At 37.5% G+C, this 288,358-nt stretch overlaps 5 protein-coding genes, 5 long non-coding RNA genes, 3 other non-coding genes and 1 pseudogene across 27 annotated transcripts in view; 10 read left to right on the forward strand and 4 right to left on the reverse strand.

Moving 5' to 3' along the window:
- Nucleotides 1-1,171: 1,171 nt before the first annotated feature.
- Nucleotides 1,172-28,568, forward strand: Acadm (acyl-CoA dehydrogenase medium chain). 2 transcript variants are annotated; one of them, XM_004841430.4, is made up of 12 exons: nucleotides 1,172-1,337; nucleotides 4,587-4,674; nucleotides 6,831-6,928; nucleotides 7,035-7,104; nucleotides 7,729-7,829; nucleotides 8,466-8,546; nucleotides 12,066-12,196; nucleotides 13,254-13,362; nucleotides 17,727-17,867; nucleotides 18,487-18,582; nucleotides 26,184-26,432; nucleotides 27,696-28,568. In XM_004841430.4, exons 1-12 carry the CDS (start codon nucleotides 1,308-1,310, stop codon nucleotides 27,765-27,767), a joined length of 1,266 nt encoding a protein of 421 aa, XP_004841487.2. In that variant the 5' UTR covers nucleotides 1,172-1,307; the 3' UTR covers nucleotides 27,768-28,568. The 2 variants fall into 2 exon arrangements, with proteins under 2 accessions (XP_004841487.2, XP_004841488.2); XM_004841431.4 differs by lacking the exons at nucleotides 6,831-6,928; nucleotides 7,035-7,104.
- Nucleotides 28,569-32,123: 3,555 nt separating this feature from the next.
- LOC110348427 (uncharacterized) lies at nucleotides 32,124-40,596 on the reverse strand. The gene is made up of 3 exons (XR_002393665.2): nucleotides 40,452-40,596; nucleotides 35,268-35,370; nucleotides 32,124-33,652 (listed from the first exon to the last, which is right to left on the reverse strand). It is a non-coding gene; the product is annotated as an uncharacterized LOC110348427 (long non-coding RNA).
- Nucleotides 40,597-40,660: 64 nt separating this feature from the next.
- On the forward strand, nucleotides 40,661-48,300 carry Rabggtb (Rab geranylgeranyltransferase subunit beta). Its single transcript, XM_004841429.4, has 9 exons — nucleotides 40,661-40,805; nucleotides 42,274-42,381; nucleotides 43,310-43,507; nucleotides 44,108-44,213; nucleotides 44,967-45,019; nucleotides 45,104-45,214; nucleotides 45,876-46,001; nucleotides 47,538-47,687; nucleotides 47,988-48,300. Exons 1-9 carry the CDS (start codon nucleotides 40,803-40,805, stop codon nucleotides 48,126-48,128), a joined length of 996 nt encoding a protein of 331 aa, XP_004841486.1. The 5' UTR covers nucleotides 40,661-40,802; the 3' UTR covers nucleotides 48,129-48,300.
- LOC147827596 (small nucleolar RNA SNORD45) lies at nucleotides 42,072-42,150 on the forward strand. Its single transcript, XR_015452112.1, has one exon. It is a non-coding gene; the product is annotated as a small nucleolar RNA SNORD45 (small nucleolar RNA).
- On the forward strand, nucleotides 42,557-42,639 carry LOC147827597 (small nucleolar RNA SNORD45). Its single transcript, XR_015452111.1, has one exon. It is a non-coding gene; the product is annotated as a small nucleolar RNA SNORD45 (small nucleolar RNA).
- LOC147827598 (small nucleolar RNA SNORD45) lies at nucleotides 43,617-43,688 on the forward strand. Its single transcript, XR_015452110.1, has one exon. It is a non-coding gene; the product is annotated as a small nucleolar RNA SNORD45 (small nucleolar RNA).
- A 54-nt stretch (nucleotides 48,301-48,354) lies between the features above and the next one.
- On the forward strand, nucleotides 48,355-118,327 carry Msh4 (mutS homolog 4). Of its 7 annotated transcripts, XM_004841428.3 has the most exons (20): nucleotides 48,356-49,489; nucleotides 53,869-54,051; nucleotides 59,299-59,459; nucleotides 61,149-61,259; nucleotides 73,116-73,231; nucleotides 74,233-74,406; nucleotides 76,841-77,013; nucleotides 78,168-78,235; nucleotides 87,270-87,344; nucleotides 89,504-89,568; nucleotides 90,770-90,939; nucleotides 92,882-93,018; nucleotides 94,039-94,142; nucleotides 95,139-95,263; nucleotides 97,634-97,834; nucleotides 102,056-102,174; nucleotides 103,584-103,712; nucleotides 110,772-110,946; nucleotides 112,187-112,275; nucleotides 116,269-118,327. In XM_004841428.3, exons 1-20 carry the CDS (start codon nucleotides 49,249-49,251, stop codon nucleotides 116,458-116,460), a joined length of 2,808 nt encoding a protein of 935 aa, XP_004841485.2. In that variant the 5' UTR covers nucleotides 48,356-49,248; the 3' UTR covers nucleotides 116,461-118,327. The 7 variants fall into 7 exon arrangements, 6 of the variants coding, with proteins under 6 accessions (XP_021111175.2, XP_004841485.2, XP_021111180.1 ...); XR_015451930.1 differs by lacking the exons at nucleotides 112,187-112,275; nucleotides 116,269-118,327 and adding an exon at nucleotides 105,557-109,111 and having other exon boundaries at nucleotides 48,355-49,489; nucleotides 110,772-110,903; XM_021255516.2 differs by lacking the exon at nucleotides 97,634-97,834 and having other exon boundaries at nucleotides 48,355-49,489.
- LOC147827599 (U2 spliceosomal RNA) lies at nucleotides 73,860-74,015 on the forward strand (annotated as a pseudogene).
- Nucleotides 118,328-123,732: 5,405 nt separating the features above from the next.
- On the reverse strand, nucleotides 123,733-138,035 carry Asb17 (ankyrin repeat and SOCS box containing 17). 2 transcript variants are annotated; one of them, XM_021255515.2, is made up of 4 exons: nucleotides 137,700-138,035; nucleotides 137,466-137,555; nucleotides 126,754-127,033; nucleotides 123,733-124,053 (listed from the first exon to the last, which is right to left on the reverse strand). In XM_021255515.2, the coding sequence occupies exons 1-4, from the start codon at nucleotides 137,864-137,866 to the stop codon at nucleotides 123,847-123,849; spliced, it is 744 nt and encodes a 247-aa protein (XP_021111174.1). In that variant the 5' UTR covers nucleotides 137,867-138,035; the 3' UTR covers nucleotides 123,733-123,846. The 2 variants fall into 2 exon arrangements, with proteins under 2 accessions (XP_021111174.1, XP_004841484.2); XM_004841427.3 differs by having other exon boundaries at nucleotides 123,736-124,053; nucleotides 137,466-138,033.
- On the forward strand, nucleotides 128,734-152,162 carry LOC110348426 (uncharacterized). 3 transcript variants are annotated; one of them, XR_002393660.2, is made up of 7 exons: nucleotides 128,734-129,834; nucleotides 134,773-134,870; nucleotides 136,391-136,430; nucleotides 138,737-138,882; nucleotides 140,752-141,101; nucleotides 144,012-144,112; nucleotides 148,896-152,162. It is a non-coding gene; the product is annotated as an uncharacterized LOC110348426 (long non-coding RNA). The 3 variants fall into 3 exon arrangements; XR_002393659.2 differs by having other exon boundaries at nucleotides 128,738-129,834; nucleotides 144,031-144,112; nucleotides 148,896-152,161; XR_002393661.2 differs by lacking the exon at nucleotides 136,391-136,430 and having other exon boundaries at nucleotides 128,738-129,834; nucleotides 144,031-144,112.
- Nucleotides 152,163-155,788: 3,626 nt separating this feature from the next.
- LOC147827600 (uncharacterized) lies at nucleotides 155,789-159,768 on the reverse strand. Of its 2 annotated transcripts, XR_015451932.1 has the most exons (4): nucleotides 159,651-159,768; nucleotides 159,296-159,435; nucleotides 158,256-158,901; nucleotides 155,789-156,003 (listed from the first exon to the last, which is right to left on the reverse strand). It is a non-coding gene; the product is annotated as an uncharacterized LOC147827600 (long non-coding RNA). The 2 variants fall into 2 exon arrangements; XR_015451931.1 differs by having other exon boundaries at nucleotides 158,256-159,435.
- A 33-nt stretch (nucleotides 159,769-159,801) lies between these two features.
- Nucleotides 159,802-177,955, forward strand: LOC101708962 (uncharacterized). Its single transcript, XR_205095.3, has 3 exons — nucleotides 159,802-159,887; nucleotides 176,987-177,089; nucleotides 177,645-177,955. It is a non-coding gene; the product is annotated as an uncharacterized LOC101708962 (long non-coding RNA).
- Nucleotides 177,956-228,595: 50,640 nt separating this feature from the next.
- Nucleotides 228,596-254,894, reverse strand: LOC147827601 (uncharacterized). The gene is made up of 3 exons (XR_015451933.1): nucleotides 254,232-254,894; nucleotides 235,639-235,766; nucleotides 228,596-234,858 (listed from the first exon to the last, which is right to left on the reverse strand). It is a non-coding gene; the product is annotated as an uncharacterized LOC147827601 (long non-coding RNA).
- Nucleotides 254,895-287,895: 33,001 nt separating this feature from the next.
- The window catches only part of St6galnac3 (ST6 N-acetylgalactosaminide alpha-2,6-sialyltransferase 3), a 523,837-nt gene continuing 523,374 nt past the window's right edge, over nucleotides 287,896-288,358 (forward strand). For 3 of the 4 annotated variants that reach the window (XR_015451934.1, XR_015451935.1, XM_004841424.3), the window contains exon 1: nucleotides 287,912-288,061. Coding sequence is in view for 2 of the 4 variants with exons in the window: in XM_004841424.3 (XP_004841481.1) it covers nucleotides 288,044-288,061 (18 nt within the window). In the remaining 2 variants the exon portion in view is untranslated. Of the gene's footprint in view, nucleotides 288,062-288,358 lie in introns of all 4 variants that reach the window. The other variant, XM_021255510.2, reaches the window with a different exon arrangement.

Genomic DNA, 288,358 nt, shown 5'->3' on the forward strand with positions numbered 1-288,358 from the left:
GAGATGGAGTGGCTTGTGCAGACTTTTCAATTCTGATGAAACAAAAGCTGCACACATGTATGTATATACATAAATACAAAATAAAGCAAATATGACTAAGTATTTGAATCCATGTGATGGCATGTGTGATTTTTTAATTATCTTTTCTGAGTTTAAAATATTCAGAAAAATAAGTCGGAAAAAATAATTGTGCTTCCCAGCCACCTCTGAGAGTCCATTTTGTGTTTTATTTATCTCTGTAAAGATTTCGTGTGACCCTAGGACAAAACTCAGTTCTCCATTCCAAATTTCCCTGATATGTTAAATTTAGCACTTAACATTCTGCCTTGTACCCAGCTTGGGGAACACATTGTAAATTCCTAGGTGACAAAGTGAGGGAGTACAATCATAGGATAGAGAAAATTCAACTGCTAAATTAGAATGAGTTTATGGGTGGGCTTTATTAGACAAAAAGAGAATGTTAGGCTAAAACAAAATGATTTAAGGGCAAAGCGACAAAAGCCTCCAGCAGAATGGCAGCAATGAAAGTTCAAAGTCCTGGGAAGATGGGTGAAATGTTCAGTTTACAGTCCTGGCTTTCCTCTGGGCTTCTGGTAACTTCCATAATTAGTATGAAACCCAACCTGTAAGAAGCCAAACCCGGGCAGCTTTCCGATGCACCAGTTTTATAGTACCCCAACTGCCATCTCTGGATCTAATGGGACTACAAAGTGACTTTGAAGTAGAATTCTTCAGAAACAAATTTGCTTCCAACATTCATTAAGTGAGCCAGGAGTTTTGTACAGCCTCACCTTTCACCCTGATTTTCAGTAACAAGCTCGACATCCATGTTACCCACGACATACATGTGTGGGTAACACATCGTCTTAGAAATATTCACGAAGGTCAAATTTCTCTCAGCAACTAAACTGCATTTGTTTACATTTTTCTGACGCAGACATCCCTTTGGTTTTAGCTCAGGTTTGCCAGTAGAGTGTATTTGGAATCCTCAGAGTAGAAAGTTCAGCATGACAGCTCTCAAGGTAAAGGTCACGGTGGACCGCGGGGCGGCGGGGCCCTGGGCTCCGGTCCAGGACGCAGGGAAGAGAGGCATCTCTAGCGCAGCGCCCGGCTCCCGAAGTCGACCGCTGGCGCAGACAGTCCTCACTGAGCATGCGTCGGGATGAGCCGAGCAAGCCCCGCCCCTGATCCCGCCCCTCCTCCTGGTCACGCCCACAACCCGGCGGGTGGGGCCCTTGGTTCCCAGCTCGAGGAGTCTTCTCGGGAGTACGCAGCTTGGCGTCTGAGCGGCACGAGCAAGAGTTAGCATGGCAGCGGTGCTCAGGAGAAGCTGCGGGGTGAGGATCCAGGGCCGTGGTGGGGCTGGGGCGCGGATGTGGTGGTGTCGGAGGGCGGGGCCCCGCCAGGCGCTTGGTCCGTGTGCCCGGAGTCCTCGCATCCCGGCCCCGAGGGTCCTCGGCGTCCCCCGCGGGCCGCGTCCCCCAGCCGACTCTCGGTTCTGCCTCGGGATCCCTCCAAACCCGGCCTGGCCCATCCTTGTCCAGGATCCCAGTTGGGCTGTCAGAACTTGGAGCAGACTCCCACCGCCCCGCCCCCCCCCCCCCCCCCCGCGCGTTAGAAGGGAGTCTGCGTGCCGGGTGTGGGAAGGCGAATAGCGGCCCGCCCAATCAGGAAAGGGAAAGAAAGCTGAGCTGCCTCTTGGGGTGCTTAATAGATTTAGTGCGCCTTTGGCTTCGTGAGGAGGAGGAGCACCGTTCCAGGTGCATAAGTTAGAACCAAGTCAAAGAAAAGCCCAACTGCAGAACTTTCCATGAAACTTGTCTGTATATTCTAGGATTATCTTAGATTCTAAATGCCTTTGATATCTTAAATACTAATGATATACTCCCAAGATTGCCATTTAAATGACACCTAAAAACTGAATTAAGGTTGTCCTTGACCAACCCCAAAGACCTGCAATTTTAGAATTTACAATGAGTGTATCATTGCCGAGTTTTTGAAATTGCTATGCAAGTTAGTGGACTCTGAAGGTAGAAACGAAGGGATCTTTAAAATTATTTTTAACTCTGACATCAGAAAAAAGATTTCTCTGTCTCCAAGGAAGGGTCTAGAAAAACTTAATCATAAAGCTTATGTCCCTGTATTTCTTCTTTGATACTCCTATAAAAACACTGAAATTTCTAATAAAACCATGGGAGTATTTTGTTATAGTTGGTGCTACTGTTGCAGAATTGGTACTCGATTAAAATTGCTGTCTTTTGGATATTTTGCAATTCTGTTGTTCTGGACAAAGAGCCTGAAATAATAAAATTGATACTTTATGACATCGAATTATTATGTGTTGCAAACATACCCTAATAAAAAATTTTAAAAAGAAAACAAAAAACAGTCTTACTCCTATCATCCTTAATCAGTTAGTAATAGAAGCTAGAAGTTTGTAACCTGTCCTCAAACTCAGCAATTCCAGGGGGAAATTTTATGTAATTTCTTGGTTCTGCTCTAAGCTCCGCTCTAAATGATTGACATTATTATGTAGCTAACAGGTCAGTGGGCAGTGATTTCTGGCAGTCTTTGCACTTTTGTTTTATATAACGTGTTTTCTGGAAAAATCAGAATGTAAATGGGCTTTTTATAAATTACTTGAGATTCATTGAATAATTTCTTATTTAAAATCTCTCAGCGGACCATTTTACCTGTTTTGTGAGGAATGACTTTCGTGCAGTGGCTTTTAAACACATTTATATTAGAGTCACGTTATTCCGTGTGGTTTTTGTGGAGTATTTTTCTTCCTTGTGGAACTGAATGACCAGTTAGGAGACTGACTGAAAGAGCAGTATAGCAAGGTGGCTGATAGCATAGACTCTTGATAGTAAATGTGAGAAATTAGAACCTTGATTATAGTACCTAAGACCAAAGTGACCTTGACTGATTTACTTGACCTTTGTGAACCTCAGCTTCTTCCTGTGTAAGATAAGAATAAAAATAGTGCCTTAATCCTAGGCTTGACCTGGGATTGGTTGGACTGATGCATGTGAGGACTGTGAAGAATTGGTTTGTCCTGTGACGACTGGACAGTGAGGACCAGAGAGGCACGTTTTATTCCCAAAATAAAGTTAATAAAAATTGCAAAGAATGTGTTTTTTTACAGTGTAATCATTATTTTGGAATTATACTTTGAGGTATGTTATTTTAAAAGGGCTATTTAAAGTACATATTCAACAGTGTAATTGTATTATTACTTTAAAAATAGGCAGTTCTCTATATCAGTTGAATTGTCATTTACAAAGTGGACAGTTTATTTTTACATATTTGAGAGACAAATTTGGTTCTAGAAACTATTATATTATTCACCTTACAGTTCCATCAAAACCCTTTAAAATGTACATTGTGTGATTTTGGCTGTCTTCAAGCCTTTGCTGGGGAGCACCTTTGTGGTTTTCAGTTTAACTTTAATGGACCAAAATGTATAATAGATATTGGGAAATGGGAAGAAAATGTTCAAATGAGAAAGGGAACAAGAGAGGGGGGAGGAGGAAAAGAAAGAAGGGATGAGAAAAAAAGAATGGAAGGGAAAAAATGGAAACAAGGCTTTTGTAGATAAAGAGGGGAGGGGAATGGGGAAAAAAAAGCCAGATATGTCATGTACAGGTACAAATTCCCTGTGATGAATATCATCATGTCTATCTAAAATGTACCAGTAAAATAAAAAGTAAAAAAAAACAACCTTAGTAAGTGCTACTCATTCCTTTCGTGTCCATTAAGCTGTCATTAATATAAAAATGGGTTACAAAGGAATACTATTTGGGTATCTGTTTGTAGTTTTAATATATCACATGATATAGTTGATATAGTTGGCAAACTTATTTTTGAACCCTGTGGTCTCTGGAAACACATAGCTTCACTGTGACAGCAGCAACAGATAATACGGTGTTGCTGTGTTCCAATAAAGATGTATTTTTAATAAAACCGGTGACTGCCTTAGTTTGCTGGCTCCTGGTTTAGAACATTGTAAGAATGCCTATGGAGAACAGCAGAGGTAAAGCATGGTTTATACTAAGTTGTTTTGTTAGATAGAGTATCTTAGAAAAAATACTAAATGCTACCCATTTTGTTAGCTATGTAGCTTAGAAAATGAGATCCTCCAAAGGGAAGTTTCTCGGAGCCACACCTGGAGGATCATACAGACAGGGACACAGAGGGATGGGCTCTGGCACAGCTCCTTCTGTTGTTCTCCTTACACCACTTTCTCAGTCACTAATGTCGTAGGAGGTTGTTGCTGAAATTTCCAGAATAGTAATCCTAAGTATTACCAACCTGGAACGTCTACTGCAGTAGTGCAAAAACAACCAACTAGTTTTATTTTCCTTACTTTTTTTAAACATCCTGTATGATATTCATATTGGCCTATTTAGGATGATGTAGATGTTCACATTGGCTTATTTAAATGTATAATTGAAGGTATTTAATAATGACTTTAACAGGGCTTTGTGTAGGATTAAACAAGTTGCTATACTTAGTTATACTCATCAGGATTCTCTTAATATGATTGATACTTAATTTATCATATTTTAAATTGTTTTTTACAGGTCCTAAGAAGTATTTCTCATTTTGAGTGGAGATCACAACATACAGAAGCTGCTCACCAACGTGAACCAGGATTAGGATTTAGTTTTGGTATATGTTCTGTTCTGTCTTTTGTCTTTAAAATATATCTTTCTGGAGTGTGTTTGTAAACTTGATAATGACTGTCAGTGAGTAGAACCAGTTACCATCCACAGATGGTCCACAATTGTACTATTCTTCCTGATCTCATTTTCTGCTGCAGCATAGCACCATATACATTGGATGTGTTGGCACCATACATACATAATATTCCTTCCCTTTTTCTTAAGTGCATAGCTCAAAATATCTGACCAATTTGCTGATATATCTAAATAGTTTTTAATGTACACATTTGAATGCAACAAATACATGCAGTGCTAGGTAACTGCTAATACATCAAAGCCTGTTTTGGCAATTTTTTTGAATTGAAGTTTGGTGACATGTTAGGTGAAGTTCTCAGACCTGGGACTAGGGAGCAATGGGGTGTCAGAGAGAAAAGGAATAAGATTTTCCTTTCCTTTTTTAAAATGAAAACCCTAGGCAAAAGACGTGAAATAATAATTTCCTATCTTTGGTATCTTTTTCTCTGTGTCCTAAAAGAGCTTCTTGACTCAAAATTTTTACCTTTCCTCTAGTTGAACATTGTGTTCTCAGTTCCCTTGGTCTCAGAAAATGGATAAAGGGAGCTAAAAGAATTAACTCACAGCCAGGTGTAATTGACAGTCTCAAAGCTCCCTAGGGTTATTGTTTTTTGTTCAAGATTTTTTTTTCCTTCCTTATAAAGTATTTTTGCCTGAACTAAATGAAAAAATTTTAAACAGGATGAGGATAGCAGTTTGGTTCAGTGAGTCTTCTTGAGATACTAGCATTGATTTGGTATGATTGCTATCTAGTTTCAGCTTGTTGCATAGATACTCAGTAGTGAGACTAGCAGAAGAAATCTATGATAGCTTGCTGAGTGACAGAATAAAATAGAAGTACTTGGGAGGAAGATTGTGAAACTCAAGGAATGTAATATAGATAACACTTACGACCAGTTGATCTGGTTTTTTATAAACAGATGATAATGTCTGTAACAGGATTTCTTTGAAAATTAAGTTACATGCTGGTTGTGAAGTCCCCTAGCATATAGTGACTGGATCAAGGTAGTTTCTAAACAAAATATACATGATGGATCCTAGTGTTTACAACTGTTTATCCACCCACAACCTTGATAAGGACTGGCCTTGATCTTAGAAGTAAAGTGGATCTTAGAAGTAAAGTCCTCTTGTAGAAACAAAACACTAATGCTAATTCATTGTAAGACTAAGAGGCTGTCATTTCCTCCCTCCTTATATTAGTTTCCTTATCTATAAAATGAAAGATTTGATCTTCTGTTCTTTAATTCAGCATCAAAGCTTTATTGTCTTTACATTCTATCTCTCCTGTCCCCATACAAATGATTACCATAATCTTAAACATTCTTGCTTTTTCTTCTGTGCTTTTCTGTCCTTGCCTGAAAAAACCGTATACCTGTTTTATCTTATCTATCTTTTAATGTTGGATACTACCACATTAAAATACCAGATAGTGTGGATTTGAAAAAATGCAGTTAGTGGTTGATTCTTTGGTCCAGCCATCACAGACATTTTATTAATTTTACAATAACAAGTCTTTATTTTATATAAATGAATTGTTTGGACACATATTACTAGCAATGCAGCAGAGTTTTATATTAGTATCTGAGAAATTTTCCCATCACATTTACAAGTTTCTTTAAACTTGAACAAGTTTAAAGATACAAATTAGCATAAAGGAATAAAATTGAAATTATGTATTGCTAATTCTTAAGCGATTGCTTGAAGGAAGTTATCTTGCTTTTTTGTCACAGAGTGTGTCACATTTCCTTAGACTCTTGTGATTGGGGCATGTCATATATTAGTTTCATTTCAGCATTAGTAAACACTTGATAAATCTGCTTGGGAACTAGAAATAAATAAAAATCGTGTGTATTTTACGTCATCGGTTAAAAAGAAAAACTTTGAGTTTGTAGCTATTACTTGTTTGTAGATAGTAGAAAGCTTATTTCCTTCAGCATTATCATTGACAGGTTTACTTATACAGTGAAATTTTGATCAGTCACAAATTGCATTGTAGTCTTTCACTTTCTAGTTAATCACAGGTTAATGTTCACATTATAAATCATTTCATTGTCCTAGTTTAATGTTTGCTAAATAACTTTTCCTTAGAGTTAACCAAACAGCAGAAAGAATTTCAAGCTACTGCTCGTAAATTTGCCAGGGAAGAAGTAATCCCAGTTGCTGCAAAATATGATAAAACTGGTGAAGTAAGTATACACATTTTTAAGGAGAAAGACATCTTAAATTGTTTAGAAGATCATATAATCAAACTTTAAATATTAAATACACTATATCTCTGTTCTTTTCTTTTAGTATCCTGTGCCCCTAGTTAAGAGAGCCTGGGAGCTTGGTTTAATGAATACACACATTCCAGAGAGTTGTGGTAAACTTTCTTCACATTTTTAGTCCCACAATGGATATTAAAAAGAAAAGTGTGAAATTTCATTCACTCTTTTAAACATTCGTTGACATTAACTGGCTTGCTTTCTATTTTTCCCTGCTCAGACTACAATATTTGCCTGCTTTTAAATGCCTATACTCAAAACTTAATCACTTTTTCCTCTTTTTAACTGGTTCCAACCTTCATTTGATCCTAACTTTGGTAACTTCTTGACTATAATTGGTCAGTTGGTTGCATTTCATTTTATTATTTTTTCTCAATAATTTGTTGCATTTTAATCCTACCTTGAGACTATTTTTGCATGTGAGACTGTCTCTCCATCAAATCAGTGTGTCAAAGCTTTAGGGGAATTGAAGCAAGTTTTTACAAAATCGTGTGTAAACAATATAGTCCAGATTACAAGTAAATATTTTTGAAAATTTTAAAACTTATTTTAGAAGAGTATAACTTAGTGTTACTGCCAGCCAGAATAGTTACCTACATTATATTTGTACATTTGCTTTTTAAACAAGTCTGACCACATTGGCAGTAACTAAAACAGCTCCCCTTTATTTGGATTGAGATTCACTGGATATAATTGGCTTTTGAAACATTTTGCTACTATAGGAGGTCTTGGACTTGGAACTTTTGATGCGTGTTTAATTACTGAAGAATTGGCTTATGGATGTACAGGGTTTCAGACTGCTGTTGAAGCAAATTCTTTGGGGGTAAGTTACTTACAAAATCAGGTCCCCAACCAAACTGTTCACGAGACACTCAGAGCTAAGTTCCATGAATTGACAAAACAGTTTAAAAAGAAGAAAAAGAACACGAGCTTCAGCCGTGGAGTCTGGAGTTGTGAGTCCAAGGCTTGCTCACCCTCGTGCTGGTCTTGCAGCACCCAGATCCCTCACTGCCCCTGTGGGAACTGTATACTTTGCATGTAACTGCTGTGGGAATACTTTGGCAAGGACAAGGCTTAAAGCCAGCACTTGGGAGCTGATCCAGTTGGCTGGCTACCATTGCTGGCAGTGCTGAAACTTAGTGAGCCGTTCTGAGGAGGCTTGATCCGGAGCACCACGTCACATATCTTAAATTTAAAGCTTTATTTGAGCATTTTACAGTTGTAAACTTTTATGTGTTCTATCACCAACAAGTCCTCCATATAATTTAATGTTATACATATCCTGAGATTAGCAGATGTATTTCCTCATGGTTTTAGCTTTTTTAACTTAGAGGCAAAATAAATGGCAGTTCTTTGAACTTACCCTTGGGGAAGGTAGTTCTTTTGATTTGAATTGTACTGTCTGAATTTGCATATGTAATAAAAATAATCTTGATCTTTTAATGTCAATTTTTGTTAGCAAATGCCTGTTATTATTGCTGGAAATGATCAACAACAAAAGAAGTATTTGAGAAGGATGACTGAGGAACCAATGATGTGTGTGAGTATGTATAACTGCTGTTGTGTTTCACATTTCACCATTTTTTTTTTTTTATGGTACTGAGGATCAACGCAGGGCGTCAGCCTTTTATTTTCTTTTGAGATAGGATCTCACTAAGTTTCCTACATTGGCCTTGGATCTACAATCCTCCTACCTCACTCAGTCTTCCAGGTAGCTGGGATTATGGGTATTCACTGCTATGTCTGGCCCACATTTTACATTTTAGAAGGGTTAAGAAGGTACTGTTTCTCCTTTTCAATTTGTATTTATATATTGAACTATCTGACATAAAGACAAATGTTAGTGCCATATTTAGGTACAGTGATGTCTCTGGAATTTGAAGAAAGGGTCATCATAATTCCCTTGCTTTTTTTCATACAAGGAAACACTTACTTCATGTTCCTGGGATGCCAAAAAGTGTCACAATAATCCCTTTGCTTTTAGGAGAGTTGTATCTACTTTATGGAGCAATATCTACCTAATTTTGCAATTCAAGAACTGGGTGGTTCGTCTGAAAAACCACTTCTGAAGGAATTGAGATTGAATGTAGGACGCTTAAGTGTTTGAACCAAGTAGTCTTTTAAATTAGTATGAGAATAATGTGAACATGTGATTCAAGAAATAGTAGCATTGAAAGCAAGTCAATGAATTCTTTTTTTCTTCTTTTTCTTTTGGTGGTACTGGGGATTGAACCCAAGGCCTTCAGACTCAGCTACACCCCTGGCCCTCTTGTGATGTTTTGATTCAGGGCCTTACTTAATTGCATGAGCTGGCCTTGAGTTTGTGGTCCTCCTGCCTCAGCCTCCCAGAGTGCTAGAATTATAGGTGTACAATAAATATTTAAACTGGAGTTTTGGAAAAAGATATTAATATATACTAAGAGTCTATTCTGAAAATGTTTTTTACCTAAAAATTTTTATTGGTTATCAGTCAAACATTTTAATCAAGGTGTGATTGTGCCCCTGAAATATAGTAGGTTATTATTAACCTTAAACTAATTGTGAGAATTTACCTGAAAGAGTACAAAGTAATAATTGAAAATAAATGTTTTTCATATATTTCAGATACTTTAAGATCAGGAAAACTACTTAACACATTTATACATATTTCCTGATAATTGGTAATTACTCAATAAGTAGTGTAGGCAAAACATTCTCAGTGTTATCCATGAGTTGTTTAAAACCTCTAGATTTTTTCCCTATAGCACCCGTAGTAATAGATAATAGATGAAGCATGGAGATGCTTAGGAGAACTATCTTAATATGTTGATAAGAATATTTATAATTATATTAGTTATAAATTGGTATTCCTGAATTATTTGAGTTTTTAAATGTAAGTAAAAGTATTTTAAACATTTCTTTTGTAGCCGTTTGTTATTAGTACCTTTGATACATGTAAACATATATTTACTATATTCCCTGAATTATAACTTCTGAATTAATAAATGCTAACTATATATTTTTCCTTTTATAATACATAATAGCACTAGTTGTCCCCCAAATAAGCTAAGGGTAAATACGGAAATTGCCAATAGGCACATGAATTTTAAATTCTGAATAATCCCTTAATTCAATTATTTAAAAGCTCAGTAAATATATTTTGACTTCCTATTAAACTTTTCAGTATAGAAAATTTGAAAATATATAAAGAAAGGCAAAAATATCTCTAATCCAGACATAATCAGATAGGAAATTAACTAGGATTACTGTCTTAGATTTTTAAATATACAAATGTTTTTAGCATTCAGGGTCATACTATAAATGTAGTATATCCATTATATGTTTATATCCTTTAATACCATGAATATTTTGCTATGCTCTACTTCTTTTTAAATGCTGTGATATTTATTACTGCATAATATGCTATCTGATATATGTACTGCAAATTATTTCACTTATCTATTACACAATATTTAAACTTCTTAGATTTTTATTTTTTTAAATAATGCCATAAAAATTAATACAGGTTTTGGATTTACAGTACAAATATATTTATTGTTGTATATTTATAAGGCTTACCTGATCATGTGGTTAGATATATTCTTGCTGGGGAAAAATACAGAGAAGAATAAGGGCAACACTGTAATCTGTAAATACGATTTACTGCAAAAATATTTCTTAAAATCAAAATTATTATATATATGATATTAGAATAACAAATTGGAAACCATATTTCATTTTTAAACATTGGGTTCAATGTTTTAAACAGTGTACACCTACAATATATGTAGTATTAGTCAGAATCAAGTATTACTTCTTGACTTCTAGCTAAGATGAAGTGTAGACTATCTGACAAACTTGTTTTGGGGACATTTAGTAAAATTCATTTATGTAAACACAGTCTTAGAACCCTGAAGTCTGTGTAAAAAACCCTAATAGGAATAAAGCAAACTCTTGTCATAAAACCATATATTTCCCCTGGAGCTAGCAAATAACTGGACTGTGCCTGAAACAGCCCTGAGTCCGGAGTCTGAAGATCTGCCACCAGGTCAGGGCTCGGTCAGACAATAGTGTGATCTTAAATATATAAGAGTCGCTTAACCTCAAGGACTTTTTCTAAAAATAGAATTAAATATATAAAAGGATTATAGTAAAAGCAAGATATTTCTGTGTTTATAGGAGTATCTTCACTCTGCCCATTTCACAAAAATATTTTAAAGAAATATCTTTTATACCTAGTAACCAAAAGCCTTAAGAGGCTGCCCTATTTCTACCAGATAAGATTTTAAATTCTTAGTGTGATTAATAGGTTCTCTGTCATTTGTTCTGTTTCTTTTTCTCCAGAGTCATAGCCTATGGTTCTCTTACACACGCAGCATTCATGTATTATAGAACTCTGGTACTTTTCAACCTTAAAAACACTCGGAAACCCTGTTTCTTGGTATCATTGCATATACTGTACTTCTGCCTGTAATCTTTCCTTCTCCTTTTTCCTCCTCCCACAGGATCCCTTTTCTATTTGAGACTTAATTTACACATCATTTCTGAAAGCTAGTTTCTCAAGTCCTTCATGCATAACTTTCACACTTAGACTAGAATTGCAGTGTAGTTATTTATTTGTTAACATTATGAAAATATCTAGGACAAGATATCTTTCAGCTCTGATGAAGATGGAGATGGTTTCCCCATCTCCTAGTTCATAGCCTAGTACATAACAGGCACTCAGTAGATACTCGACTGAGTACAATATCAACTGAATCGAATGAACTTGTTTGAAGATACCTAACATGTTAATTTTTGATATGGTTTTATTTGTATATGAAATATTTTTACATTTGAGCCATGTAATTTTTTAAAGAACGTTTAAATTTGTGGTTTTAAAAAATGTGTAAAGTACTGGCTTCAAAACTAGAATACAGGGATTGGGAGTGAAGCTCAATGGTAGAGCAATCGCCTACCATGTGCTAGCATGTACTGGGTTCAGTACCCAGCACAAAAAATGAAAACGAAAAGATTAGTTTCCAAACATTCAAAATTTAATACTTAACATATAATTTTTTCTCATTTCCATATATTCCAGGCCTACTGTGTAACAGAACCTGGAGCAGGCTCTGATGTAGCTGGCATAAAGACAAAAGCAGAAAGAAAAGGAGATGAGTACGTTATTAATGGTCAGAAGATGTGGATAACCAATGGAGGGAAAGCTAACTGGTATGAGTTTGAAACATCTCTGTGTATTTCTTAATTACTTTATTTCAGAATCTTATTGTTAAATCACAATTAAAATAAGCCACATTCATGAGAAGAAGGTTCTAAGAGATTATAGATAAGTTAGTTCAGTGGTTTTCAAGAACTATTTTTAACCCGCTAAACTGTTTATATCAGATTCTAAGAAGTTTAATTTATAAAGTAAAATAAAAATAGTGACTGTGTGAACTCTTCAAATAGATAAATCAAGTAATATACGAAAATAGAAAACTTTTCAATTTTTTACTGTTACTAAATTAGAATCAGTGATAATTTGTTAGTTATTTAAGCATAGGAAATAAATTTCTTGTTTAAGGAGAATTGGGCTTTTCTTCTGGTGCTGCTCGAGATTGGACCCACGCCTTGCACATGCCAAGTCTGCACTCTACTACTAAGCCGTACTGTAGCTCCTTTCTGACCAAACTGCCTCAGGGAGGGAAGACCCAGCAAATACTCAAACTGATTCAACCACAGGGCCAGAGATTTAGCTCAGTGGCGCCACACCTGTCTGGCAACCACAAGGTCCTTACTCCCATCCCCAGTACCAACAACAACAACAATAATTCAACTATAACAAATACTCTGCCTTTGCTGGAAAAGGGGACAGTAATCAAAGCATAAAACATAGTAGTCAGAACATAATGCTCCTATTCATAAGCAGCCCAGTTTGCTGTCCTTTTACAGATACCTTTCCCTTAAAGAACAAACTTGGTTTGAGGGGAGAAAAAAATGCTAGTTCAAACTTGCACATACTTTCTCATCATATTATATTATAAAATACAAGGAATTTTTACCTACAACTCAGGCTACCAAAGAAGTTAAGTTCCATATTAGTTAAGAAGTAGACCTGGGTTGAAAAACTAATTCTGCCAAATAGTAGGTATGTGGCTCACGGAAGTTTTGAAACCTGATTGTTCATTTGTTGTCTGTAAAATGAGAGTGATAATAATTGGGGTGTTGGGAGTATTAACTGAGATAGCAGTCACTTTGGTTAATCACCATCATCATGTATTTGTATCAGGTACTTTTTATTGGCACGTTCTGATCCAGATCCCAAAGCTCCTGCAAGTAAAGCTTTTACTGGATTTATTGTGGAAGCAGATAGCCCAGGAGTGCAGATTGGAAAAAAGGTAAAGTGTGTATTTAACAGCAATTAAGACTTCAAGTATTGTTTTTACTAAACATAAAAATTACTACTTAAGCATCTTTTAAATAAAATATTTTGTTTAGTTGAAATAAAAATAAAGCTGTGTTTTGAGGTAAAATAGTTTATATGTTGCTGAAGTTTTAAATTGAGCAGTCATTTTGAAAGATTGGCCCTTCATAGTACCAACCTGTAGAGAATGCTGTAACAGCTGTGAGATACCATGAAAGAAATCAAACTAACATTTAGATTGCCTGCCCAATAGTAGAGTTTTAGATATTTCTTTTTAAATTAATTTTATTGGTACATTTTAGGTATACAATATAATGACATTCATCATTGGAAATTTGAAGTTTTAGGTATTTCAAAAGACTTTCCAACTCATAGCAACCTTTTCTTAGGATAAGTGACAATCTGCCCATTTCATGAATTAAAACAATGTAACATAAATGGATCACCTGAGATCATACATTTTAAGAGAGCTATCTGTGTCTGAGAAAATTGTGAGAATGGCAAAGAGCCTTCAATATGGAAAGGCAAGAAAATTTTATTGAAATAAGAAAAAATTATTTAACATATTTTATAGTCTGAATATGTGGAGATAATTTAGCACTTAAAGTAGACTAAAGAGAAAGTTTAAAATGTGAGAAATTGAAGAAATAAAATCATTATTCCTAGTAGGAGTTAACAAAGCATGGTTTAAGATTATACTGAGACTAGAAAGAGGGACTCATGTTTATAATTGTAAAGCTTTTTTGCAAAATGAATTTTAAAACACCTATTAGTGACTAAGTCATGTCTGTACCTAAGCCAAAGGAGGAGTTGAGGAAGATAATTAAGAGTTACCAAAGGTTACATGAACAAATTTTCTTCTTTCTATGTGGTGAAAGGCACAGATTATCTGGTCAGATATGAGAACAGGTTTCTGTGGCCTGAACTGGAAAAACTAATTTGAATTGATAAATATATTTCAAAACCAGTATTACATGTGTGTAGAATCTCATTGGCATCTCTTCTGTTGTATCCAAGCCTAAGGTGAACATTGCTGGAGTATATAAAAAGGGTAACTTCTCTTAGGTCATTGTTTTAGTCAGTTTTTTTGTCACTGTGATTTAAACCATACCGCCATGGAATCTTAAAGGTAGAAGATACTCTATATGTTATTTACTTCAGTCTATGCACAGAATATTGAAACCAAGATCCAAGAAAGTGATTTACTTAAGGTCACAAACTTAGAGGCAGAATTGAGGTCAGTAATAAGGTTTAAAACCTACCTGATGCAGTTTCTGACACTATTGTGTTGTATTTTAAAAGCATAATTTTAAGAAGTATAGTATTAAAGATAGACTGCATATTACAAATAAATCTAATGGTATTATTTATATAACAAAAATGTAAGTAGTAAGAATAGTTATGCTTCTCCCAAGAAATTAGTTGTCTGTGAAGTCATGTTTCCTTCTTAGGGATGGTGGCTAGGAATCTCAGGGCCAAATGTATGGCACATTGACAGCATAAAGGACATAGTACCTTATACTTTTTTCAGTCGTAAGCCAACTTCTGACTTTATCTTGAGATTTCTAGTTTCACTGTCTTTTTTTTCTCAATTTTCTCATTTTAAAAAAATCTTTTAATTGAGGGCCTTGTGCTTGCGCAGCAGGCGGCGAAACCACTGAGCTAAATCCCCGGCCCTCAAAATGTTTTGTGTTTTAGAAATTATTTGATTTGGGAAGAGTCTAGGAAACCTTTTGGTTTTAAATGTGAGATTTGAGGGTGAGTGGGAAGCAGGTTAAACATTGTTTTTGTAGGCAGTGTTTTCTCATTTCATCTGAATAGTAGTCTAAGTTACTTGTCTGTCTTTTTCATTGCTGGGACAAAATACCCAATATCCATAGGTTAAAGGAGGAAAGGTTTATTTTAGCTCACAGGTTGTAGAGGTTTCAGTCCCTAGTCAACTGGCTCCAAGGTAGGGTGGTATGGCAGAGGGACATTGAGAGGAGAAACAAGTTTATGGCAGAGCAGGCAGGAGGCAGAAAGCAGCAGTCTTTCTTCTGCTTCCCTTTTTATTCTGTCCAAGGCACAAGCCATGATTGTTGGTGCTCACATCCAGCGTGGGTCTTTCATCTTCAGTAAATCCATTCAGTCACATCCAGAACTATGCTAAGCCAATCAGTTGAGCATTCCTTACTCAAGCTGACAGAACATTTAACTATCACAGTACTAGAGTTTATTTATAAAGGCAAAATAAAGGGATGTTGGTTTCTTTCTGAGTTGAGCTACTATTGAAACTATTTCTCCAAACCTAGAAGCTACTCATGTTAAAGCCATCACACTAAACTAGTTTATAACTCTCTTGTCATTGCCCCTGCTTCTTATCCTGCTTATTAAAAACAAGGTTTTAAAATTTTTCTTTTCTGGGCCAGGGATTTACCTCAGTGGTTCCGGCGCCTGCCTCGCAGCACAAGGACCTGAGTTCAATCCCCGGTACAGAAAAAAAAAAAAAAAAATTTCTTTTCCTTAAGAAGAGGTGCAATGTGTATAACTTCCTCTCAAAAAAAGAGAAAGTAAATAAATAAGTCAAGATGTCAGCAATTGGTGCATCTAGATAAGGGTATATAAGTATTCATTATACTATTAAAACTAAGGTTGGTTTGAAATTTTTCAAAGCAAATATTGGGGAAATATAGTTTAATGTTTTCTTAAAAAGTTAAGTAACCAGTATTCCTAAGTACTTAACCCAAAAGAAATGAAAACAAACACCCATATATGAATAATTATGGAAGCTTTATTAATGATTACTAAAAACTGGGAGGGCAATGACCATCACCTGGTAGATAAGATATACAGTACATCCATATGGTACAATACTGTTGAGCTGTAAAAGAAATGAGTTACTGACCATGCAAAAACATGAATGAATATCAAAAGTACCATGCTGAGTGAAAAGTCAGACACAGAGGGTTGACCTTGTTATTACACTTAGTTGACACTCTATATGGAGAGAAAGTGGCTCTTTGGTTGTTAGGGTGTAGAAGTAGAGCAGTGGTGGCAAACCTGTGGCATGCATGTTATTTGTTTTTTGTTTTTTAAGACAAAAGATGTTAATGTATGAGTTGTTTTTTCTAAACTAAAACCTCAGGTTTATTTGTAGTGTTGGCATTTTGTGATAAATGGGTTTGGGGTTGCAGTGCGTGCACTCGTCTCTAAAAGGTTCATCATCACTGAAGTAGATAGAGTAAGGTAATTGATTACAAAGGCAGAGTAAGGTAACTTTTCAAGGTGCCAAAAATATTCTGTATCTTGATTGTGATGGTAGTTACATACATATATTTGTCCAAAGTATAGTAAATGCATACAGTAGTCCCCCCTTCCTCAGAGTTTTGCCTCTCACAGTTTCAATCACCTGTGGTCAACCATGATCTGAAAATACTAAATGAAAAATTACAGAAATGATTCATAAGTTTTTAATAATGTTTAATATAGTATATTGTTACAATTCTTCTATATTATTACTACTCTTAACCATAAATGTAACTAATTTATATGTTAAATGTGATAAAAAATGTGTATATGTAGAAAAATCATAGTATATAAAAGATTTGGTACTATACACGGTTTGGGGCAGCCACTGGGAATCTTGGAATATATTCTGCACGTAAAGGGACACTGCATAAAAATGATGAATTTTTCTACATGTAAAGTCTGCCTTAACCTAATTTCAAGAAAAAGTTGGAGCAAAACAAAACCCATTTTTTAATCAGCGGATTACTTTAATTCTATTATTTAAGCTAAGATTAAAGGTCCTGAATCAAATTATGTTTACTAAATGTTTTTTCTGATACAGTAAAAAAGATAGTTTTTAAACATTTACAAAGTATACTCAATTTGTACACCTTTAGGGTAATGTTCATTTGAAAGCTGCAATATATTTTTGACTAGGGTTTGGCAAACTTTTTCGATAAAGATATAGATTCTAAATATGTTAGACTTGCCATGCTTTATGGTCTGTCACAACTGCTTGCTCAAAGCTGCAGCAAGAAAGTAGCCATAAAAGATAAGTAAACACATAGATGTGTCCATATTTTACTTATTTTTATTATTATTATTATTATTATTTTGGTACCGGGGATCGAACCTGGGTCCTTGCGCTTGTGAGGCAGGCAGTGGAACCACTGAGCTAAATCCCCAGCCCAATGTGTCCATATTTTAGTGAAGCTTTCCTTAAAAAACAGGTATTACAGGCCATAGATTATTGCCTCTGCTTTTAGATACTTACAAAGCCACAAAAGAATGACTAAAGGTAAAATTGATGTAACAAAGATGTTTCTTAAAATACCACAATTTTCTTGTTAGGAATTAAACATGGGCCAGCGATGTTCAGATACAAGAGGAATTGTCTTTGAAGATGTGAAAGTGCCTAAAGAAAATGTTTTAATTGGTGAAGGAGCTGGTTTCAAAATTGCAATGGGAGCTTTTGATAGAACTAGACCTACAGTAAGTAATAGGAATTGATAATCTTTACAGGATTTTTTATGTTACATTAAATAATTTGTTTTATTTTAACATTGTATGCTTGTTGTGATTTTAAATATCTGCTTATTTTAGTAAGGGTGGAGAAGAGATATTATGACTTTTATATTTAAATTGTTTTTGCTTCTCATTATAGAAATAATTTTAGCAGATGCAAAATTAATGTAGTTTCTGTTAGATCTACAGAGACCAGTGTACACTTAATTTGATAATTCCTGTTGACTGTGTAGTTATTTTTTTATTTCTTTAAAATGAATATTTCCCCTAGGAAGGGTTCTCTTGTTAAACAGAGGAGTGACTTCTCTAGACTGTGACCCTATGCTTTTCATTACCTTTTTATCCCCCACTGCTAGGTTTCAAACCCAGGGCCTCAGACATGTTAAGCATGCATTTACCACTGAGCTACATCTCCAGCCCCTGCCCTTACCTTTAATTTATAAATAACATGTATTTAAGTGCTTATCTTGCCTTAAGCTATAGATTCTCTTTGTATAATCCTTTATTTTGAATCTTAGAGAGGTAACCATTTACTGTATATCTTAATGATAACATGAACTTTTGCTTATAAATGTTAAAATCCTAGGTAGCAGCTGGTGCGGTTGGATTAGCACAAAGAGCTTTGGATGAAGCCACCAAGTATGCCCTGGAAAGGAAAACTTTTGGAAAGCTACTTGTAGAGGTAATTTTAATATTGTGTTTGCTTTGTTGAACTATAAAATACTCTCTTTCATCCAAATTTCAGAAATTATTTTTAAAATACAAAATATTAACTATTCTCTCCCCTAATACTTACTGAACCACCAATGTTGGTGGTATTCAAACTGTGATAAAAGGCCAGTTTGTTTTTTATTTCAAATCAATTGTGGACCATTACTTTTGTAAAATGTTTACCTAAGTTGAATGGCAGACTGACTCTCCCAAAGAGTTTAAGAATAGGAAGTGATTGCAATTTAGGTATATGTCCTGCAGCAGATCATAGGCACATCTGAAGGAGCTGGGGCAAAGGGAAGCTCTTAAAGACAAAAGGAGAAGTCTTTGTAAGCTTTTTTGAAACAAATACCACTAGTTATAGGAGCCTGTGTCATCGATGGAAAAAGATATTGCAGGGCAAATGTCCTTGTGAAAACAATGTATCTTTTAGGGGGACATTTAAGATCCAAACTATAACAGTATCCATTTATGCTTTTTGAGATTTGAACTGATTTTAACTATTTAAAAATAAGTGAAGTTAAAAGAAAAATAACTTAATCTTTGGCTTAGATAGCTACAGTGATTAAAACAACAATAATTAAAACAGTATGGTATTGGCACAAAAACAGAAATGTGGATCAGTAGAACAGAATAGAGGGAGCAGAAACAATCCCAGACATATTTCAACTATTTGATCTTCAACAAGGGGCCAAAAACATAACACTGAACAAAAGATAGTACCTTTAATAAAGGTTGCTGGGAAAATTGGATATCTTCATGCAGATGACTTGAGTCTAGACCCATATATCTCACCACATACTAAACTAAAATCAAAATGGATCAAAGATCTAAATTTAAAACAGAAACAATATGCTGAAAGATAAAATAGGTAAAACTCAAAGACATACTCATAGGTGAGGACTTTCTGAACAGAACCCCAGTGGATAAGAATTAATACCAAGAACCAACAAATGGAATCATACCAAATTAAAAACTCCAAAAATTAGATCCCCAAAATAAAGACCCAGTCAAAAAATGGGCAACTGAAATGAATAGACACTTCTCAGAATAAGTACAAATGGCCAGCAAATACCTGAAGAAAGGTTCGACATCACTGGCCATTAGAGAAATACAAATTAAAACAACACTGAGCTTCCATCTTACTCCAGCATGGTTATCATCAAGAAATAAAGTAATAACAAATGCTGGTGAGGCTGTGGGGAAAAAACCCTTGTACATAATGGTGGAACTGTAAACTAGTACAACCAACCACTATGGAGATCAGTATGGAGATTCCTCAAAAGACTAAAAATAAAAATTATTTTCAACCTAGCTATTCACCTTCTAGGAATAGTCCCAAACGAGTTAAAGTCATCCTATTACAGTGATACATGTTTATAGCAGCACAGTTTATAATAGCTAAATCTTAGAAAGAGTATATATACCCATCCACAAAGAAACAGACCAATGGAATCAAGCAGTGGACTCAGCAGACTGCAGTGGCTGGTGATTTATTCAGGTTCAGATCTCCCCCAGGAGAGGGCCCAACTGATCTCAGAACTCAGAGCAGCCATCTAGTGGCTCGCAGTGTCAGGTTGAGGCTGCTGAGTTCAAGCTGGGAGGAGACACTTGGTGTGTTACAGACTGAACAAATCAGGTTCCAGCCTCACAGCCAGAAACCAGCCTGAACGTCAGTGGAACTAAAGTTACAGGCTTGCTGGGATTATCTACTACTCTCCTATAAAACACCTGCTGGCTTGCTAGGATTAATCAACTCTGTGTCACTTTGTCTACCAGTGACAGCAGAGATACACCTTGAAGTGGACTTTTTTTGTTTTTATTTTTGTTTTTTTCTTATTTGTTCTTGGTTTTTATATAAGTGTGAAAACGGTTTCTAGTTCGTTATTGTTTCTCTGTTCTGTTCTTGTTTTTATTTCTCATGTCTCTCTTTTCCTCCTGTCTTCTTCACCAGTTTCCCAAAGTTTGCATAATCTTCCTCCAGCCTTGCTTCTAATTTCTTCCTCTTTTATTTCTCTATTTTTCCCTCTAACTTCTTTTAAATTTTCTTCTCTGATGATAAAATCACCATACAGAGGGCTTATTTACTGTATACAATTTTTTTGGTTTGCTTTAGAATTTGTTATATAACCATAAATCTGGTTGGGTAAAGGTAGTTTGTACAGTTAAATAGCTACCAGTTTGTCATTTTGTAGGCTGTGTTTGATGCTGTTGTTATAGCTGATTATACTACTTTAGCCAAGGTGACATAATTGTTCCAATTAGTTGTTCTTTCTGGAATGCCAAGACTGAGATTCCCTAAGGATCATAAACAATTCTGTAGGCCATTGCCAAAGAACTAGGGACTGGGCTAAGTAGACAACAATTTCTCTTCCCCAGTAAATTGAAGAAGTAGGAACTTGCAAAAGTCTCAAAACTCAAAAGCCAGCTACACCTAGAAGACATCTCTGAGAAGTAGCCATTTTCTAAGGGTTCTAACCACTAGCAATAAAGCTCCTCACCATAAGCAATTTACAAGGATCAACCCAGGGATTAAATTTATAAAAAAAGAAAATAAGAAGATGCTTAAGCAAGATGTAACCCTAGACTTCCAGCTCACCAAAGGCAAAACTAGGGGCAGTGAGATAGAACAATTGGAAAACTTCCCACCTGGACCCTCAGAAGTGGTAACAGCAGAAGGAACAAAGCAGATGAGTGAGGCTCTAGAAAAAATCAAATCAGAAATAACTTCTCAGATAACTATGGAAATGGTGACCATAGTGAAAGACATGCTTAGTGACTCTAAAGCAGATACAGAGTTAAAAAAAAAGAGGAGCTTAGAAAATGATGGAAACCATGAACGCCCAACAGAGGAAAGAAATGAAATCCGTGAAACAAATTCAAACAGGTATCAGGATATTAAAAACTCCACTGAAAGTATATCAGCACAATTAGCCAATGTGAGAACTGAATATTGGATATAGAAAACAGGATTGAGGTTAGTAATCATGAAAAGAAAGATTTCTTAAAAATAATAAGGGACCATGAAAAATCAATCCAGCAGCTGCTAGATGATGCAAAGAACAATAACCCAAGATTTATCAGAGTCAATGAAAAAGCAGGAGATAGCACAAATGACATAAAAAACCTGTTGACAGAAGTAATGACAGATAACTTCGCAAGCAGAAAAAGAATTTGACATACAGATAAGTGAGGCATATAGAACTCCAATTGGCCATGATCAAATAAAAATCTACACCAAAGCATATAATAGTCAAGATTCCATAAATTCAATACAAGATCAGAATATTAAGAGCTGTTAGAGAAAACAAACAAATCACCTATAAAGAAAGCTCATAAGAATCACAGCATACTTCTCAACACAAACCCTCAAGTCAAGGAGAGGTTGGAGTGAAGTATTTCAAGCCCTAAAAGGAAACAACCTCCAACCCAGATTGATGTACCCCACAAAACTATCTTTCAAAATAGATGGAGAAAAGATACTTCCATTACAAAGAACACCTGAGGAAATTAATAACCACCAAAATAGCACTCCAAAATGTACTGAAGGACATTCTACAAGGACATAACAAGGACTACAACTCAGTGAACCCCAACAGAATGAATCCACCAGGCAAGGCTTAGCCATTAAACAGAAAGGGGGAAAGGGAACCAACAACAGGAAAATAACATGACAATGAAAAAAGTCAATACATACCAGTTATAAACATCAATGTCAGTGGTCTTAGTTCACCAATCAAAAGAAACAAACTGGCAGAATAGATCAAGAAGCACGATCCAACAATATGCTGGATACAAGAAACATTTAATTAAAGAAATTCGTAGTCTGAAAGTCAAAGGATGGAAAATAATTCTTCATGTGATAGGAACCCAGAACAAAGTAGGGGTAGCTATTCTATTTGCAGACAAAATAGATTTCAAGCCAAGACTGACTGACTGAGACAAAGAAGGTCACTGTATCCTAGTAAATGAAATGATCCAAGAGGAAGAAATAGCAATCATAAATATATACACACCAAATACTTGTGCACCCAACTATATAAAAAACATTAATGGACATGAAAAATCGAATAAGCACTAATACAGTTGTAACGGGGGACCTCAAAATTCCAGTCATAGATCTACTAGACAAAAAAAATCAACAATGAAATAATCAGAATTGGACCAAACTTTAGAACAAATGGACTTAGTAGATCTCTACAGTGTTCTACCTCACAACATCAAAATACACATTCTTCCCAGCTGCACACAGTGGTCTGCAAAATAGACCACTAGCTCATAGAAGATGTTTAAGTAAATACAAAGGAATTGAAATTACCTGTGCTATTATCAGACCATCGTGCATTGAAACTGGAAATCAGTGGCAAAAGAAACTACAAGAACTTCATAAACAGATAGAATTAAATGACACCCTCGTGAACAACCAATACATTTAGTTGAAATTGAAGAAATTAGACAGTTTCTCTAATTAAACAGTAATGCCTGTACAACATATTGGAATTTACAGGATGCAATGAAAGCAGTCCTATGAGGGAAATTTGTAGCGGTGAATTCCCATATCAGAAAAACAAAGCAAGCTTAAATAACCAACCTAATGTTGAACATCAAGGTTTTAGGAAAAGAAGAGCAAATAAAGCCCAAAGTTCATACAAGGGAAGAAATTATAAAGATCAGAGCAGAAATTAATGCAGTGGAGACTAAGAAAATAATACAAAGAATTGGTTCTTTGAAAATAAATTTAAATAAATAAAATTGACAAACCCTTAGCCAATCTTATAAAAAAAAGGAAAGAAAAGACTCAAATTCATGCAATTAGCAAGGGTAAAATCACAAAAAACCCTGCAGACATCCAGATCATCAATACCTATTTGGAGAACCTGTTTTGAATAAGATGGAAAACACAGAAGAAATGGACAGATTCCTAGATGGATATGAATTCCAATGCTGAATGAAGAAGATATAAAAATTCTAAATAAACCAGTATCAGTCAATGAAATTGGAGATGTAATTAAAAACCTACCAAGGAAGAAAAGCCCAGGCCCTGACCAATTCACTTCTGAATTTTACAAAAAATTTAGAGAAGACCTTATGCTGATAATTTTCAAACACTTTAATAAAATTGAAAGGGAGGCAGTACTCCCACATTCATTCCAGGAAACAAGCATTACCCTGATATATAAACCAGAGAAGGATCCAACCAAAAAAGAACAACAGGCAAATCTCCCTAATGAGTATAGACCAAAAAAATCCTCAAGATACAAACATAATGCAGCAAATCATCAAGAAGATTATACACCATGACCAAGTAGGATTCATCCCATGGATGCAGGGAAGGTTCAACATATGCAAATTAATAAATGTAATATACCCTATCAACAGAGCCAAAGACAAAAATCACATGGTTTCAATAGATGCAGAGAAAGCACTTGATAAAGTCCAACACCCATTCATGATAACAACCCTGCAGAAAATTGGGATAGTCTTTATCTCAATCTGATCAAAGCCATCTATGACAAACCAACAGCCAACATCATACTAAATGGACAAAAGCTGAAAGATTTCACTCCAAAATCAAGAACAAGACAAGGACATCCACTGTCACCACTCTTATTCAATATAGTTTTGGAAACTAGCCAGAGCAATTAGACAAGAGAAAGAAATGAAAAGAATAAGGATAGGAAACAAAGAAGTTAAATTATTGTGTGCAGATTACATGATACTCTACATAGAAGACCCCCAAAACTCCACCAAAAGACTTCTGGAGTTAATAAATTCAGTAGGATATCTGGATACAAAGTCAGCACTCAAAAATGAATAGCCTTCTTGTATACAAATAACAGACTCACTGAGAGAGAATCAGGGAAACAACACCTTTTACAATAGCATCCAAAAAAATGAAATACCTAGGAATCAATCTAATGAAGGAAGTAAAAGGCCTTTACATTGAAAACTAGTACTCTGAAAAAAAGGAGATCCAAGAGGATATCAGAAAATGGACGGATATCCCTTGTTCTTGGATAGGAAGAACCAATATACTAAAAATGTCCATACTTCCAAAATTGTTACACATATTTAATGAAATCACATTGAAAAATACCAATAGTATATCTCATAGAATGAGAGAAGACAATCCTAAAATTCATTTGGAACCAGAAGACACCTAGAATAGCAAAAGCAATTCTGAGCAACAAAGACAAGGCAGGAGACATCACAATCCCTGGTGTGAAATTATACTACAAAGCTACTGTGGTAAAAACAGCATGGTACTGGGGAAAAAATCCAGACCTGAATATCAGTGGAACAGATTAGATGATGCAGAAACAACTGCAGACATACTCAGTCAACTTATCTTTGACAAAGGAGCCTTCACAGGAAGAAAAATAGCCTTTTTAATAAATGGTGCTGGAAACAATGGCTTTCCACTTGCCGAACACTATAACTAGACCCATGTCTCTCACCATGCACTAAACTAAAATGAAAATGGATCAAAAATCTAAATATTAAAACAGAAACACTAAATCTGCTGGAGAGAAGAGGTAGAACTCTTGAAGACACAGTTATAGGCGAAGATTTTATGAACAAAACCCCAATTGCACAGGAAACATTACAAAGAATCAACAACAGGGATCTTACCTTATTAAAAGGCTTTTGCACAGCAAAGGAAATCACCAAGGTTTCCCACAACCCACAGTGTGGGAAAAAATTTTTGCCACAAAGGACTAATATGTAGAATATGTAAAGAAGTCAAAAAAATCAGACTGCCCAAATTAAAGACCCAATCCAAAAATGAGCATCTGAAATGAATAGACACTTCTCATATGAAGAAGTACAAATGGCAAATAAATACATGAAAAAATGTTCAATATCACTGATCATTCGAGAGATGCAAATGAAAACAACACTGAGATTCCATCTTACTCCAGAAAGAATGGCTATTATCAAGAAGCAGTGATGGTGAATCTTTTAGACCTTTCAGTGATACAAATAGCCCGCTGCAGCATGTGTGCCACAGGCTCACGTCCACTGCTCTAGAGGATATGAAGCATCTTATCAATGTCTAATACACTGCCATTTTTTAAAAGAAAGCCCAGCAGACACCAGAAGGACAGTTTTATATTTGTCCTCAAAGTGCATAATCTCATTCCCTTTACAAGAAAACATTATATAAACCCAAATTGAGGGACATTATACAAAAGATGATCAATTAATATTCTTTAAAGAGGCAAAGGTCATGAAAGATGAGGAAAGACTGGAGAGAAACCCTGGGAGAGACTATGAAGAAATGAGTGAATTCAATGTATGATCTTGGAACAGAAAGGGTATTAGTGGAAACCTTGGCCAAGTTTGAGTAAAGTCTGTAGTTTTAGTTGATAAAACCTACCAGTATGAAAGCCCTGTACTTCATTATTGTACTGTGGTTGTGCAATTGGTTAACTTTACAGGTAGCTGGTTGTAACTTTTCTGCAAGTTTAAAATATGTTCAAAATAATAAAATTTTAAAAATAACCCTGGAAGAACAAACTCCTAAGTTCTGTCATTAGACATCCCCAATCTGTTTCTTTTTAACTCTAGCACCAAGGAATATCATTTTTGCTGGCAGAAATGGCAATGAAAGTTGAGCTAGCCAGATTAAGTTACCAGAGAGCAGCTTGGGAAGTTGATGCTGGTCGCCGAAATACCTTTTATGCCTCTATTGCAAAGGCATTTGCTGGAGATACTGCAAATCAATTAGCTTCTGATGCCGTGCAGATTTTTGGAGGCTATGGATTTAATTCAGAATATCCAGTAGAAAAACTAATGAGAGATGCCAAGATCTATCAGGTAAGCTTAAAATGGACTTTTGTTTATGAGAGGATATCATATTCATAAATGACAATAGATTTCTGATCATTTAGGGATCTTATGATGCTAGAATAATAAATGACTATCATAGATGACTGTGAGACAATTTTTGGAATTGGCACATGAAAGGATGTTATTTTTTCCAGGTGTGGTAGTGTACACCTATAATCCCAGTACTAGAGAGGCTGATGAAGCAGGGGAATCACCAAGAGTTCAAGGCCAGCCTGAACTCTACATAGCAAGACCCTGTCTCAAAACACAAAACAAAATAACAAAAAAAAGAATATTATTTTTGACTAAGTTTAGGTATTAAAAGGGAATAGTCTACAAAGTAAGAGGTATAGACATGTATAATGTGTCTGGATCAGCCTTCTTTGAGTTTTAACATTCTAGCTAATTGTAGCCCATATTTTGCTCTCCAAAAAGTATGCATGCCACTTGAGATTATTTTGTTTTGAATGTTGCCTGACAGCTCTTCAGTTAATTGAAATCATAGTTGGAGTTAAAATCAACATGAGGAGATAGTGATATATGACTTCTAAATTAGAGTAGTGGTTAGAAAAACTTAGATAAAAGAAATTTAGTAAAAAAGAAATAGCCCAGCATGGTGGTGCATGCCTGTAATTCCAGCACTCAAGAGACTGAGGCTGAAAGATGGTGAGTTTGAGGACAGCCTATGCTACAAAATGAGACTTTGTTTAGAGAAACCAAAAGAAAGAGAGAAAAGAGAAAAGTGGAAGAAAGAAAAAAAAAATTTTTTTTTTTGGTACCGGAGATCAAACTTGGGACCTTGCACTTGCGAGGCAGGCAATGGAACCACTGAGCTAAATCCCCAGCCTAAAATGAATTTTTTAACAACTCTGTTTCTAAGGCAGCAGGAGGGAAAAAAAAGTAAAAAAGAAACCAGAATTGATAGTAAAAACAAAATGACTAAGGTTAACAGCTAAGTAAGAACAGTTCAAAAAGCTTGGATGAATTTTTTTAAAACATTAAGTATTTATTTTCCCAAATTTTTAAAAGGATAAATAGCCTTTTATTTGATGTTGTGAAGATTCCCAAATTTTGGTAAAATATCTTTTTATAATTAAATTACTTTTACAGGTTTCAGACTCCATAGGCTACAGATTATATATGATTTGCTTCAATTTGATATTACAGTGGAACTTACACGTTATCCAAACTATTGAATAAATCAAGGTGTCTATGTACTGTTGATATTTAACCTTTATATTTTTCTTGCAGATTTATGAAGGTACTGCACAAATTCAAAGGCTTATTATAGCCCGTGAACATATTGGCAAGTATAAAAGTTAAGAGATTACCGTAGAGATTGTAAAACATACAGAATTCTTGAGAAACTAGCACATGATTGACTACTTGTGCTTCAGAAAAGAGAAAGGGCTTTAACATTTTTCCAATAAAAATAAGTATGCTTATATAAATCTATGCAGTTGATTGTAGTATTTTGTACTTTTGTTTAACTTGGTGATTTCCCTTTTTTCAAATAGATTTGGTTTCATTAAAAGTATGTATTGTCGGGCTGGGGATTTAGCTCAGTGGTTCCGCCGCCTGCCTTGCAAGCGTAAGGACCCAAGTTTGATCCCTGGAACCAAAAAAAAAAAAAAAAAAAGTATGTATTGTCCTTAATACCACTATCCTTTAATGATACTAACCTAGAAAAATAATTTTATCATTTATATCTTTTATAAATTAAAAGTGAAAATACCTTAGAATTTTGATGTTTCCACTGACAGAAAAGTGAACTTATCAAGAATTCAGAGAATATTCCAAAATCTACATTGAGAAAGCATTGCAGAATTTGAATACTAACACAACTTGCCAAAGACTTTGTAGACTTAATGGTATTACTATATCAAATGAATTTAATTTAAAATTTGAAATAAAATTTCTTTTAGTTTTACACAGTAAAAGAATGTCTTAAAAATCTTAACTACTGAGCCCCTATTTTATTTGCCTTATTTCAGATACTAAATCTTGCCTTAAATTATTTTTATAAGACTGTTGGTCTCTGGGTAACCTTTGGTCTATTGTATACAATCTTATGTGCATTCATTCTAAAAAGGAACTTAAATAAAATTTTCTGTCATTGTTTAATATTATGCCTTTGTGTATTTTTTCTATGAAGCTTTATTACTTCCTGTATTTTCTCCTATGAAAAGCAGGTCATGTTTTGATTTTGAATTACATAAAGTTACCTGCTCCTTTTTTATTATATTATTAAAGACCTCTGAAAATATAAATATCAAATAATATAAGAATAAAAATTGGTGAATTTAATGATTCTTTGTAACTCAAAATACCAAATAGTAAAAAACTATTAGTGTGTTTTCTGACACTACTTCTGATTCTTTATCTTTTGATATAAACTGTGTGGCCTATATTTCACTGTCCTGATATGACCCAGCTTTAGGCTGTCTCGAAAGTCTGCCCTTGCTTCAGAGCCAGTCCCAAGTCCTGGGACCGAAGGTTACCCATACTCAATCCAACATGGCTACAAATTCAGGAATTCCCATGAACCTACCCTTGGGTCTAATAATTTGCTAAAATGGTTCATAGAACTCAGGAAAACACTTTGTTCATTTTGTTCCAAAATTTAAAACCTAGGGATAGCAGTAGAAGAGAGAGCAAGGTCTGGTGGCAGGCAGGGCACTGCACACAGCTGCACTGCAGTCTCCCAGCATAGCATGTCCCAGGACCTCTTATGTATTCCCTAACCTAGAAGCTTCTTGAATCCCATTCGATCTCTCTTCTCCCCTCCTCCCAAGAGGATAAGTTCTCACCTGTAATTAGCCACTTAGGACTGCTGTAAAAAAATACTGTAGACTAGGTGGCATAGAGATATATTTTCTCAAAATTCTGGACACTAGATCAAGGGGCCCCTCAAGATCACGGTCCCCTTAAGGTTGTTTCCTGTTTTCCTGGCTGTAGAATTCCACCTTCCTGCTGTGTCCTCGAATGTCCTCTTCTTGCAAGGAAGAGATAGGCTGGGAGTGTGAGACCTAACTAACTCCATTTTAAAGTTTGACTCCATCTTAAAATAAGACAGTGAAGTGGCTTTGACATAAATTCAACTTCACTGAAGTCAACTATTCCCCTAGTCTCCTTTGTGCCCATAAAATAATGATAAAATGTCCTTGCTGTGGGACAACAGATAAAAAAGAGACACAGCTCCTAACTCAATCCTCTGTCTGCCCAGAAAACAGATGCTCCCGGGCCCATTATCTATAGAACATTCTGTCAATGTGCTGATTGTTCCTTTTTCCCATAAACTCTACATGTAGCCACCCCTCAACCCCCCCCCCATGTACACCCCATGCTTGCTAAATATCAACCAATCATGTAACTGCTAAATGGAACATCCCCAAACCTTGCGGTAGCCACAATAAAAACCCTGCTGATTTGGAATTCGGGGCTCTCAATCCTGATCTGCTGCGTCGGTGACGGTTGAGTGCCCCTGCTCGAGCTTGAATAAACGACCCTCGTATGTTTACATCGGAATCGGCTCCTTGGTGGTCTTTGGGGACTTCACGATCTGGGCACAACAGGAGAGCTCCGGTGTCTTTTCTTCTTATCAGGTGTGATGCTTGATTGACTGTGTCAGCTTACCAAACAGTGCCCAACTAGACTAGCTCAGCATGGTTCTGGGTGTGGAAGACCTACTCAAGAGAGGATTGTTGCCCAAACGGTATAAAAGGGAAACAAGGAAGGATCACTTCTGTTTTCTTCTGAGGAGCTCCAGTCTTCACTTTCACATTGGACACCATCTCCTGGCTTTCAGTGCAGACCCTTCAGCCTGCATCATCAACCCTTTGGCCTCCTCATATGGACTCACACGGGACACTACACTGAACTCCAGGCCTTCAACTGGATCCTTTGGATCACCAATGCTCAGGCAGCCCTTTTGCATTCTTCCACACCCTACTCTCTGAGCAGGCACTGTAAGCCAATCTTGTAAATTTTTACATATTTATGTATCTTGCATCAAATCTGTTTCTCTAGTAAGAACTTGCTGATACATAAGGACACCAGCTCAGGAAGATTTGAGCCCTACTCTCTGACCTTAACTCCGTAAAGATTCTATCTTCAAATTCCTTCATACTGGCTATTAGTTTCAGTTTGTGAATTTGTTGGGGGAAAACTATGCACAGTTCACTCCATAAAATTACACTAAATAGTTTTTATGGCGATCAACCCCATCCTGAAGCTATCCTGTTTCTTATATGAATAGGGGAAGGAGGTGTATGTACAATTCAGTGCATATGATCACACCAAATAGTCTTTTAATGGTGATCAGTCCTGTCCTGAAGTTATGTAGGGGACCCATCATAAGTCTCATTAGGATAAATTCAAGTTTTTGAAAAGATGCTTCAGGCCAGGTATGGTGGCACACACTTTTAATTCCAGCTGAGGCAGGAAGATCACTACAAGTTCAAGGCCAGTCTGAACTACATAGCAATACCCTGTCTCAACAAAACAAAACATAAAAAGATAATACTTCAGTCAGGAAATTCAAAGGGTTTTAGGAACTCTGTGCCAGGAACTTGGGACAAAGACTGAATATTTATTATACCACACTTAATTACCAAACTAATGAATCTTTTACAAAAGCAGTATTTACATGACTTTTTCATGCTTGATATTGAAAATTTAATGGCACAACTAAAGATCTGGTAAAATATATACTTCTTGAGTATTACATAGAAATTACAAGTAGACTACATACATTTCAAATGCAGATTTGAATGTGTAATACTACAAAGATCGAAAAATTTGCCAATTTAAATGAAAAGCTTTTAAACATGATATAAATGTACACCAAAACGGCAGGATGAGAATATTAACATCCTTAGTATTAAGCAATCATATATCAGTTATAACTTTTTAATCACAAGAAATTATTTTAAGCTACTTTAAGCAAGAAAGAAAACAACATTTTAAGTATACTGAGTGCCTCCTGGATCTGAAGTGCAGGGATGCAATTAATTATAGGAAGGAACTGTAACCAGAATAATTAGTGGGTTTTTTCCTTTTTGTCTTGTTTTGTTTTTTGAGATGTGTTCTTACTACGTAATCCAGGTTGACAATCCTACATCAACCTCCCAAGTGCTAGGGTTACAGGCATGTTCCACTACACCCACCAGATAGTCAATCTTGTTTTTAATGAATACAAGTAGATATTAATAAAGAAAATATAAAAAGCACTCTTCTATAAAAAAACCAAAATTTCATAAAATAACTAGAGAATAACAACAGTTAATATACTATAAATCATGATCTTAAAAGAATGGCCAAAATATTCAGAGTAAAGTTATAGATTTAAAAAAAAAGAACTCTCAGGGCCAGGGATTTAGCTCAGTGGTTCCAGTGCCTGCCTTGCAAGCTCAAGGACCTGAGTTCAATCCCCAGTACCAAAAAAAAAAGAACTCTCACAAAGAAGCAGCAAACAAATAATAGAACAAAACTTTCTTTTCAGTGAACAAAAAGAAACTAGTAGTATAAAGGAAACAAATTAGCATATACTTTAAAATATTTTTGAAACAACAGAATAGATAATTTGGAGAATTATTTGAACTTCTTGCTTCATATATATGTGTGTATATATGTGTATATATATATACACATATACGTATATATATATTTAGTTCCTCATATAATAGAAATCATGCTGTATTTAAGCTCGTGTTTCTGACTTATTTCACTTTATGTTCTCAGGTTGTATCCATTTACCTATGAATGCCTGAAGTTTATAAGAAAATAGTACTCCATTCTATATAAATACTACATTTTCTTGATCCATTCATCTGTTGATGGATCATATATGCTGTTTCTAAGATCTAGCTATTACAAGTTTATGCTGCTATAAACATAGATATGCATGTTTTGGGGAGCACCCCATTGATTATGGCCAAACCAGGCTGTGAGCAGTGTAGACTGTAAAGAGTTAACCCCATAATTGTCTTGTTTTGAGAAGAGAGTCAGGCCCAAGCCTAGGTGCCGAGGTCAGAGTGACTCACCCAAATTTCGTTCCTAAAGTTAAAACCATAACTAAAAAGACAAGGTTAATTATTAACCACAACCTATATTTTGTCTGTTCTGTTCCTAATTTAAAAATGCTTTGTCTCTTCCTTTATAAGCCTTGCCTGAATCAGCAATGCATCCATAGCAGCATAGATCTTCCAGGTAGCCCCTTTACCTCAGTCTAACTGTGATGTCACCAATAAATATCAACAGCTCTGTGTGTTCGGGGCCTTTGTTTATTCATCCTTGCTTGCATGAGCATTGATCATCCTGGCTCCACATATCTCTGTCTCTTTAATTATGTCTCTAAGTCTTTCTTCTCACCATGCATTGTAGCACTGAGCAGGAGATCAGAACCCACTGCAGGGCTCTCCAGTAGCATGTATCCTTGTAACATGATGATTTTAACTCTTTTATAAAATACCTAGAAGGGGAATAGCCTGGTCAAATGGAATTTTTAGTTTTTTGAAGTATCTCCATACTGATTTCCATATTGCTTTTAGTAGTTTACCTTCTCACCGATGATGTTGAAGGGTTCCTTTTCCTTCACATCCTCAACAGCAATTGTTATTTGATTTTTTGATGATAGACATTCTTTCTGGGGTAAGATAGTATCTCAATGTAGTTTTAATTTGCATTCCTCTAATGGCCAGTGATACTGACCCTTTTTTTTTCATGTGTTTATTCATCATTTACTTCTTTGGAGAAGTGTCTGTTCATTGCAGTTGACCATTTTTGGGTTGGGTCTTTTATTTTGGAGGGTCTAATATTTTTTAGTTCTTATATTCTTTTTTTTTTTTCTTTTTTTTGAGACAGGGTCTTGCTGTGTAGTTTAGGCTGGCTTCAAACTCATGGCAATCCTCCTGCCTTTGCCTCCAAAGTGCTGAGATTACAGGCATGCACCACCAAGTTCTTCATATATTCTAAATATTAGTCCTCTGTCTGAAGAATAGCTGGAAAAACTTAAAGTTTAGGTTTAGGAAGAGGTTATCTTTTCACTTTGTCGGTGTCCTTTGCTGTGTAGAAGATTTTTAATTTGATAAGATCCCATTTGTTGGTTCTTGGTATTCTAACCCATTGGGGTTCTATTCAGAAAGTCTTTGCCTACACCTATGTCTGATATAAAGATTTAACACAATCCAACAGCATTTCTTACAGATCTAGAGAAAACAATGCAAAAATTCATATGGAACCAGAAGAGACCCAGAATAGCAAAAACAGGCATGAGGTTCAATAAAACAGAATAGAAGAAGGAGAAATAACTTTAGGCACATTCAACTATTTGATCTTTGACAAAGAGGCCAAAGACATACATTGGAGGAAAGATAGCCTCTTTATGGTTCTGGGAAAATTGGATATACATTGGCAGAAGATTAAGTGAAGACCCATACAGTATATTTCACCATATACTGAGCTAAAAGAAAAATGGATCTGAATGTGAAAACAAACAATATGCTGGAAGATAAAATAGGCAAAACTCTTAAAGAATAGTCAATCTTAAGAAATCCATGGAATACAATCTTTTCTTACCACTCTGTCATGTTTCATTTTTTTTCTTCCTCTATAGTTTGGCTTTCTCTGCTTCTTTGATCCCACAATAAAGTAAGACTTTACTATGGCATATTTATATAATCAGTTGACCACTAAAAACATAAATCGGGGCCGGGGATTTAGCTCAGTGGTTTCACTGCCTGCTGTGCAAGCGCGAGGACCCGAGTTTGATCTCCGGTTCCAAAAAAAAAGCATAAATGGACTATCTAGGGCCTTTTACTGCCTGGAAGGTAGGTAGGCTCAAGGAATAAAAAATGATTTGGTGGTTCCTTACCTCTTGATGTTTCCATAACAAAGAAGGTAAAATGGACCTTTAAAAATTAAGACTTTTTTAAAAGAGATAAGCTGCTTCTCCAGACTTCTCCTGCTGAAGGCATAAAGCACCACCCATTCCTCTCCTAAATCCAGATGAATGGTCAGAAAAGTAACACCTCAATCAGAAAACTAGGGTATCCTGTCTAAAAGGCATATGCAGATGCTGACTCCTGATGCAGGTCATGTCTGCTTTGGTTTCCACAAGGATAGGAAGGAGCTAAGAAAGGCAAGGAGATGCAACAGCATGGAAGTTTCCTTGTCTCCTAATTTACTGTATTTCCTTGTACCAAAAGCCCTTGCACACTTGAACAAGAGGAGACAAAGACTGGAAGCAAAGGCCTCCTGTCTCCAAGGGAAAGCATAGCTTTTTATGAGATCTAGTACCTATATGGCAATTTTAATCTATATTTAAGGGAGCTGCCATCAATTTGTATAAAGAAAGAAGAGATTATTTCAAAATTCCTTTGGACTAAGGGAAAAAAAAGCCAAATGTAGTGGTACATGCCTATAATCCCTGCACTCAATTATATCTTTCAAAAATTTAAACTTTATGTAGAAGTTAGGTTAGTTTGACCAATAAACCAATATAAAAATTTTAGCAAATTTAGACTAAATAGTCTCTTGATTAAAAAATCATTTTAAAAGTACTTTTAAGGCTGGGGATTTAGCTCAGTGACAGAGTACATGCTTAGCACAAGGCCTTGAGTTCCATCTCCAGCAATAACAAAAATACTATTAGGTGTGGTACTATATGTCTTAGTCTGAGCTGCTATAACAAAATATCATAGGGCTGGGGATTTAGCTTAGTGGTTCCGGTGCTTGCCTTGCAAGCACAAGGTCCAGAGTTCCATCCCCGGTACTATATATATATATATATATATATATATATATATAAAGTAGATGGCTTACCAGTTATAGAAATTTATTCCTTCCAGTTCTGAAGGCTGGAATTCTGAGATGGTGATGTCGGCATGGTTCAGTTCTGGTGAGAGTCCTCTCCTAGGGCCATCTCCTGCAGTATGCACAGTAGGTCATTACTCTTATTAAGGCCCCGATCCCATTCCTGAGGGCTCTACCCTCATGACCTAATTACCTCCCACAGGTACCACCTCCAAACACCATGACCCTGGTGATTAAATTTCAGCTCATGAATTTGGGGAGTGGCATAAATATTCATTTATACACTGTCGATTTTACACTTAACACTAATAAAGGAAAGAAAATGTTTAGTAATTTCTGTCTTAAACCAAAATTATTAAACTTATCTGAATTTTCCAAGATTCATCTTAATAATAAAATTCTGAATTTTTAAAGATGTTTCTGAACTAGTAGTTTCTATACGAGTGATTTTTTTTTTCTTTAAAATGTAGCAAAGCATTTTGCTTCATTTTGTTGTGTTTGTGTGTGGTACTAGGGATTGGACCCAGGGCCTTCACACTGAGCTACGTCTCCAGACTTTAAAATTTTTTAAATTTTAAGACAAGGTCTCATTAATTCACTGTGTTACCCAGGGTGAGCTCAAACTTAAATCTTCCTGCCTCAGTCTTCCAGAGTGCTGAAATAACAGGCTTGTAACACCAGGCCTACCTTGGATTAAAGATTATTTTTAAAAATCTCTACTAATCTGGGAACTATTCTCTCTAGAATTACTTATCTCTACAAATAAAATCAGAGTTCCTTAAAACAGATTCACTAATGTATATTGTAGAGAATAGGGAAACATGTCATAGATACCCAATGAGTGAGCAAGGCTTTCTCAATTACAGATACACAAACATTCTGAGTTTCCGATCTATTTCAGTCATAAAGCAAAAGTAAAATTACCAGAGTTCAGATCTCATCAATGACCTGACCTTCCCAGACAGCAAAATATCCTTAACTTATTAAGGATCTCAAAACACAAATAGAAATAAACCAGGTCCTCTCTTACTACTTAACTGAAGCAATAACTGACAGTCATCAAGTGGACCCTAATAAACACATAGCTCCAATCATTGCTCAGTCCCAGCGTGTATGCACTTATGCCTGAACCAGAAACAAAACACAAAAATCAGTAGAGAGGGGAAAACGTACATCGATAGTCAAGAAAATCTATAAAGTCCTTTCTGTGTGAAACTCATCCTGAGAGCTGAGGCCATGGACTTAGATGCTCACAAAGGACTCATCAGATAGAACTAAACCACACTGCTTGAGAGCAGCACTTGAAGATCTATTTAGGCCAAGCATCTCTGTTCAGCTCTCAGGATGTCTCACACATGCTAGGTAGCACTTGAACACTGAGCTACATCCCCACCCGAAAGTACAGAACTTTTAAGTGAAATAAGTATGCAATATTGTTTCTACATTTGGTACCTCAAAAATAAGTATTTATTTCATTGATTCTAAAGCCCATGTTTCATATTAACATCCCAGTAATCTGGATAAGCTTTATGTTAACAGCCATTGGCTACTTTTTTCAATTTGTCATTCTTTTAATTGATGTTATCTTAGGTGAAATGTACTGTTGTGTCATGGAAATGCTATTCCATGACATAATAAAAATATTAAAGCAGACTATACACAGCTTAGATACTGAATGCTAACGAATCTATGTCTATAATTCTAGGAGGTTAATTCAGGCTTTGAACAAAACTGTTAATCTCAAACTGGCCTTGAACTCAAAATTCTTCTGCCTCAGCCTAAGGCAGAACTAAACCTAAGAATTAACCCTGAACTAACCCTGAGAGAAAAATTTGTCCTTTACAAAATAACAGGTGTGGCTTTGGGTGTAAGGTGAACAAAGGAGATACAGCACCAAATAAAAGAAATACTGTATAGATGTGAACCACAGGTATAGGTTTGTGTGTGTGTGCTTTGTTTTTTTCTTTTGCAGTACTGAGGATCCAATCTAGGAGGGCTCTACCTCTGAGCTACATCCCCAGCTTTTTTTCTTTCTTTTTATTTTGAGACAGTATCTCACTGAGTTGCCCAAGCTGGACTCAAACTTGGGATCCTCCTCCCTGACCCACTGAAGAGCTGGGATTACAGGCATGTGTCACCATGCCCAGCTCACGTGCATAGCTTTAAATTTTCTAACAAGTCACATTAAAAAAAAAAAGTAGACAGGTGAAATGAGTTTTACGCATTCATTTTATTTAACCTAGTTTATCCATAAGATCATCTCAACAATATATACATTTTTGTTTGTTTTTTGGTACCAGGGATCGAACTTGGGACCTTGTGCTTGTGAGGCAGGCGCCAGAACCACTGAGCTAAATCCCCAACCCATCAATATATACTTTTAAATGATTAATATTTTACATTCCTTTTTTCCCCTAAGTCTTCAAAATAGGGTGTGTATCCAGAGCATATCTCATTTCAGACTGGCCACAGTTCAAGTGGTTCATGTGACTCTCTTAGACATCTAGGGTCTACAGAGAAAGATAAACTTGTCAATCAGTATTAGTGTTTTATAGGTCTCTATTTTTGGAAGTTTTTGTTCTTTGAAGAGACAAGTCATATCAAACTTAAACCTACCAGAATATTCAGTAAAAAGTTAAGCATGCTAAGCACAAACTCTACCACTGACCTACAATACCAGTTTACATGTCTTAACATTTAACAGTTAAAATACATGCTAATAAACTGTATTCTATCCTTCAGCTTTCCTAGTTATACCTTCATGACAACCCAGAAAGCCAGGTTCAGATTTAGACTGACTGGAATTCTTAAAAGTCCCATGCTAGAAAGCTACACAGTAGAAACAGCCGTCTCCTGCTCTGTCCCCCACCTTGTCCCACTCCTGGCTCCTGTGTCACAGTAGGCTGTATGCTTATGTGGACATCTCAGACTATACACATCCAAACTCTTTAGATATCCAACTTAGAGCAGCATCTTAGCTAACCCTTGTGGAAGTGGACTATGGAGCCATTTGGACAGGAACCCCAGGGTAGATTCAAGGTGTCCTGAAATAAAATCTAGAGGAGGGGAGAGAGATCCCGGGGGCAATGTCCACTTGGCTCCAGCAACTCCTTGCCACATGTGGGGAAATGCTGGCTGGAGGAGGACCAGAGAAGACCCCTCTATGGATGGGGCCCAGGCCAAGAATCCACCCTCCCTGTGTCTAAGAATGGTACTCTAAAAAATAATGATAAAAGATTTCCAGGACTGATGAAATAAGGCCAAATATAGGATGTTCATCCAGTATCTAGTAAAAGAAAGAAAAATAACTCCACAGTTAGACACACCTTCATGAAATTACACAAAACAGAACATCAAGAAAATATCTTAAAAGCAACCAAAGAGAAAAATCATGCACAAAAAACAACACTGACAGCTATCTTTTCAATAGCACTTATGTATTATCCTTCAAGTGTTGACAAAAAGCAACTGTCAACTGAGAACTGTGAACACAAGATCTTTGAAGACTCATCTGTGGTGAAATAAAGGCATTGTCAGATAAAACAAATTAGAGTTTATGACCAAAACTCATTACAGGAAGAAAAAATGACTCCAAAAGGATAGTGTGTTACCAATAAAAGGATATACAGTTAAAAAAAAAAAAAAGAAATTTATCCAACCTGGAAAAAAAAAAGGATAGTGTGATATACAAGAGGAAATAGTTGAGTGAATTGATGAACATATATTTAAAAAATTGGCCTACATTAAGACAATGATAATATAATGTTTATGTTAAGACAATAAACTAAAAAAAATGAGGGTGACTGGTCTGTTCTAAGGTTCTTATGTTCTTGGCAGAGAAAGTTCCATTACTAACTTTAGATAGTTTTTCCGTCATGGGGACTGAATCCAGGGCCTTTTCACTGAGCTACATCCTCCGCCCCTTAAAAAAAAATTTATTTTGAGACAGGGTCTTGCTAAGTGGCCCAAACTGGGCTCAAACCTGCCATTCCTCCAGCCTCAGCCTCACACAGTGCAGGGATTATAGGCATGGACCACACCGGGCTAATTTTAGAGATTTTTAAGTGTACAAGGTAAATTTCAAAACAATCACTAAGAGAATTATAATTTGTAACTTATAAACCAGAAGAATAGAAAAACATAGAATAAGAAAATAGATTATTAAAACATAATTTTTTTTTCTAGTGGCAAAAAAGGCCAGCCAGATGAGATGGCACACACCTGCAATCTCAGCTACTTGGGAGGCTCGAGGCAGGACGACAGTGAGTTCGAAGTCAGCGGGGGCAGCTTAATGAGATCTTTCTCATTAAGAAATAAAAAGGTAAATAAAAGGGTTAGGGATGTAGCTCAGTGGTGAACCCCTGGATTCAAGCCCCAGTATCACACACGCAAAAAAAGTCCAAAACAAAAGCATAGGAAATGTGAAACAAATAGCAAAAAGTTAAATACAAAAACAAGTCCAATACAATACATGAGGTTGCCAGTTAAAAGTACTCCAGGTAAATTCAGCCATATTCTGTTTATCGGGCACACTCTAAAACCTAAGGATGCAGAATACATAAAGTTTCAAAAGAAAAAGTTGAAAAAAATCGCAAGGTAGCAACTAACCAAAAGAAAGCTAGGGAAATTACATTCAAAAAGTAGCTCTTAAACGCATTTACTGGAGTTAGTGATGGTCAACACCTAATGATAAAAGGCTCAACTCGCCAAAAATAGGTAACAATCCTAAACTCAGGTATTTTTAAATAAAATAGTCCCTAGGTATAAACGGAAAAAATCATCAGAATTATAGAGAATAAAATCTACCATCATAGTACAATCAAGACAGCCCACTATATGTCATTATGTCGGTAATGCTTCTCCAAATCGTAAAACAACGCACTCTTATGAGAACAGGATGCCAATTATTTTCTAACAAGTGCTCAAAAACACCAAAATGTAAAAGACAAGAACACACGAATGAAACAGCTAGCAGCTTGGAAATCTGTAGAAAGCTCCCAGGACCGTTTTTTTTTTTTTTTTTTTTTTTTTTTTGAAAAGTAAGGTCCAAAGATTTTAATTAATTACTGTGGTAACACTTCCTCAAGTGGTAGGGAGAAAGAGGGAGACACAGCACTGGGCCGGAACGGTCGAAGCAAAACCACAGGGAACTTCAACATCCCCTTAATCTAAAAATACTTACTGAACACTTACTACATGCAAGCAGGCATTCTACTAATTAATCGTTAGTTCCAGCCTTCAAAGTAGAAAGTGCCTTAAAAACTATTTAACTGCATTGAGATATTTAAATGCTACTTAAAACTGATTTAGATAAGTAGAAAGGATTTTAAATCGAGAAAATAGCTGCCACGGACTTTTGGCACAGGCATCGACGACACCTAGGAGGAGCCCGTGGGGTCCTAGAGCAGTCACTGCTCCGCGCTTCAGGCGAGAATGTGGTCTGCTATGTCGGGCGTGGAAGGGGCCTGATGGGGTCTGTCTGCGCAGGCGCGAGCCTCCTAACTACCCGGGAACCCGCTGGGCTCTCTCTTTTGATTCTCGGACATGGTGAGTGCTGGTTTCCTCTCTGGAGCTCTTCGGGTTTGTCCGGAAGAGACGGGGTGGTGTGTTGTTGAGCACTGTAGTCACCGTACGGTTGTCTGCCAAGTATTAGAGAGTGGTTAAGACGCAAGCCTTGGAAGGCTTCTGGAGAGCTCGAAGGGTGGATTACTCAGCGCTTCCTGCAGACCTCGCCGGCCCAGCTGCCGCTTCTAATTTTATCTAGGCTTCGTCCCATTGGGCGGGCCTCCTAGGATTCAGCGATCCGATTTCTTAATCCCCAAAAGCCAAGGTTCATTCGTGACTTTCTCCCCCCCATTTTATGCATGTGTAGTTTTATATATTGTCCTTACATTTGAATTTTGGCTCGAGGAAATCCTAAAGTCGTTAGTAGTATAGTCTCGCTTGAAGTCTTTGTAAATTTTAAATTGAATCGCCAGGAAATTTGCTACTCGTTATATTTGTTAATAGTGAAGATCTACGTACTGATTACAGTGTACTCTTAATTACAAGGATGTAGATACGTGAAAACCAGAGCAGCATCCTCAGCACCTGGGGACTTGTTGCTAATACAGAGCCTCTGGTTAAAGGTGAACATGGGAGCTAATAAAACTGCTTACTTGGAAATGAGAAAAACTTATAGAAGGAGCCTTGGAACCCGATTTTGGATAAGCAAGAGTTTGTCTGCAGGTTTCGGTTAGCCAGACTTAAAAACATTTCCTTCTGTAAAATGGAAAAATAGGAACAAAATCTTTGTAAATAGGGAGGAATGGAGGGGTTGAAGGGAGGGCTGGGCAAGGGTGAAAAATAAGAACCAAGAGAGATTATGTAAAGGTGCAAATTTCCAATGGTGAGTGTCATTATATTGTATACCTAAAATGTACCAATGATTAGAATGAATAATCGATAATGCAAAATAGGAAGAAAGGTCCAAAGGGGTAGGGGTAGTGGGAGGGGCAGGGGAAAGGAAAGAAGGGAAAGGAAAAATGATGAGAAATGGAAAAAATGGAAATAAAGTCTTTGTAAATAGGAAAGGGTGGAGGGGGTGAAGGGAGGGCTAGGAATAGGGAAAAAATAACCAAGATGCATTATGTAAAGGTACAATTCCCAATGAGAAATGTAATTGTGTTGTATACCTAAAATGTACCAATAAAAGAATTTAACAACAGCATAAACCATTTCCTTCTGTATACACTGCACGTGTTAACTTGTTTGGTAAGCTTTGATAACTTTATAACTCAAAGGATAAGCAACAAATTCAGGTGGTAATTTTTGGGTCAGTGATGAGCTGGCATGTATTCTGAATCTGAAGTTGATTATTACTACTTTAGCTCTAGAATTACTCTGAGACCTGAAAATACCTGAATCGTGGCTTAAGTATTAATACTTTTATCTGCTTTTTTTCCTGTATGTATTGAATATATGCTAAGGAGCAGGACATAAAATGTGGATAAGTCACATCTTTCTATTTTGAAAGGGCACCCCACAGAAGGACGTTATTATCAAGTCTGATGCACCTGACACCCTTTTATTGGAGAAACATGCAGATTATATTGCATCCTATGGATCAAAGAAAGATGATTATGTATGTATGATTTTATGTTAAAGCTTTTCATAAAAAAATCTTGACAGATACAAGCAGTAGTGCAATATTTATGTACTAATCTTACTAGTAATTGGAGGAATTGCCAGAAAGGGTAGATCATGGTTTTGGTGTATAAAATTGGTTCCTATCTTTGTAGTTGGGGTAATATGTTCAAGGTCAATGATGTATTGGCATGTATTATCTGATTTACGGCTGATGTGTATTAACACTTTAGCTCTAGAATTACACTGAGACCTTGAAATGATTTTACCTGAAGATTTTATACTTAATAGCTTTCCTTTCTGGGGCAGTCTTAGCACAAGAATAAAGAACTTGTCTTAAGTATTTTTCCCTGAGTATCCAAAACAACTGGATTTTTGCCATCTTGGGGAACAAAGATCCATACTTTAAAATAGCCACTAAGTATGGTGGTGCGTACTTATAATCTCAGCCCTCACCCTGGAGCAGCAAGATTGCCTCCACCTCAGGACCCGGGCTGCATATTTATACCCTGGCTCAAATAAATGAAGCTTCTAAAGTGATGCGTTAACTGCAACAAAAATGTCGCTGGAATCCATACTAATTTTTGTGTTTCCTTTAGCCACTTTTATCTAGGCATAAACGTGAACTTTCTGTGTGCTTAGGCTATTTATATTTTCAAATTTCATGTCATTTAACAATAGATTTTGTACAGAGAATAAAAGAATGAATGTTTGATGAGTATGTTATCAGTACTCTGAAATACCCAGAACTTTATTGATGAAAATGGTAGACTATTTTGTTTAACTCATTTTATCTTTGGCACTTGGTCAGTACTAAAGCCCTGTCTGTATGTAGTAGTATCAGCCATAGATACCATGCTAAGTTTGTAACTGAAACATATCTCTTGTCAAAAATTCAAATTGACCTATTTAAGAAATTGTTTTAGGAGTACTGCATGTCTGAGTACTTGAGAATGAGTGGCGTCTATTGGGGTTTGACGGTGATGGACCTCATGGGACAACTTGATCGCATGAATAGAGAAGAAATTCTGACATTTATTAAGTCCTGCCAACATGAGTGTGGTGGAATAAGTGCTAGCATTGGGCATGATCCTCATCTTTTGTATACTCTCAGTGCTGTCCAGGTAAATACTTAAAATTCAGTCTTGATACTCTTCTTTCTTGGGTGTCAGGAATTGAAATTGTTTTAAGAAGAAGACAAAATAAGTTTTGTTGATGAACTGTGTTAGGCAAGGTCGGTGATGTGATGGCATGTATTAGCTGAATGTGCAGCTGATGTGAATTCTAAAATTACTCTGAGACCTTGGAGGACAATTTTTAACTGTTATATGAGACTTTGAAAATAACCAGTTTTAGGGGCCGGGGATTTAGCTCAGTGGTTCTGCTGCCTGCCTCGAAAGCACCAGAGTTCAATCCCCGGTACTGGGGAAAAAAAAAAAATAACCAGTTTTATTTCGATGTTAGTGAATATACACGTGACGGTTTAAAGTCCAACTATTTTAGAATGCCAAGTCAGTTTGTATGTAGAGGAATGGTTTGCAGTTAAATGTTTGGAAATGTTGATAAAATACGTTTTTCTTGAGTAACATTATAGTCTGGATATTTGAGGACAGTTGACAGTGTCAGTAGACTAAAAGAAATATTACCCTAAACAACTTAGGATAGATAGCAGCAGAACAAATTTGCAAGGTTATTTTCTAAATAATTTGTCTTTTGTATTACAGATTCTTACTCTGTATGATAGTGTTAATGTTATTGACGTAAATAAAGTTGTGGAATATGTGCAGAGTCTACAGAAAGAAGATGGTTCCTTTGCTGGAGACAATTGGGGTAAAGTCAGATTTAGTCCTCAGTACCCAGAATTCAATATTAAAATGTCCTGGCCTTGTTAGTAACCAATTGATAAGGAGATTTAAGTTTTTCATCTTTTCAGGTCCCACTAAGCAGCTGGTCTAACTGGCATTAATGGCCGGGCATGCTCTGTGGTAGCATACAGGAGCACTGGAACAGAGGGGGCCAGTCTAAAACATACGGTAGGTGAAATATTTTCCCCAGTATTGGGTGGCTTTGTAAAGTTAAAAGAAATAACATACTAAAAGGGGAAAAAAAAAATTACAAAATTACTGAGTATTTGAATGGAGGTAGTGGCTCGGATTTTATTTGATAAATGTAGATAATCTCTGCTTCAGGGCTGAACCCAGTGCAGGCCAGAGAGACCAGCTGCTTCATGGGATGTGGAAATCTACTTTTGTAAAGTAGGGTAAGTTTATTTGTATTATTAGAAATCCACTAATCTTTCACTTCTGTTTCTTTAACTTTCTGGTACTCTGTAAGCAACTTGAGATTATTTGCTGTTTTGTTTTTTTGTTTTTTTTGATTTGTTGTTATTTTTGACAGTTTTCTGTTACTTTCCTTGGAGGTGAAGGCATTTAATTTAAGGTGGAGCTTTTCTTTTGATTATATAATGTAAACTTTACGCCCAAATTGTTGGAAATTTAATGTGGTAGTTGCACAGATTTTGTTTGTAGGTAACTAGCACTATCAGAAATCTCTGGTGACATGTATGTTATCACTTTGTTATAGGAGAAATTGATACAAGATTCTCTTTTTGTGCGGTGGCAACTTTGGCTCTGTTGGTAAGCTTTGATGACTATTACATTGAGATGATTGATCATCCATGAATACTCTGGAATTTAGTGTTTTTTCCCTTCTGTTTGTAGGGGAAGCTTGATGCTATTAATGTGGAAAAGGCAATTGAATTTGTTCTATCTTGTATGAACTTTGATGGTGGGTTTGGCTGCAGACCAGGTTCTGAATCTCATGCTGGACAGGTAATTTATTAATGCAAATTAAAATTTAATATTGCTTCTTAAAGAGATTAGCAATGTAGTAAAATGGAGGGTCTGTTAGTTTCATTAAATATGAATGAAACAAATTTTACTATCGTGGGATATTACCTAAAAATTGTCTGATTGCTACTTAAGGAAAGCGTTCTTAAAATAAATAATTTATTCTAGGTAGGTGTGTGTTTGTTTTTGTGATACTGGGGATGGAACTCCTGACCTCGAGATTTTTGAGGCAGGTGTGGTGCCACTGAACAAAATCCCTAGACCCAAGGTTGTTACCCTATTAGATACCTCTTACCCAGGCAAACAAAAATAGGTTCATAGTTAGCCAAATACAGTTGGAGGAGGTAGTTGAACCCAGGACCTCTGACATCATGCTAGGTGCGCAGTCTTAATGTCACTGAGCCACATCCCCAGCCCTCCATTGATGTTTAGTTATGTAGGTGAAAATCATTTTAGCTTTGTCTGCCTTGTGAATAAGCACAACTTTGCGTCAGAGAACATTATATAGGTAAATAGTTGTAAAGTAATAAGGTATAAGGAGATAGAGTATTTAAGTACAAAATGGGGTTTTAGTAATTGAGTAGTTCTTAGTACCTTTACTTTCAAGAAATTATACACATGTACTTTATGTCTGTAATTTTAGATCTATTGTTGCACAGGATTCCTGGCTATTACTAGTCAGTTACATCAAGTAAATTCTGATTTACTTGGTTGGTGGCTTTGTGAACGACAGTTACCCTCAGGTGGACTGAATGGAAGACCAGAGAAGGTATTGTTTCATAAGCTACATTCTACGGTGCTCATCTTTCTAACTTTTGATAACTGCCTTGTCTATTCCCTCTTGTCAGTTGAGTTTTTCCCCTTCCTCTATGAAGGGTACCAAAACACCTGCTTCTTGGAAAAAGTAGAACCTGCCTGGTTGAAATGGTCGTGAACCCTGGTGAACTTTTCCGTATGATTTTTTTTTTCTTGATAGTACTGCAGAATCCAGGGTGTTCTACCCCATAGCTACATTCTCTTTCCCAGTCCTTTTGTTGTTTGAAGCAGGGTCTCCCAAAGTTGCCCAAGTTGGCCTTGTATTTTTCAGGCATTGAAATGAAGCTCTTTTTTCAAACCTTTTAGTCATGCATTAAAGGCTTGAAAGCTGATGGCCAGTAGCTTTACTTTTGTACATACTGTACATAAACCTTCATGTCCATTATGGCTCTGAAAACACAATTCATTTTTGCCAAATTAAAGATTTTTTTCCAGGCAGTTAAATTATTTGAATTTTTTTTTTTATTTTTTGAAAACCCAATAGTTGACATTTTGTTTTGGATATTGTTAATTTTCCTTCATGTTAGACAAGTCTGTAAAGGACCACACTTGAATACAAGTTAAAATAACTGATCCATATCCAAAATGTTCTCAAGTCTGAAAGTTGGAGGCTCTAACATGACTCCCTAAGGTAGAGAATTCTATACCTGATACCATGTTTAGGTCATGGTCTGAACACACACACACAAGAAGTACTGTATAAAAGTAAGATTACCTTCAGGCTGTATATACAAAGTATATGTGAAACACAACAGAACTATTTTTTACTGTTTACTAATGTAAAAACTGTAAGGCTGTAGGCTGGATTTGACTTACAGACTGTATAGCTTGCTATACCTCTGTCATATGAATTGGGACATGGTGGTATTGTACTTTGTCTGAGCTAATATATCTATATTTTTAAACTTTGCTTTCTCAGTGTGTATTTTGAGCGCCTTAAGTAGGGAAATACCCATGGTGGTGTCTGCATAGGGTCTGATTTTTTAAAATCCTTGGGAACTGTCAAAATTGCTTTAATGTGCTTAATGAATTTTTCAGGAAGCTCATTAAGATGGAGAGTATTAGGGTGGTATATGCTGCCTTTCTTAACATATGTGACCACATTGTGAGGATCCAGGTTCTTGGTGAATTTCAAGCGGCTGTTTTATGCATCTGAATAGCACTTGTTGCTACTCTTAGGAAACAAAATACCCCATGGATTTCATGAACCTTTATTATTAACGTCAGTTACAGGGCTGAGTTGGGCATTAATGAGGGATGCAGTCACCGAGTACTTGAAACTGTGGACATCTGTGTGGCCTGGAGCTTGGCGTTCTCTTTGCCCGTGATAGTTCTGAGCAAACTTTGCAGACACTTCCTGACAGCCCTGTTTTCCTCCTACTACTGTTGGGACAAGAGATTAGATTGAATTTACAAATTATTCATCAGCATAGAGAAAGGAATAAAATTGTGAAAACATTTGTGACATTTTGGTCTTTTTCCCTTTTAGTTGCCAGATGTTTGCTATTCATGGTGGGTTTTGGCTTCCCTAAAGATAATTGGAAGACTTCATTGGATTGATAGAGAGAAACTACGCAGTTTTATTTTAGCATGTCAAGATGAAGAAACTGGAGGTTTTGCAGACAGGCCAGGAGATATGGTAAGTGTATTTCTGACAAGTTTGAGTAAGTTTCTTTTTTCAGTCATGGATTACTTTCATGGTTCTAGTGATTTCCAGAAGTACATGAGGTACACTTGGCTGACACTGCAACTGTTGCCTTGAAAGCAGTATATACGAAGAAATTTCTTGTCACTTATTGCCAGAAATATTTTGAAAACTTTACAGTATATACACACACACATATATATAAACATAATTGGCTTCAATATAAATACTTACAAATGGGGTTTTTTGTTATCTTCATTGTAATAGTGTAAATCCTTGTGTTTTTCTTAATAGGTGGATCCTTTTCATACATTATTTGGCATTGCTGGATTGTCACTTCTGGGAGAAGAACAAATTAAACCTGTTAGTCCTGTTTTTTGCATGCCTGAAGAAGTGCTTCAGAGAGTGAATGTTCAGCCTGAACTAGTGAGCTAGATTCATTTGATAGAAAAGTGTAGTATAGTTTTTGCCATCAACATTTCTGTATTTGAAGTGGTTAATGAACCTAAAGATGTCTACTGTTCATATTTTGTATATTGTGTTAAATTAATTCTAATAAATTATATAATTATACATATTGTAAAATAAAGCCCTGTATTGTATTACAGCTTTAGATTTTCCGAAGTGCTATTTTTGGGGGGGTGGGGGGTACCAGGGATCGAACTCGGGTCCTTGCACTTGCACAGCAGATGGCGAAGTGCTATTTTGATTAATTTTTTTTGTTCTTACATATATCTTACTCATCTCTGCTTAGCAAACTTAAGAAATTGGGTTCTGCTTTACTATCCCACGTGTTCCTTGTATCTTCTGTGAAAGTTAATGTAAATGGTTTCTGTCAAGAATGTTACTGATAAAAGTGGGTAAGATCCATATATGAATTAAAACGTGCACAAAGGTGGCTGAGACATGGGAATAATTTATAGGTTTGCATATAATTCTGGGTTGGTTGTAATTTAGGTAAATGGCAGTTTACCATCTTGGAATGGCTTTGCAGTTTAGACCTCACTAGAGCTTTTTGGGTCAAGGTTACAGAAGAGCTTGTCCTCCCCATGAAACAGTGACTTGGCACAACAGGGGCATCCCTAAGTTGACAGTAGTAGGAACTGAGTTACTAGAGACTGCTTGATCTGTCCATACCTCGCACCGTGTCTGGTCCTTACGGTGCCATGCACACAGCTCAACCATATGGGTGCTATCTTGTGAAAATACTGTTACTTGGTCACAAGACCTTAATAGGCGACTAAGTCTTCTATATTTAAAAATATGGGTAAAAGGGTGGAGATGAAGTGGTAGAATAAGTTTAGGAAAATACTACATTAAGTTGCTTTGAGAACTGAGTTCTGAGTTACGGTTAGCCCTAGTACTTGCAAGTTGGAGGCTAGACCTCAAATTGGGGTCTTGTGTATGTGGAAAGATAAAAGGGACCGGATGTGGGCAGTGCTTCCTGCCGATCTGCGCCTGCGCACTGTCCTCCCGCTCTTTTCCGGTGCTCCTTCCGGGCGCTGGGCGCTGGGCGCTGAGGAACCTCACGCCTGGGCTAGGGGAGGCTCTGGAGATGCTAAGGCCGGACGTCTCGTCCACCACCCCCTCCGCCCCCGCTGCGTCTTCCTCATCGTCGGGAGGGGCTCCCCTACAGGGTCTGCGCCCCTTTCTCGGGCCCCAGGAGATTCCTGCCAGCCGCCGTTCCGCGCAGGCCTCGATCTCCTCCCAGCCGGGCTCTTCGGGGGGCGCGGGCGATCGCAGCAGCAGCAGCAGCACCGGGTGCCCGGGCTTCCCCGAGAGCTGCCCGGCGCCAGGCAAGGGCGGGGACAGGGCGGGAGGCGGGGGTCCCTTTGGCTACTTTGGCAGCGCCGGGGCGGGGGCGGGGCCGCAGAAGTCCCGCCATGGCTTCCGGTGAGGACCGGAAAGGCGCGAGGCCCTGGGTGATGGAGAGGGACCTGCGCCGTGGAGGTGGTTGGGGCTCGTTTCCGAAAGTCATAACGCCCACACCCCCAGCGTGGACAGTTTGTGCTCAAGTTTCCTGAAGTGAGCCGAACAATGCATGCTGAATTTGAGTCCCCAGGTCCTTTGCTCCTGTGAAAATAGATTAAACTGAACATTACATCTAATCCAGGTGAATTATTGAGTCCCCGAAGCCGGGCGTTGCGCACGTCTGTAATCCCAGCAGTCTGGGAGGCTGAAGCAGGAGGATCGCAGGTTGGAGCCCAGGGTGGCCGACTTAGTGAGACCCTGTATCCAAAAAAGGGCTGGGGTGGAGCTTAGTGCAAAGGCCCTGGGTTCAATCCCCAGAACTTTCCACTTGAGTTCAACTAAAAGCCTCGGTGGCACCACGCCTGCCTTGCAAGCTCAAGGTCCTGAGTTCAGTCCCTGGCACGGGTTGGGGGGGGGGGGGGACACGGGACCTGAACATGCACACCCGTCATTGAGATGGCTGAGGCAGGAGGATAACTTGTGAGTTCGAGTCCAGCCTGGGCTACATAGCAAAACCCAGTCTCCAACCAATCAATCAATCTTAGACTGCATATTGAAGATTAGACAAGTGATAGAGATAAGCAAAGCAGGCCAAAGAGCGGCAGAGATGAATTTGAGCATAATGAGGGAGATATCTATCCATCTGACCTTAGAAACTTCAAGAAGGCAGTAGGAAACAGGAAGGCAAAACTGAAATAGGAATCTAGAGTATAGATAAGATCTGAGCTTGCATTGCAATAGTATGGGAAAAGGTGGTGTTGCTTTAGTCATAAATGAAGAGTGACAGAATATGCAATACGTAATTCTGCCCCTTACCCCCTCTGGGCCATCGTAGGCACTCATAATTTTATGTCTGACATTACATCAAACTCCTAGGTATTCTTCCAAGTTTGGAATACCACTATATATATATGGAAAGGTATACTGTCCCTTACAGTACAATCAATGAGTGGCTCTATATCTGCAGGTACAAGATCAAATTCTTTAAAAGGATGTCCAAGGGTTGTTTCCATTCCTTATAGCTTTATCTCTCAGCAGTTTTCAATATTTGCCCTACTTTCTAACAAAATGGAACCATTTGCCCTTCTCCAAGGCAACCTGCATGTTCACATTGTCAATATATCCTCTGAAATGCTTTGTGCATTTATTTTCATCAGTAATAACACCCACTAATTAATGTACTTCTTACTAGGCATATGGTAACTCTGATCCTCACAATAATTCTGCAGAGTAGATTTTTTAAAAGTCCATTTTTCTTTCGTCTTACAAAGAGAATCAAAGCCCAAATTGGTGAACCAAGTCTCAAATTACATTAGAAACTGAAAATAATAATGATCTATGTTCTCCAGGAATTTATGGTTCAGTAGGGAAGACATTAAAAATCCACAAAAGCACTTTCAAACAATTACTTATCTGAAGTATTTACAATTTTCAAGAGATTTATAAGTAAAGTGGGGGAACAAAAGTGGAACAAGAACTTGAGCTGATCTTAAAGTAGGACAAAGAATGCCTAGGAGGAGGAAGAGAAAAGAAACTAGAGCATTTTGAGAGAAAAACATGCGAAGGCACAGAAATAACAGGTACAACTGCAAATAATATTTGACTAGAGCAGGAATGTGATCTAATGTAGATACATTTGGAGTCCTTGAAGGTATTAGATCTGAGCAGCAAATAACTTGTCCTGCATGCAAACACCAAGTTTCCTCTGGTTTTGGTAACTGGATAGATGACAGCCGCTGTTTCCTGATAAGGGGAAATTTGTAAGAAGCAACTTGCAGAGAAATGGTAATAAGTTCTGTTATGGGCAAATTGAGTGAAAAGTCTCTGAGATATCCATATATTAAGATACTAGAACTAAGAAGAGAAACGTGGAAGAGACGTAGATTTTAAAGTTACCACTATATTTAAGGTGAGAGGTAAGAATGTGAAGAAAACAGCAAAATAAAGTCAAAGAAGTTGGAAGAGAACTAAGATAGGTGAATAAATTTAAAGAAAGGGCTTAGACTCTACAGTAACTGGAAAAAAAGAAACATCTCTGTCTCCAGTTTCTAGTACCCAACCCCTTTCTTACCTCTAAATTTATAGATGTTCATGGAGCATATTTTATTCTGATTCTATGCATCTTCAATTATGATACTCCTGCACCCTGTCTACACCTTTGTGAATATTCCCTTTATCAAACTCTCTCCAAATTACCCTAGTTTGAATGTGTCATTGATTCCTGCTTCAACCCATACAAAGAAGCTAGAATTTATCTTATGGTTGGTGTAGAGAAACAACTGTGAGAAAGGGAGATAAATGATCAAATTTGTTTTCAAAATAATCACTGGTGATGTGAAAGAGATCAAACAGTTGTAACACTAGAAGAAAAGAATAAACCTGAAGAAGATAAATGCTTAAAATGGGTTGATAGGATGAGAGAGGGATAGAAGTGTTAAAGATCTTGAGGGGGAAAAAGAATTATAGGACTTGGTAATTCTGTTTGGGTGTTAATATTGCTAAGAGAGGGGCTAATGACTAAGTTTATGACTTGGGTGACAAAGTGATTCAGTTGATCATGGGTGTTAATAAAGAGTTAAGTATTTGGGAGAGGATAACAAGTTCACTTTGGGATATTTAGAAGTTCTTGGAAGATAGCTAAAGGTTTATGTTCAATAAATAGATATAGTGATCTGTGAGGATAGAAATGTTCCATATCTATCCTTTCCAATATGGTAACGTAGCCAAAAGTGGCCTTGATCATTTGAAATGTAGCTAGTATGACTGAGGAATTATCAATTTTATTTCATTTTTATTTAATCAACTAGCTCAAGCAGCTGTTAGCTATTATATTAAACAATGTAGATGTAGTGCTAAGAATGGTTTTTGCATTTTTAAAGGTTTGAAAAATCGAAAGAAGAATACTTTGTGACATGTGAAAATTACATAAAATTCCGATTTTAGTATCTTAGAAGGAAAGTTTTATTGAAACGCAGCAATGCTCATTTGTGAATTTTGTTTTATCTTGTTTTGGTTTTTTTTGGTACTGGGAATCGAACTCAGACCTTGTGCTTGCCAGGCAAGTGTGGCACCACTGAGCTAACTCCCCGCCCCTCATTTGTAAATTTTTAATGACTCTCTATTTGACTATCTCTTTGATCTCTCTGTTTGACTATACTTTCCTACAGTATAGTCAGAGTTGGATAATTTTGACAGTGATGATATGGTCCATAAAGCCTAAAATACCTGGTATCTGGTACCACGTTACACAAATGTTGTTTGTAAACAATTTGGATTGCAAACAGAAGCGTTTGGCAAAACTTTGTTTTTGTTTACGAACTGCATCAGGTGACAAACAAGACCATGGCCATCTTTCCCTCAAGAACACGAATGTGGGCATCTTTTCCAAAATTGTAGAACAAACTTAAGTTTGAACAAGTATACTTGCCATCTGGCCCTTACTAACACCTGGTATGGGAGATGAATCAGGATTGTGTATGAAGATTTGAGAGTTGTCAGGAAATAGATGTCAGTTGAAACCAAGAGAACAGATGTGATGCTCAGAAAAAATGTATAATGTTGATTTGTGAGAGAAGGTTTGAAAGTATAGAACCCTGCAAGCCAACAGTAAAGAAGACAAAAACTGGATCTCACAAAGAAAACCATTAAGTAGTTCAAGGAGAACCAAGGTATACAGTTGCCCAAAGGAAAGGGGAGAAAAGAGCCCTCATTTTTCCCCCAGGAACTTTTTGTGCCAGAACACTTTGTGGCTCTCTATGTACCTTGTTTTAAATTTTATAGCAACATTATAAGACAATTTATAATAACGAGTAAGTACTTAAAAAGGAACTGAAGCCAAGTTGAGTCTGAAACTCTTTAAAATACAATTTGCGAGGCAGAAGTTTCAGTGTGGAAGTCAATGGAGGAAGAGAGCTAATAATTACTACACAAATTAAATATGTGTAGTGTGTGAAGATTAGAAGGTAATTTATGATTTTTTTTTAATTTATGATTTTTAACAAGAGTAGTCTTGGTGAACTTGTAGAAAGATAAGCCATATTAGCATATTTGAGTACCAGATTATGTCATTAAGCTTGTCATAATTTGTTTTATTAAGTCTTTATCAGATTAAGTATAGCAAGTAGATAAGATATAAACATTGGGATTAATACATCATTGCATAATTCTAATCTTTAAGAATTAATACTTCATTGTTCAAATTTAGGTTCCTACTTTGGAAACAAAAGATCTTACGCAGCAAATGTAGTTACATCAAATTTTACTTTTGGTACCAGCTCATCTTCTGCACGAGAAACTAATTGTCCTCAAGTACTTAAAACTCCATTGTCTGCTGGAAATCCCCAGAGATCAGGTTACAAAAGTTGGACACCACAAATGGGACATTCAGGTAAAAATAAATACATTCATTGCAGTGACTTTATCCATAATTTCAGTCTAGGTTAATAAGGTTATGCACAGTTCTGGTATTTTTTGTTACTAAATGTACTCCAATATTTTAACCATTTTGACAAAAGATCAGAAAGATATCTCTATTATACATGATATTCATTTAAATGTAAAAGCTGATCCTTATAAAAGTACTAGATGTTTGTTGATTTGGAGACAAGTCTTGCTATGTGGCCCAGGCTGGCCTTGAACTCCTGCCTCAGCTTCTCAAGTAAGTGAAACTATAGATGTATGTCACTGCACGCCTGAGTGGTGTTTTTTATTTGTCTGTTTTTGAAGTCAAATTTCAATTTTTATCTTTACTAGATTTTCTTTATTTTTCTTTTTTCATTTTGTTTTGCTTTCTGAGAGAATCTTGCTATAATCCAAGCTGATCTCTAACTTACTATGTAGCCCAGGCTGGCCTTGAACTCATGATCCTCCTGCTTCAGTCTCCACCTACTAAATTTTCTTGAGACTAAATGGATGAAATAGTTTTTCATGTATAATAGTTCTCTAAGGTACATACAAAGAAACAGGCTGAGCTGCTGGATGGACCGCTGGTTATATTCCTAGGCCATAGGTATTGGTGTTTTAGTTCAGCAGTTGGAAAGAGTGAAATTGAAAGAATGGGACCATGGTTATGTGGATCAGGATGGATGGATCAACTGCTATGCTCAGTAGAAATGCTTAGTTGATATTTGCCTACCTGCCTGCTTGGATTCCAGGAGTAGGCTTGAGGCTGAGGTGAGTGTTGATTAAACTCCAGAGTTTGTGTACTCCTGTTTGTACATGCTGTTTGTTATGGTGGTTATGTCTTTCTCTGGGTGGGCTTGGGTATGGCCTTTGAGGAGTGGAAGCTCTGGTTAAGCCTCCAGGGGTGTAACAACTACTGCCTGCTTCTTATACTTGCAGTGGTCATGTTCTTGCCTGTATGGGGTCTGGATTATTATTCTCTATTTAGAAGAATCATGTCTCTGATCTTTGTTTTTCCACATAAATTTTGGACCACCAAAAAACTTAACTGAGATTTTGATTGAAATTGCACTTGTACTGAGACAATAAATGCATTTACAAAGAACTGCAATATTGAGTCTTTTCATTCCTGAATATGACACATTTCTCCATTTAAGGAATAGTGTAGTATACTCTGGGGATGTGGCTGGATCAGATCACCACCAGATTCCCTGCTCTCATATGCTGCTGACTCACCATGCTACAGTAAAGACTGTAGGCAGAGCCTCTTTTATCCTAGAAGGTTCATCTAGGGCCTTTTGCTCAAAAAACTTACACTGTGGTCACTTTAAAGGAGAAATGCTTTAGGCATTCTATCATCTATTGTAGACTTTGTATTAAAGAATGAATTTGGAGCTAAAAGATAATAAATTGATAATTGGCCTTACTCCTTTGTCTACTTAACTTCCATACACATTTGGACTCCTTTACTACAACAAAACAATTCTATATTTCTACCTAATAAAACACATCTATCCTTCTTCAAACAAAAGTTCTCACTTTTCCCCTAAATGAGAAGACTCAGTCACAATAGTGAGTGATTTTGTACTAGTTACTGTATTTATAATTCAGTCATGATGCTATCGAATATTCTGTTACCCGAGACTAAATTGTAAAATTAATCTCCAGTAATTTATGCATAAATTTTTTAGATTGAAGTAAGAGTGAAAGAAGTGGTTATGGGTGTCTGGCGCAGGTCTGGAGGGCTAGCAGTCTCCCATATGGCCCTGCCCTCTTCTCTGGCCCGTCTCCAGGTCTTCGTTCTTAGTCCAGTGAGGAATGGAGAAGTGGGGCAGGGTTGGCTCAAAGCCACCTTGGAAAATGGGGCAGTCAGGGATGAAACAAATGTGAAGCCAAGGTTTAATTCTGATATTGGGAATGCAGGGAAAGCTACCTTGTGCTACCATGTGTACTTGTGGGCCTTTAGGAAGGGCACTCATAATTGTAGGAATAGGCTGGTTTCTAAAAGTAACTGTTTCACTGATTAGTGAAATCTAGGCCAGTCAGGGTCTTACCCTTTGTTTCTGGGGTGAGAAAAGGACCGTGAGGGCTAGGGGCACATAATACACGTAACAGTTCCACAAGGGCCAGCTTCCTCAAGTACACTGTCCACAGTCAGCATGTGGTCATTTTATAAGTGTCAGCCCCCAGCTTGTGCCCTACGTCATCCCTGCCTATGCTCCGTCTAACTGCCCCTGCATCCCCCCTCTGACTTGATCATCTTACTGCTAGAGGGTTAGTGGACACCCCTGGAACATTACTGGAAACCTCTGCAGTAGGCTCCAGTCTCTTGCTCATTGTATGATGTAGGTCTGAGAAAAAAACTGAAAGAACAAAGAGAGACAGAAAACGAGATATCAGGATGACCAATGCCGGTACCACCGAAAAAGGCACTGACCAGTCCAAGCCACTGATTTTTATTGGTAATCAATTAGGGTAAAGGCGAGCTCCATGAAAGGGCAGAACTACATGCAAGGAAGCACAATCGTGTGGTCTCTATAGAAATTAATGTAAGCAAGCCTCAAAGGACAAGACAAAGCATTCTCAAATTAGAACAGAACAGACAAACTATATGGTTGTTATTAGGACATTGTCCTTCCAGTAAAAAGGTTTTAGATGTGGGAATGGAATTTGGAGGCGAGTTACTCTGACTTTGGTACATAGGCTTTGGCCGAACTCATTTCTCAAAAGAAGCCGATTGTGGAGTTAACTCTTCACAGCCTGCACTGCTTACAGACTGCTTTGGGCATAGTCAATACTGCAGTCTCCTGCTTAGGGGAACAGAGTGATGGCTGCTCTGACTGCTTCCTGCTGGCTAGAGGCAAATGGGAGGCAGGTGATGTCAGTCGACAGCATTAGTCTAAGTGGCTGCCGTGGAAGGAGGATGGTAGCTCCACGGCAGGTTCCATCTGTGGGACTACCTGCATTTTGATAGCATTCCTCTGAAGTGAAGCGAACAAGGCGGTTAAGAATACAGGGGCCAAGCAAACAAAAATAAAAGTATTAGTGGAGGAAGAAGCCAGGCTGAGATGGGAGGCAACCATGACTTAATCTGATTTAGCAACTCATTATGGGGAAGTGCCCTACTTCAGAGGAAACTTAAAGAAGGGAGCAATAGCTTATACAGATACAAGTGTGAAACCTCAGACTGTCAGCTTGGTGTTTGCTGTGACACAGGGGCCGCAACTCCTCTACTGAAGGGCCCGGTTGCTTATCTAATCCCACCTAAGGGTCTCAGCTGTCCCTACAGTTAGTTGGTAGAAATAAATGTGTGCATATACCGTATTTCCCACAAAATAATACCTAACCAGAAAATAAGCCCTAGCATGATTTTTCAGGATGCTCATAATGTAAGTCTTACCCCAAAATAAGCCCCAGTTAAGATAGACAGATGCATTAATACATCTGTTGCAATACATGATGGACATACTGAATTACATAATAATAATAGTAGTAATATATAATTAAATAATATTCTTGACAGTATCACTTAAAATAAATGATAATATAAATTAAAATTAAGTATTTGTAAATACCCAAGCAGGAGACTTTGGACAAGAGGTAAACACCTATGTGAACAGAAGAACTCGAGATTTACTGCTGAATGACCAATTATAATATTATTTATCACAGAGCAATGACAGCATAAACTCTTTTTTAGTTAGTTTTAGAGATGTCTTCTGAATATCCACAGGAACTTGGTGATTCTTTTCTAGTTAACAGTAGGGAGGTTACAGCTGGATGTGATGGTGCACTCCTAAGGCCCCAACTGCTTTGCAGGCTGAGGTGGGAGGAGGATTGAGTCCACAAGTTCAAAATCAGCTGCAGCTGGAAATGTATTAAAAAGGAGGAAGGAGGTCATAGTGTGTAGCAGAGCTTCCACTGATCTCTATATGGTGAATTAATCATCAATTTAATCACCATTTATATATAACATAGCTTTCATGAGGAAAGGCTTCCAAGATTTAAACATGATAGATTTTAAATGAACTCTTAAGTTGACTCTTCCTCAGGGACCATAAATGTATAAATGTTTTTCTGAGCACACAATAGAAACATATGAGAGAAAAATAGAATCTTGGTCAGAGTGGGAAAAGAGGGAAGAAAAGGAGTAAATTATAATATTTGATAGGGAATAAAAGAGCATTTTGCCTTTTTGAAAATAAAATTTTAGGTATTTTCAGTCTGACTTTTTTTATTCACTCATAAATAATACCTGACAGTTAAGTAATTTCATGTATTTTACTAGACACTCCTACATATTATTGCATTTGATCCTTATATAGCAATCTGGTAAAAACATTTGGTTGGTAATACTAGTTCCCAAATGAGGAAATGGTTGCTTTAAATAGGTTAAATGATTTACTTGAGCATTTGTAGTTTGTAAGGCCCAGATCTCAGAGCCCCAGCTCTGCAGGCAAGATGCCCTGGGGGCAAATTCTGTCTCTACCTTTTCCCTGTATCCCTCAGTTTCCTTATAAGTAAATGGAGTAAATCACGGTATCTATTTGATAGAATTTGGTGACAATTTAAACGAGTTAATCCAAGTAAAGAATTTAGAGTGTTTTTGACACATAATAAGCACTTAATAAATGTTGGGTATGTCATAATTTTTAAAGTATTTATTTTTAGTAATGTATGTTTGTAGCACATAATGATTACACTCACCACGGGGAGTTGTAAGTGTACACAACACATCTTAATTCTTTTCACACCCTCCCCTCTCCCTCCATCTCTCGGCCCCTTCCCATGTAGAGACTTGGGTAAGTATAGTCCCATTTGACCATTTCAGCCAGCTTGTGAATTAGGCAAGGAAAGTTATTACATTATAATTTGTGATTTAAGATTATTTATTATGAAATAATTTCCCAAGGTTCAAATAGTTTTTTAAGGTACATGATTTGTGTTTTTTGATCCCAGGTTTAATGCTCCTTTTATGACTGCATTCCAATACAATACAAAATAAGACAATGTATACATTTATTATTCTAAATGTAAAGTTTTGACAAAGTACTTAGAGAATTAATGTTTTTATTTGGTTTGGATAATGAAAACCTATTTTTTGATGAGGGGAAAAAGTTATTTCTTTGAGTACTAGTAAAATAACTAGACTTGGGGCTTTGAAGTCTTAATGTGAAGGAATTAGAAATGATTACTAGAATGTTTATATTTTTTGTTTTAAAATGCTTCACAGCTACATCTTCCTCTTCAGTTTCTGCACATTCCCCATCAGTTATTGTGGCTGTGGTAGAAGGGAGAGGACTTGCCAGAGGTGAAATAGGAATGGCAAGTATTGACTTAAAATGCCCACAGATTATACTCTCCCAGTTTGCAGACAACACCACATATGCAAAGGTAAGTATTAATAACCCCAGAATTAGTGTGCAGATTCCCAAGTCACTGCTTCTCTAATTAGTTTACATTTTGGTAGCATAAAAGTTATTCGTGGTTATTCCAATGTAAATAATCTGAATTAAAATAAAACTCTTTTATGTCTCATTTTTATTTTTAAAATATGTTTTATCCTAAAAAGAATGTTTTATTGGTATTAGACTATCCTAAGACCACTGTTAATATTAGCTTCTAAAGTTAATGTCTTCAAGGTAGTAATTTCTAAAATTACTCCACAGATAACATGTGATAATCCTTCCTCCAGAGGGTTGTTTCCACCGAAATTGTATTTGAAATTTATTTTTCAAGATTTAAGGAAACCTAGTTTATTAGATTAGTTATAATTTAATATCTTCTTGCCTTTACTTCTTATTTGCCTTCATTTCATATCACTTGTCATGAATTTGGGCCACTGGCCTATTGTCATGGGAATTTGTATAATCTATCAGATAGAGATAGTCTATTCCTAATCTCTATATTTTAAAAAGTTGACTCAATTATAATTACTTATAAATAGGATCCATTCTTATTTTTAATATTTTATTGTTCTTTATTCTCCAATTTCCCTGTATTCCCTGGAAAATAGGCTTCCTTTTTCCTCACTAATAATTAATGTTTAATTATACTTAATCTAAATCAGTGATGGCAAACCTTTTAGAGCTTTCTATGATAACAAACAGCCCGCTGTGGCACATGTGCTGTAGGTTCACCACCACTGACCTAAATGACATTAATGTTGCATACTAACTTCATAACTGAGTGTCTGGGTATTTTACAGTTTTTTATATAATTTGAAAAGAATAGGAAAACTATTTTGCTTTGTTTTGTTGTTAGTGAGACAGATTTTACACAGTCCAAGCTGGCCTTTAACTTAGTATATAGCCTTGACTAGCCTCAGTCTCAAGGTGATCCTCCTGCCTCAGCTTCCTGCATCCTGAGATTGCCCCATGGGATTTTTCTTTTAATAAGGGAGTATTAGACCAACTGATTATGAATTTCCATCTAGAGTAACTCTAACAAGTGCACTTCATTTTGTGAAAAGCATAAGGCAGATATTTTTCATTTGTGTTTCTGCACTTTTCATCTAAACTGTACAAGTATGGACAAACTGATTTTGATTATATTGGCATAGTTACACTATTGGATATGTTCATATTTTTCATACAGAAGGGTAAAATATGGAGCAGAAGAATGCCTTTTAAAATATCTTATTTGGGGAATGTATATTTGATGAGTTTAAATTACTGTTTGAGCTAAAGCCACTACAAACTATAGCCCAATCTGGGTGTAGTGGCACATTCCTGTATCCCAGTGTTCCAGAGGCTGAAGCAGGGGATCATGGTTTTCAGGCCAGCCTGGACTACAATCATGTGTCCAAAAACAAACAAATGAAAAAAGAGAAATCTGTATCTATATATACATATGTAAATGGCTTATGTTTTTGAAAATATGTCATATTTTTATTTATATAGGGATGTACATTTACTATATTCCCATTAGAAATCTATATTGATTTAAATACATAATTAAGATCAGTATAATTTTGTTATCTATGAATTAATTTTAAATACTTGTCTTTCAGAAAGATGAAACTCTTTGTTTTAGAGACTTAAAAACTTATATTTAAGAAATTGTTTCTTCCAAAAATTGCAGGTGATCACTAAACTCAAAATTTTATCACCTTTGGAAATCATAATGTCAAATACTGCTTGTGTTGTGGGAAATTCAACCAAGTTATTTACTCTTATCACAGAAAATTTCAAGGTAAACAATTTTCATTCTCAATAATAACACTCAAGATTGAATTATTTAAACATATCTTGTAATATTATTAAAAAGAGCAATAATTTGAGTAACTGAACATTTAGAGTCCTAAAGTAGTTAATAAATATAAATCCTAATCTAAGGAACTACTAATGTCAGAACCGATAGAGAATCCATTGGCTTAGTTTGGCCCCGTTGATCTACTTAAAGCAAAAGAAAAAGTATTTTAAGTAATAGTGAGATTTCTCAGATTGTGCAAGGAGCAGATTCTTAGAGAAAGCAGTTTTCCATAGGTGTAGCTTCCTGGAAACTAATTACTGTGATGTCAGACGAGTTGAAATTGAAGTTCTCATCCTTTTAGGGGATAGCAGCTCTCAGCAAGTGCTTTTTCTTCTCGGCAGTTTGATCTGTGTTACAGAATTATTTCGGCTTCCCCTGGTAACATACACTGTCTCACAATTAGCCTGCTGCTGTTGTCTCCATCTTCGAGACTGTGACAAGTGCTGCGGAAGCCTGTCCAACAAATGCTTTGTGCTTCTAAGGGTCTTTCTACCGTGTAGTTAATTTCTTCTCTCCAGCAAATCTCCCTGTTTTGTAGAAAAGGGGGTGTGGTCCAAAACCAAGTAGGCAGCTTTGCAGTTGGAATATTTCCTGAGGTGTGCAGATGATTTTCAGAATATACAATATTTCCTTATGTTGGTAGATTTACTGCTTAACAGAGTTGGAACCAAGCTGAAATTTAGGGTCCGATGAGTTCCTTTTTTGTTTTTAATATATCCTGTACCTCAGTTCTGTAAGATTTGTTATGGGACTCTAAAGTTCCTATGTAGCTCAGCTGTTTTTGTATCATTGACAGAAAGAGTCCCTATTCTACATCTGTTGGCTCTATGACACATGTGTCTTCATCTGCCCCACCCCACTGCCATGCTGGGACTAGGGACTGAACTCAGGGTTTTCACACTGGCCCACATCCCTACTTTCCCAGCCCTTCCTTCCCTTCCCTGCCCTCCCCTCCCCTCCCCTCCCCCTCCCTCCCTCCCTTCTTTCTTTCTTTCTTGAGATAGGATCTCACTAAGTTACTAAATTGTTCAGGCTGGTTTAGAGCTTGGGATCCTCCTGCTTCAGCCTCCCAGAGTGTTGAGGTTATAGTCATGCATCACCATGTCCACTTAATCGGTTCTCTTTTATTCACTGCCTCATGCTTTTATTTTTTTAAAATATTATTTTATTGGTACATTTAGGTGTACAATATAATGACATTCATCATTGGAAATTTGCACCTTTACATAATCTTTCTTGGTTCTTATTTTTCCCCCTTCCCCGGCTCTCCCTCCAACCCCTCCATCCCTCCCTATTTATAAAGACTTTGTTTCCATTTCTTCATTTTCTCATACTAATTCCATTTCATTCTGTAATTTCCCCCACCCCTCCCACTTCCCCTTCCCCTTTGCACCTTTTGTTTCTATTTCACATTATCTATTATACTTTTTAGTCCTTATTTACACTTTCAGTTTCTCACACTAGAGAAACTATTCGGTATTTACACATGTGGGTCCTGTTTATTTCACTTTAGAGTATCACCTCAATGTGCATCCATTTAGCTATAAATGTCTTTAATTTCTCATTTTTTATGGCTGAGTAGTACTCCATTTTATAAAAAACCCCCACATTTTCTTTATCCAGTCTCCAGTTGATGGGCATTTGGGCTGCTTCCAAGTTTTAGCTATTACAAATTGTGCTGCTATGAACATGGGTACACATATATCACTGTGGTATGATTCTTTTAATTCTTTGGGAAAGATACCCAGCAAGGGAATAGCTGGATCAAATGAGACTTCCAGTCCTAGTTCTTTAAGGTATCTCCATACTGATTTCCACAGTGGTTGTACCAGTCTACACTCCCACCAGCAGTGGAGCAGGGTTCCTCTTTCCCCACAGCCCTGCCAGCATTTGTTATTGGTTGATTTCATGGTAGCAGCCATTCTTTCTGGAGTGAGGTGGAATCTCAGAGTTGTTTTCATTTGCATCTCTAGAATGACCAGTGATGTTGAGCAATTTTTCATATGTTTATTTTCTATTTCTACTTCTTTGAGAAATGTCTGTTCATTTCAGATTCCCATTTTCAGACTGGGTCTTTAAATTTGAGCGATCTGATTTTTTTAAGTTCTTTATAGATTCTAGATAGTAGACCTTTGTCTGAGGAAAAGCAGGTGAAGATTTTTTCCCACATTGTGGGTTGTCTCTTCACACTGTTTGTGGTTTCTCTTGCTGTGCAGAAGCTTTTTAATAAGAAGAGATCCCACTTGTTGATTGTGCTAGTTCACGGGCAACTGAAGTTTTGTTCATAAAATCTTTTCCTACACCAGTGTCTTCAAGAGTTCTACCTAACCTCTGTTCCAGCTGATTCAGAGTTTCTGTTTTTATATTTAGATCTTTAATCCATTTCAATTTTAGTTTAGTGCATGGTGAGAGATATAGGTCTAATTTTATCCTTTGGCAAGTTGAAACCCAATTTTTCCAGCACCATTTATTAAAGAGGTTGTCTGGCTCCTTTTCAAAGATGAGGTAGCTGAGTGTGTCTGGAGTTGTTTCTGCATCTTCTAATCTGTTCCACTGGTTCTCAGGTCTGTTTCTTTGCCAGTATCATGCTGTTTTTTTGTCATAGTAGCTTTGTAGTATAGTTTCAAGTTGGGGATTGTGATACCCCCTGCAATATCTCTGTTACCTAGAATTACTTTTGCTATTCTGGGTGTCTTCTTGTTCCAAATGAATTGTTGGATTGTTTTCTCCAGGTCTGTGAAGTATGCTGCTGGGATTTCAATTGGGATTGCATTGAATCTATATAGCAGTTTTGAAAGTATGGCCATTTTCACTATGTTGATCCTTCCTATCCAGGAGCAGGGGATGTCTTTCCATTTTCTGATGTCATCTTCAATCTCTTTTTTCAGAGTGCTATAGTTTTCAGAGAAGAGGTTTTTGATTTCTTTCATTAGGTTGATTGCTAGGTATTTCAGTTTCTTGGATGCTATTGTGAAAGGAATTGTTTACTCTATTTCTCTCTCAGTGATTCTGTTGTTTGTGTAGAGGAAAGCTATTGATTTTTGTGTGTTGACCTTGTATCATGCTTCTTTTAAATCACTTTTCTTTATTTCCAACTTTTGGGATTTGTTATTTTTCTCATTAGACTTTCTATGTTTTTTGGTTGTAATTAGCAGAAATCTGAATTGAATTAGTTTAAGCAGAAAAGAAACCTGATTGATTTATGTAACTGCAAAGTCAGTGATTGGAGAGATCCTGTCCCTACTCATAAATATAAAGCCAGACACCAAAGTGGTAAGGACAGATTTTCAGTCAGTGACATACTATTTCAATAGGAAAAAGAATGGATTGTGAACGGAACTCAACCTCACTTTGTGTGAAGGTGACTGGGCATTGTAACAGGAGAATGAAGAACAAGGGAGGGAAATGATCAGGCACTCAGTCAGGAAGTGGAAACTTACAGGAAACAGGACAGTGCAGTTGGTCCATGTGAAACACATCCTGGTTTGTTTGCACTTATCCAAGTTAACTGCTCTCACACAGAGGATGAGAGACAGGGACCCTCTCTTCAGGCATTGGCTGAAACAGTGCACTTTTTTTTTTTTTGAAATTCTTGAGTTTTTTAAGGCAAGGACTTTTAGAGGGGTAGGGTCATCTAGGGATGTGTCCTTGAGCTGTTAGAAATGATGTTAGTGTTTAGTTTAAGTCTTAAAGATCAAGATTGAGGTACAGTTGAGAATAGGGCTCCAAGGAGCATAGTAGAATTAGGTCAAGGAGAAAATCATTGTCACTGCTCCCACCTCTAGTACCATTTATTTTCTTCCATGCACAGGTTATCTCTGAAATTTAAAAAGATGATTGCTGATAGCTTTAGGCCAGTATCATCTCACCTTAGCCAACCCAGAGTACAGAGAACTTAGTTCTTCAAGTGTCCATATATGAATTGTGGGAAGGCCACTGACTGGTCCTGCTTTGTTTATTTTTCCACATTAAATAAATCATTATTTCCAAAGCAGTTCTGAAGAGGAATCATAATTGATTAATCCAGGGTCATGCACTTTTTGCTGTGGGAAACAAAATACTGTAACTGACAGGCCTATCAGAATCACATGGAATGTGAAAGAGATAACTCCTCCAAAGGCCAAATAGCAAGTATTCAATACATTTGAGATGTAAGACAGTATTGTATAGCACAGTGCTTAAGAATCAAGGAGCTGGGAACACATGCCGAATCAGCCTGCTGCAGACAGGCAGGTCTGTGCACGCCCTAACGAGGTCCTGAGTCGTGCGGAAGACACCAAATCACCCCGCTGCAGACAGGCAGCCACCTGATTCCACACTACAAAGATGCAGAGGACACCAGACCACCAGACCAAGGTACTGAATCCCACTGTTCCCAGCCCAGAGGTAGGGGCTTCTGAGCCATCATCCCACTGCTCCTGGTCCAGAGGAAGGGGCTTCCTGGTCACCATCCCTCCCGTTGCTCCCAGCCCAGAGGAAAGGGCTTTTAGGCCACCTTCTGTCCCGCTGCTCCTGGCCCAGAGGAAGGGGCTTCCAGGCCACCATCCCTCCCACCACTCCCGGCCCAGGGGGAAGGGCTTCTGAGCCACCATCCCACTGCTCCTGGTCCAGAGGAAGGGGTTACCCAGCCACCATCCCTCCAGCTGCTCCCAGCCCACAGGAAAGGGCTTTTGGGTCACCATCCCTACCGCTGCTCCCGGCCCCTGTCCCACCTCACCCAGCTCAGAGGAGGTAATCCGTGCAGGCGCTAACAGCCCCCCGCCCCAGTCGAAATGAGAAAACATGTAAATAAGTCTCAAAACCAGACTTCCAGATCACCTACAACAACCCCAAAGGGAAATGAGATGGAACACTCTTAATACTCAACCACCTAGACCCACTGAACTGGCAACAAAAGGGGATCTGGAAAAAATGAAATCAGAAATAATTTCTCAGATAACAGGAGAAATTGTGCCCCTAGTGCAAGACGTGATTAATAAATCTAGAGAGGAGCTGAGGAACATGACGGAATCCCAACATAAGAAACAAATGGAATCCATAAAACAGATGCAAATAGATTTCCAGGACATGAAAAACTCCATTGAAAGTCTACACAGCAGAAGGAGCCAATGTGAGGACAGAATTTCAGGTATAGAAGATAAGATTGCAATTAGTGACCAGGAAAAGAAAAATTGCTTCAAAATTATAAGGGAACATGAGAAATCAATCCAGCAGCTGCTAGATGATGCAAAAAAGAATAACATAAGACTGATTGGGCTCAAAGAAGAAACAGGAGAGAGTGGAGATGACATAAAAAATCTCTTCCCAGAAATAATGGCAGAAAACTTCCCAAGCAGGGGAAAAGAGCTTGACATACAGATAAGTGAGGCATATAGGACTCCAAATAGCCTTGATCAAAAAAAATCTACACATAGGCATATAATTGTTAAGATTCCAAAAACACAACAGAAGAACAAAGTTCTCCAAGCAGTCAGAGAAAAGAAACAAATCACATACAAGGGAAAGCCCATCAGAATCACAGCAGACTTCTCAACACAAACCATCAAGGCAAGAAGAGCTTGAAGTGACATATTCCAAGCCCTAAAAGAAAACAGCCTCCAACCCAGATTGATGTACCCTGCAAAACTATCTTTCAAAATGGATGGAGAAATAAGATACTTTCATGACAAAGAGCACCTTAGGAACTTCGTGAATACCAAACCAGCACTCCAAAGAATTTTACACAATATCCTAGGAACAGACATTGAGGATCACAACCCCAGGAAGCAAAGCAGAATGAACCCATCTGGCATGACAAGAAATTAAATGTAAAGGGAGAGAAGCCAACAAAAAGAAAAAGTCATGGCAATGACAAGTCAATACGTTTCAGTTATAACCATCAATGTTAATGGTCTCAATTCACCAATCAAAAGAAACAGACTGGCAGAATGGGTCAAGAAGCAAAATCCAACAATATGCTGCATAAAAGAAACACACTTAATTCAAAAGGAAACCCACAGACTGAAAGTTAAAGGGTGGAAAACAATACTACATGTGACAAGAGCCGGAAAAAAGGAGGAGTAGCTATCCTCTTTGCAGGCCAAGTAGATTTCAAACCAACACTGATGAAGAGAGATGAAGAAGGACACTACATCCTTGTAAAGGGAAGAATCCAAGAGGAAGAGATGACAATCATAAATATCTATGCACCAAACACTAGTGCGCCCAACTATATAAAACAAATACTAACAGACATGAAAAGCCATATATGCACTAATACAATTGTAGTGGGGGACCTCAACACCCCACTGTCACAAATAGATCAACTAGACTAAAAATAAGTAATGAAATACTAGAACTCAATCGAACTCTTGAACAAATGAACTTAACAGATGTTTACAGAGTGTTCCACCCGACAAAATCAGAATACACATTCTTCTCAGCTGCACATGGATCATTCTCAAAAATAGACGACATGCTCACACATAGAACATGTTTAAGTAAGTGCAAAGGAATTGAAGTTATCCCCTGTATATTATCAGACCATAGTGCAATGAAATTGGAGATCCATAGCAAAAGAAACCATAAACACATGGAAATTGAACAACACACTTCTGAATAGCCAATGGGTCACAGGAAATTAAAGAAGAAATCAGACAGTTCCTTCAATTAAATGACAATGACAATACAACATATCGGAATCTATGGGACACAATGAAAACAGTCTTACGAGGGAAATTCATGGCAGTGAATATGCATATTAGGAAAACAGAACGAGCCCAATTAAACAACCTGATGCTGAACCTCAAGCTTCTAGAAAAAGAAGAGCAGGACAACCCCAAAGCTCATACAAGGGAGGAAATGATAAAGATCAGAGGAGAAATCAATGCAATGGAGACTAAGAGAACGATACAAAACATCAATGAAGCCAAGAGTCGGTTCTTCGAAAGAATCAACAAAATTGACAAACCTTTAGCCAACCTTGTCAGAAAAAGGAAAGAAAAGGCCCAAATCCATGCAATTAGGAATGAAAAGGGTGAAATTACAACAGACCCAGCAGAAATCCAGAGGATCATCAATACCTACTTCCAGAACCTGTACGCCAATAAGATGGACAACACAGAAGAAATGGACAGATTCCTAGATACATATGAATTACCAAAGTTGAACGAAGACCTTAAAATTCTGAACAACCCGATATCAACCAATGAAATTGAAAACGTAATAAAAACTTACCAACTAAGAAAAGCCCGGGCCCTGATGGCTTCACTGCCGAATTCTACAAGACATTTAGAGAGGAACTGCTGCCACTACTGTTTAAACTCTTCAGTGAAATGGAAAGGGAAGCAATACTCCCAAATTCATTCCTGGAAGCAAGCATCACCTTGATCCCCAAAGCAGAGAAAGACCCAACCAAAAAGGAGAACTATAGGCCAATCTCACTAATGAACATAGAAGCAAAAATCCTTAATAAGATAATGGCAAACAGAATGCAGAAGATCATCAAGAAGATCACACACCCTGATCAAGTGGGATTCATCCCAGGGATGCAGGGATGGTTCAATATACAAAAATCAATTAATGTAATACACTATATCAATAGAGCCAAGGACAAAAACCATATGATTATCTCCATAGATGCAGAAAAAGCATTTGACAAAATCCAACATGCATTTATGATAAAAACCCTACAAAACATTGGAATAGATGGTCTCTACCTCAAACTGATAAAAGCCATCTATGAAAAACCAACAGCCAATATCATACTAAATGGTCAAAAACTGAAATCCTTCACACTAAAATCAGGAACAAAACAAGGATGTCCACTATCACCACTCTTGTTCAATATAGTTTTGGAAACATTAGCCATGGCAATTAGACAAGAGAAAGAAATAAAAGGAATAAAGATAGGAAATGAAGAAGTCAAATTGTCATTATTTGCAGATGACCTGATACTCTATATAGAAGACCCCAAGAACTCCACCAAAAGTCTTCTAGACTTAATAACCAAATGCAGTCAAGTAGCTGGTTACAAGGTCAACACACAAAAATCAATAGCTTTCCTCTACACGAATGACAGACTCACTGAGAGAGAAATAGGGCAAATAATTCCTTTCACAATAGCATCCAAAAAACTGAAATACCTAGGAATCATCCTAACGAAAGAAATCAAAGACCTCTTCTCTGAAAACTATGGCACTCTGAAAAGAGAGATTGAAGATGATATCAGAAAATGGACAGACATCCCCTGCTCCTGGGTAGGAAGGATTAATATAGTGAAAATGGCCATACTTCCAAAACTGCTATATAGATTTAATGCAATTCCAATTGAGATCCCAGCAGCATACTTCACAAACCTTGAGAAAACAATCCAAAAATTCATTTGAAACAAGAAGACACCCAGAATAGCAAAAGCAATTCTAGGTAACAGAGACATGGCAGGGGGTATCACAATCCCCAACCTGCAACTCTACTACGCTACTGTGATAAAAACAGCATGGTACTGGCAAAGAAACAGACTTGAGGACCAGTGGAACAAATTAGAAGATGCAGAAACAATGCCAGACACACTCAGCCATCTCATCTTCGATAAAGGAGCCAAACACCCTCACTGGGGGAAAGATAGCCTCTTTAATAAATGGTGCTGGAAAAATTGGGTTTCAACTTGCCAAAGATTAAAACTAGACCTATATCTCTTACCATGCCCTAAACTGAAATCAAAATGGATTAAAGATCTAAATATTAAAATAGAAACTCTGAACCAGTTGGAACAGAGGTTAGGTAGAACCCTTGAAGACATCAGTGTAGGAAAAGATTTTATGAACGAAACCTCAGTTGCCCGTGAACTAGCACAAACAGTCAACAAATGGGATCTCTTCTTATTAAAAAGCTTCTGGACAGCAAGAGAAACTACCAGCAGTGTGAACAGACAACGCACAATGTGGGAAAAAATCTTCACCTGCTCTTCCTCAGACAAAGTTCTACTATCTCGAATCTATAAAGAACTTAAAAAGATCAGACCTCCCAAATTTAAAGACCCAATCTGAAAATGGGCATCTGAAATGAGCAGAGAATTCTCAGAGAAAGAAGTAGAAATAGCAAATAAATACATGAAAAAATGTTTAACATCACTGGTCATTCTAGAGATGCAAATGAAAACAACTCTGAGATTCCACCTCACTCCAGAAAGAATGGCTGCTATCATGAAATCAACCAATAACCAATGCTGGCGGTGCTGTGGGGAAAGAGGAACCCTGCTCCACTGCTGGTGGGAGTGTAGACTGGTGCAAGCACTGTGGAAATCAGTATGGAGATACCTCAAAGAACTAGGACTGGAAGTCCCATTTGACCCTGATATTCCACTGCTGGGGATCTTCCCCAAAGAATTAAAAGAATCATACCACAGTGATATATGTGTACCCATGTTCATAGCAGCACAGTTTGTAATAGCTAAAACTTGGAAACAGCCCAAATGCCCATCAACTGGAGACTGGATAAAGAAAATGTGTTTTTTTTTTTTATAAAATGGAGTACTACTCAGCCATAAACAATGAGAAATTAGAGACATTTATAGCTAAGTGGATGCACATTGAGGCAATACTCTAAAGTGAAATAAACAGGACCCACATGTGTAAATACCAAATAGTTTCTCTGGTGTGAGAAACTGAAAGTGTAAATAAGGACTAAATGTATAATAGGTAATGTGAAATAGGAAGAAAAGGGGCAAAGGGGAAGGAAGTGGAAGGGCTAAGGGAAAGGATAGAAGGGAATGGGATTAATATGAGAAAATGGAAAAATAGAAACAAAATCTTTGTAAATAGGGAGGACTGGAGGGTTGAAGGGAGGGCTGGGCAAGGGTGAAAAATAAGAACCAAGAGAGACTATGTAAAGGTGCAAATTTCCAATGATGAATGTCATTATGTTGTATACCTAAAATGTACCAATGATTAGAATGAATAATCGGTAATGTAAAATGGGAAGAAAAGGTCCAAAGTGGTAGGGGTAGTGGGAGGGGCAGGGGAAAGGAAAAATGATGAGAGATGGAAAAAATGGAAATAAAGTCTTTGTAAATAGGGAAGGGTGGAGGGCGTGAAGGGAGGGATAGGAATGGGGAAAAAATAAGAACCAAGATGCATCATGTAAAGGTACAATTCCCAATGAGAAATGTAATTGTGTTTTATACCTACAATGTACCAATAAAAGAATTTAATACAAAAAAAAAAGAATCAAGGAGCTGGGCCAGGGATTTAGCTCAGTGGTTTTGGCACCTGCTGCGCAAGCGCAAGGACCCGAGTTTGATCCCTGGTACCAAAAAAAAAAAAAGAATAGAGGAGCTTCCCTGGTTTCAGAACTGTCTCTTGCCGGGGATTTACCTCAGTGGTTTCACCGCCTGCTCCACAAGTGCAAGGACCCGTGTTGGATCCCCTGTACCAAAAAAAAAAAAAGTTTCAAAACTGTCTCTTAGTGACCCTTTGAGTTTCATGTTTTTTTTTTTTTTTGGAACTGGGGATTGAACTCGGGTCCTTGCGCTTGTGCAGCAGGCGGTGAAACCACTGAGCCAAATCCCCGGCCCCTATTTCATGGTTTTTGGTCTGTAAATTGGGACAATCTGCCTCTAGAGAAATGATGTTTTATATAAAATAATCAGAGATGGCCTCATTGATAAAGTTACATTTCAGAAAATTCTTGCATGGATTGGAGAAGAAAACCAGGGAAGCATCTGAGGTAAAAGTATACATTCAGAGAGGGAAAATCCATACTTTTATTGTCATCATTATTGCTGTTATTACCACATATATCATAAAAGGTTAAACCAGAAGCACTATGAGGTAGAAGGCAAATGGACTTCATAGTTAAACAAATTTCAGTTTGATAGAATAAGTGACTTGACCTTCCACAGTTTTACTTACACGAAAATTAGAGTTAACAAGACTTACATCATAGGATTATTGTAAAGGTTAAATGAGATAACTTTTATTTTATTTTTTTGGTACCAGGGATCGAACTTGGGACTTTGTGCTTGCGAGGCAGGCGCCGGAACCACTGAGCTAAACCCCTGCCCTGAGATAACTTTTAAAACAATGTTAGCATATATGTTCCCTACCTGTTCATTTCCTTTCATTCCTAACAGTACTCTCACAGGCCATTGTTATTATATTAGCTTTTTACTTATTACATTTATTAAAAATAGGTAAACCTTTCACTACACAACTTCATGCCCCTTTTTTTGCAATCTTTAAGAAGTTCTAATATGTCTCTTTATTTTAAATAAATTAAATTCACCTCATATAGGTGGCATGTCATAGATTGGTTAGGTGGAATTGGGTTTCATATTCTCAGGTAGCATAGTATAAGGGTCTGCTCTTTTTTAGAGTGTGAAAGACTGAGTTTAAGACTTATGTGATGTTGTGATAGTATAAAGTTGTTAGAAGACAGAGACTCTTGAATTTCTTTCTTCTTTTGATGCTTAGGATTGGACCCAGGGTTTTGCTCAAGCTAAGGAGTTTTTCTAGTACTATGCTACATTCCACCCCTATTTTTTATTACTGTACCTAATACATTGAATTAGGTTTCGTAAGAGTAATGTCTAGTAATGTCTAGCTGGAGACTGCTGTAATTCACTTAGCAAGTTAGATAACCATTCTCTTTTTATTAATAACTGAGAAAAACTTTAATTTCAGTGTTGAAAACATTAAAAAATAAACTTTATATAATGGTTAAGTCACCTATCCTTCTACCATAATGTGTTGAAGAAAGCAATTTTGAGCTAGCATATGACCATTAAAATTTTTATTTTGAAATTAAAACTTCTTTCAGAATGTTAACTTCACTACTATCCAGAGGAAATACTTCAATGAAACAAAAGGATTAGAGTACATTGAACAGCTGTGCATAGCAGAATTCAGCACTGTCCTATTGGAAGTTCAATCCAAGTAAGCTCCATCTTGAGGAAAGTAATGAATCATCCAGTGGGAATTCCATAAGGGCAGGGACTTTCACCTGCTTTGTCCCCTGCTATATTTCTTTTTTTCTTTTGGTGCTAGGGATCAAACTCAGGACCTTGCGCTTGTGAGGCAGGCGCAGCACCACTAAGCTAAATCCCTGGCCCTGTTCTATGCTGTATTTCTACCATCTTGGCTTGTAATGTATACTCAGTAATTATTGAAATACTAAAATAGTTAACTAAATTGTATATAAAGCATATATTCATAATTTAATTCACGCAGAATGGCCCAAATTGGGCATAATCTATTGTCCTAATGATTATGTTCACTGCACTTTTGAGTGAAATGCTCAACTACCCACATAATACAGGAAATATGAGGCTCATGAGTGAAACACAGTTACTGTGTTTCTGTTACTTTTTACCTTTACTTCTAAAAATTCACCTTGAGACAGGGAAGATACTTTGGGAACAGATATGTCTTACAGTATGTTAGATAGATACTTTCTTTGAGGCTGGTTGGCCCACTTGTTTACTCAGTTAATCACAATGGCTGCTCTTAGAAAGAGTGTAACATACTTTCTCGTACACTGGGACCTCCTGAGGCTGTCATGATGATCACTTCTTGGCCTTTTGGCTAAGATCAAGTGTAATGTCATGCTGTCATGATATTATCTGAATGGTAGGACAAAAATGGACACAAATTACAATTGGATGTTTTCTTCTAACAAGTGATTTTTGGGAGTCTAATAACCCTTAAAGTGACAGACTTCAAAAAATTATGTATTTGTTTCAGTTTTTTAGATTAGAGGTTATTTACCTAGTTTTCAAAATAAGGTTCATTCACTGTTCATTTTCACTTTGAATTTAAACAATGCTATGCAAATGTTTTAATTGTCCTAATATTAAGGTGAAATAAGTATTACTTTTTATAGCAATATTTTTTTTTAATCCTGAAGACACAGTATTGTATCATTGATCACCTTACAGGTATTACTGCCTTGCAGCTCTTGCAGCTTTGTTAAAATATGTTGAGTTTATTCAGAATTCAGTTTATGCACCAAAATCGCTGAAGATTTGTTTCCAGGGTAGTGAGCAGACAGCCATGATAGATTCAGCATCAGCCCAAAACCTTGAATTGTTAATTAATAATCAAGACAGTAGGTAAGATCATTTAATATTATTCCAATAGAATATATCAGTATATTTTATGTCATATTTTTCTATGAAGTTTAAGTTATTTAAATGGTTTGATGACAAAATATTGAATAAACATTTTTAATCTTTTTAAAATCATTGTACATTATTGCTGAACTACTCAGATGTTTCACCAAAGTCAGGTTTTAAAAAGATTTTTGTATTAACTCAATTCAAAACTAGATAAAGGGGATGAACAGACATTTCTCCAAAGAAGGTAAACAAATGGCCAACAAGTACATGAAAAGATGCTCAACATCTCTAGTCATTAGGGAAATAAAAATCAAAACCACAGTAAGATACCACTTCACACCCATTAGGATATGGGTTAAATTACTCTATTAGTGATTTTCTGTGTTATCCTTCCTATGTTGCTACCACATAGGAAGTCAGTGATCAACCTTGGTAATTATTACAAAGTGTTTCATGTTCAGTTTTACCTTGTCAGGTTTCATATTTCATCACTGTTTGTCACTGTCAAATGCTGCTTGAGTGCATGCTATATATCAGGGATACAGAGACTTGAAAGATTATCTCACTTCTGGGTGCTCATTGATAGCTGAAAAGGAGAGATTTTGAAGCATTTTAGAGACTCAAGTCAAAGAATTTTAGGCTAAAAGACAGATATCCTACTGAACTACCGGAATAGTTCAAATGCTTCTATGATCTTGTCACCTCTTAACAGCTATTAATTTCTATATCAAGTGGCAGGCCTGTGTATGCTACTCACTTCCTTTGTTCCTGCAGAAACAAAGACCACAAATAAGAGAAGAAACTGTGCATGTGATGAGAAACTCCCAGCCAGTTGGTTTAATTAGTTCCTAAAAATATAAATTGCTATAACCCAAATCTGGTAATCCGATGACTAAAACTTGAGAGTTCTTCGCCTCACATTCAGCCCATCCAAAAATTTTCTTGACTGAACCTTCAGAATCTATTCCAAATTTTAATCTCTTCTCACTATTTCTAGTGCTAACACCTTAAGTCAAGCCCCTGTCATCTTTAACCTGGACTTGAGCCTCCTAATTTGTCTTCTTACTCTCCTACAGTTATTCTCAACATAGCAACCAACGTATATTTTTAATCCAGAAATCAGGTCTTGTAACTCTACTACATAAAACCTTCTTGTGGTTCTCCTTACATTTAGAATAGAGCCCAGACTCTTCACTATGACCTACAGGGTACCTATGTCCTAGTCCTTATCAAATTCTTCATTCACCTCTCTCCATTTTTACCCTTCCCTCTTCCCTGCAAAGTTCTGTGAACTTTGATTTTTCTAGATCGGGAGCCAGACTTCCTAGGCTTTAATTTCTGCTCTTCTACTTGCTTGGAAATCCTGGACAAGTTATTAATTTTCTTGTGGTTTAGTTTTTTCACCTGTAAAATGTGGCTAACAGTAGCATCTACCTCATACCATCCCTGTTAAAATTAAACACGTCAATCCATAGGAAGTCTTCAAATCAATTCCTGATACATACTAAAGTTACATGTATGTTGTCCTCATGATCATCATTGCCCATCTCATCATCATCTTTGCATCTTTGCACCGCTTCCTTTTTTGAGGTCCTAAGTCAGCTATCAAATATCCAAGGGAAATCTTTTCCAATTTAGCTAAAGCAATCCTCCTGATCATTCTCTGAGTATTCCTTATTTTTAGCTGTTCTTTTATTATTTTCTTTCTTTATATGATTATGTATTTATTATGTATCTCCCCTTACTCTTTGTCTTGTCTCCAGGCATGGCTATGATAAAAATAATTGGCAGTCACTAGCCTGTAAAGCCTGTGAAGATAGGAATCTTGTCTGTCTTGTTTGCTCAGGGCATAAAATACTCTTTTAATGAACCAGCTATTTCACATGCATCATAATTGTCTCATAAATAGTCCAGTGAAATAAATTTTTAATAGTAGCTCATTTCTTTATAAGGATCATTTAGAAGTGATGAAACTGTCTTTTGCTTATAGTTCTCCTGTAATTTCTTCAGTTAGAACAAAATTATTAGATCAAATGCTTATTTTATCAATGTAAAAGTCCTTGCCTTTAAGGATATATCATTGACATTTTGCTATTATTGGTTGGATGCTATGGACTAGAAAATGGGTTTTTTTTAGTCTGAATATTATAACTGATCTTTGGGAAAAAGTCACTAAGTGCAAGGAGATATTCTTGATCCTTTTAGTCATAATGTGCTTCATAGACTGACACCAGGGAGTATTCAAAATGTAGATTCTCAGGTGTTATCCCAGACCTAGAGAATTAGAATTCCCATGTAATTTGCATGCAAAATAAGGTTTGAGAATTACTAATGTAATTATAGAATTATTTAATTATGAAGTTAAAATGCAATTGTCTTGGATTTTTTTGGTATACTTAATGAAATTCCTCAACTTGTGTTTTCAAAGGAATAATCACACTCTCTTTGGTGTTCTAAATTATACTAAGACTCCCGGAGGGAGTAGAAGACTTCGTTCTAATATATTAGAGCCACTAGTTGATACTGAAACCATTAACATGAGATTAGATTGTGTTCAAGAACTACTTCAAGATGAGGGACTCTTTTTTGGCCTGAAATCAGGTAAATGAATATCACCTAACTTTGTAAATACAGATTATTTTAAAGTGCAATTCATTTAGCCGAGTCATTTTTTGTGTTTCTAAAAGGCAGATTAAAGGCAGATTATACATTTTTACTGGGAATCTATTTTCCTGAAATTTTCCCCCTGAATCCTGTAGTAAATAATTTCAGTGGCATGTTTTATATTTTGGTACCCTGGATGGTATTCTTTTCCTTTTATCCATGGATTATTTTAATAGACATTAAAAATTATTTTTTCTCCATGGTGATACTCAAAGAAGGGATGCTTTGTCAAGACTGTAATGATCAACAGATGGGGGTTATTAGTTTCTTAGGGCTTCTGTAAGAAGTACTATATATTCTGTGGTTTAAAACAAATTTTTCATCTCACAATTCTGAAAGCTCGAAGCTGAAAGCAAGGTGTTGATAGGGCCATTTCCCCTCTAAAGCTTGTTTGGAAGAATCTTTCCTCTGCCTAACATCTGTTGGTGACTGTCAGTCTGGGCATTAGCTTGCAGCTCCAGCATGCCAGGCTCACCACTGTTGTCACATGCTGTTCTCCTTGTACAGTATGTCTTCACATTGCCTTCTTAAAAGGAAATCAGCCATATTGGATGAAGACACGCCCTATGGCCTCATCTTAACTTGATTATATCTACAGAAACCCAGGTTCCAGTTAAATCACATGCACAGGTACAAGGAGTTAGGACTTCAGCATTTCTTTTGGGGGACATAGTTCAACTCATAACATGGAATGAAAGTGTAGTCCTTGGATTGCAGCTGTCTCTTCACTGGCACGATGGTGCGCTTTTCCTCTTAAATCTGTAGGTGGAAAGATATTTCATATGCACAGCTGCTAGTCAGCTGGCTGCTAGTTAGCAGCTTGGTCTCACTTCCATAGCTCCACTCTGCTGACTGCCCCATCTTGAATTTTGGGAGGCTAAACTGAGGTAGCACATGAAAATCTGGAAGAGATTTACATATAGCCTGAGTAAATTTTTCTCAATTCAATTCCTATTCCATGTGAGATAAAGAAGACCATTACAACAAGTAGTAGCTGTTCTATTTTATTATTCAGGGTAATATTTTATATAATCTATAATTTCACCTGTATCATAAAGTTTAAATGCTCATATATTTTCTGTTTGTTTCAGTTATATCAAAATTCCTCGATACAGAACAGCTTCTTTCTGTTTTAGTCCAAATTCCAAAGCAAGACACGGTATGCTTACATATGCATTATGTTACTGTTATACCCATATGATATAACTTAATATAATAATGGGGAAATATCAAAATGTCTTGGAACAAAGAGTACTTCATTATTGATATCTAGAACATTTTCATTTCTTTTAAAGGAAACTTTAAAAAATGTATTATCCTATGTCATGGTACAATAAAAGGCTTCTTAGATGGTCGAGAAATTAGCCTATTTTTGTTGATCACATATTTAAAGAATTATACATAATTTTCAAAGATCTTAGAGTATAATAACATTTACCTAATAAATTACTAAATAAAAATTACATAAGACCCAGCCAGGTATGAAGGCACAAGCCTGTAATCCCAGTTTCTGTGAGGTCAAGGAGGGTAAAAAGTTCAAGCCCAGCCTGGGCAGCCTAGCAACTTAATGAGACCATGTCTCAAAATAAGAAATAAAAAGGGATAGGGATTTATCTTTGTATGGAGGCCCTGCTTTCATTTGGTGGTGCAGACCCCCTACCACCACCAAAAAAAGTTAGATCCAGAGTACATTCTTAAAAGTGATCATCATATGAAGTTCCATTAGCCTTCAAATATGCTTAACATTTAAGAATGAAGCTCTGTTGTCTACGGCCATACCACCCTGAACAGGACTGATCTTGTCTGATCTCAGAAGCTAGGCAGGATTGGGCCTGATTAGTACTCGAATGAAAAAATGAAGCAATATCATCTCTCAGTAATATTCAAACATAAGTAATGTTTAAAGACAAAAGAGGCAACAGTTTCATTCTTCCTCTTAAGGTGAACCAAAGAGTATTTACTTTAATGAATACATGTATATTTTTGTCCATATGCTTAAGGGAAGAAGATGTTTCAGATGTCAATAAAATTTCATTTAAAATTTTATTTAAAATTTCATTTTTTTTTGTAAATCCATTGAAGCCTAATTTGTATTTGGGGAGCCTTTCCATATTGTAAAGAAAATTGACTCTGAAGTTTCATTTTAATGAAGTACCCGTAGGTGGAAAATATGTTAGCTGTTGGACAGGCACAGCACTGGAAGTTAAAACACTTTATAATTCATTATACACAAGTGGGAGCTAATCTGAAATAACTAATGTGTAGAATAAAATTAGCTGACTTTATAAACTGAGTTTGGAAGTATTGCCTGCTCTTCAATTTTCTGGTAGTTTATGTAGAACCAATATGTATTCCTTAAATTTTTGATACAATTCACCAATGAAGTCATTAGAACTTGTAATATTTTGGTAGGAAGGTGTATAACTAAAAGTTAACTTTTGAATTAGATATGGTGCTCTTCAGGTTGTTTCCTTGTAAGTTGTGTTTTTTAGAGAATTTGTCATTCCACTCAGTTTTTCAAAGTTACTGGAATAAAATTGCTCACACATCCTCCTCATTATACTTTTTATATCAGCAAAATTTTCAGAGATGTACTCTCTCGTTCTTGGTATTGATAATTTGAATACTCTCTCTTCTGATCCATCTGACTAGGGGTTTCAACTTTATTGCTCTTCTCAAAGAACTAGCTTTTGAGCTCAATGATTTCTGTACTTTTTTTTTCTTGTGCTGTTTCATTGATTTTGGTTTTATCAGTTTTATCTCCATCCGTCTGCTTACCTGTGCTTCATTTTTATTTTTATTCAAGGCTCTAAAGGTAGAAGATGAGTCATTGATTTGAGGTCTTTTTATTTTCTAATATATTTAGTACTACAAATATTTTCATGAATAAAACATTAGCTATGTTTCACAATATTGGTATTTTGGTTTTTTTCTCATTCAGAAAAATTCAAAAAACTTTTGACATTCCAATTTGTATCGCTTCTTTAATATATGGGTCCTTTAGAAGTTTGTTGTTTATTTCTAATGTGTGGGGACTCTCCAGTACTTTCTGTTATTGATGTCTAATTTACTTCCCTGGTGGACAAAGGACAAGAGTTTTGTAATACAGATCCTTTTAACTTTATTGGCACTGTTTCTATTGCCCCAAATAGTCTATCTTAGTTAATGTTCCATTTGAACTTGAAAAGAATGTGTATTTTGCTGACCTTGGCTGGAGTGTTCCGTAAATGTCAGTTAGTTCAAATTGATTGATAGTGTTTAAATTTCTTGTACCCATATTGGTTTTTTGTCTATTTGTTTTACTAGTTACTGAGAGAAGGATGTTGAAATCTACAGCCGTAACTGTGGATTTGTCTGTATTTTCCTTGCAGTTCCATCTATACATTTATCTAATGTACTTCAAAGCTCTTTTTATTAGGCACATTAACATTTAAGATAACTATGTTCTCTTAATGAATTTTAACTTTTATCATTATGAAATGACCTTCTTTATCTCTAGTAATGTTCGCTGCTCTAGAAATCTTCTGTGCGCACTACTAATACAGCTGCAGAGGCTTCCTTTTGATTAGTGTTAGCATAGTATACCTTGCCATCCTTTTGCTTTTAACATATTTGTGTCTTTAAAGTGAGTTTCTTATAGGCAACATGAGGTATGAACAAAAAATACAGTGAAAGATTAAATCCTTAAAAATTTATTACATATTTCCTTTAGTCTCCTTCAAAATACTCCCCCTTGTTTCAGACACACTCATTTAGCTCTTCTTGTGACCTTCTGAAGCAATCCTGGAAGTCTTCTTTCCCGTCTTTATTTGCACTGTCATAGCTGCATAAGTTGCCCTCCAGTAAGATGTCATCTCAACTAATTACCTACCTCTGTAATGACCCTATTTTGAAATACCTAGAACTTGATCATATGTTTGGGTGTGCATGACACAATTCAGTCTTTAAAAGTCTGTAAGTAAAGGCTATGTTTTTGTTTTACCAATGGAAAGAATTAGTAGTCATGTTATACCTGAGAGCAGTCTCTTTATTGTCATTTTATATAATGTACAGTATTATACAACCATACAGTGGCAGTTATAAGAATTAGTAATATACATGTTTTTGCATTTGACTTTCTCTGATTAAATTTTAAAAATATCAGTTTAGCCAACTAGCTCTTTGAGAAATATCTGATTAGCTAGATAGCTCCTGTAATCAGTTTGACCACTAGGTTTCAGAAAAGTTCTCTGGTCTAGGTTGAAGGAATTCTATAAGCTGAGACTCTGGAATAGTATTTTCTTGTCCAGAAAAAAACACTGTCTATTACTAGCCTGATGGGGTTTTTAAGGCTCAATGTTGCTTCCCATTTTTTAAATTAAAGCAAACTTTGGTTTTTGAAAAATAAGTCAGAGTTGTAAATCTTTTCCTAACTGGCATGTCTGTCCTTTGTGGAAGCATTTTATTACACTTTTAAGATGCAATTTACTTTTAAGAAAATGTAATCAGTATATTGAACTTCATACATGATTGATTCATGACTTTCAGTATTTTATGTACTTTTCTCACTTTTTTGAACTCTGGAAATATATTTTAATAACTCTTTTCTTGTATCTATCTTAATTAAACATAATGTATATATTAAAGTAGTTCAAACTTGTGCTGGTTAAATTGAATAATTTTCTAAAGCTGGTGAATGAATTAAAAGCTCTATTAGCTGAATTATATGATTAGTTTAAACTTCTGAGTGGACAAATGTTCTTGAAATTTTCCAGTATGAAATGTTTTACTTAAGACAAGTTCTTATACTTTATTCTTAAGGATATTGATTTTTATAAAATGTATCTTTCCTGATCATAAATATTTACTGAGAATAAACCTTAAATTTCTTAATACAAATAAATGTCTTTTCTTCCTGTGCAATATCTATAACCTTAGAATTTAATATACTGCACTAAGAATATCTGTTTTCCATTATAAACATCTAAAATACTACCTCTAACATTTGAAAACTCTGATATTAAACTTATTGTTTTACTCAGGATTCTTTGCTTTATTTTGAATGATTTTCATTTTTTGAAAAATTATTTTAGACTTCTCAACACAGTATATTTATTACATGGCCCTTTTACTCAAGAAATTTTTTTCTTGTTTTGTTTTTTGTTTTTTGAGACAAGGTCTCACTATGTAGTTCAGGCTGGCTTTGAACTCAATATGTAGCCCAGGCTGGCCTTGAATTCATGGCAATCCTACTGCCTCAGCCTCCTGAGTTCTGAGATTGCCAGTATGTACTACCGTGTCTAGCTTCAAGCAATTTATTTTACCAAAAATTTTGGTAAATGCTAGAGATACAGTAGGAAGTAAGGCTCTGCTTATAATTCCCTAGAAGAACTTATAATTCAGTGTGAGATTTAGGTGAAAAAAAAAAGCAATTATAGCATAGTGGTATCAAAGACTGTAAGGGACCTGAGACTACTCTATTTGTAACCTAACAAGTTAGGGTGCCACAGTTTCATAGGTGCTGACAGAAGACACAAGAGTCCTGGGTCAGACAGAAAAAACTTCAGTATCCCAATAGTCAGTAACCAGAGAATCAGCATTTTCTTGCACTGGCTCTCTAAGCTCCATTTCTCACAGGGCTGTGTGAAGAGGGCCAGGTGACTTCCTGTTACAAGGCAGAATCACTGAGGTGGGGAGCCTGCTTTATAATGGGCAGTAAGTATGACTTCTTGCTCTTGCAGCTTTATCTTTCAAGATTTTAAGCAAACCTACCGTCTGCTGTAGAAGGAGACACTAGTGTCTTTCAAAGCTATGCATCCTTGGAAATACTGTCTAAACCAAAGGTAATCAGTGCCTCTACTCACAAGATGGGTGAAAATGCAAAAAACAGTGGAGAATTGTCTCCCATTTCTCCATGGAGACTCTCTCCCTTCTTGGCTTTGCAGAAGCAAATGATAAAGAGGCTCTGAAGGTTTTCTATTGCTTTCTAACAAATAACCACAAGCGTGACTACTTAAAACAGCCCATGCTTATTATTTCGTGATTTCTGTGGACCAGGAGTCTGTGCCCATCTTTGCTTAGTCCTTTCCTCCGTGTTTCAAGATTTGCAATCTGAGTGTCTCCCCCACTGCCTTAGTTTTACTCCATATTTTTGTTAACAAGAGTTACTTGGAGCCTCACAAAATTTCTTGCTAATCTCAAGACTGTATTCCCTACTACCTTAAATTTTAATATTTGTGTGAACTATTGTTTAATTGAACCAATATTTGCTTTTGAAGTGTCAGAATGCTCTCCCAACCTTGCCCCTCTTCACGTGAGTCACCACAAGAAGCCCAGTACCCCCAAATTACTCATCTTACTCATCACTTCCTAAAATTCACTATCATTGACTGATACATTCAGTGAGCCCTCAAGAGTGCTCAGTAGCTCTGTATTTTCTTGTCTGTTTGATTTTCCACGAGCTTAGGAATCATTTCAAGCCACTTCTGTCTCCTTCACCTTTCAGCACCTCTCTGGCCGTGACTGCCATGTGTTCAGCCAGGCTTGTTTCTCTCTCTCCTGAGAGTGTGACTATATTTTGAGCAGTGGAATATAAGGAAAAATACTAAACAGCACCAGAGTCCTTACTCATAAAGAATTTGCATCTTCTTTTTGGATGCAAAGGATCCAGCAGAGAAATGGTGAAACCACAGATAGAAGGAACCCGAGCCTCTGAATGACACTGGACTGTGTGTGAATAAGAAGTAAGGGTTGTTGTATTAAGCCTCTGAGATTGGGGGAGGTCATGTTATGAGATGGCGTTACTCTGATACTCATTTCAACCCTCACCCCAATTGTAGCTGTTGAGGATCTTGCCCCCTACTTCCCGGGGGAAAGTGAAGCAATCATCGACAACTTCCACTTGCTCTCCCAGCTGCATTTATCCCACTGACTTGTATATACCACCTCTCTCATGACTGTGGATAAACTATCCATCCACCATCTGGGCTAAGGCCAAATCTTTTACTTTATATACTAGGCTCCTTGTCTTCTTGCCTCTTTTTCTTGGCAGCACTTCAGAATTTTCCTCACCTTGCACTGTTAATGTTCACCTTTTTTTTTTAATCAGCATGAAACATAGCATTGTTACTTAATTAAAAGGTAAAATTATTTGCTCAGTTTTATTTCTCTCTGCTTGCCTTCTATTTTTGTTTCTCTTTATCCCAAACTTCCTTGGAAAGATCTTCAATAATTGATGTCTCTAATGACTCCTTTTATCTCTTAATGCATTCTAATCGGGTCTTCAGCCCACCACTCCACGAACACTGCCATTAATGATGTCATGCCTGCCAAAGAGCACCATATGGCCAAATCCAGGGGCTCAACAGATGAACAAACTCTTTTCCTTGAAATATTCTCTTCCTTTGCTTCCAGATGAGTACCTCTTCTTGTTTTCTTCCTCCCTCTCTGTTCCTTATCAGTTTTAGACTTTTTTAAAGTAATGTTATGAGTCTAGTTGTTAATCTGTATGTATGATAATTAATTTTATAAAGACTTACAAGATAAATACATGAATCTGATGCTGGCAGAAAAGGGAGAATGGAGGGGAAGAGAAAAAAAGAGAATTGAAATGTGTTATGTGCATGTACTAATTCCCCACAATGACTGCAATCATTATGTACTTCAAACATGTGCTAATAAAAATTAAAAAAGAAATAATGTAGATACAGAAAACTACGCAAGACAAAAATAGAGTGTTCACTGATTTGTCATTAAGTAAACAACATTTAACAATTACTGAGGTAAAGAAACTGTTACTGCCAGTACCTCAAAAATTCTCCATTTGCTCCTCCTTCTCATTTGTTATTCTCTTCCTCCCTGTTTTTAGTATCTCTCTTTTGTTTTTATTTGTAATATAGTTTTTCCTGTTCTTTCAGAAGCTTCATGTATAATAAATCATTCTGCATGTATTTTTTATCTGGCTTCTAGTCAACATTGTATTTATGAGATTTAATCATGTTGTTGCATGTAGCTGTTCATTTATTTCCATTGCCATTTAATATTCCACTGTATGAGTATTCATTAACTATTGCTGCATTTTTGAATTGTTGACAGTTCTGGCAATTTAAATAATACTGTTAAAAATCTTGTTGGGGGCTGGGGATTTAGCTCAGTGGTTCCACCGCCTGCCTCGAAAGCGCAAGGTCACGAGTTCGATCTCTGGTTCCAAAAAAGAAAATCTTGTGGGGCTGGGAGTCTAGCTCAGTGGTATAGTGCTTGTTGAGCATGTGCAAGTCTCTAATTTTGATCCCCTGCACTGTAAAAAAAAATGCCTGCCTCTGACATAATTATGTGTACATATTTATTGGGCATATAGTTAGAAGAGAAATTTCTGGATAGTAGCTATGTATATCTTCAACTTTAGTAGATCGTGCAAACTACTATATTTTTCAAAATGATTTTATCAATGTACCCTCCCAACAGCACTGTATGAGAATTCCTACTAATCTTCCCCAAAACCTGATATGATCCCTTTTAAAATTATAGCCATAGTGTTCAGTAGACAGTGACCTTTCACTTTGTTTTTTCTTTCTAGTGGGTTACTGGCGATAGAACCCAAAGCTTTCACATTGAACTACATCCCCAGATCTTTTTAAAAAAACTTTTATTTTGAAACTAGGTCTCGCTAAGTTACCCAGGCTGGGTTTTAACTTCTCCTCCTTCTACCTCAGCCTTCCAGAGTTCTGGGATTACAGTGTGTGGTGCCACTGCTGGCTTCACTGTGATTTGAATTTGCAAGTTTCTGTTAATGAGGTTTACATATGACCCCTTTGTTGGTTTTGTGTTACAGATATCTTCTCCCACTTTGTAATTAGTTTTTGCATTAAATATCATCGAGCAGGTCTGTTGGTGTGCCACCCACATCTCTCTGGTGCCCGAGGACTTTCTCTGTCCCCAGGAGAGTCTCCAGTGGTTGTTGTGGTCTACTTAAAAGTCTTTACTTATCCCAGTGTCTTGATTTTGATTTATGTTGATGACGAATGAGGACATGGAGCAGCTAATGGCACTGAAAAGGTTTTCTAATTTATATGCCGCTAGAGGAGAGGGCACACCAGGCACACCAGGAGAGGGCCCACTAGGGTCAGGCAGGAGGCAGAAGGAACAGGGGGCAGGCACAGGCAAAGCCTTCATTACTGAAGTACCACAAAGTTGTTAGCTAAGATTTTTCCCTATCAAGCAGGAACTGAAACATGTGTTGAGGTTTGTAGGGTTTATAATACGATTTCTGTGCACCCCAAAAAGCAAGACTGAAGGGGAGATGAAAACAATTTTGGCTTAACAGTTTGGCCATGTGATTGATCGATGCCAAATCATCCATTACAAAAATCTGCAAAAGTTAGAACACTCAAGGCTATGAAGATAGTCTTCTCTTTTTTTTTGGTACCGGGGATCGAACTCCGGTCCTTGCACTTGCGCAGCAGGCGGCGAAACCACTGAGCTAAATCCCCAGCCCTGAAGATAGTCTTCTTTGTTGTATTCCAGAGGTTTTATTGTTTTACTTTTTGCAATTTAGATCTAATTTTTTGTGTGTAGGGTGAGGAAAGGGCCATGTTTTTTCTTTCTCATACTGATTTGTAATTATAATTCGTAATTTCCTTTTATGTAAAAGTCCTTTTGCCACTGTGCTGTAGTCATAAATCAAGTGATTGTACTTGGCCTTGTTTCTAGAGTATTTGTTCTGTTTCATTGGTCTCTCTGTCTGTCCTATGCCACTAGTACAATTTCTTAATTACTAAAATTTTATTATGAGTTGATTTCAGTAGAATTAGTCCTTCCACCTTGTTCTTCTTCAAGGCTGTATTGGTTGTTTTTTGTATTATTCCTCTTTGGCAATAGTGAAGATAGGCTGTTTTACATTGGGTGAATTTTAGTTATTTTAATCTTCTACTTTCGGAGACGCATTATAAGAACATATGGAATTATAGCTTTGGAGGCTGACATTGTTTGTTAATGATATTTCTTCAAAATCAGGCTATATAATCACAGTAAACTCTTTTTACCAATGAACTAGGCCTATTATGGCGGGTCAGTGAATTCTAATCATTCTCTAGGCTGGCATCCTAGCTAGGCTGGTATATAAAAATATACACAGTATGTAAGAGGAGGTTCAAGAGGAAAACCTATTCTTGTAATAAATATTTATGGTATCCACATTTCGATTATTTTCTTAACAGGTTAATGCAGCTGAATCAAAGATAACAAATTTAATATACCTAAAACATACCTTGGAACTTGTGGCTCCTTTAAAGGTAATTTATATGTGTATATATTATACAAAATATGTTAGGCATTTAAAAATTTTTTTGTGTAGAAAAAAATTTGAGCTTAGAGAAAGTTGCAGGAATAGTGCGATTTCCCTATTTTTCTCTTTATGCATGTATCGTATGCACATTGTTATGTTTCTTATTAATTCATGTTCAATACCCAAATACTAAAGTATCTACTACAAGGTTGATCAAAAAATATGGTGAATGCTTAAAATTTTAAAAATATTTATGACACTACAGAACACATGGTCATTAATCCCTCTCAGGATATTTCCCCTTGCTCCAGACACACTTACCCATTGTTCTTGCCCCTTTCTGGAAGTCCTCTTTCATGAGTGTCTCTACAAGGTGGGATCACAAATTCAGTGATTGCTGCTGCCCATCCAATCAAAAAGCGGCTCTGAAAAAGATGACCATGTGTCCTCATCCACCTCATTCACCAGATCTGGCACCATGCAACTTCTAGATTTTTGCCAAAGTCAAAATGACTATGAAAAGTAAACCTTTTGAATCAATTCAGGACATCAAGGCAGTTATGACAGTACAAAAACACTCATGAAAAAGGACCTCCAGAATTATTTCAAGAAGTGGCAAGATGGGGAGACAAGTGTGTCCAAAAGGTAGGGGAGTATTTTAAGGGGGTTAAGGGCAATGTGTCTTTGACTGTAAAACATTTTTGTAAATTTATATATTCACCAGATTTGTTGATCACACCTCATATCCTCTACACATACACAAGGATATTCTCTTATATAACAACAAAATAATATTCCAAATCAGAATGTTTCGTCTAGATACAATACTGTTACATAGTGTATATGCCATATTCAAATTTTTTCAGATGTCTTAATAATGTTCTTTATAACATTTTTGTCAGATATGAGGTACAGTCTACCATCATGCATTGTATTTAATGTCTTTCAACTCTTTCAAATTGAAAACTTTCTCCACCTTTCATTCATAATATTGTCATTTTGAAGAAATGAGAGATCAGTGAGACAGACAACTTCTTAAACAGCTAGTAGGAATATAAATTTTATCTACCCATTGGAATATTGACAACACATCTTATGATCTTGTAATACTACATTTATAAATCTGTCTGAAAAAACTATTAAGAAATATCGACCAAGATTTATGTCCAATGATGGTAACTGCAACATTATTTATATTAGTGAGAAATTATAAGTAGAATAGATCTTCAGTAGTTAGGGGACAAGACTATTTGCTTTTCACACGGTGGAGTACTATGAATTATTAACAAATTTGCTATGAAAAGTTGCTCTTATGATGTAATAGTAAGAGGGGAGAAAAGAGACATACAGTAATGTGAAGTTTTTATTTTAGAAAAAGAAAATATTTTTAGTGTGTTTATTTTTGGAGCGATAGTAGAAGTAAGAGTGATTTATTTCCTCTGTGCTTCTGTAAACTTTCTAGTTTCTATCATTATGTGTATATGATTTTTTCTATGTAGAAGCACAAGGAAAATCTTACCATGATTGCCTCCTAATCAAATGAAAATAAGAGGAAAAAGGTCAGATTAGCTATGCTGTCTTCCCATCTTTTCTGTTTATTAGTGATCACTCATCAAAATTAAATTCCTGGGCCAGGGATTTAGCTCAGTGGTTTCACCGCCTGCCTCAAAAGCGCAAGGTCCCAAGTTTGATCCCTGGTACCAAAAAAAAAAAAAAAATAATAATAATTAAAATTAAATTCCTGCCTTTGCCATATATAAATAGAGAAATTGCTATATTTATAAATATACAAAGCACTTTTAAAGCTTAATGTATTTTTGTCCCAAATTTGGGGATTATATGTACTCTAAATGTACAACAGTAGCTATTTAAAAACCTACTACAGTATGTAGTTGAATGTTAACAATTAGTTAGGAGACAAGAAAAATACAAGTCATAATAATGAAGAGGTTGATGACACTTATTAACTATGTGCTCTGTACCTGGAAAATAAGGATACAGTCTGTCCTGACCTAGATACCCAAAATACTTTTATGTCCATAAACTGAGAAAATAAAGCAAAAAATACTTGGTAAAATATAAACTGCTACACAAATGTAAATTGCAGTGTTTGAATAATGTCATAATTTGTTATGTGTAACTATTTTTTATTTTATTCTTTAACAGACCTCTCTGAAGAACTGTAACACACCTTTATTAAAAGCTTACTATGGTTCCTTGGAAGACACAAGGTCACTGTCACTCCAAAGTTAATAAAATAGCAGATTATTCTTCTTCTTGGTCATACCTGATTTTCAAGACTTCTGCCATGTTCTATAGAACAGTTACTTGAGTTTTGGTTAAGAAGAATCTTTAAACCATTCATTAAAGTTTTAATTATACATTCATCTTATTTGTACAATAAATAGAATCACAATACATTGATTATTTGTGCTAAGAGAGAATAGCATGAAAAATCAAACTTCATGGACAATTTTAATATTTCCTTTTATAGTCACATTCCATTGAAAGGCTTGAAAATATAAAAATATATTCCTCTACTTTGATAAATCAAGGAAGTCCTAATGTAACCAAAATTAATAGATATGAATACTGAATAAATATACAGTAATAAATATTTATTAATAGATATTTATTGAGCCCCTACTACCTGTAGACACTGATTGGGGTACTGGTAGCACATAGTGAACATGATAAAGTTCCTGTCCTCACAAAGGTAATTATTTTAGTTTAACACTGTTAAATTACTAGTAATAACTTACCTTGGTTCTTCACTAGAAAGATACTGTTTTATTGATTCAAGATTTATAGCTAAAAGAGGTCACAAACTAAAGTTAATAAAATCAGATTAATTTCAAATAAAATACAAAGCAGAATAAGGGAAACGTTTAGGAAAATAGGTGTTAACCAGATTTCTGGTTGGCATAATCACTGCATTTGATTACTCTTGGCTTTGAGGTTCCTTTTGTCCTGTCTCACAGTATGTGTGAGTCTCTCTCGCCTCTACTGAGGACAAGGGCCATCTGCTATCTTTCTGTGGCTCTCCTCACCTAATGAAGCTCTGGCTACATGTTGTGTTTATTGAGTGTATGAGCACAAAGCCACAATTTTTATAACAGTTCTTTAGGGATATATTTTGTACTCACAGACAAAATCAGCATTATAATTTGGGAGATCTATATATATTAGCAGATTTTAGAATTGCTCTTGGTGGCTTCATACTATTTTTGATTAGTTCTGACTGATGAAGTAGTTTAAAACTGATACAATCACAACTTTAACATATGTAAATTAAGTATTAGTGCTTAATTGTTTCAAAATAGCTCTCAACAAAAATTTGCTATCATTAACATGAATCATATAGTATGATTCATAGTAGAAATTTAAATAGTTATTTGACTTATAATCTATAATTTTTAACTTTAATTTTAGGTTCGAAATCATACTTGAAAAGATTAAAACAGTAATTAATGACGATGTAAGGTACATGAAAGGATACCTAAACATGAGGACTCAGAAGTGCTATGCAGTGAGGTCTAACATAAATGAATTTCTTGACATAGCTAGAAGGACATATACAGAGATTGTAGACGACATAGCAGGTAATTTATTTCAGTATTGTTTTCCCTGATTTTTATAAATAAAACAAACTTTTTAGGGGATCCTGGGTGATAAGGTGCCGTACATATTTTTTTATTCCAAAATAGGAAAGCTAAACACATATTGCTGCTTAAGGAGTCTGCCTGCGCCTCCGCCTCCGCCTCCCCGACTCCCGCTTCCTTTCTCTGTCCTCCCTCCCCCTTTTTCTCTTCCTCCTCCTTCTTCCTCTTCCCTTCTCCTCTTCCTTCTTGTTCTTTTTCTTTAAAGAGTAATGTGAGAGTGTTATGATTTCTCTTCTTTTCCCCAAACTTTCTTTCATCCAACATTGTGTATAAATTATATTTAAAACATTGGCTACCAACACCGAAATATTTCAGCAGCAAGAAGTATCAGTTTTATGTGGAATAGGTGAATTTTGAGCCAGTCCAGTAATTTTAAAATTTCTGTTAGTTTGTGTTTGCAGTACATAATGATTGCGTTTATCACGGGGAATTGGTACATGTACATAACACATCTTCATTCTTTTTATGTTACCTTCCTTGCCCCCCCCCCCATCTCTTGGTCTCTTTCTCATTTACAAAAATAATTCTTTTAATAAATATTCATTGAGCTCCCACTACATGTAGGCACAAATCCGGGTACTGGGAATACATAGTGAACATGACAAAGCTCCTGTCCTCATAAAGCTAATACTATAATAGGGGAGGCAGACAATAAAAAAGGACAAACACATTCACACATGCATATATATGTATGTACATATACATACATCAATACTGATAGATTTCTATCACAGATATCATAATTTCACATGAATACAAGATATATGAAGAAAAATGTAGGTTAGAGGGATCTGAAAGTAGAGGCTCTTCCCACAGAAGATAGGAAGGCTTTAGACAGAACAGCCAAGGGAGGAATTCCACCACTAGCAGTAAATCCAGCTGAAGCAAAGGGGCACAAAGAGATTTCAAGAAATGAATGAGAAAATCTTATAGGATGGAATCAGACATTCCCTCACAGAACTAATGAGAGGTGACGAGAAATGTGGACTTGGATCCAGAATTTAGTCTTTGAAAGCTAGGAGTATGAATCCCACGCCCCCCAATAACAAGAAGAGGTGCTGAGAAGTTTTTGACTTACAGAGTGAAAGTGATCAAAAAATATATTTAATGAACTTGAATGAAGACAAGGAGACCAGTTTAAACTATTGCAAGTTAGCAACATTAACGTTATTTAGGGTAATAGCAATGTACATGAGTCAAGAAGAATGCAAAGGTTGAAGGAAAAACTAATAGAATTTAATTTTAAAGTAGATATGGACATGGTAAAGGTAAATGTAGCATTAGTGCTAAGTGATTTTTCTGCCCTAAGAATGGTAGTATCTTTGAGAAAAGCAGGAAAATCTGAAGGAATTGTTTTGAGTAATGAAGATGTAAAGTTTTTTTCAAGCAATGTTCAAATTTAATGGTCAAAATTAGAAACAAAATTTAGAATTTGCTACTGTGTGTGAAGTTGACAGAAATATTTAGGGGTTTTTTTCAGATGTTTTACTTGGTGAACCATCTATTTATTTTAAGGAATATTTTGTGTTATAAAAATATTTTATAGAAGAACTTTCTTATTATTAATTAATGATTTCAATAATTACTGTGACTTGTTTTATAAAATAGAATAACATCAAAAACAAATGTAACAGTACAAAATAGTACTCTAAAATTGTTTATTATTTTCCTTTCAGAATACCTATCAGTAGGTATGCATTTACTTTTGTGTTTTTTTTTACTTTTGTTTTGTTTTTAAGAATACTTAACCACATCTTTTGAACATTAAAAACTTAAAAAGTAGCAGTATCTTCCTATTTATGTATAAAATGTAAGAAAAAATGGAAACAGTAATTTTCTCATTAATATTCTTTTGTTTTATTTTGTTCTTTCTGGTCACTAGGAATGATATCACAGCTTGCAGACAAATATAATCTTCCTCTAAGGACAAGTTTTAGCTCTGCTCGAGGATTTTTTATCCAGATGACTACAGATTCTGCAGTGCTACCCAGTGATCAGCTTCCTTCCGAATTTATCAAGGTTCATTCTAGAGTGATTAGGAAATTATTGTTCCTGGTTCTGTGGTTATGATTGTGTGTTTTCCAGCATTCCTTGTGTTCCATATGCCAAATTTCCGAGTGTGGTGTATATTGCTTCTCTTCCTACCTCAGCTCACCATGTAACAGCTATACCAATCGAAGAGTGATTTAGAAACTTTCCTTGGAGAAAAAACAAAGCTTGCTGTTTCCTACAGTTTAGGAGCTTGGGGTGAGGAAAAAAAGTCTGAAAGGTATTTTTGATAAATTAGGAAAACAATGCACCATCTTTTAAGTGCTTCTCCAGACATATTTGCCTATTAAAGATTTTCAAAAGTCCTAGAGTACAGAAATCTGCTTGAATTTTAAAATCTAACATTTCCAAACCTTTAGGTCATGGAAATATACCTTTTCTTTTTGAGATGAGATAAGCTGGCCTTGAACTCACAGCGATCCTCCTGTCTCAGCCTCCCAAGTGCTGGGATTGTACCACCACCCCTGGCTGGAAATACTTCTTCCTGCATACATCGCATACATATTTTCCACAGTATACTAGTTTGGGAAAGTCTGACTCACTTTGATCTTTGCTTTCTTTGGTTCAAAGGGTACCTTTTCACAAAAACAGTTTAGCTTTCAGATGCGCACACACATACACACAGACAGTATTGCTAAGCAAGAAGGATCGATAAAATAATGGGTTGAATGGTGCTAGTGATTGAGTGAGATTCCGATATGGAGATCCATCATGTGTGTTACTTGGTATATAAGATGTATTGTTTGAAGATGTCTGCAACGACATTTAAAAACTTGTCAGAATACTCATGTTGGCTGGCATAGGTTAAAACATCCTGTCGTATCCTTTAAAATTATTGTCCTTATTTTTCACATATTATTTAGAACTTTATGATAGTATATCTCAAAAATTAAAATGATTAACCCAAATACCCATTTCTACTGTATAAATCACTGTTTTATTTCATATGCATGCGCACATATCTTGACACTTTTTTTGATTTCCTAACAGATTTCTAAAGTGAAAAATTCTTACAGCTTTACATCAACAGATTTAATTAAAATGAATGAAAGATGCCAAGAGTCTTTGAGAGAAATTTATCACATGACTTATATGTAAGAACATTTGAAATATTTGAATATTGAATTAAAATGGTTTAATGTGAGGAACCATAGATAAATTTTATTCGTTGACTCTGTCTGATTACAGACAATTACAGAATTATGAATATTAGGGAGGTAAGGTCTATCATTGTGATAAGGACAAATGTGCCTCACAGAAGCTTCAGGGCAAATCTAATTGCAAAAAAAGAAATACCATTGTAAGTTATGCTCCTCTAATATGCACTTCACCATGATGTAGAACTTGGGCTTCCTTCAGTTTATTCTTTTCCTGTGGTGTGTAAGCCCTCAACTTCTCATACGCTCGCATCTCTATAGCAACATCATACTGGGGACAGTTCTTTTACTGTTCACAAAAGAGTAACAATATAGTTAGAAGAATAGAATATTTAGAATTGATGGCTCAGATAACAAAGAGAAAGTTTGGCATTTCAAAACAGGTTCAAGTCATGAACCACAGACATTATAATATGGTAAGTTTTGGGTACATATTTATCCTTAGAGGGGAAAATTACCTAATATCACAGTATAACCTTACCACATAAAGATTTCAGTATTCATATTATTCAGATAGTGTGTGTGAGAAACAGAAAGAGACACACAGATAAAGGATATGTATTGAAGCTAACATTTGTAAAAACAAAATTATTAACAGATTAGATCTGTCCAAATAGAGTAAGTACTTGATTCAACCTATATAAAATATTTTTATTAATAAGGGATTTTTCTGAATATTTATAAAAGCAGTCATTTCAAGAACATGGTGCTAATACACCAGAAGGTGGATTCTTTGTCACTGAGTAGCTGTGACGTTGAGCAAAAGCTTCAATTTCCTCAAGTCTGAAATGAGACGATTGAACAATAGACTTGACTTGTACAACTTAACCATGAATATTATTTTACCTCAGGAAAAGAGTTTAATATTGTTTTGTAATTATGGTATGTTATTTTTTAAAAGCATTACATGCTTTACCCAACATGTACTTTCAGGGTTGTGTGCAAACTGCTTAGTGAGATATATGAACACATTCACTGCTTATACAAACTCTCTGACACCGTGTCCATGCTGGATATGCTGCTGTCATTTGCTCATGCCTGCACTCTGTCTGACTATGGTAAGGCACTTTCTTTGGAACAAAGATGTTGCATACTGCAATGTATATTCCATTCAAATAATTTGATATAACAGCTATGAATATTTTACATACTTTACTTAAAATGTAGTCTTTTGCCTATGGCCTAGAATACACAAAATAAAGAGTAAAATTGCCCTTAAAATTTATTTTAACATTCAAAAAATTACTAAAAAATTGACAAATGAAAAAGAAAAACACTGCAAGAAATTTTAAAGGTTTTTCAAAGAAGACTGCAAAGCTGTCTTCTTGGTGAGAATGGCACTGATCCAAATTTATAAAGTTCACATCTGAATACTCACAGGAACAATGTAACAAATCCCAATACAGTGATACCTCAGTGTCTGAATGGCTCCAAGCTTGAACTTTCCACTCTTCGAACAGCAAAGTTCAAAAACAATCTGCTCAGTGTTGAACTCCTCAACAGTTGAACCAAAACCTGTATGGGGCCAGGCATGGTGGCACATGCCTGTAATCCTAGCACTTGGGAGGCTGAGGCGGGAGGATCACTGCACATTCGAGGCCAGCCTGGGCTACATAGTGAGTTCAAGGCCAGCCTGAACTACACAATGAAACCCTGTCTCAGAAAACCAAATACATACATATATACGTACGTATGTACCTATATGGGCCAAAAGTGAGTCATGTGTCACGTCTCATCACGGACACAAAGGGGTGATGTTTCAGTTTGAATGCCACTCTTGCCCAGACAACATAGTGCAGTGATGGTGAACCTTTTAGAGAAGGAGTGCCAAACTGCAACCCCAAGCCCACCTATTTATCACAAAGTCCCAACACTGCAATTAAACCTGAATACTGAGGTTTTAGTTTCGGAAAAAAAAAACACCACTCTACATTAACATCTTTTGTCTTAAAACCATAGTAACATGATGCATGCCATAGGTTTGCCACCGATATAGTGCTTGTGTAGTTTTGGGGCCTCAGAACCAATTAGTTGATTTTCCATTATTTCTTATGGGAAAAGCATGTTCAGTTCTTGAACTTTTCAGTGTTTAAACATGAATTTGAAATGAATGGAGTTCAACAATGGAGGTATTCACTGTAGAGAGAAATGAGTGTCCACAGTCAGAATTCTCCTCCACTGACTCTTTAGATGTGCGAATACTAAAATCAGGAATGTGTCATTTACTTCTGTATCCTAAGTATATCCACAGGCCTTGAATACAAATGTTAAGTAATTTTTCAATGTTGAAGAGTACTTTAATCAAGTTAGCCCCTTGAAATTTCTTATCCAACTTATAATTAATAACCATATTTTAACATGCAAATTTATAGCCCTAGTATGTGATTGTGCCTGAATAATTGTAGACTTAATAACATTAAAAACACTAAACTCTCTAATTAAAATCAGAAATACCATTTGCAAATTATTATGTTAATTTATTTTTGTAAGACATCTTACAAAGATTTTTTTCACATTTCCATATTTCTTATGGAAATATTAACTTTTCCCACTGGCATTTTATAGACTGAAATCTCTGAATCTTTTTATCTCTTTGGGGTAAAATCATTACCTTAAGGATCAGCTATTCTAGTAGTAGTTTTCTTAACTATTAAGAGATGGAATTGTTCCATTTTAGTTTGAAAGGGATCATACTTAAATTCCAAAATTATAATGAATGTTTGAAAAGCTCTTTATATTTTTTCCAAACATCTTTACTTTTATATTGAATGTTTTCAAGTTTATCCATGAATTTGATTTAGAGGTATGTAGCATTTTAGTTTTCACTTGTTTTTCCACCCTCTTCCTTCTGCCTGTACCTCAGATGGTGTCCATAAAGACCTGATCATTCTTTGTTTCTATAAATTAGCAGATCTTTTGAGTTTGATTTTCTCTGTCATCTGAAATTTCTTTTTACACAAAGTTTTCCCAGGCAATAGGACAAAAAATTATGTTTATATTTGGTTTTGTCCTATATTTAAGCCTCATTCTAAAAGCTAAGCATGCCAAATGTAAAATAATGTTTAAGGTAGGGTAAGCAAATATTTGTTTCTGGAGTAATCATTTGTTATTTTAAAAATAAATCAATGATTATTTGGCTCTTTTTAATCTATACAAATTGGAAATTTTTGTATGCTGTTTTGGATCCCAAGACAGTGACAAGGAGCTAAATTCACATTCTCTGAAGTGAATACAGTAAAAGTGATTAGAATATATCCATTATAATTTAAGGGAATTTAGGTGGTGATTTGGGATTAAATAATGCCTTAATTTTATTGTCTCAAGTTAGCAATGATAAAATCACTAATGCATGTACACTACATACATACCAGAAAATCTTCAGGAATAAAAATATTAATCTTTTAAAATCATCCTATATTTTTCTTCAGTTCGGCCAGAGTTTACCGATACTTTAGCAATCAAACAGGGATGGCATCCCATTCTTGAAAAAATATCTGTGGAAAAACCAGTTGCTAATAATACCTATATAACAGAAGGCAGTAATTTTTTGATCATAACTGGACCAAATATGAGTGGGAAATCCACATATTTAAAGCAGATTGCTCTTTGTCAAATTATGGCCCAGATTGGTAAGTTATGCTTTTACTTTATAGTTATCAACTCAGCTGCTTTTTCAAATTATTACTTTGTGCCAAGATTTTTCAGTCTAAGTACCTAAGAAAAGTTTGAAGTAGATTCTCTTATTTTAAGGTATAATAATGTATCTATTATATAGACCATATCTTTTACTAGTGATAGTACTAAAGCTCCATTCAATTTGGATTGCATTTCCAAATTGCAATAGTGTAATATTATTTTGGAATATTATGGAATTAGAAACTTCCTCACTGTAACTATTATTGTTATATCAGTTGTTAACATGCTGAATAACATAATTATTTCAGGTTTAAAAATGATCTTTGTTGTGAAAAAATGAAATAAGTAAGATAAGTCACTGCCTTTAATAACCCTTGTAAGATTTCCTCAAAATTATAATTTTAGGCAGAGAAACTTCTCTTAACTTGAGGGGTACCAGTAACAATTGGGGTATTACATGTACTTACAGTATCTGCCTACACACATGTAAAAGGCTATCATTGGCCCAACATTGTCACACATTACTTGATGTCAAAGCATAATTTAACTCCTATCCCTGCAAACTGCGTTTCCTTCAGTACACTATGAATCAAAAATGAGATTCTTGGCCCTGACACAGTGGCTGTTAACCGAGGGTAGTTTGGATTTCTCACCCTTCAGCCCTAGGAACTTGACAATATCTGGAAACACTTTTGGTCGTCACAACTGAGGGAGATGAGCCTAAGAGTGCTGCTAAACATCCTACAATGCATGAGACAGCTTCCTTCTCTCTCCCTTCCCCAATTCACCAGTGTGTGAGAAAGATCAATGAGCCCGTATTGTTAGTAGAGTCATGGGTGAGCAACCCTGGTCTAATGTTATGGATTACAAGGAAACATAGCAACAATATTTGTAATACAGAGCAAAGTTTCCCTTAGTTCTGGGCAAGAAATCAGAAATCAGAGAATAAATGAATGAAGATTAAGTATCTTATTGAATTTAGATTTTTTTTAGAATTAAGAGGACATCTTAGCTACTTTTCTTTTCTTTATAAGAACCGTCTGGTTCATGTATGACCTAATACTACTGTTTCTATTTGAGTAGCTATAAGGAGCTCTGTCTTTTAAAACATAGGCTGTTCAATGTGTAGAAACCATTCATGATATTGAATTGAAATCTGACTTTCCATAACTCATACTTATTAGTACCAATTATTTCCTTCTCTGTATCACAGAATAACCTAATCTTTCTTTCTGATAGCACCTCTTCAAATATTTGAAGATAATTATTCTGCTTCTCTTGTCACTGCCCATTTTAAACCTCTGAAACACCTTAAAATATATATAATATCTCATAAGGTCTTAGAGCTAAGGAAACAGTGGGACTTGAAGGGCATTGAAGTTAACAGTGTAGACTTTTGGAGGTAAATCTGCATTGTCTAGTTGTTAGCTGTATAATCTTAGGCAAATTACTTATCCTCCTTAAGCCTTAGTTTTCCTATCTGCAAATTAAGATGACGGTACTACCTATTTTTAAGAATTGTTATCAGGACAGAGATGATGTATATAATATGCTATGGGTTGAAATATAACATGCTATGAGAAAGGAGAGAACTTTCCAGAAAGATGTAATATTGTGTCCTAAACCATAGGAAAAACAACAAATAGTCCGGAGGCTTTGTAGTTCTTTTGCATTGTTAAGCAAAGAGAAACTGATTAACCATGAGAAGTGGCAGAATAGCTGCAGAAACCAATAGAAATTATATCATGAAGGGTCTTAAATACTTAACTGAGGGAACTGAACTTTATCTAGCAATCTATACAGAGATATTGAGGAAATTTAGCAAGAAAGTGTCATGATCAGATTTCACTTAGATTACTCTTGTTGGTTATAGACTAGAAGCAAAACCCCAGCCAGAATCCTTTGAACACAAAGTGTGATAGAAAGATATGGTTAAAGTTTAAATTCAAAAAATTATCACAGTAAAAGATACATTGCCATTAGTCTGCCTCAAAATTCTCCTGTTCACTTTGAACATACTTAGACCATTGTTCTTGCCACTTTCTGAAGCAGTTCATGAAATCCTCTTTCATAAGTGCCTTCAGTTGCACTGTTGTAGCTGCCTTAGTGTCCTGAGTTGATTGAAAGCATTTACCTTTCATCATTTTGACTCTGAGGCAGACCCACAAGTCACATGGTGACACATCTGATGAATAAGGTGAATGAGGACACATTTAATATATTTTGCAGCTTGTCTTTCTGCAGCATTCATGGTATTTTTGATCGCATCTCATAAAGATTTATGAAAGAGGACTTCCAGAAGTAAGTGTGTTTGAAGCAAAGGAGAGTTATTTTGAAGGAGATAACAGTAATGTTTTAATTCAGCATATATTTTGATCATCTCTTGTAGATAAGAAGTGTGGAAGATCTTTTTGGTGGCGGCTAAGAGAGAGGAGATAATACAAACATACCAATTAATAATATATGCAGTATTTTCTGTCACTTTCACATTTATTTTTTCCTTTTAATATTTCTGAAAATCCTGTAAGAAAGTTCTGTTTATGATATCAATAAGTTTTGTTCTCTGAGAACTGAGTTCATGTATGTTTTACTTACCCCAACACATAATAAACCTTTAATAAATATTACATGTCTATATTATGAGGAAGGTCAGGCTCAAAGACTTTCCGACAATCACTCAGTGTTAGTTCTTTGCCTTAGTCTACCCCACTTGCCAGAATAATCCTGACAATTTACTATGCCAGCACTGTTTTCTGTACCTTGCATATATTACTATACATGTATTGCTGATTCATACTCATAAAAATTAATGTCTTACTCTTACATCCATATTGTAGATCAGTAAAGCATTGAGAAATAATTACTCATTATTATTGTCAATGATCATGTAGCTTGCAATGGGAAGCACCAGGATTCAAACCCAGGCAATCTGACTCTAGAATCTTTGCTCTAAATTAACAAACTGTCCATACTTCAGAATATTAAAAAGGTAGCAAGTCATTTCTGGTATACAGTATTGGAGAAATAGTTTTGTGCCAGATACTTCTGATTCAAATTCTGGCTCTGTGAATTGCTTCATTATTTATTTTTAGCAAACATTTATCATGTGATTGTGATATATCAGAAGCTGCTTTAAGTTTGTAATCCCTGATTTTAAGAAAATTTAAAAAATAGAATAGCACAGAAGAATTACATCTTACTTGTTTTATTATTCTGAGCCTCCACATGTTCATTGGTAAAATAAGAATTTTAGCAATTTAAGTGGATTATTTTTGAGAATCAGAGAAAATGATTATAAAAATGTCTAAGTATAGGAAAAGTAGGTACAATCATTATAATTACTATTATTATTACTGTTACTTTTGTTAGTCTGACTTTTGGTTTCTTTTCATGCTAATTTTTATTCCTTAGAGCTGGGCTCTATTCTTCATTCTTCCCTTTGTTTTAAATCTCAGAGTAATTTGGCTGTTTCTTTGCTCCAATTATTTAACCATTTTTAATATGCAGAGTTTTATGATACTTTTTTCTTGTTCAACTGTTGTACTATATATTTTATCATTTTATGATATGAGAATGCCTTTTATATCTCATTATGTAGAGAGATGGATACATTAATCAGATTGATTTGTTTTCAAAAGATGAATATTTTAAGTTAGCGTAAGAGCTTCTCCGGTAAAAACAGCCTTGTGGATGAAAATTTATCTTTTGTATTTTGATTAAATGCTTTACTTTTATTGTGCTTTTGGATATTTTTGCGTATTTGTAATAACATATTTTCTAGTATGTCTTTCTATAATATTTTATCAATTGAGCTAATAGCATTCCTACAAATTGTCATATTTTATAAGCTTTATTCCCTTCAAAATTTATTTTGAATGTTATTATTTATCATTTAAGAATATCATTTAAAATTTGTATTACATTTAAAATAATCTATTTCTGATGTAAACACTATCTTATTTGAACTTCCAAATGACTTTGTACAGTAGGTAGGACAACAGTTCTCATTTTAGCAATGAGAAAGATGAGACTGAGAGAGTGTAAGTGATGTTCAAGGTTATGGAATTAGTGGTAGAGGTGAGGCCACATTTTAACTCCATATCCATTGCTCTTTCCAACCACACAATTTGAGTAACTAAACTATGAAGTGCAAAATGTTGTTAATACCTATTTTTTAAAAGTATTTCAGTTTATTTTGAGTTTATATTTTACAGGATCCTATGTTCCAGCAGAATATTCTTCCTTTAGAATTGCTGAACAGATTTTTACAAGAATCAGCACTGATGATGATATTGAAACAAATTCATCAACATTTATGAAGGAAATGAAAGAGGTACACAAAATTTTTCTTATGCCAACATTAAAATTTTACATTAATGGTCAATTATCGTGTAAGAACGTTTCTATGTATTAAAACTTGCTGATGAGCTTATACTCCTTCTGAGAGCCAGAGGGCAGTCAAAGACAGCTTCCTGATTTCTGTCTTAGGTGGAAATGGTGGTGAATATTTTATGAAAAATATAATTTTAAAAAGGAAAAACTAGTGTTATTGAATGATAGAAGTGTGCTTACATGTTTTTATATGGAATATTTAAAAGGCTTTTCAGAAAACAATGATGTATTCAGTACCATTTTGCATTGTATCTATTGTCACTCTTAGGCTTGTTTTTAAAATAAAAGATAACTATTAGAAATCTTTAAAAAACCATTCTCATTTTTTGTCTTTAGAAGTTTCACTTTTTTTACCAGAATATATGTCTTTCCCTATTTCTGATCTCAGAAAACATCGAGTAGGCTTGAGGGCTAAAGGAATTAAGTATGGCTCTCGGAACAACTGTATTAAATAGGAATTATTGGGCTATTGTACAGTTGAGTAATTTTCTGCAACTAGAAAGAAGATGCATAAAATTATTTGTCACACAATTTATAAAATTAGTATTGTGAGTGTCTCTGTGGGAATAGAGCAATACTTGAGATACATTTTTAAATGATTCTAGCATTTAAGAAGCTTGGTCCTAGAGAAAGGTTAAGTGTTTATTAAAGTTACTATTGTGTTAGAATATAATACGGGTGGAATTCTATGTTTTATTTTTAAGAGTAGGAAAAATTTATTGAGAGAAACATAGCTTCTGTCTAAGAGAGACAGAATGGGTACTGGAAAATGGGTTGCCTCTGGAATTCTATCTTTTGAGAAAGGAGTTAATATTCTTTAGGGAGGAAGGAGCATTTATGTTAATTTAATTCTTAGTCTTTGTGGTTATGGACTTAAATTTATTTGGTAAACAAAGAATTACTAAGACATGGATACTTAAATTTTCTTTCTTTCTTCATTGGCTATAGAAGTGGTAGTAAATGTGATAGTAAATTTGTAAAATGGTTTTGAGTATTTTCATGATAGTGATTTGTGGAGGAGAAAATGACCATCTTTTGCTTTATTTAAACATTTAACACACTGCTTTGTTTTATTTCACTATATCTAAAACATCAATAATTTAGATAATGATTATTTACTCTTTGTTGTCTCATATACATGCGCATGTGTCTATAGCCTTTATTCTTTCAGAATTATTAGTAATGAGATTCTGAGAAAGAAAGGCAGTGAGTTATTTTCTGCTCAGCAGGATTTCTCTATTAAAATACATTTCAGATGAACTAATGAAGAGACTGAGTTTCTCCTCAGTTTTTTCTATGAAGTGACAGCTGTTTGGTTATAATGAATAATAGTAAAATTATATTTTTCAGATAGCATACATTCTGCATAATGCCAATCACAAATCACTCATATTAATTGATGAACTTGGCAGAGGTACTAATACAGAAGAAGGCATTGGCATTTGTTATGCTGTTTGTGAATATCTGCTGAGCTTAAAGGTATGCATCCCCATTTATTTTAAGTGGATTAAATTTTAGTCCTCTTTTGATGTATAACATATATATTTATCATGTTGTATCTTCCAGGCACCAAAATAGCTTTTAAAACAATTTTAGATAGGAAATGCATAGTATTTCTATTTTTGGTACTGTAGTTCTCATTGAAGTTGAAATAATACGGCAGCCATGACATAGATAAGGAAAGAGAAAATCAAGAAATACAAATGTAAACATTGGTTGGCTTTAATTAATCAAATTAAATAGCAAAATATGAAGGGATTTTAATAACTTCCCATATATAATAATGTCTATGATGTCACAACATGAATTAAAGCTCTAGGCATCTTAGATAGCTTTGAAACAAGTCTATTCTACATACTTGAAATTTTATTACTTTAAAGAAAACAGTTTTTCACAAAACAATTATATAAAACAATGATTTTTTGCTCTATTTTTAAACTAATTTGTAAGATGATCTTTTCAGATCACTCAGAATACATATACATATGAAAAAGAGATATTTTTTCATATTTAAAATACCTTAAAATGTCTAAGGTGGAGCTATTTACCTTAAGTGATAGTTTGCAATGATTCATTATATAGAATGAGAAAAAATATTTTATACTTAAAGAAAAATATGTGATTAATAATAAATAATGTTAGCAAATAATGTTAGTTTTTGTGATTTTTGAATGTCAGTTTCTCATTTACATAAGATGCTGCACTACTTAAGACTGAAAGCTAATTTGTATCTAGGATTATTAATTTTATGTGTCAATATGATCAGACCATTGAGTACCCAGGCATTTGATCAAACATTTATCTGGATCTGTCTGTCAGACTGTTTCTGGAAGAAAAAACAGTTGAATTATGTGAGGAGGCTTTAGCCAACATATGAAAAGCCTAAACAGAACAACAAGTGTAATTCTCCAGAGTAAGAAGGAACTTCCTGCCTGACTGCCTTTAATGTGCAAAGTTGGTTCATTTCTACCCTCAGAATCAAACTGAAACATCAACCCTTTCAAGTGCTCAAGACTGTTGGCATTCTGGACTAGAATACATCAAATACATCATCACACTCCTGGATGTAGATCTTGGAAGTTATCAGCCTCCATAATTATAAGCCAATTCCTTACAATGAATCTCTATGCATAAACACTATTGATTCTCTTTCTCTGGAGAACCCCAAACGCAGATTTTGGTTCTGGAGGGATTTGACAATAAAGACACAAAATATTATTGAGTACTTTTAGCCATTTATAAGCAAAGATCCAGGGTGACTAATTACGACACTTTTGAACATTTTTTGGCAAACTAATGAATGAGATTGGCTAGTTGCTCCTAATGTCACTAGACAAAACAGAAAAAGAAAAAGTTGACCCCAAGAATTTGTTATTCCTAGCTTATTGCTACATAAATGACCCCCAAACTTCTGTATGTGCTCTGGAGACTCTTATCTCCCATAGCCACAAGGCTAAAATTGCATAGAATGAAATTCAGACTCTTATCCTGTGACTGCCTAAATTATAGCATAAATTGAACTTTTAGTATTGTAGATTGTCCACTGTTAAAGTGAGGATACTAGTTGGGAAGGTATGGGACACTGAAAGTTGTAATGGGGATATTTCGGAAAACTTTGATAATGCCTCTAATTTCTGATGTTTCCTTTGCCCATACAAAATATCTCTCCATTCCTGATGGAAGTACCTCCTCATGCAGTCTGAGGGAATTGACCTAATATTACCTGAGGGAACTCTAATGATTTTCTCCAAAGTAGCTTCAATGCAAAAACTGCTAAGTCTCCTGAAGACTCACTCCTACCACTCCTCTTTGCTTCTTTCTAGATGTATATTGAAAGTCAAGACCTAGCAAGTCCTAAAGATGAGGTATAAACTGTGATTCATGAGGAGGTACATTATACTCCAAAAGAACTATTTGAATTTTCTAGTTTTCTTAGTGATATGAAGAGGAGCCTCATTATTATTTATTCTGTATTTAGTTTTTGTTTTGATTTTTTCAGTTCTTATTTTTTTATAAGTACACATTTGCATTACATAATGATTACATTCCTCAAATAACTAAAACTAGAAATTCCATTTGACCCAGCTATTCATCTTTTAGGTATCTTCTTGACTTTTCTAGTTTATACAGATAGAAATTCAAGGAACAGGTATGGGCATGGATATTAAGAATGTATAATAATGGTGGAAAAAACATAAAATTGAGTCATGTGAATTTATGTGTCTTCATTACTTTTCTCATTACTGAGACAGAATACTCAACAGCCAAAGTTAAAGGAAGAAAGGTTTATTTAGCTCACAATCTGTAGAGATTTCATTTCATAGTTGGCTGGCTCCAAGGGAGAGTGACATTGCAGAGGAGAAACAGTTTATGGTGGGCAGAAGGCAGCAGAGTAGTGAAGAAACAAAGTAGCAGGCAGCAAGTGACAAGTGACAAGCAATGACAACAGCAGGCCTCCTTCTGTCTCTTATATTTTATCCAGGCTACTCGCCCTTAGGGTGAGCAGCACTTACATCCTTAATCCTAGCATCACACCATTGACCAATCCCAGAATCACATCCTTGATCCTAGCATCCCACAGCCTAAATCCAGACACCTCTGAAAAGCCCCACCTATGACTGACCACATCAGGCTTTGGGGGGACATCTAGATACAAGCCGTAACCTTATTGATATGGACTCACTAAATAGAGTTTGTATTTAATGTTGCAACTCAAGAGAGTTAGAAAGGGCTCTAACAGTTTGCTTCGTTGATTGACTGAAACAAACCAACAGGTGGTCCATTATGAGTGAGTTTGAAATACTGGAAGGGCTTTGGTTTAATGTTGAGAAAGAGATTCAAAACTTAGGAAGATTGGAATGTTAAAGTAGATTTGTCATTTGATATCTATTTACCCATTCTGGGTGACCCCAAATACTTTGTACCATGAATGGGAAGTGAATGTATAAGGAGAGCCCTGCCATCCTTGAAAGCTCTATTATTTCTTTTCTCTGTAGGCCAGACCTTACAGTGTGAACTGTGGTCTCTGAATTGGGAAACCTAAATGTAACAGGAATAATTGGATTCAAGGGTGGTAGAGACCAAGTAGTGACACTTAACCACCAAAGGTGAATAAAGTTACTGTATGGACAGCAGAGTCAGAGCAACAACCAGAATAGTCTGACTTGCCCAGATTTATGGCACTGTCTAGTTAATCATGGAGTCTTTAAAAATGAAATAAATAGGAACCCTACTAAGTTATTATTTGGTCTACATAAACAGAGAAGTTCTATGTCAAGTAAACAAAAGTCTAACCTGAATAAAAACAACTATAACCACTCAATAAACTTTCTCTTGAGTCAGATTATAGACCCAGAGTCCCTTGAATGAAGGAGAATATGGGTCCTCTTGAGGAAGGACCCTGGTATGTAACCAAAACTTTTTACAATCATCTCTCAGCATCTGTAGGGTACTGGTTCTAAGAAGCCTCAAGAATACCAAAATCTTGGGCCTGGGATTCAGCTCAGTGGCACCACACCTGCCTCGCAAGCGAAAGGTCCTGAGTTCGATCCCCAGTACCAAAAAAAAGAATACCCAAATCTACAAATACTCAAGTCCCTTATATAGAAGTGTCATATTTGCATGTACCATATCTCTAGATTATGCACAATACTTAATATGGCATAATGCTATGTAAATATTTGCTATTTTGTATTGTTTAGGGAATTATGATAAGAAAAGTCTGTACATGTCTAATACACATCCAGCTTTTTCTCGTGTGTTTTCTATCTGTGGTAGGTTGAATACATGGATGTGGGACCTGCAGCTATGGAAGGACAACTACTGTTACTCTTTCTCCTAGCCTTCCCCAAAGTGACCCATAGCCTTTACCAGGGCAACTTTATACTGGAGAAAGGAAATAAAATCAGATTTAAAAGAACTGCTACAGTCTGAACTGACACTCATTCAAGGAGACTCAAACTATCACTGAGTCAGAGTAGGGAGCTAGGGCAGTCAGGGGATCAATGGAATTTTAGCTCAAGTCTATCTCTTAGTGGGCCCAGTGTGCCCCCCAGAACATCCTGTGGTTATTTCTCCAGTCCCAGAATGTATAATTAGAATAGATGTGGCTTAACAGCTGGAAAAATTTTCCCAACCTGTGGATTGATGGGAATTATGGTGGAAAAGGCCAAATGGAAGCTAATAGAATTGCTTCATGCTGTGTTTGGTAAGTGTCCCCCAAAGGGCCCCATGTCCCCAGCTCATGGCACTATTGTAACACTGTGGGGTCTTTAAGAGGTAGGGCCTAGTGGAAGGAAGTTCATTGGGGTTGTGACCTTGAAGAAAATATTGGGACCCTGCCCCCACTTCCTTTCTCTTTACTTTCCACGCACTATGAGGGGAACAGCTTCCTCTGCCACACACTGTCAGCATAATGTACTGCCTTGCCACAGGCCCAAAACCATGGGCCACTGATCATTGGCTGAAACCTCTAAAACAGCTTAAAGAAACCTTTTCTTTTTATAAGAATAAACTTGGTTGCCTCGGGTATTGTATTATATAATGGAAAGCTGATTCCTTAGGGTGTCTGTTAGTGTTTTGGTCTGTGACTAAGGTCAGTGGAAACTAGAGCAGCCCAATCCAGGCAGGACTGTGAATGGCCAAGGATCTTCAGGATGAAAATTTGGGTCACACCACTAGGTAAAGAACTATGAACAGATAAAGTGCTTGCTGAAGCTGAAGGGTAACAGAACATGTAGTAGAAGCAGCCATAGCCACATTATCAGTTACAGAAATGAGGACTTCAATTATGATTCTTTCTTCTTTTTTGTTATAAATGTTTGTATATGTATTATATATTAAGTAAATATTTTTGTTTTCTTTTTGCTCATATTCTCTATCATGGAACTTAAGATGTATTGACTTTATATCATAGTACTCTAGTATTGCTAATGCTACTTTACATTATAGTTTTGTTTGTTTGTTTCTCTCTTTCTTTCTGTGCTGAAGATTGAACTCAGAGCCTTGTGTGTACTACAGTTGCATTCTACCACTAAGCTACATCTCTAGCCCTCACCATAATTTTTAAATTATGAGATATCAAAGAAAAAAATAAGCTTCACTCAAGGATTTTATCTCCTCTTTTGGGAAAGGGGCTAATGCATTCTTGGTAAAACTATGACCTTGTTATTGTCTTCATTTGGAGATTGAGTGGTGTAAAGAAATGTGTATAGGTGTGGATCTGACAGAAGTGGACTTGTTATGTATCAACTTGCCTGGGCCACAGGTGCTGGGGCATTTGGCTAAACATTCTTCTGGTGTGTTTGTGAAGGTGTTTCTGGGAGAGATTAACATTTGAAGTGTTGACTGAGAAAAGCAGATGGCTCTTCCCATTGTGGGTAAGTTTCATCTAACAAACTGAAAGCCTAAACAGACTGACTCTTCCAGAGTCAATAGACACTCCTGTCTGACTGCCTTCAATCTGGAAGTTGGGTTCTTTCCTGCTTTCAGACTGGAAAATCTGCTCATCTGCTCTTTCTAGACCTGAAGCCTGCTGTCATTCACACTAGAATTATGTCATTGATTCTCCTGATCTTCAGCTCACAAACTGCAGATCTTAAAACTTGTCAGCTTTTATGGTTATGAGCCAACTTCTTATAAGTTTGTTTATACAGATGCGCGCGCGCACACACACACACACACACCCACACATTCTTTTTCTTTGGAGAACTCAAATAGTATATAATATTTCATCTCTGGTATGATACAATAGCTAACAATAATGGTTTTCGTGAATATCTTTTTTGTAGTATAAATAATACAGTAATAAATATCCAATATTGCTACTTTTAAGGATCTTGAAGTTTACTATTTTTCTAACCTAGTGTCCTTAGATGTCAACACAATACTTGCAATGTATAGACACTGAGTAACTATTTGTTAAATGGAACTAATATGAAATAGGAGTTCAAAATTTGGTTTGATACATAATTTGGGAGGCCACTACTGTGATTGAATGTGGTCCCTGGCCTCTACATAGTTCACTCCAGAGAGCAAGAATTGCCAGTCTTGTTCTTCTTATCGACTTGACCTTGTGACAACTCACTCCATGAGACGGGCATTAATTCCTTCCAGGAGCCCCCCCGCCCCCCGCCCCGTGAGCTAATCACCTCCCAGTAAGCCCCATCTCTTAAAGATTCATTATGTCTCAACAGTGCCACACTGAGGACCAAGCTTCCAACAGTTCGTCCATGGAAAACATGCTCAAACCATATCCAAGCCCTAGCAAGAAGATAGTTGAGAATTTTCATTTTTCTGTCATGTATATAACACCTTTCTTGCCTTTGCTTCTAGTCTTCTATGTTGAGCTATTTTGCCAGGAAAATATCTTCGTTTTATTGTCTTAATATTTAACTAACAATTATCCATTGATTTAGTTTCTCATTGGTAATGTCGTAAAACATCATATCTCTGTTTTCTTTAGTAACAGTAAAACTTTGGTGAACTTTGCCCTGACTTCGACCCCCAGTACCATCAAGTGAATAAATAAATGATAGAAAACAAACAGAACTCTCCCACAACTTTGGGAATTTCAAATACCTGATATAACCTGTTGATCACACTTTACAAAACTTCTTACAGGGAGGGAAATTACTTTCAAAGTGGCTTTAAAAAGTTGAAGGAAATATCAGGATTATGTTTATATGTGTGTGTGGAATACCTTTGCTAATAAATGACTGCCTCAGTTAACAGCTTTATATGTCTGATAAACTTGTTTCATATCTTAAGATATATTTCTTATGATTTACTTTTAGATTTATTCTTTCCTACAGTGTAAATTTGTAACTGTCCAAACGTAATCATATGTTACTTCATTACAATGAAATTTCAAAACACTTTAAAATGGATTGATCACGTTAGCCTCCAACTGTAGTTTTATTCCTATGTTTCTGCCAAGCTACTTGGAAAATTAAAGTTTTAGGTCTATATAATAGCTGAGATATAATTTTCTAGTTCATTTAAAAAGCACTAATATCCATTGTCTGTTTCATGTTCTAGGCATTTACACTGTTTGCTACACATTTCCTGGAACTTTGTCATATCGATGTCCTGTATCCTAATGTAGAAAACATGCATTTTGAAGTTCAGCATGTAAAGAACACCTCAAGAAATAAAGAAGCAATTTTGTATACCTACAAACTTTCTAAGGGACTTACAGAAGAAAAAAATTATGGTATTGAATATAGAAATTATACGTATACCTTGGACCTGGGGCTGTAGCTTAGTGCTATATCACTTGCCTAAGCATGTGCAAAGCCTTGGATTTGATCCCCAGTGCCACAAAACAAAGGAATGTTGAAACACTACATGTTTTCCTAAGACAAACTTTCTTCTCCCCTATATTGCCATCAATCTAAGGAACTCTCATTTTTTCTATATATATATATGTGTGTGTGTGTGTGTGTGTATGTATATATGTATATTCTCAGACTATATTTTCTTGTCAAACTCACATTTTATAAACATATATGTTGGTGCCTGAATCCATTCAAAGTATTTTCGTTTTATAGTCATTTTGACCTTAGGGAAGAGACAGAAGTCACATGGTGCCAGATCTGGTGAATAAGGTGGAAAAAGACATACCGTAATATTTTTGTTAGAAATTTCCATGAAACATTTGATCAACAAAGGGTGACCAAAACATACGCTGAATGTTTAAATTTTTAAATATCTTACAGTTAAAGCCACCATGCCATTAATTCCCCTTAAATATTCAAAATATTCCCCTTGCTTCAAACACACTTACCTATCATTCTTGGTAATGTGTCTTTTACTGCAACAGTTTTTAAAACTTATCATTCACCAAATCTTTTTATCACCCCCCATGTTGGTAAATACTATATAAACTGTTGACACTCGGCAGAAAGCCTATATGGCATTTATACAATAAAATTAAATTCCAAAAATGCGAGAATAATTGCTGATACTTTGAATTTGCATAAAGATTAGTCATCTACCATTGTATCTTCTGAGAAATCCCAGGCTCATTGATCTGCTAGACAGAGAATGTTCAGCTGTAGGGCTACTTCTACGACTATACATTCTTCTCCCCTGAAAACTAGCACAGTAAACCCCTCTACCTTCCATTAACCAGTTGTATTTGCAATTGAAATTTTAATGTCATTTTACCTAACTGTCTTTCTTTCTTTCTTTCTTTCTTTCTTTCTTTCTTTCTTTCTTTCTTTCTTTCTTTCTTTCAACTCAGGTATTTTGAGAGGTAATTTGCCTTCTATGTTTTAGACATGTAATGAAATCTAATATTTGGTAAGTTTTCGAAAACGTAATTTTAAAAATTATTGAATTGTTTAGAAATGCTTATAGAAGGGAAATTCAAATCTATGAAGATTAATATTTGTTGAAACAAACAAAAAACTAGCAATAACAATATTGAAATTTTTAAAATATGATTTTAGGATTAAAAGCTGCAGAGGTGTCATCACTTCCACTGTCAATTGTCTTGGATGCCAAAGAAATCACAACTCAAATTACAAGACAAATTTTGGTAAAAACTTTTTAGTAAGAATTGTTTTAAAGGGGCCGGGGATTTAGCTCAGTGGTTCTGATACCTGCCTCACAAGCACAAGGTCCAGAGTTCGATCCCCAGTACCAAAAAACAAAAAACAACAACAAAAAAAGAATTGTTTTAAAATTAAATTACCTTCAGTGAACATTTTATGAAGTTTGATCTAAATATAATAATTTATAAACCTAATTCCTAATTTATATAGGCAAAGAAATCCCTTTTACATTTTAAAACTTTTTTTGGCTTGGTCTATTATAACTCTTCCTAGCAAGACAGCTAATAAGATAGGAGTTAAAAGTTAAATTCAATTTCCTACAGTAATTCTTGATAACTATTTTTAAAATGAGAAAACAAATGTATTTAAAATAGGCATTTTCTGGGTGTGGTGATGTACACCTCTAATCCCAGCAATTGGGAGTCTGAGGCAGGAGAGTTGCTGTGAGTTCAAGGTCGGACTGGGCTACATAGTGAGTTCAAGGACTGCAAAAACAAAACAAAACAATAAATAAAATGGGCATTAAAATAATAATCTCTATGCACAACATAATGCATAGTTTTTTGGGGTTTTTTAATAGTTGTCCAGGCTCTTCTTTCCATTATCATTTGGAACCCTCATATCTCTTCATGAAGTAGTTAGGTCTTTCTAGTAAATAGTAACTAATAAAACTGATATTTTTATTCTCATGTTTACCAGTTCACAGACATTAAGTGATTTGCTAGGAAGTCATGGGCCCAGCCTGAAATCATATCTCTTGATTCAAAATTTGGAAATCTTTTTTCTAAATTAGGTTACTTTATAGTGTTTTAAAAATCCAGTGTATTTAGTAAACTGAGGTAGGTACAATATGAAATTTTCTTCAGTAATAGTCTTTTTCCTCCTTTGTTTTCCTGGACTGTCTATGTGACTTCTCATGCATAACACCAATTTGAATCCCTTCTTCAGCAATTTTGACAGTGCTCGTCTTCAAAGTACTGCTCATTACCTAATTCTTCAGATTTCATCTTGCCAAATTCCAATTATAGGGCACCTCTCCACTAGTCTCCTAGGCTTTGGCTTTCCTAATGTTGTTAAAAAAATATTCAAAACAAGCTAATTTTAATCTGCTATGAATTCATAAATTCTCACTTTAGATGAATTATTTTTTGTACCGGGAATTGAACTCGAAACCTTGCGCTTGCAAGGCAGGTGGTGGAACCACTGAACGAAATCCCTGACCCTTTGGATGAATATTTTATTGGATAATTGTTTCTCTTCTCATTGATCTCTATGTCTATTTTATAGCATCTCTTTCTTTCAAAACATTTCCACTCTTTCTGCCCTAATTCTCTAGATAGTTTACTATACTTTTTAAGAAACTTGAAATTATCTCAATGAGTCCTTTTGCAGAATTCCTGCAGAATTTTGTTTGGCAAATTTCTGTTTCCCATCTTTCCTCCCTCCTATCTTAGGGCAAGAAATTGCTTTTTCAGTCATTTTAAGGTTAACTTCTTTCATTTTCCATTAAGACATTATTTCTCAGTTTCCTTCTTTTCTTTTTCTTCCTTATTTTCTTCACTGGATTTTCCTTTTTCTATGAATATGCTTATGTTTTTTCCCCAATAAATCTTTCTTTTTTGCACCTTACTTTTTAAACTGTTATCCTATTGCTGTCTTTACTGTAAATGTAAAGCTGATCTGTACTTGCCTATTCCATTACCCACTTGCAAACTTAATCTTGTCATCCCCCACTGAAACTTTTCTTCTTAGATCCCAACTAGTCAAAAGCTCTTGTAGCCCCCTTGCCCCTTTTTTTCTCATTTCTCATTTTCCCTAAGCTGTGGCACTGGATGTTCCGATTCTTTCCCCTTGCTTAATTCTGCCCTGTTTTGTCTGCTCAGGAATTATTCTTTCCTGGAATTTATCTTCCTACCTCATTGATTTTTTTTCTTCTTTCCCATCTTTACCAGTGCCTTTTCTTTTTCCACTCACTACATATAAGTGTTTCTAAGATGTTTACCCTTGTTTCCTTTTTTTAAAATCTGTGGTCTTGATGTTCTCATTCTTTTCATGACTTCCATTGTCTTTTTTTCCCTGAACTCTCCATATTTCTCCTTGACATCTTACTCTTTTTTTTAGGTCAAAAACTGAATTTTCATTCTCTGAAAAAGCCTTCTAACTCTTCATTTTTAAGTCTCCAAGTGACTCATCAGAGTCATCTATATATACTTTCATTTAATCCCCTCTCATTAGTGCTACACAGTAAGTTTTCTCTCTTTTCCAGTCCCTCCTACAGACTTCTATCAGACTGTTCCCAATATATAGTTCTTGCTGTTTGCCTACTTAGGACAAATAAGTGTTGAAATCTTTAACATAGTGTTAAAAGTCTTCTATAATTATTTTTTGAACTATAGTTTTAGAGCTACCTACATTAGAATCACCTAGGATACTGAACCATCCTATATTTTCGAAGTTCTGTTGTGGCTCAGAATTTGTGTTTTTCCCAATTCTCAGATGACTCTAACATTAGTTAATTTTTGCTTGATGATCACCTCTACGTCACTCCAACCTTATATCACATCACTTAAGTTTTGCATAATTTACATTTCTGTTACATTTAACTGTCATTTTATCATTTCAACCTGATTGTGTACCAGGCTCTCTAATATGTGTCTTCTAATTGTTTTTCTTTTTCATCCAGAATACCCTTCCTTCTAGACTCTTCTATCCATTGGGTTTATTCCAAATACTCCATTTTATTCAAACCTTTCTTGATCTGTGCTGGAAGTGAGAGGCCCTCCTGTGTGCATTAATATCTCTCTTATGAGAGTTTTCATAAATACTGTAGTCAGTTGTTTATAAACAAACCATTTTGCCAGAAGATTGTAAACTCCTTGAGTTCTGTTACTATGTCAAGTATACAGTTTTCTATCCTCCAGAGACACATAAAAACACAAACTTGGTGGCCCAGCACATAGATAATAATAGATATTCAATAACTCTAATTGAAATAATGGTTAAATTGGTAATTGATAAATGTATCAAATAGGTGAAAGGTGAATATATGATAATGTTTGTCCACCTCAGGAAATCGTACTCATTTTTCCTACAGTGAAAATAGAAAAATATTCAGAATTGCTTGCTATTGAGAAAGAGTTGATGAGATTATATTTATGGGAAATTCACTAAGATTTTCCACCAATAGTGAAGGTTGAAAATTTTGTCCTCTATCTAGCTCAGACAAAGATATGAATTAAGAATTTTCCAACTGTATTCCTAATCATGATACTCTTCAAGAACTGCATATCTAAAGGCCTTCAACATTCCCATTTTACATATTATTTCATAGGTATCGTTAAGTATGGGTTGTTAAAATTAAAGGCATACTTTCAAATAGCTATTTATGTTTTTAGTTTTAAAATATATTTTACCCTTCAGACAGTATTTCCTCTTAGGCTCCAACAATTGCCACACACAAACCCTCTTTAGAGGTAAGCAGTTTTCAATTGATCCGTTCTGTCCACCAGTTTATCTGATAAGAAGTTAAAGTGGGAGATAACAGAGTAGTATCCTTGGGTGACATTTAAAATTATGATCACTGTGTGGCAACAAACTGTGCTGCTTTCTCACACCATTTTGAATGAAAGGTTTTTTTAAGAACCTATCTCTATTGGATTGTCTATTATTTTTGGTACAGTGTTGAGAAATTTGGTATTGTGATGTGGAATTTGGCCTATTCAGTGATTTTTTGTTTGCAAATAATTGATTTTAAGTTATGTCATAAAGTAGTAAGGGCTCATGAGGAATTTTATTCACACAAATATAATTTCTTCCAGTTGTATTTTTTGCTAGTTGGATTGAACTGGTTTATCTAAAGGGATTACTTAATCCTTGAGTCCCACATTTCTATAAAAGGAAATAGGATAGTGCCAAACTGTGATAAACATAAAAGTTACAGTATTTATTTTTAAATTTGCATATATTTTTAATAACAGCACAACCAAAGGAGTACCCCTGAGATGGAAAGACAGAGAGCTGTGTACCATCTAGCAACCAGACTTGTTCAAGCTGCTCGAAACTCTCGATTGGATCCAGACAGTTTACGAATGTATTTAAGTAAGCTCAAGAAGAAGTATGAAGAAGATCTTTCCAGGGCTGAAGAAGTTTCAGAAAAGACTGAAGAATAATAATTTACATCTTGTACTATTGAAATAATATATTTTAATATGAGGAAACTAGAATTTATCTCCTGAGAGCAAAAGACAATATTTTCTAAATTTTATATTTGAATTAAAAATTATATTAATATCAGTATTTTCATTTGTGTATATATCCTACATGAGAATATTTGTTATTATTACTTAATAAATAAGAACTATTTAAAGAAATATCTTTTGGGGTCGGGGATTTAGCTCAGTGGCACCACGCCTGCCTTGCAAGCGCAAGATCCTGAGTTCAATCCCTAGTACCAGGGGAAAAAAAAGTGTAGAAATATCTTTTGTTAGGAAAAAAAGTATAATGCACCACATTTTTGTCATTTATGACAGTTCACATTAACTCTTAAGTTTATTTATACTTAGAAGTTATAGTTCAAAATATTATTGTAAATACCTTAATTACCTTACTTTTACAGTCTGGAAACTTAGTTGAGGGATTTGTGTGTGTTTTATATTATCTTCTAAAGTAACAATATCCTATGATTCAAAAATTTCTGAATTATTTACCCCCAAATTCCAACACTGAATGGTTCTAAAGTTTGTTAGAGTAATCCTGGGCATTAAAAAATAACATATTCAGTGTGTTTCTAAAGGTTGAAAATAAAGAAATAGGTATTTTGTAATGCAGGCAGTAATCCTGGAAGACGGGGTCATCACCACCAACCCTTTCAGTTTTTCAGATACTGTATCTAGGAGATCAATTGTCTAACCCTTGACTTCCTCCTTTTTCTTAATTTTCATTTTTGTCTATTTTTATTAAGTAAACAAAGGCAGCAGAAAGACAACATTGATTTGATTTTTTGGCTCAGTTGTTGGTTCACAAGGAAGCATTTCATAGAGCTGTTTGTTTCATAGGCATGTGAATTATATCACTATTTCAGTTTAGTGTTTACTCAAGGTCATTCTTGCTTTGTAAATGGGCAAAACGAAGCAGAAGACCACCCGTTATTGGGTAACTGGAAAGAGCTTTTATTTTCTCAAACATCTTCTATAATTCCGTTTAGTAGGTGACTTACTTGCATAAACCTTACTCTTTTTTTTTTTTTTTTTTGGTACTGGGGATCGAACTCGGGTCCTTACGCTTGCGTAGCAGGCAGCGAAACCACTGAGCTAAATCCCCGGCCCCTATAAACCTTACTCTTTTCTTGGGCAACTAAGTATCTGGAATTTAGGATATACATTTGAACTATTTATTCAATAACTATAGTATTCAGAGTAATTTGGCCAACAAAATTATTCACAGACTGATTAATGTTAATTTTTGGTTAATATATGCATATTATATTTTACAACATTTAATGTTCATATTTATTGACTTAAACTCATTAGCATTGTACTATTAGTCACTAGATATATTGAAAAATTAGAATGGATATGACATACATGCTTTATGAAAAAGTAAATGTGTTTTACATTCAATATATGTTAAATGTCTTGTTAGAGTACTTGTATCCCTTATTGTTATGTTTTAGAAAGACAATATCACTGGAATATCACCATTAGGCACATTTTAATGCACAGCTTTTGCGATGAATTATACTTCATGTGTTGTTTTTAAAACCCACTAGATAACTGGGGTTGTGGCAAATTTCTAGAAGGCACTGATGAAGAATGAGTCGTGACATATTGGGAAATAAAAAGGAGAAAACAATATAAGGCAGAAGTGGAATAGGCAGTAGAAGAAAAGCAGGCAAGCAGAGACAGGTACCAAGTGTCAAATATGCTAACATTTCCCCAAATACTACATTAACTTCCATTTAGATTTAATCCCAGTGTTGGATTTCATTAGACTTTTAAGAGTTTTTCATCAATTAAAGCATTTTTTGCAAAAATTGCAGCCAACCAATTAATCCTTTTTATTTTATATTTGAGATTCTGAAATAAAAATAAGTTTATATCTTCTTAAAATTAAAGTACATTTTCTTAAACTTTTAAGTGTAGCAGAAACATACAAAAAAGCAAATCAAATAAAGACGTAATTATTATGTCATGAACAAAGGTGAACAGTAGGGAGAAAATCCATTCAATTTTAAAATCTGTTTACTTTTCATTTTTTTCTTTGCCTTTCTCTACTATTACAGATCATTATCTTATAATTCAGCCTCTCAACATGAATTCTGTAACGTCTTAGAAAACTTTTAAACTTTCTACTTCAAAGCTATTTTACTTCTACCTTTTGCTCACGGGATAAGATCCTACATGAAAGGCAGTCTGTTCATGTCTGGAAGTAAAGCATATGGAGATGGAAGAGAAAGGAAGCTTATTTTCATGCCTAGAATGTACAGTCATACCTTGGTACTGCATGCAAATTTTGACCCACTGCTAGTCATTCGTTTGGTACTTGACACACACGCTACAACTTGTCAGTGTGGACTGACTCATGACTCGCTACCCTTTCCAGCCCAACAATTTGTACTCATTTTTGGTACTCAGCATGCCTCCTAGAATCAATTAAAGATGAGTACTTAGGTGCCACTGTTACACATTTACTTTAAATTGTATATATAGTAAAATTAACTTTTTAATGTCCAGTTTTATGAATTTTAGCATACCTCTGTAATCATAACCAGCATCAGGGTATGAAAGCATTCCATCATCACAAAGGATTACCTTGATGTTTGTCCCCAACTTCAACCCACCATTCACAGATCTGCTTTCTTTCACTGTAGTTCTTTCTTTCTCCAGTATGTTCAGTGGATGGAATCATATGGTATACAACCTTTGAAAAAGAGTTTCTTTCACTTTTAGATTTATCTTGTTGTTGTGCCTTTTTTTTTGCTGATGTGTTACATTGTGTGGATATGCCAGTTTGTTTACCATTCATTTGTTGAAGGACATTTGAGTTTTCAGTTTTCAGTGATTATGAAGTTACTATGATCCTTACTGTACAGGTTTTTGTGGGAGCATAATTTTTCATTTATCTATATTAAGTAGGAATAAAATAGCTGTGTCATTTGGTATGTATATGTTTAACTTCAAAGCTCCCAAATTGTTTTCCAGAGTGGCTATACTATTTGACATTCCCATCAGCTACATATAAGCGATCTAGTTTCTCCTCATGTTCACTTATACTTGGCATTGCTGGTCTTTCCTTTTAATTTAGCTATTCTAATAGGTATGCAATGAGCAGTGGTTTTTTTTTAAATTTAAAGCTGTTTTGATAATTCTTTAGCCAATGGTGATGTTTTATTTCTTCTATTCCTGAATTAGTTTTTTAGTTTCTTTTAGCCTACTCTCTCTGGCAGCACATTTCTGAATCTGTTCCTTCAAGCAAAAGGTTTTAGATATGTCTTACTTTTAGAAAGCTACAAGCGAGTCTAGTTCAATGAATATTTATTATGGACCAGGCAACATATTCGATGTTAGAAATACAAAAGATGTGATGTTTAACTTTGATGACCTCAGGTGTAGTAAAGAGAAAAAAAATATATATATATATATACACTAGGATATACACTAGGATATACTCTATTATTTACATTCTGTTCTTTAGAAACTGTGACAGTCATGCAGTTTATACACTAGGATGTGTAATAGGTAATTTGTAGGTCAAAGAGAGTATAAAGAATTAAATATGTCAGATGCATAGGAAGAAAAGGGCATTTTTTTGCTTAAATTCTTTTATTGGTACATTTTAGGTATACAATATGTTTACATTTATCTTTGGGTGCTTGTACCTGTACATGATGGATCTTGGTTCTTATTTTTTTCCCATTCACTGTGCTCCCTTCACCCCCTCTCCACCTTTCCCTATTTACAAAGACTTTGTTTCCCTTTTTTCCTTTTCGCATAATTTTTACTTTCCCTTCTTTCCTTTATCCTTCCCCTTTCTCTTGCCCTCCCCCTTTGGACCTTTTCTTCCTATTTGAAATTATCAAATATTCATTTTAATAATTTTAATCCTTATTTACACTTTCAGTTTCTCACACTAGAGAAACTATTCAGTATTTATACGTGTGTCTTATTTATTTTACTTAAGAGTATGGCCTCAATATGCATCCATTTAGCTATAAATGTCTCTAGTTTCCCATTCTTTATGGCTGAGTAGTACTCTATTTTATAAAAAAAACACACACACACACATCTTCTTTATCCAGTTTCCAGTTGATGGGCACTGGGGCTGTTTCCAAGCTTTAGCTATTACAAACTGTGCCACAATAAACATGGGTGCACATATATCGCTGTGGTATGATTCTTTTAATTCTTTTGGGAAGATACCCAGCAGGGGAATATCTGGGTCAAATGGGACCTCTAGTCCTAGTCCTTTGAGGTATCTCCATACTGATTTGCACAGTGGTTGCACCAGTCTGCATTCCCACCAACAATGGAGAAGGCTTCCTTTCTCCCCACACCCAAGCCAGCATTTGTTATTGGTTGATTTTTTGATAGCAGCCACGCTTTCTGGGGTGAGGTGGAATCTCAGTGTTGTTTTTATCTGCATCTCTCGAATGACCAGTGATGTTGAACATTTTTTCATAAGTTTGTTTGCTGCTTTTACTTCTTTGTCTGAGAAATGTCTGTTCATTTCAGATGGAAAAGGGCATTTTTGATAGAAGGATCGTGTATGTAAAAGCAGAGATGTGAAGCAGTTTGGTTTCACTGGAGGGCAAAGTGTATATGAGAGTAACAAAAAGGTGAGCTAGGTGCTTTGTAGCAGTTTCTTCTATAGACCATTACTGTAAAGTTTCAGGTGTTTTTAGTGTCGAAGAGTGGGGAATGTGTGATGGTAGTAGTAGCAGTGAGGGTGTGACTTGGTAACTTGATTAGACTTGCTTTTGTTTAGTAAGCTCATCTGGGTGGTAGAAGGAACGATTTTAAGATGAGTTTGAAACCAGAGTCAAGGACACCAGATAATTTAAGAGACTAGTTCGGTAGAGTTGGTGAGGGTTAAGTGTAGAAACAGTGATAATGGGACAGTGTTAGTGAGAGGAGACTCCAGAGGGTAGATTGGCTGGTGAGGGAGAAAAGACACTGGGCTTGAAAGCTACTGAGGAGACTTAGTGACTGATTAATTAGATTTATGGCTGAAATGATTTTTTAGTAAAGGAAATTGGTTATGAATTGAATTCCCCCCCTCCCCCAAAGATATGTCCAAGTCTCAATCTTCAGTAACTGAGAATGTTACCTTATTTGGAAATATAATTGTTGTGACTGTAATTAGATAGGATGTGGTCACACTAAAGTAAGATGGACTGCGTAATCTGATGTAATAGATGTCCTTATAAGAAAATGGCCATGTGAAGACATGGAAAACAACATGTGCAGATGGAGTGTTGGAGTGATGCATCTCCAGCCAAAGAATACCAAATACTGCTAGAAGCTAAGACAATTGTGGAATCTAGAATAATGCAAGGAAGGATTTCCCTGTACTCTATAGAGAAAGCAGGCTCCTAAAGATACCTTGACTTTGGATTTCTAGATTTCAATATGTGAACTAAGAAAATTTTGGTGTTTTAAGCCACTCAATTTATGGTACTTTGTTGTGTGTGTCTTTTTTGTTTTGTTTTGAGACAGGCTCTCACTACGTAGTTCAGGCTGTCCTTGAACTCACTGTGTGGTCCAGGCTGGCCTCAAAGTCATAGCAAACCTCTTGCTTCAACCTCCCAAGTGCTGGGATTACAGGTGTGTGCCACCAGGCCAGCACTATGGTACTTTAGGAAACTAACACAGAAGGAAAGCATTAAATGTGATTTTTGGTGACCGACCATGGTGAAAAGTATAGAAGTAATCAGAATTCCATAGGAAGAAGTTCATAAAATTTAGATGCTGCTTATTGTCCACTCTCTAGAATAGGTATGAGCCACGTTCAGTGAAAGTGAGGATGAGACCACATTCAATAGGCTCTCATAAAGTTGGAGATGTAAGAAGAGAAGGATGAAACAAAAAGACGCAAAGTAGAGAGCAACTATGAAAAGACTTGCTGAACTCTCTTCCCAGGCAATTAGCCACATACAGCTTAGCAACTTTATATTTATATAGGCTAGGGTAAAGGTAGCTTTTTGGATTTCCATATATTGACACATATTTTCAAACAAAATATATAACTAACTTGCATGTTACTAGTAAAGGAAATATTCACGTTAATACACTGTGTAATGATGAGCTTCTTGATGTTTGAGGTTAAACATTTTCTCAGTTTTAATGATTTTCATTAAAGATATAAATAAACATTTCTATCCTTTAATCCTTTAACATATTTGTATTACAAGTAAGAGAAAAGGAAAGGAAGTAATCTAGTTATATCATTCCATCTCTCTGTTACTCTATTATTTACCTTCTGTTATTTAGAAACTGTAACAGTCATGCAGTTTATTATGTAATCATAAGACCAAAGTGAACATTTTCCATGAATTGTGAAAAATTTTGATTCCACCCAGATTGCAAGGGGATACCGAAAATCGCTACTACACATCTGGCATAATATACTAAGACAAGCCCTAAATATACTACCCTGCGGTGGGGACAGATGCACGTTGTGAAGAAGTGTGAAGTCTTGAGATTTTCGTCCCATGCAGAATAGCAGTTTAGCCTTCCACAGTCCTGGGTCAGAACACAGAACTTCCTTTCCAATGACACAGCAAGCACCACGAGCTTTGTGCTTGTGTTGGCTGCACTTGCACTCCCCACCAAAGACGTGGAAGAGTTCAAGGAGACGTGTACACAGTGCATTTATGTCACAGTCGAGGAGCCCTGAGTGTGGGAAATTCCAATGTATTATAATGAACTTTAAGGTAAAGTAAAACCTGCCCAACCTTTTGCCCAGGGTACAGTATTACCTTTATTGTACTAACAGTAAGCAAACCCACTCTCTTCTCCAGAGAGACAGTCTGTCTGTCTTCCAAGGCTGCTCACAGTACAAATATCCTTAAAAATCTAGTCCATAACAAACGACTGTGACTCTGCTTCTGAGACAGGTAGAAACATCAGAGACCCATATGGAATTGTCCTCTAATTATCGTCTTTGTTTTACAAGCCAGACCTCATAGTTATAAACAGAAAAGTCTGGTGCCATTGGTATTTGAAAAGATCTAAAAATTTGTCTTTTCATAAATTTTATGTCTTAGCTAAGTTTCTTTGTAATGTTAACAATTTAACAGACAACATTTTCACTTTGATGTAATGCTGAATCAAAATATCTTTTCTGTTTGTTTTATAACACATGTCATTTATACCATTTTATAGAAGGAAATGGCCAGAGTCACATATTGACCAAAAAGTGATTGAAGACATCATGTGAAAATATATTTTCTAATGGAATGTTCCATCCAATAAAAACTTAGATGAAGTTAATAGTTTATTAACTTCTAAGGCATACAATGGTGAGCATCCTTGAAGAACTTGGGATAAAGATGCATATTAACTTTCTAAATTCAGGTATTTCTGTAGACGAACAGGAATTTGAGATGAAAATATACCATCTGGGAGCATATTGTTGGTTAATAGTTGAGTCCTAATGGTTATTCTACAAAGATGTGATAGTTCACATGGATCTTTGTATCTCATTGGAGGAATGTATTCCAACCAATTTGAAATAATTGGACGCCTTCCCAAACTCAACTGCATCTGAAGAAAAGGAAAATATTTCAGCTTTTGATGTTAATCATTGAATTAGTTCAAATTATTAACACTTATTTTTTATTTAAATTCAGAAAATAGATCTTGATATAAACGTTTAACATTTTTTCCAAAACATTTTCACTTTAAGGAGGTAAATACCTTGGCTCATGAAGGCTTTTATTTGCAAACAATTTGGTTTGCAAACAAAAACATTCAGCACAGCTTTGTTTCCTTTTGCAAACTACGCTGGGTGACAAACAGAACCACAGCCATCTGCTCCACACAGACACAAATGCAGCCACCTCCCCCGATCACAAAACAAATTAAATTCATAAATTGCAGAACCACTGTATTTTATTTGTTTTATTCTTACGATAACGAAGTTTAATATGTGTAAGAACACAGAGCAAAATTGTTTTATAACTGTGAAAATATACCCTATATTGGGTAAGTTTTAAAATTTAGATGGATCATACACATACTTCATCAGCTGCTCTTTCTACAGTTGCTATTGTCTATGTGTCATACACTGGAATTATCTGAAACTGTAAAAATTGCCAACACTCAGGCCCCAGCCCAGAAATTCTGATTCTCTTGTTCACAGGCTGGGTACAGTATAAAGGGTGAAAATTCCCCAGATGGCTCCAACCATTGTAGTGTGAAAGTTAACGGACAAGAAGACCTGACTTAAGGTCTGTCCAAATGAAAAAATGTCTTTTAAGATTTCAGGAAGCTGCCTTTAAGGATTGAATTCTAGAAGCCAATGTCAACAAATGGACTTGGAAAGGATATTGCTGTATTGTAGAGATGTTTTCCCAGTGGAACCTGAGTTCCCCGGGCTCCATAACACTTCTACTTATCTAGTTACATTAGATATGTGTATACGCATTATTTATCCAGTCATCAACTACTTAAAGAGTATCTGATATATTATCAATGTTGTGGTAGATGCTCGGGATAATTGGTAGGGTGTGCAGAATAGTTTCTTTTTAATTTTTATAAGTACATGTTTATAGTACATAATGATTAAATTCATCATGTGGAATTGGTTCATGTACATAACACATCTTAATTGTTCTTTTCATCCACTTCCTCTCTCTGTCCATCATTTCTTGGTTCTCTTCTCTTTTGCAAAAAATCTATTATCATATTATCTATCTTTTATTTATTTATATTTCAGGTTTTTCATATAAGAGAAATAATGCAAGATTTAAGCTGGTTTGATTTATTTCACTTAACATTATGATATTCATAAGACCTATGGTGTAGGAATAGAGATACCCAACTATATATTTACAATAAAATCTGTGTGCTATGATAGGGAAACATTGGGAAGTGTGGAACTGTAAGGTAGAGAAAGGCCTTTAGAGCGTCCTTCAGGCAGCTCTAATGTGATCATTTACCTTCTTGTACAGTGTAGCTTCTCTCTAGTTTATTAAACTGCAATTGATTGGGCTCAGCTAAAAATCCTTTGCCACTCAGGTAGGTGACTTTGGTTAACTCATTCTATTTTAGTACTTTTCTACTGTTGTTGTACCTCAAGAATAGCACTTAATGGAACTGCTTGAAAATTGGTATTCTGTAATAACTGTGCAAGACCTACACTGGACAATGACAAGCAATGTTCCTGGAGATACAAACAATTTAGTTTCTGTTTTAAAAATGGGTTGCCAAAATAATTTGATCTAGTTGCTCTTCTCACAGCTGACCCAAGTAGTGGACCTTCAAGTTACAACTGGTCTGACATACAAACAATTTGTGTTAATCAGATTAATGGAAGATTCATCTGCCTCTGTTATCTATAATGGGTACCCAGGTAAACATCCAGATCTCAGTTGTATTGACTTACAACCAACTTGAGTTATGAACAGCCCTCAAGAACTGATTGAGTTCGTAAGTCAAGGCTTCACTGTGTTGGTATTCATTAAGGCTTTAAAAAAACTGTGGAGTTATATCTTTCACGAATGTTGAAGTTATACCTTGAGAGATCAGAACTGCTGCTGTTTAGTAATTCAGCTGGTCTGAGTTTGTGTAACATCCTCTCTATTAAGCAGTTACTTCTTGTTACCAGAAGGCATCAAACAATCTGGTGCTGAAACTTGCCGTTCATTTTGAAGGGTAAACATTGCTATACATGGCTGATTTCTTTTCTCTAAATTTGGTTTATTCCAAAAATCTTATTAAAGAAAAGGTTGGAACATTTCTGAGACATATTATCAATTGAACAAATAGTTTAAGCCTTTATATTTTTTATAATGTATAAAATTATTTTGGGATTTCAAATGGAAAAATCTATTTCTTAGTATGTGATTGTATTTCTGGGGAGAAATGCAGCCATCATTTAAAAATATTCTATTGGAAAAGAGGTCTGTCAAATTTTTAATTTATTTTATTTTTCAGGGACGGAAAATAAATACAGCTTATGTTACTGGAAAATAGTAAAATATATCTACTTAACAAAACTAAGATAAATTTAACTTTTAAAATTCTTTTATATTTAGAAAACTAAAATTCTGAAGTAAAGGACTAATTTTTTAGATAATTTGAATTGTCTTTTATTTTAAATTTATAATCATACACTCAATGATTGATTTGTCACTGGGTACAATCTATACCTTAAAAACTAACTTCATTTTTGCATCCTCAGTTTTATCTTAACATTCACCCAGTGTTGAGTGCAAGCCCAGGGAATGATGTTTTGCTTACCTTTGTTTCCTTGATAGAAATGGCAGAAAGCACTCTGGAACATAGCACTAAGCATGTTTTGTCATCTTCCTCAATGTCAATCCGTTCGTGATGAACCATTATTCTCACTCGTGAAGGGTAAAGTAATATTATTAAGACAATGTTGAGAGGGTCTTTTTCTCTCTCCAAGATGCCGTACTGCAGGAGTATTTTTAAGATACTAGACTGGCTTGTCTGAGCTACATAAAGTAGAGGTGTGATGCTGCTGAGTGGGCTTGGGCAGTAAACTGGTGTGAAAGTTCTGCGAATCAAAACAAAAAACTCATTGAATGTAGAACTAAGGAATGTAATAGTAATTTGAAAATAGTAACGTTATTTTAAATATTAATATATAAGTCTAAACCAAACTGAAGATTAAAACTCCAACTAAACATTTAAATTCTCCTTTACATTTACAAAAATAAGCAAACAAAAGATTTATAATGCATGGAAAATGATTACTTTTAGTCATAGCAGATCTATGTTTATCATTTGAGAAATCCATACTGATGAAGAGAATGATATAAAACTCATGAAGCTCTGGAAAATCTAAAATGGAAAGAAACATCTTTTGTATTTCATTTTATTAATAGAATTATGTATATGTTTTGATATCTTTTTTTCTTGATCATATATCAGACAGGAGCCTGAATTAAAATTAGAGATTGAAAAAAAAATTAGAGATTGCATGAAAAAGAAATACAAAGACCTTAATTCTCTGAATGAAATTAGAATTGGTATTCATGAATTTAAGAAATGTAAATGATGGTTAGAGCTATAGCAGATCCCTCGAGGGCAAAATTTAATTTTCCTTTTTCAAGAGTAAGTTTTGAGTCTCCTCTAAAAGATTCCTTTTCTCAGAATGCCACAAGGTGGCTAGACTTGAAAATTTCTCCTCCCTTAAGATAGAAATGAAAATTTTAACTTTTCTAATATTATATGGTATTTACAGTCATTTTATTTAATGCTTTTATACTTAAAATTGAGCAGGTCAGTTGTAAAGTAAATGTGGTAGTGGTATTTCTGGCCACAGAGACTTTTAAGCCTTAACTTTGCCAAGTAATATGGTTTTTACCTCTAAGGGAAGGGAAATTTGATTAATGATCCTTGTCTCTGCAATTCTCTTGATTGGCTTCACAAAATACTAATTTATTCTGCAAACTAGCATACAAGTATAAATATTGGTTTTAAACTACTATGCTGAGAAAAGAAAGGGGAATTTTAGGATTGCATACTTTAAGTTACACTATATTTAATTAAAGTGGGAGGCAGCATGGTATAATGGCAGAAGAACAGGTTGGCATTCTTGGCTCTATGTTTTGATTCTCCTGACCAGCTCTGTGATCTTTGAGTATCAGTTTCCTCATGCATTTGTGTACCACTTTGCTTACTCTTTTATTAACTACAATAATTTATTTAACATTTCTTTGTCCAGAGTGTGCTAAAGAATAGCTATGTAGAAAGGAAAGATGTAGTCCTTGATTACTATAGTTTAGGAAAGAAAATAGACAATTTATTATGATTTGGATTGGTGCTCAGCTGAGGAAGCTATTGAGAGGAGGTGGGAATGTTAGAGTGGACCTAATTGGAGGGAGTAGGTCATTAGCAAGTGCATGACCTTGAAAGGAATATTACAACCTTGGTCCTTCCTTCTTGCTCTCTGCTTCCCAGATGCTATGAGGTGAGCAGCTTGCTCTACCATGTCCTCCCAGGCATGACATTTTGCCACACCACAGGCCCAAAAGCATTGGAGCCCATTGATTATGGACTAAAACCTCTGAAACTGCGAGCCAAAATAAACCTTCCCCCTTTTAAGTTGTTTATCTCAGGTATATTGTCACAGGCAAAGCTGACACATAATTCAACATAGTAAATATGATGTAAGGTGATAATTGTTAATGATTAAAGCATGCTTGAGGTATCATGGAAGCACTGAGGGGAGTGGTACTTAACTCCACCTGGAATAGTCATTTCCTGTAAGAAATCCAGGAATGAAGACTTGCAGGATTAGTAGGTGTTTTCCAGTAAAAAGTTTGAAAAGAATGTTTCAGACATAAGCGTAAACCTGCATTGGAGGACTGTTATACGTGGGCCAGCTACAAAAAATGTTTTGCATTATATGAGTTATTTTCAAACTTTTTATCTGAAGAATTCTGCAAAACTAAGAAAAAGGTGCATCTATCATTGAAGTGGATAAGGGTCCTGGTGCTCTACCCCTTACTAAGCCCTTGGTTTAGGGCTCCAAAAACGTCTAGTTGGAAATCACTAGACCAACTAGTTTATCTCTAAAGCTTCATTTAGCTCTGAAATGCCAGAGTCTTACAATTTTAAAAAATATTATGGTGTAATGCAAAGGGCCATTTTAGAAATCAACTGTCTTAACTCTGCCACTGGTATTATATGTACATATGCATGTATGTATGTATGTACCTGTGCATTCATCCCTACACTCTACTCTATCCTCTTTTTCTCCTGAAATCATCTGCAGACCAGTATGGTCCTGGACATCTCACCCTTTTCACAAACACCTCCAATAAATATCCAAAATTGGCCTCTTAAACTACTTCTCCTGCTGAATTACTATAACTGGTGTTCATTTTCCCAAGTCATCAAGCTCTTTAAATTTTTTTATTCGCTTTGTATATGTTCTCTTTTTCTCAATTCTGAGACAAGTGATGCTCATTTTAGAAGTCCTTATCCCATAAACTCTTTTGTGAAATCTTCTTTGATCACCTTGGACTTTCTTTAATCCTCATGGCACTTGATACATACCTCCCTGTGGAGGATTAATTAATGGTCAGCTTAAGTGGGAATGCCCAGCTGAACTGGGTCAGCATGGTTCCGGGCATGGAAGATCCACCTGAGGGATGTTACCAAAATGACATAAAAGGAGAACTGGAGAGGAAAACTGCACGCTGATGATTTTCCTGAAGAAGATGCTTTTCAGAGGTTTTTTCTTCAAAAGAGCTTTGGCTGCAGCTGCCTTCCTTCGAGAGAGCGTCAGTCCTCATCTTCATCCTGGATGTAATCTCCTGGCTCCAGTGCGGATCTCTCAGCCTTCGGGTACAGGTCCTTCACTCTGCGGGGTCAGGCTTTCTAGCTTCCCCCCTGGCCCTTGGGATTTTCCGGTGCAGATCCTCCATACGGACTTGCCCGGGGCAGTGCAGAGGGCTCCAAGCCTGCAAATCCTTTGGGTCTCCAGCGTGCACACTTGCACTCTGCTACGTCTGTCTCTGGTAGCAGTGCCTATTACTCTCCCTTAAGCTCTTCTCCTTTTGGAAACCTTCCTTATTACCTGTGTTTATTTATTTATTTTGTTTGTTTGTTGTCTTTGTGGTGCTAAGAGTTGAACCCAGCCCTTGCCCTCTCAGCAGGCTGTACCCATGCTCTGAATTACACCCTGGCCCTTAATATTTTTAAACTTTTATTTTCTCATCTTAAAGAGAAAGAGTTAAATAAGATGATCTGTAAAAGTTTAAGCTCCAAAAAGACAATAATTTTCTTTTACTACTGTATTTCTGGGTGGCTAGAACAATGCTGAGCCTATAGTTGGCTCTCAAATACTTGTTAATTAGAATTTCCTTTCAATTCTAACAAGATTTTTGGTGGTGCACAACCATTTAATCTTTTCAAAGTCAGTGTAATTTACTTTGTCTTTCCAGTTCTCAAGGTATTTGACCTAGTCTTGTAAGTATGGGGATTCGGGAAATTTAGGGAACAAGATATACCATAAATAGTCACTGTTAAGATTTAGAGATGCTAGTGATTCAAAGATATTAAATCGGCATTACCTTTAAAAGATATTGAATGAATACTGAAAAATGTTAAAAACATGACTAAAACTCAAGTAGGTTTAAAAATGAGATTTAAAAGTCTAATCTGTATCAACCTGACATATGATTAATACTCGTATTTAAAGAGTATAGTCTATAAACTAAAATTTGCTTAATCTGTACTGACAGTTAATTATAACAGTACTTATGTGGATGGAATGAGGCAAGCAAAGAATCAGTTTTTAAATGTGAGGTTAATGAGCTGAACCCTCTATCTTAAAACCTGTCATATGCACTTATGAAATGGGGCATAATATTTCCATATAGACATGCAGAGGGATGATTCACTTTTGTAGCTATAGTTATTTTGAATTTTTTCTATGCATTCTTCTTTGGTTTCCAGCTAACAAACTTAACGGATGCTTCTCCATAATTTTTCCTCTGTAATGTTTAATACAATAGACTTGGCTTGCAGCTATGTTTTCCTTTTACTCAGACAAGTCTCTCCACATTACCCACGATCTTTTTGGCTGCTCCTTCTCAGTCCTGCACTTAACTCTGATGTATGTGTGAACTTTTGATCAATTTTCATTTGACTAATTATTCTCAGGCAGTTTCACCCATAATCATAACTCCAACTACTCTCTACTCATTTATTTCAAGAGCTACTGAATACATAATACATGCCAGGCACTGTTTTAGGTGTTTGGAATATATCAGTGTACAAAAAGTCTTTGTTGTCTTGCCTGTGTTATAGTGTGAGATGACTATAGATAATGTATAATAATTATATATATTATATATGTCAGAGACCAGAGGGCAATTGAGGCCTAATTTGCATCCTCTGTGAGCTCAAAGGAGAAAGGCTGCACTCAGGGATGATTGCACATTAGGGAAAACTTAAGACAGCTCAGGTTAAGTTGTTTACCAGAGCATGTACTAATGGATAGTGGGAAGCAGATGAATCTTGTGTTATTTTGATTGCTTGTGCCTGTGTTTGGGTAATGAAGACAAGATGAGCCAGACTCTGGGGGCTCCTCTGCCTACTAGAGAGAAGAGACCCTGGCTGGTCACGTGTTAAACTGACTCCATGTCCCTGTCATTCATCCTCATTCACCCCTGGGTCAGGGAGAACCAAGTAGAGGGTCTTGGTCCCCCACAGGTGGCACCTGGGTGTGGAAAGCTCTGAAGGGTGAGCTTGCTCCCCACAGGTGGTACCTGGGGACTGGAGGTGAAGGCTGGCTGAGTGGTCGACTATATATATATATATATATATATATATATATATATATATGAATGAACATGGCAAGCAAACAAGTGCTGTGGAAAACAAAAAGAGCAGGGTAAGTATGGCCATGCTGGGAGGGGCATGAAAGCATTGTTCATTAAGTAGGAGAGGGCATTACTGAAAGGTGACATCTGGAGAGAGACTAAAGGAGGCTCAAGGACTCAAGGAAGAGAATGTGTCTGGAGTGAAGAATAAGGGTGCCCGTGGGGCTGAAAGGGTGAAAAGGATGGGAGTGGTAGGAGGAGGACAGGAGATGGGATGTCACATCATGAAGAGTCTTTATGGATCAATGTGAGAACTTCACCCTTCACTGTAAATAGACGTGTCAGCATTGGAAGTTTTGGGTAGAAGTGTAATGTGACCTGTCCTTTGCTGAGAATTTGCTGTAGAATGAAAGGAAAGAAACCACTTAGTTTGGAACAGGGTGATAGCAGTGGAATTGGCTATATTCTGTAAATTGCTTACAGATAGAACCGATATTGTAATAGAGTAGATCTTGGATATACTACAAGAAAGACAAGCTGGCCAGGTGCCACATGCCAGTAATCCTAGCACTTGGGAGGTTGAGGCAGGAGAATTGCTGTGAGTTCGAGGCCAGCCTGAGCTACACAGTAAGTTCAAAAACATCCTGAACTACCTAAGGAGATGCTGTCTCAAAAACAAACAAAACAACCACATCAGGAATGTCAATATATATCTAGCAATCTACCTTCCTCACGTGTGTACTTGGATAATTTTTAGGCAATGCGAACTTCTCTATCTGAAGCTGACTCTTGTGATGTGGGTTCTGTTTGATTTTGTTTTGATAGGACCAGGGATTGTGTCCAGGGCCCTCCCACTGAGCTACATCATCAGCCCTTTCTTATTTTTTATTTTGAGACAGGGTCTCCCTAAGTCAGAAAGTTCCCAGGCGGGCCTTGATCTGGCAGCCTTCCTGCCTCAGCCTGCCAGAGTTCTGAGCTTATTAGATGTGTGCCACGGTGCCCATCATCTTGTGAAATATCTTCATAAGCTTGTGACACAGCCATTGTCACAGGCTAAATATTGCCCCTCAGTGTGGCAGAAGGGACCTCACAGGTGTGATTAAGACAAGGATCTTGAGATAGGAGATTACACAGGTGGCCTCTGTAATTGCGAGAGTTTTTAGAAGTGTCAGAATGATGGATACAAAGTCAGTGAAGGTGGCACAAGTATGAGGACTTGTCAGGAGGAAACTGCCAAGCGACACAGGTGGTCTCTCACCAATGGCAAAGCAAGGACACAGTCTCCCCTAGAGCTTCCAGAAGGGACCAGACCTGATTTTAACCTTGTAAGACTCATTCTGGACCTCTGACCTTTAGCATTATAATACATTCGGCCCCTAGACATGTGGGGATTTGTTGCAAGAGCAACAGGAAACTAAAATAATCATCAATCCATCTCCAAATTTAGAGATCTGAACACTGGTGCTCCCTTCTCTTTGATTCTTCACTTCTAATCCCACTGTCATACTGTTCCATCTTTATTCTTCTGTTACTGCTTTAAGTTCTCATAACTTTCCTCCATAGGTCTGATATCAAAGGGTGGTAAAGGTCAGGGAAGACGGTGTCTGAGCAGAATTATTTCTCCTCTCAGAACTATTATAAACACATGTATAAGCAAAGCAATCACAGCATGCATGCTGTACAAGTGCAACTTTGTAATTCTTCTAATCACCTCTTTTAAAAACCAGATTACTTCTATATAAAAGTGATCTTTTATTTAGATCCCTCCTATATAGGCCTCTTCCTATACAGAAATTCTGGGCCTGCTATTGTACTTAGAGTGTTGAGTAGTCTACTAACTAGCTTCCCTGTACCCCAGTCTACCTTCCCACAGTTCGATCTTCAAATGGGGGCTGACAAATCTTTCCATTGAACAAGTTTGACCTTCACTGAGTATCACCATGACAAATTTCAAATTCCTCAATATGACCTAAAGTCTTTCAAGGTATCATTTCTTGCTACTACCTGATTCTCATCTCACTTTCTAACTATTATTAAACTTATATTTGGTTGTTTGAATGAATAAATAAATGAGATCAAGAAAAAATAATAATGTACAAACAGATGTGCATTTGTTGGAAACAAGTTTCCTCTGGCTTTAGCCATGCTCTCCCTGCCTAGATTACATTTTTTCTTCAAGGCAAAGAAAAGGAACTCTCATCTTTTAAAGATTAATTTAAGGGGGGAGAAGGAGGGAAGAAAAAGGGGATGCAAAAAGAATTAAAAAGTGTGCACGTGCCAGTTCCCCACAATGAATGTAATCATTATGTACTGCAGACGTGTAGTAATAAACAGAAAAATTAAAAAATCAGTTTAAGACAACCCCTCTTCTAAAGAGCCTTCTCAGATACATATTCTCCCTCGTAGTGCTAACAATTTCCTTTTATGCTCTCCGTAACTCTATATGCTTCTATTTTCACTCTTAACAATATAATTAAGGTTTTTTTACATTCATGTCTCATTATTGCCCAAGCTCTCCAAAACCAGGAAATGTGTTTATCTTGTTTTTGTATCTCAAAAAAATAACATAAGTCTTGGCATTAGGAAATACTTAATAGATGATTATTGCTACTTTAACCAATGATATCTCTCTTTACTACTTACAGTCTGTCACAGGGTGGCATTTGAATGTTTGTTGCAGGTCTGTTGTAAAAAAGGAACAAACAAGTTCCTTTCTCTTAGTAATTAATTCTCTCTCTGCCCCAGGGACTATGTAAACACTTCATCATTATAATGGGAAAATTATCAAACTGTATTATATACAAGGGAAGGTGACCAAAAAATGATGATGTTCTTTAGAAATAAAGAACAATAGATAGTAGGAAAATTAAGGTATTTATTATGAAGACATAATAGCTGTGTTCAAATATTTGAAGTTTTTGTGTAGGAGAGAGAGAAAGTAGACTGTTCTTTATAGCTACAGGGGCAGAACTGGAGAAATGGAGGCAGATTTCAGCATATGATGAGGAGGAATCAAAGGAAGATGTATCAAAATTCACTTCAACAAAATCTTAGGTAAGCACTTACTATGTACCTGGCATGGTTCTAGGCACTGAAAGTGAAGTAGTGGTCAAAGTTCCTGTTCTCATAGAATTTACTTGTGAGAGATAGTGAGCAAATAAGTCAATGAAAAAAGTGAACAGCAATTAAAAAGATCAGTGATCAGTGCTATGCAGAAAATGAAAGAAGTCTCTGGTAATGAGAGTAACTTCTTTAGACTGGGTGACTAGAGAGGGCTCTCTGATGATGTTAACACTATAATCCAGCTGATTGAAAGAGCCAGCCATAGGGAGGTCCAAGGGAAGAGATTTTCAGTCTACAGGAACAGTTAGGATAAGATCTCAAAGAAAGAATAAAACTTTAAAATGTCCAAGAAACACTTGAAAAGTCTGTGGAGCTGAACTACAAAGACCAGGAGAGAGTAACATGAGACCAGATCTGTGAAAATATTGAGGGGCCATTTATTTAGTTTTATTAAAAGGGGTATTTGATACTATTCATAGTAGAAAAACTGGGGGATTTTAAGCATAGGTGATATGAGCTATTTTATATTTTTCAAAGTTCACTCTGATGTCCAAGTCAAAAATAGGTTATAGGGATTGGGAGACGTTCAGAACCTTCTGCCTTTATTTAGGCTTTGCCTAAATTAGAAACGCAGGAGATGAAAAGAGGAACAACTAATTGGGATATGTTTTAGAGATAAAGGCAAAAGGGCAACCTGCTGTGTTGGTGAAGGACAGAAAAAAATCAAGAATAAACCCTAGGTTTTTGCCCAGAGGTTGTTAACCAGGTGGGAAGTTCAGGGGAAGGAGCCGATGGCAGGCAGGGGAGGAGTTAGGTCAATGTTCTGTTTGGTTTCTATTAAGATTGAGATGGAAGGTGGCAATGTCAAGCAGACAGTAGGAGTCTGGAGCCAAGAGGAGAGGTTCGAGCTGTAGATAAAGATCTGAAAGTCACTTGCATGTACAATAAAGTCCTGGGACAGGGTAACTGGGGAAAGTGTATAGCTGGGAAACAGACTCCAGGCAAAGGATTGATTTATCTCAGGAAACAGTTAACTCACGACTACTATAGTTGTTCAAGCAGGGACCAGTGAGCATCAGCCAGAGATACTCTGCAAGAGGCTGCTACCCAGGATAAATATTTGCCAATGAATTCTCAGGCTCCTCTCATATCTAAAATTCTATGATTCTGAAAGATCCAAGTTATGTTGTGGTACAGAGAACTGGCCTGTAATGAATTTTACCTTGTAAATGCATCCAAGTCAAAATTTATTAACTTTAAAACTGTCCCTTAAAATAGTTATTAAAGGGGGCTGGGAATCCATGCAGCTGTAGTTGTAAAGGACCTGCTCCTGCATGTGTGAGGTCCTGGTTTCCATGCTCAGCACCCATCGCCCCTCCAAAAGTTATTAATGAGCCTTTATCCTGTTCCACTTTTTATTTCTTTCATTTTTTCTTTCAATTTTCCCTCTCCCCCTTCATACTTAGTTCTTTCAATTTTCTCTCTGTCTTACTCTATTTTCTTTCCCACAGGTTTGCTGAGGCTACACATCATACCCATTACTGAGCCCAGGTAGTGACATTTGGCTTTAGAAATTGCTGATCTCTGGTGCAGTTACACATATGATGATTCCTTAAAACAACAAAAAGTACTATTTGGAGGTTTTATTTCTTGATAGTTCCAAGCCACAGCTATCAGTCCATGTACTTGGGTAATCCTAAAAGAATACAATCCACTGCTTCTCCAATAGCACAGTGATACATAATTAAGAAATATCTGTTTCAGGCAGAACCTAAGCTGGTGTAATCTTTCTCTGATCCTATCTTTTGTTTTTCTTTGCATACCTACTCCTGACATTGTGCTTAGTATAGTGCTGTGCACATAATAAGGTAATAAATATTTAATAAACTAATGAACAAATGTACATCTTTTCTAATTACACTAATACCTAAAACCAAAGAATAAATTGGAGTTGATGCAAACTAGGTAACTTCAGAATGTACATTAGAGTCTAAAAAGATGTCATAGTGAAGATTTTATTTTCATAAGACCCTCAGTAGTAGTTGGCAGATTGATAGGTGAAGACATGTAAAAATTTGCCCTTATAACAGATTGCAGTCTTGTTTTGATTTTTCTCAATTTTAGAGAATTTGGAGTCAAATCTGTCCATGTTTAATCTGCAAATTGGGAACAATTGAGTTTAATAAGTATTATTGAGCAAAGATATATATATTCTGAATTGTGCTTTGAAGGTCAACTTACACACTATGTATAGGCTCCGTGTTCTCAAAAGAACAGAGCAGAGAATTGCACAAAAAGAAAGTGGCTGCAGAGAAACCTGCATTTTCTAACATGGCATTACATTTAGCACTGACATGTAAACTGTACAGCAAAGAACCACTAATGATTTCTTGGTACACAATAATGTGCTTATAAGTAACATTTAGTGAATACACAGTGATGGAATAAAGGAGTGAACAAATGAGAAATTAAGTCAGGATTCCTGACCCATGCATCGCCACCATAAATATTAGTTGTAGAAAGAAGTATTGTAATCCCCTGAAGATAACTTTTTCTTTCTATGGTAAAAACATATAAGCGTATTACCTCCATATCAGTGCCAAGTGACAACTTCTGTCTTGAAGATAGTTCTTTGTCTTCTTGAGAAGCAGTTGCACAAAATCAGGATTACCTTTTCTGACAAAAACCCAGTACAAAATTGTATTCACACATATTTCATGAAATTCAAGATGAAAACTTAGTTCAAAATGGTATCCTGATTTTTCCACAAATGCAATATAATCTGTGAGAAGCAAGTCAAAGCTATCCAAGTTGATACACCTCAGAATTTTTGCCAGTGTTCTGTAAATCCTAGGTTCATAACAGTGGTATCCCCACTGACCCAAAAGTTGCAAAGAGAGTCTCTTAATAATTTTGTCAATGAGGTGGCAGAACAGGTTGCCGTTTGGAAAAGAAGTCTTATGACATAATTTAAAGTGTTTACTCATTGCCTCTTAAGGCAACAGTATTAAGAAAAATCACAGGTAATTTTGTAGTAATCCTTCAGTTTCATATTTTGATAACATGGTAGGCTTTACTCCTCAAAAAGTGCTCTTTAAACTGTAGCCTGAGAAAAGCTCACATGAAACATTACCATGAAGTTCTGGATGACATCACAATAGATGCAGTTCAGTCATCAGCTTGGGTTATTGTATATAACGGGTGACATTTGAGAGAGACATACTGGACAGAAATGGTATTTGAGAGTGCTAAGATACAGTAATTTTTTTAACTTCCCAAGAATTCAGCCCAAGCTATCTGTATGTTTCTCAAGTGCTAAAATCACAGTCTATGGATGGCTGGACTAAGTAACATGAATAAACATTATTTTTTGTAGGCTATCATGTAAGCAAACATAACCAAGTACCATTTTGCTCATGTTCTGCATGAATTATTGCCTATTCTTTAATTCTCATGGGTTATTTTCCTTATTTTACACTGAGGAGACTCATTAGATTAGTGAAGTATCTCACAATTTGGCACCAAATTCATTCCCAGAGAGAAAGGCTGGAATACCATATTATTTTCTAAATTTAAATTTTATTGGTACAGTTTAGATGTACGTAATGATCACATTCATCATAGGGAATTTGTACCTGTATGTGATGTATCTTGATGGAATACCATATTAAACACAATTCTGAAATTTTGTTTTAGAACTTTAAATCTTACAATCTATAAACCAGGCAGAATATACATAATTTTGGAGTTAAAAGTACTTGAAACTTGGTATGACATCCTTGCCCCAGTAAAATAAGTTACAGTTGTTTGATTATTTAGTAGTTTATGTTTTAACCACTTTTCTATGTCATTCACAGAGTGATTGGTCTGAGATGTAACAAGCTTGGATGTATGTGTTATTGTTGTTCTGAGACATGATCTTGCTACATTGCCAGATTGGCCTTGAACTCTCAAGGTCAAGTGCTTCTGCTGACTTTAGCCTCCCCAGTAGCTGGGACTACAGGTATGTACCACCACACCCAGCTGTGTGTATTAGCAATTTCTTTTTCCTGTGTTACTGGGGATCGAACTAGGGGAGTATTGAGGTGCACACCCACGCCTTTTCTGTTTTTATTTTGAAACAGTATCTCACTAAAGCACCCAGGCTGGTTCCTGACATGTAATCTTCCCATTTCAGCTTCAAAGTAGCTGGGATTATAGGCCTGTTGCCACCACCACCCCTCAAACATTTTGAAAAGCAGTTAAATGTTCTCTTTTTCCTCTTGTATATTTTTCTTTAAATCATGTGAATGATTTCTCCATATAAGAGGAAATTATAACTTTGAGTTTACTGTAACATAATTGTACCAATATTGTAAACTCTAAACTCTTTCTTACCATGATGACCTACCTAATAACTAACTATTGTCATCTTTCTGAAAACCAAGGATTTTGTTGTTTCTCTGTTTTCCTTCTTTTTTCATACTTTCCACCTCAAAAGTATATTTTTAAGTTGAACCATTTTATTGATTTCTTAATAGTACAATACATAATTATATTTAACAACTGAAACATTATAAAGCCAGTAGAAATTTCTCCCTGAGATAATCACATTGGCAATTTTACATATAGCCTTTCAAATATTTTTGTGCTTCTGTACAGATATAAATAGATATATTATTATATACTTTTTATACAAATGAGTTAAAATTACACTTATTTGATTCTATGAGTTGCTTTTTTATGTAACAATATATTTTGGGCATCTTTGTATACCATATATAATAATAGCTCTTAAATACCACTTACTGTATACAAGGCATTGTTTAAAGTACTTTGTATATTAACTTCTTTAATATTATGATTTCTCCAAGATACAGAAGCTGAGGTATAGAGTTTCTTGGGAAAGAGTGGATTCCAGCAGGTTGGGGCTAGAATCTTCATCTCTATTCTCTTGCTGCTCCACACCTCGAGAGCTATCTTTCCATTTTTACGGCTAACTTCTGAATATAGGTCCTGAAACAAGAGGTCTGCAGTGATATATCAACAAAACAGGATATTTGATAGAATAATCCTATTATCAAATAAAAGTGTTTCAGAATAGACATTAAAGTAATAATAATATAAATCTCTGGGTATTTAAATGAGTTATTTCTCCTTTTTCCTTTTATGATTTTCTTTATGAATGTCAGTAAATATATATTTTCTGTAATCAGAAGGAAACAAATCATATTCATTTTGAATATAATAACCAAAATATAGTCAAAATTGGTGCTGCAATACTTGTTTAATTTTTTTTTTTTTTCGGTACCGGGGATCGAACTCGGGTCCTTGAGCTTGCAAAGCAGGCGGTGGAACCACTGAGCTAAATCCCCAGCCCCAATACTTGTTTAATTTTTTAAAAATTACTGATGATAAAGCTAAAAAATATATTTAGTAGACAATTTACTGGTTAACAATACTAGTTAAGATATATTGAGTTCTTTATGTACTTACTAGGCAAGTGCTTTATTTGCCTTTTTTCATTGAGTTTTCGTAATTCTCTACTATGATCCACATTTTATGATTAAGGAACCTGGGGTTTAGATGGGTTAAACCACTAGGCAGAGGTCCTACAGCTAGTGAGTAGCAGTGATTTGAACCATTTGTGTTCTTTGCCTTTGGGCATAGCAGCCTCATACTATGTTGTACTATGACATTTGTCCAAAGCAGAGTTTATACATCTCATGGTCATTCAAAGGTCCAGTAAAATCCTTAGAATGGCACTGCAAATATATTCAACAGCTTTAACAAATACTCTGGCTTAAAAAGGTTGCATAGATGTTTCAGATATTTTGTAGTAATGACTGAGAAATAGTAAGTTTTAACTAAATGTCTTCATTTTTTTCCCCAGTATTTAAAATCGAATCACCCAGGCATGGATTTTGTGTTGGCCTTTGAGGCCTAGGTGTTATCTGGATGACTCCTACTTGAAACTATTATTACTCATTAATCCTTGAGATAATTAATTTTTATTAGATGCCTAAACCTGTGACCTGGCTGACCCAGGACAGCTACATTTAATTAACAAGGAAGCATATCAGGAAAAACTTCAAAGCAATAGCTTAAGGATTGGGAAAACATAAATGGTGTGACACGACAGCCCTACACAGCCAAAAGAATCACCTATGTGTGGAGAAGTGTCGAGGACAAGTGGCTGGCTGAACACTTTCACCAGAGATGAATTTCATAGGCAAATGAGAGGTGAGTGACAGATCATGTAGTCTCAGCCAACTGCAGAACAAATGTCAGCACGTAAGAATATCCTTCTGATGGGTTCAGCAATACAGGTTTTACATAATTATATAAAATTATAAAGTTTGCAGAAATTCTGCCTACTCTTCAGCTTGTATTAGCCCTTTCCCCAGGCTTTGCCATTCTCAGTACCATCCATCTCTAGTATTGATTTAGATATTTAAAAGAAGATAAAAATTTAAAGCATAATTGAGAGAATAAAGGACTTCATAACTTTTAAGTATGAGTAGGGATCAGTGTATATTTCCAAAGGCAAAAGGGAGAGTGTGTGTGTATATGTATATATATATATATATAATAGAATGCTTTCATTATATGTTAATAATTCTACATCAATTTTAAAGAATATCTGAAGTTACAAAAACAGATACAAAAATCTGAATCTTTCCAAACTGAACTTTTACTGTTCTTATCATGGATTGAGACAACATTCAGGAAACTGAGTCAGAATTTTTGATTCCTCAGAACTTTGGCTTGCACAAGGTCAAAGAAATGTTGATCAGACTTGTCTGTACCTCACAACTATACTCAAATTAGTAATTCAATTTTTAATTCAATTTTCCCTCAAACCATTTTTTTTTGCAGTATTGGGGATCAAACTTAAATCCTTCTCACTGACATATCTCCCTAGCCTTTTGAGACAAGGTGTCCCTAAATTGCTGAATTGCTTAGGCTGGGCTTGAATTTGTAATCCTCTTGCCTGAGCTGCCCAAAATGCTGAGATTATAGGTTTATGCCACCATACCCAGAATCAAAGTTTTGAGCCCAGCTGTTTTAACTCATAGATCCCTGGCCAATTTACATATGAGTTTTTCTTCAGTCTATCTCTTTGGATTAGTCAGTTGTGGCTAGGGAAGGCAGAGACTACAAATATCTAATATCACAGTTAAATTTTTAGAACAAACACAGAGACTATTGATATGAAGAATATTAGAAATGCTTACGATTACTTACAGAATATAAGCACATATATGAATATTTTAATTGTTTAAAAACCAGAGTCTAAATCTATTCTTTTTAATTTATACTTAAAATTTTCACCACAATTTTTATTCTGGGATTGTGAGGAGCCTATAGCTTCTTTGTCACTCTTCCGTTGAGGTGTGCAATGCTCTTTGAGGTGAATTCCTAAGGCAGAAGAACTTTAAAATCCAGATTTCACTTTTATATGTGGAAATCATATGGTCTTTCACCTAGGTAAGAATATAAGTAAGATTCTTTACTTCCTCCCTCCTCAATGAAATATTAACTCCCCCACTTCTGCTCATGCTTTCTTTTGTTTTCAAACACGAAACCCACTTTCATGATAAACTTAAGTGTATAGTACAGTAAGGATAATTATATGCACTTTGTACCACAAATACCTAGAAGTTTTTCATCTTGCATAACTGAAATTCCATGTCCACTGAGCAGCTGCCTCCCATTGCTTCTTCCCTTCAGCTCCTGGAAATGACCCTTTTACTTTCTGCTTCTATGATTTGACTACTTTAGGTACTATATAAAAGTAGGATATTTCTTCTTCCCTGACTAGCTCATTTCACTTAGTCTAATATCTTCTAGATTTATCAGTGCTGTGGCACAAGGCAGTATTTTCTCTTTTATTAGGCTGAAAACTGTGCCATTGTATGTCAATTCATTGTTAATCATATATAGTATGAAATTTTCTTATGTTTAACTTTTAAACAGATTCATATATGCAAATTTTCTGAACTTTAGCCTACCAACTTTGCTCTTTATGCTTAGAAAGTCCATTCTCAACATCTCTCAAAATTATATGAATATTAACTATATATATTTAATATGCTTTTAATTTAAATATCTAGTCCTTTTCAAAACTTTTGGAATTCATTTTTGGTTCTACGTGAAGTAGAATTCTAATTTTATTTCCAAAATGTTACTTTTAGTTATCCTTTGTTTACTAAAATAGTCCCTTCGTATATATTATATATATGGATCTCATAAATAAACATTTCTGGACTTTCTACTCATTAGATTTATCTATTTGTGTTTTAGGGGATCAGTACTTCACAAAACAGTTTTCTAACTGGCCATAGGGATGCATGCCTATAAACTCAGATACTAGGGAAACTAAAGCAGGAAGATTTTAAGTTCAAGGCCAGCCTAGGGTACTTAGCAAGACCTTGTCTCAAAATGAGAATTAAAAAGGGCTGGGGTAAAGCTCTGTAGTAGAGTGCTTGCTTAGGATTCACAAGGTCTTGGGCTGAATCACTAGTACCATTAGCAAGTTTTCTAATTTTATGTCCTCTAATAATTGGCAGTTCAAATTCATACATTCTATGATTAATTTTTAAATATTGTTTTTATGTCACAAACAAATTCTCCCATATTGGATAGAAACTGTGCTTGGAGCATAAATTAACATGCAGAGGATAAATGTTTTAGAAAATGTTTAGATATTATATCTTCCCATCTAGAATCTTGAGATGTTGTCTCCTTTTAAAGTTAATAAAGTTTGTGTTTTCTTCATTGAGAATCTTAACACATTGAATAATATGTGTATTCCTAGGAATTTTATATTTTTGGGTTTTTTTCCCCAGAATTTATTACAGGAATATAGGAAAATTCTTGCCTCTTACATATGTATTTATAAGAAATTTTACTGCTTTCTTAATAGTTTTATTTTTCTTTTTTTACAGTTTTCCCTTCATGTTTAGCTGGAAATGATACCATCTGAGAATAAATATAATTTTAATTCTTTGTATACAATAGTTACAGATCACATTTTTGTTTCCTGCCTTGTTTATTATACCAGCTACAAATTTTAAGTTAGTGTTAAAGAATTCCTGCTTGGACATTTCTTACTTTCTTCCTACCTTAAAGGAAATGTTTACATTACAGGAAGATTTTCCTCTTGCAGAATTCCATGGCAGAGTTTGATCTTGGCACTGTTTTCTGTGGAACCATGAAGAAGTGTGAGAATTCTTCATATAGTTCTTCAGGTAACTACCATCAGTCAATTGAAGATGGCAAGAAAAACACCCTATATGATATCTTTTCATCTTTCTACTATTAAGTGTGAACTTAATCAAATATTTTGAATAGCAATATACTAAATTTGATCAAAAGTCATTTTTTGCATCTATTGTTTTCATCATATGATTTTTTTTTCCTTTGACCTACTGAATACCATAGCACCAGCCTTCTTAAATCTTTCACCCTCTTTAAGTTCCTGAGAAAAGCCCTACTTAAAGCCTTGGTACACTGATAAATGAGCTTTAGTTGTTAAGATTTTTTTGTATTGTATTTGTCATATCTAGTTTACAAATGTAGATTATGCTAGCTTTATAAAATTATATTTATTTGTTGAAAGCTTAAAGGAATTTTTATAAATATTATATTTCAAACATTTTAGTCTCTTTGTTGTTGGATTATTTTTGTGTTATTTTTATGCACTTCCAGGAAATTATTGATTTTCCCCTATTTGGGACGTTTTCTGCCATTACTTCTGTGAACAGTTTTTTTAAGTCATCTGCACTCTCTCCTGTTTCTTCATTGACTCTAATCAGTCTGATGTTATTCTTCTTTGCATCATCTAGCGGCTGCTGGATTGATTTCTCATGGTCCCTTACTATTTTTAAGAAATTTTTCTTTTCCTGGTCACTAATTGCAATCCTATCTTCTATATCTGAAATTCTATCCTTGCATTGGCTCATTCAGCTGCGTAAACTTTCAATGGAGTTTTTAATTTCCTGGAAATCTGTTTGCATCTGTTTTATGGATTCCATTTGTTTCCTATGTTGGAATTCCATCACGTTCCTCAGCTCCTCTATTTTTTTTTTTTATCTGTGTCTGCTCTAGATTTATTAATCATATCTTGCACTATGGGAACAATCTCTGCTCTTATCTGTGAAATTATTTCTGATTTCATTTTTTCCAGATCCTCTTTTGTTGCCAGTTCAGAGAGTTCAGGTGGTTGAGTATCAGAGTGTTCCATCTCATTTCCCTTTGGGGTTGCTGTAGGTGATCTGGAAATCTGATTTTGAGACTTATTTACATGTCTTCTTATTTCAGTAGATGCAGCCTGTTGTGCCTTTGTTGAAGTGACTTTTTGCTCACCCAGTGGTCTTGAATTCTCAGCAAGCCACCAAGCAGCCTTTACTCTGCTACTCACCAGTACACTAATTCCTGGGTTCAGAGTGGTGGCTTTCTGGATTCCTGAGCTGACCTGTTGTCTGGGTGGGCTTCTGACTGGGGCCTGTGTGGACTTGGGATGGTATCTAGGTGTGCCTCTCACTGGGGCCCCTATGTACCTGTTGTCTGGTAGGGCCTTTGTCTGGGGACTGTGCAGCCCAGTTCCTGTTGTCTGCACAGGCTTTGGCTAGGGTACCCACACACTTATCTATGGCATCAGGGTGAGCCTTTGGCTGTTGCTTGTATGCCTGTGTAGCTCTTTTCCAGGTTGGTCCTTGGCTGTGGCTGATGGTATGGTGGGCCTCTGGCTGAAGCTTGTGTGCCAGTGCAGCTCTTTCCTGGGCAGGCCTTTGGCTTGGGTGGGTGTGCCTGAGGCTCTGGGGTCAGGGTAGACCCCTGGCTGGGATCCACTCACAACTGCACAGGTCTGGACCACACAGCTGCTCCCCAGGATCTCCACGTAATTACCAATGGAATGGCATGCCTCTCAAAATTATTGATTTTAATGAGATTTTAAAAATTATTATAGTGGGCTACCTATAGCAATGTAGAAAATATTTTTCTGACAATATAGAAAATCTAGTTTACATCTGTTATTTCCTTTTCTTGTTCTTTGTGTACTTTGGTTCTTTTTTAATTTGTGGATTCAAAATTTTTTTATTGTATTTACTTCCAAGACTACTTCTTCCATTCATTTTTTCACTCATGCATTCATTCAATACAAATCCAAGGCCCTGTTATTTACAGAGCCCTCAGATGGGCTTGACAGGGACAGTGGTGAACTGGACAGATGTGGTCCTTGCTCCAAGGGGCTTACTGTCAGGGTGTGAAAAAGTTACAGCACTGTGAGTCCAAGGTGCAAGAAAGAATTCATATGAATATCAAGGAAACCCCTCTAAAAAATACTGTTTAAGCCAGGACTCTAAAGAATGAGAAAGTATTATTTAGATGAAAGGAGAAAGGAATATTTTTCCACATTGAGGAAATAGTTTATGAAAATACCTTGAGGCAGAAAATGGAAACTAAAAGAGGTCTGGAGCATTAAAAAAAATTCTAATGTTTTATTTCACTCATACTTTGATTTCTGATTTCACTAATATTGTTTTCTTTTTCTTTTTGCCTTAATTTTTAACAGCTTTTTGACTGCTAATTTTTCCTTCTTTTATTATCCTTATAGTTCAATTTAGTAAAAATATGTGGGGTTTTACTTTTTCCTTTGAGTGTCACTTAATCTATAATTTTTTTAATTTGACATATTCTTGTTCTTTTCTAAATTGTCTCTATTTGTTGTTTTGATTCCCCTTTTGGAATAAGAAACATTTAGTGAATAATTTAAGGCAATATATGTGTTGTAGGACAAAAATAGTAATATCTTTCCTCACCCGTTACACAATTCATGGCTGAGAATCCCACAGGAATAACAAGAGAAAATCATACACATTCATTTAATATAAATTTTATGTAACAAAGGAGCCTTCAGAAATGAAGAGTCAAAGAGTCAGGGAAATCTGTTGTATTTTTATGAATAGTTCCACAGAAAGAAGTGCGATTGGAGCACAAAACATTACAGTCTAGTGTAGTGCTCGCTTCGGCAGCACATATACATTACAGTCCAGTGCTGATAAAGAGCAACTCAGCGAGGTCTATGTGTTCTGTGTGTACAACAAGAGACCTGTCATTCTAGGGAAGATGGGAGGAGGATGTCAGAGAGTGTCCTGCCCAGGCTTTATGGCATGCTTTAGAAAAGATGGCTAAGGGGAAGGTCAGTGGGCACACTGCTTCCCTTCACCCATCTTTTGGGGCCATACTTTACAGTGGTATGTCCTGAACCCTGTCAGTGTTATAAAGAACTTGCTATGAGGAGGTTTAACTTGCCTAATGTGGGAAAGGTACTAAATCTACCTAAAATAGTTGTAAAAAGAGATCTCTCTTTAAAACTATATATTTTTTCTGAGATGGCTTTACTTATGTTCACAATTTATAATTTTAGACTTCCAAAAGCTTTGGTCTTACCCCCCTTAAATAATTGTTAACTACAAATGTTAATTATTGCCAAAACAAATAAATACTAAATTAAAATTTTCTCCATTTTCATCACATTCATTTATAGTTACACTGATGTCATACCAATTTATATCAGTAATTAGATAACTATACTTTTTGTAGAGAGAAAAATTGTTATATAGATGTAAAATTAGTGGACTGTTATATATCCATGAATCATTGTTTCCAACTGTAAGTAATACTGACTCTCCTTTTCTACTACAGATGAAAAGAGGTGACTTCAATGCCTTTCCTATTATAATTCTGTGTGAAGCTAGCTTTGAGCTATCTTTAAATACAACTCAATGTGATGTGCTTGCCTAAGGCAACTGACATTTCAAATTGAGATTATTTTCACCCCCAAAGCAAGAAAGTCTGCTCTTTCCTGTAGTTACAGCTGTATAAATGAAGTTAATTTAAGAGGTCAGAATCTACCTTGTGACTTCTCAGATTTTTTCATTTCCATTACAAATCACTTGAGAGGAAAAAAGAGTAACTGACTATAAAATATATTGAAGAAAGAGTAGAGTAAAACATTATTAATTTAAACTCCCTTATTTTTGAATATCTGATCATCCAGGCTGAGGGGATTAGGGATTACTGTCATTGGACAAAATAATTTGCAATGAAAATCAATAAGAAATAATGATGGAGATTAAACTATTCACTTGAACAACCTTTTTGATCACTAATTGTTACAGGAGAGTACCAGTTACATTATGAACAAATCACATCTTGAATGACAATGCCTTCCTACTTTCTAGGATACGGTTGGAGAAGTGAGGCTACGAGTCTTGGTCTCAGGCAATGATTCTGTTGTTCAGCATCACACACAGGCTTAAGCCAGATATTACACATTACCCTCCCTCAAACAAATATAAAAATTTTCTAATTAATTTTTTCCTAATTAAAGTATTTTGTCAAAATAATCGCTAGTGTACCAGTTCATATTAGAACACAGGACTTTTTTTGGTTCTAGTTTCAACAAAGTGAAATTGGATATTTTCCCCCTGTGGAATATGAAAAAAAATTTTGAAAAGGAAGTTAGAAAATATAGATCCTCCTCTCACCCTACACTAAAATTTTGTGCAGTACAGGACTAGCAATTTTAATCCTTTTAATCCAAACTTTCCATAGCCCATCCCAGAGCATACCTTCCTTAACATCCACCTATTGATAAAACAGAATGTTGGATGCAAATGACCAATAAGGGGTCTTCTAGTGCTAATATCTTATGTACTACACTGAGAATGGAATCAAGTAGAGCCTGCTTATCAGCTTTTGAAAAATTTATTTATTTTGGTGCAGACTTCAGTTACTAGATTCACATCAACTGATCTTAAGAAAACAGGAAGCTTAGTAAACTGGCCAAGCCATCAATTTCCCACTTTCTCCAACTCTGAACTTCCCAAGAAAGTTTAGTAATTTTATCTTATCCACATATTTCACTTACTGAGTTTAAATTTTCAGTTATCTCACATCAAAACCTTTATCTCAGAGATTAAAAATGGCAGAGTAAAGCTTGGCACCAAAATATCGCCTCTGCAGGACCTACAATCAAGACACCTGGAAAACAACACTTTGGTGAAGAGAAAAAGAAGTAGAGCTCCGGGAATCAAGAAAGAGCTGAAGGAAAACTGGAAACCACAGAGAAATCGGAAAGAATGAAACAGTCTGGAACGTTAATCCTGGCTCCCTGGGAGGAGTTCCTTTCTGCACAAACCCTCTGGAGAGGGTGAGCACCCCCAAGGAGAAATAACAGATCCACACTTCTAACCCACAAAAAGTCCACAGTTATTGTAAACTGCAAATTCAATGTGAGATTTTACTGTGAAAGTGATTTGCCATGGCAGGTTAGAGTTGGAGAAGAAATGCACATCAGCACACACCATACTTGGGAATGACTAATCAGAAACCATTTGGGAAGGGGTTTGTTTTTGAAGACTGAGCTACTCTGGGAATCAAAAGTCACAAAACAACTACCTTTCAGCATCTCTGGGGTCACCCTACCCCAGTGACTGAGAGGAAGATGGCCACAAAAGATAAAAGGCTTTTATTGGTTCTTATGATATGTCAATATCTGGTTTGCCTCTCTGCTTCCTGATCACCATGATATGAAGTTTTTCTCAGACCTTTCCACCATGTCTTCCTGCCTTGGAGCCAGCTGATTATGGACTAAATTCTCTAAAAACCCTCTCAGCACTGGTCCCAGATCTGATCTACACATTCACCATCAACTTTACTTGATCATGTAGTCTTCCTGGTGCCAGCCATCTGGTGAAGTTTTATACGGAGAATTAAACCAAAGAGGAAATCGAATTTGGGAACTTGGGCTTGCAAGGAAGGTGGTGGAGCCACTGAGCTAAATCCCCGGCCCTTCACTGACTTATTTTTAATTGACAAAAACTGTATCATGTACAACATGTTGTTTTGAAATATGTACCCACTGGGGAATGGCTTATATCCAAATTTTAACAAAATGTAAAATGAAAAGCAAAACTCAAAAAAAAATCTGGTTTGTCTTTGACTCTAATATTATTACTGATTTATTTTCTATTGATGATATATGGTTGCAAAGTCGTTGCTTTTTCTTGGTTTGCTATTTGCCAATGTCTGGTTTCTCTTTGTGTCATCAGTATTACTATGATTCATTTTCTCTCTGTGTGGTGCTGGGGATTAAACCTCAGAGGAAGGTTGAACACTAGGACGAACCTCAAATATGATACTGAAAAGATTGATAGAGGAGTGAGAACACCAACACACAACCAAACTCAAGGACACGTTACAGGGAGACAGAATCTAACTAGGACAGAGTGTCAGAAACAGAAAAGGTGGATGTAGTAAATTTTAAACTCAGTGATATCCTAAAAGTGTTGACACCATGCAAGCAAGATCCAACAGCTGATGACAAGAAAGAGGATGAAGTAGATGACACAGTGGAAGTTAGAAAAGGAGTTTTTGAGGTCAGATATTAGGACCAGGGAAAACAACCAACTGGATGGAATGTGTTAAAGGTCATAAAGACCTATGGTTAGCAGGTTGAGTGAGATGTTTCCTAAAAAGAGGGGACGTGCACAGAACATGGGACCCAAAATGACATCAGTCTTATGGCTGAGCACTGTGTGTCAATCAGAAAGTGCCAATCATTTGTAGAACCAATCAGAAAATCCTCTTTTCAATCTTTCATTTGGCTATGGGTGCAACCAAAAGAACTGAAATAATTCTCTCCATACTGTTGGATCATAGTGGAAAGACGATAGAAATAAACAGCAGAAGAAGCCACAGAAATTATATAAACACATGGAAATAGAACAATATGTTATTAAATAGTCATGGCTCACAGACGAACTCAGGGAAAAAAAAAGTTCCTACAATCAAACTTCAGTGGAAGTACAACATACCAAAGCCTATGGTACACAATGAAAGCAGTTCCAAGAGGAGTTTATAGCGCTCAATGCACACACAATAAAGTAGAATAATCCCAAGTGAATAACCTAATGATACACTTCAACGTCTTAAAAAATGAGAACAATAAAAATCTGGAACTAGTAGAAATGAAGTATAAAAAACAACAGAAATTAATGAAATTGAGACAAAAATACAAAGGGTCAATGAAGCAAACAGCTGGTCCTTTGCAAGGATGGGAAAGTATATGAGGATGGCGGGGCAGGAGTGAAAGGGGAATAAAGAGGACCAAGATGCAATACGTGTATGTACCGGCTCTCCACGATGAGTGCATTGGCTATGTATCACAAGGGCGTACTAATAAAACACAGATTAGAAACCCTTTGTCTCCTACATTGCATCTTTCTGTTTAAATTTATTTTTAATTGATACATAAAAATAGAAGCTGGGTGTGACAGTACCTCCCCATAACCCCAGCACTCTGGGAGGCTAAGGCAGGAGAATTGCTATCTTGAGCCCAGTATCGGTGAATTAGTGACTTAGGGAGACAATTTCTCAAAATCACCACAGTGATATATGTGCACCCATGTTTATAGCAGCATAATTTGTGATAGTTAAAACTTGGAAGCAGCCCAAATGCCCATCAACTGAAGACTGGATAAAGAAAATGTGTTTTTTTAAATAAAATGGAGTACTACTCAGCCATAAAAAATGAGAAATTAGAGACATTTATTGCTAAATGGATGCACATTGAGGCGATACTCTTAAGTGAAATAAACAGGACACACTGTGTAAATACCAAAGAGTTTCTCTAGTGTGAGAAACTGAAAGTGTAAATAAGGACTAAAAGGTATAACAGATAATGTGAAATAGGAAGAAAAGAGGCGAAGGGGAAGGGGAAGTGGGAGGAGCAGGGGAAATTGCAGAAGGGAATGGGATTAATATGAGAAAATGAAAAAATGGAAACAAAGCCTTTGTAAATAGGGAGGGCACGGGAAGGGGAAAAATTAAGAACCAAGAGAGATTATGTAAAGGTGCAAATTTCCAATGATGAATGTCATTATGTTGTATACCTAAAATGTACCATTAAAGTAAAATTTAAAATAAAGAATGAACCAAAAAAAATTAAAAATTAAAAATGGCTGGGGATGTAACTCAGTGGAAAGACCCATAATTCAATTCTTAGTATTGCAAATGAACCGACCAATCAGTCAATACACTGTACATATTTTGGAGCTACCCAAAATATATTTTGGTATACATGTACATTGTATCATTTTAAAACCAGGTTAAACATACCTACCTCCTCAAACATTTGTCACTTATTTCTGTTAATAGTGAGACACCAGGCTTGAATCTCTGGTCTACTTGGTGAATATAATTGAAATTTCCAGGATAATTGTAAATTCAAATGTTTGAACAGAGCTCATATTTTTTTCTTTATCAAACTGTTGTGGTATTTTTTTCTTTTTTGTTTTTTGTTTCATTTTGTTTTGCTTTGATTTTTTTTTGTGTTGCTGGGAATCAAACCCAGGGCTTCGTGCATGATAGGCAACTATGAAGAAACTTAACAGGAAACTCCCACACACTTAGTGGATTCTTTGCCCATGTTATTTTGAGGGCTGTCATCACAAATTATCAGTCTGGTTGGCTACAAAGGAGAAATTTGTTCTTTCACAATTACGGAGGACAGACATCAGAAATCAAGTGGCCGCAAGGTTGGCTCTTTCTGAGGGAAGATCTGTCCCATGCCTCTGCTCTGGTTGCTGACAGTCCTTGGCGCTCTTTTGTTGTAGATTCATCACTTCACTATCATCCTTATGTTCCCACGGTCCTGTCCCTTAGCGCCTGTGAGCATGTGTCTCAGTTTTCCTCTTATACAGATCTGAGTGGATTAGGGACCTCACCAATCCAGTTGAAACTATGTTTTAATTGATCACATCATCTGCAAAGAGCCTACACAAGTTCACATTCACAGATACAGAGATTTGGGCCTTCACCACGTATTTTGGGAGCATGCAACTCAACCCACAATAGCACTCAGCCCTTCCTTTGGTTTTTTAATCGCCTATCAGGAAACCCCTTTTCTGTCTAAGCATATGGATCTGAAGTTTGCCTTCTTTTTTTTTCTTCTTAATGACCACCTTCCCTTTATATGTTCAAAATTTTTCTCCTGGATGTTCCTCAGCAGGTAAACACAATCCAGTTACCTTCTGAAAATATTAAACAAATTCTACCTATTAATCCTATATTTCTTTTTATCCCTTACCCTCTCTTTTCTGCAAATCTAACATGATGTTTTCTATCTATGTTTACACTATACCCTCTTCAATTCTTCAATCCATACAAACTGACTTCTGCTCATCACTGATACTCCTCTTGTTAAGATTCTAATGCTACTTTTGTTATTAAATCAATGTATGCTTCTGACTTCTTACATGACTTAATGACTAACAGATTTTTTTATTACTCCCATCATCTTCAATTCCTCTCAATTTCCATGAATTTTGCATTCCAGGTATTTCCTAAGTCTCTGAATGCTTAGCTGTCTTAGAACACTTTTCTTGCTCTGTTCACTACATAAATTTTGATGTCCCTCTAGGATCCATTTGTCTTATTATTCTTACTCTATAGACTTTTCTCGGTTAATCTCATTTCCTATCTTCCATATGAGCTCCCAGCATATATATCTCTGCCCATATTTCTCTCCTAAACCTTAATCTTACTGAACTCCAGTTAACCAAGTGAGAAACAGTGGACTCACCCATAGTTTCTCTATTTTCCTCACCCCATATTAAGTTTTCCTTTACATTATATTTCCTTATAATGCCTTCCAAATTCCTCCTCTTTTCTCCAATATCACTTGTACTGATTTAGATTAAGTCTCTATTTTTTTTCTGGGTTCCTCAACTATTACATTTTGTCCGATCCAAAACACTCTCCCATTATTCCTAGTTTGATTTTCCACAATACAATCTGATGATGATATTCCACTGAAAATTGTTTTAAGCCTCATCATAGCTTTCAGCATAAAGCTTCAAACTCCTATTCATCTCTTATATAGACATCATCTCTCACTATTTCATTTCTGTAAACCCCATTCATGCTGAATTATTACATCTGTGTAATGTGACATGTACCTTCCTCTACCTGGAAACCTTCCCTACACTTTACCCAATAATTCTTATTCTTCTTCCAAGCTTCTTTGGCAGAACGTCTTCCTTGACCCTAAACCTCTTTTTTTTCTGATTTTGATTTGGCAAATCTTGTACTTATCCCCCAACAATCCTGTATTTACTTGTATTGCAGGAACATATATGAGGTCTAACAGATTGTCTAAATTTTCCACTGAACTATAAGCCACTTGAGGATGCAAATCAGGTTCCTTTTTTTGGTATTTCCAGAAATTAGCACAGACATGTGGTCTACTCCGAAATATTTTAGTGAAATTATAGATGTGAAAGAGGTTAGCGTGCTGAGTAGTAAAAGAACGTGACAAAGATTAGGGGACGACAAACGCTTAAGAGACAGAGGAAGAAACTAGATAATGGAACCCGAAAGATGAGCAAAGAACAAGAAGAGAACTTCAGAGAGAGAGTGGTGGCTCTTGGTCGTACGTCCTGGTTTGCCTGGAGAGGGGCAGAATGAACACTGATTTAAAAAACTTACTTCAGAAAGTATGAACTTTCCCTCCACTACGCATCAGTCAAGACGCTTAGAACTCCCTGAGGCTCTGAAGACCTGTTTTGTGAATTTGTAAACTGTTTTGTAAATCACCCTTCGCATTCCAAATTTAGACTTTATTTTCAAACAGATTCTCCAATTTGTTTTTTTGCTTTATTCAAAATCAGCTTGAAATCTTTGATGAAAATGTTTAATGAGAGAACACCACAATCTCCAAGTTTTCAAGCTTTTGGAAAATGACAATTCTTAACAAAAACTGCACAGTGGAAGGTGTTAAATTTTACCCTCACAAGCAAAGGAAGTGTGGAGAAAATTAAGAGAGATTATTGTATGGATTTGTTTTCTAAATTCTTTAATTCCAGTTTATAAAATCTCGACTTGTAGAAACTTTTTAGCTGGATAAATTTATCTTCAGTCTGTAATGAATAAAATTTAGGCTTGGGTTTTGTAGCATCTAAATTTGGTGAAATATTGAAAAGAATCTAATTGAAGGTGTTACCATTTCCAATTTTTTAAGCATAAAATAAAAATTTAGTATCCAAAGTAGTATAGGATTCAGAGTGAAAGGAAGTGCTAAATAAATTAATATTATATAAATTTTGAGTTATTTGTTGAGTTCTAGGCAAAGCCTTTTCTTTCAAAAATGAAATTCTTCATAAATATTCAGAAATTATACTGATTAAGGTACATGTAAACAAAATTATATTGTAAAATACTTTATCATTAAAAATAAAACAGTGATAATTTTTAACACTTTCTGAGAGTTACCTGTTTCTGATACCATGTCATTGAAGGGTTTAAATCATAAATATTTGTTCTGTACTCTGCTCTCCAAGTGCCTAAGCATTTGTAACTGCACTTCAAGGACCAACACAAGGGCAGGTGGATGTCAATAAGGTTGTGTCTGCCTTGAACTGAAGGAGCCCATTTCATATATTTTATGTGTTGGTCTTGTTCAAGCTTTGTACTGTACAAAATAAATACTGCTAAAAATATTTCAAGACTACTGGTCATGTGTTCTCTTGTATTTAAAAGCAAACAAACAAGCCTCTAAAAAATTCTGATTATATTTTGGTGTTTTACCATGTAAGCTTTCAACTCTTGGGTTTCCTAAATCTAAATTATTTTAATGTTTGTACCGATCTAAGCAAGATGAGGGGGAGGACTATGAAATGGCTTTTTTCAGAGAGGAGATTTTCCTTTTAAAATAGTAATATGTAGTTTGAAAATGGGAATGTAGTAATAATGAAAAGATAATAGGTACCCATGAAAATCAGTATACAAGACTAATGATGATGTTATGTTCTATTTAAACAAAATGAAATTACAAAAAAACCCAGACTTCTGTTGTAAACATTCTGTCAATTTATTTTTTCTTGTGGTGCTGAGGCTTAGATGCAGGTCCTTTGCACTGAGTTACATCTCCAGACTTTTAAATTTTTTTCTCTCTTGTAAACTTTTTTGAGGCAGGCTTTTGATAAACTGTCCAGGCTCTACTGGAGCATACTATCCCCTTCCTCGGCTGCCCAGAGTGCTGGGATTATAGCACTGCATTGCCTTGTCCAGCCTGTCAATTTAAAAAAAATTTCATTAAGTTTATTGGTACATTTTAGGTACACAATATAGTTACATTCATTATTGGGATCTTGTACCTTTACATAATGTATATTGATTCGTATTTTTCCCCCATTCCTCTGCCCTTCCTATTTACAAAGACTTTGTTACCATTTCCTTTTCTCATATTTTTTCTTTTCCTTTCTTTCCTTTCCCCTACTCCTCCCATTTCCCCTACCCCTTTAGACCTTTTCTTCTTATTTCAGATTATCAATTATACATTTTGATCCTTATTTACACTTTTAGTTTTTTACACCAGAGAAACTATTCGGTATTTACACATGTGTCCTATTTATTTCACTTAAGAGTATGCCCTCAATGTGCATCCATTTAGCTATAAATGTCTCATTTCTCATTCTTTATAGCCTGTCAAATTTTGATTCCAAATGGTGCTTAAAATAAGCAACAAGCTGGGGGTGGTGGCACACTTCTGTAATCCCCACACTCTGGAAAACTGAGGCAGGAATATTGCAAGTTCCAGCCCAGCCTGGGCCATTTAGTAACTCAGCAAGACCCTGTCTCAGAATAAAAAATTAAAAACAGCTGGGGACGTAAAGCAGTGTAAAGGCCCTGGGTCAATTCCCAATACAGCAAAAAAAATTTTTCGTTAAAAAAGAATAAATATTGGGCCGGGGATTTAGCTCAGTGGTTTTGCCGCCTGCTGCTCAAGCTTAAGGACCCGAGTTCAACCCCAGTACTGAAAAAAAAAAAAAAAAGAATAAACAGTACAAGTATGTTTTATTACTAAAGTACTTTTTAAAAATGTGTATGTGTAGATTTCACAGAATAAGAAATACAAACAGCCAATAAATATATGAAAATTGCTCATTATCTTTACTCCAACTATTCTGTCTTATTCCAGTAAGAGTACCTATTATTAAGGACTCAAAAAGAGTGCTGGCAAGGTTCCGGGGTAAAAGGAACACTTCTGCATTGTTGGTGATAGTGCAAACTGGTGCAAACCACTATGGAAATCAGTTTGAGGATTCCTCAAAAAGCTAAATATAGAAATTCCATTTGACCTAGATATACTTCTCCTGAGTATCTTCCCAGAAAAGCTAAGTCATCCTTCTACAACAGCACATGCATACCCACGCTTATAGCAGCACAATTTACAATATATAAATTACTGATATGGGCAATATGCCCATCAACAGTTGAATGGATAAAGAAAATCTGGTATATATGCATACAATGGAATAATACTCTGCTAAAAGAAGGATAATTTTAAGTCATTTTTAGGAAAATGGATGGATCTTGAGTCTTAATGTTAAGTGAAATAAATCAGGCACAAAAGGTGAAATATCATGGTATCTCCAATGTAAGTGACTCCAATATAAACAGAGCAAAATAGGGAGCCATGTTAAGAAACAGGGAAGTAACCTTGTTAGAGATGGGAAGAAGATCTGGAGAATGAGGGAGAGGAGAAGGTGAGGTAGGGGGAAGGAGTAAAAAATGATCAAAATACAATATGTATAGGTAGCAAACACCCAAGCTGAATGTAATCACTATGTATCACAAACACATACTACTAATAAAACATGTGAATGTACGTATATCAATAGAAAAGGCCTGCTACACATCAGAAGTTAATGCAGGCTAGTGCTTTGTAGTATAATTACTGGTGACTTTAATTTCATTTTTGAAATCAGTGTTGCAATTTTCCTGTTATATTGTAGTATACAAACAGACTTGACTGAAATAATCAACAGTGATGTCTAGGCCAGGTTTGGAAGAAAGACAGATCAGGAAAGGGGCAAATGAAGAAAATGTACTAAATTTCCCCGTGACTAAAGAGTAGCTGAAGCAGAAGTGAAGGCCTGAGGGAGCTGGGAAGATCAGAAGTCCTGATCAGAGAGTGGATTGTTAAAATTTAATATATCTGAGGTGGAAAAGTTCTGAAGACAAGATATATGCTACAAGCTAAGAGCAGTGTTAAGCTTATTGCAATTAAAGTGTACACAAATTTCATGATTAAGTTATTATATGAGTTGTTCATGTTGATGCTGGTGTGCCTATTACAGAAGTTTGGGCAGATGAAGAATAAATAAAATTCCAAAATCTTATTAATAAAGGGAAGTTTAAGGAGATTTATATAGGATCACAATGAAGAGCATTGCAATGACGTGGCTTGAGTGCTAGATGAGTGAATTGCATATTATATACATTTATATTATAGGTAATTAGTAAATCTATTGCGCTTACCTGTTGTTATTCACATATCAATTCATAAAATATGAAGTGTAGATATAGATTATGTGAGACCAAAGCGACTCCATTTTGCTAAAATCCACTATTCCCCTAGTCTCTATTGTCCTCACAAATTAATGGTTAAAATGTGCCTGCTCTGGGACAAAAGACACAATCTGTAACGAAGCAAAGTTCCTAAGTTAATTACTCAACCCTCTGTGTACCTAGGAAAAGAACGTTCCGGGCCCCCTATCCATAGAACAATCTGTAGATGTGCTGACTGTCAGTACGTAATGGTCGTGACTAATAGTCAGTGTGTCTGCTGACCATCAGTACGTGACAGTTGACCACTAACCTTTGTCCCTCCTTTCCCTCGTAAAACCTACATGTAACCGCCCCTCAACCCCCACGATGAACCTAGCCAATCAGAAATGTACACTTCATGCTTGCTAAATGTTAACCAATCATGTAACTGCTAAGTGAAAAATCTCCAAACCTTGCTGTAACCTCTATAAAAACCCCGCTAATTTGAAATTCGGGGCTCTCAATTCTGATCCGCTGCGTCGGTGACGGTTGGGAGCCTCTGCTCAAGCTTGAATAAATGACCCTCGTGTGTTTGCATCGGAATCGGCTCCTTGGTGGTCTTTGGGGACTTCGCGATCTGGGCACAACAGATTATACTTGACATCAAGTATTAAGGGCTGACCTTTTTTCACATTAACCTAATCAAAGCAACACATAATGAGTGCTACAAAATATCTTAGGGCCTTAGACAGAAATTAGTTGAACGTTTCTTAATGAAATGAATGTATATTTCAAAGTTTTTAACTAAAGCATGTAGCATATTAGAAGTAGGACTTAATAGAGATGTGTGTTAGCAATGTGGAACCCAGCGTTTTCTGGGGGGTTTTCTTGAATCTGAGTAACATGGACATCACTGTAAAGTGTTTCACTGCCTTTTGTTAGATTTCTACAGACTGTGTTCCCTGTAAAAATCCTCTTTCTTTGCTCTAATTCTATGTTTAATCAGTCAATGCTCCAACTATGGATTCTACTTGCAAGCAGTTCTGTGAGAATGACTGGTTTGAACGTGTGGATTTAGCCAGGCATGGTGGCACAGCTCTGTAATTCCAGCAGTCTTGAAGGCTGAGGCAGGAGGGTCACAAGTTTGACTCCAGTTTCGTCAACTTAGGCTCTGTCTCAAAATAAAAAATAAAAAAAAAAAGGTTGAGGAGGTAGCTCAATGTGAAAATGTGAAACCCTGGATTTAATCCCTAGGGCCATAAACACACACACACACACACACACACACACACACACACACACACACACACACAGAGGTATGAATGTGTTCCCAATTGGTATATGGAGAAAAACTTGGAGCAACTGAGTTGTGAATTTTACATTTACTTGTGTGTGATTTCATCCATGAGAAAACACTAGATCCTCCTCCTAGACACCTTCTGGCCCCGATCCACATCACATCCCTTTCATAAGCAACTCTCACCTCTCTTTTCCCTTAGGACTGCCCCGCCTACAAGTCTTACCTCATTACAGCATCAGTGCAGAACAATGGCTCTCACTGTCTACTCTGGCCCAGGTGCAGATGAGGCCCCTTGAGTACTTTGCTCCTCTCTCTGAAAACCTGTAAGTCAAAGAAACTATTTCTCTCCTCTACACCCTCCTCCCCACCCATGGTCGACATACAATGGCAGCACAAGCCTTTGTAGGCAAAGGAGGAAAACAACACACACAGTTGGACCATAAATCCATTGTACATTTGTTACCATTTTCTCTAACAGGACTCAGCCCTACAAGCTAGAAACTCTGGGCTCTTCCCTTAGAGTCATAGCCCCACTGTCTGCGTTTTGATCATTCTACCTTTTCAGTAAGAAGGGCTCTGCATTCTTAACTGAGTAAATCCAGCTGGTGCCTGGTCATAGTAGTTCATAGTACGTGAAAGGGCTCTTCTCATTTCTCAGCACCTCACTTTCAATTAAAGCTGATAAACTCTTTGAAAAATTTTGTGTGCTTTTTGTGTACCAATTTATGCTCCATTTCTTTGCACATAAGTCTCAAGCACAAAGGATTTTGAGGTAAGCCCTTCTCTACTTTGGGCTCCAAAGAGCATTCACTATATAGAAGACACTCAATAATCAGGTGGGCAAAATGCCATATTCTGTGTATGTTGCTTTCCTCGGCTGCCTTTGGGCTGGAACCATTAACAAAGTGGCTCTAATGGGAGGGATGAAGCTTGAAAATATATTTCTCCTAACTGACGCCAACATGTTGAGGAAGATTTCGCTTTTCTAAGATGACCACTATGTTTTAAATCCTGCACACTTGTCTTGCAAGATGACTTAATACTTTTCACATAAAATGTTGGATCTATGTAGCCTCTTCTTGAACATGGAAAGATCTTGGTGATTGCTTTGATCAACTGATTGAAACAAAAGTGACGCTACCTGGCTTTCCAAACTTGATGGTATAAAGTTCTAGTTTAGATTTGCCTTATTATATCTTTTATATATATATATATATATAATCACAGTTATATAACAATTTCCTTTCTACATGTATTCATTAAACCATTATTTTCTCTAGAATTTACAGCTGTATTTTAAACAACTGCATTTACACCAACAACTGTATACTGCATATATTTGTTTCAACACTCACCGTAAGATTTTTTAAATATTTTGTCCATCTTGATTTCTTTATTTGAATTTTCTTTTTAATCTCTTGAGTAAACTTTCAAGCAATTATTTTGGAAGGTAATTTTAGGACTATATGTCTGAGTCTTTATATAATTGAAAATATCGTTCTGTCTATACATAAAAAACTTGTTTGTGTGTTGTATTACCTTTCTCTTGCAATATTTCATCAATGCTGAACTGTTTACTTCTGAAGTTACTTTTATGGGAACATTTTTAAATAACATTTTTTGTTTTTGTATTTTAGTTTTCTGCATGTAGGATCTCTTTCTTTATGCTTGAAATTTCATTTACTTATTTATTTTTTTTGTTTTTTTGAGACAGGGTGTCACTTATGTAGCCCAGGCTGTCCTCAAATTCACAGTGATCCTCCTGCATCAGCTCCTGTCTCATTGTTTTCTACAATTTTATTTTATTTGGTATTTCAAGAACCTCCTTAAATATGACCTTCACTTTCTGTTCAGCCAATATGTACTGAGTGCCCACTATTTGTCAGACTAGTTTGTAAGAGTATGGGGCTTTGGGACTAAAGTGAGCAGGACAGACCTGGTCCTGTCTCAGGATTCTGGCCTCTGGCAAGGAAGGTGCAGGGATGGGCAGAGTTCTTCCTTCATGTCCACAAAGACATGATGTCCTTCTAGTCATCTGAGGGGATATTTTGTACAGGGACGCAAAAGTGGAATTAGGTGTAATGATTTTACAGTCTTTTTGCTTATTCAATCAGTCTACTTTAGGATTCCAGCTACATTTTGCTTTCTGGAAAATTCTTAGCTTCCAACATCATAAAGCATTGCTCTTTTTTTTTTCTCATTGTTACATCATAAAAAAGTTGGTTTGGGGCAAATCATTTACTTCTAGCTAGGTTTAAATTTTTTTTATTTTTGTACCAGGGATTGAACTCATGACCTTGTGCTTGGGAGGCAGGTATGGTGCTGCTAAGCTAAATCCCCGACCCTAGCTAGGTTTAAATTTTATACCTAAATCTCCATTTTTTCTCCAAAAATAATAAGACTCTGCTGTATTTTTGTTCTGTTACTCAGTGTTCCTGTATGACTATATAACAATTGATATTTTTACTTCAGTAATAACTCTAAGAACAATTAGGAACAAATTTGGATAGCCTATTCCTGAGACTCAAAGTTACAATATGATACGTTGGACCAAAGAAGTTTTCTGAAAATAAAAACAGAAAGTTTAAATATTTGCAGAGCTATGACTAACCCTTCAGGGTGTTGGACATAAATCTGGGATGTTATTTAGGCTTTTGATTCTTCTCATTTGTTTCTCCAGATCAGCTTTCAGAAATACTAATACTTATTGACTATTGAGGCTGTATCTAGCAGAAAGCATAAACTAAAGTCAATATATTTGGATACCTTCTTGAAGCTAATTTTGTTTTTAAATTACCTATTTGGTCAAAAAGCAATTGAAAGGATTATTTTGCTGGAAATATCACTGAATTTTGTCAATTACTGTCCTTTCAATGCTTCAATGAGAATTGATCATGTAAGTGTATTTCTAACAATTTTCTTAAAAACAAATGGAAGAACAAAAGCTTTGTTTCTCTTTCAAAACAATGCAGTAACTCACAAGTGAGTAACTAACAAAAAAGTATATCTGTAGCCCCATTCAGCTTTCTAAATAGTATGAAAAAAGAGGGCTTTGTTAATTGTAGAATACTTTTTGTCTATGTAATACTTTTTGTCTACCTATGTTGAGTAAATCTATCATACAGTGGATAAGTATTTATGCACAAATTACCATTTTCTCAGTAATAAGAAGGACTGAATATTGGCTGTGGAGAGATATATAAAGACAATAATGCACCCAAACCACGAAAGTATTAAGTTTATGGATATTATACATCTTTATTCTCATTCAAAGATTTTCTTACATTTTTACTTCTCTGGGAGGCAGCATACAACTTTATAATAAAGAAGAACAAGATAGAAAATTTGTGGTTTCTGCTGTGGTGGAGCAGTTGTGCTTCTAGTATTAGCAATACATGGATGCAAAGGATCGGGGCAGAGATGTTTCTCACTAAGAGGGAAAGTGGCTAAGCTCCACATGTCCATTGAGCCAACTGACTCCATTAGTAAAAGGTAACCGAGAGACAGCATTTCCTTCCTTAGGTCTTAAATATTCAGTTATTTTTATTTTCATATATAATAGACATAATTATATGAGTAGCTTCTATTGCTAATAGTAAAATGAGTTTCATATTGGAAATAAAAAAAACTAATTTAAAACATGGAGCTTGGGCTAATTTAAAGTGTAATTTTGGACAAGTCACTTGGAAACTCTCTGCACCTTAATTTTTACATGAGCAAAGTAAATATGTTGTAAACTCTCCAGTTCATGTCTAAATCATCTGATATTGAGTTCGTATCAAATTTCTCCATAGGCCCTACAGTGTGTCTTTAGAGATTTTAAACTAGGAATCTAACAGAAATTCGTACATTGCACTTAATTAATGTCTTTTTGGACTTTGAATCATTCTAAACTCCTCTCTTGATACTGATTCCATCATGAGAATTAAGTTCTTCTTTTTTACAATTTTTATAATCTAACTTCATTATATTTAGTACAAACATTTTTACAAGATTCCCACCTACATGATATTGAAGTATATTTTTATCAGTGATGCAAAATTTAATCTTTGATTAAAATACTGATCAACAAATTATTCAATTTTTTTCTTTCAGCTCTTATATTTTATATTTTTTTGACTTTCAATGCTATATTCTTGAATTTCTCAAATATAAACTCATGCTATTGATAGCTGCCAGATATGTTTTCCAACCATTTTCATAACCTTCTTGGAGCAGGTGACTGTTACTATGCAAAATCCCTAACCTGTTGTGATAACACTTAATATTTTATGGTCTCCCACAAAGCTCCTTTCTGTTCCATCCAAATTAATTTGATTTTGTCTTTTACATATGCTATTGCCATTCCAACCCTTTCTTTCTACATCCTATTTCCTTCTTCCAGGATCACTTATGATTACCCTTGGCTTATGTTTATCACCTCCTTTATGACTTATCCTGTGCCACTACACTCATTCCCTACATTGTTTTTCTCAGTGATCACATGTTTAAATTATAGTAGATACATTTATAATTTCAAACACAATATTTCTACTGGAAGTAGTCACTTTTTTGTGTAGGAATTGTATTAATTTAAAGTTACAGTAATTGGAAAGGTTGGAATAACCTTTAAACTGTTCTAAAATTGTTTAAGTAACTTTTCTTTTTATATCCAGCATGGCCATCATCTGTTGGGTGAGATAATGTGTCAGCATAATGATAATGAATGAAAAGTACTGCTCTTATAGAGTCAAGGAAGCCACCTTGGGAAACTAGGCTATCATTCAGCAGTGTTTTAAGTTTTCCTTCCTAGCTTTAGGTTAGGTGTGATTATTATGTGGTCTGTATTTCTGCAATTGGGCAGTTTGTTCCACATGGAGCTTTTATGAGTATGGTTTGCTAGAAAATACTGTCGTGTTTGCAGATCATTCATTCGTTGATAAACTGAATTCACTTTCCCATTTAATTCAGGGTTTTTTTTAGTGTGATATAGGGAGAGAAAACTGGAGTTGGAGTCAAAAGACCTGGTATAAGTATTTACTCCACCACTTACCTTCAGTGTGACCTTGAGAAAATCTTTTAACTTCTTTTCACATTACCTAATGTGAAAAAAATTCTACCATGAGTAGTTCATATATTTGTTACAAGACAGAAATTAGATAGCATTTTAAAAAGTCTATTGTGATTTCTAAAACACTATCCAAATTAAAGTATTATTATTTATTTTTTCAACTGAAAGAGATTAATAGCTTTTTTCTACTTCAAAACTGTATGTTTATCTGATTATTTTTAAACAGGAAAATAGATTTAATTGGTGGGTTTTACTTTTTTCCTAGAGTAATAAGTAAAGAGAGAAAAGAATTTATTTTTATCTGAGTTCCTTTTTATCTACTCACTTTTTCTGTTATCTTTATGACATGGTGGGCATTGAGGGATTATGTTAAAAAATATCTTGTAATATTTTTTACACTGATTTAGCTCCTGATGTTAGGGGCTAACTTTACCCTGTTGAACCAACCTCTCTGTGATTATGTTCTTTCCTCTTGATATTTTATTGTAAATCATGTTAAGTTAGTCAATTACCAATAAATATTGATGGTATACCGGCTATATAAAAAAGTAATGCTGCTGTTATCAGTGTAAAAATTTTAAATGTATAATATCTATCTATAATTTCATTTTCTTGGATAATAAATCATATTAATTTATGTCATTTATGCATTGTTACATAAAAATGGCTGCTAGTCTCAAAATGTCCTCGTGTTTGGCTAGAGACAACAGTAGAAGAGATCTTAACAATAAAATTGTGGATACAAAGAGAAGAAATGAAGAATTTATAGAGAAGCGTTCACTTATAAACTGTTCTGAATGGAGGGAGAGATCATTCGCTGTAAAATGTGCATTTAGATTTAGATTTAGAGAGCATTTAAGAATATTATTGTGACACTGGGGAGGGGATTCATGATCACTGTGCAACAAATTACACAAGTGTGTAGTGGAAGTCATATTCTTTCTGTTCTGCCATATTCTCCTGGTTAGAAATGAGTCACTAAGTTCAGCCCACATACAAAGGAAAGAGAATCAGACTCTATGTTTTCAGGAAGAAGTATTAAATAATTTCAAACATTTAAAAACCATCACAATCTGCCCTCTCAACAAAAATTATTTACTCATTCACACACATAACATATACTCAGTCATTCCCACTACAGTGTAGGTGAGCAGCATTCAGCACTAGTACACTCAGGGCAGGGAACCCAGAGAAAGATGCATCCATCCTACTGTTTCTACCACATGCTCTCTCAGATGTGTGACTATCCTAGGTAGCTTGCTACACCTCTAAGTTCACCTCCAAACTGGTGCCTCTCTTAGTTCATCTCCTAATCTTCAGCACCAAGAAGTATGGAGACTCTGTTTCCCCTTCTTGCAGCCACCCAGTATTCTTCTTTTACATAAGGTCCTTTCTGTGAGCCAGCTCTCAGCAAGTCCAGGCAAGAAAACAGGGCCTTGTCTCATATTCCAGAGTGATTCAGATTTTGATTGATGACTCTCCTGAGAATTTGAGAATTTTCCGTATCTTCTTCCACTAACAAGAGAATGCTAAACTAGTGTAAAGGCCAAGTGTGAAACTGTGAGGCCTCCCTTAACCCTCTTTCCCTTTGCCCATTTCTATCTTTCTTTATATAATGATAAAGAAAAGATTGCATCAAGCAGATTCAGTGAAAGACCACAATATAAGAAAGCGTGTGGTATAGAGTCTAGACTACTGAACTTTGAAATGTGAAGGAAATGTTCATTATTCTTATCAATGAGATGCTATCCCAGTACTTGATATTTTTGTATTTGATTGATGTGACCCATCTAAAGTCCTCTGCATGTCACTGAAGATCCTTTATTATCTGAGCACCGCCTACTCCTCTGTACTCTTCCCCAACTGTGGCCTGCTTTGGTCATGGTCTTGGAAAGCCACAAGTCATGCTCTTGCTGTGCTTTGGGACCCTTCCTATTCTGTTCTACTCCTGAGACCAATCACTCTTCAGCCTCCACCCTTTTCTCTCCACTCCTATGACCATGTTGTTCTTCACTGCATCCTTATCTTCCAGGTTAAGCTGACTTCTTCCTCCTACCCTCGTACAACTCTGGACTCCATGTTGAATGCAACATAGAGTAATGTCCTTGATGGAAGAAAGCACATATGATTCAATTTTATATTCCTAGTATCTAGTATCAAGCACAGTGCCCAGCACAAAATAAGCGTGCAGTACTAGTGAACTGAGTTGGTGTTTGAGGGTGATACAATGTATCCAACTTGTTTATCACTTTTATAAGGACCCCTGTATTTATTCTTCTATTTTACTTGGAACATTTATTTTGCAAACAGGTCATTTAAAATGTCATGCATCATGTTCTTTCTGTATTCTCTGATTGCATACTTTCACAAAAATATTTTATAGAAAGTAATTCTCTTGTCATTCTTATGATGTAGGTTAGTATCTCTGTATTGATTGAATAGCTTATTTATTGACTAGTTTTTCTAACATATTTGTTCTTTGAGGAAAGTAGTGCTTTATGAGATGAAGGATTTAAAATATCTGTATATAAGGCAAGAGAAAAGAAGTAATTGGCTTCTAAATTCCTGACACTGTAATAAACCAATTTTCATAGCATTGATTTAATAACTAACTCAAGATATGTTTTAAAATCACCCAATCTGTAGTTGCTTTAAAATAAATAATTCAGACAACAAAAGCACATGAAAAGAATGATAAGCTAGGGTGATCAATACTATGATATTCATTCTGTCCTGACTCCAAGAGGACAATGCTGGGATATTTTAATAAAGGATCTAAAACAATTTATGTTTTGAGACTTGAGAAATGCAAATGGGCAGTGGTTTGTGCTGCTATATGCCAGACACTGTATTCAATAACTTTATTTCATTGCATCATTTAGACCTTGTGATCCTATTGTATTGGGGTTCTGGAACCAAATGATATGTGTGTGTACATGTTTGTACATATAAGCAGAGTGAGTTAGGAGGTTGGAGACCCCAGAGAACCTACAGTTCCACTCCAGTTTAAAGGCCAGTAAACTTGGTGACCCAAGAATGGCCAATTTCCGTTTGAAAACAGAGACAGGGAAAAGGCTAATCTCCCAGCTCAAATGCAGTCAGGCAAGACAAATTTTCTCTTCCCTTGGAAAAGGTCAGCTTTTTTGCTCTATTTAGGCCTTCAATTAATTAGATGAGGCCTGAATTAAGGAGGGTAATCTGCTTTACTAAATCTATCCATTTTAAGTGCTCATTTTGCTCAAATATACTCTTACAGAAGTACCTAAAATAACATTTAGCCCAATTTCTGAGGACCCTGTGTCCCTGTCAAATTGACGCATGAAATTAACCATCATATCACTTTTATTGTGGGTTCTGCAACTATTTCTGCTTTTGAGATGGGGAAAAAGAAAAAAGTGCTGGACCTTTCCTGTCACCTTTCTTTTCTGGTAAATGCCAGATAATTGGCTCCAACCCTATTGTAATGGACAAATTCACTTTGTTTAAAAAGGCAATTGGGGTTTGGAATTTTGAAGGTCCTGGGGTTTTGTGAGAATTAAATTTTTTAAAACAAATATAAAAGTATGTATCACTGTGCATGACACATAGACTCCTTAAAGATGATGTTAGTATTAGTAGCATTAATATTAAAAGTATTATTAGTTTCTTAATGTAAACTTTGGAAATGGTATACTTGATAAGTGAGGCTCCCAAAGTGGATTTTAAATCAAAATATATTTAAGCAATATGAATCTCTCTTCTTTCCTTGGTTTTGTGGTATAAAGATAAAAAATTATGTCACTATACAATTAATTTCTCCAATATATCCTTTTGTAAAGATAATATTACTTTTGGCAGAAATATGCCTTTTTCCTGCTGAGGTCATCAGAAAATGCCAAGGTCATCCCAAATGAGAAATTGACAGCATCTCTGTCTTTTCAGTTTTTAATAAGTATTGTCAAAAGAAATAACAATCAGACTGGAACTTGTTTGTCCTTGAAGTGTCTTTTTAAAAAGCCTCCTAGCAAATGTAAAGTAAAATCAAAAGAAGCTGGGAAAAAGTAGAAATCACTTAGCTATACTTGCTTATTCTATGCTAGGTGGTAGAAGTAAAATACTCACTTTCAGTGACTCAAACACTGGGGCATTTGCTTCCTCTTTTCCCCCCTAAGGTGTTGGAAAACATAATTAGCAAACATTAGAAACATAATTAAGGATCAACTGTGTTAAAAAGAACACCCAAATCAGAAAGTTTCTCAGCAGAATTTCATCTAATAAAGAAGAGAGAACTGTATTTTTTTTTTTTTTGGCACCGGAGAGCGAACTCAGGACCTTGTGCTTGAGAGACAGGTGGCGGAACCACTGAGCTAAATGCCTGGCCCAGCTCCTTGATTCTTTTTTTTTTTGTATTAAATTCTTTTATTGGTACATTGTAGGTATACAACACAATTACATTTCTCATTGGGAAGTGTACCTTTACATGATGCATCTTGGTTCTTATTTTTTCCCCATTCCTAGCCCTCCCTTCACCCCCTCCACCCTTCCCTATTTACAAAGACTTTATTTCCATTTTTTCCATTTCTCAGCATTTTTCCTTTCCCTTCTTTCCTTTCCCCTGCCCCTCCCACTACCCCTACCCCTTTGGACCTTTTCTTCCTATTTTACATTATTGATTATTCATTCTAGTCATTGGTACATTTTAGGTATACAATATAATAACATTCATCATTGGAAATTTGCACCTTTACATAGCCTCTCTTGGTTCTTATTTTTCACCCTTGCCCAGCCCTCCCTTCAACCCCTCCATTCCTCCCTATTTACAAAGATTTTGTTCCTATTTTTTCATTTTCTCATATTAATCCCATTCCCTTCTATCCTTTCCCCTAGCCCTCCCACTTCCTTCTCCTTTGACCCTTTTCTTCCTATTTCACATTACCTATCATACATTTTAGTCCCCATTTACATTTTCAGTTTCTCACACCAGAGAAACTGTTCAGTATTTATACATGTGTGTCCTATTTATTTCACTTCAGAGTATCGCCTCAATGTGCATCCATTTAGCTATAAATGTCTCTAATTTCTCATTTTTTATGGCTGAGTAGCACTCCATTTTATTAAAAAAAACCCACATTTTCTTTATCCAATCTCCAGTTGATGGGCATTTGGGCTGTTTCCAAGTTTTAGCTATCACAAACTGTGCTGCTATGAACATGGGCCCACATATATCACTGTGGTATGATTCTTGTAATGCTTTGGGGAAGATCCCCAGCAGTGGAATAGCAGGGTCAAATGGGACTTCCAGTCCTAGTTCTTTGAGGTAGCCCCATACTGATTTCCACAGTGGTTGCACCAGTCTACACTCCCACCAGCAGTGGAGCAGGGTTCCTCTTTCCCCACAGCCCCGCCAGCATTTGTTATTGGTTAATTTCTTGATAGCAGCCATTCTTTCTGGAGTGAGGTGGAATCTCAGCGTTGTTTTCATTTGCATCTCTCGAATGACCAGTGATGTTGAACATTTTTTCATGTATTTATTTGCTATTTCTACTTCCTTGTCTGAGAAATGTCTGTTCATTTCAAATGCTCATTTTCGGATTGGGTCTTTAAATTTGGGAGGTCTGATCTTTTTAAGTTCTTTATAGATTCGAGATAGTAGACCTTTGTCTGAGGAAGAGCAGGTGAAGATTTTTTCCCACATTGTGAGTTGTCTCTTCACACTGCTGGTGGTTTCTCTTGCTGTGCAGAAGCCTTTTAATAAGAAGAGATCCCACTTGTTGATTGTTCGTGCTACAAGAACTGTATTTTTAAACTAGTCGAGACATAGGAAAATACGGGAAGTCCTCAGATTTATTTGATAAACTCATTTCATTTTATGAGTTCAGCATAACTTTAATACTTAAAATTAGTCCCAATAGCAAAAATTTTCAAAAGAAAAGGAAAACTTTATTCAATTTTAATTGTGACTATTGAAGTTGCTAATGTGAGGGTAAGGAAGAGAAGGATAAGGAGCCATTGAGACCATCTGCTGAAAATAATAGTAGTTTCTCTCTGTTCTTTGTCCATCAGAACTACATTTGATGATTCTGTGTGACAGGACAGCCAAAATCACAGTGGCTTAAACATTGTAGAATGTAGCTTTACCTTTCACTACAGAAGGCAAGAACAAGGTTGCCTGAGGTTGGGATGCCAACTCCTCCAAGTCCTCAGGGACTCAGGGTGTTTCAGAGCTGCTCTGTGGGCTCAAGAGACCTCGTTCCCAGAGTGCAATTCGGCTGTTGAAGCTCCTATGCTCATGAAGTCTTTAGCAGCAGCATGGAGAAAGGGAGGTACAAAAGGCACATTCCAACTATATATATATACATATATATATTTTTGGTACCGGGGATCGAACTTGGGTCCTTGCGCTTGCGCAGCAGGCGGCAAAACCACTGAGCTAAACCCCCCGGCCCCCTCCAACTGTATTTTAATGTGGTTTACTTGAAACTGCCAGCCAACACTGCTTTTTACAGCTTACTGGTGAGAGTTTAGTTTATTTCCGGTTCTACTTACAAAGGATGGTGGGAAATGTAGTTATTATCCTCTTGGCCAGGTGCTCAGTTACAAATCAGAGGACTAATGAGATGGAAAGAGAAAGGCAGAGAGCCGGGGCGGGGAGGGGGGGCGATGAGAACAGGTACTGGGATAAAAAACTACCCCTGTTCTATGTTCCCTTGGTCTGTAGGAAAGAAGTGTCTCAGAGTAGACAATGCTGAAGAATTGCTTCCCTTCTATTCATTTCCTTTGTAATGCTAAAGATCATAAAGAGCAACTTGCCTCCCAATTCATAGCCTAAATGTAACAGTTCAGAGGGCAGCGTGCCTCCGTATGGTTGTCAGAAAGGCATTTCAGCCTCATGTTTTCTCTTTTTTTTCCCATTAAATTTATTAGTACATTTTAGGAATAAAATACAGTTACATTCATCATTGGGATCTTGTACCTTTACATGAGTATCTTGGTTTTCATTTTTTTCCCCTTCCCCTGCCCTCCGTTCACTCCCTCCAACCTTCCCTATTTGCAAAGACTTTGTTTCCATTTTTTCCTTTTCTCATATTTTTTCTTTTCCCTTCTTTCCTTTCCCCTACCCCTCCCACTCCCCTACTCCTTTAGACCTTTTCTTCCTATTACACAATGTCAATTACACATTTTTTAAATACAGTATCAAAATTTAGAGGACATTACCACAGATTTCACAGAATTTAAAAGGATATAGAAAGTGTATTACAAAAATCTTTTTTTTTTTTTTTTTGGTACCAGGGATTGAACTCAGGTCCTTGCGCTTGCAAGGCAGGCGGCAGAACCACTGAGCTAAATCCCCAGCCCAACAAAAATCTTTTTTGAAATAAATTTGACAACTTCTAAGAAGTACCTTGGGAGACAAATTAATGAAACCAACTCTGGAGGAAACATAAAATTTGAATAGCAACTATTAAAGAAAGTATATTCCTAGCTTGAAAACCTACCTATATGACAACAACAGGATCATACACATTTTAACTGATGAATTATATCAAACATTTAAAGCAGAAAAAAGAAGGAACACTTATCCCCTCATTTTAGGAAATCAACATTGTGCTAATACTAAAACTGGATAAAGATAATAGAAGAAAAATGTATAGACATAGATAAAAATTTATTTAACAAAACAAACTATTAGAATTCAGATCTGACAGTATGTAGAAAGTGGTTTTATTATAGGGATGGCAGTGTTGGTTCAGCATTGGAAGATCCACCCCCAAAAGTCATCATTTTAGCAGAGGAAAGGAAAAAGCCATATCATGCTGTCAGTAGTTGCAGAAAAAGTATTGGACTAAATTCTACAGCTGTTCATGATAAAAGCTATCAGGAGACTAGAAGTAGAACAGAACCTTCTCAACAGATCAAAGACATGTATTCCATACTTAAGCAAAAACGTCGTATATGAATGGAGAAGATACAGTGCTTTCTCCCTAAGGTGAGGAACAAAGGCAGATATGCTTACTCTTCATCTGTCAATTAAACTTTGAAACATAGGCCCAAAACAAAATAGTCTGGCAATAAAAAGAAACCATTAGCATAGGATTGGCAAGGTAGAAGTAAAATCTCTATAGGTACATGAAATGATCATCTCCAGAGAAAATACTAAAAAATCTCTAGAAGCCCCTAGAACTTGTATTTGAATTTAGCAGGTTTAGAAAACACAAGGTATATATAAAAATTCAGGTCTATTATACTTGCTATAAATGAAGAATTGGAAACTGAAATTTAAAAGTTATGTAGGAGTACAAAAGACCTAGAAAAGTAAAAAGAAAAAAAAAACAGTGTTGGAAGACATTTAGTACCTAATTTTAAGACTTCCTCTAAAGCTACTGTAATCAAGGCAGTGTTGGTATAAGGAAAGACATATACATCAATGGGCAAAAACAGAGAATCTAGAAATAGAACCACACATACATGTCCACTGAGTTTTGAAAGATTATTTAATATTAACATTTTATAGACCATAAACTCAAGAGCAGAGGAAAAGATAGTGTTTTCAGCAAATGGCACTAGAACACCTGGTATCCATGTGTAAAAAATTAACCTCAACCCCTTATTTCCATACATAAAAATAACTTGAAAGAATCTATGAACCTAAATATGAAAGACTAAAACTATAAAAATTTAAGAAGAAATTATAAGGGAAAGTGTTTATGAATTTAGGGTAGGCAAGAATTTCCTAGGATACAAGAAACATGATGTATAAAAGAAAAAAATTGATAAATGAGATTCCATCAAAATTTAGAACTTTAAAAGACATCGTTAAGAAAATGAAAGGTAGTCCTTAAATGGGCCATATTTATAATACATATAACCTATGACCAGAATATATAAAGAACTCTTATAGCTCATTAATAGACAACCCTATTAAAAAGTAGACACAGAAGATGATCAATAGCCAGTACAGCACAAGGAAAGGTGTGCAACACTAGAATCAGAAAAATACTAATCAGTACAATAACAAGATCATATTATACACTCATTAGGGAGATGAAGTTAAAAGTTTTGCAAGAACAAATGTCAGCCTAGGTGTGAACCAGTTGGAACTGTCTAATACTGCTAATGTGAATGTAAAATGTCAAAACCATTTTGGAAAACAGTATAGAAATTTCTTGTATTACTGTTAAGAACCAATAGTTCTGTTCTTAAGTTTTTACTTAAGAGGAATGAAAACACATGTTCACAATAGATTTGTACATACAAGTTGACTACCCCTTATCTGAAATTCTTGGGATCAGAAGTGTTTCAGATTTTCATTTGAAATCTGCTTGATCTGCAGAGAATAGCTACTCCTGCTTTTTTCTGGGTTCCTGTCACATGGAGTATTATTTTCCACCCTTTAACTTTCAGTCTATGAGTTTCTTTTTGAATTGTTTCTTGTATGCAGCATATTGTTGGATCTTGCTCTTTGACCCATTCTGCCAGTCTGTTTCTTTTGATCGGTGAATTGGGACCATTAACATTGTTGGTTATAACTGATCTGCATTGACTTATCATTGTCATGACTTTTCTTTTTGTCGGATTCTGTCCCTTTGCGTTTAATTTTTTGTCGCACCTGATGGATTCATTCTACTGGGCTTCCTGGGGTTGTGATCCTCATTGTCTTTTTTTTGTTGTTTTGTTTTGTTTTCCTGGTTTTGGTACCGAGGATTGAACTCAGGACCTTGTGCTTGCAAGATAAGCAGCAGAACCACTGAACTAAATCCCCAGCCCCGATAATTTTTTTTTTTTTTGGTAGTGGAGATTGAACTCGGGTCCTTGCACTTGCTCAGCAGGTGGCAAAACCACTAAGCTCAATCCGCAGCCTCATTGTCTTTTCCTAGGCTATTGGTTAAAATTTTCTGGAGTGCTGGTTTGGTATTCATGAAGTCCCTAAGTTGCTCTTTGTTGTGAAAGTATCTTATTTCTCCATCAATTTTGAAAGATAGTTTTGCAGGGTACATCAATCTGGGTTGGAGGCTGTTTTCCTTTAGGGCTTGAAATATGTCACTCCAAGCTCTTCTTGCTTTGAGGGTTTGCATTGAGAAGTTGGCTGTGATTCTGATGGGCTTTGCTTTGTATGCAATTTATTTCTTTTCTCTAACTGCTTATAGAATTTTGTTCTTCTGTTGGCTTTCTGGAATCTTAACTATTGTATGCCTATGTGTAGATTTTTTTTGATCAAGGCTAGTTAGAATCCTATATGCCTCTCTTATCTGTATGTCAAGCTCTTTTCCCCTACTTGGGAAGTTTTCTGCCATTACTTCTGTGAATAGTTTTTTTTTATGTCATCTGCACTCTCTCCTCTTTCTTCATTGACTTCAATCAGTCTTATGTTATTCTTCTCTGCATCATCTAGCAGCTGCTGGATTGATTTCTCATGGTCCCTTACAATTTTAAAGCAATTTCTCTTTTCCTGGTCACTAATTGCAATCTTGTCTTCTATATCTGAAATTCTGTCCTCACATTGGCTCATTCTGCTGTGTAGACTTTCAATGGAGTTTTTAATCTCCTAGAAATCTGTTTGCATCTTTTTTATGGATTCCATTTGTTTCCTATGTTGCAATTTCATTATTTTCCTCTGTTTTTTAAAATCTCTGTCCTCTCTAGATGTATTAATCATGTCTTGTACTATGGGCACGATCTCTGCTGTTATCAGAGTTATTTCTGATTTCATTTTTTCCAGATCCTCTTTTCTTACTAGTTCAGGTAGTCCAGGTTGTTGAGTATCTTGTTTCCCTTTGGGGTTGCTTTAGGTGATCTGGAAGTCTGGTTTTGAGACTTGTTTATGTGTCTTCTCATTTCAATGCCGGGGCGGGGGGTTGCTGCTGGTGCCTCCACAGCAGGGCTTACCTCCTCTGCACCAGACATGGTATGGTTGCCTGGGAGCCTCCTCCTTGGTGCTGGGAGCAGATCATCTCCTCTGCTGGGGTGGTGGTATGGTGGCCCAGGCCTCATGTTTTCAAAACAAAGCATTGCATTTATTGGCATCCCTCCCCAAACCTGTTCCTTCTCACTTCACCTCTCATGAGGTGGTAGCATCACCTGCCCAAGTTCTCAAACCAAAAACCTTAAAAATTACTTTCTTTTCTACCTTTGCCTTCACTATTTCCTCAGTCTCTTCCTTTCAATGCAGTAGACCTATCTGAAACTGTAACACAGGCTTCTCACTGCTTCCTATCTCTACTCTACTTCCAATCCTTGCCTCAGTGACTTACATTACTCACATTGTTGCCAATATCTCCTACCTGTCCTTCCAGTTCCCAACCTCACCAGCTGATTATTATTTTCTATATTGTGAACTGAAGGGTCTTTTTAAAGCCATTTTTCACTTGATATTTTTTAAATTATAACTCATTTTATTTCATTGGAAAGAAGAAAAACAGTACAGATGTTTATAAAGACAAATCTAGTCATCCCCACATTAGCCCATGATCCCCTGAGGTAATCTATTAATTAATGGCCAGGTTTACCTTATCTTTTTCCTCATCAATTTCCTTGTATACATGAACTTATACAAATAAATGCAGATTATCAGGTAAATTGATTTTATTTAAGATACTCATTACTCTGTTAGCTTTTATTTTTATTTTAAATATCAAATTATATCATCTCCAATTGCTGCTTAAAACACTTCAGAAGAGATCAGGCACATTCAGGGTGGGATGGATGTAGACTTAAAAAGACTTCAAAGGCTTTCCACAACATTTAGAATTTTTTTTCCAAAAGATTGTAGACCATCTATTTAATTTGGTAAGTAAGGCAAGTGTAAGGATAAGAGATATTCTACAATATTTTACATATTGTTGTATTGAATTGAATTCAATATATGTATATAGAATATATATTCAGTTTTCTATTTTAAAAACCATTTATCGAATACTTGCTAAGCCAATGCATTCAGTTCCACAGTAATCCCCTGAGGATTTCACCCTCATCTCCTCTGTTTTGTGGGTGAGGAAGCAGGTTGGAAGCGGAGCAGGATTTGCACCATTCAGTAGATCGATCTGACCAGTAACCAGGTTCCTTTATGGCAGCATCTCACTGTGCCTGTGTCTCATCTCCCAGGCCATACTGGAAGTTCTCCCTGGGAGGAGACTGATTCCTTTTGCATACCCCATGGTGCTATCTATCATGGTCCTCTGAACACATCTCCGGGCTAAATATTTGTTGAAAATGAATTGGCTGAGAGCCACTTGATTTTTGTTTGTCTTAAGGTAAGGAGGACTTGGATGTGTTTCAAGGAATCAAACAAGGGCAAGTGTAGTTATTGGAGATGTTACAGAGGGAGGAATTATTGTGGTTTCAAGGTTAACTAATCAATAACTTTATTGACTGCTTTTTCCTGCTGAGTATATATAGAGATCCAGTAGGAGGCCATAGGAAAGTTTGGCTTTACAGAAATGTGGAAAGTTTCCCTTCCAAGAGCACTGGAGCAAGCAGACACCACACAGAGATGAAGCAGGTATGTAGACGTATACATAAAATAGACTGGAGTCTCAGCACCATGGGCCTCCCAGGCTGACAAACCCAGTCCTATTTCATTAGGTCCTGGGCAAGAGTTTACTCTCAATTATTACCCAAATTTTACCATCCTGATGGTGATATTGTATGTGCTACTTTATGTGCCATAATATGGATGCTTTCTTAATTTTACCACCACTAGCTTTTACAAGCAATGTTTACCACATTATCACATTGCTTATGTTATATTACAAAAAATCTGACAACATCAGCAAGACCATCATGTACTCATGCTCAGTATTTAGCAGTAAAATTTAAGTGTCTGTAAGTACAATAAAAATGTAAAAATTATATACCCATGTAATGCTTAAATGTGTGTTCCTCAAAGAAGTAACTACCATTTTAAAAATGGTGTAGGGCGGGGGATTTAGCTCAGTGGTTCTGCCGCTTGCCTCACAAGTGCAAGGACCTGAGTTCAATCCCCAGTACCAAAAATAAATAAACAAATAAAAAATAAGAAATGCTGTAATAATTTGTCTTTATGTTTTTCAAATAGGTGAGCATAATATAAATAGGAGCACCCTTGTGAATGTAGCATTCCAGCCCCTCACACAATCTTCAACAATTAAGGAATGGGAAGAAGTATGTAGAGTAAGTATGAAAAAACCTGTATCTCCCTCTGTCCATTCTTAACCAGGACAGGGAAAACTTGATACAAGAACAGGAAGTCTTACTGGTATATCCTCAAAAGAATATTGGGCTGATCTCCAGAATCGGTAGACAACCCTTGTATTGGACTGATTTGGGGTCAGGAAAGTTCCTGAATGTTCCTCCTCCCTATTTCACTGCTGAATTCTCCATGTATTTCCAAATCTTAAACCCAATGTCTTCAGTTTGATTTTTTTTATGTCCTAGTATGGCATTGATTTCCTCTTTGACATTTATGTCCCACTTTGAACATTAAGTTTACAAATATCCTAATAACAAAGCTACGAAGGGAGTTTAGGCTTTCTGAGCAAGTTTTAGGTGTTTCACACATTATTCCAGTGAATATTTTGATGCTTGGGAATTATTGTACTGCCAAGTTTTGACTACAGAAATATAGGTTGAAACTGACTTAGAGGCATCTTTACACTTGATTTACACTTAAAAAGGGCACATTTTAGATGAAAATGTAAGAGAAAGCTCTTATTTTTAACAGGTAAAATTAAGCCTCTTATAATATGTATTTGCTCAGCTGGTATAGGCCAAACTAGGAACTAAGAAAGTGAATGGCTGAATAGGGGATGAGGAATCAGTGAGCTAGCAGTCTGCCAATCTCTTAACAAGCTGTCAGTAAATAAGGGCAAGTCACCTACATGCAGATCAATTTCCTGAACTAGAAGAGACAACTTTCATCAATGCAATTGTATTTCACAGCTTTCCTATGCGTTTATGTGCATTATGATTTCCTAAATGAACACTCCAAAGATTATGACAACTTACATTCTCACCAGTATTTTGTGTTGTCCTTTTTCCTTCATCTCTGCTAACTTTGGGTGAAAGTGATCTATTTGAATAAATTTTCACTATTCATGTTTTTAAAAAAGGACAGGAAGCTGAAGACAGCCCATCTCATTATCAGGATTTAGAGGAAATAATTGAAGGAATATTTTCCAGACTGTCAGACTGCATCTTTCCTAGTTAGTAAAAACCACAATTGAAAACTCCACCTTATATGAAATTTCCATTTACGTTTTGGTCTGGGAGCAGAAATGAGTTTGAATGGGCCCCTGTTTTATTTGGACAATGTGGGGAGTTCCATACGGGAGTTCACTGATAGGTCATATTTGGATAAACTAGCCAATTCCCCACACTTTAAAAATGATTATTAGACATTGAAAAAGAAGTAGATTTGGAAATGACCTGGAAGCCAAAATTGAGAAATACTTTGTGCCAGTTTTCAGATAAGCATGACTGTCCATTAGTTTCCCTGGTCTTTTAGTGAAGCTGAGCTATCGCCCATGAAGCTTTCTGTGCAAGGCCTATGGAGAAATGATTTGAAAGCGCTGCATGGTTGAATGAGCTGAAGAGTAGAATGTCCATCGTGTACATGTCCCAGGCTCATCTGCAACATCCAGTTTTCCACCTGACCACACAAAAATGGCTTAGCTATAAATTATTGTTTTAGTGTCAGCAAATAAAGTTTTCATGGGCCATATTTCTTTTTTTAAAAATATACTACAGTTTTGATTTTTTTTTAAAAAAAATCTTTGCGTAGTATTTTTCTTAGGGTTTTTTCAGTGGATCCTGGAAGGCTTGAAATGAATAACTTTCCTCTATAAAGCCTTTTTAAAAAATTCCAATTTCTTGCTGCATTTTTATGAGTGTCCTAATATCCTAATCTAGTCATAGTACAATCATTTTCATTTATACTATTAAATTGTATCCACAGTACCAAATTAAACTCTTCTTTTAAATGAAATCAGTGGTTAAAAATTAACCTTCTGAATAATAAACATGCATGGTTTTGATATACGTAACAATTAGTATGTGTTTGACAGATTACAGTTTACAATGACTCTTTGGCATACTTTAACCACTATCACCACAATTCTTCAAAGTAGCTGTTATTTTTCTTCCTATTTTGCAGGTATGAATTGAGCCATACCAAGAATAAGTGACTTACCCAAGGTCACACACCAATAGCTGGTGGAACTGGAACTTGCTCCATTTTTTTCAGATTCTAAATTCATTTACTCCAGCATTCAACAATCACTAAAGAATGCAGGGTTGGCACTGTGCTGTCTTTTGGAATATAAGAAACAATAGGACACAGTCCCTGCCTTGGTAAAGCTTACAGTCTAGGGTGGGGAAGATAGTCAAGTAAACAAGAAACAGTAATACAGGCTTGGCTATGGTTTATTAAGGAAATTACCGGGAATGATGGGATCACTTGAGGGACCCCAGCCCAGGGGCACAGAGGCAGTGATGAGTGGTCAGCAAAAGCTTCCTGGAAGAGAGGTGTCTGCTATGAATCTAAAGACATAAGCAGAATTTGTGGTGCAAAGTGGGGAACAACTTTCTGGGCTGTGGGGATACCGTGTGCAAACACAAAGATAAGCTGTGATGGCCAACCCGACTCCATCTTGTGCCTCAACGCCATTTTGTACCCGTGCTTGAACAAAGCACTTGCACTTGAACAAAGCATCCAAAACCCCCACATCCTGCTTGGCAGTAAACTTGCTGCAGTTGCAGGACACTTTGTAGCTCACCTAATGTGTATGAAACTTCCTTGTGCCCCCCACTAACCTGGCATGGTTCTGCTGCTATAAGATTCTGCTTGGTCTCCCCTGAGCCCTCCGCAACTGAAAGCATTATTTAAAAGGAGAAATCAAACTGCTTCCCATTGCTGAGGAAACTTCTGGGCACTAGCCCCCGTTGGCCACCGGCTATAATAAATGGGCCCAAATCTGGCAGAGTGTGGTGCATGTCTATTGTTTGAACTCACTCGTCCATAACAAAGCCATAGTCTTGTCTGAGGAAAAGAAATGTTACACAGGCCAGAATGGCCCAACCACTGAGTGAGGATGAGAGTTCAGGAAAATCAAGCAAGCTGGACCTTGGGACCATGTTAAGGCTCTTGTAGACGTTCATGTTGGAGAGAGTGACGTGTTAAGTACTACAAGTAGCAAAGCCAACACATCAGGGTGTTCAGGGCACATGAAGAAATCCCGCAGGCTCAATGGCTTAAACAGCAGAAATGTATTTCTCATAGTTCTGGAGGCTGGAAGTCCAAGATCAAAAGGCCAGCAGAGTGGGTGTCTGAAGGCTCTCTTCCTGCTTGTAAGAAGCCAGCCACCTTCTTGCTGTGTCCTCACATGACATTTTCTCTCTTCCCCCCATACACATATACATGGAGCATGGGGAGAGGATATCTTTTTCTTTTTTTAAAAGCACATGACTCATCTAAGGCACAACCCTATGACCTAAATTAACCTTAATTACCTCCTTAAAGTCTGTATTCTAAATATAGTCACATTAGGACATCAGCTCATGAATTTTGAATATGTATACAGCATATTAATTTGGGGGGATAAGCTACATTTAAAAGTCCAGTCTGGCAGGAGCATAAAGAATGGATGGGAGAGAAAGAGAGACTGGCATAAGTAAGGATAGGACATTGAAAGAGGTGATGGATGATAGTGGCCTGAACTGATGCTGGTGACCAGATATGTAACAATTCCATTTGGTGACCAAAAGCCAGGCCTGCCTGACTGTTATCTAAGATTAGCAAGGCAACCGAAACACTTAGAGCAACCCTGCAACAGCCAAAGGACCTCCAATTATGCCAGTACTGCCCAGTTGGCAGCTAGTTGTCTTTGAATCGCCTTATACTTTACCTTCTCCCGATACACAGAAGCCCCTTTTTGATAGTATTCTTCCCTGCTTAGTAAAAAACATTCTACTGACACATGGTAGACACCATAGCCACCCTGACTTGTTTTATTTGAGTCAGTTATAGTTATCTGAGGATTAGACAGATATTGATTCATGTCATGCTGTATGTCTTGGATTCTCATCTAATCCAAACATTGCCAAAACATTGTCTCCTAAATGCGAAATTATTCAGCGAATAAATCACAGTGTGAAGCTTTCAGGCAAGACATGTTTAGGAAATGAAATTTAAGTAGGAAAAAAATCACAAAAGGGATAAAGCAAACAATTGCTATTCAGAAAAGAATCGCTTATCACCTGGTACATGACCTTGTACCAATCATGTGGCCAATGAAAGGGAAATGAAAATTGAGGAAGTCTGCTCGGTTAAGCACGATATCATTTCTTGCTATTTACAGAGGATAAAAATCTAATCACCTCAGTATGGGAAGAAAGGTCTTTCCCTCCCAGTTTGATCAGTCTCCTATTTTCCCCATATAAACATTCCTCTCCTTGGAGTAACCTCTTTATTTGCCTGAGTCAAATTTCTGTTTATTCCACAAGTCTTCACTTAAGCATAACTTCCTCTTTTTAAAACATTTTATTTTATTCTATTTTATTTTATTAGTACATGTTTGCAGTACATGCAGCTTACAATCATCTTGGGGAGTGGGTACCTGTACATACCACAGCTTGGTTCCTTTTTGAACCCCTTTCCTCTTTCCTTCCCTTCTCCTCCTCTAATCCCCTAACCCAACTTTCATTCTTATTGATATTTTTAATCTTAGCTCACGTTATGGAATATAATGTTTGTATTTATAGAGGTTATTGAGTTTCTGTGCACAGTTCCTTCTTGACAGATTTTCTGCTCTTCTACATCCTTAACCCACTGCATTCTGATTTCCTTCCCCTCCATGTCCATTGTACCACAGTGGTTGCCCATGATGGATGCTGTCTTAGTCCATTTTGTGTTACTATAACAAAATAACCAAGGCTGTGTACTTTATAAGCTAAAAAGTTCATTTAACTCAAGTTGTAGAGGTTCAAGAGCATGGTGCTTGCATCTGCTCCATTCTGGTGAAGCCCTAATGGCTGATGGTGTCACAGTCCTGGGAGCACATGCAGAAGCTATAACATGGTGAGACAGGAAGCGAGAGAAATTCAAAAGAGGTGCTAGGTTTGTTTATAACTTTCATAGGAATCCCTGCAAGAGCAAGAACACACTCCCTGGGAAATTCATTCATCCCTTTTGATACCTAATCACCCCTCCAGCCACCATCTCCTAAAGGTTCCAGTACCTGTGAACATGTCCATGCTGGGGGCCAAGCATCTAGCACATGAACCTTTGGAGGACAAGTTCAAACCATGTCCAAACTATAGGAGAGACATATACCACAGTTGGCCCTCATTCTGCACAGATTCTTTATTTCAAACATGCTAATTGTTAAAATTTTTGTGACTCTCATTGTGGCACTTTGACAGCCATTTGGGTACATGTGCACAATGGCAAAAAGTTTGTGTCACCTGACACATACTTCCAGCTGAGGTCAAACAGAGTGACATTTTGCCTTTTTCTCCCAGCTCTCAAGAGTACAAAGAAGTGTCCTCTCATGGCCTGTTTACTGCCTTATTTTCTCATGTATTTTTGCTGGTGATTTCACTGTTTAAAATGGCCCACAAGCATAATAAAGTGCTGTGTAATGTTCCTAAACACCAAAAGCCTGTTTTACCTTAAGGAGAAAACACATCTGTTAGGTAAATTTCATTCAGACATGAATTATAGTGTGCTATTTACTGTGAGTTCAATGTGCATGTCTTTTAACTTAACATTCTAAAATAAAGTTACATATTGATCGGCTGATTAAAAAACTGTTGTGACCAGAGGCTCACAGGAACCTAATTCTTTCTATACAGTATTTCCCTTTGAAGCAATTTAGTTCAGTATCAGAAAATCCAGTATTAAGAGTAGCTTTATAAAATATAACTTGTAAATAGCAAGAATTGACTATATTTGGTTATTTGTGTGCCTGTGGAATTCTTTGAGAAATGGTACCATCATTTTTGTATACCTACCATTTGTAAAATTATTAATATTGATGATAATACCAAAGGATAGTTCATTTAGTAAATTGGTCATTGCAGGTTCTTCCTTATTCCAACTTCAGCAAGAATGCCTGTTCAAAGGCCAAATGATTATAGGTCACTTTTTAATACTAGCTTGAGCATTAGATCTTAGGGAATTGTTAATGGTTTTGAACATTTATTTACTTTAAAAGACTGTAGGATTACTGGGCTGAGAGTTTTGGAACTTTGGGAAAAATCAAAATATATTTAGTATAATGAATTAGAAAAGCTCCTTAAAACAAAACTTGCTAAAGCAGTGAGTTTCAGTGGCAGCCTAGGAAGTTTGACTTTTAAGAAGGACATTAGTGATTATGATGTAAGATATTCACAAACTGTACTATGAGAAACACTGCCATATCAGCTGCTCCTTATCTGGCTGTCCTTTCTGGAGATTCCCAAAGTGAACTTTAACTATTCTTTTTGGAGAAGAATAAAATATTTTTTGGCAAATGATAGGCTCCATGAACTATAAATCTTTTCCAATGTGTGTGTATTTACAATAAACTCTATTAGGTCTATTTCATTTCTTTTTCACTAAAGAGTAGGTGATGATCAATTTGACTAAGAGCAAGTTCAGGTTCCTTCCCATTCATGATCTCTTTTAGGTATTTCTTTTTGCTCTTATCCCATGAAAGCATTATGAGCTTCTGTTTTGGGGGCTCTCAATGCTAAGCTTTAAGGTACCATCAGAACAGGCGAGGTTATGCTGTGGAAACACCAAACACTCTGTGTTTAAAAATATAAATGTTTATTTTTTCTAAAACTATAAGTCCAACTTGTAGTGGCTGGGGACAATGGTCATTAACGTTCATCCAAGGAGCCAGGCTGATGGAAGCAATGGTTCAAGGGGGCCTGGCTACTGCTTGACCTGGAGACAGACCTTGACATGCTCGATGTGATGCTGATTTTACCACCAGGAAGAATGCTAGAGTTGTGGAGTTATGAAAGCTCCCACCCAAAGGAGGACCTAGGAAGTTAGGCAAGGAGCCCCTGGGAGGGCAGTCTGTGAAGCTGTGGGAATGAAGCTAAATGTGCAGTGCAGACTCCAGGAAGTGAGAGATGCTGGAAATGTGGAAAGCTGCAGGCCATGAGTAGAGCCAACCAAAAAGAGGTCATCTGGTATGCAACTGGTGAGGGTATAAGAATGGGGCTGCCCAAGCCCTTTACAACCACATTTTACCACCATGTTTTCTACATGCTCTGTATGTAGCTACCAGACCTAATGTTTGCCCTGCAGGGTTTCAGTCTTGCTTTGGTCCTGCTTGTTCCTATCTCCCTATTCTTCTCTTTTGGAATGGGAATGTTTACCGTGTGCCATTCTTGGGATTATGTAACTTGTTTTTTTCCTTTTAACAGAGATTCACAGTTAAGTCTGTGCCTTGAGTCTCAGAAGAGACTTGGACTTGGACTTTTGAAAAATGCTGAATTACATAGATATTTGGAAAAGGATTATTGCATTTTCAGTTGTACACAAAATAGGTGCATCGTGTTAGGCAGAATTATGATTTTGTGTTTATTTGGGGGTTAAGAATGATTTAAGGAGATTTGGGTTTCAAGTTGACAAGGGGTGGGATGTGACAGTTAAATTTGATTGTGTCAACTTGATTGGCTTAGAAGCTGCCCAGGGGATTGGTGAGGTACACTTATAGGTGTGTCTGGTGGGTCATGGTCCCTTACCCTTTCTTCTCTGGTGCTGCTCTCTTGCTCTGCTTCCTGGTTACTATGAGCTAAACAGCTTTGCTCCACCATGCTCTTCTGCTATGATGGTCCTGCCTTGAAGCCAGCCACTCTTGTACTGAATCCTCTGAAAACATGAGTTACAAGCTGAAAATCCTGTATAACGTACTAAATATTCCAACAGAAGAACAAACAAAATGCAATGTGTTCTCAAACAAGGGAGTAACTTGGGTCTGCCTTAGTGTTAAGATTCAGATTAGTTGCCATGGTGAGTGGGCTGAACTGATCATCAAAGTGCAGTTTGGTATTTGTTTACTATGACCAGCTAAATCATGTTTACCCTAATATTTGGGAATGACCAACTAGTTTTGATTTGTGTCAAATTACCTTGGCCTTAATACATTTTATAACAGTGGGATAACCTGTTACACCTATTTTGTTTTTCTACTGGCCTTGTCTATAAAGAACTATGTATAAAATAAAATAATTACATTATATGTTGGCATCTGTGTGTCCCTGATCAAAGACTGTTCAGGATTTCACATTTCTAGTGTCTCTTCCTCAGGGATCAGAGATGGATTGATTAATGTTCCATATCAATTTGCTTTGCTTTTCATTGGAAATGTAGAAATATATATTATTTTGACATGTTGAATTTGACCTTTTCCAGACCAGTTGTTTCATTTGTCTGGGACAAAGGGAGTAACATCGACTGTAAAACATAGGTCAGAGGGGGAAATGACTGATAAGAAGGCAAGCTTGATTCAGAAGGGATGGTGGCATTCACAGTGTTTTAAAAGTACTTACATTATTGTACTCTCTCAAGAGAATCTGTACTCAACAAGCAAAGACAATGTTAGGAAATTGTATGACTCTTGGAAACAGCTCTCCATCCAAAGGTGTTAAGCGTACCATCTGAAAACATGAACAAGGGAGTTAGGTGAGGAATTAAAAACAAATGTGGGCTAGAGTTCAACTCAAAAATAAGACAAATTTGACCCAGTACCTCATAACACAAAAGCATACACTAGGTCTTCCCTGTCCTAGGTGGAGCAGCCACACGTGACTGCAGATTGTCAGGTACAACATCAGGGTCCACTATCAACACATCACCATAGTAGATCTGTGCATTTATGATTTCCTGGTAGAAGGCAGTAAAGTGTCTAACAAGTGACTGTCCATGTGCTTGGACAATTTTCAGAGAGGTGGGTGCAAGTGTTGTGGGAAAAGGGTTTCTTTTCTAATTTGCATAGAAGTACTTTATGGCTCTTGAGAGCGCTGGCTGCTGCTCAAAATGGTGAATTCAGACATACTCCTCATGGAGGCCCATGTCCACTCTGGCAGGATTGTGTCATCATGCCTCATTCCTCCATTCACTCCTTCATTCAAACAGCTAATTGGGCGTCTGCCACCTGCCAATTACTGTTGTGGCATTGGCACACAAAGAGAACAAAGCTCTGCCTGTAGGGAGCTTTCCTTACAATGATAACTTTGAACTGCAGAGTTGGGAAGAATGGAGGATAAGGAGATTGGTGCAGAGGAACAAGATCAGATTTTGAAGAGAAAAAGATCTGGCCTTTAATCCTAGCTCCATAATGGCACGGTCTCAGGTTATTTGACTCTTCTCACATTATTCTTCAATAGAAATGATTAATAATACCTTCCTCATTGGGTTTGTTGGAAAGTTAAGGGCAATACATAAGAAAACCCTTTCAATGTGGAGCTTTATAACATAGCGAGCCTACAATTGATGGTACCAATGATTATTACTGTTGTAACTATTAGCTTAGTAGGGACATTAGCATGGACAATCCAATCCTCAGTCTCTCTCTAGACAGCAGCAGCTGATGATCGTGGGTGCCCTGAGATGCAGGGGAGGGTTTTAGAGTAGAAAGCTTTATTTTCCTTTGGTGGATTTATTTCTCTTCCTCACTATGTAAAACTTGTTCTCTAAACCTCACTGAAGAAGTTGAATACTATGGTGAAAACAGGACAGACCTCATGATTTACATGAGAAAAAAGACTTAGCAAGAACTAAGACCTTAACGACCTATGTGGGAAGTGGACGTTGAAATGAGATTCATCTGAGAAGCCAAGGCCATGCTTAGTTATGTTTCTATGTGCCGCCAGAGGGAATGAGTTTTATGGGAAGGAGATTGAATCAGGAGATTGTCTCAGGTCAGTTCCGAGAGGCCAAATCTAAGATGAAGATTTGCATGCAGGAAACTTGTTGGATGTGCTACTGAGATCAAGATCTATAGAAAGCAGAATTGGGCAGAAAGGGATTGAACTTGTCATACACTGAAACAAAAGTGTCAGCCAAACTTACAGGAGATCTGGAGCTGAAAAGACTCAGCTTGGGTAGCATTGGAAATTGGAGTGTAGTGGGGTAGGTATCCCCATCATTGAATAGTTATAGTATGTGGGATGTCTTTAGAAGGACAGTGGCTGTAAATGAGCTGTTCTCTCCAAAGGAGCATGAGCTGTATTGAGGGACTCGTCTGAGGGCTGTCAGCTGCCAGCAATCTCAGCAGCTAGGAAACAAATAATTTCTTTCTGGGGGTTAGAGTGAGATCTGAGCTGGACATCTATAACGGGGGTAAAGACCTTCTAAGGAAAACCCATCCACAAAGAAATCTGCCAATAGATGAGTTTGTAGTCCTTTTTAATCTTTTCCTCATTGTGCATATTGAAAATGATATTTGTATGGTGCACTGGGTTGCACAGATTAGGCTGTCTGTGGTCTGGGGTGGCAGGCTCGGGGGCCTGGCTGTTACATGGCCACCAGATAGTTCTGAGGACTGAGAGGGCTGGTGTCTAGCAAGTTCACTCACATAACTGGAGTTCAAGCACACTGCTCGGGAGGTGGTGAATTAAGGTCTTAAAGGGAATGTCTTGATGGGTGCAAAGATACAGGAATCATTTGGGAAAGGCACAAGGTCATTAACCTATAAGGCGTAAGCATAATTCTTCCTGTCATATTTGTAGAAGGTTCACTTTTGGCTGAGCTCCAATTCATATTTCCACTTTGAAACCTCCCCACCTCCAGGCCCACCTATAACAAAGGATTTGCGACCCATGAAGCTCCCTGGGTCCAAGACATACATTTCGTTTCTTTGAGGCTGCCTATTATTTTGGAACCAGAATTCAACTATTATATCTAGCCTCATCAAGGCATCCTTAAAAGGCCTTACTGATTGCTAATGATTCTTCTCTTTCCTTTTCCTACCTACCTAATAAACAAATAATATAATGTAGCTTCCACCTCTGTAGCTCATTACAATAGAATGAGAGCAGGAGAGTCATGCTATGCCTCATGGACATAATCCCACTGCTGCTGTCCCTCACAGATGTTCAAGTCAATCTCTTGTTCACACCACTGTTATTAAGCATGTGTCAGACATCACAAACTGGCATTGCATTTAAGTTTTGTTTAGCCTTCATAATGTCAGTTCATAAAGTGTGTATATATATATATATAAAAGTATATATATAACATTTTATGAACTCACAAATTCATAAAGTGTATATACTTGTATATACAGATGTGTATGCATATATATTCTACATACATTATACATATATAATATTAAATTGGTTTTAAGCATAATATAAATTGAAACATTTCTGAAAACTCAAACAATCTGGAACAGATGGGCCCTGGTGTGTTTCCACATGGTGACAGTGGGTTCAAGCTGAGTTTTGTCTGCACCTTCTTCAGATGAGGTAGAGACTCTTGTCTGACTTGGTTCCCACCATGTCTAGTGCCTGACTACGCAGTTGCTTCCATTATTCATGTTACCTCCTGACCCCTATGGGTATAAGAGTTTGACAATTGGTTTACATAAACTGTAGTATCCTCATGAGACTTCTAATATGCAGAAAAGAAAATGGTCAAAAGTAGTCTTGGGGACAAAATCGGTATTGTAATAAACTGATAGGACTTTTATCCATCAGCAAGTGTAAAGCATGGCTAAGGGAAGGGTAAGACAGGATCTTTCCAACAAAGGTCAGGAGTGAAAACTCATTGTAAAGAATAGGCATATATGAAGCTGCTAATAAAAACTAAGAGTCAGAGAGTTTAGAATGTGAGTCAGTGTGTGGGTTCCAGGAGCCCAGGATGTGAGCGCATGGTATAGAAAGCCACATGCTTATCTCTGGTGGCCAGGGTTTCCCCAACAGTGTCTTGTCTCCTTAGTGTATCAGACTCTGCCTGTGGTTTCTAAGAGGACATGGGCTTGGCTGCTGACAAGATGAGGAACTCATAGAGCTGATGAACAGAAAAACATCTGAATGAAAACACATATAATTGTTCCAGGTAGTGTTCTGTTCCATCCCAGTCCTACAGACTACTAATATGTTGACTGTTACTGTATTATTTATGTAGGCAATATAAACACAATAACAACTAAAATTTCTAATTGGGTAGCAGTTTGTGGAGTAGCCATTCTGGACCAGCTACAGGAGAGATGATGGAATCAACCCACTTCCGATGAATATTGCATGGTGTCATGGACTCACTAGGAAATTTACCTCTCTCTCTCCCTCTCTCCTACACAACCCTATTCTTTTCATGAATTTAAGGAGTTTTAAGTTCTGTATTATCTCGGAATTTGTAAAATTCATGAAGTTGGATAGTCCTGCTTTCTACAAAAGTCTGTAAATGCCTCAGGAATTGTATGAAGGAATGGATCTGCCATATGTGTCTTGTGACAATAAACACTGCAGAAGTCTTGTCATTTATGTTGGATTTCTGATTTCTCCTTGTGTAATAATACTTCCCTCCATCAGCTCTACACCCAGCTCTGCTTCTCTCTCCCTGCTTCCCTCATGCTCCCCCCGATTTGCTCTCCCTGCCTTCTTCTCCTGCCAGCATGCACCCTTTCTGTGTTCTCACTTCTCTTCCATTGTTCATTTCCTGAAGCTTTTGCTGACAGATGACTGGTTTTGTTTGTGTCTTAGTTACTTTTTCATTGTTGCGACAAAATATCTGACACTCACAAGTTAAATAAGGAGAGGTTTATTTTGCCTCATAGTCCATAGAGGTTTCAATTCAGAGTTGGGATGCTCCAATGCAAGGTGACATGACAGAGGGGCATGGCAGAGGAGAAACAGCTCATGTTATGGTGGCAGGAGGCAGTGAGCCATAAAGGGAGAAAGAGGGACAGATATATATCCTGCGAGGGCAGCCCACAGTGATCCACCTCTTCCCACCAGGCTTCAGCTCCCAACATCATACCCAGCTATAAACCCATCAGTGGACGAATCCAGTGATCACATCCAAGGTCCAGTCACTTCCCAAAAAGCCTTGTCTATAGGGGCTTTGGGGAAACATCTAGATAGATTTCAGGGTTTCATCCTATCTGGTGGCTTTCTTTTCTCTGTTTGTAAACCTTTGACAAGAAAGGCAGCCCTTTAAGTCTATTAGTTGGAGCTGCAGAGAGTGAAGTTCTCATCTCAGCCTAAGGGAAGCTCTTCCTGGGGAGAGGAATCTCCCTCTTTTCTGTGGTTTTTGTGGTCTGTGCCTGGATTCTGGGGCATTAGGCTACAGCTATCAAATTACTTACCCTTCGATCCTTTTGCACTCAAAGATAGATGGAGTGATAGAGTGTGAGCTAGCCAGAGTACCTTGCCAACAGGTGAAGCCATGACGTCAATGTGAGGCTAAGTGCGGACATCTGAAGGGTGACTCCGGCCAGCTGCCCCAAGGAGACACGTAGTTTGCATACAAAAACAACACAAGGGAGGCAAAACCAGCTTGAGAAACACCGGGCAGGAGTGCGAAATCAAGATAGGGAGGAAGAGTCTGTACCAAAAGAGAAAGAAAATTAGATTCAAAGGTGTTTCGCGGCCTTCTTAGCAAGAGCAGCTCCCATGTTGTTCCCATTTGTGAGCTGCTAGTGGCCTTAATGACAGTAGAGAGAAACCACTCCTGATTCACAGGAATCAAAGAAAAGGATGCTGTAAGTATTGCAAGCTCAAGCCTTAGCTGTCTGGGCATTTGAATAAGGTCACATTAGAACTAATTCCTTAATTGCATTGATTCCACACCTGCCTCCACTGTGCAAAGTCCTTCCCTGAACCTGCCCCCCACCCCTACTTAGGGGAGTCCTCAAGTTTTATGTAGGTCCAAGACTATAGATCAGCCGAGGCAGCTATTTGCTGCCTGCCTTGTTAACATGGTAACTCCCAGGTTATCTCTGGTGTGACTGCCCCTGAACCCCCGGGCCCATTCACCTGCAAACAATGCGTTTGTGAGCCACTGTCTCTGGGATCTACTAGCTGAGCCAATGCACACAAGTGGGCAGATCCAGGCCCCTTGTTCTGGCACCGGTTGTGCTCTGTGAGGTAAGGGAGAAGCAGCTCTGTCCTGTGTGGTGAAACTCGGGTGTATTACTGGAGTGCAAGCAAAGCCAAACTCCTGAACATGAGAGAAACTTCCTCCAACTTGCCTGCATGTTCTTGCTTATATTTTTTCGCAGGATTTAAACTTTTTTTTTTTTTACATAAGGCCTTCAGCCTCTACGAAATCCATGAGTACAAACATAATCTTGGAGCGATACTTAGACATATGCAGGACTTATATTAGGCCCAGTCTTGAACAAAAGGGCCAGTGACCATCATATTTAACAACCTTGAAGAGTAGCTTGAGGCCCCGTCAGAATATTCATCCTAAAAATGGAAATCTACTTGCTCTTACCCTTTTTATCTCTGTTTTTACTCAAGAACCGGAGTTCAAAATCCAAAACTTGAAAATCTATTTTCCTAATTTTGCCTTATCACTACTTTGTCAACTGGTTATAATCATGTAAAATCCATGGTAAATAAGACCCAGAGTGTATTAGCCTGTTGCTTACTCTACATGTGTTAGAGGTTTACACGGAAACTATTCTTTGTAACATGTTTCGATCAATTAATGGATTCAAATTTTCATCCTTATCAATGAATTTAAGCCCTTGCTAAGAAAATTTTTTTTTCATTTTTTTTCTTGTATAGTAAGTTGACAGTGTAAAACTGTATTTATGGGTTACAAAGCGATGTTATGATTTATGATTATAATGTGCAATAATTTAAGTAATTAACATGTCCTTTATCTCCAATGCTTATCATTTTTTGTAATGAGAATATCTGAAATTTACTCTCTGCAATTTTGAAACACACAGCACACTATTGTTTTTTGTTTTTTGTTTTTTGGGGTTTTTTTATAATTCCTTCTGCTTTGCAAATAACTTTTAATAAACTTCCTTTCCTAGGAATTTCAGATATATACATTTGTGCTGCAATGGCAAATATACTTCACTGAAAAATCTTGCATCTTATATGTAAAGAGTAGCAGTTTTATGGTAAAAACAAGATTGGAGCTATCCAATCAAAATCTGTGAAGCTTTGAAACTGAAACTTTGGCCCATGGTAACTTCACTCAATCTTTTTTTTTCATTTCTTTCCCATTTCTTTTTTTTTTTTTTGTATTAAATTCTTTTATTGGTACATTGTAGGTATGCAACACAATTACATTTCTCATTGAGAATTGTACCTTTATATAATGCATCTTGGTTCTTATTTTTTCCCCATTCCTAGCCCTCCCTTCACGCCCTCCACCCTTCCCTATTTATAGACTTTATTTCCATTTTTTTCCATTTCTCATCATTTTTTCCTTTCCCTTCTTTCCTTTCCCCTGCCCCTCCCACTACCCCTACCCCTTTGGACCTTTTCTTCCTATTTTACATTATCGATTATTCATTCTAATAATTGGTACATTTTAGGTATACAATATAATGACATTCATCATTGGAAATTTGCACCTTTACATAGTCTCCCTTGGTTCTTCTTTTTCACCCTTGCCCAGCCCTCCCTTCAACCCCTCCAGCCCTCCCTATTTACAAAGATTTTGTTCCTAATTTTCCATTTTCTCATATTAATCCCATTCCCTTCTATCCTTTCCCCTAGCCCTCCCACTTCCTTCTCCTTTGCCCCTTTTCTTCCTATTTCACATTACCTATTACATATTTAGTCCTTATTTACACTTTCAGTTTCTCACACCAGAGAAACTATTCAGTATTTACACATGTGTGTCCTATTTATTTCACTTAAGAGTATCACCTCAATTGGCATCCACTTAGCTATAAATGTCTCTAATTTCTCATTTTTTATGGCTGAGTAGTACTCCATTTTATAAAAAACCACATTTTCTTTATCCAATCTCCAGTTGATGGGCATTTGGGCTGTTTCCAAGTTTTAGCTATTACAAACTGTGCTGCTATGAACATGGGCCCACATATATCACTGTGGTATGATTCTTGTAATTCTTTGGGGAAGATCCCCAGCAGTGGAAGAGCGGGGTCAAATGGGACTTCCAGTCCTAGTTCTTTGAGGTATCTCCATACTGATTTCCACAGTGCTTGCACCAGTCTACACTCCCACCAGCAGTGGAGCAGGGTTCCTCTTTCCCCACAGCCCCGCCAGCATTTCTTACTGGTTGATTTCATGATAGCAGCCATTCTTTCTGGAGTGAGGTGGAATCTCAGTGTTGTTTTCATTTGCATCTCTCGAATGATTAGTGATGTTGAACATTTTTTCATGTATTTATTTGCTATTTCTACTTCTTTGTCTGAGAAATGTCTGTTCATTTCAGATGCTCGTTTTCGGATTGGGTCTTTAAATTTGGGAGGTCTGATCTTTTTAAGTTCTTCATAGATTCGAGATAGTAGACCTTTGTCTGAGGAAGAGCAGGTGAAGATTTTTTCCCACATTGTGGGTTGTCTCTTCACACTGCTGGTGGTTTCTCTTGCTGTGCAGAAGCTTTTTAATAAGAAGAGATCCCATTTGTTGATTGTTTGTGCTAGTTCATGGGCAACTGAGGTTTTGTTCATAAAATCTTTTCTTACACCGATGTCTTCAAGAGTTCTACCTAACCTCTGTTCCAACTGGTTCAGAGTTTCTATTTTAATATTTAGATCTTTAATCCATTTTGATTTTAGTTTAGTGCATGGTGAGAGATATAGGTCTAGTTTTAATCTTTGGCAAGTTGAAGCCCAGTTTTTCCAGCACCATTTATTAAAGAGGCTATCTTTCCTCCAGTGAGGATGTTTGGTTCCTTTGTCAAAGATGAGATGGCTGAGTGTGTCTTGCGTTGTTTCTGCTTCTTCTAATCTGTTCCACTGGTCCTCAAGTCTGTTTCTTTGCCAGTACCATGCTGTTTTTATCACAGTAGCTTTGTAGTATAGTTGCAGGTTGGAGATTGTGATACCCCCTGGCATATCTCTGTTACCTGGAGTTGCTTTTGCTATTCTGGGTCTCTTCTTGTTCCAAATGAATTTTTGGATTGTTTTCTCAAGATCTATGAAGTATGCTGCTGGGATCTCAATTGGAATTGCATTAAATCTATATAGCAGTTTTGGAAGTATGGCCATTTTCACTATATTAATCCTTCCTACCCAGGAGCAGGGGATGTCTGTCCATTTTCTGATATCATCTTCAATCTCTCTTTTCAGAGTGCCATAGTTTTCAGAAAAGAGGTCTTTGATTTCTTTCGTTAGGATGATTCCTAGGTATTTCAGTTTTTTGGATGCTATTGTGAAAGGAATTATTTGCCCTATTTCTCTCTCAGTGAGTCTGTCATTCGTGTAAAGGAAAGCTATTGATTTTTGTGTGTTGACCTTGTAACCAGCTACTTGACTGAATTTGGTTATTAAGTCTAAAAGACTTTTGGTAGAGTTCTTGGGGTCTTCTATATAGAGTATCATGTCATCTGCAAATAATGACAATTTGACTTCTTCATTACCTATCTTTATTCCTTTTATTTCTTTCTCTTGTCTAATTGCTGTGGCTAATGTTTCCAAAACTATATTGAACAAGAGTGGTGATAGTGGACATCCTTGTCTTGTTCCTGATTTTAGTAGCACACTATTGTTAACCATATTCACCACCTATGCAACAGACCTCAAAACAAAACAATTACTCTTTCGGTCTGCTACAGTACCCTTTGACTATTATTGCCCAATTCTTCCCATTTTCTGGCCTCTGAAGAGTTACCATTCTAACTCTCTGCTTTTAGCTTATTTTAGATGAACTTGTAAGACAGAACATAGAGTATTTTTCCTTCTATTCCTGGCTTATTTTCCTTAGCATAGTGTTCTCTAATTCTATGCATTTTTTCACAAATAGAATTTCTTTTCTTTTCAAGGAGTATTTTGTATATGTTTCATTTCTTCTTTATCCATTCATCTGTTGATACACACTTGGGTTGATTTCATTAACTTAGCTGTTGTAAACAGGGTTGCAAGAAAAATGTCAGTACCCATATCTCTCCTACCCACTGATTTTATATCTTGGGGCAGGTACTCATAAGTGGGGTTTATGGATCATATGGTGATTTGCTTTGGTTTTTTGAGTTTTGCATAATGTCTGTACTAATTTGTTTTTCCATCAACAGTGTACAAATGTTTTTCTTTCTCCACCTCTTCACCAACACCCATTATCTTTTGTCTTTTTATAAATAGTCATTCTAAGAGGTATGAGATGTTATTGTGATTTTAGTTTGCATTTCCCTAGGGATTAATGATATTCAGCATTTTTTATATGTTTGTTGGACATTTGTACGATTTTGAGAAACTTTTGAGAAACTTATTTAGTTTCTTTGGTCTTCCACACTCTTCTTTCTTTTGACGGAGCTGGGGATCCAACACAGGGACTCATACACACTAGATAAGCACTGTACCATTGAGCTATATATATTCCCAGCCTCTCTTTGCTCACTTTTAAATTGTTTTTTCTTTTTTTATCTCTATCGAGTTGCATGAGTAATATATATTTTGATTAATAACTCCTAATTAGATGTATGGCTTGTAAATATCTTCTCTAAAACTGGAGGTTGTCTCTTTAAGCTGTTTTTTCCTTTGGTGTGCAAAAGATTTTTTAGTTCAATGCAATCTCATTTGTCTATTTTCGATTTTGCAGGCTGTACTTTTAGGGTCAAATTCAAAAATTTATCACCCAGACCAATATCAAATAGTGTTTTGCCTATGTTTTCTTCTATTCATTTTGTAATTTCTGGTCTTATGTTTAAGTCTTCAATTCATTTTGAGTTGAGTTTTGCATATGAAATGAGATAGGGTATAATTTCATTCTTTTGCATGTTGATATCTAACTTTTAAAAACACTAATTATGGAAGAGACAATCATATTCACATTATGTATTCTTGACATCTTCATAAAAAATTGAGTGTACATGTGTGGGTTCATTTCTGAGTTCTCTATTTTATTCTATTCACCAATGTGCGTTCTTTTTAGAATCACACTGTTTTAGAGAGGCCATGTGGGATGCAAGCAGCAATGCCACAGGGACAGGGATGCAGTGTTTCTGGAAAAGAAGCAGGTGGGGCCGAGGAGAGTGTGGTTACTCTCCAAGCTCGTATCTCACCACCAAGTGCCCTGGGCACTGGACATGGGAGGGACAGAATTTAATGTTTGTCCTGCTGGGTTTTGGTCTTGCTTCCACCCTATTATTTTCTATTCCCCCATTCCTCCCATCTGAATGGGAATGTTTACCCTGTGCCAGTGCATGTTAGAAATATTTAACTTTCTTTTTGATCTTTACAGGGACCTCCTGCTAGGAGTCTGCCTTAAGTCTCAGGAATGACTTTGGACTTGACTTTTGAGTAATGCTGGGCCTGTTACCTTGGGCAACTCTTGGAGATGGACTGAATGCATTTTTCATTGTGAGGTGGACATGAATCTTGTGGTGTTTGTTCCTTCTATGCCTAAAATTTTGAGAATGTTTATCATGAAAGGATGTTGAATCTTATCAAATGCTTTTTTGGGATCTACTGAAATAATCATAAGATTTTTATCCTTTTATTGATGTGTTGTGTCACATTTACTGATTTGCATATGTCAAACCATTCTAGCATCCCTGGGATAACTTCTACCTGATCATGCTTTGTGACCTTCTTGTTATGCTATTGAATTTAGTTTGCTAGGAATTTATTGACAATTTTTGCATCTGTGTTCCTCAGGGATATGGTTATGTAATTTTCTTCTATATCTTTGGCTGGTGTCTTAGTCACTTTCTCATCACTGAGACATAATACTCAACGCCTGCAGTTTAAAGGAGGAGTGGTTTCTTTTAGCTCATAGTTGGCAGGCTCCAAGGCAGAAATGGCATGGTAGAAAGGCCTGTGTGGAGAACAACTGCTCATCTATGGCAGCCCAGAATCAAAGAGAGAAGTGAGGAGCCAGGAAGAGAGATATGCCGTTTCAGAATATGCCTCAGTGACCCACCGCCTAACAGCAAGTCCGCTACCCACGCATGGTGGACTAATCTGCTGATGGATGAGTACGGCATCCTCATGATCCATTCACCTTCCAAACATACAAGGCTTTGGAGGAGTATTTTATATCTAAACCAAAACATCTGGCTTTGGTATCAGGATTTCTTCCATTTCAATTTTTTAAAATAGTTTAAGAAGAATTGGGATTAGTTCTTCTGCAAATATTTTGTAGGATTCAGCAATAAAGACACCAGATCCTGAAATATTTTATAGGAGTTTTTTTCCTTACTACTTTAATCTCTTTAAACATTACTGGCCCATTTAGATTTTCCGTTTCTTCTTGACTCAGTTTTGGTATGTTATATGTGTTCAGGAATTTATCCATTTTGTCTCTTGGTTTTCTGTTTTTGTAGCAGTTCAAGGTAGTTTATTAGGACCTTTGCTACTTCTGCGATATCAGCTATAATGTCTCCTTTTTCAACTCTCATTTTATTTCTTGGTTAGTCTGTAAGTAGCTAAAGATTCATCAAATTCATATAGAAAAAACCTAATTCTGCTTCAATGATCCTCTGTATGTTTTTAGTTTTGATTTTATTTATTTCTGATCTGGTCTTTATTTTCTACCTTCTGCTAATTTATGGCTGGCTTGTTCTTGCTTTTTGAAGTCTTTGAGGAGTCTTATAAGTTGTTTATTTGAAATCTTTTTATTTTTTGGTGTATGAATTTATTACCCTTGACTTCCCTTTCAGACCACGTTTGCTTTATTCCACAGATTGTGTGTTCTATTGTCATTGCCATTTATTTCTAGATATTTTTATTTCCTTTTTGATTTCTTCAGTTATCCATTGGTTATTTAAGAGTATGTTATTTAATTTCCATGTATTTGTATACCTTACATTTTGTTATTGATTTGTGGTTTTATTCTGTAGTGGTCTGAGAAAATGCATGGTATTGTTTCAATTTTTAAAAATGTATTGAGATTTGATTTGTTTCCTAGCATACGATCTATCCTGGAGATTGTTCCATGTGCTAGTAAAAAGAATGTGTATTTTGCTACAATTGTATGAAATGTTCTGTAAATGTCTTTAGATCCATTGCTCATCTTGAGTATTTCTTTGTTTGTCTGGGTGATCTGAGCATTGAGGAAAGTAGGTGTTAGCCTCCAACTATTATTGTATTAGAGTTTATCTCTCCCCTTAATAATATTTGCCTTATATATTTGAATGGTCACGTTTTTAGTACATATATTTATAGTTATTATATCTTTTTGGTGAATAGATACTATTTTAAAAAATGTGATTCAATGTCCACCAGTAGCTTTTCCAAAAGAAACATGCTATAAATAAACAAACTATATCTGCTTGCTGATATGTGTATGGACTCCCTAGATGTCTCATTCAGTTTTATTATAGATCACACACATTAGTATATTTTTAATATAACCTGTGACATGATGTTAAGACATTCATGGAAGGTGAGAAGTACAGTAGCAGAAATATGTCAGAGAAGGACTGAGGACCAGATAAAATACCCAAATTCTTGTTTGCATGACTCTTTCAGACATACCCAGAAGTTTGCTTTGTTACTCCCCTGGGTGGCTTTCAACTGAATCAAATTGACAATTCAGCTTACCTGTCACACTGTTGATTTGTAATTTTACTCCATTGTGGTCTGAGAAGATACATGATACAATTTCAGTGTGACTTGATACTTTTCCTCATTTTAGAATTCTTTTTTTACCTTGTACTTTTGACATTTTGAATATCATTTTGCCTTGGTTAAGGCCTGCTTTGGTTGAATTTAGGTGAGATATCTTGAAGTTCTTGAATCTGTATTTTTTTTTTAAGTTTTGGTAATTTTTCAGGTATTGTTTTGTGAAATATGTTTTCAATGGTTTTCCTCTTTTCTTCACCTTCTGGGATTCCCATAATGCAAATATTTATTTATTTAGTGGTGTCTCATATAGGCTTTGTTCATTCTTTTAAATTCTATTTTCTTTTTCTTTTTGTTTTATTAGGTTAATTTAAAGGCCTGTCCTCAAGTTCAGAATTATTTTGCATGTTTATTCTGTTATGAAACTCTATTGTATTTTTCATTTGATTCAGTGGAGTTTTTAGTTCCAAGGCTTCTGATCAGCTTTTTAAATGATTTCTATCACTTTGTTTAATTTCTGATTATATAGTGCCTTTTATTTTTACCATTTACTTATTTTGTTTATCTGTATTCTCTTGTATCTCACTGAATTTTCTTAGGAGCATAATTTAAAGTTCCTTTTCAGCCATTTCATACAATTCCTTCAAATTGAGGTCTGTTTCTGGAGAATTCTTTTCTTTTGGAGTTGCCATGTTTTCTTACATGTCTCATTTGTCCTTACATTGATATCTAAGCATCTGCTTTAATGTGACTTATTTTATGAACTAGGTTTTGCAGGAAATTTTGTTTCATGTAGATGGGATATAAGATGTCACGTGGATAGGTTGTTTCAGTTAGATTATAGGAGAGCTCAGAAGCAAAATCTCTGATATTTTTCATCTTTGATGTCAAAAGCCTATCAGTGCCTTAATAATCTAGACAGCAGCAGTTTATGCAGGTAGTTGTGTGATATTGTAGTGTATATAGGATTCAAAAAGCATAGGTCTTCAAACTTCATAGTATTGAACCCACTGGGGCTTGTTGTGAGTGTTACCATAGTCTCAGAGGTCCAGGATATAGAAATAATTGTCTTCAAGTCCCCCAGGGCAATGAAAAGTGATGCTATAAGTTGTTGCACTAATAGTCACAGTTTCTAAGACATAGGATGTGCAGAAAACCTTCCCCAAGACTCTCAAGGTGAATGTGAATATGCTTCATGGAACTAGAATCATAGTTTTGGGGCCACGGGATAGGATAGAGCCTTTCCTAGGTCCTTCTGGATGAGTTTGGGTGGTTCTGGGATCTTCAGAACTAGTAACCATGGACTAAGATTTTGGGACACAAAAGAGATCTTCCCTATGTCCTGTGGAGTGATTGCAGTTGGTATCGGGACTTGTAACACTATTAGCACTTTCTTTGCTAATTTCCAGAGTTCTCCTTCTCTCACTGTATTTGAAATACAGTTTCTCCTTTGCATCCTTTTCTTTGCAGCATTCATGTCCATAGTACCTCTATTCACCTATTTTGGTCCCCTTCCTATGTCTTTGATTTTAAAAAATAATTTAATTAGTATATGTCTTGGTTTATCAGTCAGTGCTTACTAGACAAAATTATTTACTATAAGATATACAAATATGTAAGAATTTACAAGATTGGCTTACAATGACAGCCCACAATCAGATGTGGAAGAGTGCAAAAGATCTGTCTCTGCACTGGAGAGCTGAAGGATCCATTTGAAAGCCTGAAGCCCACTGTGGTGGACTATGCAAGTCTGTATTAGAAGGCCAAAGAGTCTGCAATGGAAGACTGAAGGGTCCATACTGGAAGCTAGAGTCTGCGTTGGAAGCCAGGAGATAACATCCAACATGAAACAGCAGCAAGCCTTCCATTTTCATTTCCTGTTTGTATCATTCTGGAGACAATCCTCCACAGGTTGGGTCTTCCACATCCAGAACTACACTGATCCAATTTAGTTGGGCATTTCTTACTCAAGTTGACACAATCAGTTAACTGCCACATGTAGTGAACTCTTCTTTGGATTGAATTTGTTTGGAGAGCTCTGTTCTTCTTATACCTGGGTTTTGGCCTCTGCCCTGAAATTTGGGGATTTTTGAGACATTACTTGTTTAAATGTGTTTTCTGATTCTTCCCCTTCTTCATTTTGTAACTTCTGTCATGTAAATGCTTGATCTCTTGTTGTCCAATAATTCCTGTAGGTATTCTTCATTCTTTCTTTTTCTTGCCCCTTTCACTTGATAATTAAAAATGCTGTCTGTACCTCACTGATTTTTCTGCTTTATTGAATCTACTATTGAACCTTTCTATTGAACTTTTTCAGTTCCTTCATTGTATTCTTAATCTCTAGGATTTCTATTTGATTATTATTATTTCTGTTTCTTAGCTAAATTATCACTTTTTTGCATGGTTTTCCAAATTTCATTTAATCATTTGTTTTTTCTTTCAGTGCACTATTTTTAATTTTTCCTCAGTAATTTCATAGATTTCCATTTTTCCTCTTTGGGTATGTGTGTTGGGGGAGGTATATGTGTGTCAGTGAGGGTTGAGCCCAGGGCCTCACATTGGACACATCCCTGAGACTTCTTGTTTTTTATTTGGAGACCAAGTTGCCCAGGTTAGACTCAAACTTGTGATCCTCCTGCCTCAGCCTCCCAAGTAGCTGAGATTACAGGTACACAGCACTATGACTAGCTGGATTTTCATTTCTTTCAGGTCCATTATTGGAGCTCTATTAATTTCTTTGAAGGTGTCATGATTCCTTGATTCTTTTCATAATCCTTGGATCCTTCCATCTTAATATGCACATTTAAGAAGACATCCTTCTTTCATAGCCCTTATAAATATTCTTTGGAAGGGATAAAAATTCACTCTTTATTTTAGCCTGGACCCTGGAAGGGTCTACTGATAATGACACTAGATGGGAAGAAGTTGTTATAGATTCTCTAGTTTGCTGTATTTCTGTCTTTGCTTTGATAGCAAGTGGGCCTGATGGCTGGACTCTACTGTCTGGTGAGACTGCTGCCTGAACTCTGCTATCAAGTAGAGCTGCTAGCTGAGTACTATGATGGCTGTTAGGCTGACCATACAATATATTTGGGGCAGAGGTAAGGCAACTGTGCTCTTTGGGATTTGTAGTTGGGTTGAACTAGAGGCTGGGTTCTGATATTAGGCAAAATTATCATCTAGGATTGGCAGGACCTACAGGAAATGGAGATAGACTTTGTGGAGATAGGAAGGGGATCTGTAGATGGGAGGAGATGGGAGGGAAGGAGAAGCAAAAAGATAACGATGTGATATGTATATGTGCCAATTCTCCATGATGAATGTATTTATTGTGTATTCCAAACATATACCGGGCTGGGGATTTAGCTCAGTGGTTCTGGCGCCTGCCTTGCAAGAGCAAGGTCCAGAGTTCTATCCCCAGTACCAAAAAAAACCCCCCATGTACCCCCAAAAAGGAGAAAAAGGATTGGTAGAAATGCATATTGAGGATTTCTTCTCTATCACATTGGAGCTGAAGGGTGGGCTTTTGGTTGAGCTGAGCAGCTATTTGACTTGCCAGGTCAAGCTGGCCTGGTTCCGATGGTTCTCGGAAAACCATGGAGAAAGGCATCTCCTTTCCAGGGTGGGGGCATTGGTGTGGCTCTGAGGCTTGGTGCAGAAACTAGATGTCAAGATTCTTAAGCTAGATTGAACTTCTCACCATTCTTCTGAAAGCCACCAGCTCAGCCTTGCAAATGAGCTATTGTATTGCATGGGAGCTCCAGTCAGGTACCCCAGCTGATCTGTGCACTGGTCTGAACCTCCGCCTCCATTTTTCTTTTCTTTTTTTCAGTTCTAGGGATTAAACTAAGGGCCCTGCATATGCTTGTCAAGTTCTCTCCCACTGAGCCACATCTGCAACAAATACTTCCTTTCTTGGTCTCTACATAAGCCCGACAGTCCAACTACGCTGTTACTCCAGTTTGTCCCATGAGGTAAGACGAGAATAGTTTTCCTGGGAAAAGTCTTGAATACTGATGATGCTAGATGACTGCCTGTAGTATGCTCTTCCCCCTGAAGAAACCATGGACAAAGAGAAATAATCTATGTCTGGTGTTGTGCCAACTTTGGGGAGGGAGAAGTGTGGCATTGTCAAAGTGAGACCATTCTTCCTACCCTTCTATTTTGATTTTCATTCAAGTCTGCAGACAATGTGGCTATGCAGACTTTTTTCCAAGTACTAAGGCTTTCAAAAAAGTATGTTCTGGATGTTGTGGCCTGGGGCTAGTTGAACTTTCTGTGAGGGACAGTAGAGCCTGCATCTTCTGATCCTGCCATCACTAAGAAAACTTTAAGTTACTTACAGCTACTGTATCATATTCTTAGGAAGTATCTGAGAAAAGAGGATGATTATTTCCAAAGAATGAAAATAAAATTGTATTTTTTCTTTCCAACATTTAGCACTTTCCTGTCTACCAAATCTTGTCAGTTTTCTTCTTTAGGAACAAAACAAAACAAAAAAGACTCAATTTTAACCATATTGTTCTTTGCTGATTTTTTTCCACCTCTTTTCAACTGCTGAATTCCAGTAGTATCATTAGCACTCATTGTTTTCACTCCATCACTCCCACTCCCTCCTCAATCTCTTGCAACCTGAGTTCGCTCTCACTGTTCAATTGCAACTGTTCTTTAAATGATCTAGTTGCCAGATCCACAGACCACTTATAATTCTCATTTTCCTGAAAGCATTGCTGAACACTGTGTCCTCTTTAATTTCCTTGATGGTGTGTTCTGCTCCCTTACATTTCTCTGACCATTTCTTTCTGGGTTATTTTCATCCTTTGTCCATTAAATATAGAGTTTTCAAATATTTCATACATATGAAGATACATAGAGAACAATATAATGCACAACATGAATCTAGCACCCAATGTAAAGAATAAAATATTATACCCACAGTATAGCTCCACCTGTATTACAACTAAAGTGCCACACATAGCATCATGATTGTTTTCTTTCCCCACTGAAGAAGTAACCAATGTCCTGAACTTTGAGGCTATCATTCCCATAGATGCCTTTATACTGTTACTAAGCTTGGTTGGTATAATATTTTCTTGTCCATTTGGGTAGCTTGTGCTTGCATGAGTCTAGGGAGACACTATTTACAAGGCTAGGATAGGGAAAATGTTCTCTAAAACTGCACAGTGTACAATCTGCACAAAAAGATGCAGGGCCTTTATTGTTTTGCCTTTGTATGAAGGGTACAATGTTGTATGTACATGTGTATGTATGTATGTATATAATTTGCTTTTCTGCTTGAACATTATTGCAAAGTTAGGGAGGATACATTGAGGACCACTCTCACTTCTGACACCAATTGCAAGTTTAGGAAAGTCTGAAAACCTCCCTTACATTTGGTAATTTGTTAAAAGAGTAACAGACATCTTTGAAAGCAGCTATAGTCACATTTGTGGCTTATTATAGAAAAAAATTAAAATCAGTCACAGGAAGAAATACACAGAGCACAGTTCAGGACTGTGGACTTCTGGTCATTTCTCCATGGAGTCATGGACAGTGTTTCTTTCCAAAAAACAATGTATGACAACAGTTTTACTTTTCCAGCAACATGATATGATGATATACAGGGAGTGTTAGCAACCTGGAAAGGTCATCAAGCCTTGGTGTCCAGAGTTTTTATTAGGTCTCCATGTCTGACTGCCTGGGCGACTGAACACTAGCCTTCAGGCCCTCTGAGGGTAGAGTTGGAATTGGGTAGTCTAAAGCCCCCGTGACAAATCACATTATTAGATTACCTTCTGGCCAATGCCCCTAGGCAAACAAGGACACGTTCATGTTCATCCGGTATCAACTCCCATTAACCAAGGGCAAAGGCCAGACATCCTTCATGTAAAGTTAATTTTTCACGACACATGTGTTTGAGAATTGGCTCATATTGTGGGTAGCTGAAGTTTGTTTTATTCTTAAAATGTTGAGTTGTTTCCAGGTTTGGACTGCTAAAAATTGTGCTGCTAAAAACATGTATCAGGATCCATGTATCCTGATGCACATATGCAAGTGTTTCTTTGGGGTACATACACACAAATAAGGAGGAAGTTGCTGGAGAATAGACTATGTTTCTTCAAATTTAATAGACAGTGACAAGCTGCCTTCCAAAGTGGATCTACCAGTTTATACTTCCACCAGCAGTGTATGAAATTTACAGCTGCTCCAAGCCTCACAGACATTTGCCACTGTCAGATTTGATTATTTGCTTACTTTTGATGGGTAGGTAATAGTATCTCATTGTTTAAATTTGCATTTAATTTCCCTGATTATTAACTAATGAGTTTTACTTTTTTGAGAGAAAGAAAAGTTTTATTACTGAATGAGCATTAAACTAGAAAATGACGTGAATGACAGGAAATCTAACAGATTGCAACTGTGCAAAGAGATATCACCTTTTTGTTTAGCTAAGTGGATTCAACTCATTACTGTTCATATTTTTCAAGGTAAAATTGCTAATTTTGTCTTATGCTTATGATGGGAGGTAGATTTTTAAATTTAGGGTCAGATGATAAAGGACAAATTTCCAAATGCCCCCGGGGCCAATACTGTGACCTCGGAGGTCCATACCTAGATATGAAATTTTGAAATTAAAACGTGATCTCACCTTCAACTTCATTAGAAATAACAATTGTTCTCCAGAGACTCTGTTGACTTACAGACCCATGTAGGATGAATTCTCAGTTCAGTTGCTCCATGTAAGTTCACAGCTACTTTTCATAATGTTATTCTTCAGTGAGCTTCCCTCTCTAACAATTGTCTCTGTATTATTTGCTCTTTTGTCATTTATGTTGTCTTTTCTCTTATTTTTCTGCCTTTTAATATCATATTATGGGTACCATACTTTTATAGTTATGCAAATTATAAATAGATATACTTTGCCTACCTTTTCATTTTTATAGTGCATGTCATAGTTAATTTTCTTTTGTGGCTGAGACAAAATACCCAACACCCACAAGTTAAAGGAGGAAAGATTTACTTAGCTCACAGTTTGCGGAGGTTTCAGTCCATAATTGGCTGCTCCACGGAGGGGTGGCTTGGCAGAGGGGCATCGCAGAGGAGAAACTGTTCATGGCAGGCAGAAGGCAGTAAAAGCAAGCAAGCAAGGGAGAAGACAAACCTCTTTCTGTCCCTTATATTTTATCCAGGCTATCAGAATTAGGGCAGTGTCAAACCAATCTGTGTAATGATCTATTAATTACACACCCTTAATCCCAGCATCACACACTCTAGATTCAGTTACCTCTGAAAAAGTCTCACCTATGACCACATTAGGCTTTGGGGGGACATCTAGACCCAAACCATAACATTCCACCCTTGGACCCCCAAAGACTCATGAATATCCCTTTACACAAAAGGCGGTTAGTCCATCTCTTAAGAGTTGCCAAAGTCCTAACAGTTTCTGCATTACTGAAAAGTCCAAGTCCCGAGTCTCCTCTGAGATTTAAGCAAACTCTTAGCTGTGAGCCCCTGAACAAATGAAAAGAAAGTTAAACACTTCCAACAGTCAATGGCACAAAATAAACATTACCATTCCAAAAGGTACAAATAGGGGGATACAAAGGAATGGGACCAAAGTAAGTCTAAAATCCAGCAGGGGAAACATTAAATTCCACAGTTCCATTTCCAACATCCCCAGCAATCTGTGGCAAGTTGTGAACTCCAAAGGATTTTGGTGGTTCCACCCCTTCAACACTTTTGGTGGTTGTAGCTCCCATGGCTCTTCTCTTGGGCTGGCTCTGCTCCCTCCTTGCAGCTTTCCCCAGATGATCTATGCTCCAGGCTTCTCCACACTTCTGGGGTCTCCACTGCACCTTCACACCCTGCCCTCTCAGGGGCCCCCTGCCTGGCCTCCCAGGCCTTCTTCTGAAACCTGGGTGGAAGCCTTCAGACCCCACAACTCTTGCATTCTGATGCACCTAAAACCAGCACCACGTGGATGATGCTAAGGTCTGCTGCCAGCTGGAGCAGTAGTAAGTAGCCAGTCTTCCGTCTCTCTTGGCTGCAGGGGCTGAGTGTCTGGATTGCTGAGCACTCTGAACCCAATCCTGAGGAAGAAATTCTCTAGGCTGCCACCATTTTGGAACAGCTTCCCTAGGCCACCACCATTCTGGAACATGGTGTGGCTGTAGCCATTTTGGAACCTAGTTCTCTGGGGCTTTTTTCTCAAAGCAAATTCTTTCACCTTTATAACTCTGAGGCTGCCAAGTGTGGAGTCCTATTGCTTCCTGTGATGCTCTCGAACCATCTTTTCTATTTTCCTGTTCCTTCTCAGTAATCAAGATCTGCTCTGTTCTATCTTTGCAGTCCACAGCTTTACTGGAGCATCCTTTCTGGCCCAACTCAAAATGTTTTAAATCATTCTGCTGGGCTTTTTGTTTCTGATTCTCAACATAGATCTGGCTAAAAGCCCCCAACAGTAGCCATGCCACTGCCTCAATATTCAACTGCCTTGAAATTTCTTTTGCAAGATTAATCAGTCCACCACCCTTAGTCTCAGGCAAAGTCTCTGGACACGAACAAAAAGCAGACAAACTTTCTGCCAAGCCATAGCACACATCATCATCTGGAGTCCAACAGCCAATGCAGTCCTTCTTCCTAGCAGAAACTTCCCAGGCTTGGTCTTTATAAGCGTTCTGGTCTTCTGATCTCTGACTGGAATCTCCCATACAGAGCAGCCTAAGGCATTCCAGCCCTACTTTTTCAACTGGTAGCTTTGAATCTTCCAGCAAAGCCTCTGAACACAGCAAAATTTAGACAAACTTTCTGTCAAGTCATAACAAACATCTTCCAGAGTCCAGCAGCCAATGCACTCCTTCTTCCCAGGAGAGACCTCCTGAGCCTGGTCTCTACCAATTCTGGTCTTCTCAACTCTGACCATAATCTGCATACAGAACATACAGAACAAGCTAAGGTGTTCCAGAGCTGCTTCTGTAGCCAAGGTCTCTGGATCTTTCCCAACTCTTCTCCTTCCCACAAGCCAGTTCCAAAGGCTTTTGAGCCACATGGCCAGGTTATGTCACACCAATGACTCCACCTCTCTGATACCAAATTTCTGTGTTAGTTACTTTGCTCTCATTGCTGAGACAAAATACCTGACACCCAAAGTTAGAGGGAAAGGGTTTATTTGGCTTACAGTTCATAGAGGTTTCAGTCCATAATCGGCTGGCTCCAAGGCAGAGATGACAAACAGGCATGGCAGAGGAGAAACAACATGCACATACAAGGCAGCAAAGGGCATAAGAGAGTTAACAGTGTCTCCCTGCCCCTTTTATCTTATGCAGACTACTTAGGGTGGTAGCACTCACACCCTTAATCCTAGTGCCCTTGAGCCTAGCACTGCATCATGAATCAATTCCAGCTTCACACACTCTACATCAAGCCTATGACCACATGAGGCTTTGAGGGATGTCTAGACCCAAACCATAATAGCATGACATGTGGAATAATTCATTTTTTTCAATAGTGTCCTGTGATACTACAGGTTTTCTACATTAGGTTTCTAGACATATGTAGGTCAGTTTCTGGAATCTCTGTTCTCATGCAATGGTCTTTTATCTATTTCTGGGCAGCATTACTACAGATGAATAATAAATATCAGTATTACCTGGGACAAATCCCTCAATCTTGTTTTTCTTCTTTGAAATTTTTATATTAATTTTTGATCTTTTGTTTTCTCACACACATTTGAAAATGATACTGTTAAATCTATGAACATGTCTGGATTCTTAGCTGAGATTACATTGAATTAATGAATGAATTTTAGGAAAATTGACATCTTTCTAATATTCAGTTTTTTAATCCTTGAACAGCATGCATATCTCCATTTATTTGGAACAGCTGTAATATCTTACAATATATAAAATTTTTCCCATAAATATCTTTTGTATATTTGGTTTTGATTTACCCCTCACTGTCCTATATTTGCTTCTATTATAAATGGAAATATATATAGATTTATATAAATATAGATTTATACCAATATATAAATAGATATATATATATAGATAGAGTTATGCAGATCTTTTTAAAATTACATTTGCTACTGTTTAGATATGTAATTGGTGTTCATATGTTGATCTGCAATTTTGTAAGAAAATTGTTATAAATTAATAGTTTATTGATTTTAAACAATTTCTATATATGTATGCAAATATGTATTTTATATATTATTTTGTAATTCTTTTATTTCTCTTTGTCTCATTGCATTGGCTTGAACATTTAGTGCGATGTTGAATGGAAATGATGGTGGAATGAATGTGTTTTTGTCTAGTTTCTGATTTTAAAGGGAACACTTCCCATGTTATGCCAGTGAATATAAAGGCTGCTATATATTTTGATAGACATTCTTCATTGTATTAAGAAATTTATTTTTGTTTTTTTAAGAAAATAAAAGAAAATTTCCCTTCTTCTCTTTTTACTAAGGGGCTTTAAAAATATATAGTGAATGACTGTTGAAACCATCAAATGTTTCTTTTGCATTTATTGTTCTGGTCACTTTAATTGATAATAGGGTAAATTATACTAGTAGACTTTCTATTGTTAACCCACCCTAGAACTCATGGAATAAATCTTAATTAATCATGACATTTTATCTATATCTATTTACTTTTATATACATACATACATTGTTAAATAAGATTTGCTAATAGTATTTAGTATACTGATTTTTCTTTTCCCAAAGTGAAAATGATGAGGAGGCCATTTTGTTGTCTATCTTCATTCATCTCCCAGAAGAACTTCACATCATTGTCTCCAGTCCTGTCATTACTCCTGGGCTCCAGAACACCCACTTTCACCTGAACACATCACAGGCTCAGAAAACCACCTCCCTCCAACGGCGTCCTTTTCCTCTGACTTCCTTCATGGAAAAATCACCTTTGATCCTTCTTCTTCTTCGAGTCCCATATCCAGCTAACTTCTTTGGTCTATTAGTTCTGCCATGTGACATAGCTGTACTCTGTCTCCTTGTCTCCCTCCTGACTATCAAATCCAGATCTTCATTTCTGCTTCTCTACACTATTGTAAGGACTATGTAACCAGTCTTTCTCTATGTAGATTTGATTCCCACATTCTGATCTACAAACTGTGCCCAGTTTAAAAAAAAAAATCACATGTCATTAGATCGGGAAATGCCATGGCTTGTCCTTGTTTCTGTGATAGGCACATGCTTTCTGCTTCAGACTTGACCCTCTCTGCAGTCAGAGCTCCCAAGATTGCCCTCAGAACCTACCCATCAGTCATGTGGCTTGCTGTTCCTCAACATGTCCTAGCTTGTCCAACCACAAACTTCCCCCATGGAGTTTAAAATGTCTCTGGCTCAAAACCTTAAGTCCATAGCTCACTGCTCATATTTACTGAGTATTTAATATATTCCAGGCAATGATCCAAATACTCTATGCCCATCTCATTTCATTATCACCGTGCTTCTGTGGTGGTAAAAATGCTACAATAACTTAGTACTTCCGTGTTCCAAGAACTGTCTTAAGTATCACCTTATTAAATTCTCACAGCAGCTCTACAAGGTAGCTGCTATTATTATCACTCATATTTTATAATAAGATATAGAGAGCTGAAGTATCTTCTTCAGAGCTAGACAGTTGGTAGGGGCAGAGCCAGATTCCCATGTTTCCATGAACATTCCAACAGCTCCAGGTCGAGATTTAGACAGGTGGAGCAACATGCCCTTCTGTCCCGGGCTTTGAGTGGATTGGTTAATGACTGATTCTCTGCTCTCCCATATAGAACTGCACTTCCCAGGGTTCTCCCACATTTACTGTAAAATCTAATTCCTGTACTAAATCTTTTATTCCCATACTGCAGTAATTGTACCCAGATTTACACTCTCACAGTTCTTTCCAGCTTTTATATAACTTTGATAGACATGATCTTGTTTACTCCAAGACTTCCCTGAGATTCAAGTTATTATTAGTTATTATTGTTATTATTATTATTTATGAGTTGCCCCAAACAAAACCAAAGCCTCTAAGAGTGCAGATGGCAAAAGAGAAATGCTCTTCCTGTAGTGCTCTCAAAAGTCTTAAGTGAGAAAATAGATACAAAATATCAGAGTCACAGCTCATGCATTTGCCAGGTGAAATTAATTCTGAACTTCCAGATGCTTTATCAAGAAGGTGGAGGTTTGCACGTCTGGAGGACAGCTCCTGGAGAGTGAAAATAAATTCTGTCACTTTCCGAGACTTTCATTTTCTCCATATGTTTGTGCATTTTCTTTTCTTATGTTTGTGATTCATCTCTGGCTCGGGAGATGTGTGGTGCTGAGGGATTGATGGCTGAGAGGCCTGGGGGCAGTGTGGACTGGTGCTGAAGCTTGTGATGGGATGCAATTCTTGGCATTTGCACAGAGATGGAGAGTGCAGACAGCCACGGTGGCGGAAATAGCTCCAGAGCCCTGACTTTTACTGGGGAATCACTTGATTTTAGATGAGGCCAAGAGATCACAAAAAAGAAGATTGGGAGCGAACTTTTCTTAACAATTCAGAATAGCCATGGTGATGCATAAACACCTTTACTCCCCAGAGCAAGGCTTTCTGGTGCTTGCTGCACTCATGCCCCTTAACGGTGTGAAATCTCTTGAATCCTGCCCTAAGTGCCACTTCCAGAACATTGCACGGGTAATAGAAAGGAGAGCAGGCACCCCAAGCCAGGGCCCGTTGCTGCAGGATGTGGGAACAACAGTGCCCTGTGCAGGGGCCATGCGTGGTGCCTGGAGTCAGACAGATGTGAGTTCTCTTCCACAAGCAGGCACTGACTGAGTCCCTGTTCTGTAGTGTGTCAGGGAGTGATTGGATCACGAGGGCGGTAACTTGAAGGAAGTTGATTCCCTGCTGAGATGGTTCTTTGATGGCATTATCGAGAGGAGAAGGAAACAGGTGATGACCTAGTTGAGTGGAGCAGGTCATAGGGCTGTGGCCTCGAGGACCATCTCTGCACCCTGGCACCTTCCTCTCTGCCTCTTCCATTCTTTCTCTGCTTCCTGGCTGCCTTGAAGTGAGCAGCTTCCTTCCCCAGCGCCCTAAGCCATGTTTCTGCCTTACTACAGGCCTAAAGGCAACAGAGCTAGCTGAGCATGGACTGAAATCCATGGATCTGTGAGTTCCATATTTACAAAATAAACTTTTCTCCTTTAAGTTTTTACATTTTTTTTTAATGTTAGGTATTTTGTCACAGCTTGCCAATTAACACAGATGTCCACTGAAAAATGTCTACTTTAAGCCCTGACATTTATCAGCTGTGTGACCTTGGGAAATAATCTGTCATCCTTGAACTTTGTTTCCTAATGGAATTGTAATATCATTCTCACAAGTTGAACCTCCTAGGTTTAATGTGTCCCCCATGAGGTTTGAACAAAATAATCTACCCAGAGCATCAAAGCATAATTCCAAGCTTAAGCAGGCTCAGGTGCCCACTAATGTGTCTACCACTAGCAATCAGCTGATTAATGGCAAAGCCAGAAATAATACCGAGAACATCTGGCTTCTATTCTGACGCCCTTTATACAGTAACTTTTTGTTTAAAAACATTAGTTATGTTACACTGTGATCACTCATATACTGCCCTTAATCCCATATGGTTAAACAGACACATGCATTGTAACAGCAATATCGGCTGGAGCCGATCTTCCTGGTTCTATTTGTTACATCCCAACCTTGCATCTTCTTCAGTCTTCCTCTTTGCTCCATAAGTATCTTTTTACCCTAACAGCTTTTCTTCAACAGGGTGCCTCTTTGTTGTACCTTCCTGAAGTGGACACCAGGTGGCGCCTGGCGTCAGATTTGGAGAGTCAGTTGTCAAGGGAACCGGGCTCCCTGCCAGCTCGGGCGACAGGCTGACGGTCCTCCTGCCGGGATGCTAATCCAGAAGGGAGAGGTTGTATGCTGGACGCACTAACCTTCAAGAATTCTCTCCCTCTTGTCATTTGGAAAGGAATTTTAATTATTTTTTTTTTAAAGATTAATTTCCAATTTGACAGGAAAGTCCATCCCTAAACCAAGTCTTATCACATCCAGCTACCAAGTAATTCAAAATTGAGAGCTTGATGTCCGAGCCTGCTGTTTTCCGGGAAAGGCACTTCCGGAAGGGCCCTTTTCTGTGGCAAAGGGGAAGGAAGCAGAGAATAGGCTCCACCAAGAAAAGTAGTCACTCAGGCAGGGCTAAGGAGACTCTAGGGGAAAATAATTTCAGCCTTGAATGAGAAATATTACCATTTTCTTAGAAATTTAGATCTTTCCCCATTGTTTTACTCGCACTAGGAAAGAAGAAGACTCCTGCCATTTCAGTTAAGTGGAATTATTGGTTGTAAGATCCAAGCTGATTTCAGACATATTAAAACATGAATAAAACTTTGTCATCGAATCAGTAATACAGGGTAAGTCTATGGACAGCGTTCAGAACCTGTTATGGTCGGTGGTCTTAGCCTCCCCCTTGGTCTGTCTTTGTCCTGCTGTATTGAGGACACAGACTCAGAAACAACCAAGCCCACTGGATTGCCAGGAGAACGTTCCTGTCCTAAGGGAAATTAAACACACACTGGTTCCTTCCTTCTCTCCTTGGAGAGGTCAGTGAACCTCACAATAAGTGGGTGATTCACCACAGCCACTAGACCAAACTGGCTCTTGGACCAAGTCGAGCCAAAACCCTAAGTATGTACAGAGAAGGAAGGCTTCAATTTATATATTTATTTTAATTTTCACAGGCTCATAATAACCACACTGTTCATGAATATATGTGCAATAGATATATCAACCACAGGTATTAATGTGCAATGATAAAGTCAGGATCATTAGCATATCTATCACCTCAAGTATTTTCTTATTGGTCTCTGAAATCTCAGTTTTGGGGCCACAGGGCTGGAGGTCTCTACTGACTTCTTCCTCAGAGCCATATTTATGAGAAATATCATTATGGTTATATCGAAATGGACAGCTTTCTCAAGCCTTTCAAAATAATGTTTTATTATTTATGCCTTTAAGGATGCTTGTCTCAATCCTTCCTTTATTAAAAAAAAATCAACTGTATTAAGAAAGAAGTTCTTTTACTGCAAGAGACTATATGAGTAGATGAAAAAGGAGGTAGACACATCGAGGTGGGGTGTGGTGCCCTAGACTGAGAGGTGCAGTGCCATCCATTCTTACAGGGATCATGAGCAGAGGTATTATTCTCAAGGCTGTCATGTACTGGACCTTTCTTGGATCTGCAGTGTGGCAGTGTGGCATGCGGCATTCAAGATGGGGAACAACTTTGCTGAGTCCTTGCTGTCTATTCCACCAAAGCAGCAACGTGTCCCGTTCAGCTCATATCCAGGAAAAGATCCACACTGAAGTAACATCTGTGACAAATGAAGTCATGAGGTCTTCCATGTACTGCTCTTTCCTTGTCTCAAGCACATTCATGTTAGAGGACAAAACCTCCCTAGAAGCAGCCAACCGAAAGGGTTTTCTGATGGGAGATAATGTTGAACATTTTGCTTTGTGACTTGAATTTACAATGTTCTGTCTGGAACTAATTATTAATTGAAGAACTTTATTTTTTGCCTGTTTTTCATGTTCATCCAGAAGATTTAGCTCTGTCTCAATAGATAAAATATTCCATACACTTATGCATTAAAAATATTTTAATTATTGCACAATGAAGAGAGTTGAAATTCCTTTTCTAAAAAAAACCCAGATGCTGGTCTGTTTCATTTTAACCTGGGAGAGAGTTGGATGCTTTGCTTTTCTACATCCACCTTGGGTCTGTGTGACGGGGCCTTTGTCCACATGATGCTGGGCCAGTAGCCACTGAGAGCAGGAATCTGTGAGTATCATGGGTATCTGGGGGTGCCACTCAAGGTGCCTCTCCATGGTAATGTAAAGAAGTGTTATTCTGATAGATTTGAGACTTTCTAGAGGGGGCATTTATACTAAAATCAGTACAATGGCGATCATGGGTACCACCGTAGAATATAAAGATATAATTTATTCTTATATAAGCTCTCTGCAACTTATTGCACATTTAAACCTTTCTTTTAATATCACTGGACAGAAAAGGAGACTTCATAGTGCTTTGGGTTAAGTGCCAAGAGCACTGTTCTACACTTACAACTCCTACTGAGATTGTAACTATTCTTTATAAAATATATAGGCTAACTGTATGTGCATGTATGTACACGTATGAGATACACAGGCTCTGCAGCCACTCTTTCCAGGTATTATTTGTGCCCTCACATAACCTGTTGGGTTGTATATATTCTTCTGTTTCCAGAGAGACAGTGACCAGTATCTAGTCACATACTAGCTAGTGCTAATAACCCATGGATTCACCCTTGTCATTTTCATATTTTACTTTTGCAAAGGGCCACTGTGGTTAGGGATCTGGTATTACAAGCTGTTACTGGGTGGACATGGTAGATGGTCATTCTGGCATCCCTGGAATTTCACCCTCTTCTTTATCATATTGGCCATGCACGCTGGTATGACAGATATTTCCTAGAAGACTTAGCAGAATTGCAGGCCACGTAGGTCAAGCTTAGCGTTTTGGTTCTGAAGCATTTTGTCACATTGACTGTTGTCGCAATAATATTGCATCTGCGAGATAAAGATTGCCTACTTTTGTAATATTTTTGCTTATTGTTTGGGTGAAGAGGGAGTGGAAGAACAGAATGTTAGCATTTCCTGAGATATGTTAAATATACATTTTCTTTGGCTAAGGTTGGTGCTAATGTTTCATGTTTGGAAGTTATCTATTATTAGGGTGTCATTTAACATTTTCTAAAGGCTGAAAAATGATCTTAATGGAGACCCCATCTGCAATCATGCACATAGGGCAAAAGCAATCTCATTTTTTGAGCTCTAGTCACATATTTGAAAATTATATAGGTTGGCCTTAGAAATCAATTTAGAGTGTCATTGTATGAATATGACATGTATTAGATTTTTCAAAGGAAATGTGTAATCTCTGTCTTTAAACTCATTAAATCAACACCCCTATGGAGAAAACTGGGTGAAAAAGCAACCAATCACCAACTTAGCAAACTGCAATGCAAAATCTATACTCAGAAAAAATATTTTTTCTTAAACAGTTTTATATGTAAATAAGCCAATCAAATGGTTTGGCTTAAAGGCCAGTCATAAGCATAATTAACCCCTCTGTAGTTGTTGAAAATTGAGAACTTGGCACTCTAGAGAAATTCATTCTCTCTCTCCCCCTCTCTCCTTTCTCTCTCATCAATGATACTGTCTTTCAACAAAATTTACAAAAGCCAGCCCTTTGGTTGTTATAAAAACCCAGTGGTTATTAATCTTGCTGAATACTTTCTGGATTAATTTTCTTGTTACATTTTGGACTTTTAGTTCTTCCTCCAAAGTTTGCTCTTCCTATTCTTGGAAAGGCAAACATTTTGTCTCTGTCCAATTTTAGTGAGCTCTTGCTTTCTTAATAACAAAGTAATTGCATATGCATAAGACAGTGAAAATATGCATTTTCCTCCTCAGGGTGCTTTCATTCATTTGCTTTCTTATCTCAGAGGTTGTCAGTGCTGATGGAACTTAGTTGTAAATCAACAAAACATTTGGCTTGTTATTGCAAAAGGCCACACTATCAGAGAATTCCTGACAGAATTCCAAGTGGTATTTTTGGCCATATCTTAGAGGGATAAGAGGGCCTGGAAATAGCTGTCATGATGTTGGTCTTTGGAGATTTAATATCTTAACTTTCTTGTCATTTTATTTCCAGCTTCCCTCTGCATTATTTTGCCTAGATAAAATTCACCTTTCAGTCAAGAAACATGTAAAGTAATAGTTATTGTCAGGGAATCAACTTGTTTCCAGGAGATTCTTGAAGCATTTCAATTTCTTTAAGTATTCTAAATTGATGGGAAATGAAGTTTTCCTCTCTAGTATGCAATTTACTAAATATTTAAAATTTGTCAGTAAGTATGAGAAAGCTTTATCATTTGTGGTCTTTTAACTAGATCTTTCCATTGCTGAGAAAATATTAGGAGAGCATAATACATACAATATATGGTATATAAAATATACAATAATTATAATATATGGTATTATATATAATTATAATATTATATATATATATTCACCTCTGTCATTCTATTAGATTGTGAAACACTTGAGCATAAGGAGTGTGCCTTTTTCATCTTTGTATTCCCAGAGCTGGGGCAGGGCGTGGCACCCAGGGAAAACTCTATACCTGAAAATGAGTGAATGCATATTAAATGAAAGTCCTGAGTCATGCTTCTGATTTTGATTAGGACTGTTCCAAAGGCATCATGAGATAGTAATCACAGTCTCTTACAATATGAGGTTATTTATCACTGACCAGAAAGAGCTAAAAGAAAAACTGACTTAGTCCATATAAGTTTATTTCCTCTGAGTATTTCTTTGATCTGATATTGAGACAGCTGCACTGGTAATTTTGAAGAAACACAGAGACAAGAGCAAAAAGAGGAACACAAGAAAAAGAAATGATCAGTACCCACCAAAGATGGGTAAGCGTCTTTGAAGGGGAAACTCCATTTACCGCTGATAACCACATGGACATCACCAGTCACCGAATCATTGTAAAAAGATCCCTTCTGCCTTCTCTAGGGTGTGGTGGATGGAGATGGGCTTGAATTTGGAAGTCATCTCTACTACTAGTAATTCAGCCACTCTGAGTTTAATTTTTCCATCTAAGAAAAAGACAAGCATACTATTTTTGGAAGAGTGCTGTGAAGTTCTATCAAAAAATATATGGGAAGTGCTTTGTAATGACCTAATCGAATGTTAGTTGTTATTAATGAAATTTTATTGTTTTGTTATAAGAAAGCTATCACTATCATAATTATTACCAATGAATAATGTTTATTGAGTACCTATAATACATTCCTCCAAGGGGATATATCTGTGTCTTTAAAATTCTCCTCTTAGGGCAGGGGATTTAGCTCAGTGGCTTTGCTGCCTGCTGCACAAGCGCAAGAACCCAGTTCGATCCCTGGTGCCAAAAAAACCAAAAACAAAATCTCCTCTTTCTCCTATATTATTTATAAATTCATAGCCTTGTCACATTAAGCTCTAGATCAGACTTTTCATGCAGTTTTATGTATTTTCTACTTTGAGATACTTTTATAATTATTGTGTATATTTCTTCATTATCTATTTTGTAGAATTAAACCATACCTTCATTTGTCAAAGGATTTTAGAGAATATCATAGTTTTATTTCTTTCACTATATGCACTTCTTATTATGGATATTTTTATTATATATAATGTTATAAAATTTGTTTAATTTTATTAGCTTTATATATAGTTAAATGTTTTATGTATTTATGAATTACTGAAGATGAAGGTTACACTGATTTTAAAAGAAGGTCATTATTCCTACGCACTTTACATGTATAAATTAGTCCTTTGAGAGTAGTAGTAGTAGTAGCAATCTTATTTTACAGTTGAGGAAACTGAAGTATAGAGAGGTTAAGTAATTTTCCTGATCCTATAGCTACAGAGTGATGGAGTTTGACATCACAGCAGCCTGTAGACACTGTGCCCAAAAGCAGTGTGTAAACTGCTCGAGAGCATAATCCTTAAATTTTACTAGTGGAGTTCTGAGTGACAAATGGTTCAGAACTCTTCTGATTTGTAGCTTTGTGTAGTTCAAGACCATCATTGTGACCTGCCTGGGGTGGCCTTGTGGTTTACCCAGATCCTGTAACTTTTAAATTCCTATACATGAGATTCTAGAGGCATTTGTTTACATTGCTGATTCAGTTGATGTTTAATATCAGGACCTGATATTCAGTCACATGACGTGTTTTCAGTGTCTTAAACAAATATTTGGAACAAAGAACATCCAAAATGAAATCCTCTGAAGTATGTATTGTTAAGATCTGAGAGAATCAAATGCCTACAGTTACATTTTTATAATAAAACCATCATCAGGAATATAAGTAAACATTTTCTTTTTGTCTGAGTAAAAGAGAAAGCTGGTAATGTGCAAGCTGAGTGAGATTTTATTGAATACTAGTTGTCTCTAGTATTAGAAAAAGAAGAGTAAGAGAAACAAGTAGCATTTCTAAAATTCCCTGTCCATGTAAGGGTGAGTATCTTTGATTAGAAAGAATCATCGCACATCCCAAAATGGACAGAGCAGCCAAAGGCTGAAGTGGAACTTCCCAGAAGACATGGAGGGAGTCTTCGTAGTGTGGAAGCCCATAGGGAATCTTGGTGGGTTTGTTTCTTATTGAAGAATCATGTGTGCTTGGAATGGGAACCTTCCAAAGGAGGGCTCAGCTCATCAGAGAATCCCCTTGGGAGGCTTCTGGACCCCTCACACCTTTCAGAAGATAGCATCCTCAGAGGCTTTCAATTACGTGAATGAACCAAATAGATCCACGTGGCAAATATCCTCTGACCCCCACATCTGCACAAGTAGTGTAACACGAATTGCAAATGACCATTTTAAAGTCATGCCTGGGACAGATGAGTGTGACCACAGTTTCAGTGTTCATGTGACAAAGGTCACCTGCCCCTTGGAGTTGCATCATGACTGCTCCAGATGCCTCACGGTCTGAGAAGGTGAGGACTCAGAGCTCCAACTGTCAGGGTCTCTCCAGGAGCTGGTAAATTCCAGTGCTTTAACTAATGCCTTCTTTCACAGAGCCGGGGGTGACTGTTCCTCTCCAAAACCAGGAGAATATCTTCTCACTCAGTTATCTCCAAATGAAGGAGGCCAGGCGGAGCGAGATGGTGTTCCAGACAAACTGTTACAAAGAAAATGATTAAAGAAGCTGGGGGTTTGCAGATCTGCCGTGGGAGTGCTCATCAGTGAAAAGTTTTGCTCCACGGAGCTGGAATTACAGTTACATAGCCAGGACTACAAAAGAAGTTGCAGTACCGCCCTGAGCTGGTGAAAGACAACAGACTCCAGCAGAGGACATGGTTGTCACCCCAGTGTCACTCCCCATTGTACTTCAGGCATCAAGTGTGGAGAGTTTTCCCACTAGTCAGGGGAGCTCATCCTTTTTCTCACAGTTAAGTGTTCAGGACAGAGGCCCAAAGTCAATTTGGGACTCAATAAAGTATTTACTAGAGGCTCTTGGAAAAAAGTATTATTACTTTTGAGACAACTTCTGGAAATCACCTTCACTTGCTGGATATGAACAAATGTGGATACTGATTGCTACCAGGAGGGAAACCAGCCGTATGAGGAAGCCACCTCTGCTGAGAGGTGAAAAAGGAACCTGAGTCTTTGATGACATTGATGGAGTCCCTACCTAAACCAGTGCTGAAGCTGCTTAATTCCTGAACTTCTCATTGCATGGGTTGGTGAATTTCCTTCTTTTTACTCTGAGCTTCATCTGAGTGATGAATCTTGAGACTGAAAGCATTCTCACATATGGACCCATGGTTTGTTTTGGGGGACAGACCTCTTTCTCTTCCTCCTCTTCCTCTCTCCTCCTTATCTTCTCCTTTTCCTCTTCTTCTTCTTCTTCTTCTTCTTCTTCTTCTTCTTCTTCTTCTTCTTCTTCTTCTTCTTCTCCTCCTCCTCCTCCTCCTCCTCCTCCTCCTCCTCCTCCTCCTCCTCCTCCTCCTCCTCCTCCTCCTCCCCCCTCCTCCTCTGCCTCCTCCTTCTCTTGCTCCTTCCCCTCCTCCTCTTCCTACTCTTCCTCCTCCTTCTCCATTTCCTCTTCCTCTTCCCCTTTCTTTCCTCAGTAAAAATTGTCTGCCTTTACTTTGCTTCTGTCACCTATTGAGAGAATTAATTCATGGTAGCAGAAATGAACTAAGGAGCCTAATCTTTAAGACAAAATCCCCACAGTTTGCAGCTAGGAAACTGGAACAAAGTGTTCCATGAACCTCTCAGCAGTAGCCACTCTCAGTTAATCCTTTTTTTTTCTTCCTTGTATGCTTTAACGGTACCTCTCTTTGAAGCTCAATTTTATTCTAGTTTACAATACAGACTTTGGATTGTGCTATATTCTGTATCCTATTACTGGTATAGCGTGAAATGCATAGTACATGTTGAGTTGATATATGTTTACCAGGATACGGAGGCATTAAGACCTCACTTAATAAGTACGTATTGACCATCTGCTCCTTAGCAAACACTGTTCTAGGCACTGGATCAACTGCAATGAGTAGGAGGAAGTTTTGCTCCAGGGTAGAGGGGTACTGACAACATACAAAGGCCACATAATACAGTGCCAGGCAATAAGTCCTAACGAGGAAATAAAGAAGACTACGTGGGGATAGAATACAAGGTAAAAGCTGGGATACTATTGAGGAGAATTTAGAAGAGATGACCAGATGTATTAAAGCCATGTGGAAATCTAAAGAAGAGCTCCAGGCAGAGGGGATGACAAGAACAGAGGAGCAAGAGGCCAATGTGTCCAACAGGAATGACTGGAGAGGAAGTTGAGATCTGGATCCTCAGCTACTTCGTGTAAGATCTTACAGCCCATGCACGGAATTATTTTTGATATGAGAAGCCAGTTAAAGGTTCTAACAAGGAAGAGACCTGATAAGATTTTCCTTGGTAAAAGGTCATCCTGGTTGCAGTACCCAGAAGGCATTGTAGTGGAGTACAAGTATATGCAATGAATGAATTTGGAGAAAATGGCTCCAACAGAAGTAGACTAGAGTGTAGGCAATGAGGCGAGTGAGCTGTGGTTAGATTTTGAATGTAGTTTGGAGTTCAAACTCCCAGGACCTATTTTGACCTATTAAAATCTCCTGTTGTAAAAGGTACACTTCGTGGAAGTTACTCTAAAACAGAGACTAATACTTGGCTGCCCAAGCTATAATCTAACACAGTGGTTCTCAAACCTTTAGACTCTACACTCTTAAAAATTGAGGACCCACAGGAGCTTTTGTTTATAAGGATTAGATATATAGATAAATATTTTTATTGATTCATTAAAAGGTAGCAAAAATAAACAAACCCATTACCTATTAACAGAAATAACAATTTTATATAGGTAAGAGTATGAAGGTGAAAAAAATCTTTACCTATTTACTATTAATGCTTTGAAAATTCTGATTTCAGGCCAGGGATGTAGCTCAGCAGCATCAAGCCTGCCTGGCAAGCACAAGGTCCTGAGTTGGATTACCAGTACCCGGAAGAAACAATTTCTAATTTTACAGATTTTGTGAAATGAACTTGATGACCTAAAGGGTTCCTTAGGCCACACTTTGAAAATCGTGATCTAAAGAAAGATAATTCTATTTAAAAGAGGTGTGTAATCATCAATCCTGTACACTAGAATGATAAAATTGCAGAATTCCTTTATCACGTATAATTACCAACTTTGGAAATCTATAGAAAACCAGACTACTGTTTAAAGATCGCTTTACATTAGAAGCTCATTACCTTTTCGATCCAGATAACTTTAATAAGGTTAAACATGGAACAGCAAAGATTCAGGCAGAGGAGAACCAAGCAAGCAAGAAAGTTAGGAAAAAGCAGAAAATGAGAGTCACTGACCAATGAGAAGAAAAAAGTGAGAAAAGAAAGGGTATGTATTGTGAGATATAGAGAATAATAAAAAATCACCTTTGGAAGGCTCAGTGACTGATATTCATTACCTATTCTGATTTAAAACTCAGCTTTGCTTAGGCAGCACAGTTTCAAATGGCAGGCCCAAGGCTTCCCCACAGATGGAACTCCAAGGAGGAGACGTTCATGTCCAAAGCCATATGTTGGTGTAACATTCATTCCTCCACAGGGTGCAAAAATATCCCCTGCCTAAGCTTTTCCAGCTCAAATGTCAACACTTCATTTCTTGAAGTGAAACTCCGACTTTAATACCATAACCATCATAAAATCCACTGTACATACGACCAAAATGTGAAATAACCTAGTGTCTCATTGGCCTGGATCAGAAATCTAGAGAGTATAATCGGACAATCTCAGAAGTGAGGAAAGAGAGAAAAACATCACTCCAAAGCTTAGGGCAAATATCAGCTTTTTCTTCCAGAAAATATAATAAATCAGTCAATGACATTCAAAACCAAAACTACATCGATGTTCAACTTTTGGTGAAAGGAGCCACAGGAATCTACAACATCATTTCATGGCCTTGAACTTCAAGATGGTGTAAGAGAAACAGAACAGGTTTTAATGGACCAGGCACAGGTTTCCAAAGAGGTGCTGCTGAATTGTACTCAACATTAAAGAACACAAGCTTAACTGCTGCTGAAAGTAATGCAGCTTGAAATTTCTGTGCTGGGAAAATAAAGGGTTTTTTTTCGGGGAGGGGTGTCTGAAGTTTCAGTGACCTCTTGACTCCTCTTGCTGCCATGAAACTTGGTACAGCGTTTGGCATACATTCATTGAGAAAGGTTATTGAATGAAGCTCATCAAGGCTGGTAGCAAAAATCAAAATGCCTACCTGCTTAGAGCTAGAACATGTGCACCCCATAAGACTGCCACTGGGTTGTATGGAATTAGTTTATTTTTAATCTGGCAACTTTCCTGGTTTTCTATCTTTTAAACAATGCAAATGTGAATTGTCCCAGTGTCTCAGGGTTTGAATCTCCTGTGCAGTGGTGCAGAGCTCAGGACTGGGAGAGGCAAGAAAACGCCAGGTTCTCAGGAACAAAGTGAATCCCTGTGACTCATTCACAACTTACTTGCCCCTGATGTCATTGAAGTTCTTACAGGTTTTAGCAGAATAACAGACATGTATTGTTCTCTAAGCGTGTCTGAAACATTCCTGAGATTTTTCTAACAGTTACCTCTTCATTTTATTTGTAGTTTTAATTCAGCACAAAATAAAACTTGGGCTGTGGCTGTGTGCAAAGATTTTATGATGACACAGTCATCAGATAAAATTCCACTCTCTGATGCAAACAGAGGCAGACCTGAAGTCCTTAGTCATGCCCATGTTGTAGCAGGCCTTTCTCATTTAGTCTAGTAGCACTGGAAACCTTCATAAAGACGGGCTGGTAGGGCTGCTTGCTGGCAAATCTGTAAAATAGGAAGAGATGCTCTATGGCTTCATTCCCTCTCAAAGCCGCTGAGTGTTGTAGTAAAGAAGTTTTAATCATGACCTTTGCAATCAGAACTATGATTGAATTCCATTCATTCATTTATCGATTTAATGAATACTTCTTAGGTGCCTACTATGTGCTGGATTCTCTACCGGGAATTGGGATGCCAGAGGGGGAAAACAATGAAATATGGATGCCTACCTGCTCTGCACAGAGGCAGAGCCACTTTTCCAGTTATTGCCTTTCAGCTGCAAATTTCTCCCTCACTACACTACTCTGTGGGCTGGGCTAGGGCCCTAACACATTTCTCCTTTGCCAGCTGACTTCCTTCTGCAATAGGGATGCTAGAAGGGAAAAGGTAGCCGGAAGGAGGGGGTGAGGAGGACACTTTCAGCTTGTTTTGTTTGTTTTGTTGTTGCTGTTCTTTTCAATATCATCCCAGCAATGGCTTCCTTGGTCTGACAGTAGTGGCTGGTTCTGGACTCCAGCTTCTTTCAGAACTTCCAGAGCCAGCCTGTTGGCATGTGCTCAGAAGTACTAGCAGCAGCTGGGTTGTGCTGCTTTGCAGAGTCTGAGCCACAGCTCCATGGGACTCTCTGAATGCCTCAGCTGTGATAATTCCAACCTCTGCCTGGAATAGCAGCTGCTCTCCAGCTGTACACTGAGGTTACCTTGGTGATCCCTTTCGCCCATTCAGCCCCCCACCATCTGCAAAATCAATGCCTTGCCATACATTTCATGTTTTGTTTTCTTGGTTAGACTCTGCTCTACACACACCATACCAATTTATCTTAGGATATTTAAGTTATATAACAAGGATGCTTGGAAATATTAATTACTCAACATTGTTTTGGCATATTCACACTTTCCAATAATGATAAAAGAGCAAGTGAATACTTTTAGTTGTATATTTTGCATGATTTCAAAGAAAGGGAAATAAAAACATGTGTTGGCTTTCAAAAAATTAACATTATATCTTTGTGTAGTGAAATGTATACAAAGGCTAGTCTTTTTCTTAAACGTTTGTTTAGACTTGTTGGTGAAATAATTTCTTCACCTCTTATTGATGAAAAATGTGATATTTTAAGTCCATATTTTTCTTGTTTTGACTTGGGAATCAGACTTCTGCTTACTATCATTTTCAAATTCTTTTCTACTAATTCATTTTAGTTCAGTCATCTCCTTATATGATGTAGATTAAATTAACCAGAATATGTGTGGGTTCTCTTGTAAAGAATACACTTAACATCAATGATTAATATACACATATCCACTTTTAAGCCCTATCCTTGTAACTTACTGATGTTAATTTCTAAGTACAGAAGAAAATTTTTCCTCAGTGCAATTTAGCACGCAGTGAACAGCACTTTGGAAAACTAACTTTATTTAAATAAGATCAATGTCTTCCCTGCTGATAATGACATCCTATCAATATTGACATGCTAAATTCTGCCGTATTTGTAATTATATACTTAGTAATCTCCAACTATGAAATTATCTATCTATCTGTTGTCAATATTGTCTATTTTGTATGCTCATTTGAACTTATTTTAATGTTCTAATAAATGCAAATTTTGGCAATATGATAAATATCATTGTTTATAGACAATGGGAAAAAATTTTAAAGTATACAAATTCCAGTTTCACCTGATTTTAAAGAAGTACAAGTAAGATGCCTATGACATAAGATGGATTGTCAACTTGATGGCTTGGGAACCACTCACAGGATTAGTAAGCACTCTTCTGGGTATATCTTGGTGGGAAATAAAGGCATGACTTGAGGTCTATATAAAGTCCCTCATTCCTGCCTGTCTGGCACCGTTCCCCTGCTCTGGCCCCTAGCCTATGATTTAAGCAACCTTGCTCTACTGTTCCCCTTTACCATGATGTTTCTGCCTTAGAGCCAGTTGACCATGGACTGAATCTTCTGAAACCATAAGACAAATAAACCACTTCCTCCTTTAAATTGTAGGTGTCAGGTATTGTGTCTGAGCAATAAGAAAGCTGACTCATTCAATGCCTCTAAGAGAAAGAGTATAATGAGTTTAATTAATAACTAATAATCATTTTATAAGTCTCTGTAAAGTTTTTATGGTTTCCAATGGTTCCCCAAAACTAAAGAGAGTCATTTTAGTGACTTGGTAATGTACACTTTTGTAAGTGAGACTTTTCAATTACTTGGTGTCAACAAAATTGAAGAGGATCTTTTGAAATGTCAGATGAACTATCATGAAAAAATAATTGTTGATAGATCACTGTGTGAGTTTTGGCATCTAATTAGAAGATCAGAATCTAATAACTATTAGAAACAAACTCCATTTATTTCCATTGAATTCTTTCTTAGCACTTATATGCATTAAAAGATAATTAGGATCAAAGTGACATTGAATCCTGTTTTTATTTCAGCACTTAAAAATATTCATCTAAGCATATCTGAGCCAAGAAAAAAAAACTATTGCATTAAGAGGTGCTTTCTTAACAGCATTTTGCTTGCTTTGTCCAATAATTACATTTCAAAATTTGAAACATAGTTACATTTCTTTAATCAATTATGCATGACTCTTAATTGTTAAGAAAATGATTTTCTTAGACCTTCATCTTTACAAAAGAAATAATTTTTGTTTCAAAAATAAGTTTCAAAATATATTTATAGCAGAGAAATGTTATAGGGTGAAAATTTTTCCAAACAAAACATTATATTATATTAGGGTCAAATTATGTGAAGGAAGAGGAATGGAAAAACTTCACAGGGGCAAAGTACTGTGTGAAATGCTCAGTCATCCAAGAGCACATTAGGACATCATCCAAGGAGGTGACAGTGGGTATCAAAACACTTCGGTATTTAGATTTCATTGTATTTATTTTAAAATTCAATGAAACACTTGCTACTTATAAATGCCGGAAATTATGTCCTGGCAACTGTTTAAACTAATATTGAAATGGTTTAGATAGCCTAAGATATGTGGAGGGGTGTCTAATGTTTCATATTTATTTTGGGAGACACATAAGCAAGAAAATCTGAAGATCATTGACTATCAGAAGGCGATCGATGCTCTGACCATCTAGAAAGGGGAACGCTGAGGGCTAAAGAAAAAAGGACAATAAAGACTTGTGTAATTTCAAAGTATATGGAGGGCTGAGAGGTCAGTGTTTCAGAGTGGGCAAAGACAAAGACCCTCTGAGCTAGCCATCATTTATTGGGTACACACAATAATTGGAGGGAGAATTGCGTGATTTAGAGGGGTGGCAGAAATCCTATGTCTATTGGGATCTTATGCTGATGAGGGTGGAAAGGAGAGCAATCCTACAACAGTAGGTGGGAGGAGTTAAGCTGATAAGGAATTTTTCCCTCCCGCAGTAGAAACCTTTCTCTTTCTGTATTACTACTGGGTTCTCCAAGAACCAGGATGTCTTCAGCTGATGCACTCTTGCCCTTGAGCGGCACAGCATCACGGGACCATTGAGGCCTCAACTTGTGACTGGAGGCAAAACAGAGTTATGTTTCCACTCACCATAGCTGGTCTTGGGCCAGGCAACATTGGGCTTTAGACAGCGATAGTCATACTTTAATTGTGAAATGATTTCCCCCCAAAATTTATGTAGCATGGCTCTCGACACTGACAGAGATCTATTAGCAAGTAGCTAGTTGAAAAGAACTAATTTGTTTTTTCACATGAGAAACGCTACCTATGCATACTCAAGGAGATCGTGCATTCGACAGCAGGGGGCTTTTTTCTCTTCAAGAGTTTTAAAATTTTTATAGTACATGCGTGTAGTACGTAATGCTTACATTCCATGTGGGGAGTTGGTGCGTGTGCATGCCACATCTCAGTTCCTTTTATCTCTTATCCTTCTCTCCCTCCCTCTCCCTTCTTCCCTTGACCCCCTTCCTCTCTTAGAATGACCTATCTCCTTACTTCTTGTTATCTATTTTTGATTTTGCTCTTCAATTTTTACTCTGAGTTTCTCATATAAGAGAAACTATGTGTTCTTTAAGCTTATGTGTCTGATTTATTTCACTTAACATTATGGTGTCAAGGTGCATCCATTTTCCTACAAATGATTCAAGTCTATCCTTTTGTTGTTGTTGTTAACTTCTTTTATTGGTACATTTTAGGTATACAACACAATTACATTTCTCATTGGGAATTGTACCTTTACATAATGCATCTTGGTTCTTATTTTTTCCCCATTCCTAGCCCTCCCTTCACCCTCTGCACCCTTCCCTATTTACAAAGACTTTATTTCCATTTTTTCCATTTCTCAGCATTTTTCCTTTCCCTTCTTTCCTTTCCCCTGCCCCTCCCACTTCCCCTACCCCTTTGGACCTTTTCTTCCTATTTTACATTTTCGATTATTCATTCTAATCATTGGTACATTTTAGGTATACAATATAATGACATTCATCATTGGAAATTTGCACCTTTACATAGTCTCTCTTGGTTCTTATTTTTCACCCTTGCCCAGCCCTCCCTTCAACCCCTCCATTCCTCTCTATTTACAAAGATTTTGTTCCTATTTTTTCATTTTCTCATACTACTCCCATTCCCTTCTATCCTTTCCCCTAGCCCTCCCACTTCCTTCCCCTTTGACCCTTTTCTTCCTATTCCACATTACCTATTATACATTTTAGTTCTTATTTACACTTTCAGTTTCTCACACCAGAGAAACTATTCGGTATTTACACATGTGTGTCCTATTTATTTCACTTCAGAGTATTGCCTCAATGTGCATCCTCTTAGCTATAAATGTCTCTAATTTCTCATTTTTTATGGCTGAGTAGTACTCCATTTTATAAATAAAAACCCCCACATTTTCTTTATCCAATCTCCAGTTGATGGGCATTTGGGCTGTTTCCAAGTTTTAGTTGTTGCAAACTGTGCCGCTATGAACATGGGTGCACATATATCACTGTGGTATGATTCTTGTAATGCTTTGGGGAAGATCCCCAGCAGTGGAATAGTGGGGTCAAATGGGACTTCCAGTCCTAGTTCTTTGAGGTATCTCCATACTGATTTCCACAGTGGTTGCACCAGTCTAAACTCCCACCAGCAGTGGGGCAGGGTTCCTCTTTCCCCACAGCCCCACCAGCATTTCTTATTGGTTGATTTCATGATAGCAGCCATTCTTTCTGGGGTGAAGTGGAATCTCAGCATTGTTTTCATTTGCATCTCTCGAATGATTAGTGATGTTGAACATTTTTTCATGTATTTATTTGCTATTTCTACTTCTTTGTTGGAGAAATATCTGTTCATTTCAGATGCCCACTTTTGGATTGGGTCTTTAAATTTGGGAGGTCTGATCTTTTTAAGCTCTTTATAGATTCCAGATAGTAGACCTTTATCTGAGGAAAAACAGGTGAAGATTTTTTCCCACATTGTGGGTTGTCTCTTCATACTGCTGTTGATTTCTCTTGCTGTCCAGAAGCTTTTTAATAAGAAGAGATCCCACTTGTTGATTGTTTGTGCTAGTTCATGGGCAACTGAGGTTTTGTTCATAAAATCTTTTCTTACACTGATGTCTTCAAGAGTTCTACCTAACCTCTGTTCCAACTGGTTCAGAGTTTCTATTTTAATATTTAGATCTTTAATCCATTTTGATTTTAGTTTAGTGCATGGCGAGAGATATAGGTCTAATTTTAATCTTTGGCAAGCTGAAACCCAATTTTTCCAGCACCATTTATTAAAGAGGCTATCTTTCCCCCAGTGAGGGTGTTTGGCTCCTTTATCAAAGATGAGATGGCTGAGTGTGTCTTGCATTGTTTCTGCTTCTTCTAATCTGTTCCACTGGTCCTCAAGTCTGTTTCTTTGTCAGTACCATGCTGTTTTTATCACAGTAGCTTTGTAGTAGAGTTGCAGGTTGGGGATTGTGATACCCCCTGGCATATCTCTGTTACCTAGAATTGCTTTTGCTATTCTGGGTCTCTTCTTGCTCCAAATGAATTTTTGGATTTTTTTCTCAAGGTCCATGAAGTATGCTGCTGGGATCTCAATTGGAATTGCATTAAATCTATATAGCAGTTTTGGAAGTATGGCCATTTTCACTATATTATTCCTTCCTACCCAGGAGCAGGGGATGTCTGTCCATTTTCTGATATCATCTTCAATCTCTCTTTTCAGAGTGCTATAGTTTTCAGAGAAGATGTCTTTGATTTCTTTTGTTAAGTTGATTCCTAGGTATTTCAGTTTTTGGATGCTATTGTGAAAGGAATTATTTGCCCTATTTCTCTCTCAGTGAGTCTGTCATTCATGTAGAGGAAAGCTATTCATTTTTGTGTGTTGACCTTGTAACCAGCTACTTGACTGAATTTGGTTATTAAGTCTAGAAGACTTTTGGTGGAGTTCTTGGGGTCTTCTATATAGAGTATCATGTCATCTGCAAATAATGACAACTTGACTTCTTCGTTACCTATCTTTTATTCCTTTTATTTATTTCTCTTGTCTAATTGCCATGGCTAATGTTTCCAGAACTATATTGAACAAGAGTGGTGATAGTGGACATCCTTGTCTTGTTCCTGATTTGAGTGTGAAGGATTTCAGTTTTTGACCCTTTAGTGTGATATTGACTGTTGGTTTTTCATAGATGGCTTTTATCAGTTTGAGGTAGAGACCATCTATTCCAATTTTTTGTAGGGTTTTTATCATAAATGCATGTTGGATTTTGTCAAATGCTTTTTCTGCGTCTATGGAGATAGTCATATGTTTTTTGTCCTTGGCTCTATTGATATAGTGTATTACATTGATTGATTTGCATATGTTGAAACATCCCTGCATCCCTGGGTTGAATCCCACTGGATCAGGGTGTATGATCTTCTTGATGATCTTCTGCATTTTGTTTGCCACTATCTTATTAAGGATTTTTGCATCTATGTTCATTAGTGAGATTGGCCTACAGTTCTCCTTTTTGGTTGGGTCTTTCTCTGCTTTTGGGATCAAGGTGATGCTTGCTTCCAGGAATGAATTTGGGAGTATTGCTTCCCTTTCAATTTCATTGAAGAGTTTAAACAGTAGTGGCAGCAGTTCCTCTCTAAATGTCTTGTAGAATTCAGCAGTGAAGCCATCAGGGCCCGGGATTTTCTTAGTTGATAAGTTTTTAAATACGTTTTCAATTTCATTGTTTGATATTGAATTGTTCAGAATTTTTAGATCTTCTTGGTTCAACTTTGGTAATTCATATGTATCTAGGAATCTGTCCATTTCTTTTGTGTTGTCCATCTTATTGGCATATAGGTTCTGGAAGTAGGTATTGATGATCCTCTGGATTTCTGCTGGGTCTGTTGTAATTTCACCCTTTTCATTCCTAATTGCATGGATTTGGGCCTTTTCTTTCCTTTTTCTGACAAGGTTGGCTAAGGGTTTGTCAATTTTGTTGATTCTTTCGAAGAAGCAACTCTTGGCTTCATTGATTTTTTTGTATCATTCTCTTAGTCTCCATCGCATTGATTTCTCCTCTGATCTTTATCATTTCCTCCCTTGTATGAGCTTTGGGGTTGTCCTGCTCTTCTTTTTCTAGAATCTTGAGGTTCAGCATCAGGTTGTTTAATTGGGCTTGTTCTGTTTTCCTAATAGGTGTATTCACTGCTATGAATTTCCCTCGTAAGACTGCTTTCATTGTGTCCCATAGATTCCGATATGTTGTATTGTCATTGTCATTTAATTGAAGGAACTGTCTGATTTCTTCTTTAATTTCCTGTGACCCATTGGCTATTCAGAAGTGTGTTGTTCAATTTCCACGTGTTTATGAAATTTTTCCAGTTTCTTTTGCTATGGATCTCCAATTTCATTGCACTATGGTCTGATAATATACAGGGGATAACTTCAATTCCTTTGCACTTACTTAAACATGTTCTATGTGTGAGTATGTGGTCTATTTTGGAGAATGACCCATGTGCAGCTAAGAAGAATATGTATTCTGATTTTGTGGGGTGGAAGACTCTGTAAACATCTGTTAAGTTCATTTGTTCAAGAGTTTGATTGAGTTCTAGTATTTCATTACTTGTTTTTTGTCTAGTTGATCTATCTATTTGTGACAGTGGGGTGTTGAGGTCCCCCACTACAATTGTATTGGTGCATATATGACTTTTCATGTCCATTAGTGTTTGTTTTATATAGTTGGATGTACTAGTGTTTGGTGCATAAATATTTATGATTGTCATCTCTTCCTCTTGGGTTCTTCCCTTTACAAGGATGTAGTGTCCTTCTCCATCTCTCTTAATCAGTGTTGGTTTGAAATCTACTTGATCTGCCAAGAGGATAGCTACTCCTGCTTTTTTTCAGGTTCCTGTCACATGGAGTATTGTTTTCCACCCTTTAACATTCAGTCTATGAGTTTCCTTTTGAATTAAGTGTGTTTCTTGTATGCAGCATATTGTTGGATTTTGCTTCTTGACCCATTCTGCCAGTCTATTTCTTTTGATTGGTGAATTGAGACCATTAAAGTTGATGGTTATAACTGAAACATATTGACTTGTCATTGCCATGACTTTTTCTTTTTGTTGGGTTCTCCCCCTTTCCATTTAATTTCTTGTCATGCCAGATGAGTTCATTCTGCTTTGCTTCCTGGGGTTGTGATCCTCAATGTCTGTTCCTAGGATATTGTGTAAAGTTCTTTGGAGTGCTGGTTTGGTATTCACGAAGTTCCTAAGGTGCTCTTTGTCATGAAAATATCTTATATCTCCATCCATTTTGAAAGATAGTTTTGCAGGGTACATCAATCTGGGTTGGAGGCTGTTTTGTTTTAGGGCTTGGAATATGTCACTCCAAGCTCTTCTTGCCTTGATGGTTTGTGTTGAGAAGTCTGCTGTGATTCTGATGGGCTTTCCTTTGTGATTTGTTTCTTTTCTCTAACTGCTTGTAGAACTTTGTTCTTCTGTTGAGTTTCTAGAATTTTAACCATTATATGCCTATGTGTAGATTTTTTTTGATCAAGGCTATTTGGAGTCCTATATGCCTCACTTATCTGTATGTCAAGTTCTTTTCCCCTACTTGGGAAGTTTTCTGCCATTATTTCTGTGAAGGGATTTTTTTATGTCATCTGCACTCTCTCCTGTTTCTTCATTGACTCCAATCAGTCTTATGTTATTCTTCTTTGCATCATCTAGCAGCTGCTGTATTGATTTCTCATGTTCCCTTATAATTTTGAAGCAATTTTTCTTTTCCTGGTCACTAATTGCAATCTTATCTTCTATATCTGAAATTCTGTCCTCACATTGGCTCATTCTGCTGTGTAGACTTTCAATGGAGTTTTTCATGTCCTGGAAATCTATTTGCATCTGTTTTATGAATTCCATTTGTTTCCTATGTTGGGAGTCTATCATATTCCTGAGCTCCTCTGCAGATTTATTAATCATGTCTTGCACTAGGGGCACAATTTCTCCTGTTATCTGAGAAATTACTTCTGATTTCATTTTTTCCAGATCCCCTTTTGTTGCCAGTTCAGTGGGTCCAGGTGGTTGAGTATCAGAGTGTTCCATCTCATTCCCCTTTGGGGTTGCTGTAGGTGATCTGGAAGTCTGGTTTTGAGACTTATTTACATGTTTTCCCATTTCAATGGTGGGGCGGGGGCTGCTGTTGGTTCCTGCATGGATTACCTCCTCTGAGCTGGGAGAGGTGGGACAGGGGCCGGGAGCAGTGGTAGGGGTGGTGGCCCAAAAGCCCTTTCCTTTGGGCTGGGAGCAGTGGGAGGGATGGTGACTGGGAAGCCCCTTCCTCTTGACCAGGAGCAGTGGGATGACAGCTCAGAAGCCCCTACCTCTGGGCTCGGAGTGGTGGGAGGGATGGTGACCCGGAAGCCCCTTCCTCTGGACCAGGAGCAGTGGGACAGTGGCTCAGAAGCCCCTACCTCTGGGCTGGGAGTGGCGGGACCCAGTACCATGGTCTGGTAGTCCAGTGTCCTCTGCATCTTTGTAGTGTGGAACCAGGTGGCTGTACAGAGGAGCTGGGGTGGTGGTGTCCAGTGGATTGCTGCCAGGGCATGCGCTGATTTGGCATGTTCCATGTGACTCGCCAAGTCTATCCTTCTTTATGGCAGAGTAGTGCTCCATGGTGTGTAAATGGCACTTTAAAAAAATCCATTCAGCTGTTGATGGGTCTATGGGCTGATACTCAGATTTAGCTATTATGAGTTGTGCTGCCATAAATATGGGTATGCATGTATTTCTGTAATATAGTATCTTTAATTTTTTGGGGAAGATACCTGGAAGGGGAATAGCTGGGTCAAATGGAAGTTATAGTTTTAGTTTTTGGGGGAATCTCCATACTGATTTCCATAGTGTGCTAGTTTATACTTCCACCAACAATGGAGAAGATTCCCTTCACCCCAGGAGCCTCTCCAGCACTTGTTATTATTTGATTTCTTGATGACAGCCATTCTTTCTTGGAGGACAATAAAGTCTCACTCTTTTAATTTGTATTTCACTGATGACAAGCTCTGTTGAGTGTTTCAGCCTTTGTACTTCTTCTGTGAAGGGTCTGTTCATTTCACTTGTCCACTTTTTGATTGAGTCTTTTATTTGAGGAACCTAATTTGTTTAGTTCTTCATATATTCTAGATATGAGTTCTCTGTCTGAGGAATTGCTGGCAACTTTTAACAGGATTCCTTAGTGTTCTTGAGTGTAGGAGACCATTTTAAGATGATTACATTATTATGTCAGTAATTATAAAACTATTTAGTATTTTTCTTACATATACAGTACAAATAATTTTATAACTAACATTATTTTGCATTGTACTTTTTTTTCCTTAAATTCTTTTATTGGTACATTTTAGGTATACAATACATTTACATTTATCACCTTTACATGATGTACCTTGGTTCTTGTTTTTTCTCCATTACCTGTGCACCCTTCACCCCCTCCACCCTTCCCTATTTACATAGACTTCATTTCCATTTTTCTTCTTTTCTCATAATTTTTCCTTTCCCTTCTTTCCTTTCCCCTTCCCCTCCCATCACCCCTACCGCTTTGGACCTTTTCTTCCTATTTCAAATTATCAATTATTTGTTTTAATCCTTTTAATCCTTAATTACACTTTCAATTTCTCACACTATGCATTGTACTTTTAACACCATACACAATGTTCTTTTCTTGTCCCCTATGATTACCCTATGGATCATCATCTTGGTGTGCTTTTTTAGACTAATTCAACGGTATCTTGTACTTTGTTTAGCATGCAGAAAATAGCTAATGAATGTTGAGTCTAATTAAAGTAAATTAAAAGGCACAGCCAGTCTTTTATGTTCTAATCTAAAAGGTTTTCAACCTCAAGACATTAATTTAATTCTACAAAGAACTATAGAAAATTGATGCTCGATTCCATAACTGCCACAAGTTAATTAGCATCTCCAACCTAACCAGGGTTAGCTGATCAAGAGAGAGACACCGCTTACCTGTCACTTTTTCTTCTGTGATAGAACTGAAAGATCACAGACACTTAGTTCTCAATGGACTTTTCAAGGCTTCAAGGGATTGTACATTGCTGAACCCAAACTTGAGCCCTGTAAGTTCATGCATGAATCTGTAGATTTTAGACAGAACAATGGATTATAAATCCATGATTATTCTATATAAACATAAAGCTCTTCACAGTGTAAACTGCATTGGAAAAAAAACAAAATTAATTTTGCAAATGTTATTGAAATGTAATTAGCAGCATATCCTCAATGGGGTACGAACATTCACAAACTTCTTTTCATTTGAAAAGCAAGACCTCAAGTCCAAAAGACAAAAGCAAAAATGCAAACAGTTCCACTATTTTTTGTTTGTTTGCAGATGTGCTTAGCATAGGTTCTGTCAATCCTTGTTCATAGAACCCAACTTGAGTCATACTATGTAAGTTGTCAGCACAGTCTCTCATATTGTCTACCAAGAAGTAACCATATCTTTGAAATTGTTCTACAGGGTTTTCTCCATCTTCTGCTTCCAACCTCATACTTTTACCTTGAAATTGATTCCAAGAAAGCATCCAGAAAACACACCCCTGGAAAGTGTACTCCGTGCCAATTCAGGTTTTCTAAAATGTAGGCAATCTCTACACTTTGAGATTCTGCATGGCCTACCAGAAGTACCTGTGGCCAATGCTACTGTGCTTTTCATTTACACTTCTCCAAGTGTAAGGTTGGGGACACTCCATCAAAATCACGTCACCAACTGGGACATTGACAGGTGATTAAATATATGTCAAGGTGTCTGTTAGTTGTATATCCAGAGCTAACTGTTATTTCCCTAAAATAGCCAAGAAAGAAGTTGAAAGGAAGGGAGGACGAATCTGTCCTGCAGCTGAGCTATCTTGTAAGAAAGATCGGTCTGGAGTTTTAAAAAATTTGGATTTGTCTACATCCTCGCATGTGCTATCTGGAAAGAATTTTCTTTAAAAGACCATCATAAATGCTTTCACTTCCCCAGTATTGTAAATATAATGAATCTTGTATGGGTTCCTGCCCTGCTTGTACTTGCAATAAGCTCTATATTTGATCACATATTCCAGTATTTGTTAGAAGACCCCGCAAACACTATTTCTAGATCTAGGAGTATCAAAACTCTTTTTTTACACATATATATTAATGGCTTTGAGTTCACTTATAACCAAGTATATAATTCCTCCTGCAATTTACATAGCCTCTTGATGGTTTCTACAAGCACCTCTCCCTTTAGCCACGTTATTTTATTAGGCAAATCAGAAACAGCCACTCATCTTCAGTAAGAATGGGTTTTAAAGTCAAAAGTTCAGAACTATTTAATGAGTGTACTTGCAAAGCTGCAAAGTAATGGGAATCCTTGGAAAGACTCAGGCAGTTTGGCTTTGCTTGGTAGGGGTGGGGAGAGGCGCCGAGTGGCGCCCTCTGCAGGTCACTGTGGAATAGCAGCGCACTGTCTCCCTGACGGGCGGTGTCTCCGCCGCCTGGGTCCCCCTCACAGGAATCAATCCTGACCCTGGACCCTTGACACTCATGTCTTAACCACATCGAGGATCTGGGAGCAGGTTAAGCTACTGAGATGAATTTTGAGGTGCTTGAGACTTCTCAGGAAAAAGCTATTTTATGGGCATTGATCGCTGCATCAGTGGAGAGGAGCACGTGGCTGCGGAGGTCAGAACGGTTAATAGTGTGCTCTGCGGAGAGGAGAAGGGATAATAAATTAGAGAGCACTTAATATTGGCATCACTGGAGGTGGTGTGGGCATTGACAGGTCTCGGGTAAGGGAAGAGCTTGTGCCACTGCGAACAAACCCCCCAAATTCTCCAGCTCTCTTCCCAGGATGCTGTCCTTTGGATTGAGCCTGGGGTCTGATCTTAGCAAAGGACGGCACCTCCAGTCCTGTTCGGCCGGGCTGTTATTTGCCCCTGCAGTGCACACTGTAGGTGAAGTTTGAGGGATGTGTTGATGTCCCCAGCCACTCAATGAGCATCACGCAGGCACGCATTTGGCCTGTGTAGCTCTCGCACGCTGGGAAGGCTGATCCATTGATCCTCCTACTCTGTACCGCAGTGCACCCTGCTGCTTATGGGGCCGAAATGCCATTCGAACTCACAAAATTCTCTGGCTTTCTCCATTAGTCTCCACCTGGATGCTTCTCATAATTGCACGGTATTTAAGGACCCTGAAGCACAGAAGGTCCAATCCCTATTGCAATTTCCCTGGACTTTCTAAATTCATTCTATTTCACCCCCTAGGTAGAAGCCTGTGAGTCCTCCTGGACTTCTCCCTCTCTACACCTAGCCCTACCTAATTAACTCTTGATTTTGAATTCTTCCTGACAACTGACAGCCAAGCCCTAGTTCGGAATCTTATTTCAGTCTCTCTACCTCCTAGCACTTTCATCCAATCCTTTTTTGGCACCGTTGCCAGTGTGATAGGTTTTGTTCAAATATAGCCATGCTAATTCTTTATTTAAATGCTTTTCTACCAATTTTTAGTTGCATTTTTCTACCAATTCTCTACAAGGTGGGTTTCTCAATCCTTACCAGGATGTAGCTCCAAGAGCTCTCACCACCAGCTGCTTCCTGCCCATGTTCCCAATACAGCTCTCTGTGTTTGCCACCCTCTGCCGTGGACTTTGTGGGCAGCAGCACTGAATGACTGGTAGCTCCTTCTACATATAGTCTGACGCTTGTTTCCACGCTCCTGCCTGTCCTATACCCTGTCCTTGGCTGCCCTTCCATTCTTACCACTCCTGAACTTGCATTTACCCCTGTGAACTCCTCTGTGACAGTCACTGGGAAGCCTTTACCCGCCCTCTGAGTTAGACATTCTTCCTTCAAGATCCCAGAGGGCTCCAGAGTCCCTTGTCATTGTTTTTTGTTTATTCTCTTGTTAGAATTATCTACTTGGATTTGTCCCTCACCTTCTAGACTTAGACTATGAGTTCCTTGAAATCTGGAAAGGTATCTTTTTCAAATTCTTGTTTTAAGCTTAGTACAAGGTGATTATAAGTGAGAAGAAAGATAGTAATTAAAACAGTGATATATGTCTCCAATATGAGATATGAAGCATTTATATGCTTTATCTCATGTAATGCTCACAACTACTCTGCAAGGTGGTTCTTTTATGCTCTTTATACAGTGAGGAAAGTCAAATTCAGAGAGAGAGAGAGAGAGATAGAGAGAGAGAGAATGAACATCAAGTTACCTGGCCAATGAGTGGCAGAATTAGGATTGGAATCTCCCTTTGTCTGACTGCAGATCACACATTCTGTCCTCTGCAAGCACGTATGAGGTCCCACAGGAAGTGCTCTGCCTGCTCAGTTATACAGTTGGCAGGTGAGGAAAGGTAGCACAGTGCCCGGCTGGTCCCCACCCCAGAGACAGTGCAGCATTTCATAACTGTGCATTTCTGCCTTGTTCACCCAGGTCAGTCCTATGGTCGTGGACACTGACAGATACTTAATAAACTGACCTACTGTAAGTGTAAATTGTGCACAGAGCAAAGAATGGCATAGAGATAAGCCATTCAGATTTTGGTGATGTAAAGAAGCCAAAGGCATTCAGGACAGAAGCTCCTACAGGCCCTGCTTTATTCAGAATTATTTTTTCCCCTGTGATTTGTGGATTTACTAATATCAAGAGTTCTTCATTATAAAATTAAGTCTACAACAACAGATAATTACAAACTTTATTTTAGAAGAAGCAAAAATCTCTGGAGTCAGGAGTGTTCTAGAAAATGGAGAAACTATGAACATTTTATCTTAAGAACCATCACCGTATAGTGACAGTGTTACACTGATGGAATCTGAGCATATTTCAGAACAAAATTTCTGTGACCTAAATTAGCATCTGTCACTCTGACCGCTGCAACCATTCCCAAAGCTTCTCATCTTCCTGTGGGGTCTAAGCCAGCCCATTAGTCAGAAGCAGATTGAAATCCCTCTCCATGATGCAGGCAAATAGACTTCATTTAATTGAGGAAATCCAACTTATATTTTTTGAACATCTGTTTTGAGACCTGAGCTGGGCACTGCAGAAGATACAAAAATAGCATAGCTCTCTCTCAAGACTCTTACAAAACAGTCACAGACTAAAAGATAAATCAGGATACAAGGTTTTATATGGGAATTGAGTGGCACAGACAATGGATGTGCAAATTTCTCTTACTTGGCTTTATATTTCTTTAGAGCACTATTTTCTGAAGTCTTACTATATAAATAAAATATGTGTATATTTGTGTGTGTGTATATATCGCTATTTGCTGTTATTGTGACTGTACTTGTCTTCCCACTAATACTTTGAGTTCCACAAGGCCCAGAACTTGGTGTGTCTGGATCAACAACGTATCCACAGCAATGACAACTGTGTGTAGCACGTAGTAGATGCTCATAAATATTTGTTGAATGAATAAAATAATTTGGAGATGAGAAGAATTACTATAAATAGATGAAAGAGCAGGCAGGATCTGATGTACTTCTTGATAAATGAAGATAGTTTGGGTAAAAGTAAAGAGGCATCTTAGGGATGAGTTAGAAGAAAGGCAAAGGGACTGGGGATTTAGCTCAGTGGTTCTGCCACCTGCCCCCAAGCGCAAGGTCCCGAGTTCGATCCCCAGTACCAAAAAAAAAAAAAAAAAAAAGGAAGGCAAAGATTTGGGACCTACTTAGACCTACTTAATCGGAGCTGTTACCAGTTGTGATTATTTAGCCAGAGGATTAACTGGATCTAAGGTGACCGAGTAAAGTGTTTCCTTGGAAACTTATACACTAGAACTGTTTGAAAGTTACTGACTTCTGTCAAAGCAATAGCTGTTTCTCCAAATATGTGGCAGTCTGTCTCTGCTTGCAATCACACCTCATTGTAGCTACTGGGTCTGCATGTTCATGGTCTTGCCCACAGCAAATGGCTAACAAGACCCGTGTGGGTGGACTGTCAGTACTGATGGGACAAAATGGTGCACTCCACTGAAAATGACACTTTGCCACCAATATTTCCAGAGAAATCCTTCAGAGAAAATGTACTGGCTCTTTGGGTATGTTTTCATTTTTATAATCCTCCCACACACACATACACACAGGGTGGAAGATTCATCTATTTTGATTTTTCTCCAAAAGCCCCCAGACTGATTGATAATCAGTGGTTCAGAATTCAAAATCCCAATTCTCCCCTTACCAGTCCCCAGATTTGTCTACTTGAAGACTCAGACACATGGTAGGCAGAGTGACTTTGTCTTTGAGGTCGTCTATAGTGGGGATTGACTTTTAATATTTCCACTTCTGATAGCCACTGAATTAAAACAATACAAAGGAACATAGTAAGCTCTGTAGTGTAATTGCCCCTGCTGTACCTTACTGCCTTGACAAATTATGGCACCAAGAGCATGATTATTCCCCGGCAAAACTCTCCCTCCATGCAGTGCTGGGAGTTTAAAGTGAGAACCGACTGCCTGGAACATGCCCTAACTAAATATTCAGCATCCTAGCAACAATGGAAATGATTCTCATGAAAGAAAAAGAATCTTTCGCTTGCAAAATTCAGACCTGGGCCTTAACGTTTCAGTCCTTTAGTGCAGATCCATAGTCAGCCTACAAAACAAACGATGGAGCTGTGTTGGGAAATATGACACTGCCCTTTGTTAACCACCAGGAGCTCTATGAGTTAGGAGTCCCTCTCCTGCACAGGTGGTACATGTGGTTATGGAGACTGTGGGAGGAGACTGCTCTTGACACATCTGTAGGACAGGGTTGAATTAGGTTTGGCTTTTACTCTTTGATCACCTCCAAAAGTCATGTGCCCTTCATGTCACTCACAGGGACATTAATTATACTGTAATGCCTCAGTTCATGAATGCTTCTGTTCGTGAACAATTCAGTCCACAAACAGAAGCTTTCGGCAAAATTTTGCTTGCATTTGCAAACTCCACATCCAGTGATGAGCACGACCACACCCATCTTCCCCAGAATTGTGGGACAAATTAAGTTCATGAACCAAGGTACCACTGTATTTGAAATTATAACCCCTGATGTAAAAATGCTAGTTCAAAGTAGTCACGTAAGAATTTACCAAGAAAGCATATCAGTAATTAGCTTTGGGGAAGAGAAGCCTGTATGTGAGGGGGTGTAATTGGAAGGGTAAATCACATGACCCACTAGATTGGGAGAAGAAATTATTAGCCTATATTTAAATTATTATGGTATTTTTATTTTTTCTAATTTTGTATATTTTATTATATACTTATGTTATTGTAGCACCACAAGTACACAATTTGTGAATATAGACCAATATATGTATGGAAGTATGATCTTGAAAGATTTTACCAATGGGATATGAGAACCTCTTCATTTAGCTTTCACTACAGAAAAATTAGTTTGCCATAAGGTTAGAATGAAGTCTTTAGCACCCATCAGAGCTTGGTTCAAATCCCAGCTGGACCACTTCTGTGGTTTGAAGGGCCTGTGTGTTAGAGGACTGGCCCTAGGTGTGGTGATGGTATGGAGGCTGGGCCTTGTGGGGGCTTCATAGCTCCACTGGAGGCTGCTCTCTGAAGGGACTGTGGGATTCCAGTTCCTCTCTGGGCTCATGTTTGCCAATGCATTTTCTTCCTCCTACACGCTGTCCTACCCCCTTGCCATACTATGGCGCAATGAAGCCAAGGAGGGCCCCATCAGAACTGAGCAGAGAACAGCGCCTTGCCCTTGGACCTCCAAAACCATGAGCTAAATAAGCCTCTTTTCTGTATAAAGGTAGCCTGCCCCAGTTATTTCATTATAGCAACAATGAATTTAACCACTTTATCATTGCGGCCATCTAGGACAAGTTTACAGCTCTGAGCATCACTTTTTCTCTTCTGTAGAAAAGGGATAATAATTTCATTACTTTTGCAATAAAAGGTATCATTTGTAAAAATCCACCATTTGAGTGGTCAACCAACTTGCTACATTCCCATCTGTCCATATAATCCGGTTTTTATATTACAATACAATATAAATAATACCTAATCCCTATGACTTAGAAAGATGTAATAGATTTTCTTGTCCTTTTTGACCCTTGGGCCATTATGGCTACATCCTGCCTTTATTAGGTCTTCTATTGAGAGAGGAGTTTCCTTGATTCTTGTCTCCAGTGGTCTGTGTTTGGGCTCCCCGATGGCTACATTAACGCACGTCCACATCCACATTACAAAATTCATTAAGAATGGAAAAGTCACCTCACACTGTGTGTTAAAGATAATGGAAATTTGCATATTGGAAGTCTTCTGGAGAGAAAATTTCTTAATTACTTGCTTTTGATTAAAATGAAGGTAAATAGAAGCGATTCTGAAATGAGCCTTGTGATTGTGTTTTCCCGAACATAGTGTGGGAGTCTGACAATTAGGAAGGAATTCCATGCAGTGCTCCTACATTTGTCTGAGTCTGGTACAGCTTGCAATCCAACTAATAAACAGGGGAATCACCTCACATACTTTTAGAAAATGATATGTGAAAATAGAGTTTATAGAGAACAAATCACATTAGATCAGTGTAAGACTTTTCACTAGGCCAGTTAGTCAACAATTGCTGTAGACATAATGGGTCTGATTTCAGAAAAGCATTTACAGCATTTATTGAGGCAACTTTGTGGCCAATACAGAAATGATCTTGATCATACCATGTGTGGCATGTAGGATTGTAATCCAGTCTACACAGGACATAAACGATTATGTAGCAGTGCTTTGAACAATGATTTGAGGGAAATAGTTAATGATATAACATTTTTGCACAATAAGGAAATTCATTTTTAGTTTAACTATAAGAAGGAAGTGATTCTTCTAATTTTAGTGTTTAAAGTGTTCCTCAAATTACTACAGGCTTCAGAAAACTCTGCTTCAGAAAAAATACACACACTGGGAAAAAATGCAGACACACAGACAATTCAGACAAAAGAAACCCCAACAGAAATAAACTGTGCTATCTCCAGACAATGTACTCAGCACTAAAAAGAAATGAGTGATCAAGCCAGGGGGATACTTAGAGGAATGTTGAGTATTTCCAAGTTGCAGACACACTCTGATAAGGTTGTATCTGTATGGTTCCCACTTTATGGCATTCCAAAAAGGACAACACTGTGGATAAAGTGAAAGGAGTCACGGTTGCCAGAAGTTTGGGAGGGCATGAACGCATAGGGAGAGCACCGAGGACGTTTTTAGGGCAGGGGAACTCTCTTTATAGCACTACAATGTGGATAAAGGTCAGAACACACAGGTCTATACCCATAGGATGTACGTGGACATGGATCTGTCATTGACCTGTTCAACACCAAGAATGAACCTAATGAGATTATATAGAGTTTGAGTGATCATGACATGTAAAAAATGTGCCATTCTAGAGAAGGATGTGGGAAAAGAGGATATATGGGGTATCTCTATACTGTCTGCTCAATTTTACTGGGATCAGAAAACTGCTCTAAAATATTAAGTTAATTTAGAAAAAAAGCAAATATATAAAAACAAACACAAAAGAGCTACAAAGTGACATCATGATGCAATCATTTTGTTTATGAGTACAGCAGAGGGTCAGATTCTTCCATAGAAATCAATGGACAAAAAGTAGTTCCTCTAGTTAAAGGCTGGGGAAAAGACTATGGCCATTCTTCTAATTAGCAATCAATGTCTTAAGGAGTGGCAGGCTATGGGAGGGGGATCGATGGGGGGAAGGGATAAAATAAAATAAAATTTATTTTAAAAATGAATAAATTTGAAAAAAAAAGAAAACCAATGTGATACCATAGAAGTAAATACCTCCAAGTTCATAGATAAAACAATTTGGAAGTGATGAGTTTAATAGTGTTTGTGTTTCCTTTTTAAAAAATACTTTCATTTTAAACCTTTAAAACTCTTTGAAACAATTTTTGATTCATGTAAGACTTGAAAAATAGTACAGAGATCACAATATTCCCTCCACTCAGCTTCCTCTAAGGCTAACACGGTTCCTAACCATAATCTTTTACTGAAGCCACCAACAGAACACTGGTACAATGCTATTCTGTAATGTATAGACTTTATTTAAATTTCACCAGTTTTTCAACTAATAACCTTCTTCTGCTCCAGGACCCAATCCAGGATATCATGTTTTACTTAGTTGTTAGGTCTCCTTATTTTTCTCAGATCTGTGATTATTTCCTAGATTTTCCTTAATTTTTTCAGAGCCTTAATGATTCACTTAATTGCTAGTATATTTTTAGTTGGCTACTTTATAGGTTCATAATCTTATTAAAGTATAATACCTGGAGAGTATGATCAATGTGTACGGTGGAAGTTTCCAGGGACACACCCCTGAGGACCTGTCACTGATATTTTCCCTTCAACTATTTTATTAATGATTTTAAAAAGACTACTGCTGCCATGAAAATTATATTGGCAGGTGATAAAGATCTGAGAGTATAACTAATAGGTTGGACAATAGTCCGGAGAAATCTAACAGCATGGTTTTGTAAGGACGGATGTATTACCCAACATTTGTGTACTGGAACCACCCCCATAAATATATACCTGTGGAGGTGCGATTTAACAGAGAGCAGACGAAAAATATGGCAAGGGCGTTTAGGTTATCAGGGCTCCTTTTGTGAACAGAATGGGCACCCTGGAGCCTGATGAGAGATAATCTGGAAGTTGAGTTCAGTTTAGAAGCATGAGGAGTTCTCCATGTGAGAAAGATAAGGGTATTTGCAGGGACTCACCAGTCCCAAATCAGATAACTAGTCTGAAATACCACGTGATTACAATGAAATAAATTTCAAGGGAGAGTGTGATATTGCAAAGTGCCTCGGCCTAGGGAGGTGTGGAGAGGACGTGGGAAGGACCGAGTCCCGCGGGCTCACATCAGGTGGCCCCTTAGGCCTGGGCTCAGGTTTCTGTGTGTCCTTGGGTTCGAAGCCAGTCTGGAGTAAAGGAAAGAGTGACAGCAGGTACAACCCAACCCAAAGATGTGAACTGACTGCCAAAACCTCTTTGGCTTACTCTCCTTGTGCAGACGCAGTGTACTTAGCTCACCAAAGCTGATGGTCTCATTTGTATCTGCACTGATCAGCCAGATCTGAAGCACTGTGGTCAAAAACTCTGGACAGCAAATCGCTACAGCATTTCAAGGAACATGAACTGAGTGATCAGGGACTCTAAGCAACACCATGTGAGGAGTGTGTGAAAAAATCAGGGAACGTTTCACAGAGTAAAGAGGAGCGGAATCTGAATATCTGAAAAGCTCTCTGTCTTGTGAAAGCACAATTAGATATAGATAGATGGGTAGGCCCTACAGAAGGACAAATTTTAGCTCCACATGCAGAAGAGCTTTTAATCATTAGAGTGCTCTAAAAGTGGAGTGGGCTACCTCAGGCTGAGGTATTCAAGTAGAAGCAGGATAAACACTCAGAAGAAATGAGGTCTGGAAGACTGATTTCAGACCCTTATGCTATGACATATGCTCCAAATGTGACTTAGCTCCTATTCAACTGGGCACTAACAAAGTGCTGTCAGGGAAACACAGACATTGCGTTGCAGCAAACCTGACTTTCCCCAACCCAGTGTGCAGTACCTCAAGTAACCATGGCTGAGTGTAATTCGGCCTCACATTGCTGAGCCCAGCAAGCCATGGGGAGCAATTTGGATTCCTTGTCTTTCTGTTCAGGTTCCTCTTGGGTCAGTTTGACCATGGATTCTTATTTAGAAGTGTGTGTTGTGGAATTCTTCCCAATCTTTGTGATTTTTAAATTCACTAACCTTAAACTTTCTCATACTCTCATTATGTTAATTTCATCTTTTTTTTTCCTTTTTAAAAGGCACTTAACATTTGTAAAGCCAAGCTGCTGTTTTTCTATTACTGTTTTCTTCTTTAATGGTCTTGTTACCCAGTCACAAATGGAATTGTCTGCATTGAGAGAGTGATGGATTTAGCAATTTTTCACAATCCTGATTGCAAAGCATCACCTCCTGTGGACCCTTAAAAATGTCAGGCCCACATCATGTGTCCAAGGGGTAGGACTGATGAGACTGTATGTTTAACAAGCTACCTTGCAGCCAGGTATGAAGCTGTGATTTGGAATCACTAGGCAGACGAGCTCTGGCTTCACAATTCTGTGTTGCCGCCTACCTCCCCTGTCATCTATTAAGATGAGACATACACTATCCTTGAAGTAGAAAAGCCACAAAATAAGCACTTCAATGTCGACATCATCAGCTGCCCCCACTGGAGTGAATTGTAGGTATCGAGCACAGTACGCATGTTAGAGCCACGGACATTTTGCAAGATAAGCATCTCCAGTGGAAATAGCCTTGAAGTCACAAAGTCTTCATGTCACTAAATTTTAGCTCGCACAGAACATTGTGTTGATTGGGCAAATATAATATGCAAGTTTATCTTTGAGCCAGACAGTCAGAAATTGAAACAGATGAAGACCATTCTGATGCCAGACTGCGAATCCAATCTTCGGCTGCTCTCGTTCCAGCAAACTCCGCATCAGCACAGGTATTCTGACAGTATTGACATCTTTGCTTGTTAGTAAGATAGGAAGGGTGGGTGGGTCAGCATGGAACTAGGTTGACTCTGCAGCTGGTCATGAGTCTGGGACTTGCTCAAGTCGATTTCATAACCATTCATTTCAATGTCCCCCTTATAAAATAGACTTCAAAGGTCACTTAGATGACGTCTACTCCCCATCTCAGTCTTGGCTTTTCCCTTCCGGAAATGTAATTTCCATGATGACTGCCTAACTGGCAATTTTAAGCAGGCAAACCTTGAATTTTCCACGGTAAATAGGGATCTAACTTTTGAGAAAGTTATCTGTAACAGTGAAATGTTTTCTCAGTCTTGTGCTGAAGCATAAATAGGCAGCTGAGTGACGGGCCTACTGCTGTTGAATCTTGATAAGAGAAAGGCCAGGAGGTTTGAAAAAGAATAAGAAATACTTGATACAAAGCTGTGCCTCAGTACATTCAGCAAATTATAGGATATTTATAACCCATATTTATAACCATGGATTTATATCCCTGGTTGTCTCGGGGGCAGCAGGCTTATTGTGGCAGAATGGAGACTACGTCCTCCCCTGTGTAATCCAAGGTCTAGCAAAACAAATTCAAAACAGAAACCTTAACTCACACATCAAAGGTGAAAAAGTATTCCTCTGAAACATTTCCTTGAGATGATGAGGCCCGTTCAATAATCACCGGCCAAAGATTCAAAACCATGTTAGGACAGGGAGGGATACGAAGATTTGCAGCCACAAATGCTGCACTTCACAGCCGCCAACTCCAGGGTCTACACCACTAACCGTGACTTCATGGTCCTGTCGTCTTTATAAAATGAATCAAATAGAATGTACCTCTCCAGTCCTCTTCCAGAATAATATGCATATGAAATCACTTTACGGGGCACATTTCTAACAGTGAGATAGAGAGCTGAAGAGTCATCCAGATAATTGGAAATTAATAATAAAATGGGAAAGGTAAAAAGAGTGAAATGAAATCCATGGTAGAAACCAGAATCCTTCCCATGATCCACCAAGAAGGTGTGGTAAATAAAGAACTTTTACTGAATTCTAAACTCTTTCAAGTGAGCAAGACTTAATTTGGACTTTTGTTAGTTTCTGGGTTACTTTTTCGTTTCCTTTTTTCTTGTGAAACAAAGATCTCACTATATTGCCCAGGCTGGCCTTGAACTCCTGGGTCCAAGCGACCCTCTTGGCTCAGCCTCTGAACAGCTGGATACAGATGTGCATCGCTGTGCTTTAGGCTACTTCTTAAATGAACAAATGAAAGATTTTTACAGCAAGGTTCTTGAAAATGTAAGCAAGAAATTAGAGTAAAGGAAGAATCAAGAAGGTAAAAAGAGAAATAACAGAAGATAGGGATAGAAAGAGAGGGAGTGTTTTGTACATCTATACCATGTTTCGTACCTTGTGTATCATGTTAGGTACCTTGTGTATCATGTTAGGCACTTTATGTATTATATTTAGTGTATTATATGCAGCAACTTCATTACAAACATCATTAGAAAATAGCTTCACTTTCTAAAAAAATCACAGTAGACATCAAAATACATTTTTAGTTTCATTACTCTACCCTGAGTTCCCACTATGGTGGCTAATTTTCTAGAGTACTATCGTACACCTAGCTCAGGAGATGCTCAAGAAGCTGGTAGAGGATGAAGCGCTCTTTCCTTTTTATTTTATTTATTTCACTTTTGAGTAAGAATGAAATGCACATGTGTTTTGGGCTGAATTGTGCCCCCATAGCTCAAGTCCATGTATTGAAGCCTTCAGCCTCAATGTGACTGTATTTGGATATAGGGACTCTAAGGAGATAATTAGATAAGTAGATAATTGAGGTCATCAGGGTGGGGCCCTAATCTGATAGAATTGGTGCCCTAATAAGAAAAGGGAGGCAAGGGAGTGCACATGTGCACAGGAAAGGCCATGCGAGAACACAAGCAGAAGGTGACCATCTGCAGGCCAGGAAGACAGCCCCCACTGGAGACCAGCCCTGCCAGAACTTGGCTTTGGACTTCCAGTCTCCAGAACTTCAGAAAGTCAATTTATGTTGTGTAAGCTATCCAGTCTGCAGTAGTCTGTTATGTCAGCCTCAGGGGGCCGCAGCAACAGTAAAGTTTCTCTCCTACTCCTGCCTGTTTCTCAGATGACTATACCCTTCCCTGCCTTTAAAACAGCAGGCAGAATACTATTGGGTGGTTTCCTTTCACATGATGAATATATCCATTTGTAAGAAGGTAGAAACTAACAGGCTGTAGTACAGCTTTGTCCTTTAGACCAGCCCTGACTGTGGCACATTTCAATTTTTGAATTTTTAAAAATATATAGCTTAAATATTTTATTTCTCTGCCAGGCTATCAGCACTGGTACCTGTTAGTGTGCTCACCACTAATATCTGTTCCTTGTATGGCTGGTGACCAACTTTGTTCATCTTGTTTATAAAATAGGAACCTGTAAAATCTAAGTAAAAATCTGGGCATGGTGGTGCATGCTTACAATCCCAGCACCCTGGGAGGCTGAGGCCGAAGGGTGGCGAGTTCAAGCCCAGCCTGGGCAATTTAACAACTTAGTAACACCGAATCCCTAAAGGAGGAGGTAATGTAGCTCGGTGAGAAGGCCCTGGGTTCAATTCCCATTACTGCAGGGGGCATAGAGGGAGAGAGAGAGGGGGAGAGAGAGAGAGAGAGAGAGAATATGAAGTAAAAAACAACTTTTTTATTTTCATGTAAGGAAAGCACATGAGCTTTGATTTTTCTTTTTCCTTTTCAGGAATCTTTTGCCTTTATTTTCTACTTTCTAGTTATGTTTGGCAACTTGAGATTGCCAGAGAAATAATTTAGCATGTTGCATTCATAACAGGCCAGTTCTCTATAATTTCAGTCTAAAGTTGACTTCAGGTAAGTTGATATTCAGACAGAAAACTATTTTGAGCAAATGTTACAAATTAGAGCAGGAGCCCCCTTTCTTAAACTCTGAATTTTCCAATGAACACGCATGTGATATTATCTGGAAAGCATTTATCCCAGTGGGAAGGGCTCCGGCGAAGACTAGGCTTTTGGGGCCTGGACACCAGGCATGGTCACTGTTACAGATCACAAGAGAGAAGAACATTGTTCTTCAGTTCTCTCTCCAAGTCTGGAAAGAAAGAGCAACTCTCTTCTCCAAAGGTGTGGAAGGGGTTCAGAGCATCGTGATATTTCTTCAGACATCACTGTTGCAGAAATCTTGATTTTTCTAAGCCCCGTGACTGCTTAATAGTCCCAAATAGAAAGCAAATGTCTTTCCTCCATTAATTTTCTCAAAGATAGGTTACAGTATGTTTTATCATTTGACAGCCCTAAGAAAATCTTATCCTAAAGCTGTATATGTTAGAGTTTTTGACACATTGAAGAATAATAAAATATTTGGAATCTTAAACTTCACTGTCTTCCTACTGTACATTCAAAAGGACAAGGAAAACTTCTGGGGCCCTTTTACCCATTCCCCAGGCCTCAGTACTTAATTTTGCATCAGGGAATAGATCTCCTGTAAGAGAAAAACCCAATCAATATTCAAGACATGTCATTGAGTCCAGGGTCTCAAGGATTAGCAAATGAAACTTCGTACTTAGTCTGAAGTGAAGCGGGGGAACTAACACTTACTTTAGTGCCTGTTCTCCACGGATAGGGCCACCTCGTAGGTGCAGGGTACCGTGTCATGGGAGCTCCATGCAGAGAACAAGTGACACTAGCGTGGAGGTGACAGCAGCAGGGCGGAGGCTCTAGGACGCAGCGCACAGAAGATGACAGCTCATCTTGGCTGGAGATGGTTTCCAGCATTTGAAGGCATTTTGGTCTGTTTGTTGCACACAGTAGCTGATAGGAGACGTAAGTGGAGACAAACGAAACTCCGATCATTTATTTTCCATCTCCTGTGGAGATTTGACTTCTGAGAGTCCAAACTGGCATTTTTAAGGTTCCATTTCAGATCCTGATGGTTTTCAACTGGCAATGATCCGAGATGTCCCTGATAATCTTTTATACTTTGGTTAAACATCACGATCATGCCTCCATTGCTACTGCAAATGGCCAGACCATTTGCCAAATGTGAAAAGTAGATCATGAATCCAGAGGGCGTGCCATTGAGTTCACACACGATGGAGAATTTCAAATGTAATTTTAGCACTAGATTCTTCATCTAAGACAACTTGCCAGTACCATCTGCATAATTTAATAGTTCAGATTATTTCAAAAGCTCACCAGTGATCCAATAGTGCCACTGCTCTGATTACTGACTACACACAGACATCAGTACCTACACAGATCCTAGTGAAGACATCCATCTGAGATCTTGAAACCATTGGACAACCCTGGGAATTTTTAGAGAATGGTTAATTATCTCTCGAGGTGTTATTTCTTCTACTTCCTTTCTCATGTCACCAAATAATGTCACATTAACTATAAGGATGCAGTCTGTTTGCTCCACCAGGTCTTTTATCTGTAGTATTTTGAGGCATGGTAATTCTGCTGACTTTGCTCTGAATAATTTCTGTGAGCTCACTTAACACAGCCGTAATTCTCTCCCCATCTGACTGAGGAATGTTCTTAGACTCCGCTAATCATTCCAGGCTGCAGTTTTTCCAGTACATCAGCAACATGGCTGTAACGCTTGGTCCTGCTTCCTAATTTGAGTTTATCCTGGTATAAACAATGACCACCTTCCATGGAGTGGATTACATTATGGGGTTTAATGTTCAACTATCTCATTTGATTATATGTATATATGTGAAATACATACATATATAGATATGTATATTTATATATTCACAAGTAGTGTTGAAACCACATTTTAAGGGCAGTGATCTGAAGTTACTAAACAAATGAGTGGTAAACTTGGGACCAGATTCTCTGGTTTCCAAAATGTATTTTAATTAGATTCATAAAGTAATTCCTTGATTTAGCTAAAACCTTTGCTTATTAACATAAATCACTTTAAATTTATTAAGTATACTAATTTGAAACATTTTGATTACTAGTAATTTTTAGAAACCTACATCAAACCAGTTTAGTAAGAAATGGAAATTTATTGGTTCGCTTGTCTGCAGGAGGCATTGGGAAGTGGCTGAGCACAGGCACCCAGAAATCAGCAACTCTTTCCTTCCTGGGCACCTCTTTCTTTTTTTTTTTTTTTTGTATTAAATTCTTTTATTGGTACATTGTAGGTATACAACACAATTACATTCCTCATTGGGAATTGTACCTTTATATAATGCATCTTGGTTCTTATTTTTTCCCCATTCCTAGCCCTCCCTTCACCCCCTCCACCCTTCCCTATTTACAAAGACTTTATTTCCATTTTTTCCATTTCTCAGCATTTTTTCCTTTCCCTTCTTTCCTTTCCCCTGTGCCTCCCACTACCTCTACCCCTTTGGACCTTTTCTTCCTATTTTACATTATCAATTATTCATTCTAATCATTGGTACATTTCAGGTATACAATATAATGACATTCATCATTGGAAATTTGCACCTTTACATAGTCTCTCTTGGTTCTTGTTTTTCACCTTTGCCCAGCCCTCCCTTCAACCCCTCCAGCCCTCCCTATTTACAAAGATTTTGTTCCTATTTTTCCATTTTCTCATATCAATCCCATTCCCTTCTATCCTTTCCCTTAGCCCTCCCACTTCCTTCCCCTTTGCCCCTTTTCTTCCTATTTCACATTACCTATTATACATTTAGTCCTTATTTACACTTTCAGTTTCTCACACCAGAGAAACTATTCGGTATTCACACATGTGTGTCCTATTTATTTCACTTAAGAGTATCACCTCAATGTGCATCCACTTAGCTATAAATGTCTCTAATTTCTCATTTTTTATGGCTGAGTAGTACTCCATTTTATAAAAAAAACCCCACATTTTCTTGATCCAGTCTCCAGTCGATGGGCATTTGGGCTGTTTCCAAGTTTTAGCTATTACAAACTGTGCTGCTATGAACATGGGCCCACATATATCACTGTGGTATGATTCTTTTAATTCTTTGGGAAGATCCCCAGCAGTGGAATAGCAGGGTCAAATGGGACTTCCAGTCCTAGTTCTTTGAGGTATCTCCATACTGATTTCCACAGTGCTTGCACCAGTCTAAACTCCCACCAGCAGTGAAGCAGGGTTCCTCTTTCCCCACAGCCCCGCCAGCATTGGTTATTGGTTGATTTCATGATAGCAGCCATTCTTTCTGGAGTGAGGTGGAATCTCAGCGTTGTTTTCATTTGCATCTCTCGAATGACCAGTGATGTTGAACATTTTTTCATGCATTTATTTGCTATTTCTACTTCTTTGTGTGAGAAATGTCTGTTCATTTCAGATGCCCACTTTTGGATTGGGTCTTTAAATTTGGGAGGTCTGATCTTTTTAAGTTCTTCATAGATTCTAGATAGTAGACCTTTGTCTGAGGAAGAGCAGGTGAAGATTTTTCCCCACATTGTGGGTTGTCTCTTCACACTGCTGGTGGTTTCTTTTGCTGCTGGGCACCTCTTTCTTTCCGTTCCTGGTCTTCCTGCACATCCGCTACATCCCCATGCCCACCCCCAACCCCTCCTTCATGAAATAGGAAACCAAGATCAAGGCAGGGTCCTCACCCGCTCCACATCACCTGGCCATCTCTGGGATCATCAGTTGTGTCAGAATGGGTGGGGCCCTATCACATTCAGCCTTCCTCCAACCCACCTCCGGCCTGGAGTCAGGAAGAGAGAAGCTTCCGAAAAGAAAAGGGCTGTCGTGCGTGCTTAGGAAGGCAGCGTGACCTGTCACGTGAGAGACTTTCGTGAGACGATTGCATTTCAAGTTCCTATCATATTGTCCCTAATTTTAGGAGATCCTCCTTGTATGATTATCAACTTACCTATTCACAGGGATGGATACATTTGCCAAGTCCCTAACTTGGATCAGAATTTGTGATTTGCTTAAGTTCTCCCACATTGCTTTGTGTCACACTGCCCCTAGCACGACACTCGGCACCTAGATGTTCAGCCACTATTTTTGGAAGCATAAGTACGTTTCACCATTTCTTACCTTCATCTCACTCCTTCCCTGTAGATGTTTAATGCTCGCTCACAGGCCTTCTACAAGTCTATAACGAAGTTTAGTGGCTTGTGAAATCAAGCATTCAACATTATTATCCCTGTAAAACAGTCTGTCAAGGTGGTAAGAATTCTGTGGTTCTCTGGGGAAGACCTTTCTGTCATCGAGCTGTTCAGCTACAGCAGTCCCAGCCCGTTTTCATCTCAGCTCTGCAGTTCCCAAGTGTCGTCAACTTCCCAGCATTGTGGATGGATGGCAAGGGGTGTGAATAACTGCAACAAAAGCCAGGAAGAAAGTCTCAGAAAGAACTCAGTCCATGAAGCAACAGAGATGAAGAACCATTTAAATCCTTGTTGGACTCCTAGAAAATACTCGTTGATCTAATGCATAATTCCCACTGCATTTCTATTTGTCCCTCCATTTCTCTTATTCATAACTAGTTCCGTGCTGCTTAGTAAATGTCTCCCGGGGTCAGACCTGCTCCTGGAGTGGATGCGGTTCCTCCTGAGCGCGCAGCCCTCGTGCGGGACTCTCAGCCCCAAGCTGAGCCCCAGCCACGCCGGAGGGGCTTGGCTCCCCTGCGTGCCCCTCCTTCCCAAGGTCTTATTTAATCCTGCCCATTGTTTTAGCTCTTTCTAAGGGAACTCTTATCTTTAGGCATGAAATCCAGTGACCCACAGGCAGCTCTTATCTTCCCTGAGAGTTGCTGGGCATGGGGACAGGGAGGGAGAGAGAGCTGCCCTGCCTGGGAAGGGTTCACTGGGTTGTGTTTTTCAGTAGATAAGGAATGTGTCTGTGGGAAGTGTCATAGGGCAGTCTGTAACTAATACATTCTTCTTTTGACTATGGGAATTGGGTTTTTTTTAAGTTTTTTTCCTATGTTTTAGAGACTGAAGAAGAGGAAGGAAGAGGAGGAGGGGAAACTGTAAAAGGAAATAAGAGAATAAATCTCTGAAATGAGAACAAGGAGAAATTTCAAATTCCATGTCACTGTTCTCCAGATTTCTCTCACCTCATGTCACCTCGCTGAGTGCCTGTGTGCTTCCTCCTCTTCCAGGTGGCTCTCATGAAGACTACATGGTGTACATTCCTCTTACCATTCTTCACTGCTGAAGACACAAGTGGAGTTCTGGAAAGGCACATAGAGGGGGAAACTGGTTAAATGAGAAGGAGTCACGGAACCAGTAAAACACTTACAAGGATATTCCAGGTTTTGGGCCCTGAGCATTCTCTCAGTCTGTTGGAGCCTGATCTAATAAGTCCACTTGGTTTTCCTCAGCCAGGCTTCTCCAAATAACCAAAAAAAACCAAAACAAAACAAAAAACAAACAGAAAACCAAATAAACACCTTTTAAACAGGTGGTTGTCAGGTGCATTGATGCAATCTTCAAGTTCCATTTTTTGAAGTCCATAGACATTTCTTTCCATGTACATAAAAAACATGTTTGGGTTCTTAAAGAGAGTACATCTTTATTGTCTTTATTTGAAAGAAGCACATATTGAAGTTGTGTAAGGATGAAAGCAGAACTGTATTGGAGCTGATGCTAAAGCAGTGTGAGGAGATCTTTTTTATTTTCAAATAAAAAGCAAAAACTCCTGAGACTCAGGAAAGATGTAATAACACGGTGCCTATAGCTGAGCCTCTCAGATCTTATCCCAGGGTTAAAGATATTAGTGAAAAGCTCACCTGGGCATCAGAAATCTCATTTTATTGGAAACTTTTGGAGGAGTTATAACTGGATGACTGGGACTATAGTTTAGCTACAGGCATCTAAATCTGGGAGAAGGACCAGGTGGGAAGATTGTATAGTATGCCTGCCCAAAATCTCATCATTAGATTTTTCTTAATATCTTCTTATTTTTGATAGTTGCTTAATTCCATCTGAGGCAGTCTTAAACTTCTGTCTAAAATGAACTGGCATCTCCAAGTCCCTTGGCATCACTTTAAAATCTACTTATGTTAAGAATATCTGAATGTGAAAAACAGTGTATATGCAAACTTTGGGATCAGGCAAATTTACTGCAGGAAGTCTGGACTCATCTATCTATAGCATTTGGCAAATAACTAGCTGTCACTAACAAAAGATAGTGAATGTTCAGATTAATCTACTTGAAGTCAGATTTATTATTTTTTTCCAGGCTGATGTGGAAATGAAGCAGTTCATAGTTGGGCAATGAGAGAGAAGGGATGTGAATGGAGTGTTCCAGTGATTTAACTTAATTTCATATACTTTAAAATTTACATTGAACATTAGAGAATTCTTCAAGCAAATACTGGCTATTAGTCTGTTATTTAACATTAGCTCCAATGTGCTTACGTCTTCAAACTAGATTGTGGTTAGACCAGACATAAAATAAAGTGGCCATTCTTTATTAATAAGTTCTAATAGCCAGTCCGCAGTTCTTCTGTTTTTTAGGGCATGAATAACCGAATATTAATGCTCAGCTTTGCTGACTGAGCTTTGCGGATCAGGAGTCTACGGGCTCTGAGGTATTGAAGTAGGGTAACTTGGAGACATTGGATACAGAGCTTGTGAAAATGCCATAGGCTGAACCCGTGCTAGAATTTGCTTCCCTGTGTCTGAAATCTACCTGTAATGAACAGCTTGCGCCTTTCCATTTTCCTACACTGTATCCTTTCTTTTTCTGTCCTTCCTATCAGAAGCCCGATTTGTTTAGATATCTCTTTCTTCCCCCTGAGGTTGTGTGTTTCAGGGGAAGAAATCCAATCCGAGCCTAGGGGCGGGCCTGGCTGGCAGAAGCGTGGGTATCATCCCCTCGCTAACATTTGGTTTGGTGATGGGCATCTGACACAGCTTTGACCAGTGATCTAGAGGCAGAGCCTGCTGGCTGTGGGCAGAAGAGGTATTCTAGGTGAGACAGCAGCAATGTCTGGATTTGCTGCAGCCCTGTTGCTACCAGCCTGAGCATAAGGCCCAGCAGGTTTGAAAGGAACCTGGCTTCTCGATGACCATGCTGAGCCACCGAATCACTACTTCTAGACTTTTCTCTTTGTGAGGTAATAAATTTCCCTATTGTTAACACCACTGGGTATCTTTACTGCCAGCCAAATGGACCATAACTGATAAAATGGTCCAAGGGGATTTGGAGCCTGGGTTGATTCAGTGCTGAAATAGCTTTTAAGTGCCGGAACTTAAAATAACATAGGATTTAACTGTTCTGTCAAAGATGAAAGCTGTATAAGACAGGTAAGTTGAGTCTGTGCCACTTTAGTGTAAGCATCAAAGCGAATCTGTGCGATTTGGAGTGATCCAACAAACTTCAGTGTCACTTCTTAAATTGGGCTGAAAGAACCTCTATTTCTCAGGAATGCTTTCAGGATAAATTCCATTATATAGTTTAAAAGTACTTGTAGAAGAAAGATATGTCATGAATTCAAATGATAGCCTTCCTGACATGTCATTAAATCCACATGGGAATAAAAGCTTCTAACATTTCTATCCTCCTGCGTCTACAGAAGAATCAAGCTGGTACGCTATTGCAATTTCAGTGGTACCAAAGGAAAAATTATTTAAGGGTGTCATAGAGAAAATCATTTCAGAGATTTTTTTCCCAGGTCCATTTCCATTTCACTAGGACCAAACATCCACACATAAGCAACACGCAAAGCATGTAGAACTACACTTGACACCTTAGCATAGTACTTATTCTGTGACATGCAAAAATCAGCAGAAGGGTTTTTCAAAGCCAATGTGAAGATGTTATGATTCAGTTATTTTAAGAGGAGAACCATACCATTCTGTGGGTAAAAGTCCTAAAACTGAAACATGCTAAATTTTCTTGAGCAAAAGAATGTGTAACTATAATGGAATGTTATGTAGTGAGAAAAATTAACAAACCTGGTGTTCATGCATTCACATAAATGGATCACACATATGGAACAACAGAAAAGGCATGTTATAGAAGCATGTACATGATACGATTATGTTAATGTAAATAGAGAATAATATAAAATGAGATTATCCTTTGAGATCTGCATGTTGATAGCAAGTATAAAGAAACTCACGCTGTCAATAATAACTGCATTCAGGATGAGTGTGTCTTTAGGTATTAGGAAAAAGAATGTGGTCACAGGGAGAAGCATAAGTTATAACATTTTATTTCCCAAAATGAATAATGAATAGATGAGTCTTTGCTCTGTTATTTTTGTAGGTTATTTTTCCACCTGAAATTTTGAAATATTTTAAAAACAAAAAATAGAAATCTCAGTTCTCTCTCCTTGATGGATGATACAGTAGTGCCAACACTCTCTTCACCATGTGAGCATGACAGACTCAATGTGGACAAAGAAACTTTCAGGGGGTTGCCCATTCACTGCATTGTTCTCTATGTTTGTGGAAGTTCCTGACACTGGTATAAGAGCTAGACAAACGTGAGTATGACCACAGTCTCTGGCTGTGTACTTACTGTTTTTCTTCTGATGCACTGACATGTCCATCTCTAGTGCACTAGATGGTACTCTAGCAAGCAGGGTACGCTGCCTGGGTACTCTTCCTCTTGCAAGGTAACTGAGATGATTCATTTTGTGGGTTAACTTATCAGAGGGTGCTCAGATACCTGGCTAAACATTATCTCTGGGTTTCTGGGTGTGCCTGCAATGAATCCTCTAGAAGAGATTAGCATCTGAGTGGGGGGACTGAGCAAAGTAGATGTCCCTCCACAGTGAGGGTCGGTAGCAACCAACCTACTGAGGGCCCCAAATGACCTCATTATTCCCTCACAGTCTCTCCCCAGCCCCCCAAGCTAAGAGTCTTGTCCTCTACTCTTGGACTAGAACTTCATCACTGGATTTCTGCCTTGAAATGCCTTCTCAGCTTCTGTAACCCTGCTAGTAGATTCCTTATAGCAAATCATAAGTATATATATGGTACTCTAGAGAACCCTGGGTGACTAAAATAGTTTTAGCTTCTGTTACTTTGGCCTATTGTCCCACAGCTATGTTGCAGTAACTTGTCACTACATAGCTCTCCTTCGTGGCACTTAATGCAGTTATATTCATATTATTGGTATGATTATTTGATCAATGTCTGTCTTCAAGTCAGGACTACAAGCTCCCAAACAGCAGCAAATATCAGTGTTACTCCCTCTGGTATTCCCAGAGCTTAGCAAAGTGTCTGTCAAGTGTTCAATAGCTACTGGTTAAATAGACTGAATAGAATAAAATAGGATCACATCCCTTTTCGTCTTCACCACAGCCTATTGACATCATGACCATCTCACATCTCCCCTGTGATGTAAAAAGGTCATTTACTGTCTTTCTTTCCATCAAATCTTTCTGTTTTAATCACTATTTAACTATTTCATTTTGTTTCCCCAACTTAAAACCTGACTCGGGTACAGGTGATGTCAGGAAGGATGAAGAAGGGAATGAAGAAATGAGACAATACGTGGGAAATGCTAGAGAAGGAACGCGCTGGCTGGCTGGCCTTCATCCCCTGCTGTAACCCAAGGGAGAGGACTGGGTGAGGAACTGGGAACAAAGCATCCAGGAGGAAGGGTTGGTTAGGTCAGCAGCCAGCACCTCATGGCGTGGCACAGTGTGCCGAGCTGGACTATGGAGTCCGTAGCCACACACCTTTTGGGTGCAAGTTAGAGTTGTGCACCTACCACTGCACCTGGGCCATACGTAACGGAAAACCTCACCTGGGAAAGCTTAAAAAATAGGGAAACTTAGGAGCATAACTAGAAAGTCAAGGTAGGATCGCCTTCAGGACAGCCTCATCCAGAAGCTCTGTCTTTTTTCCTATTTCCCTCCCTGGAAAAGTCCCTGTCCCTTCCTTTGTCTGCTTTCTTTGTCCCCAGCCTGGCTGTCCTGTCAGGGACTCTGCACATCACCTTCCCAATAACAGCCTTCTTACATTTTCTGAAAAGTTTAGATTTCGTCAGGTATTTATTTTTCTACCTATTCAAGGAAGACAGATCCTTTAAAACTTAAAGGAAAATATTAGTTGAACCAAACATGGAATCCTGTGCTTCCCAGAAATTGGTTTTGTCATAGGCATATAATACAACCATGGTTAATGAGAAATAAAGGGAATCTCCTGAGACCTGTTTTGGGGGATTTGTTTGTTTGTTTGTTTGTTTGTTTTGGTACCAGTGGCTGAACCAAGGTCTTTTGCACTGAGCTCTGGGAGATACTGGAGAAGTTTTCTCTAGAATGAAAGCAGATGCTCAGGAGGAAATGCCCTACATCTCTGAGAAGATGCTGTCGCATCTACCTGTGACACTTGGAACTGTGGGATCAAGTCATTCTGCCAAGCACAGAGGAGAAGACAGAAAACTACGGCACAGTTATGACATTGCTGCCCTATAAAATAAACCCCAAACCATCTGCTTACCTTCAAAGCTTTTCTTTGTGAAATAAATTCTCCCGCATGTATAAGCTCTTAGCTAGGTAACATTATTTGCTCCCCCAAATGATCCTGATACCATGACAAAAGTCTTTCGGTGCAAAATTTGTATCTGCAAATCACTCTGTTCAGAGAAAGAGAGGAAAGTTCCTATTAGGGCCGTCTCTTCCAAGCAAGGAGACTCTTTTGATGGGACCTAATCAAGCTTCCTCTTGGTGCCTCATTGGCTTGACTAGGTATTTCCCATTCTTGAAGCAATCTCTATGTTTAAAGGACTGTCATCTGCCGGTTGTCATAGGCCCCGAACCAATTACTATGTTGGTTGGTAGTGGAGACCGGGCTGGAGTGCAATGGAGTACACTGGAATAATGGTAGGAAAAGGGCGGTGAAGTGGGCAGTGGGTAGTAGTAACCAACAATGTCTCATCTCCAGACCACTTGCCAAAGGCATCTATAAAATGAGGACCGTATTTGTGCCACCTTCTCATAATTGTTGTGTGTCTTCAATGAGATAGCTCTCTGGTGTTAAGTGAAGTGCTCCACACATTTTCGTCATTGTCCTCCCTGATGACATTCAGGAATTCTAACCCTTTGCGCAGTCCTTTGGTATCTGCTGGTGTTCAAATAGCCCATATTTTTAGCCCACATGGTAGCTCAGAAAAAATATACATTTTCGGGCATGGGAGATTATCCCTAGGACCTTCATGATAGGCTACATCCTCATCCCTTTTTTAACTTTTATTTTAAAAAGACAGGGTCTTGCTAAGTTGCTAAATTGACCAGGCTGGGCTTGAACTTTCAATCCCCCTGTCTCAGCCTCCCACAGTGCTGGATTTATAGATGTGTCCCACCATGCCCAGCTATAGGTTAGCAATTTTAATAATAAGGAATGGAGGGTCTTTAATTGTGTGTTTCATAAGAAAAAGGAGGTTTAAATAAAGGACATAGATAATAGGAAAGTTATGGCTCTCTTTTAATTTGTGTTCTTGCTTTAACAATGTTAATTCTCCTTGAAGCATTGCAAATATCTCTTGTTGAATATGAGAACAACTACAAAGAAAATTAGGAAAATAAAGCAAATCAATGTGTTTGGGAACATATCATCCTTGCCACAGATATCTTCGATACAAGGAGCTGAAAAAAGAACCTAGTTGATTTGATTATCATTTTGAGCTATGTCATATGGATTAGTGATTCTCTTTGTTAGGTGGCCCTCGGGTACAAAATCAGGTATAGGGGATTGAATTACATTATCCTCATACCTGGCAAATTCTATGGGATTATAAATACAGGAGTAGGCATGACAATCATTGTGAAGCTTTCCTAGGCATAAATTTCAAATGGTGGTCACTATTCCTTCAACTCCTTCTGAGGATGCTTCTCATTGGCTATCACTCAGCCATTCCCTCACCACCAACAGGCCTACTTCTTCCTTGCTGAAGGAGCGGATTTCCTCCAGGAGATGGAAACTGGAAATTCCAGTGTTTTCCCAGCCCAGGCTACAGCTACAGTACGTGCATATGATCCTAAAGTGGGCAATGGCACCTGAGCTCTGTAGCCAAGGTCTAAGAAAAATTTCCTTCCTAATGCACACACACACACACACACACACACACACACCTTCTCTTTTTTCTTACTAGAATTTGTTATATTTGAGTACAGCACCTACACCTGCAATAGCTATTGTATAACCCCAAAGAGTGAAGGCTGATGATATGCTGAATTCTGAACAAAAAATATGGGAAAAATGACTCCTAGGCATTGTTGAGCCTCTGTGTCAACCTTAGGACTGCCTCGCCTCTGGGCTTTTGTTATGTAATTAATTAAATATCTTTGTTTTATTATCAATGATATTTTTAATATGACATTTTGCTCCTTGAAGCCAACTTCCTTCCCTGTCTTTACAATCTACTTATACCATTCTACTTCATGCTATGCACTGGTATGTGATTCAGGCTCCTAGGCTGTTCCACCCCAGAGTTTGAGTCCATTGTTTCTGCTTTCCCAGACACAACTTTGGTCCATGGTTCCAGCAATGTTAGCTGAGCACTAGTGATGTTTGGGTTTCGTGTTGTTGGCTGGAGATGAACAGATGTATAAGACAGAGGCCTCATCTTTGAGATTTCTCTGCATTGGAAGAAACCGTACCCCAAATAAACCAACTCAAACTAATATGCCAAGCATGTGATGGAGTTATACAGCAGGGAATATGGGGCCAGCAGACCTCAATGATCTCCTTCTGCCTTTTCCGCTCGTAACCCTTGTGTAGGCAGTTGTTACTGGTGAAAGTTGATAAACAGACACCTGTAAGGTCATTCCACATCAGTGAGTCCTTCACTGCTATTTGGAAATCTTTTCATGTCTAGAAGAGTGTTTATTTCATTGTTTTGAATAGTTGTGGAAACCCTTTTCCATTCCTTAAGCCTTGGCCACATCGCTGTCCTTCACCTTAACAAAAGGCCTTCACATTCCTCTGCCACTCCCTTGTTTGTCCTCTGCCCTTGTCAAAGTGCTTTTTTCGCCTACTAAAGATTCATCTTTCCTCCCACCTCTGTACCATTCCTTCAACAAACATTTCTTGACCATCTACTACGTGTGAAGTATTGGAAATAGCGAGGCGAAAAAGATGTATCTTTCAGCTTCAGACAGTTGGTATTTGTTTCCAACACCCACCCTTGATCTGACACCCAGGAAGTGCATGCCTTGAATCTCCTGTTTCGCCTGCACGAGTTCAGTCTCTTTCTTTCCACTAGCCTCTTCCCCAGAGTCATGCTCCGGTTTCCTTTCCTCCTTTTCCTTGACCGTGCTCCCTAACGTCCTCTCTGAATCCTCCTCCTTTGATGCGGATCTGTGCCCGTCAGCTTCCCCCATCCCCATTCCTCCCACCACAGCCCTTCTCATGCTGTCGTCATCACATCGTGCCTGGCCTGGGAGTTTTCTCTTCAACGTCTTCTCACCTCCAGTAGCCCTTTCTGCTCCATCCTCTGCTTAAAGCGTCTGTCTGACCATGTCATTGTCTGCTCAGTCTTCAGTGGATTGCGATTCCTTAATTCTGTAATAAAATCAGTCAGCTCAGACTTATTTTCTGAGTCTTCTACTACGTGGCTCTCAACTGTCCTTGCAAACGTGCTGCACTTTTCTCCGGTTGGGCACTATTCTGGACGTCTACCCTCCTTCCTCCTTCTCTGCATTTTAAACTCCATTCACTTATTCTTGTAATTCACTTATGTCCCAATGGTTAAAAAATCCTGATTCTTTACTCTCTGAGGTGCATGGCTTGGCTAAGAGTGGAAAGGTGGGAAATCCCCGCCTTCTGGCAGGATAGTGGAGGTACTATTTGAGTTAGAAAAAATTTCAGTGCCTTTCATATCTAATAGTATGTACAGCCCTGCATAGGGAAAGCCAGCTATGAGGAGCTGTAGGGAAGGAAGAAGATGGTAGAGGGAAGGTTGAGAATGATGAGTTAGAATTGGGCGTTTCACCTGATAAACCCCAGATTTATAAACAATATCACTTGAAGTTCCATTTGTGTTAAATTTGCATTGAGTTCTAAATTAAGAACCATATAGGTGTGGGAGTAGTGGCACACACATATAATTCCAGCACTCTGGGAGGCCAAAGCAGGAGGGTGTCAAGTTTGAGCCCATTTGAGGGAACTTATCAGCCTAGTGAGATCCTGTCTCAAAATTTTAAAAAATGAAAAAAGGTTGGGGTATAGGTTAGTGTGAAGGCCCTGGGTGCAATCCCCAGTACAGAAAAAAAGAAAAAAGAATCACACACTTCTCTGATGTGACCCACATTATATCTCACTGTGCTGTTTACATTGGCTAAAGGTGATCAATTGCAGCTGCTCTTGAAGTCTTTGGAAAGGCGTATGTGTAGTATAAGCACTTGCAAGTCATCTATTGGATATTTACTGCGATATTATGGAAAGTTTAGTAGGAGGAGGTGTGAATAAGTGGAGAGACTAATTTTCTTATGTAGACTACTGCAGCCCAGTTTCCTTTATTTTCTAGCAATCTGAAGTTTGGCCTACGTGGGAATTGATAAGTTTATAATTTTAAGGCTAAAGATATTTTTTCAAAAGGTTTCTTTATTTAAAAAAAATATATATATATCATCAGAATTTTGAAAATACAGAGAATACAAAATTAAGTTATCACCAACACCACAAATACTCATATCTTAGAAAATCTTTAGTAAGTATGAATGTTTATATATGCATACATATCTTTAATACATCTATGTGTATGGATTTGCACACATAGCTCATAAAGTATGTTAAAACAGTTTGGGTTTTATTTATATTCAGTTAGTTTAGCCAGATTTCATCTTTTCTTGCTAGATATGTATTAAGTTTTCATAAAGATGAGATTTTTTTTCAGAATAAATTTATATGAAGTTTGTACAGTTGTTTTAATCTGCATGACCAAGTCATGTCTTTTAGGCAAAAGCATTAAACCTAAGAATTTTTCTTGCAGTGGGGTTTCATTTTAGTTGATAGCTCTTGTTTTTACTTAGTATAGCTACCTGGTTTTAAAAAGAATATTATGGCTGTGGTTTTGCCTTGCTTTATTTGATGTTAGATTGGAAAATAACTTGCCAGGAGCCATCCTAAACTCACATTGAAATCATTTCCTCGCCTGGTGACTTTTATGTCAGAAGAGTTCTGTGAACTCTATCCTATCTACTCCCTAGTGCGATGTTACCGAGATGTCTAGGGAGCTCCTGTAAATGCACATTTATGAGCATCAGGATGGTAAATTGGTTGTGGAGAATTCCCTTTATACAGACAGAGGAAATAGTTCCTAAGAATATATGTATTCTAAGTCTAACACAGCCAAAGAGATGGAACCCCAAACCCCTAGTTTGTGCAAATGCATAATTATCTGTGAAACTAGATCTCTCCTCTCTCTCCTCTCCTCTCCGCCCCCCCCCCCTTCTCGTCTGTAAGAGTCAAGATCCAGAGCTCGGGCCCTATCACCTGCAGGTAATTAACTGGGATTTCAGGGAGCACCTGGACATCTTTCTAGACATCAGTCTCTGTTATGCAGAACAAATAAGGTTTTGCAGCCTGAAAACAACCCCCAACTAACCTCATTGAAACAGCAGTAGCACACACAGCAGCTTTGCTTTGATTAAAAATTAATGGTGATGTGGGCACTGGGAATTAATTATGAGCTGTGAAATCTATGTCTGATACGTTTAAGAAAAAATGAAGACTATGACTGTTCAAAATAGACTCTTTTCAATGCATTTCAGATGTTTGTGTCATTCAAAAAAGATTTAATTAAATTTGATAGCCTTCTTTTTGCTCTTTTTATTAAAGAACTCACAGGGCTAACTGCTTGTTTTGCTCTTCTATGATTAAAAGAAAAAACTCAAATAGTATTTCTTTCAAAATAATTCTTTCTAGCAAAACTGGCAATTCACTCTTAATTTTACTGGTAATTTGGGTACAAGAATGTTTATGTCTTATTGAAAGCTTAGAACAATGATAATGAAATCAGAAGAGATTTGTTGTTTACTGCTCGCTGTTACTTGTTTGATATTTGTTTCTGTTCATTATTTGAATTACATGAAAGATGTTTTGCATGAAATATTTTAGTATGAAGGAACAGATGCTTGGGAAGATAGAAAACAATCCTTTTGCCTAGGGATTTTTTGTCTCCCATTTTTCATGATTTGGTATTTGGTGCTTTTCCAAGGTATTCTGGGTACTTAATGAGGTCTGCTAAGGATGAGATGCCAGGCTCAAAGAAAGCGCTACTTTTTACAAATGGCTTCTTGCAGGGCTTGCCCTCAAGATTTTACTGCCCTGTGTTTCCAAAGGCAAACTTTAAAGTACAATTCTTTTTTTTTTTTTTAAGTACAATTCTTATTCGTGAAATATCTGTGAGGCCCTTTTTCCTCTGTGCTTCCTCCCTTCGTTCCTTCCTTCTCATCTGTTTATTCATTCAATTATTTCTTTTTCCTCCAGTCTGGTTACCTTAGGTGCTACTGCACTTGCTTCTCTGCAGGAGGGGACAACACAAATAAAGCCCCGAGCTCTGGTTTAGGTCTTATAACAACCCTATGGGTTACAGTTATTATTATTTCCTTTTAAGAATCAAGGCAGGGAGATGTTAAGTTCTTGTTTGCCCAAGGTTAGGAATCAAGTACCTAAATGATAAGTCAGGGTCTTTTTCCTGCCTCCCTTGGAGCTAGCTCTCTCCCTGTGTGTCAGAGCCACCTCAGAACCACAGCTATTGATTTCCATAACATAAATGCATTCTCTATTTACATCTGAAGATAGAAAAATATGAGGAAGAGGAAGAATGATTTTAAAATTGAAGCATGATTTAAAATTTCAACTAAAATTCAGAAGAATCCATGATGATAAAACGTTCAGGAAGTTAATGAATAAGTAGCATTTATTGAGTACTATTATATCTAAGAAATATTTATATTTACTGACTTCAACTTTTATACTAGTCCTCCAAGGGCTGCCCCAACTCCATTGGGAAAATTGTGGCTTAGTTTAGAAAGGTTAAAATCACAGTTCTAATAAGAGGTTGGGGATTTGAAGCCAGGTGTCTGATTTAGGTTCTTTACCTCGTGATCTTGGGAGGATGAAGTCATGGCGAGCAATTTAGTGTGGCAGGGTGGAAGCAGCCAGGCAGTCTTTTATATATTCTCTTCCTGAGTGATGGAGACATGTAGGTTCTGCGTCAAGTCCACAAGCTGCAGTGACAGGGCACACACAAACCCTTCCCTCACAGAGCCTCTCTCTGATCCTTCTAACACTGAAATCAAAACTTTTTTTAGCCTGCCGCCTAGGAGCCTATTTCTTACATGCTTATCTATTTTGAAGACCAGTGGTACAGAGTAGGGTCATATTTTTGAAAATGTTAATTAGGAGATCAGTTTTCTACTTTCATTAGGGACAAGCGCTCTTTGCGAGGAAAGAGGAGAAGCTTTAGTGTTTCGTGAAGCGCTGACCTGCGCTAATCGAGAAACTTTAGTGTTTCGTGAAGCGCTGAGCTGCACTAATCACATCCCCCGGGGAAGAAGTTCAGCTGTGGTGTAGAGGCTGCAAGTTCAAGTGTTCGGAACCCTCTCATAGAAAAGTCTCTCCGAAGTTGCCATGGTGACACTTTATTCACAAAGCTAAAAGAGTTGAGAAAGTGAACTAGATAAATAATCAAAACAAGAGACAATGTTTGCCAAGTGCCCACTGTGTGCTGTGTACCTTGCCACATGCCCACATATATAATTTACTGTCTCCCTCACCGCAGCCCTAAAAGGTGATGGTAATATGTCCACAGTGAAAGGGAAGAATGAGGATTTGAACCTAATAGTTTACAATCCAGACTGATCAAATGGATTTACCAATGGCTCATGTGTACCTTTATTTTCCTCATGTGATACAGTGTAGTATTCATTTCACCTAATGCCAAGCACAATTTTACTCCAAACCTTCTAAAGTGTCATAATTATTTGTTGTTGTCACAAACCATTGATTTAGCACCTACCATGTGCCTGACCTCACACTGAGTAGCCAACACCCACCGTGTTTGGCAGGTGCTAAAGTAAGGTTTATCTTGCCAGTTTTCTTTCTTTTTTTTTTTTTTTAAATTCAAGTCCCTGCAATGTTGTATCTCTTCATAATCTTTCCGCAGAAAATTACAAGCTGGCTGCAGAATACCAATGAGTCATTCCTTTCTGCTCTTTTGTGTAAAACCTAAGTCAGGTTATAGAAGGGACCAATTTCATAAACCCAAGTTAGGTGAGGCAGCATAGAAACATGTGGGAATCATTCAGGGTTTGTTTTTACAGCTTTCTAACATCCATGTGCAAACTCCAATGTGCCTTGCTTTACTTTTGTTTTTTTTTCTGATGCATGAGGAGTGAGGTCACCAAAAGCAAGGCTCCATGAGGGCTCTGTGCAAGGCTCTAGTTATGGTGGTGATGGGCAGTTGCAAATGAGGAAGCAAGGCCCAAGGGCCTGTCCTGCCTCTCCCTGCAGCAGCCTGTGCGTCGACCCCGAGCTGTCTGTCTTCAGGCTGTTCCTTGTGGCTTCTGTGTGCTGATCTGTGTGTCATTCCCAACTCTGACGGCCAGTGCTTCACTGTTGGACACCCTGCTGCCTCTCCCTGTGATTACAGGGCCACTTGCAGGCAGACAGGGACAAAAAAAGCCCTCTTGCTTCTCTGTAGAGGGAATGTTTTACATGAGAAATAATCCAGCTGAGTCTGTGGCCCCAACTTTGAATAGGAATGAAGCGGCCTGTGGTTTAGCAGGGGGTCAGGTCAGAACTGTGCGGGGGGGCTCTCAGGAGAACAGCGCATTCACATGGGAGCTGGGGAACACCCCAAACTTGGGGTAGACGCCTTGTGGCTTAGTACAGTTGGGTGTTGATCCTAGAGTCACACTCACAGTCAAGTTGTGGTGTTGCTACTCACTAGCACCTCTTTTGAGTTCAATTTCCCATTTCATGAACTGAAAAAGTGAAGCACAGGCACAGTGTTTAACGTATGGCCTGACACAAGCTGAGCATTCGGTGAGTGCTATTTATTATTTTTGTCGTTTTTGTCTTTATTTCATCCAAAAGTAAGCAGCCCACTCACTTGTGGATTTTCTTTTCATTTTTTAATTAGTACATATTGGCAATGCATAATGTTTACATTTATTGTGGGAAATTGATGTGTGTACATAACTCATCTTCATCCTTTTGTTCCCAGCTCCTTCCATATCTGGGTCCCCTTCCCTTTTGCAAGAGATCCATCTCCCTATTTCCTATTATCTGTCTTTTATTTTGATCTTTATTTATACTTTGGGTTTCTCATGTATGAGAAATCGTGTGACATGTAAGCTTGTGTGTCTGATTTATTTCAGTTAACATTATGGTCTCAAGGTGTATCCATTTTCCTACAAATGACTCAAATGTATCTTTCTTATAAAGAAGTAGAATAGTACTCTATGGTGTGTAAATATCACACACTCTTTATCCATTCCTCTGTTGATGGACAAGATTTAGCTATTAGGATTGAGCTGCTGTACACAAGGGAACACAAGAATTTCACGGATTACTGCAATACGATGATGACTTTAACTCTTTCGGGAAGATACCTAGAAATGGAATAGCTGGGTCAAATGGGATTTCTAGTTTTAGTTTTTTGAGAAATGTTCATACTGATTTCCATAGAGGCTGTGCTCGTTTACATTCCCACCACCACTTCTGGTCTTCTATCTTCCACAGAAGCACAGTTCCCAGTCATCTGAACTCCATGCCAATCGCCTTCCCCGACGGTGGTTCTTCTAGTGGAGTGGGCACGACTGTGCTTTGTAGAGGCCTCCAGCTGGCGGAGGACTTCCCAGCAGAGCCTCCACCCATCCTCCTTTTCCCCATCTCAGCGTCTTTCTCCCCCATCTTCCATACCTTTATTCCCTTCTGACAGCTTGATCTATCCATTCCAGAGAGAAGTACTTTTTAAAAACTTGTACTATGACAGTGGATTTTAAGATTTTTCTTTGTCGGGCCGGGGATTTAGCTCAGTGGTTTTGCCGCCTGCTGCGCAAGCACAAGGACCTGAGCTCAATCACCGGTACCAAAAAAAAAAAAAAAAATTCTCTTTGTCATTTTGCCAGATTTACTTAAAATGCTTTCTGCTTGTATTGTTAGAAGGATATAAATTCATACTTGCCTTACTCTTGTGATTGGCTTCTGATCATTATATAAAGTCCCTTCTAAACCCCAATACTACTTTCTGATTTAAGCTTTCTTTTGTCTGAAATTAATATTGAAGCATCAGTTTTTCTTTTTATGTATTATGAAGTATTTATTTCTCAGCCATAAAAAGGAAGGAACCAGTGATACTCAGAACATGGATGATTCTCAAAAAACACTAAGCAGAGTGAAAGAAGCCAGATGTAAAGATTACATGAAATATAATTCCATTTAAAAAAACTCTAGAAAAAGAATCTAATTTACAATGACAAAAAGCAGATCAGTGTTTACGGGGGCCAAGTGGGATGGGGAAATTGACTGGGAATGGAAGAGGAAGGCCTTGAGAGTGATGAAAATGTTCTGTACCTTGCCTGTAGTAGTAGTTACAGGTTGTATTTATTTGTCAAAACTCAGTAAATGGTACTGTTAAAATTGATGTGCCTGATTGTATGCAAAACATGTTTCTCTAACAAAATTTATGATGGGTTCTTGAAACATGAGTGGATATTGCTCTTTCTTAAATGATGACTCAGTAACACAGATTTTTAGGTAAATAATATTTAACAGATATTATTATTATTATTACTATCATCATTATTTTGTGGTACCAGGAATTTAATCCAGTGCCTTTGCACTGAGCTATGTCCCTAGCACTTTAATTTTTTTTTTTTTTTTGAGACTGGATTTCAATAAGTAGCTAAGCTGCCCTTGGTAGACTTGAACTTGCAATTCTCCTGCCTCAGCCTTCCAGAATACTGGGATTTCTATTATCTTTCTGCTGTTGCTGGTGAGAAGTCAGTCAAGCAGTCTAATGAATGAGCATTATTTTCCTCCTCTATTAGCTTTGAAGATAAATGTTTTATTTTAGATATTGTGCATTTCCCCTAAGATATGCCTAGTTATGGATTTAAAAGTTAATCCTGCTGAAGATTTGCTGTGATTCATAAATCTAATGACTTCTTTCTTCAGAAAGTTCTCAATTATCATCTCTTTGGATATTGTTTCTTCTTCCTTCTCTCCACATCTTCCTTTTATGAATTTCTATTATGTGTATGTTAGACTCTTTTTTTTTCTTTCCTTTGGTACTGGGGATCGAACTCAGGACTTTGCACTTATGAGACAGGTTCAGGCACCACTGGGCTAAATTCCTAGCCCCTGTTAAACTCTTATTTTAACCTTTTAGTTTCTTAACATCCTTTTAATATTTCATACTTTCTATACCTTTTTTGTGCTATATTCATGCTGAAATTGTTTCCTTAAGTCTATCTTACAAACAGTTTCTTAATTCTATTTCCACTGATTTGGGAATTTTAATTAATCTGCCTCTTCCCGCTGCATTTTCAATGTCATACTTTTCAAACACTCCTATTTGCTTTCTGTATTGTCCAGCTCTTCCCTTATGACTCCACTTCCCACCATTAGTTCTTTGTGCATTTTAAATGTGTTTCTTTCTAAGTTTCTTTCATTTTCCTGGATTATTCCAGGTCATAGAGTTCAATGCTGTTTTTGTATGTGGCTTGTGATTCTGATCACAAGCTCATTTGCAGTAAGGTTTGTTTACCATGTGACTCCCAGAAGGGCTGAGCTACGGAAGTGGTTTTGAATTTGTCTCTGCCAAGGCCCTAGAAGTTTCCAGCCTGTTACGTGAAACTGCAACAGCCGATTGTATGTCCAGAGCAGGCCACCTTCCTCCCCTCCCAAAGGCTGTCAAGGGGTGGGTTCATTTCCTCTTCCCCTGATTCTGGGTTGCCTGTGACTAATGTTGACCTATAGAAGATGCTAAGAATAATACTGTGTGACTCCCAAGACCGACCTTGTGAGGTTCTCAACCTTTGCCCTCACCCCTAGGAACTCTCCCTCTCGGAGTCCAGCCATGGTGTTGAAAGATTGGCCACTCTGAGCTCACCATGCTGTGACAAAGCCCACACTTTACAAAGGGGAAAAGAAGCCCAGAGGAGGAGAGCCAATGCAGGGAAACATGCAAGGATAGATTTCTGGGTCCTTTCAGCCTCTCTCAGCCCAGCTGAGCTGAGTGTGAGGGAGTGAATGATCCCAGCTGCCAACAAACAGAAGAACCAACCAGCCAAGGTTGGCTTGACTTTCTGACAGATCGTGAGCAAATAATTGGAACACACCATACAGCCTTGGGATTCAGATTCATACAGCTGACACTTTCCATTCCAAGTGTAGGCCAGCAGCTAGCTCTCCTATCACTCCCTTAGTCTAGGGGGTGCCGCCCTTTCACTCCATCTGTCTCGGGGGCCATCTGTGTCACATCAGCTTACTTCAAAGATTGGAAAAGCAACTTCACTCAGCAGGACCCAGGCTAATCCTTAACCTCTCTGGCACAATTTTCTGTCACCATCATGAGGAAAAAAATAAATAATTGTGTCTCCTCTCATCACAGCTCACTGCTCACAAACAATAATGTTTTCTAATTTGCTATGAAGTGAAGGTTCTGTTTTTTAAATTCAAGATAGTGTTATCCAGTGACAATCCCTTTATTCCTATTTATTTTTCATTGCATATCTGTCTCAGTAAGACTGAGCCCCTTCCTCTTTTTTTTTTTCTTTCTGTACTAGGGATGGAACTCAGGACCTTGTGCTCGTGAGGCAGACACGTGCCACTGAGCTAAATCCCGGGCCCCGCCCCTTCCTCTTTTTGCATGTATTTCTGTCCCCATGCTCCATCCCAACTTCTGCTCTCATTGTTCTCTTTGTATGAAAAATCCAACCCTCTGGAGCTTACATGTACATAGAACCTACCTATCAGGCCTGCCTAAAGTGCTTCCTCTTCCATGAAGTCTTTTGATAGCTCAAGCTATTATCTATGTATCTCATCTATAGGTGTCCTGTGACATCTATATTCTTGTGACTATAAAACATAGTGGTTGAGAGCAGAAGTTGACAAATGACAGCCCACAAGACAAGTCCAGCCCAGTGTCTGTTTTAGGGAATAAAGTTTTACTGGAAAATAGTCACATTCACTCACTGATCTATTGCCTGTGGTAATTTTCCCATGATAGTGGCAGACTTGATTATATGTGACAGAGACCGTATGGCTTGCACAGGCTAAAATATTTGGTATCTGGCCCTTCACAGGGAAAGTTTGCTAATCCCTGGTTTAGAGCATGAGAGTTGGACTTTGCAATCACCCCGTAAATTTTACCAACAGCGTGATCCTCAGCTTGCTGTGAAGGCCAAGTGATAATAAGTGAATATAAATGGCATATTTTGGAACCTTTAAAGCCTGAATATAAAATATGACCATTGCAGTTACTTTTGCCCAAACTTAAAGCATATTATGGTTTGCCTCTAACTGAATAAGCAGTATTCAAAGAGAAATGGAAACAAATTAGAAGATGTGTGACAAGGTGTTAGGTATTGCATGATTTTTTATAATGGTGCATAGATAGGTATGTACGGGTGAGGCGGCCTGGACACGAAGTTTAGTAAGCCAATACCTGGCTCAAGCTTAGAGAGAGAATTGTCCCTCTTGCAGCTCTCACGTGGACACGGTGGCCAGAGCAGTCTCTGGTCAGTGTGTACTGGCAGGTCCTCTCTGGGTGCTTCGTGCAAGGTGTTCTTCTGAAGAGGAGGCTGACAGAATGAACACATTGACGTTGCCATTTCTATCATGAATGATCTCTCAGTTTTTGTGTTTTTGCAGCAGCAGCTTTAGGAAGATGGAATGTCCAAGATGGTTTATCACAGAAATGAGAAGCTACCAGAAAAATAACAATGAGAAGAGAGGCAAGTACACACTGATAGTTCGGTGATTGTGCCGAAGGGAGACCTCTTTCTAACCAGATCCCCTAGGCCAGTGGAATTTTAAAAGAAGGAATGCATATCTCATCAGGAAATTTTGCCTTCTTATCCCTTCTGGGATGTGATTAAATTTTCTTCTACTTTGGAGACCTGAGCAAGCTACAGATTGTTTTCTCTACTGTTTGTGCAGTGAAAACAGTGGGCTGGGGGAGGGTGTATAAGGAGCATTCTGCCGAGCATCAGGGCCTTTTTAATCAGCGAGAAGCTGTCAGGGAAGATGGACAATGTCCCCTTTGTTAGGGCAATGCAGTTTCTTTCAAAATTATATTTGTTTTTCAACTTGGTATATTTGCGCATAGCTGCAATGAGAAACAGAGTTTACACGATGCATAAGAATCTGGATAGAGGATATTTGCTTTCACATTTACCAAGTAATAATACAGGCGTTTGAGAAGCCAGAATTGCAATGAGAGTGCTGTAAAAAGTTCACTGTAACTTTGAAACTTGCTGATAAATGAGTTATATAGGCTTGAGGGGAGCTGTAACACACATGGATACTTTGAATATGAAAATGGAATGGAAATTATTCTCTTCTGACAGTGGAAGTAAATTTTATAACAATAGATTCTTAGTTGCCTTTTATTTGGCTGCCTTTCTTAGGCATCTTCTATACTAAGCATTTTTATATAGCAGTAAAATGATATAAATTATGAAAACTTCCTGGTGTCTAGAAATTTCATTGACTTGGGCAACAGTGTTAAAGAGAGATTTCAGCTTAGTGATGAAAATCATACCGTTGGAGAAATGTCATTATCTAAGCTAGGGCTACTCAACAGTATGCTGACACCAAACACAATGAAGCATTTCCTTTAAAAGGAGTGACCTGGGGCAGAACCAGCTGTTGAGATTTAGCCCAAGTCTCTATGCACTTAAAATGTCTTTCATTGTGTTTATTTTTAAATGAGATTTTATTATATACAATGCTGAATTAACCAAGAGGCAAATTGTATTATTCTAAATGCATCAAAAACCAAGGGCACCAAAAAAGAAACAATTGCTCTGGTCTATATAATAGTATCCCATAATATTTCCAATGCTTTAGAAGTCACAGTCAGATCTGGTTACACATCTTGCATCCTTCTTGGCCTTTCTGAAGCAATCAAAGGCAGAGAAGACCCAGCTCCTTCCCACAAGGAGTCTATGTCCTACACAGCACAAGACACAGACAGAAAACAATTAAGGATCTAACCAGTATATAATTTAGTTATAATTGTGTTTGTTTGATGTGTCATTTGGTTTGACTATGTTGTTCAATCTCATGTTGACACAGTGCTTTATTAGATTGCTAAATACCCATTTGTTGGAAATGGGGGTAATTCGAAGTTGCTGATTGCCTGCCAGGAGAGATGACCCACCGCACTGCAGGCAGAGGATCAGAGAGCGTCTCTCCATGGTGGAAGCCTGCCTGGCTAAAGGCCTGCAGCCCAATGACTGTGAGAGCAGACTGCACGGGAACACAACGAGCTGGAACCTTTAAATAATTACATTTTTCCCCTTGTGCTTTTGTTTGAAAAAGAAGAAGAAGAAGAAGAAGAAGAAGAAGAAGAAGAAGAAGAAGAAGAAGAAGAAGAAGAAGAAGAAGAAGAAGAAGAAGAAGAAGAAGCAGAAGCAGCAGAAGCAGCAGCAATGCTAAGATGGTAACCAATAGGGGGCATTTTTTTCCAGGAAGTTCCTGAGCATCATTCTAGAGCAGTATATTTTCAGTCCCATTTCCTAGCTCAGCTTTATCTATAACTCTGCTTAGTTAAAATTATTGTTGCTAAGATGACACTGGAAACCTCAACCTTCAAAGAAATATTGCACAAGTGGACAGATTCATACACACTTTTCACCACAAGAATTGAGGCAAAGCAGTTATCTATGAAACTCTTGAGTCCATTTCGCTGATACCACAGTGTTACCTATTTGGTTCTATCTCTACCACTGAGATAATTAAGTTTTATGGTATCTGGCAATGTACTCTATGACCTGCTATCTTTCCAGACATCTCTAAGGATGGTGATATCTCTAAACAGTCTTTTCATACTCTTTTTTTTTTTTTTTTTTGTACCGGGGATCGAACTCGGGACCTTGCGCTTGCATAGCAGGCGGTGAAACCACTGAGCTAAATCCCCGGCCCTTAAACAGTCTTTGCACCTGGGATCGAACTCGGGACCTTGCGCTTGCATAGCAGGCGGTGAAACCACTGAGCTAAATCCCCGGCCCTTAAACAGTCTTTGCAAAGAGATCCATCAACAAAAGCACCTATGTGCCCACAAGTGCTTTTCCAGCAGTAAATCTTCACTTTGCCAATGGAAAATCTCATTGAGTTCAAATAACTCTAGGGCTCAATTGCTGGTCTAGAAAAGGTCTAGAAATGGTAGGAAGAAACTAACATTTGGTGAGCACCTACTATTGGCATGTGGCTTTGTCTATATTACATCAGCTCTTGAAGGTATTCATACTCATAATTTCCATTATTCAGAGAAGAATGCCACAGCTCTATTTTTGCCACAATATTTAATCTGAGTCTGACTTTGAAGAAACAATAAGACCAATCAAATTTGAAGAACATTCTGCAAAACAGCTTTTTCAAGCAACTGTTAAAGGCAACTCTTCAGGTCTTGGTGTGTAGTTTGAAGGTAGAGTGCTGCTTAGCAAGGCCAGGTCCTAGATTCAACCCCAGCAATCAAAGAGAGAAGTAAACAAAAACGACTCGTCAAAGGCTTCAATAGGTTGCAGAAGGAGAACTATTCTACATGAAAACAGATAAAAGCTAAATGATTAATCAAAAGCAATACATGATCTTTGTTTGATCCTAATTGAAAACAATAATGAACATCATTGGTACACAAGAAAGCATTAAAATATGAATGTAAATATAACAATGATGTAGATTACATAAGGGATGATTTTTTTCCCCCTTTTGGCAGTACTGGGTTTTGAACCCAGGCCTTCATGCACTGAGCTACACCCCCAGCCCTATGGGAATATTCTTGATATTAGAAGGGACTGGGTGAAGAATTGAGGAGGGATGGTTCTTAATGTCTTCAGCTTTCTGTCACATGTTGCAGGGAAGTGTGTGTGTGTGTGATGAATTTAGAGAGAGATTTTGTGCTTGAGTTTTAATTCTTCTACATATTGTTCTTACTCCCATGGTGCCCTCCCTGATTTTGGGTGGGATTGCTAGGGTCAGCTTGGATTTTAGCCTTAAAATAAAATCAACAAAGATGGTATCTGAGACAGCCCTGCTGAAGTGCAGAGCTAAAAGAAAGCTTTGAGGACTCCGGGAGTATTTCACTTGACAGCACGTCTTTGCTTTCATGCATGATAAGTTCTTGGCTAGATCTCATTATTTTGCTATTCCTGACCCCTGAAGAAGACATTTGAGATATCCCCAAAGAACACCTGCATGCCGATTGTTAGCATGGCCCGTGGGTACGTGAAGTCTCTGGCACTGTGTACCCGCGGAAATGCCATCTCCAACGCATCGTTTTGCTAAGTGCCCTGCTCAATGCCAACATTGATTTGTCTCCTGAATAGGCGTGCTTCCTGAAGTTACCCTTCGGCTGACCCAACAGAGCAGCGCACATTACATGGTTAGTAATGTCACTGCCATTCCCTAGTGCAAACAAGAGACCCTTGAGAAGAGGAGGAAGTTTACCCTGAAGGGGACTGCAGAGCATCTATTTTACGTCTCTCATCAGAGGCTCAACGCCAGACACATACATCTCAGGGCCCAGATCACTGAGCACACAGATACAATGCTCTCTGTAGCGAGAGTGTGGTGAATTCAAGTGGAATGTGGGACTAGAAAGAGACTGGAAAATCAGAGTGATGTGTAACACAAGAACTGTAATTTGTTGCAAGAAAAAATTCAGATTTCACATAAAAAAAGGATTTTGGCGAGATTAGAACTACTAGGGCTGAAGATTCCTAAAGAATGTTGTAAAACTGTCTGCTAACATATGATGGATTCTCTTCCTTCTGAGAAGGATTGAGCTAGTACCCTCTTGCCTAAGAACAGAGGGTTGATTCAGAGGTCTACTGAAGACACGCTTAACCTTTGTGGAGTAGCCAGATCTGCACAACTGCTTTATGTCATTAAAAAAATAGGGTGACTTTACAAATAAGACTCTCTACTATATTTACTTTCTCCAGTTCTTTTCTGTACCAGGCAAATAAAATTTTGAGTTTGTTGAAAATAAGAAGAGAAAAAAAAGGAGAAGTGTAATTAAGAAAGAAAAAGCCTGTTTGGGAAATATGAGCACCTTGAGTGTTTAAAAGGCTTTTACTTAAGTCATCCATTAGTAATTCAATTCCTATTCTTTCCATAGCAAAAACTTCAGTAATATTTTATGTAATCTCTGGCCAAGAGAAAGATAGTATGTGTGTATGTGTTTTGCAGAAGAAAATGGATAGGGCTGGGGATTAAGCTCAGTGGTTCCAGCACCCGCCTCACAAGCGCAAGGTCAGGAGTTCGATCCCTGGTACCCCCCCCCAAAAAAATAAGAAGAAAATGAATAAAAATAAAATAAAGGATGTTTTGGGCCTCACTGGGTAAATATTTTGTTCTAAAGCATAGAGTGGTTTTTTTTTTATTCTTTTTTGGGTACATTTTAGGTATGCAATATGTTTACATTTATCATTGGGTGCTTGTACCTGTACATGATTATCTTGGTTCTTATTTTTTCCCCGTTACCTGTGCGCCCTTCACCCCCTCCACTCTTCTCTATTTACATAGATTTTGTTTCCAGTTTTTTTCCTTTCTCATCATTTTTCCTTTCCCTTCTTCCCTTTCCCCTTCCCCTCCCACCACCCCTACACCTTTGGACCTTTTCCTATTTCAAATTATCAATTATTAATTTTAATCATTTTCATCCTTATTTACATTGTTTTAATGGAATATGATGCTGAGGCCTGGGGGAGAAATAACGATATTATAGACTTTGCATATTCTTTAGAATTACTTATTACTATTATTATTATTTTTTAAAAGTTTGCTTTCTAAAATTTATTTGAGGCAACTCATATTTATTCAGCAAACATGACTAAATGCCTCACATATGTTTTCCAGGTGCCTAAAGTTATGAAGAGCATGCATAGAGTACTAAATCCATCTAAAGTTATGGCAGCATGTATAATGAATGTTATTACTGCTAAAAGACAGTACTCAGTGGACTTCTTATGCTACAGTGTATCTTGAACAGGAGTACAGAATGTCTTTATCCTGCATTATCTTGTCAAACATTTTTCTGCAACCACCAGTTTTGGAAGAGAAATAGTATTTCCCTGAGGAGCACTGGACCAGCTTGCCTACTGCCCGGTGTAAAAGACTTGAGTTTCCTAAGCTCAAGGTTTTTCCTCTTAAACAGCACCCATAGTGGGTTGTCTTTCTTCTTGTGAGATCTAGGGGTACATGGTACAGATGCTGATTCACAGCCTATGAAAAACTGTTCTAATAAACAATTCTATGACTGCAAGTAATAAACTGTCCTACAGCTCTGGCCTGGAAGAGTCTCATGTCTTTAAACAAGAGTACTAAAAACATGTAGGCTATTTCTTAGTTTGCATGGAGGATAAACTTTCAGGCCTTTCATGAATCTTATCACTTATTCTGGGTATTTGCATTTTATTCAAATACGTGAGCCAAACAAATACACTCTAAAGGTAAAATGTCCACCATGTTACTTAATTTTTTAAAAGTTTAAACAAGAGAGAGGCAAAGCATGATTTAAAAGAGGAAAGAGGTAAAAATATAACTGTGTTGAAAATACAGAAAGTCTAGTTTATAGGGAGAGAGGCAGTTTACTATTTTTCACCTATCTTTAAGTGGCAAAATTTTATTACAGTTCAGAAATAGAGACAGATGTGAATAACTCTTTTGAAATGTAAGCTGATGAAAGAAGAAGGAAATAGACATTTTTCTGATGTTCAGATCATGCAGTGCTTGTTCTAAATATTCCTGAATTCGCCACTTGGAATAGCAAACTAATCTTAGAACTTGACATTATTCAGTATGTAACTTCTTATTACTGTTTCTTAATTATGAGGTGTTAGTAAAATCACAAACTCAGTTATTTAAATGTTTGATGCTTTTGAAAATCTAAATCTCTTAATGTATTAGGCAAAAACAGATTTATAAGATTCTGTTCATTTAACTTGAATAAAAATAAAGATGAAGTGGAACAAAGTGAAAAAAAATCATAGCACAAGTTATGGAGTCATTTTTAACTAGAATAAATATCAAATAAATGCAATTCACCATGACTGATTAAAAATACTATATAGTGACTTTTAAAAAATTATGCTGAAAATAAAGCAGCTACCACTTGGAAGAAGAAAAACATCCCTGATTTCTCAATCAGCTGGAAACACCCACAGAGATAATTACAGGCCACTCTTGTCATTAAACATGGACTGAAAAAATCATGTAAACCAAGTAATCACTCTGCTGATTAGAAATAAAAAAGACAAAGATGATCTGAAATATGCCTTATAGAGAATTATTAGATGATCTGACAATATCATGAGATGGAGAAATTCATAACACATCCAAAGTTCTTTACTCAAAATTTTTGAGTGACATCCATAACAGAAGGACAATCTAACTTTCTATTTTATAAATTTATAGATGCTAACACTTTGTCACCTGGGATTCTTAATTATCTTTTCAGAGTTGAATGAATCAAATCAAGTTAATCAGCATTTACTGAACATATAAGGAACTATATTTCATCACTGGGTATACAGAAAGGTGAGGAATGCAAGGAGGAAAAGAAATTAGGAAGCTTGCAATCTGTCTGAGAAGATCAAAAATAGAAGGCAAAAATAAAGATGTAGATAATAGGTCAAGGTAATACTAGAAGAAATGACAGCAGATAGAAAATGACTACACATCAGAAGAATTTTGCAAGCATCGATTGTTGAAAATCAAGAAGAAACTACACTAGACAAAGTGGCTTGAAAGGGCAAGCACCAAATGGGATTTCATCTGGGCTCGAAAGGTGGTGAAATCTAGCTGAACCAAGAGTGCAAAATAAAGTCAGGGTGGATGAACTATTGCTTACAGGCCACATTGGGCTTCCAGAAGGTTTTGATACACTTGAAGAATGAAGAATATATAACAGGTGCTTAGAGGCTGGGCCTGCAGACACCCAGTGGGTTAGTAAATGCAGGGTAGAGCTTGGTGTCTCTGCCCTCACTTCATGTCTGTCTCCCTTCTACTTAAAACGCTGGGTTGGATCTCATTTATTGCTGCACAGTAGGCAAATTAATCCCTAAACACTAGTGATACAAGTTTTATTGGCCCTAAATATACCTCACCCTTTCATGACTTGAAAGCACCAAGATAAGAGTCATTAGGACATTTTCATGATTTGCAGGGACATTCAATTGGTAGTTTTTATAACTACAGGTTTCCAGACTCCCTGGAGCAAAGCCTGGAATTCTCCGCTCATTGTTCTAAACCTGCAGTCACCTTGGATTTCAGGCAGAGCAGTCTTGTAAGGCACTCCATGATGAGAGGCAGACCATCTCCTTAAACAGGAGCAGTCATCTCTTGGGAATGGATCGCCCCTGCAGGCCATAAGGATCTCCTCAGACCAACCCCTGCAGAACTGATCCTGACATGAGGCTCCATCAGCCAACCAAAATATGGACAGAATCTCCTACCCTGCCAGCTATGCAGACCCGGACTCCTTACCCTTGTTCCTCTTTTCTGTAAAACCTCAATGTTTCTGTGACTCCTTGGAGACAGATCTTGAGACTCGTTTTTTGTCCCTCCCAGCACAGGAATACAGCCCTTCCCCACTGCTGGTCTCCTTGATCGGCATTATGGGATGGATGGCCAAGGCTGGTCACTTGGGGTCACCAGAGTTGAAATCTTTGTCTTAAAATTCCAGTAACAAATACAGTATACATTTTTAAAAGGTTGAAAGTAATCACAGAATAACATTTCATAAGACTGATAAGTCCATGAAATACACATTTGCATGTCCATAAATTAAGTTTTAGTGGGATACAGCCATTACCCATTTGTTTATGTCTGTGACTGCTTTTGGACTGTAATGGCAGAGTTGAGCAGTTGTGACAGAGACCAGCTGGCTCACAAAGCCTAATATTTACTATCTGACTCTGTACTAAAAGACTTGGCCAGCCCCAAAGTATTGAGAGGGAATGATAGGAAGTAGTGGCAGAAAGGAGTTTGGTAGGCCTAGAAATACACCAAGCTGTGGGGACAAAGAAAAGCCACTGAAAGTTCAGGACAGAGGAGGAAGCAAGTTCATAATAACAATCCTTGTGTTTGGGGGACTCTCTAGGAGGGTATCAAGTGACTCTGTCTCAGACCTTTCTTCTGTGGATCGCATGTTGTTCTCTGACCTCCCCTATAGCAGCTCGGACAGATATGGTTGGAGGAGATTCTCTGGAAGGGGTTGGAACGGACACGAAAATTACCAAAAATCTTACTTCTCACCAGAGAGTCTGAGGTCCAGATCATGCATGAAAAAGATGACTCAGGCAAAATGAACTGCAGGAAGGGCCCAACTGCTGACCTCCCTGCTCCTTCTGTGTTTCCATCAGATCCAACATGGATGCTTCTCAAATTCCACATTTTCCGTCTAATATTTTCAGGGAAGCATGTAAGAGGAGGCTGACCTCACGAAGAGGAGAAATCTAAGACAAATGTAGAGAAATACACATGGGAAGAATCTCATAATAAAAAGAAAATAAACTCTAGGAAGTGTCGTTAAGAAAAATCAGACTCAATTAATAATGGAGCCTTCAATAGCCTTGGAGAAATCCAATACAAACCAAATGCAAGCTACATGTCAGTGCTTCCAGCCATATTTACTTTCAATTGATTGTGTTTAAAAAGAATCTTAGGGGGAATTCTTTAAGAAAAACAAGTCTGGTTAAAAGCTACACTGTTCTACGAAATGAAAATTAGGTAAAGAACATTAATTGTAGATTTTTTCTTTTAATAGAAAATAGATTTTCTTTTTATTGATTCATTGAAAATTTTTTTATTTGAGAAAAGATGGGAATTTCCAAAAGGAAGGGTAGAACTGAGATGGAGCTAAGGGAGAATGTTACTGAGTAGGAAAATATATAATATTTAAAATATGCAATTTTAAATCATGCATAACTTGTCTTGGAGTTCGTCCCAGATAAGTATCAGTAGAGTCAGGAGTAATGGTGAATTCTGGAGTAGAATTTTGTAAAGGTTTGAAATAGCAGTAAGCTCAAGTCTTGAGAATGCAGACTGGATAATGATTTGGAATGATCTACTATTCAAAATGAGAGGAGTAAAGCTACTGACCTCATTTGTCAGTGTATTATCATAAATATACACCTAAAAGAGCAGAGCCCCAGTACTCAGAAATAAGATACAGACACATACACAGATGTGGACAGACAGACGCCTGCTTTAGGGTATGACAAAGCTCCTAGGCCAAAATTGCAACTGTGCGATGGTTTCCAGCAAGAAAGAAAAATCATTTCCTTTTCTGGCTCAGAATGTAAAAAAATGACTTTCCCATAACATTTTCTAATGGATCTTCCAGTCACAGTCTCCTATGGAAGCGTAATTTATGTAGTGGATGACAAAAAGAGTTTTATGATCTCTGGAATTCATTTAAAATCTTGAGATGGGAGAAATTGAGATCCAGTTAAAACTTTAATAAATGACTCTGTGTAGAATATAAATATATTAAATTAATATGTGTGCAGGATGAAATTGGAAGTTATTGGGAGCCTGCATTTTAATTCTATTTCTACCAGGAAAAACTTGTTGCAACTCGGAGATTGCTTGGTAATATGACTGTCTACAATGAAGCAAAAATGAATCAAGTAGCAAAATACTGTATATCCCATGATGTGTCAGGCTCAGGGCACACTTGGGTCTCATTGATGAAAGACCTGGAGGAGAGGGCAGATGGACCAACTGAAGTCAACACGAGCCCTAGGGAGGCCGCTGTCCTGATAGGACCCATCCCCAAGGGTTGCACCATGGAGGGAAGCAAGGACAGACAGTATGCTGTGTGGCAGGCCCCATGCCAAATCAACAGTGGGCATTTCTTATTCAAGTCGACACCACAGAGAGGTATCATAGTAACAGAGCAAGCAACGAGAGCATCTTTGGTGGGCGGTAACTGCCATGGGCAGAAGGTGGTAACAGCTTGATTAGTGCCCCGGATGGGATGTGCAGTGTCTTTGTTAAAGGATTACCAGGGGCCAGGGGTTAAAAGAATGCAAGATGAATATATTCATCTCAGGAGGTGTGACCAGGAAATATGGTGAATGTTTAGTGGAAAGGCACTAATTCTCCTCAAAATAGTCCCCCTCATTTTACACACATTTATCCCAGCACTCTTCCCACTTTCTGAAGCAGTTCTGGAAATCCTTTTTTGTGTGATAAAAAATATAAGAATGCTGCTGCCGATTGCCTTCTGATGGAAAAGCAGGCTCGGGACCACATGATGTTGTCCTCACCCGCTTTAGTCACTGGATCTGGCACCGAGGGACTTTTGGCTCTTCCTCAAGATAAAAATGACCATGAAAGGTAATACATTGAATAAGTTCAGGACATTGAGGCAGCAAAGACAGGACGTGTAAGGACACTCTGAAAAGAGAATTTCCAGAACCGCTTCAGAAAGTGGCAAGACTGATGGGATAGACATATTCAAAAAGAAGGGGAGTATTCAGAGGGGGACTCATGGCAATATGTCTTTTACTGCAATAAATCTTTTTTTAAAAAAAGTAACCATTCACTGTATTTTTCAATCACACCACATAGACTATGTATATCTATCCTTCACATACTTACATACTTAACCCCTGTTTTGTATCCTCATATACTTACTGTAGGTTTCTTATGACCAAACAGGACAAAACACTAAATTCTAGTGGTGCCACATGACAGAGATTGGGCTCTTGACATACTGGCCAACTGCGTATGCAGACAGGATGGCAGGCCCAGAATTCTCTGGGCTCAAACCCGTTTCCCCCCTCACCAAATGAGAATGATACATGCACTCACAGATATTGGAGAATCGAACACGATATTGGATCTAATTGCAAGGTGCATCCTTTGTGTCATTATTTTTGCAAACAGAACATCTTGGCTTTAAGTTACATTATTTGAGAGTTGGAAAATTATGCTACACCTATGGGCTAGACTAAGTTATTCCTGTAGTTTGGCCTGTTTTAAAACAAAACTATCCTGGCCACATGCTCCTGGCCTCCTACCTCCTGCGAATCTGGCTGTACCTTCATTTCCTGGTATATTCAGAACTCGTTTTTATTTCTATCCAAAAACTTTTTTGAGTAGTCCATCTGAAACAAATGCTATCTTGTAAAAATTTCTGTCCAGATTTATTCTAAAACGTATTGAGTTTTTAGACTGTTACAAATATGCCTCTATTCCTAGGTGTACTGGGACATGACCTATGGATGTTAATAAGAAAAATAACGTTTTGGGAGGGGGGAAAAGGAGGATGGGTGTTTTATTGAGAAAGCTGTGCCAAAGTAGACTGAAGGAGTTAGCAAAGCCCTCACTTGACATAACCAAGTCTCGAGCTGCTAGATGTTTATCCCTTTGTTGTCAATCCTTGGAAGACACCCAAGGATGATAGAGATTGTCCTATGTATCTTCTCCCACAAGCTGTGGTCAGGACAGGTTTTCTTCTTCCGATAATGAGCTACCATTACTAATGCTCGTAGCACCAGAAATCAAGGTAAGTGCTTCAGGAACATCAGCCTCCTGAGGACATGCATCATTATCAGTGGGAAGATTGAAGAGAAATTAAGAAACTTGGTCAAGGTCATCCAGCAGGGAGGTGGCCCCAGTGCTGTCTCCCAGAGTCTGCTGTGTTCCCTCCCAGATGTGCTGACTCTTTGAAGACGCAGTGATGTGCTTTTCCCACCTGCACTCCACCTTGCTTACAGCTTTGCTTCCCCTTAGCCTGTTAAGGACCTGACCCCGTCCTGTCAGCACGTGTCTGTCCTCTTTCCCACTAACAGCAGGCTCGCCATATTGGAGACCAGGAGAGTCCTTTTCTCTGCAGCATGGGAGATTGACTCAGGGCCTTCCTACTGAACTACATCCCCAGCTCTTCCTAATTTTCTTCCTTCCTTCCTCCCTTTCTTTTCTTTCTTTCATATTTCTTTCTTTCCTTCTCTTTCTTAGATGGGGTCTCACTAAGTCCCTACGTTGCCCAGGCTAGGGTCACACTTGAAACCTTCCTGCCTCAGCCTCCCTGAGGACTGAGATGATAAGGCCTGCATGACAGTGCCCCACAGAAAATTATTCTTTTATCCCTCACAGGTCTCACAGTCCCTTAATAAAGATTTTTCCTCAAGTTAGTGATAGTTAAAAAAATTTTCGTTTCTCCATTTAGTAGCAGCTCAGTAAGTCTGATGACTGAATGAATGAAATAACTAAGAGTTTTCCATGTCTGCTAAAGCCCTTGAGCTAACGCAGGAGCTTAAAGTGTACAGTCCTGATCAGGCCGTCTTACTGGAAATACCGTACACCTGATGGCCAAGGGAGGACGGCAGAGCAAAAGTGTGGTCTCCGGGGGGACCAAAAAGGAGGCGCTTCCGCAGTTCTCCAGACTCAGTCTCCCCAACCTGCTTTCTGCAGCTCCTTGGGTTTCTCGGGACTTTGAAGGATCTCAACAACATACCAAATCTCTTGCACTCCTGGTTTCTGCCCTGTGGTTTGGGAAACCCGCAATGCTGGCCCTGACTCCAGGCACGCGAGCTAGCCAAGGGAACTATACATGCACAAGATGTACACGTTTACATTGTCTATACACTGTGTGTTTAGAATGCACTCTTTTGCATGAACAAGCTTGCAGCAGGAAAGAACAGCTATATAAATATATTGGCAGAGTGAAACCCAGTTTTTCCAACACCATTTATTAAAGAGGCTATCTTTCCTCTTGTCAAAGATCCTCAGAGGCTGAGTATGTCTGGAGTTATTTCTGCATCTTTTAATCTATTCCACTGATCCTAGGGTCTGCTTCTTTGCCAGTACCATGCTGTCTTTATCACAGTAGCTTTGTAGTATAGTTGCAGGTTGGGGATTGTGATATCCCTTGCCATGTCTCCGTTGCCTAGAGTTGCTTTTGCTATTCAAGGTCTCTTCTGGTTCCAAATGAATTTTTGGATTGCTTTCTCCATACACATGCGTGCACCTGTGTGTGTATAGAGTATCTACCTACACACACCACAGGTAGGCAGGCTAGGATCATACAGATTCTTTTGTTGATAGGCACTCGCTCTCCCTAATTAGTGGCAAATCAGCAATTTTAGACAAGCCGGCCCACTGAATTTTGCAGAGCAAAGCGTCAGTCCTTCCACAGCCCGGGAAAGCTTCCTAGCCACTTTCGGGGACTCTGTGATGAGCCCGAAGCCTGCAGAGGGACGAGGCCAGACCCATTTAACTTTTTAAAATGTGTGAGACGCGTCCGAGGAGTTTGAGGCCGTTCTCTGCCCTCTGGGACCCAGAACCCTGCCTGCTGCAAAGAGGACCATAAAGAGGACTTCGCGTCCAGGGACCCCAGAACCTCTAGGGGAAGCAGAGAAGAAAGAAGTGGGCAGCGCGCGGCTGCGGGCACCCGCGCCAGGACGGCACGTGACCCGGGGCGGGGCCAGTGGCCGGGGGCGGGACAGGGGCGGGGCCATCGGAGGGCACGGGGCCGGATCTGGGGCGGGGCCGCAGAGGCGCCGGCCAGTGGCCGGGCGCGAGGGCGGGGAAGGGGCGGGGCCTTGCCGCGCTGCTCGCCGCGGTCCGGCTCTGCGGGAATGTGCGCCGGCGAGGTCCAGCTGCGGCGCCGCTCTCACGCCGGCCGCCCGGACGGCCCCTGACCCGGCTGCCGCTGCTCGGCCGCAGGAGGGCGGGCGGGGCGCCATGGCCTGCATCCTGAAGGTAAAGACTGCGCTCCGCGGCTCGCACGCGTGGTCCGCCGGCCCCTGGCTGCGGAGAGGCGCAGAGTCCGCCGAGGTCCCGCCGCATCCTCATCCCAGTTGTCCCTGCTGGCGTTGGTCTTCTTTTTGTTCCTTTGGCAAATGCATATGGAGGGAGGCTCTGCAGCGTGCAGCTCGCAAGGCTCCGTTCCCCACCTCCCCGCCTGCTCGCGCCTGCATCGAGGAGCTGCACGCAGCGGGCTGCGGGCGGAGCAGGGCTGCGTGCGGAAGGGTGGGCATGGCAGGCGGGGAGGGCTTC

This window comes from Heterocephalus glaber, unplaced genomic scaffold (assembly GCF_053883595.1).
Source record: "Heterocephalus glaber isolate CG9 unplaced genomic scaffold, H.glaber_assembly_v1.0 deba00001442, whole genome shotgun sequence".
NCBI classification, from domain to species: domain Eukaryota; kingdom Metazoa; phylum Chordata; class Mammalia; order Rodentia; family Bathyergidae; genus Heterocephalus; species Heterocephalus glaber.

Excerpts from the sequence above, each read along its gene's own strand:
- Acadm (XM_004841430.4), top strand. The coding sequence starts at position 1,308 with ATGGCAGCGGTGCTCAGGAGAAGCTGCGGG. Across the intron at positions 7,830-8,465 it reads TTGAAGCAAATTCTTTGGGG|CAAATGCCTGTTATTATTGC; the intron begins GTAAGTTACTTA and ends AATTTTTGTTAG. Across the intron at positions 26,433-27,695 it reads GAGATGCCAAGATCTATCAG|ATTTATGAAGGTACTGCACA; the intron begins GTAAGCTTAAAA and ends TTTTTCTTGCAG.
- Rabggtb (XM_004841429.4), top strand. Across the intron at positions 42,382-43,309 it reads GATCAAAGAAAGATGATTAT|GAGTACTGCATGTCTGAGTA; the intron begins GTATGTATGATT and ends AAATTGTTTTAG. Across the intron at positions 44,214-44,966 it reads CTTTGCTGGAGACAATTGGG|GAGAAATTGATACAAGATTC; the intron begins GTAAAGTCAGAT and ends ACTTTGTTATAG.
- Msh4 (XM_004841428.3), top strand. The coding sequence starts at position 49,249 with ATGCTAAGGCCGGACGTCTCGTCCACCACCCCCTCCGCCCCCGCTGCG. Across the intron at positions 94,143-95,138 it reads ATTTATCACATGACTTATAT|GGTTGTGTGCAAACTGCTTA; the intron begins GTAAGAACATTT and ends ATGTACTTTCAG. Across the intron at positions 102,175-103,583 it reads TTATGAAGGAAATGAAAGAG|ATAGCATACATTCTGCATAA; the intron begins GTACACAAAATT and ends TATATTTTTCAG.
- Asb17 (XM_004841427.3), bottom strand. The coding sequence starts at position 137,866 with ATGAGTAAACACTTTAAATTATGTCATAAGACTTCTTTTCCAAACGGC. Across the intron at positions 127,034-137,465 it reads CACTTGGCACTGATATGGAG|AACTTTCACACCAGTTTACT; the intron begins GTAATACGCTTA and ends TTTGATTCGCAG. Across the intron at positions 124,054-126,753 it reads TTTCTATCAAGGAAACAAAG|ATGCAGTTGAGTTTGGGAAG; the intron begins GTAAGCAAAACA and ends CCTTTTCTTCAG.